Genomic DNA, 288,358 nt, shown 5'->3' on the forward strand with positions numbered 1-288,358 from the left:
CAACACTACCAACCTTCATGTCATCTGCAAACTTACAAACCAGCCCTTCCATTTCCTCATCTAAGTCTTACACTGTAAGACTGTCACAGAAAAATAAATTTCACAATGTATGTCAGTGAAAATAAACCTGATTCTGATTTTCTGATCCTGGCCTATTTCTTTTGGGTGGCCTTTTTTAAAACATCTTGTGACCTCCCTAGTGTTGCAAACCCCATGTTAAAGCCCTGAAGGATTATGGAATGGGCAAATTGAATGGAGTATTTAATTGGGAACCTACTCAAGATGGTAAAAGGTAATTTTAAGACGAGAATCCAGAAATCTCTCAGAATGATTAAGACATGAACAGCTCCTCCCCCTCCACCAACAGATTTATGAACGGTCCAGAAAGCCATGAACACTGCCTCAATATTTGTCTTTTGCACTATTTATTTATTTTTTTGTAATTTAAAGTAATTTTATTTCTTTGCAATGTGCTGCTGCAGCAAAATAACCAATTTCATGTCGTATGTGTCAGTGATGATAAATTTGAGTCTCTTTCTACATAAATGGTGGTGGCTTAGACTGCCAAATCTGTTTCAAAACAATTGAATGCTCCAATATACAACAAAAACATTTTCTAGATAGCTGAGCCAAATGGACATGCCCTCTGCAGCCCTGTTATTCAGGAACCAAACTCTTACCACCCATCTCATTCCTTATATGAGTATAGTCTTTTCATCCAAACATCTGTGTGCAAATTTTAAAATACAAACAAGAATAATTTTTTGGCCTTCTTTGTAGTGCTTACACTTTTATATGACTGCACTGACTGTGTTCAAGAAAGGAAGCTTGTTTAAAACCTCTATTTTCATTTTCCTTACTGAACATCAAGATAAAAGAGATACTGAATGATAATTTTAACTGCTTACTGGAGGAAATGGAGAACCATTGTTTCTGGGTGGGGAGGGGGGTGGAAGGACAGGACTTTTCTGAATGTGGTCTACTCCTGCTACTTCAAAGTCTTAAAATCCAAATCATCATTGTGCTTAAAAGGGAGCTGTATTATTTCAGTGCAGCTCATCAGCATAATTTGTGGTGAGTATACAGTTTGGAGAACCTTTGTTTTATCTTAATGGAACATTTCACTTCTAAAAGCTTACTTGCATTTGTTAAAAGTTCAACCAATCCAGCCAAGGTCTGTTCTGGCTCAATCATTTGAGTTGTTGCTTATGTTGTGTTGAAGGAGGAAAGACCATCTATGAAAAGATGTAAATAATGGGTGCCTTGCTGAGGATATCAGTGGCGAATCCCATCTGAGTGCTTTGGAGTGAAACTGGGTGACTAGGTTCCCAATTAATGACAACTGACCAACCATATTGTTTACTCACAAGTTGTGGACATTGCAGACATGGCTGATCTTTATTGCACGTCCTCAATGGGCCTGAGGATAAAGCTCATGTTGAGATGCAGTGATGGGTCTGTAGGTTACACTGTGCAAGGACAGCAAAATTCCTTCCTTCCTGTTCATTAGGGAACCAAATAGTTTTTTGTTTATGAAAATCCAGGAGTTTCATTATCACCATTCTGTTACAGACTTTGGTTCTTTGATTACTGTAATGTTAACACTCCAGCTGAAATCTAACGGATCATGCATGTCTGTAGGCCAATATTTCAGATCTCTGGAAACTAGTTTAATAACTTAGCCACTATTCTACCACATGGGCTTAACTGTTAATTTATTTTTGCTTTTCTGCCATTTTATTAAGCTATTTAAATTTAACATGTATTTACTCTCTTTGTGACAACCCTGGCTTTACTAATAATTATTATTGTTTTCCCTCCCTGTGTATTAAAACTGAAGCTTCTTGTGTCTAGACCTTAACCTTATGTACGTACATTGAATCTATGTATATGAACTATCTTGTAATATAGTGTTTTTTATCATTTTTTTCATCTTATTGTGTTTTCTGTGTGCTACATCGAATTCAGAGTAACAATTACTTGATTCACTTTACTCTCGTGTACTGGAAATGTCATTAAACAATCATGAATCTTGAATTCATTGTCAGACTGAATATCAAAACTGCACTGCAGAAGTCTTCATCTGGCTTCTCCTTCCTTCAGTCTCTTCAATGCCAGGCAGGCTGCTGTCTAACCAATCCAGCCTGATCTGACTTTTGCCCTCTCCCTTTTTCAACTCTCTCACAGCCTTTCATCTGTCCTTTCTATTAGAAATCTGCACAAAGAAATTTGAATTCCGGCTGTTGTCCATTAACCTAGACGTCCTGATGGAATTGAAATATCTCATTTCCCTGATCAGCCTCATTACGCCACATCTATCAGAACTGATTTAAAAGCATTAGGTATAAATTGGTGTCTTAACAAAGCCTCCCCAAAAATGGCCGGCTCCCATTAATCATTAACCATTAAATGGTGTCAAATAGTTTCAAACCAAGCACTCAAAGAGCGGTCTTTATATTATGGTCAGAAAGCAAATAATGATAGCTAATGACAGAAGCTGTACTCTATGAAACTGAATCATGAATAAGGATGCTACTCCTTCCCATTAAAGTTTGACTGCAAACTCACTTCAGGATCTTGCCTTACAGAATGGTCTTGATCCATATAGAGGAAGCAGGATGAAGAGGAGTGGTGGCACGACTGGACATTGATATGTAAAAAAACAGTTCTAATTTACAACTGGTCCTTTCTGAGTCTCCAAAGGTGGCTGTTACTAGGATTGTCTGGTACAGATTGTTTAAAGTGAAGGGCCTGCTGTTGGTATTATTCTTCCCATGAGCCCAAACAGCCAACAAAATGAAACACTACTCATAACTGTATCATGTTTTGGAACGGAAAATAAAACAAGTGAGAAGCATTCAAAATTATATTAAATGATTACTACTGAGGGGAGAGAAATAACATTAGTGAGATTAACTAAGGAATAGATTAATGATAATGGATCAAACAAAACTAGTTAAGGTTAATCTCAAAATAATGATGCTTTTTGACAGAGTAAATAGATCAGCAGTTAACAACAGAGTCTAGAGGTTTTAGATAACTAGCGAAGTGACAGAAGGGGAGGTTGAAGAGGTATTAGATTAGCTTTATTTGTCACATGTGCATCAAAATATTGAAATACACCTGTGCAGTGAAATGTGTTGATTGCATCGAATCAGACCAATGAGGATTGTGGTGGGGGCAGCCCGAAAATATTGCCACACTTCCAGTGTCAACACAGCATGTCTGCTATTGACTAACCCTAGCCATACATTTTTGGAATGTGGGAGGGAATCGGAGCATCCTGAGGAAGCCCACATGGTCAAGGGGAAATGTACACACAGCCGTGGGAATCAATTCCCGATAAGTGATCACTGGCACTTCAAAGTTTCACACAGAGAGTTGTCAGGATCTGGAAGAGATGCCAAGGTGGGTGGTGAGAACATATTCAGAGGAAACATTCAAGATACGTAATTGAAATGGAATGACTTGCAGGGCTATGAGGAAAAGTAGTAATTCAAGTTGGTATCTCTCTCAAAGAGGTGCACCTGCTCCATACAATGTGGTGAGATTCTAAAATTGCATTTGAAACTTAATTTTTCTTTGTTAATCTTTTATGATCTGGGTGTTATTAATATGGCCAACATTTATTGCCCAATCATCTTGTCATTGAGAAAGCATTAATAAGCAAAGCCATCACTTCCTAGTGAAAGCAAAATGGAGTGCTATGTGGGAGGGAAGGTTCAGATTTATTTTAGAGTAAGTTAAAAGTTTGGCACTACGTAGGGGGCTGCAGAACCTGTACTGTGTTGTAACATTCTATGTTATTGTCCATCCATGAACAACTCCTGCCTGAGAAGTGACTTTGAACCAGTCCATTTTGTCTTCTGGAGCAACAGATCCACAGCAGTTACCATCTCATTAACTCTTCGCTCAACCTTTGAACGTCTGGACAGCAAAGATGCATACATCGGGATGCACTTTTTCAACTACATTCAATACTATTATCCCCTCAAATCTAATCATTAAGCTTCAAAGCCTTGTGCAATTGCATTTTTACTTTCTCACTTGCAGGCCCCAGTCAGTTCAGATTGGCACCAACATCTCCTCCACAATCTCCATCAGCATAGGTGCACCACAAGACTGTGTGCTTAGCCCCCTGTTCGACTTGCTTTACACTTATAGCGGCTGTGTGGCTAAGCACAGCTCCAATGTTGTATTCAAGTTTGCTGGTGACACCACTGTTGTTGGCCAAATCAAAGGTGCTGATGAATCAGCAAATAGGAGGGGGATTGAAAATCTTGCTAAGTGATGCCACAACATCAACCTCACATTCAATGTCAACAAGACCAAAGAGCTGATTATTGACTTCACAAGGGGGAACCAGAGGTCCATGATCCAGTTTTCATTGGAGGATCAGAGGTGGCGAGGGTCAGCAACTTTAAATTCCTCAGTTATTATTTTGGAGGACCTGTCCTGGACCCAGCACGTAAGTGGAATTAAGAAGAAAGCATGGCAGCGTCTCAAATTCCTTCTATAGATGTGTATATTGACTGGTTGTATCACAGCCTGGCATGGAAACACCAATATCCTTGAATGGAAAATCTTACAAAAGTGGATGTGGCCCAGTTATTCACAGGCAATACCCACCCCACCATTGTCACAGAAAAGCAGCATATATCTCATCAGGGTCCCCCCCCCCCCCCCCACCAAACACCCAGGACATACTCTCTTCTCATTGCTGTCATCAGGAAGGTGGTACAGGAACCTCAGGACTTACACCTCCAGGTTCAGGAGCAGTTACTATCCCTCTGCCATCAGGCTCTTGGACCAAAGGTGACAATTTCACTCAGCTTCACATACCCCATCATGAGATAGTCCCATAACCTATGGACATGCTTTCAGGGTCTCTTCATTTCATGTTCTTGATATTTATTGCATATTTATTAATTGTCATTCATTCTTCTTGTATTTGCAGTCTGTTGCCTTTTGCTCACTGATTGAACACCCAAGTTAGTGCAGTCTTTCATTGATTCTATTATAGTTATGATTCTCTTCTGGATCTATTGAGTATGCCTGCAAAAAAATGAATCTCAGGGTTGTATATTGTGATATAAATGTACTTTGATAATAAATTTGCTTTGAACCTTGATTGCTGTTGAGGAAGTAGTGGTGAGCATTTTCCTACTGCTGCAGCTCTCTGGGTGAAGGTGCTCCAACCAGGAAGCTGGGAGGAGAGTTGCAAGATTTAGATTTGGCCACGCTGAAGGGCTGTCGATATATTTCCGAGATAGGATGGGTGTGCAACTTGGAGGGAAACCTACAGGTGTTGTTCCATTACATTTCTTTTTCTGTTTGGCGGTAGAGGTCACAGTTTGGGGGGGGGGGGGGATACTGCTGGAGCTTTCTTGCTGAGTTACTCTACTTTGTAGATTTTAGCCACATTATGCTTGTAGTTGTTCAGGGTGGTTGATGGGCTGACAATCAAATGGAAACAATGCTTCAGCATTATTGGAACTGAACTCTTCTAGGCCAACAGAGAGTTTTCCATCATACCCTTGCCAGTGCTCTGAAGGAAAGGCTTTAATCTGGAAGGTGGTGAGTAACTTGCCACTGGATACCCAGCCTTTCTTGTAGCCACAATATTTATGTGGATGGCCTAGTTAGATTTCTGGTTAAAGGTGTTTAAAGAGAAAGATTAGCTTTATTTTCACATGTACATTGAAACATACATTTCAATGCATTTTTTTTGTGTCAGTTCAAATCAGCAAGAATTACGTGCAATGCTTCTGGTACCAACATTACATGCCCACAACTCACTAACTTGTGTCTTTAGGATGTGGAAGGAAATTGGAGCACCTGGAGAAAAGCCATGCACCCTATATAAACTTAAAAACAGCAGCAGGAATCAGACCCCAATCTTACGGCTGGTACTGTAAAACAATTGCACTAACAACTATGCTACTGTTACATCCATAATGATGATCTACACAAAAATAATCAACTAGAATCATAAACACACTAAACTAATTATACCATTGATGCTGCTTTTTCACATGTTAACAGGGAGTGAAGCACTAAGCCGAATAATAGTGCCTATATTGCTTGGCCTTGTTGTCCTCTACTTACTGAGTATACTTCTAACAGTGTTTATCTTCTCAAAGGCATCTGGAAGTTTGTGCCATTTATTGTGACCATGAAACCACCAGAATGTCATAAAAGCCCTCCTGGTTCTTTTGAGACCCAGCAAAGTGATCGACTTTCAACATGCCTTTTGAAATGTGCAAGAGAGAGTGGAGATGGACTACACATGCCAATCTAGCTAGTGTTTTTGAAAATGAATAAATTATGAAATGGCCATGTAATCAATATCCGTTAATGGGCCTGTCTTCAGGAATCCATTGAAAGAATTGTTTATTTAAGAATCTGGTTGAGGTCACCTTCTGGAATTAAACGGACCTACTTTCCTTTGCTCAGTTCTTAGGCTTGTTGAGATAATGTTTAGCAGTGTTTCATTACACTTGTTAAGAGTAGCTTCACGTTGACTTGCAGCTGGATGAGAAATAAGTCAATTTTAGGCCTTGCTGATTTTTTTTATTGAGATACAGTGTGGTGTAGGCCCTTTGGGTCCTTTGAGCCGTGATGCCCAACAATCCCCTGATTTATTACTAGAATAATCATGGGACAATTTACAATGATTAATTAACTTACCAACTGTTATGTCTACAGACTGTGGGAGGAAACCTACATGGTCATGGGGGGGATCATACAAACTCCTTAAAGGCAGCAGTGGGAATGGAACTCAGGTCACCTGTACTGCAAAGCATTGTGCTATTCATTACACTACCATGCCACTCGTTTCCTGCTCCAATAAGCAATACTTTACATACAAGAACAGAAAGGTCTTTTTTCTTTGTGTAAATCACTATGATTCTACAATTCTGAGTGAATAAAGGTGAAGTGATTCTCTTCTACTGTCCAAATACAATCAATAGCAATAAATAAGGATTTGTTAACTATCATCCAAGGTACAGTGAGACTTCAACAGAAAGGACTGAGAAGTACTCTCCAATTTGGATCAGATGCATGTTGACTTTAACTCCTAAGCAAAACAGTTTGGCTGGTCTCACTACAGTGTGTATCAAGCGCCAATTAACAGCCAAAAAGAGGCCCAACTCAAACTCGAGTAAACCCAATATTTACATCTACCAACCAGAAGTCACATTGAGGACTTAGGACAATTCTGTTAGGTTTATGCTAGTAGAATTTTATTTACACAAACTTCTTGCTTGTGTTGTATGCAAGACTGAATTTTGACTCCCTCTTTCTGGCCTCCCCACTCCAGTCTAGTTGTGAGCTCTCATTTCTTTTGTTCCTTTCCCGCCTCCCTTCACGGCCCCTCCGAGTTCCCGTTGACCTCTGAAGATTGCTATCTGCTTCGTTCACTATATTCCAAAGGTCTATTCCCCTGCCTGTTCTAACATTAGTGATTATTGTTTTGTTCCTCAAATACAACCCCACATATCTACAAATCTACCAGCATCATGAAACTCCTGGAATTAAAATCCTTCAACCCTTTTAAGACCTTATCTTCAAAGTTGCCTTCTTCTCCTAAAGTTTTGAATGTCCTAAATTTGACCCCATCATCTTTACCCAATCACTGAAATTATTTGGTTCCAAGTTAACCTATTAGCCTGGGTCAGGAAATCTCTTCTCTCTTCCTGTGCCTGAACAGTTGGTTTTTGGCCCCTCCTTTTTCTCCATCCATTTTCTCACTTCAAAACTACTCCTCTTGACCTTGCTACTGTACTAAAACTGAAGGACTATAATTGTGACATCTGGCAGCACATCAACAGAAACTCAAACTAACTAAATGCTAAGACCCAATTATCCAATATCTTTGCTACCCTGATTTATAATTTCAGTCAAGAGTTTCTGATCCAGTGTTCTTGCTGGCAGCTGTCTGAGATGGAACTAGAATGAATTCCTCCATCCTTGCTTCCAAATCCAGCAATATCTTTGTCTTTTCCCTTGCTTTCTAATTATCTTCCTCTCTCCAGCGTCTTTGCTCTCCAGTTCTAGCTCTTGAATATCCCTAAATTACTGTACCTTCAGATACTATGATCTGAAGTTCTGCATTTCCTTCTATAATGTAGTAAGAGGGCATTCACCCATTAATTCTATGATAGCTCTCAGGGCATATCAATCAGTTCCATTCTGTCACTTAATTCCCCTATTCTCTATTACAACCAACCAACTTCATCATGGTTTTCCTACTATTTACCCATATGACAGACTATTTTAAATAGCCAGGTAACCTCCTAGCATGTCTTTGGGATGTGGCAAGAAACCCGAGCACCCAGGGTAAACCCGTGAAGGAAGTATGTGCAAACTCCACTCAGATGGCACCTGTGGCCAAGATGACCAGCTCTCTGATGGAGCGGACCCACCAGTTGCATCACTGTGCTACCCTGAACCTTTTGACTCTCATACTTCTTCTACCTCTTTTAAGAAAATCCTTAAACCATATTTATATAAATTGACAGTGATTTTTCAATCTTTTCTTTAAAAGCTCATTGCATAGCTAGTTATGAACCTTTGTTTGGTAATTCTCCTGGGAAATACCATAGCACATTTTATGATCCTAGATAATGTTGTATTTATTTAATGAGAAAAAAAAACATTGAATAGGAACTTCCAGCCTTCCAGCCACGCCACCCATCAACCCCCGATTTAACCATAGCCTAATGATGGTCCAATTTACAATGACCAATTAACCTACCAACTGATCCATCTTTGGACTGTAGGAGGAAACCAGAGCACTTGGAGAAAACCTACGTGGTCACCGGCAGAACATACAAACTCCTTATAGACAGTGGCGAGAATTGAACCCAGGTCACCGGCACTGTAAAGCTTTGTGCTAAACACTACATTAGTGTGCCTTCCCTGTTGCTACTACCTGATTGCTGTCAAAAGATTAAAACATTAAGGTACATTTTAACTTATCAGGGATACTGTCAGGTACTAGTAGTCAAATAGTGATACAGACGTGCCCTTTTATTTTCAGCTATATGATCCTTTTCCTTTGTGGAAATAACATTATTGGGTAACAGATTTGCTTCTATTGCTTGGAACTGATTTCACCATCATGTCATTCATCGATTAATATGAGAATCAGAGAATTTGGGTATTTTATTCTCTGAAAAGGAATTATTACTTCTCCCATGCCTGCAACTAAAATGTATGTTGGCTTCTTTTGTACATTTATAATTTTAAGACGTAAGGATACTCTCTGGCTCCATAAATACAATATTTATTTCTGCATTCAGTTATCCATGGGGAAATTAAAGACTGGAAAATGTAATGGTGTGTATTGCAGTCCTACTGATATCAAACTGATGAACATAAAACAGCTTCCTTTACATACTCTTCCCTCTCTTTTAGAGTGCTAAAGCACGCTGCTTCATGCCATTGAACTGGAATGAATGGATTTATTTAATTCCTAGAGAGAACACGCCCTTCAGGGAACTCTCAGTTCTCTCTCCAAACCACTCTGTCACAATAGGGCAAACATTGGCCAGTAGCTGTTTGCTTTTCAGTTAGATACTAGGCAAATCCATTTGCTTCACATCTTTTATACTCTTCCCCACCCACCCCCACAACCTCGCTAGCGTGAACCCTCTATTTATTCTAAAGCCTACTTCTGTTTTGGAAGAGATAGGGTATCCAAGTCACTGAGAAACTAGTTCTTGAATTTGCTCCCACAAGGCCTTGCTCCAATGTGACAATTGTGCCTTTTCTTCTGAAAGTCCCCACAAAAGGAAATAGTCCCACTAAGTTTACTCCAGTGGATCAGTTTAACATTTTAATTACCTCATCCTGATCACCTTTACTCTTCTCTTCCCAGCCATGCTTAGACAACCCACCCTCATCTTTGTATCCAATTCCCAATGATATCACTAATGAAGATGAATACATGGCAGTGCTTTTGTGTCTGCTGAATATGAGAAAAATGCAAATCAGTTGATTAGTGTAAGTCAGCTAATAAATGTCAATTTCGTAAGATTATCTCTCAGTGGTATTGTAACTCTGAGTAAAAGAAAAACCTTTCTAAGAGCAACAGAATAGTCCTAAAAGATTAGAAAGGGCTCTACAATTGTGCATGGGTAAATATTCATATAGATTCAACTGTACAGGTTCTCTTATAGATTAAGGAAGCTACATTAAAACAGTTTGCTCCAAAATTAGTCTGATTTCTTTTCCTTTCTTTACTTTTTATTCCTTTTGTATTATATTGTTGTATTTACGTATGGAATGATCAGTCTGGATGGTACACAACAGCTTTCCACTGTAGCTCAGTATATGTGACAGTAATAAACCAATTACCAATGCAGTATCAGATTGATAGATTTACTGTAAGTGATACTATATTATACATTCAGGTTTTCAACTTAATTGTCTCATGACAAACACTGATAATTTCCTAACGAACGAGGAAGAATAGATTAGAAGTAATGGAACTGAGCTGATCTCGTTGTGCATCTGAGAGGGAGATGACACGAGCTACGGCAGATGCTGGAAACCTAGAACCATACACACAATGTACTGGAGGAACTCAGCAGGTCAGGCAACATTGATGAAGGGAATGAACAGTTGTTGTTTAGGGCCGAGACACTTCATCAGGACAGGACAGAGGGAAATGATATGAGGTAATACTCGGCATTTCAGGCAGCAACCATTGAGAAAAAAAGAGCAATTAATATCTCAGTCTGATGACTTTTCATCAGAATGAGGAGATGTTACTGATTTCAAATATTAACTTTGTTCCTCTACGGAAGCAATCTGACTTGTTGAGTATTTAAAGCAATTTCTGCTTTTGTTTCTCACTTCCAACAAGTTTTTAGATGTTCTGTGGCTGGACAGCCTGAGCTAGGGGGTCATGCTTTCAGAACAGAGGATGACCATCTGGCAGTGGGATCGGGAAAGTTCTTTTTACACCTATTTTCCCAATGTCAGAAGGCTGCTCAATTCTTGAACAATTGTTGAGCATATTCAAGGCCAGGATCTCTGGATACTCCGGAGTCAGGATATATGGGGATCAGCTAGGAAAGTGAGTAGGGAACAGGATCTTACAAAATGGCAAAACTGGTACCAAAATAAAACTGGTACCAAAACACTACCAAAATAAAAACAAAATAGTGCTGGAAATACTCAGCAGGTCAGGCAGGAACTGTGGAAGTGGAAACAATTAACATTTCAGGTCTGGAACGTCTCATAAAAAATGAAGAAGAAAAAAAGAAAGAAATGAAAGTTGGAGTGAAGTGGGCCTGAAATATTTACTAGTCTGATAAACCTGATCGGATGATCGGATGCTGATCCTGTTGAATGTTCATAGCAATTTCTGTTTCCAGCCTCTGCAATTTTTTGTTGATGGTTATTTAATATTGCAGGGTCCTTGCTTGTGTTTCTACAACCTGACATCGAATCTTGCCAATTTGTATTCTAAGATTGTGAAGTCATCTATTTGGGGCAGGTAAGAAAATTAGTAAAACACAAAGATAAACAGCAAAATGAGTTGGATAAAGAAACACAACATGCCTATGTCTAATATGAAATGGTTTAATGTTTTTTTTAAAAAAATGTAATTTCACAAATGAAAATCATATGGAATATTTGAACTTGTGTTAAGTACATTCCCACTCCTGTTCCACCAATTGCAAATTCAGCTTCAGCTGAAGTGAAATATAACTTGCAGGGTTTTTTTTCCTTAGAAAGCCACATTGAAAATCAAAAACAAAAAATGCATCAAGATGTTTTGCAATTTGCACATACTGGATTTGCAGCATCTAACAATTAGATGCGGATTATATTTTCTTCACAAGAAAGATATAGATCGTCTTTATACTTGACAATAAATTATTTTTATATGTTTTTAATTTTTTTTAAAAAACCAAAAAAATCAGAAAAAAATGTGAAACATAGAACATATATTTTTCAGAGGTTATTTTACAAATAAAAGTGAAACAAAATTCACTGACTGCCATAAAGTTGTGATATAAATAATAATTCTACTGCCATGATATTCACAGAGCAACACTGGACAGTTTTCACAGGGAAGTTCATTATTAATAACAGGTACAGGACAAATAAAGCCACTACCAAAGAAGATGCTTTGGTTCCATACATAGTCTTACCTCTCTCTCCCCTGCATACATAAAAATGAAACAATTAAAATTAAAATAGGGGAGTGCCAAAATACAGACAAACATTTGCAGGCATCAATTGTCCTCTGGTCTGAATACAAAATCTCATTCTTGGAACTCATGAGCTTAGCTTCTGTAAACCAACCTTATGGAAATGACCAGTCAATAATAGTAAGACACCATCAAGATTCAGCACATATTCTTTTCCCTTTAATCTACATCCACTTCTATTTTCCCCAGTCCCTCCTCCCACCCCCAGATTTATTTCTCTCTCTATTTTTTGTTCCAAGTTAGTTGGAGTGATTTTTGCAAAGAAGCCTTTTGTCTGTGACATGCTCAAAATCTGTCCCCCCTTTAGCTGTTATCTGCTTCAAGCAATCTGGCCATATATCCCAGTGTCCTACCTAAACATTTAACTGCATAGTAAGCATGCGTCTCTAAATAATACCAGCTAATAATGTGGGTAGTGTCTTCAGTGAATTATGAAAAGCTGTCAAGAGTACTGTTGAAAACTGTAGGGGTGCAGTCAAAAGGTGCAAACTGCATTTAATTCAACCAAAAGCTGATTTCTGTACGCTGTTTATATCTCATGCACATTTAGAAAGGACAGTTATAATATCACATGCATGTGCACCTGACAGATTAGGATGTGTAGCATGCGTACTGTATGTCGTAAGAGTTAACACTTGGTAGAATCATTTATCATTCAATGGTGCTTCAATATTTGCAAATTGAATGTGGTGGAAACATTTAATTCGAAGCACCTCAACAAAATTCCTACTTAATTTCAGAGCAGACTTTCTCCAAGCCAAACCTAGAGGAGAGATAACAGTGTTTGAGTGCACCCCTGCTGTTTTCATTTTGTGTAACCCACTGGAATCCACAGCTTGTGGAAGGTGTCAGTAATGATGTAAAATTTGTTTTCACTGGGGTAAGGATGACTGGTGTTAAACAAAATCAAACCTTCCACTGAAGGGAGTCATTTACCAGAGGATGGGGTGAGCTGATATGCAACTGCATTTTCCATTAATTGCTGGGCATCAGAGTTTGCCCAGTTTGAAGTTCAGAATAAATTGGAAACCAAGTGCTTTTATTGAATGCCCAAAGCCAAGCCACTTCAACTGATATCTGATACCTCCCCTTCTTGCATAAACAGTCAGCAATATCTTATTCCTCTGCATATGGGAAAATGCACCAAATATTTCATCTCTGCAATTTTTAAAAAGGTGTACTGCCTCAGATGCATAAAAATTAATTTGAAACTGTGATAAGGAATGTGGGAAATGTCTAGCCCAGCCAGATGCTTTACATAGCTGTCAAATATTACTATCCTTTTTCATTACAAAGCCACAGACATGCCATTTGGAGTCACAAGTGGGTTAACATCGCACATCACTGCTTCTGGATAATTAACATGCACCCAATGATTTAAAACGATGCAATGCTAAAGGTAATGAAAATATAGAGTTGACACACCTGACATTTCTGTCACATCTCTATCATAACAATAGAATGGACCCGTGCTGATTAGAAACATACCATTGCAATTTTGAATAATTTAGATTTTCAGTAAGTTCAAAGAACTGGTTTGACAGCACAGTACCCACTGGGGTTTCCCTGGATTTTAAACAGTTGAACTTATAAGCCTTAAAAATCAGAGAGTTACGGATTGAGAATTCAGGAGGCATCCGGCTTTCTTTATTGCAAAGAAGTAACTGAAACTGTTGCAGCTACATCGACTGGAGTGATAATGAAGTACACAATTAAACAGAAAAAAATATTTGAAAGAGGTTTTAAATGCGTTTGTTTCACAAACACAGGAAGATATCAGAAACTTTGTCCTTTTGCTAGATGCAGGTTCAATGTTTTAATATTTTAAACTTTTATTTGCAGTCATCTGCTCCTCCAATTGGTGTTCTATTAAAGGATTAATACTGCCACAGTGTCAGTTCATGAGAGGTAAACACTGCGTGACACAGAGATCTGGTTTCGTTATAGCTGATAACAAGAAGAATGTATAACACACTGTTCTAAATGATTTGGTATCATTACTGAATCCTAAAGTGGAGACCAACTATAAGTTTCTAGTATACTCCAGAATACAGGCCATCATCCAGAATCCTTTGCCCTCTCATTAGCAAATGGTGGAATGGAAGACACTATTCATTCTGAGTGACCCACTCCTGATCTTTCTTTGCCATCTCAACAGCAACTCAATTAACTGTGCAGCTGAAAGTTCACCCAAACTCCTCCAAGTGAAGCAGACAGATTCAGCTGAGATCTGCTGGTGTCTGATAGAAGTTGGGGGGTGGGAAGGGTGGGTTGAAGGGGAATACTGTGTTGGCTTTTCAAAAAAGCTACTCTGCAGAGTATGGCATGGAACCAGCAAAAATACCAAATAAACTGCCTGTCCCCCGTCAAAGCAAGCAGCTCCGTGGAACTAATTTCATCTAACTGTGTCCCCCTACACACATATAATGCTCTGTATTTTGCAAAATCTTTACATCAGTTTGCTCTCAAAGACAGCGAGATGTGAAGTGATTTGTTGCTTTAACAGGTTTCCTCATGAGACAAGTCCCCAGTTGGAGAGCTCTAAGGTTCTGATGTTTTTTTTCCCTCCAAGTCTCTGGTTCAGGTCTCTCTATAGGAAAGTTTTAGGTTAACTTTATAAACTTTAGGTGCCACCAGAAATCACAGCTGTGAAATACTATTGAGCAAGATTAAAATCCCAGAGTCAAACATCTTCTTCACTCCCTCCCATGTGTGTTTCTTATTCCCTCTTGCTGTTGTTGACAATCAACTTATTATATCCCACACTAAACACTACAGATAACCCAAGCTTTAGTGCTCAGAGATAATACATTGGATATCTGAAGGAAATCCCTCAGGCTGGACAGAAGTTGCTTGAAACTGGTTGTTCTCAGCATAAAGTAACATAAAGGCACCATTGATATCTTTCTGTGTTGAAATACTGTAAAAACGCTACATATGGCACATTAGTATTGTGAATGCTAACTTTTTTTTACATATATATATTTTAATCTATAAAAACTTGTAGACTCTCTACCAGCTGCAAGGTTCTTCTGCTAAAATAAAATAAAATGTTTAATTTAAAGTAAAGTATCCGGAGTACTTCATTATATAAAATAAAGTTTTACTGGTGCATCGATGTGGTGTTAAACGGCAATAGGGTCCTGATTAGCCATTACATTGGTCAGCCTGACTTGCAACTCTTCCTGTGCTGAGTACCTATTGGTAGAGTTAGTCCTGTTCTCAGCCAATCGGTATGCAGGGGCTGATTCTCCACTGACTGCTATGGGGTTCTGTATGGTCAGAAATGGCGTCTCTTCACCTATTCGTTCATCTTCAGTTTCGCTGTCAGAGCTATTGCTGTTTGAGGTTGGATTGCTCTCATTTTCCACTTTGTGTGATATTTGGCCATTAAGCTTTGTTCTTTTCCCCCTCCTGCTGCTGGCTCCTTTCTTAGGAGGCTCAAGGGCCAGCTCATACTCCTGTGTGGTCTCATATTCATCGTCCTCGACCACCCTCTGAGGGCTGGCTGGGACACTGGCGCTGTCCCTGGCTGAACCACGGTACTGCTTGTAAGCATCCTGCCTCTTTTCCCTCTGCCGGGGCGGTGTCACCAGGAGAAGGGGTCTCTCTTCTTCGATCGAAGGGCTGATGGGAACCGAGGGCATGGATATCGTCAGGCTGGAGACTGGTGGTGACATCTCAGAACCGGGCGACTTCAGAGACATGGGGGTTCGGAAATCGACAGGTGACATTCTAGCTGGGGTGGTCATAGCAGAGACAAACCTGTAACACGATAAACAGAACCAATAAAGGTTGAGAGAAAGACCTGGGCTTTAATTGATATACTCTTCTGATGCCCACTTTCTCACCCTATGGTTAGCTGGGCTGTCCATACTTATAGTTAGAAGTGCCTTTGTTCCTGTAGAACAGGAGTTCCCAACCTTTCTGATGTCATAGACCAATACTATCTATGGACTCCAGGTTGGGGGATATCTGCAGAGGGTCAGAAATGGATGCTTAATGTTTTAGGGTTTCAATGTTTTTTTAGAAAAGGGAGATGGGAGGTGGTTGTGAGTTGCACTTTTAATTAGAGACAGCTACACTTAGGACATAATGAAGGACTCATCCATTGATTGTCCCACAGCCACCCCCCCCCCCTTAAATAGCCATCTTAAATAGTGGGGATCAGGTATGCAGACAGATTAAAGAAAGGTGTAAAGCCAAAAGGATTGCAATAGTGAATGAGTTCAACTCCCTATTAGATTCAGAACTTCTTAGTGCAAGAGGTTTAAATGGGACAGAATTTGTTAGGTGCATCAAAGAGAGGTTCTTAAATCAATATGTAAACAGTCAAACAAGAGGAGGGGCCACAGTTGGCCTGATTTCAGATAGTGACCCTAGCCCAATGACTGACCTTCCAGCAGGGGAACAGGTAGGGAAATGTGGTCACAACTCCTTAAGTATGGATCTTGAGGCAAGAGATGGTATTGCTGGGGCCTTGACCAACATCTTTGTGTCCTTTCTATCCACAGGCAATGTCCGAGAGTACTGGTGAGTAATTAATGTTGTTCCATTATTCAAGAAGGGGAATAGAGCTAATCCTGAAACCTATAGATCTGTGAGTCTCACATCAATGGTAAGGAAATTATTGGAGTAGATGATTATGGATAGGGATTATGAGCATTTTGCAAATTATGGCTAATTATGACAATCAGCATAGCTTTATGCAGGGCTAGTTCTGTCTAACTATTTTGACTTGAGTTTTTTTTTTCCGAGAGGTGACAAAGATAATTGATGAAAGTAAAGATGTGGATTTTAGTAAGGTGATTAATAAAGCCCCTCATGGAAGGTTCACTCATGGCATCCAAGGTGAATTGACCATTTAGATTCTGAATTGGCTTGCCCATAGATGACAACAGAGGATAGAGGTTGATGGGATGTGTCATGACTGGAGGTCTGTGATTGGTGCTGTTCCATTGAGCTCTATAACAGAACTTCTGCACATTATTATAAGTTGCAGATGATATAAAGACTGGTGGTAGAAATCAGGCAAAGGATACAGCATGATATAACTCAATTGCAGAAAGAGATGCAGAGCGAGCAGAGTAAGTTTAATGTAGCCAAATGTGAAGTGTTGTACTTTGGGAGAGCAAATGTACACTGGTAATGGCAAGACCCTTAACAGTATTGATGTGCAGAGGGCTCTTGGGGTCACAGCTGCCTGAAAGTCACTACACAGGTTGAGAGAGTGGTAATAGGCATATGGCATGTTTGCCTTTATTAACCAAAGTCTTGAGTCCAAGAGTTGGGAAGTTTTGTTACAGCTTTATAAAACTCTCGTTGGGCTGCCTCTGGAGTACTGCATTCACTTGTGGTCACCCCTCTATGGGAAGGGTGTTAAGGTTTTGAAAAAGCTGCGAAAGGGATTTACCAGGATGTTACCTGGATTAGAGGGTATGTGCTATAAGGAGAAGTTGAACAAACTTGGGTTGTTTTCTTTAGAGTGCCGGAGACTGAAATGAGATCTAACAGATGTTTATAGGATATGAGAGACATAAGTAGTCAGTATCTTTATCCCAGGGTTGAAATGTCTAATACCAGAGGGCATGCATTTAAGGTGAGGCGGGCAAGTTCAAAGGAAATATGTGGGGCAGTGGCGGGTGCCTGGAATGTGCTGCCTGGGGTGGTGGTGAGGAACACATGATAGAGGCATTTAAGGGGCTCTTAGATAGGCACAGGAAATGGAAGGACATAGATATTGTGTAGGCTAAAGAGATTGGTTTAGTTGGGGTTTTGATTACTAACTGAATTAGTGAGGCAGCATATTGTAGGCCTAAAGGCTGATCCTGGGTTGTTCTGTGGAGTATTCTACAATTCTACTCCATCACCCTCTGTCCGCAACGTCGAGCCCATTCCTTCAATCCCTCCAGCTACAGTCATACTGACCCCTGCAGTCAGAGTTGCACTCTCAGTCTCCACAATCTCGTTTGTACCCTCATTCCCCACAGCTGCAGTCAGACCCACCCTGCAGACAGCTTCTACCCGAGTCCATCCAGTTCCAAACAGACTGCCCGTGCAGTCAGAACTGTGCCATCAGTTAGTCAGACTTGCCATTCAATCACTGGTGCTTGCTCACTCTCTAGAGTCTAGTCTGTGCACTCAGTTCCTGCAATTACAGTCAGACTGAACAGAAAAGTTTAGAGGGAACATGAGGGGCAACTCTTTCACACACAGAGTTGCTGGTATGTGGAATGAGCTGCCAGAGGAAGCTGCAGAGGAGGGTACAAAATTTAAAAGGTATTTTGTCAGGTGCAGGGATAGGGAAGATTTAGAGGGATATGGGACAAATGCTGGAAAATGAGACCAGTTTAGGTTGGCACCATGGTCATCATGGACAAGTTAGGGTCATGGTCTTGTCTCTGTGCTGCATAACTCTTGTATAACTCTACAACTGTATGACCCTACAGTCAGACTACTCCCTCTATTCCTACAGTCCAGTACGCATTTTCAGTCCCTGCAGTTACAGTCAAACTGACTTAAAACTCAGAGCCCTCATTCCTGACAGTTACCCTTCATCAGCTTTTCCAGAGCTACTCTTCATTCTGCCTGGAGGCACATCCTTTAAGTAGAAGCTGGACAAACTTGGGTTGCCTTCCCTGAGATGACAAAGGCTGTAAGGAGGCCTGACAGAACTTTATAACATTATGAGAGGCATAGAAACAACCAGCATCTTTTCCAAGAGTCAAAATGTCTAACACGAGAGGACATGCATTTACAATGAGAGGGGCAAGTTCAAAGGAGATACGTGGGACAAGTATTTTTTTTACTTAGAGAGTGGGGGGTGCCTGAAATATGCTGGCACAGGTGGTCGTAGAAGCACATACACAGAGCCTCTTAGATTGGCACATGAATGTGCAGAGAATGGAGGGAAGTGGACCATGAAGGGATTAGTTCAGCTAAGAATTTAATTAGTTCGGAACAACATTGTGGTCTGAAGTCTGTTCTATGTTCTCTGAACTGCATCATTGCCTATAGTCAGAGTATACTGAACCCCAAATTTACTGACTGGGTTGCCCTAGAACAAGAGTTGAACTTCCAGTTCCTACGGTTACAGTGCGTGTGTTTCTGTAATTGTAGTTGGAGCTCACTTCATAAAGTTACAGGCAGACTTCCCTCTTCAGTCAGAACTGGGCTGCCTGTCCCTACCATTAGAACGAATCCATTAAACCCAGCAGGTAGGGATGTATCCCAAGTGCCTGTGATATCAGGATGACTGCCCCCAGCAGACAGAATTGTGCCCTCACCTTCTCTACATCCACAGTGTGTTCTACATATACAAGTGCCCAAAAGGTCTACCTTTCACTATGCGGTGAATCTCGGAGAGAGTCTGGAGTATCTCTCGAATTCCTCACGCAGATGAGCATCTCCCGCCGACCTGCCACCCCATTGAGGCGACCTCTGTGATTTACTGGGCTGGTCTGCCTGCTGGTTTCCATTGATGATGTCACAAGCACTGAGTGACTGTCTGAGATGACACTTTCCGTCTGGCCCGTACTCCAGCTGTCAGCAACATAAAAAGAAAGCACTTCAGCAAGAGTACTGTTGCCAAGCTCACAGAGAGGGGGCTTCAGCAGCCTCCTGTGGGGAAGGAAACGGTGGAAATTTGATAATGGTCCTGACCCCCCCCCCACCTTGCAAAATTTCATGGCGATCAGGAGGTACAGCAGCTTCCTGATGAAAACAGGAAGATCAGTCTATAATGGTACTGCCCCCCTCCCAGCCACACAAACACTAATTTAGATCTTCATGATCAGTGACCAAAAGAGGACATTCATAGAAGAACCTGAGTTTTACGTTGACGTAAAAACTATACATGGATATAGGCTGAATGTGACTAACTCAGTTAGGCAACTTGCTCAGCATGAATGAGTTGCACTGACTGGCCCATTTCCATGGTGTAGAACTGCATGACTTCCCTGCTTTTCCTCAAACAATGCTATTCAGTATTTTTAACAGTCACTAGAGAGCAAAGGTGCAGTTTAACAACTGATCTAAAGGACTGAACTTGTGGCAGTATGGCACTCTTCCAGTGACACTGCCATGTTTATGTGCTCACATTGTGGGATTGGGTTCAAACTCACTCACTCTGAGACTGAAGCAAGTATACCACCAACAATGCCATGAACAACAATGAATTGCCAGTAATACAAGTATAATAACAGTGAGTACAGAAATACCTGTTCATCTAAATCCTAAATGGTAGTTTCAATATCTTAAGATTAAATCCTCAAGACTACCTTCCTCCTGCTCTTATTCCTATCCAGTCCATCCCATAAATGCTGTTGTTATGTCTTACGGATGATTTCTTTCATTCCAGCTCTGAGATGGCCAAGGACCACATTTTTGGCTCTATGAAATATTCAGTCCTGATGTATTATTACATCTTCAGAAAGGGTGCACGAGGAACACTTTTGACACAACGGCTATAAAAATCAAAATATAGTTGGAGAAAACTATGCCATTGAGTCTTGCCCATTGTTCACAACATCTGGCTATGTTATAACAATCAGTTTCTTAGCTTCCATTTAAAAGTTGATAAGGAAGGGAGGGGAAATGGAGATCAAACTTTTGACTACATCATATTAATTTGAAACAAATAAGATGTAGCAAGTGTAATCATTGGTTTTAATACATTATTATCACCCACTCCATTATAATTCCACTTCCCTCATTGACCATGAAAATTCAAGGCTCTTCCTGTGAGCTCACATTATTATACAGAATTGCACAGTTACAACAGTAAAAGTATTAATTCAGGCCAATTGGTGTAAGTTTGTACTTACATAAGCCTTATTTCACCCTACAGTACCCTAATCATGTCAGCATATGATATGATCAGCATACTTCTATCCCTTAATAAAACTGGATAATGCTAGTAATGCTTAGCAGATCAAGCAGCATCTGTGAAGAGAGAAAGGGAGTTTTTTTTCTGTGTTAGCACAATTTGTTTTCTTTTTTACTTTGGTTGGTTGTCAGTGTTTATGTGTAATTTTCTTTAATTGATTCAATTATATTTCTTTGTTCTTCTGTGAACATCTGCAAGAAAATGACTCTCATGATAGTATATGGTGACTTATTTATACTTTGCGAATAAATTTACTTTGAACGTTGAAGTTTCATATTTCAGATCTATGAGTTTACTTGAAGTTTACAATGAGGTTACTCTGAAACATTAAGTTCTGCTTTTTAATCTGTTGAATATTTACAGGATATTCAGAGGTCCAACATCTGCACTATCTTGCTTTTGGTGTAATTTCAGTCTTTTCTCTTTTACCAGTTATCACGTTTTCCTTTAAGGTGGGCCAGTGCTACTTGCATCAGCCATTCTCACCATCCTCTTGGTATAAAGGAGCTTCTCTTGAATTTACTGTTGAACTTATTCTCTGCAATTGTACATTTTTAACCCCTGACTTTGAACTATTCAGCTCTCTAACTTGCCTATCAAATCTGTTCGTAATTTTAAACAAGGACATGACTTTACACATTCACTTTTCTAAACAAAGGAGCCTCAGTCTGTTTATTCTTTCCTCAGTGCTCTTGCTGCTCCTGCTGCCACAGTTGTGCATTTTCTTTTTGTGCCCTCGAGATCTGTTTGAAATATGGAGGGCTCTCCAACCAAGGTTTGTGTCAATTTTACAAAACTTCATTGCTTCCAACTTTGAACTTGAACAGCATACTATCAGCATGTCAGCATGGTACTATCATACTGGTATGCTGTACTTAAAGTCCAAACTTTGTGCTTGTGCTGTTCAGGTTCCATGTTTCTAACTGCCTTTTAAAAGGATTTTGGCATTAAAATCAAGGAGAATTGAGATGGTGGCTGGTGGATACCCCTAACTTTGAAGTTTCCTTGTTCATATTTTCTTGGGGAATTGTGAATATTAGTCAGATGTACTGACCATATGTGTTATCACCGGGGTAATGCGGATGGGGCCACAGCTTATTTTGCTAAAGATCTGACTGCGATTAAAATTTTTAGTACTCTAGCCCATTTAGTCAGTGCTTTGAAAGGCAGTGTTTTCTTCCCTTTGAAAAACATATGGTCCCTTGCAGATCTTTGGTACTGATTCAAGAACACTCTTTAATCCTGGTTTCTTTACCTATGGCTGGGGGTGTGGGTGACTGTAGTGGAGTGATGGGCTGTCGATGTGTAGTGACTTGTTGAAAATGAGGTCTCCGTCTCTCGCTCAATGACGTGCTCAGTGGATCCAGGGTTTTTCAGTATATATTGCTGAAAATAGATGACACAAGGTTAGAACAGTGGAAACTAAGAACCGTAACAAGATGGCCACCTCATCACTCATAGCCCACACTTACCTAGCATTTTTGAAATCACACTTCATCTAAGACCTGTCTCCTCTCTTTCTAATAATTATATAAAATCAATTAAAATAGGAACAATACAGCGTAAACTATCAGGAGTCCATTGATGAGTGACCAAATATAGAACTCTTGATCATTTTTTTTAATTCTGCCTTTCTCTATCAGGATACATCCAGGATTTTGGTGAGCTGATCAATTTTTTGTGTTTTGGGGTATTAAAATATCACAGAAATAAAAGGAAATCAACATACAAAAGCTAGAAGTTGATATACAATGTAATGCGCCTCATTATATTGCATTCCAGATATTACTGCACACACCCAAACCGAAATTAGGTTGACATTAATTTCACTTGCAACTTGGGTATCATAATGCAGGTGTTAAAGTTTTCCCCCAACTCCCATGTCATACAGTGAGTGAACTGTAGCTACCTTACACTTCCTTGTTGAAACCCTGGCAAGTTTTCAGTAAGTATCACCATCTAATTGCATATCTCTTTGGAGAGCAGATTCTTCTTTTACTGCCAATTTTATAACCTGCATAACTGTTTAAAGTAATAATAAGCAAAAGTATTTTTCTCCATGCTGAGTAACATCCTGAGATGTATTTGGCAACATAATAGAGACTGTATTTATCATTGTGAATCAAGAAATTTGCTTCCAAAGAAGCATTTGGAATGCATTTCAGCTGCATACAACTCTAGTCACATTAGAGGAAGGAAATATTTCAGAGGCAATCTACCAAGGATAGAAAGTCTACTTTGGAGGTAAGGTTGGCTATCTCAGTATTAAGATCTTTCACAGAGAAGGGTGACAGGTAATCAAGGGTTATCAATAAGACTGACCTATTTCTCTTAACAAGCCATTTGGTTTCTCAAAGGCATGGATATGTGGTAAAGAATAGAAGGAAACTTAAGAATTTTTTTTCTTCAGCCAAGAAATGGTGGTGGTCTGGAACTCATTGTGTTAAAAGCTGGTAGATGCAGAAACCTTCATCACATTTTTAAAATACTTGGTTATGTACTTGATACAATAAAGCCAACAGGGACAGAGAACTATAAGGTGGGATTAGTCTCAGCCAGACTGAACAGAATGGGTGAAATGGTCTCCCTCTTGACTACAAATTTCTATAATCCGATGATTAATGAACGTTGGCTATGATATCACCACCAACCTTTCTGGGTAATTGGCTTGGAAATCCCTGATAGAATATTGGCTCAAATTACACAATACGGTATACCAATTTCATACCCAGTGGAGCAATTAGAATACATTGGAACTCATGAGAACATATGGCATCATGTAATCCACTTTACACCAGGACCAATATTGTGGGGCTCAGGATTTGTAGAGGGATGTTGGCTCAGCAAAGTTTTAAGGACCAGATTCTCTTGGGACACTCAGTCCTGCTACAGCCCCTCATCTTCTGAAGAGAGAAACAGCTGTGTGTGATGATGTTAGTGAAGAAGTGAAAGGGAACTTTGGCTGCATCTTAGCCAATGTTACTTTAGAACAACATGCTGTTTGGTAGATATAAGTCTATCTTTGAGCACTCTCAGTTCACTGGCTGACTGTAAGAAAGTTGCAACCATTTGGAAGTCAGGGTTTGGAAGGCATTGGTGCAGTCCAGAAATGGCCCACTCTCAGTTTTTATTCCAAGGTAATAAAATGATCCAATGTTGACTGTAGCTTCAGACCTTCCCAAGATGTTTAAATATAACTGGATATTACAAGCCAGATTGGTCAGTACTGAAATACTTGTGCTTGTCAATTTATTTTACGATGTAGTACTCAATGAAAACTAATATTATGGAAGTACAATATAAACTGAACTTTCATATTATTAGAGACCCAATGGCTCAGCCAGTCGTATTATTGTCTCACAACAGCAGAAGTCTGGGTTCAGTCCTAAGCTCTGTAACTGCCTGTGTGGAATTTGCATGTTCTCCTGTGACTGTGCAGGCTTTCTTTGGGTCCATTTCCTCCCCATCGGTAACACAGATAACTTTGTAGGTTAATTAGGGACTGGTGTGCAGGTGAGTGGTAGAATCTGGGGGAGGGGAGCTGCTGAGAATATGGGGAAAATAAATATTGGGATTATGGTATGATGTGTGTAAATAGATTGGCATGGACTCAATGGGCCAAAGTGCCTAGATCCCTGAATGTTTAAATCAAAATAGAGTGCAAGTAATGGGTGACATGTTCTCCAAATAATGGATAGACTGGGACACTGATATGTCTGATGCTGCAATTTGACCTATAATCATAGCAGTTACTGTCAATCTGTAAAGGTCACCTGGCTATGTTTTGTTTAAACTGCAACCTCAGTCAATTTAGCTCTGAACACATCAAACATGATCTTATATTCTCTTTGAGAATAAAACTTCCATTGCAAGAATATCAATGTTCTACTTCTAATTTACCAAGATATCTAATGATCTCTTTTTTCTATTTTTTGCATTAATTATGTATTTTATAATTTATAGTAATATTATGTCTTGTACTGTACTGCAAAACTCAAACTTCATGTCATATTACTGTTAATAAATGTGGCTCTGAATGTACTCTGTGCTGCTAATTCCATATGGTATCTATTGATAATGACACTAGCTTTTGTTGTATGTTTCATCTACTAACAGACTAATCTTGATAACTCTGTACTTGTCAAAACAAATGCTCTATCATTAATTCTGCATTAGATTTTTGACAAGCTCATGCCACACCATTAATGTTGTATAATACCAAAAGAATAATACAATTCTGTTAATTTTATGTGTTTAGACACATAGTCGAGAAAATACAGTTTCTCCTATATTGCATCTTCACACAAAAGAACAACATGCTATTATGTCACGGAACAATACAGCATTTACGTAAACCCCTTGGCCCAACAAGTCATGAAACCTTGCTCTTCATCCAGCTAGTCCCATTTTCCAGTACAGGAATGGCAAGATGGAGCTATTCTAAATAACTCCTAATATTCCCCAGGCTGCTCCACAAGGCAAGGGAAGAGATTGCTGAACCTCTGGCTAGGATCTTTATGTCCTCGTTGTCCATGGGAATGGTACCGGAGGATTGGAGGGAGGCGAATGTTGTCCCCTTGTTCAAAAAAGGTAGTAGGGATAGTCTAGGTAATTACAGACCAGTGAGCCTTACATCTGTGGTGGGAAAGCTGTTGGAAAAGATTCTTAGAGATAGGATCTATGGGCATTTAGAGAATCATGGTCTGATCAGGGACAGTCAGCATGGCTTTGTGAAGGGTAGATCGTGGCTAACAAGCCTGATAGAGTTCTTTGAGGAGGTGATCAGGCATATAGATGAGGGTAGTGCAGTGGATGTGATCTACATGGATTTTAGTAAGGCATTTGACAAGGTTCCACACGGTAGGCTTATTCAGAAAGTCAGAAGGCATGGGATCCAGGGAAGTTTGGCCAGGTGGATTCAGAATTGGCTTGCCTGCAGAAGGCAGAGGCACGTGGTGGAGGGAGTACATTCAGATTGGAAGGTTGTGACTAGTGGTGTCCCGCAAGGATCTGTTCTGGGACCTCTACTTTTTGTGATTTTTATTATTGACCTGGATGTGGGGGTAGAAGGGTGGGTTGGCAAGTTTGCAGACAACACAAAGGTTGGTGGTGTGTTGTAGATAGCATAGAGGATTGTCAAAGATTGCAGAGAGACATTGATAGGATGCAGAATTGGGCTGAGAAGTGGCAGATGGAGTTCAACCCGGAGAAGTGTGAGGTGGTACACTTTGGAAGGACAAACTCCAAGGCAGAGTACAAAGTAAATGGCAGGATACATGGTAATGTGGAGGAGCAGAGGGATCTGGGGGTACATGTAGTTAGGAAAGTTTATGGGGTGTTAGCTTTCATAAGTCAAGGGTTAGAGTTTAAGAGAAGCGATGTAATGATGCAGCTCTATAAAACTCTAGTTAGGCCACACTTGGAGTTCTGTGTCCAGTTCTGGGTGCCTCACTATAGGAAGGATGTGGAAGCATCGGAAAGGGTACAGAGGAGATTTAACAGGATGCTGCCTGGTTTAGAGAGTATAGATTATGATCAGAGATTAAGGGAGCTAGGGCTTTACTCTTTGGAGAGAAGGAGGGTGCGAGGAGACATGATAGAGGTGTACAAGATATTAAGAGGAATAGACAGAGTGGACAGCCAGCGCCTCTTCCCCAGGGCACCACTGCTCAGTACAAGAGGAAATGGCTTCAAGGTAAGGGGAGGGAATTTCAAGGGGGATATTGGAGAAAGGTTTTTCACTCAGAGAGTGGTTGGTGCGTGGAATGCACTGCCTGAGTCAGTGGTGGAGGCAGATACACTAGTGAAATTTAAGAGACTACTAGACAGGTATATGGAGGAATTTAAGGTGGGGGTTATATGGGAGGCAGGGTTTGAGGGTCGGCACAACATTGTGGGCCGAAGCGCCTGTAATGTGTTATACTATTCTATGTTCTATGCTCTATGACTACACCTTACTGCTGCTTATGTGTGCTATGTGCTGTTTATGACTATTGCTACTATACTTTGCACCTTGGCCCTGGCATAACGTTGTTTTGTTTAGCTGTATTCGTGGGTATTCGTGTATGGTTGAAAACAATTAAACTTGAACTTGACCTTAAATCTGCAGTGCAACTACTAATTACATTGCTGGTCTATATTTGTTGCACTGATAGCAGTCTAACTTTAGATCTGTACTAGATCGAAGAGGTACTTCAAACCACCTAAATGGCTGAATCTACTCAGAACCTCTGATTTAGCATAAGTTCCTTTGCACTCACTCTGCATGGTTGCATACTCCAGAATGTGTGTGTGTGTGGTGGTGGTGGGGGGGGGGGGGGGTATTGAAACATTTTGTTTTTAGTGCATGTGTGACTGCAGTTGTGGGATGCTGCTTCTGGCTTAAAATCTGATTGATAGATCTGTGGAATAAGTGGCAATTAAAAATAAAATCACATCTCTGGCATTCCTGTTACATGGAGAACCAAAAAGCAGTGACACTAGCTTATTGCCCAGAAGCCCAAGTTGTATCGTGCACTCACAAAGCAGTGTGAATGGATATTGATGGAGGAAACTTACATTTGCCAGTTGAACATTTTCTGCTGGGGGGTTTGCATGATGGGGTCCATTTACAAGGTTTACCATGTTGTTTCGCTCGGAACGGAGACTTTGCCTTAGACGATCATGCAACTTTTTTCTCTGTTTTCTGTGAAAGGCAGCAGGAGCGATGCATGAGGGACAAAAATAACTGTCATTTGGGACAATTTCTTTACATTAGAAGCGGTAAATTTCCAAGGATGAATTTTCAGCACTCCTTTCATTCAGCACCAGGGTAGCATTCAATATGAATGGCCAACCCTTTACATATGGCTCACATATTGGTCTTATTTAATCCTTCCTCTGCATCCTGTCCAAACCAAGTGCTTCTAAAAATAAATACAGAACGAACTAACTGAATGAAAGGTTGTACTGACTGAAAACATGTTACGTTTGCAGCCGTTCCTACATGGCACAAGTTATGTGATACATTTGTAAATGAGAGGTTTAAAATCAACTTCAACCCAAATATCTCATTGAGAAGTAAGTAGAAATACATACAACTTACAATGCAGAGATAGTATTCTAAGTCCACTTGGTCTGCACCAGGATTTATGCTGCACACTTTGCACCTCAAACCTTGACAGCTGTTCCTCTTTCTTTATGTATCTTAACTAAATCTACACTATTTACTTCAGCTTTTCCACCATCTACAATATGCCTGAAATTTCGACTGAATTCCCTTTGATACTTATCATGATTTGCCATTCATGAGAAATTCATTTTTAATCAGTAGCCCCAAATATTCTCTGCTGTAGTTAAATTAATAGAACTGAATATTGATAACCGTGCACAACATGTAGTCAGCATCTATATATTTAGTGCTACTGACCAAGGGCAAACCGCTGGGATCTTATCCTTGTGTCCTCTGGCTTTGGATCCCCTACCCCCACAGCAACTTCCCTCAGTAAATATATCCAATTGGTTAAAACCTTTCCTTCTTTACTCTGAAGCAGATGCTGTACTTTGAATTTAATTCACAGATATTAACATAAAGCAGAACTGTAAGGAGAAAATAAAACATTATACAAGTTGAAAATTGATCCTGATTTTGTAGGCAGTGAGCCTTTCTGTTTATTCTCCTTCCCCTATTGACATCAGTGGATCTGGGGCTGAGAGGGTAAACAGCTTTAAGTTCCACAGCATCTACATCACCGAGGATCTCTCGTGGTCCGTACACAGCAGCTGTGCGGTGAAAAAGGCACAACACTGCCTCTTTCACCTCAGAAGGTTGAGGAAGTTTGGTATGGGCCTCCAAATCCTAAGAACTTTCTACAGGGACATAATTGAGAGCATCCTGACCTGCTGCATTACTGTCTGGTATGGGAACTGTACCTTCCTTAATCGCAGGACTCCACAGAATGTGATGCGGACAGCCCAGTGCATCTGTAGTTGTGAACTTCCCATGCTTCAGGACATTTACAAGGACAGGTGTGTTAAAAGGCCTGAAGGATCATTGGAGACCGAGTCCCCCCAACCACAATCTATTCCAGTTTTTACCATCTGGGAAATGGTACCACAGCATAAAAGCCAGGACCAACAGACTGCAGGACAGCTTCTTCCATCAGGCCATCAGACTGATGAACTCACGCTGCTTTGAGTGTATTTCTATGTTACATTAAATGTTCTATTTATTATAAGTTATTATAAATTACTATGATTGCACATTGCATATTTAGATGGAGACGTAACATAACAATTTTTACTCATGTATGTGAAGCATGTAAGAAATAAAGTCAATTCAATTCAATTCCTTCAGTTACTGACTGTACACAAGATGCATCTGAAAAGCTGCGTGGGAAGCATCTGGCAGAATTCTGGGCTGATGGAGATCAATGGCTCCAGGAGTGCCTTTGAACCTTCATTCCTTTCCTCAGGAATGTTGCATGTTCTCTGCGAGGGGATGCAGTTAAGATTGGAGGGTTATTGGCCAAATATGGGCAACTGGGACTAGCTGGGAGGATGCAGTTTTCGGCATGGGCCAATTGGACAGAAGGGCCTTTTTCCATGTTTTTTTTTACTATATGACTCTGTGATTCTTTCAACTCACTCAAATGGAAAAAAAATAGGTTACTAAGTACTGCATGCAAGTAACACTGTCACTACTCCTAAGAGAGATTTTAATCATTGTACGCACCATTGCATTTTGAGCATTCTTCATATTCTAAATACACACTGCAGGTCAAAATATTTTAGGTATTTGGTGCCAAACGAACAAGTTGGCAAAAGCTAACCATTATTAAACCTGTCTGATTTTCTTTGAATGGATTTCAGCAGATGGCTGATCCCATCTTGAGACCATGCCAATGCTGAATTTTATTCCCATTAATGTTACAAAACACTTGTTTCGGATTGAGAGATGTGGTGGGTGAGGGTGGGCCAGATGCATTGAATAGCATCCCTACTTCTAGCTTCTGTCACAGCTAGTTTTTTTTTTGAAGAGTTTGCCTCCTCAGCTTAGTTCATTGAACCTTCTGCTCTTCATTAAAACAAACATTAAGGATGTGAATTTTCCCTCACGTTTACAGTGTCAAACACATGTTGCTGCATACTAGTCAACTCCCCATCATTTGCATCCACTAGTTAATGGAATCTAGTGTGGATACAGGATACAAGTGACAATTGACAAGATACACCAGTGATCAAAGACAAGATTATTTCCCCTTGGGTTACTGAATGTTATGCTCTTCTGGAAGAAGGTTGCCAAAGCTGGGTGCAAAGCACATTTGTATATTATTTGATCAGCGGATGATATTCAGAAGAACTAGTTTCAGCTAACTCCATCAAAGTTCCCAACAAACCCAACAATAGAATCCAGAGCATTAATGTTTCTATCAGCATTTTCTCCACTGTCCATCATTACAGCTTGTCTGTAAAAGACCATCAATAAATACAAGATTAGAGTCTAGGTCCTGAGCTCTGGATTTGTGCTAGGGTAAAAAAAAAGCTTAGATTTTTTGAAGACATTTCCTTGAGATCTTTCCAACAAGGAAAGAGAGACCTACATCCATATCAACACACATAAAATGCTGGAGGAACTCAGCAGGTCAGGCAGCATCTATATGCCACACCCATATATTGGGTTGTGTTTAATCTTGACAGCTGAAGCAAATCACATCTACACTCCAATATTCTTTTTAATTATGAATATTATATTTTACCCCAGTAGTTTAGTAAAAATCCCTACCCAAATGGGATAAAACATTCCTTTGCAACTTGAGAATTATTTAAGATGCTTCACTTTTAAATATTAATTGTGGAAAGGATTATTTTAAACAAAGCAGATTTTCAAACAAAATGTGTATTTTGAACAACATGTATCTGCTGGAGTAATTCAATGGGTCAAGAGGCATCTATGGGATGAAAGGAATTTGTTCATGTTCTGGGATCAAATCTTGCATCAGAACCTGCTGAGTTCCTCCAAAAGATTGCTTGTTGCTTCAGGTTTGAGTATTTGCAGTCACTCATATTTACAAAGCAAATTTGCCTGGGCAATAAAAATAAGAGAAGAGACAATTTGCTGTTGATCAGGATTTGCGATAGAAGATGAAACTTTGGATTACTTTGTTTTGCAGTACGCCACCACACACATGATGCCAACCACCAAAACAGCAATACAGATCCCTGTAATCGTCAGTACTCGCTTCTGGTAGAGCTCCTCAGCCTCTGCAAAGAGAAACAGAAGGCAGCAGGTCACAGTCTGAGGCTTGCCATTTGGCACACAAGGTTATGCAATCATTTCACTCTATTGACAAGGAGATGTTGCTGGCACACTTTCCGTTTTCCACCTGCACTGAGCTCTCAGTTCAATGCACAAAATGGAAACTCTCCGCAATGCATTTTGTTTTGAGTAAAAGGCAACTCCTGGCTTAGGCTAAGCTTTTGTGTTTCATTTTATGTTTCTTTGGATTCACGCTGTGTCTAAGTAGAAGTACAGAACTGAGTGTACTTCCTTTTTTTTATTAATTATAGATGTGGTGGCTGCATGGATATCTGTAGGCATCAATGGCCAAGGGGATGCAATAATGCAAATACAATGAGTTCCATCTTTACTTTGAGACCCACCCATCCTTTTAACAATGAGCATTTCCATATATGGGTAAACATATAGCAATATTCTCAGTCATAAATATCACTTCTGACAGTCCTTTCAGAAACCATGTGTACTTTTCCAATTAAGCCACAACTCCCAATTCCAATTGATTCAATTCTACTACGTAAGTATAGTATTAAAAGAAAACAAAAAGCATGATCTAAGCCAGGCTTTGCCTTTTCAGACTCCTGCAGTGCATTAAAAAAGTGCCTCACAACTCTACAATACACTGGAGTTATTACTGGATTCTTACTCATTGATGTTTCCTGCAGCATAATCCCATATTAGAGGTAATTGTAGTCAATTCATTGGCCTTTTTAAATAAAATGCATACGAGTTTAAAGAGGTTTAATTGCTCTAATTTTGAACATGTTTGTTCCCACTTCTTCACTTCTTCCATGAAGCCTTGGAGGGAAATTGTTCATTGGGATGCATTCAGTGTGACTGAAACTCTTAACTTGGGTTAACATCACTGGCAGAGAAACATCACTGTGTAAACCATTTTCAAGGTAAATTTCAGAACAGAGGCCAGCTGACAGGACCAGGATATCTTTATCAATTAGCTGTAATTTTTTCCCCCTGATTTCTCTTTACAAGAATGAACCATAACGAAAAATCTGTAGCAAAATCTGAAGTTTTTCTTGCACCAGACTGATCTTTGAGATGACTGAACTGCTGAATGAAGAGAGATCGAGTTTACTAGGTTTGTATCCAGTAGAATTTAGAAGATTGGACTTAAATTTACTAAGTTCTGAACAGGCTAGAAAGACTGGATAGGCAGAAGGGGAGTGAAGATGGTCTCTAGAAGCAGGGGTCATAGTCTTAAGATACAGGGCATAAAATTTAGGACTACGATGAAGAGAAATTTATGCATTCTGAGGGTGGTCGACCTTATAAAATCACTACCACAAAAGGCCTTGGAGGGCAACTCACTGATGATATTTAAGAGGGAGGTAGACACTTTTAAAGATGCAAAATAAAGTGTGGGCTTGTGGGAATATGGTTTTGATAGATGATCAGCTATGACGGTATTGGATGGCAGAACAGGCTGGAAGTCTGAACGGCCAAATCCTGCTTCTGTTTTTACATTTCTTTTAAAACCACAGAATGTGTGTGTGTGTTAAACATAGCACACTGTGAGAAATAAGAGGCTCGGTCTTATCAAATCAAAGGTATCTGTCAAAGTTCAAGCTTAATGGTGGGATATACTGGCAGGTGGTTTTGGACTTTAATACAAGGGAGGTGTATCCTTTGCAATGAAGAGACCATTTAATTCCTTGTGTATATAACATTAACTTCTGGGATTAGGCAAATATATTCTGCATTTGTTTGTGACAAGAGATATATAATTAGGGGATAAAGCAATAGAAAGTAAAATATATGATACTGGACGAATCATCATAGAATCATCATTAAAATTCATAATACGCAGAAAAATTTAAGAGAGTTCAAGTATAGTGCAAAGACTTCAAATTCTGCATGATTTTTATAAATACAAAGGAAAATGTTATCTCAACAGCTGGCTGTGTCTGTGTTTACATTATTAACATGCCTTGTACCTATTTCCTGTCTGGCTGCCCAATAGCCATTCTGCTATTTACAATAACAACATAGGACAATCACAACAGATGGATCAACACCAAGCCCATACAAGACCAAACATCAATTCAACTGGAATAATTTAGGAAACCTAGACTCGCCAAAACAGCGAGCAATGTTTAAAAGAATGAACAATGAAGAGGATTACAGAGTAGTAGAAATTTTAACATAAACAGTAGTTTCAGGTTAGAAAGTCAACTGTAGGTCTGGTATAGCATGCTTGATAGAGGAAAACAAAATAGAGAAATACCTGGGAAAGACAGTGATTGAAGCAAAGTGTGAAGGGATGTCCCACACTACATAACCACCGACTGACTGAACCAGCACAAAATTTAATCACGACTTACTTGGTACTTTTGAAATGATAAAAAAAATATAACAAAGATAAAAATGAGAACAATTACATTTGAATTCAACTGCGTGCAGCATAAATTTACCAGAATGATTCCCGGACTCTAACAATAGGGTGAGACTACACAAACTAGAATGGTACTTCTTGGATTTTCAAAGGTTAAGGGGTGACTTGATCGAGGTTGATTAGTATTAGGAGGAATTTAAGAGAGCAGATATAGGGTCAAGATGGCACTGAGCTGCAGTCTCTGTCAAGATTGTGGCTCAGGCTTGGTTCTTTTATAAGTTTGTAAAATGGTTTGGGGGATGGGGGTTGTATGTTTCAATATACAGTTGGTATACAAATTGGAATCGAAATCATAACCTGAATATGAATCTGAAAACCTAGTTTAAGAAACTGGTACTAGAGTTATGATCAAAAATTAGAGAAACTTTAGATAGGAAACACTTCTGTGCACTGGAGAATGATTGTAATTCTCTTCTGCATTACTTGGCCAATTATTAATTATGAATTTAAAATTGATGGAGTATTGCTAACAAAAGGTTTTAAGAGGATTTAGGCTAATGGCTCACAGATGAAGTGAAGCTTCAGATTAGTCTAATTTGAATAGTAAAAAGCTCATGCACTAAGTAATGTACTTCGTTTTCCCATGCTTCTATGGATTAGAGCTCAGATTATAATAATTATTTATCTGTTTGCTCCCTTTCCTAGCATTCAGACTCTGAGATGGCTGTGGATAATAAGAGATTGGTTGAGACAAATGTGGTTGATTTTCTCATTAGTACACGAGTCCTGTATATTTATGAAACATGTTTTAAGTGGGTGTGCATTTTCCTACCTCCTTCTTAATTATGTTACTTATTCTTAGAATTTCACCTTTCACAACTACTTTCCTGTTAGAAACAATTCAGATCTCAATAGATCCCATTAGGCCGTTGAGTGAATACCTCCTTTCAAACTCTGATGCTACAGAAAAATTTGTCCTGGCCCAACAACCCCAGCCCAACTTCGTCTTCCCCAATTATGAACCTGTGGGGGAGGAGAGAATTAATTTAACTTGCAGGTCTAAGTTTGCATTGAAAATGTCTTCAATTAAAACACAATTTATTGTACAATTACTGCAACTTAGAGCTCCAAGCATAAGGGGATTTAGTCAATATCACTCATTATTTTTTCATTATCTGTGGCTGCAGATGGTTTGGAGTTGTTGGGAAAATGGCCTTATCCTGTGCATCTACACTAATCCACCAGTGATATTCAAGGCCAGAAAAGTGGGAACACAATGTTCCTCCCTTGACAATCAAATGGAAATCCAGAGAGAAATTACAAGGGGATAACCATAGCCCTGAATAACATAACAAATTCACAGGACATCAAGATCATACAGTGACCATGGTGAGAACAATTTTAAATGCAAGACAGTTTTATTTTTAAAGTGGTTTCAATTTGGCCCAAATAAGTGGCCATTAGCTTAAGCAAGCAATAGATATTTTAACTTGCAATTAAACAGGGGAAGTGGGGTTGGAAGGGGAGGAGGTGGGAAGGAGCAACCTTTTTGTATTCTCCAGAGCAGCAGTCGTTTGGCCAACCATAGATAAATAGTTGAACACTTAACACCCTCTGTCTCAAGAATCCCGCTAGTAAAGATAGTTTTCCATTTTCACAGCTTGCCGTCACAAATATCATTAACCTTTGGCAGAAATACTTATCACCCCCTATAAATTGAGTTGATATACATTTATAGTATATTATTGTAGGAATGTTGTACCCTCACAAGTTCCACTCTTCGATCTTGAGGCCTTCAGCTTGTTTATTCACTTTTTAAACATTAGAAATAGCAGCTAAGCTTCAAAGAGTTGAAGATGTAGGAAGCTTTCTCCCAAAGTAGGAAAAAGGAGTTTTAAAAATCAGCTATATATTAGGCAAGTCTGGACACCTCTTTTGACTTCTCTGAAACAGATGCTGTGTTAGATTGAAGGCTACTGAGATTTATATTTAAATTTTAATATCGACCCTAAATTGACTTTGCATCACCAGTTTGGACAGTTTATTCCAGTCATTGTGATGCTTGAGAAATGAGACTTAAGAACTAAATGGCAAAAATATTATGTAGACTGACTGTGAAAATATTTTACCGTGGCTTAATCAAGGGAGAAATAATCTAATACCTGTACAGGCTATTTCTTTTCATTCATCTTATCTTTATCTAGTGATTGGAAGTATTAGATTGTTTGTCCTATGCTATCATGTGCACTTATTAGACAATCAATGAATTGTTTTAATGACAGCTGTTTTGAGCAGTTTGAACAGCTTTCAAGAAAATGATAAAAGGCTCATGACACCAAGTGTGAGAAACAAAATTCAATTTCAGATCGAGCAAAATGTTGTGTGAATGGAGGAGCAGCCTAGAGATGAGCAGGTCGGTCTTCTCCAAACTACACATCAAGTTCTCTGGCTGCAGCTTGGGTGAGGCGCATGGTCTGTTTCCTATGTGCTAGCCGCAAAAAGTGTGGAACCGTGGCAGACAGGCTGTTATGGCTGGATCATCCCTTCCAAAAGCAACAAGAGCAAGGGGGGTGGGGAGGGGTGTCAGCAGGGAGGAGGAGAGACTGAGTTAGGAATCAGAGGAAGATCATAGGTGTCAGGCTCTATTCTGCAGATTAAAAGGAATGATTTGTCCATACCCATAAATTCAATTCCAAGATGCTCTGCCAATGCAGAAAGTTGACAAAAAGGAAAGGTAAAAACAAGAGAGAAAAAGTTTCAGAGAAGAGCAGTTCAACATACTGGGGGAAAAATCACACAAATAACATGATTAGCCTGTGTTTGCAAACCAGAGACAATGATGAGTGGCCACATTCCAGAGGAAACAGTGCTCACATAAGCTGCTTTGCTGTTCTGTAACGTGCATATTCTTAACAATAAATAACAGATCCATAAAATAGTTGGGGTGCAAACTACAGGTTTAAAATATACAAGATAATTTAATTACTAGTGAGAAAATTACTTAAGACCATTTTGGTAACATTACAAAAAAACTTAGTGGGATACTCCGGTGAAATCAACCTTTTGTTTAGCAGACATCTTGGTGATTTTTTTTCAAGTTGTGAGGTTAAATGATGCCTTTAGTGATTTACATGAAGGTGACAACATACTTTACCAGCCCTATGTCAGACTATGTTCAGGCATAGTAAACAGTCTTTTTAAAAGATGCATTATTTATGCTGGGGTTCTCAAAAACAGGAACATTTTAAATAAATAAGAGTTACAATCAGGTAAAGCCAGGCACAGCAAGACATTTCTCTCTAGGAGGTATATCAGAAAATGTTGTTTTGAAATCAAAAAGTGCCTTCTGTTCCAGTTTGAAAGTTGGAAATTGTCTTACAGAAGCCAAACAGATTTTTAATTTCAGAATTTCTGCATTTCAAACACTATCTAACTTCACACAGCTTCAAAAAGGCATCATGTAAGCCTTCACAAACTATTTTTAATTTAAAATTTATAAATTTGGAATAAATTTTCTTTAAATACAAATAATACACTGACACAATATCACAAATAAATTATAAATTTCTTCTAATTTCTGACTGGAGGGATAATTTGCTGGATTTGCCCTTGTTTTCCTCACTGGAAATCAGTACACAGTCTTGTATGAGCACTGCTAATTCCATACATTAGATGTGTTGGAAGAGAGAAACAAAGCAAGAGTTCAAACAGTAGACATGCTCAAGTGTGCAGACTGTTACAATCATATTGCAAATTTACACTTAAATCAATATTAGGTGAAACTACAATCAAGAGAAAATAAGAAGAAACATGTACTTATACAAACATTGGAATGAAAACCACAACATTAAAGATGCATGCACACAAAACAGGAACTTATAGCTTCAACATGCATCATAATCCGCAGGCACCTAAATCTCCCACTGCACCCCACCAAGCTTCATCACTCAACCAACTTAAGGATGCAGACTGTTGCATTACAGATCTGACTACAGCTATTAAAGTTGTCTGGTTATTGTCAGGCTACCACTTAAAATATTTTCAATGCTGTAAACAGTGAGAAACTGGCTTTCTAACTGAAGGAGGAACACAATATGGGAATAATGATGCTTAGCACTTGAGAGTGATACTGTCTGAGTACAACTTTTTTAAAAAAAATTACGGCAAACAAGTTTAAAATTCTCACTATCAAACATTAGTTTAGCCAGCAGAGTAATCCTAAACATGACAAAGGGAGCAGAACATGTCCAGAATTTAGCAAACTAATGGGAGCATTCCAATTCTTATTTAACATTGTCTAAAAATCCATTGAGATATATACGTATTTAACCGGGGAAGGAGATTTTAAAGCCATTATCACTAGAATCTAAACACCCTATTCTTATGGACAATAGTTTTCTCTGCACCTTACAGCACAATGTCGTTACTGTTAATTATCATTTTAATATGTGAATGGTGGAGAGATTGTGAATTGTATTGAAATTCAGTCCATTTGGCAATCTTCACAGGAAGTCTAGGCCATGTAAAGCCTTCAGATGAATGGCAGCTGAGTGTAAGGGCAATAAGTGAATAGACTGCAACATAATACTGTCCTTATTTTAATTTTGCCATTTTATATTGCTATGTCCACATTTACAATGGGGAAGTGTCCATCTAAACTCTTTCCCCTACAAGGACGTACAAACAAAAAATGCAAGAAGTACTTAGCAGGTCAGGTAGCATCTGTGGAGAGAGAATGTTAAATTTTCAGGTCATTAACCTGAAAAAGGTTACTGACCTGAAATATTAACTCTGTCTCTTTTTTACAGATGCTGCCTAATCTGTTGAGTACTTCTAACATCTTATGTTGGCATTTCACTTGTCAGCAGCTTTTGGATTCTAGAATGGCATACTCCCAATGGCAGAGGTGCTACAGTGTCTGCAGTGGTGGAAGCATATGATTACAGTGTGACAAGATGGCAAAAACAGTTGTTAATGCTGGTCTGGACATCATAGTTTTTGAAAGCATTTAAGCAGCAAGAGGTTGCTGCAGATGCATTGTAGCCACGTTAGATCAGGACACATTTTAGGAGTGAAGTGCTGATTTTAAAACTTTCTTATCTAAAAAGGAATGTTGTGTTTGATGACCATCAAGAGCTCTGAATCAATTCCCGCAAATGTCCATCAAAAACAAATGGGCCTACACTTTATCTGTTAAAAGAGTTTGTTTAGAAAACAAATAAATACAGAATTGGAGCTCTGGAATGTGCATTTTTGGAATTATCAGTGGCGTTTGGCTGATACTAGTGAGCTGTTATCATATCCTCTTCCCTTTGTTTTTTGTAATAACACATTCTTTGGGCACTCTGTGGAATGGATATTGCCTTGGGTTGTGTCAGAGTAACACAGCATTTTGTCCATGAGTCCTTCAGGAAGGTTGGAGCTGCAGTTTTGTGCTATCAGAAGCGACATGTCTGAGCTGTTGCTTCCTCCATGGCACTATCAGCATCTCTAATGCTTCCTCAGGCATTAGTCAGATACCAGTCTGTCTGCTGCTCAGTGAACTTTGTTTTCCATTTTAAATGCTAGGATCTTCTACCTGACAAAAATAGAGGCACCATCTCAACAACAATTGAGAAGGAAGTTTGCCTTCAACGAGACAATCTGGAATGGGTGGTAAAATTCCAGCCTGGCCAAGAATGCCTATATCCCGTGAACAAGCTAAAAGTAATTCAGTTCTTTTGCAGCTCACAGTGTATGGGACAAAAATCAAAGGCCTTTTTTTGATCCAGTAATGTAGTTTCACTTTGAAGGGGCAACTTGGCATTAATCTGAGAGACCAACCATTGGAAAAATATTACTCTCTTTGTCTCCTGCACCTCCATAATCCAAAGCAATTAAGTATCAAGCAATCCTTTGTAAACTGCTAACCTCTGATGTAGCTGCAATTTCACGAGATAGTGGAGGATCTAAAATATAATTGGGAATTGGGAATGTCACTGCTAAATGAGAGTACTGATTTTCCTAAATGATTTCCACAAGGAAGGAGGCATCTGTTCATCTGAGTAGGGACATTGGTTTGGAGTGGGTGGATGCTTCGAAGTTGTCTCACTTCATGTTGTCAACAGATCACTGTATTTTGATTTTTTAAAAACTGTTTCTCTTTCCTCTTTTGCCCATTTTTAATCCCCGTACCTCAAGTTCCCTCATTTTTTCTCTTTACCTTCCCCTCCTCCCTCCATCTTGCCATTATTCTTACTCCTCCTTGTCCCAGAGCTTCTATGCTCTCTATTTGACTTTGTATTGCCTGCTCTGCCTCTCCACGCCAATCCCCACTGCCCCTTGTTCTCCTATATCATTTGCACAGAGGGGCAATTCCATAGGTGTTGTCATCCTGAAAGCTTTATCTCTTTCATTCCTCTGGACCATGCTGAGTCCATTGTTCTAAATGGCCTGAGCTTTTAGGAGTATAAATCTTACAAAAGCATTTCAGATGTCTGATTGGCAAAGGCATCACTTTAAATAAATGATATTCTTCTCCTATTCCAGGTGGCATGCTCAAATCGGACAAGGACACATCAGTCTCGATCAGTGGGATCCATTTTAAAGTCCTGATAAGGGATACTTTGTCCATTACTTCACAATTTGTCTCTCTGCTAATCTAAACAATAAAATATCATTACAATAAATCACGCCATAAGGCAGCCTGCTTTTCTTTAAACTGTCAAAACACTGCCTATTCTCCTGCATTGCTTGTATTTCTCAGTTCTTGATTAAGCTGCCAAGTCTGCTACTGTTGGAACACTGCTGTAGATCTGTGCCTTATTTTCCAAAAAGAAAGCTAAGATCTCTCCATTGGGAGACCAGGGTGTAATTAGATTTGCATTGAATGGTGTTTGTCTATCTGGTGCAAAAATCAGTGTTTCACAATACCCTTCCTTCAAATTTCTGTGCCAGGACCAGCAGGTCTTCTTGATATTTGGATTCCCAGTATGAAAGGAGGAGGATTTAAAATGGTCTGGGGGGGGGGGAATTCTTTGCCTAGAGGCTGGTGAGTAAATGGAACAAATTGTAAATGAAATGGTTAAGGTGGGTACAATTACATGCCTAAAAGACATTTGCATCTGTTTAGAGAAAGAAGGGTTTAGAGGGACAGAGGCTAAATTCAGGCAAAGGCAATTGATTATCTGAAGAAGATAACTTGGTCAGCATGGACAAGATGGGTCAAAAGGACTGCTTCCATGCATTATAATTCCAAGATTCTCCAGGACTCTTCCTCTATATGATCTCCACAACACAATGAAAAGTATTGACTATTGAAGTGTTATGATTTCTGCAGCAGCAGGAAATAAGAGATCTCCCTGTGATTGTTGTTTCCTTTCTATCAAGCAGCCAATTCACATGCCCTTCAGCCAATAAATTCATTGCTTTTTCATTTAACTGCAGGAAGTGAACACTAGTGGACAGTATTTAATGTGCAGTCTCCTTTGTACTGAAAAGACTGATTGGCTCTTTGGCAGGGCAGTTAGGAGTAAACCTAACTCCTAACTAGTGACTAGTGGTGTTCCACAGGGGTTGGTGTTGGAACTGCTTCTTTTTGCGTAATATATTAATGATTTGGATGATCCAATTGATGGCTTTGTTGCAAAGCTTACAGATGATATGAAGATATGTGGAGGGGAAGGTAGTTTTAAGGAAGTAGAGGGGGCATAGAAGGACTTAAGACAGATGAGGAAAATGGACAAAAAAGTGGAAGATGGAATATAGTGTTGTGAAGTGTATGGTCATGCACTTTGGTAGAAGAAATAAAAGGGTAGACTATTTTCTAAATGGAGAGAAAATACAAAAAAACTGATGCACAAAAGGGACTTGGGCATCCTTGTGCAAGATTCCCTAAAGGTTAACTTACAGGTTGAGCCTGTGGAGAGGAAGGCAAATGCAATTGTAGCATTCATTTCAACAGGTCTAGAATATAAAAGCAAGGACGTAATTTTGAGACTTTATAAAGCACTGGTGAGGTCTCACTTGGAGTATTGTGAGTAGCTTTGGGCCCCATATCTAAGAAACGATGTGTTGAGACTGAAGAAATTTCATAAAAATTATTCCAGGATTGAACGGCATGTCATATGAAGAGCATTTGATGGCTCTGGGTCTGTATTCACTGGAATTCAGAAGAATGAGGGGTGACTTAATTGAATCCTATCAAATGGTGAAGGGCCTTGATAGAATGGATGCGGAGAATATGTTTCCTATGGTGAGAGAGTCTAAGACCAGAGGACATATGCTCAGAATAGAGGAGAGTCCTTTTAGAACGCAGATGAGGAGGAATTTCTTTAGCCAGAGAGTGGCAAATCTGTGAAATTCATTGCCACAGGAAGCTGTGGAGACCAAGTCTTCAAGGCAGATGTTGATAGATTCTTGACTGGTCAGAGCACGAAGGGGTATGGGGAGAGGCTAGGAGATCGGAGCCGAGAGGAAAATTGGATCAGTCACGATGAAATGGCGGAGCAGACTCAATGGGACAATTGGCCTAATTCTGCTCCTATATCATTTTGTCTTATGGTCTTATTTCTGGGCCACATGACTACAAGGCAATGGATTTTGTCTTATGGTCTTATTTCTGGGCCACATGACTACAAGGCAATGGATTTTGCCTCCTTGAAGGACAACATGATTTTATGGCAACCTAAACTGTTGCGCTAGTAGAGTGGTTATACAACTGCATAAATAACCAGATAGTAGTGTGAATGATCTGGAGAAAAATAAACTCAAATCTCAACTCTGCATTGGGACACTTATATTCGGTTAATTGAATAAATCCATAATAAAAAACCTTCCCTCACCAATGATGACCTTTGAGCTAGTGTCTTTGAATATTTTTAAGACAGGTGATGCATATATTCTCAATAAGCATGGAGTGTAATGTTGCCACAGATGGAATGAAATGCAGAGTTGAAGTTGCAACCATATGAGCCATGATATTATTGAAGGCACAAAGGTCTATCTCTTTCTCATAGGTGTGCAGGAGATTGGGTTTGGACGTGATGGGAAAGCAAAGGGTTTTAGGAGCAAGTCTCTAGAAAGGAATTAGAACCACTGTAGTAGCAAAGGGTGTCAGAAACATACAGAAAGGTGTTTTGGTGCGAAATTAGCAAAGAGAAAAAAAGAGGGAATTTATGGAATCCAATGATTTTGTGCTGCATTATCTGTAGTTCTGTGAAGATTTTAATACCTAAGAGATCAGCAATCTTGTGTCAATGTTGAGGAAGTGGAATCATTGCAGGGTTAATATATTTTAATAATGGTATCTTCTGAAGCAGTGTGGCATCTTTAGGGAAATGGTTGGATGGGAATAAGCTCATGAAGATTTTATAAAATTGTGTCTTGCTCTAATACAATATGTTCAGCAGCAAAAGTAATGCCTGTCCCACACAGTGGGACATCAATATATTAAAACATTGACACCTAATTGTAGATTATCCCACAAGAGGAGACATTCTCTCCCATCCACCCTGTCTAGGCTCCTAGGGATCTTTGGGTTCCACTCAAGTCATCCCTCCCTCTTCTAAATTCCAGCAGATACAAGTTTCACCAGTCTACCCTTTCCTCAAAAGACAATCCACCTATTCCAAATAACTGTTTCTCCAATATTCCTTTTATAATATGTCCTGGACATTGCAGAAGAAGACTGCACATTACCTCTACTTCCCACTTAGCCATTTTTGTTTCATTTTTTTCTTCATTTCTTTTCAAGTCGTTGTTAAAAAAAAGTTGGAAATAAAAATCCAACACTGTATATATATACTGTTCTGAGCCTCTATAACGAATCAGCCTATCACTGTATAGTAATGAAAAACCCTTCATTTCTCACAGCACTCAATAGGATTAGACCACTGTCTAGTTTGCATTCCTTTTAGTTTCTTTCCTTGGTTTTGCTTTCTACTTCGTTGGGTTGGCTTCCTACTTCCTCTAATGTCAGCTCCAACAATCCAAACTGCAAACTATTTTACTTCAGGAAACTTCTAATAAGGTGATTTGTCTAAAGGAGAAGAGCATTAAGAGTGACACGAGACTATTTTTGTCAAGTGGCTGAAATCTGGAATGTACTGCTTGTAGATGTTGTGAAAGTAGGTTCCAAGTGGCCTTCAAGAGAGGGTTGGGTAAGTAGATGTCAATGGTTGTAAAGCCACAGAGAAGAGCTAATGTGTAGAACTAGTGTGATGCTGGATATGAAGGGCTGAATGGACTCCTGAGTTGTAATCATTGTACAATCCTATTAGAATTAGCTCAAAAGGGTGTGTAAGAGCTTTACAAGGATATTGCCAGGATTCAGAGGACAGTGTTATGGAGAAAGGATGAGCAGGTTGGTACTGTTTTCATTGGAGTGTAGAGGAATGAAGGGTGGTCTTATATACATGTATAAAATGATGAAGGGCATAGACTTTTTACCAGGACTGGGGAGTCAAGGAATCAAGGATTTGAGGGCATAGGTTTAAGGTGAGAGGGAAGAGATTTAATAGAGGCACTTTTTCATCCAATGGGTGGTAAGTATATGGAACGAGTTGCCAGAGGAAGTGGTTGAGGCAGGTACACTTAACAACATTCAACAGGTATTTGGATAGATATATGGGTAGGAAAGGTTCAGAAGGATATGCTCTAAATGTGGGTAAATGATGCGAGCTTGGTTGGCGTGCCCCATTGGGGCTGAAGCACCTGCATCCAAGCTGTATGCCTATGAATGTATGACTCCATTAGATTCTTACAATTTTTCTTCTTCTGTTTTGTTACAGTACCTTGCTTTTGATAGCTGTCACCTTTCCACTACCAGGGGAAAGGAAAAACAAGCTAAAGGATGCTTTTTGTCTACTTACTATGCAACGACATAGAGGCCACATTGGGGATTATACTTGTACAAGAAAGGATCTGGCAGAAAACTAATGGAGACTATCCTCCATGGAAGAGGTGTGACGGAGTCCTTCCATGTGGATTCATTTGTGGTCTCTGGTTACACTGCATGACATTTCCTTATTTATTTTTCATTTCACTCTCTGTCCCTGTTGATCCTCGACTACAGTGTCCTTGCAAATATTACATACTTTGTGCATCCGTAGCTTCCTTCAAATGAAATCAGAATCGGGTATAGTATACAGGACTGGGAATACATACCAGCCGGGCTCCATGTCTGAGGGATGGAAGCATATATCATATGGGTTTTTATTGAAATCTGGGATTTTTATGGTCATTTCTTGATGAACGATAATAGGTAACTGTGTATCAGTGCTGTGAACAGTGTCATTGCATGGGCAAGTCGTAGCCATTCATTTACCATCAAACTTGTACTCAAATAATTAATCCTGCTTTGGCATTTCCAAGATTCACCATGTTAACGTCCTATTCTTACTTAACTTTTGTCCTTTCAATCTATAATGATTCACAATTGCAACAATAACTTGAAAGGATCACATCATTGCCTTCCTTTCCAGTTCCCTTCTTTCAGCTTTTCATTGTAACTTGCCCCAGTAGGACTCCAGCCCTTAACTGCAGACTGTGATGGTGACAAAGCACACTGTCACAAACACATCATTCTTCTCTTTGATCCCTACAGTTCCCCAGTGTAGTATATACTACACTTTCCTCAAACGCATGTTTGGCTTTTTATTGATTGAGCTAACGCTAAACAAGAGGCCCCGAGGTGATTTATAATGTCGCAGAAAATGGTCTTTCATCAGTCCATCAGTCATCATTGTGTTTGCTACACGGAGAGTCACAAATCCTGAGCTATGTTGCTGTGTTGATGGTACAGAGGAAGGCCATTTATCATGCCATTACTATTTAATACCATTGTATTTACAGACATTTTTGTCTGTGCTTTAACTATGGTTTTCCATTCCCTGTGCACCTTCAATACCACAGTCCTTTGCTTTCTGATGTGTGCCACAGAGTAGAGAGTAAACCTCCCCATTGCTACCTTCTCCTACTTCTAATAAGTACTGAGAATCATACAAAACAGCACCCTGTCAATGTCCTTTCCTTGTGAAGCAGCCACCCTCACTGTATCGATGTGATGAAAAAATCTTTATGGATGGTGCGCAAAACAAAGTTTCACACAACACCTTGGTACATTTGACAATAATAAACCAATATAATAAATTACATACCAATTTACCCAGGACTAAGCAGTCAAAAGATCATGGCAGGAACTAACGTAGCGTTCTTTCATCATCACTGGATCTGATTGCTGAAACTTGCTCTTCCAACAATACCTAGGGAACCATCACCAGAAATACTGCACTGGATGAAGAAGGTGATCATAATCACCTTTTCCATCAAGTTGTGGAATGTCAAAAAAACAATGATTTCACCAGGAATATCCACATCCCCCCAAAAAAAATAATTAATACTATGATACAATAGGGAGTATTATGGAAAACCTCCAATGCAAGGAACTTACTAGTGTCACCAAGTCTATTAGGAAAGCACTGGATTTTGTTTATGTCAGAGATTTTGTTTTTGTACATGTTGTTGTCTCTGTGTTTTTTTATGTAGTTCAGTCTAGTTTTTGTACTGTATCATGTAACACCATGGTCCTGAAAAATGTTGTCTCATTTTTCCATGTACTGTACATAGCAGTTATGGTCAAAATGACAAAAAAAGTGACTTGACTTGACTTGAAACTGGGGTACATGGAATCATTTCAGAATAAGTCATTAGAGTGGCAGCCAAATGACATTCAAATTGGAGAAAGAGATAAACAGTTGTGTGCAAATAATTGGGCACTTCATCTTCGAGTGTCCTCTGTTCATTTGCCAGTGGTCTAAAGAACATCCACTACTGATGAAAGGTGTTGTCTACCCAAAAACTTCACAAGTGACATAAAGGAAGAACTAAATACAGGCTGAGATTAAAAGACAGCACAGTTTATGGGATGAGTATGTAACCTCACCAGATAAATCTCAAGGGTTACTTTTGGCAATGATAATAGAATGGTGAATTGAATAGCAAGAATCACCAGATGAGACCAAAACATCTGGAAAATTTAATATCACTTTTGCTATGCCAACACAAAGATGTTGAAAGAGCACTGAATGATCAGGCAAACAGTAAATGATATTGGTCAAAGGGATCTCAGCTAAAATAGAACATCTTTGCCAAGGAGGATGTTTTCAAAATTCTAAGATTCATGTGATTATTGGACTGGAGTTTATATTGCTCCCCTTCAGTTTTCTGTGTTTCCTTTCTTGTTGCTGATTGGTGGGTTGGGTCTCGTGTGGGGGATATCTTAGTTTTTGTGCAAGGGAGGGGTTGGGGATTTGGCGTCTGATGCTCTTATTGGTTTTTCTGCGTGGGCAATCTGTTAGCTTTTGTGTATGAGAGAGGGTGGTGGGGGTTTAATGCTTTTGTCCTGGTTATTTTGTGAGGGGCTTAGGGTTTGACCTTACTGTCACAGTTCATTTTGCGAGCGAGGCAGTTGGGGGTTTGGGGTATGATGTTACAGCTACCGTTTTCCATATTGGTGATCTGTTAGCTTCTTATGTGATGGAGGTTTGTGGGGGGTTGTGTTGGGGTTTGCGAGTTTTGTTTCTTTTTCTTTTAAACGCGGGAAGGGAGTTGATGGCTTCTCTCTTTTCTCTATTTCATGGCTATCTGGAGAAGATGAATATCAGAGTTGTATTGTACATACATATATTGACAATACAAAACCTTTGACTTTTGAGTGTTCTCAAATACCTTCCAAAGAACTACACATGATTTCCTATCATGATTGCCTTGAACTTCATTAGATTAGGCTTTTATATTACTGAACTCTACTAGCTGTCCCTCTCTTACCACATTTACCTGACCTGTAACTCTAATCTTTTCAAATATCACTGACTATACCAGGAAGCATCTCTGAGAATGGTCATCAATTGCTATTGCTTTTGGCTAAACATGGCCTCGTTTCTTCTTGATAATGTTCTACGATTCTTCTGAGCCTGAATGCCACACCAGTGGACTGCCCTCATTACAGAACATTAACATCTTGCAACCCTCAATTGACCTCCCACTGGCTCACTGTCAGCCTCTCTCTTCCACCTCTGCAACTACTGACCAACCCTACGCTAGCCACTCGCTTGTAACTCCTGTGTTTGGTTCCATGGCCCGCTGTTGTCCTTCAGTCTGTGTCTTTTCCTTCTCTTCCTGGTAAAGGGATACCATCCAAGTGAAGATGAAAATTTGGGATTAAGGGGAAATAGCAGCAGCAGTAACACAACCACACTGACAGCATTAGCAGCAACACCAATAGCAGGAATCAACAGTGTGACTAAGCATGCTTCAAATCAGGGTGAGACAGAAGTGGACGTACTGTAGAAACTGGCCATTACGTAGTTTTGGCAGCGATCACCAGTAAACTCATTTGGACACCTGACAAGACAAATAAAATGAGAGAGAAAGAGAGGAAAGAAAAGATAAGTAATTGTCAGGATAGAGCCATTGATGGCACAAGGCCTTATCACCTTGGTGTGGTCATTGCTTATCTGTAAATGATCACCCCAACCAAATTCAATAATTGCCATTGCAACACAACCAAAACAAAAAATTATTTCGTGGGTTCACTCACAAGCCATGAAAATCCATTTCTTGAATTTATCTGGAGATGTTTATCAGAATCAAATCAAAATTAAATAAGACAGCCTGTTTACACAAGGGGACATTAAACATTAAAAAATCTTCACTTGTTCTGAAGATTTTTGTAAATGTTTTATACTTCCATTTGTTCAATTTGCAGGTTGGAAATTATATATTTACAAATTTAGAAATAACTTCCAGCTTTTGAAATGTGCTTGGATATTTTTTACGTTAATCACATGATACACAACGGGCATTTTACATCATGACAAAAGAAAGCCTATAATTCTGTGAATTGTTTGTAAATGTTTTGGACCATTAACTGCCAATACAGAGGGAGTATCTCAATGGCTGTGAACTCAACCCAGGGTTACCAGGCAACTGAGTCTCTGCTGCACTGTTTCTCAAAGTGAAAGACACTGTGCAAAAAAAATCAGCTTTAAGAAAACAGTCAGCAAGTACACGGTTGTGGCATGCTTGGTCATATTTTCAGAAATTGCCCAAATGATTTTATTGCATCTTTATTTCATATCAGTGACAACACCAAGGATTTTTTTTTCTGAGCTGTAGGGGAGAGAATAAAAACCCAGACATGATTATATCTTCACATACGTTCAGGGATAAAGACCCTCATGGGTACAGTCTCTGCACATCTTTCTCCAGTGAATCCACGATCACACCTGGAGGGTAGAAATGGGACATAAACAAACAGAACAAATACACTTGTCAGCTCTATGCACATGGTTAAAAGCGACAATACCAAGGAGAGTTACTTGGTGAAATCAGGCAGTTTGAAATCTGCAAGAATCCATTGGGTAATTATTACCCTTTCAGCTTGACTGCCTCCCCTTTGAAGATCATGGCGATTTTCATGAAGTTATTTGTCAATTTATAAATAGAAGCACAATACCATTACCACTCAGGTATCACTGTTCACATATACAGATAGAACTTCATAGTTTATCAGGAAGTTTAAATTTCTAATCCTTCAAAAAGCTTTTCAACATAAATGAGTAATGAGCAATGTACAATGCAGGATTATCTCATCTGTTAGTTTTAACTTATCTCTGTAATTCTCCAATAACTACTCTAAGGTTTTGAACTTAATTTTAACTCGATAGTAAAGAAAATCATAAGGTATAAATTTTAAAGTTAATGACAGACCATTCCACAATGCTTGGTTATTGTTTATTCTCATGAGGAATCAGTGATTTGAGTTCTATCTGTCACCACAAATTTAATAGCCACATTGTTACTGAATAAATATTTGTTTGGTTGGGTCACACAAGCTGTTAAATCAAAAACTCATCTGCTACCAATTGACTGTATCAAAATATCCCAGAGAACAAAAACCAGTGAACAGCTTAGCTCAGACCAGACTCTTGGGGTGAGGAAAGTTCAGCATCAGTGAGCTGATAGAATTTTAAGCATTCGGAGCTATTGGATGTAAGTAATTTGGGGAATTTAAAATCAAACTATCAATTAGCAAGATGTTTAATTTATTAAAACTTCACAGGTTCCAAACTGTCCTGTCAAGTTCAGGAGTAACTGAAATCCAGACCAATTGACATAATTTTCTAGTGAGATGTGCAGGAGAAATCGGGTTCTTGACCAAATGGATTCTTCTCCAACCATACCTTTTGCCCCGCGCTACTTGCTAGTTAGGCTACTCACTGAGATAATTTCTGTTTATTTATCTTTGAAATAAAACAGCTTTGTTATCAAAACTGACTATAGCTGAAGGAATCTGGAAAAAAGATATTCTTCTGATACAGAAATAATATCATCCAAGCACAATGTTTCTTGTCGATGGATTTATGCATTTATTGGGATCCAACATGTGCCAGCCTGATGGACACACCCTATTCCACCATACCACCATGCCATTGATAATTTGAAGTCATTCTTTATTTTTTATCAGTTTTTTTTCTTCTGTTTCTCTTCTGAATCCAATGACAGGATGGCAGTTTGAGTTTCAGGTGCAGTGTGGGATTAAAGGCTGTATTACACAATGCCTGAATATGGCCCATTGCTTGGTTTCTGTTACAAACCTATAACAGCTTACCTTTTTACTTCAAGGTAATGTTAGTGATCTCCCCCATGTAGACATTATTAGGAGAATGTGATCAAGCCATTTTCAGATGCTTGTCTACAATAAGATTTTTTAAATATTATTTATTGATATGCAGTGCAGTATTGGCCCTCAGCAACTGCCAACTTAACCCTAGCCTAATCACGGGACAATTTACAATAGCCAATTAACCTACCAACCAGTACATCTCAAGAATGTAGGAGGAACCCAGAGGAAACCCACACCATCATGGGGAGAACGTATCCACTCCTTATAGGCAGCAGTGGGAATTGAACCCACATCGCTGGTACTGTAAAGTGTTGTGCTAACGGCTATACTATCGTGCCTGTTCCTAATTAACCAATGGGCTGTCAGTGTTTGTCTTGAACACCTTAAAGCATGTTTTGTTTTGAGCCTTGTGATTATTTATCCCTCCAGTGTTTTCTTTCCAGTAGCAACCAGCTCACTTCAACCAGGTGGGGAGGAACTGCTTGGGCTGAAAATCGCTAAATGTAAATATGATTGTTATTACTGCTATTATGACCAGTTGCTAAGCTGTGTCAATGCAACACTTTAATTATAACATGGGAATACTCAAGTTGATTGATGGAAGTGCCTGTGAATATTGCTTCAACACATTTTAAGCCAAGCAGTACATCTGTATCTGATTTTATTCCAAATGCTTGTAACAGCCATGGAGGCTGACTGCTTTTGTGCAATTTACAGTACACTAGCTAAGGATGGAAAACAAATGAATAATCTATGTTTAAAATTGAATGGTCGAAATTAGATTATTACATAATCAAAATGCTACACATTCTTGATTAAAATTGAACTGAATAATAGTGGTTCCTTGGTTAAAAAAAAAATCTGCTCTGACACCATGCTAAACCCTAAAAGCACACCCATTTCAAAATCCTGATGAAGGACTGGCCTGAAATGTTGACTTTTTATTCATCTCTAGAAATGCTGCCTGACCAGCTGAATTCCTCCAACATTTTGTGTGTGATGTCATTCTCATTTATTGTTGGGCTACACACAGGTTGTCATTTACTTTCAAATAGTCTTGTTATTATTTCACTATCTTTGGACTTCCTAGCATATCCTGTGATTCAACTGATTCTAGTGAGTCTCAGAGGCTATAATGTAAGTGTGAAGAGAATTTAAGAGTGACCAGCAAAGATGGGGATTAGAAATTGAAATCTGGATGTTGTGCAAATTAAAGACTTGCAGAAGTCCTCTGAATATAAATAAAGTGACTTCTGGAAGCATTTCGCTATTATTCTCACTCTTTCTTTATCCATGTATGTATGAGTTTGCATATATGTGTAGGGAGTGGGGGGTGGTGGTTGGAGAGGATAGGGCTGTGTATGTGTGGATGCCTGGAAAGGAAGGGCTTAGAGGGATATGGGCCAAGTGTGGGTAAATGGAACTGGCTTGGTGGGCACTATGATCCGCACGGACAGACTGGCCCAAAGGGCCTTCTTCCTGTTTATATTACTCTAGACTCCGTAGGTGGGTTTGTTTGTGTGTCTATGTGTACGTAAACTGTCTCATGCTGATAGAATTTAACAATACTTGGGGCATCAACATTTTAATGAAACTGTAGTCAATAGTGTCACTCTTTTCATGTCAGTGTGATGTGACCCTAGTACTTCGGCTGCAGTGTCTACTATTTTCCAGTTTAAACCCTCATTTTTCACTTAACAATGCAGAAGAGCAGGGTGGATTGTCAGGCAAACAGAATAGTTAAAGTTATTGTGTAGTTTCCTCTGTGAAACAAATCAAAACCAGAGACAGACAGAATAGATTTCTTAGCATTAAAAGTTATACAGAAACAGATCACTTTGACCTGTTGATTCAGATATGTGAATGATGTTAAACCCCAAGATAGTGCTATTCAATAATATAAAAGAGGTCTTGTACAGAAGTAGTATAGCTACAATGTCATCAATAATATTCAATTAGAATGATTTGGATGTGGTGTAGCAGGCATGATCTGTATGTTCTCGGATGAGCTGAAGACTGATAGAATTGTTGATAATGTGGAGGGTGATATTGATGTACTGCTGAACTGGGCTGAAAAATGTCAGATGGACCTTAATCCACTAAGTGTGAGGCATGGATTCTGGAAGCACTAGTGAGGCTCAGAATGGCAAGGTTCTTGGCAGTACTGAGGGGCTCCTTGGTGTGCAAGTCCAAAGATCTTTGAGGGTGACACCACAGGTAGAAAATGTGCTTAAGGCAGCAAATGAATGCAGGCATTGAATTTAAGAACATTAGTTGGGGCACTGAACAGGGAGGTTATACTCCAACTATGTAAAACATTGGCCACACTTTATCTGGAGTATTGGGTGCAGTTGTAGTCACCACACAACAGGAAGGATGAATTAGTGCCACAGAGGGTGCAAAGGAGATTCACCACATTGTTGCCTAGGATGGATCAGTTCAGTTATTAGGGGAGACTAGGTCTGTTTGTCCTGGAGCAGAGGAGGTTAAAACAGGTCATGATTGAGGTATATATATCTATGAGGTGCATAACTAAAGCAGGCCACGTGAATCTTTTTTCCCTTACCAATGGTGAACAGCACTAGATGAAATAGATTTAAAGTAAGGAGTGACAAATTGAGAGAGAAAATTTTTGCCCACAAATACCTGGAATGCACTGCTGGAAAGAGTGGTGGCAGAGTCGTTGACAGCATTTAAGAGGTGTCCGGATGAATACTTGAATTGCCTAGGTATTGAAGGCTTTGGGCTAAGTGCTGAACATTACAATTAATATGGATAAGTGCCCACTGGTTGGCATGAAAGTGATGGGCTGAATGGGCCATTTCTATGCTGTATGATTCTAACATCAACAACAAATACAAGCCCAATTTAAATGTGGTACATTATCCAAGAACCTGTCTTTCACAGCCCGCATCAGAGATATCCAAAGTTACAAAGAAATAACCCAGGGCCAGTCTTCCTCCCTTTGAAACAATATAAATATACACCTCAAGTCAAATGGGGAAACTACTCTCGTTGTGGATGTGAAATAGATGAGTTTTCATAAGGCAAATAATTTCATTGTTGAGCACAGGACTTGGTCTACAAAACGGTGACCTTTCAGTGTTGGAGATCTCATCAGCCCAAATTACCTTCTGAATAGACAGACTCTCCACTGACATTCAGAAATAGCTGCAAGCACAGGCACACATAAATACACATGTACATGTATTAAAAGGAAGGTCTAAGATGATGGAAACTAAGCTCTTCTGCAAAGACTTACATATGTACATGTATGTAGACACACAGGCACAATGTGAATTAATATGTCTACAGATACATGTGTGCATACACACGCACACACTCCTTTATAAATAATATGCACGCACTTCAGTCCTGAAACATTTAGAGTTAATAATCACTGAACTGATTCCTTGGTAGAGGTCCATTGAGGAGAGATTAAGCAGACAAGGCTTATACTGTGTACTGTTTAGAAGAATGAGATGTTAGCTTATTGAAATATCCAGTATTCTTTTGGGTACAGCATACCCCACATGATGGCAATTTGGGTTATGGAAACTCATAAGTCACCACCAAAAATTTAAGACACAGAATAAAAATATTATGGAATTTATGAGAGGGAATAAAACCAAATAAATGCAAAATGCAAAAAAAAGTAATAATTTTGGCCAAGTTAGTTCACATTAGGGAAAAGTGTGATGGGACAATTTTCTAGGAAACCAACACCTCCATTATGTGTAGGTGTACTGTACTTAACAGGCTGAACGTAGAGTCAATGTTTTTCCTGGCTGACTGTCCCAAACTAGGGGTTACCATCTCCAAATATGGGCTTGATCATAGTTGTAATGCACTGAAGTGGGCACTTCTTCCCAAATGGCTCGTGTCTTTCCCTTCTAAGCTAGTCCCATTTGCCTGTTTCCATTTGTCCCTTATCCTTCTAATTTCTTTCTAGCCATGTACCTGTCTAATTAACTTTAAAATGATAATATACCTTCCTTAACCACTTCTTCTGGCAGCTCATTCCATAATCTGACCACCCTCTGGGTGAAAAGGTTTCCTATTAGAATATCACCTCTCACCTCACGCTGATAGTCTCTAGTTCTCAACGGCACAGTGGTGAAGAGGAATGAGTGATTTACTCCCTTAAAGCCAGTGAATCCTGCAAGTTCTCTGCTCAAGCTTGCCTTAGAGGCTTGATTGTTGAGCATATTCAAGACAGAGTTGATAAAGTTTTAACAAAGACCAAAAATGCTGGAAACCCTCAGCGGGCCAGACGGTATCTGTGCAGCGAGACCTGCTCAGAATTTTCTACTTTTGTTTCAGATTTTGGGCATCTGCAGTTTTTCAATTTTTATTCACCTATAGTTTTTTTCAATCTTAAGGGCTTCAAGAAATGTGGGTTTTGTGCAGGAAAGTAGTGCTGAAGTAAATGGTGGAGAGGGCACATGGGGTGAATATCTTACTACTGCTTTTTATTGTCCTAAACCTAATCTGTAGTACATTTCCTTTTGTTAGTGATGTTCAAGAAGAGAATTCCTTAGCTATGTACCTGGTCACATCAGGTGGAGAATGGCATCTTCAATTCATCTCACTCTGTGATACCCACTCTATCTACTGATATCATATGCCCACAATGGAAATTCCCCAGCTACAATGGAACAACGTTTCCTGTAGAGCTTTGCGCATTGGCATATGTGTGGGTGAGAGTGTGGGCGTGTGTGTGAGTACGCACGCGATCAGGTGCACCCATGCATGTACGCATGTGACAGAGGAAAGAGACTGTGGACAGGAAATGCAAGTGGAGAAGAGAGAATCCACATTTGGGTGTGTGAGTGTGAAACAGTAAATGTGCATAACTTTGTTAGGAGAGGAAATGTACCTTAACGTGTGTTACTAAGTATGTAAGAGTGATGATGAGTGGTCAAGAGAAATACGTGTTGATGTGCACGTGCACTGGTTTGAATGGGGGAGGGACAAAATGCAGATTTGTGTCAATGCAGCACCTCCTATTCCAATTTGCTGGCCTAGAACTCAACATTGAAATTCCCAATCTCAGGAAAATGACTCTTCTGTGTTTCTTTTCCGGTTCCACCAGAACCTTTCCTGCTTCCATTATTCACACACCTATTGATCTGGGTTTCTTTCTTGGCCTACCCTCCTTGTTGTGGTTTCATCTGCCTATCATCCCCTCCCTCACGTGGTTCTACTTACACCCAACAACCTCTGACCCTTTATTCTGCCCTTCCTCTCCCCTACCCTGCCCCATCTGACCTTCATCCTGTACCTCACCTTGTTCCACTCATCACCTAACTGCCTGTCCTACCCCTCTCTCTCTCATCTCATGTTAACATCAAGAAAAGTCAACCATCCCTTTACCTCTACAGATGTTCTTAATCCTCTGAGTTTCTCCAGTAGTTTTTTTTTTGCTCCAAAGCCCAGCATCTGCAGACTAGGTATGTGTGCGAGGTCATGTCAGTAATAAGGCAAGAAAAATACATACATCAGTGTGGGAGTGTGTGCGATTTTGCTGCACATGTGTGTGTACATGGGTGTATATGACAGAGGGAAAGAGTGAGATTATGTCTCTCTGTGTGCATGTGCTTTGCACATAGACCCTGTGCAGGATACATCTTATGATCTATTAAACATGCAGTGTGTTCTGAGTGGGAAAGAGAAGCAATTAAAATCAAAACTAGAGCATGTGCTTCAACAGGTACATTTTCATTAATACAACTTTGCACCCAATAAGCTATGATTTCTGGACAATAAACTTCAGTTGGATGGGGTTCCGATGCTTTGCAAATGGGTACATTGAAGGTACATATCAGGCCCAGCTGTGGAGTTCAGAAGGCAAAACAGACATGCTAGAGCATTCATCCATTTAGATCCTGAATATAAAACAGCCAATTGCTTTAAAAGGATTTTAAAGTATATGGGTGAAACTTGCCAAATTAAAACCAGTTCATTAAATTTAGAGTTAAAGTAAATAAATTCATTGGGTAAATTCTGCAGTTATTGCTGCATAAATAATTTAATATTGTACAATTCAGCTGGAGCCACATGGTCATTTTGAAAACGATTGCAACTGCAGTAAGCTTGAAACTGTGATACAGGACTGCTGAAAGAGTCTGGTCCCAGTAGCTGTGAGCAATTTGAGCTATGACAAGTGCTAGGTTTTGCCTGCTTGAAGGAATATGCTGTTTAGCCTAAGAGTCACAAAGCTTTCCACCACAATGGGATTTCTCTCAGGTCACGTTTGAGAGAGACTACATGAGTACCAATAACTGTTGAATCTCGTGAGCTCAGAGATGTTGGAACGGAAACCAAATGGAACTTCATTCCTGCAGTTTCAATGCTCCTTACACTCTGATGGTTGTTGTACAGAAGCTACAGACTACAGTTCATGAGAGATCACTCAATATTACTGGTAAGAAACCAGGAAGATACAATGATATGCAGCGACTTGTGGAAAGGAGTGGATGAAGGTTTGATTCACTTACTGACAGGAGAGCTTATTAATACCATTGATAACGAAACACTGTCCCCCGTTCACACAGTAATGCCGATTGCTCTCGTTGCATGGCCTTGCATGGCCTGACCAGGGTGTTGGTGATGTGGTAGCTGCAAATAGGAAGAAGAACAATATTAAAGGGCACTGCAATTATTTTATTTATAGCAAAGATCACAAAGCATGAAGATCATTTGCATAATTTGTACTCCGGTGTATTGTACCAAACTGCCTTTTTTGTGGGATATCATAATTGTTAAATTACTATTGGGAGAATGGGATGCATCCATAATTTAAACTTCTGGCCTGGTACTCAATAGTCTTTGCGGCCCTGTTCCTTCCAATCTCAGATCTTCCTGAAAGTGCTGCATTCCTCCAGCTCTGGCCACTTGGGCATCCCCATTCCCTTTACCCCACAATTGATGATAATATGTTGAGCCATTTTAGCAGAAAGTTTTGGAAATTACTCCATGAACTTCCTTACATGTCACCCCTTGTAAAGTACTCTTCAAAACAAGATTTTGTACGTCAGTGAAAGCATGTATTTCAAAAATTTTTCACAGGCCTTGCATTCAGGGCAATTCTTCCCATTGGCCAGGAACAGTAGGTGAATGAGCTCCAGTCTACCTATCAGCCCCATGGACACCACCAGGTTCAGGAACAATTATTACCCTACAACCATTAGGCTCCTGTACAGGTATGGATAACTTCAATCAGCACTACACCGGAGTGGTTCTACAACTTACAGACTCACGTTCAAGGACTTTTTACAATTCATGTTCTCAGAATTATTATTTGCAGTTTGTCTTCTTTTGCAACTTGGTCATTTGTCAGTGTTTGCTCATTTATAGTTTTTCGTAAGTCCTGTTGTATTTATTTTTTCCTTGTAAATGCTTGAATAAAATGAATCTCAAGGTAGTATATAGCAACATTTACCTACTTTGAAAAGAAATTTACTTTGAACCTTATTCTGATAAATTACAGTTTCTGTCCTGAAGACCTAACGAACAGGAAGAAAAATGGTACTTGAGATAGAAGTGGTAGCAATTGTGTCATGCATTTGGATGGTCACATTATTCTACCATATTAATACTCAGAGTATAGCTACATTGGTGTAATGGGAAATACAGCACAGAATGAGTTATCGTTGCATTGTGGAATATTTTGTGCTAGGGTTCATTATCTATTTCTCTTTTAAAGTTCAATGAAAAACAATTATAAAGAAGAATAATATTAAAACCTATTTGGTGGTTTAAGTATGGATATGGAGTAAAATACATAAAAAAGCATAGTGTATATTTACATTGTAAACAGCATTATAAAAGTGGATTAAAGTGCTCACAGTGCAGTTACTGATGGGGAGGAGGGAGGTTGGGAGTAGGCAAGAACCAAGGTGAAGAGAATCTCATCTACCGGCAAGAGAATTTTCAATATATTTAAATCAGATAGTCCCAGGAAATAGATTGCCATCTTTAATCAGCTTGAAACTAAATATTGACCTTTACTCCACCATTTTTTTCAATGCACTGTGATCCCTTTGCTTCAGGTCCAGCAACTCCATTAACTTTTCTAATTGAACTGGAGCCTCTGCTGCAAGCATTGCTTTAAGCTCCAGAATCTTCTCTTATGTCACTCTATAAGTGGCTTTCACACTGATATAAAGTATTGGTAAAAGGCGTGTGCACACACAAACACTCACACAAAGACCAGAGCATGCATTAGCAATCTGGATAGTGATTGCAATGAAGTCACGATGCAAAAGAACTGAAAGGAATTGTCCTCATTGCTTTTTAAAAAATTCATCCTATGGTTCTAAAATACATCTGTGCTGCACAGTAGCAAAAAATCGTTCTTTCATTACTTTCACAGTAATAGTGGGCTTCAACTATTGTGATTTCATCTTTGAAAATTTTTACTTAAAGATATCACAATATTACACATGCCATAAGGCATAAATCCTTCGCATTACTTCTTGAAGCACAAATCAATTCTCGGAATATTATCAAAAGTTTATTTTATTTTCTAACATACCAACAGCTAACTGCACAGAGCAAAACAGTGATTCATTCCCCACCAGGATCTGCAGCAAGCAAACACCAGGATTCCACATCAACACCAGAGCTCATCCACCCAGACAGAACAACTTCAATATTTCAGTAATTTTTTAACTTGCTACATTTGTTCGCTGCCAGTAAAAGAGCACGCCCCATCTCATTGTATCAACCTTACCTGGGAAGGTGCGCATTTTTAAAAAGCCTTGAGATATGAAGGTATCTTTCACTCGTGAACAGGATACTTTGCGCTAATTTTGCTGCTGTCAGAAGCTGCTCCTGTGGTCTCTAAAACAATATCAAGACTCCTCTTTTTTTTGGGCTTAAATATACTTCTTTGTCCACGTCATTGCACTGTCAATGATCTACGTTGGCACAGGCTGGCAGGTGAGGCGTCAGCTCTCAGTGACCCCAGCACCAATACCAGAGCAATGCGGCGGAGCTTAGCTTAGCTTAAAAAAAAGACACATTTGTCTTCAAATAAATTTCAACCACGAAGCACATACACACACTGCATCAAAACACTCTTCTTTGCTTTTCTCCATAAAGAACATGGATTTAAAATTTTTTTTTAAAAAAATCTGTCATTAAACCTTGTCAAAGTAGATCCAACCATCAAACCAAGCAGGAGACCTCCTGACTCATGTGAAAGAGAACACAAAATGAGACTGCTCACACAAATTAGACCATTTTACAACAGGAGAAGGCAGCATATTCATTTCAGAGCTGTCCAATTCCCTCAAAGCTATTTCACACTGGCACTTCACAGTGCCAGTCTATTGGCATTCTAACTGCACAAAAGCCATGGCTTCAGCACCGTCTCTTTTGACTTCTTATTTGCTCAACACATTTATCTGGAATTCTCATGCCATCTGAGATGAGGCACGAGATATTTCAATGTCTCCTTGGGGTCTGTTGCTTAAACAACAGGACACAGACCAGAAGCTCTGCCAACTTAGTAGTACATCGTGTGCGAGACTAGACTGAGTGCAATCGATCCTTAAACAGGTCAGCATGTTTTCATCCTTCATAGAGAAGCCTGTCAGAGAAGGAGGCAATAACTCTGCTGGACACTCAACTTTCCAAAATTCATTCTACGCTGAATCCAGTTAGGACAATTGGCAGAAGACTGTACTAAGTTGGAATAATATAATTGACACCAAGTTCTCAGCAATTTTACACAGAAACCAAGTGATAATTTCATTAACAATCTAAACAGCTGTCTGTTAAGCTCAGCATGTAGGTTCTCAAATGAAAGCTAAGCTCTTTCAAAACCAACTGATAAAAATGTAGGTGCAGTTCGACTTTGGTGCTTACATCACATTCTTCATCAGAGCTTTAATGATGCTTCAGCTATTAAATACCAGCTTTTGATGCATCATGAGAAAATATTATAATTAAGAGACTAATTATTCACATCAATGTCAATATTATTTGTAGTGCCCTTAATTGCTGCACTCATTAGACCAGAAAAGAGAGATAACTAACTGATAAAAAAGTAGCAGATGAATTATTTATTTTAAGGTAAAATACACTCATAAATCTACACCACAAGTTTTTACATCACATGACGGTAAGGCAACACTATCTCATATAAGGGAGAGTACAGCCACCTTGCCATAGTCCTGACCATCAACACTCTGGGCTCCTCTTTTGACCAGAACAAAGCTGGAGAGAGGATGTATTTAGATCACAAAACGTAGGAGCAGAATTAGGCCATTTGGTCCATCGTGCCTGCTCAGCCATTCAATCATGGCCGATCCTTTTCTCCCCTCATCAGCCCAACTCCCCAGCCTTCTCCCCATAACATTTGATGCCAAATCTAATCAAGAACCTATCAAGTTCTGCCTTAAATACACCTAACAACATGGCTTCCACAGCTGCCTGTGGTAATAAATTCCACAAACTCCCCACCCACTGGCTGAAGAAATTTCTCTGCATCATTGTTTCAAAGGGATCCCCCCTCTATCCTGAGGGTGTGCCATCTAGTTCTAGACTCCTGCAGTGGGGGGAAACATCTTTTCCACAACTACCCTGTCTAGGCCTTTCAACATTTGAGGTTGCATTTAGCAGCAACTTCCTAACTTCCAGGCTCTTGAAATCCTTGCCACCCTGAACTTGATGAAATAATTTCTCCTCTTCTGAATGAGTGCAAGTCCAATAACACTCAAGAAGCTGTCCAGAGAAAAGTGACCAGCTTGGTTAGGACACAATTCATAGTGCAGAACAGTCACTCTGTCCACAATCACTGATCCATGCAACATGCTCCAATTACTTTCAATGAGTTCTAACATCAAGGAGGTCAAAGTCAATAGATGTATGAGAATGGTACCCACTTCAAATTTGCTTGCAAGCTACCTACCATCTTGATTTAGAAAAATATCACCATACCTGGTATTCTATACTGAGCAACAGCATCAGAGTTCCCATGCAACCTGGCTTGCAGAAGTTTAAGAAAGCAGATAACGAGCACCTCTCAAAGGTAATATGTAACAGACATTAAATGCTAGGTTTGCAGCCAATACCCATGTCACACCTGAGAACAAGTAATCCTAACCTCCCTTTTCTATGCAAAGTATAGATGCAACTCGAAGGTGCATCTTTACGTCCATAAAGCTCTGGATCCTGGGACAAAAAAACCTTTTAATACCAAATGGATAGCCTCTTATAATAAATTTCTAGGCTTATGGGGAGAAGCTGGAGAGTGAGGTAAGAGCCAGCACTGGATTGCTAGTCTGAATGGCCTTTTATGTTGTAGGAATCCATGAAGAACTAAGAAACTTAGATCAAAGGCAAATAAGTGTGGTCAGGGAATGGACTGGCCATGAGTTCATTGACCAGCAGAACTTTCTTGATCTTATCCCACTATTTTCTACAGTTTTAAATATCCAGATTATCCTAGGTGCTGAATAAGACCACAGGAAATAGAACTTGGTCATGCAACCTCTCAAGATTGCTCTGCCATTGAAATACTGTAAATCCATGCCTCATCCACCCATGGTGTCCAAATATTTACCACACCAAGTTTTGAATATGCTCAATGTTTCAAAGCCCATATCCTCTAGTTTGCCACTACCAAAATTTACAAACTCTAACATAATTTTTTCTACGTCTCAATCCAAGTGATTGGCCCCCACCCCAATCCCCCATTTGACATCTTGATACTCTTTCTAGTTCTAGAATTACCAATCTAAGAAAACATTTTCTCAATATCTATATACTGCCAATCCCTTTCAAAATGCTGTCTGTCTCAATGAGCATATAATTAATTCACACACTAAACTTAGTGTTGGTTGCAGTGAAGGTCAATGCTGTTTTGAGTACTCTTGCACCTTATGTGATCATTTCCTCCCTGTACCTTTTCATAGTCCCATAATTTATGGAATTGAAAGGACTGGCAGAAACTCTGCATAATTCATGACAAGAGGACAGTGGGACATGGTCCAAAGAGCTTCAGGAATATTAATTCAGCAGAGTGAAACTGTGCCAAACTAAACTCTGCTTCAGCACAACTGGTGGAGTCAGCACTGATGCACTAAGAGGACGAGCGGCTTGTCTATCAGTCAGGGTAGCAAACGGCTGGCGAAGCAAGAGGCTCACTCTCCAAAATCTGCTGACATTCCATAAGGTTCACCTTTGAGCACTCAAAGCTCGATTAAATTACTGTCCATACCTCACTGTCAGCTGTTTATTACACCAGGCCACTCTAATGCTGAATCATGTACCAGATAGAAGTTGAATTAATAATAGAAATACATAAAAAACTCAGCAGAATACTGAGGTGAGTTGGCTGGAAAGATGGTTTCAATTTCCCAGCAAACCAGTTGGCAGTATTTAGAGACCATTTTAAAGTTAATAGTCGGATACAGTTTTCAATCAGTAGTAAGTGTAAATGAACATGTCTCATATTCCCAACTGCACAGATTTTTATATTCAACTTCTGTGACTTTATCACTGACTAATGCTAAACAAATGCATGTTTTGTTTTTGAATGTTTTGGAATTAAATGGGCTCAGCAAAAATTAAATGGATGCACTTTATGGAATTAAGTGTTCCTCAACTGCATCTTTATTCTTTATTCATCCTGTTTTCATGCCTCAGGAGGATTGCATGCGATTATTTGCAAATCCAGGCCTAAAACACTCACACCATCCTTTCACATTGCTAATTAATCTTCCATTTTAAATTTGAATAGGCTGTTGTTTGAAGCTGCTTAAATCTATTTATAGTGACAAACTCTAAACAGTATGAAGGTGTATTTGTTTGCTTTCTTAGATGATCAGTTTTAGGTGTTGAAGTATTAGATGTTTATTGTGGGATGTGATACCTAGTGCTGATCCACTCTGCTTTAACTACATGAAAGAAAATTGGATGAAACTAGCACAGAGCAATTAGAAAGAAAAACAAAATTCAAACTCTAAGCGATTCACAAATACTAATACACCTAAGTTTAAAAAGTGGCTCAGATGCACTGTCTCATTTATAGACTATCCCTAGGCATATTTACCAATCCTTTCAGTGTAAAAAACAAAGATGCATGTATATACACATTTGGTACTTTCTTCAAGACAATTCAACATGCTTTACAATCAGTGAAATAGATGGGATATGTCATTGTGCTAAAGGAAACAGACCAGCTAAGGATCAGGACCCAAAGGGGTGGGGATGGTAGGGTTGGTAAGTGCTCGTGGTTTGTGAGTTGTTGAAAGGGACATTGGAACTTTAGGGGACCAGAGTGTTAGATTATTGGGGGCTGGAAGGTGGGGGAGGGGAGGACCTGGAAAATGGAGAAGGTGGAAGAGAGAAGTTGGAAAGGATCTAAAGGAATATAAACCAATGTGGGATTTATAGGAATAACAATGTCACCGTACAATGTTGAAACGTGTGCCATGATTGCACAATTATGTCCAATTTAGTCCAATTTTCCTCCAGAAAGTTCCACTGAACAATGTCATTCACAGATAATGAGAAGATTGTGTCAGATACACGAGGATTAATCATTCGAGAAAGTGTTCAGATTTCTCACTCTAAGTAAAATTAATTTTTACATAATGTTAAACAAAAGCGTATTATGTGCTTGGATTTCTCCATTGACCTAACTCCGTCGATAGCTAGCAAAAAGGAAGAGAACATTGAAACAAAAGGAAAATAAAGTATTTTTATGATAAACTGAGTTCTGAGTATTTAATTAATTAAGGGTACATATGACTTAGAGGTATTTTTATCATTGTCATGTGATACGAATCATTTGTTTGAATTAGAATGCTGATCGGTTGATGCAGAGAAAGGGAATCCCTGGATTTTCTGGCAATCCAAGGGTTAATAACAAATTATGTCAGAGACCTGCCTTACACTTACATAGCAACGCAAGTCTCACTTCCAACAGTGGCTGGGCCAAACACTCACTGTGGGGTGACCTGCTTTTTAACACAAAGGCTCGTTTATTCAGTTGGATATTTCAGTACCAAGGACAACTCTTGCCTTTTCTTTCGAGCTTGTCACTGAGCTCCGGGCTCCATGGGGGTTCCCTCCCAGTTCAAAAGACGAGCAGCGAGCTGCCGGCTGGTCCTTCTCGCAAATGTCACCTTTGTAAACCGTACCGCCTCCTGGGCTCAGCGAGGCAAGATCACTGGCGTAATTACACGAAACACTCGCAACAGCTTAAGGACACCGACCACAAAGTGACATTCACTCATCAGAAGCTACAGAGCTTGAAGCAATCCCATGCCGTACTGGATGGGTGGGGGGGGGGGGGGTAGAGGTGGGGAGAAATGTGAGTGATGATGCTAGTCTTGCTGGCACTACGAATTATTTCCCGGTTACATTGAACAATTGTCCAGCACCGAGACCGTACTTTATACCAGACCTCTACTGCTCTCGTGAACGGCAGTCTGATAGACATAGAGCGAAGTTTAAAGCAACAAGCCAGATCTGTGTTTGTAAGTGCTACTGATCGCATCCAATAGGAAAAGATCTTTGTAGGATGAACAGATGGCCGGGTTTAATTGGGAGTTCAGGATCATTAAATTGATAGAATTCTTTTTTTTTACTGTGAGCCTTTATTTTACTTCGCTGATTTAATTCCAGACGAATTTTAAAAGGAAGCAGTTTGCCCATGAAAACGCACGCCAAGCAGGGCTAGTGGCATTGCCCAGCCACCCACTCTCTCTCGCTCACACATACTCACACACAGAGCTGTGACTACAGAGGTAAGGAACGGCACGCTGGGGGAGTTGGAGGCACAGATCTCTCACAAGGGCGACACATTTGCAAGGAAGTCATTAGAGTCTGTTACACAAATGAGGTATCAACTCTATTGAGCCGTCAACAACAGGATTATGGAGGTAGTATCAATAAATCCTACTCGCCCAGAGGCTGAGCAGGATGAGGCCATTCTGCCCACACATCCTATCCACTTATCACTAACCCGAATTTGTACTTGCCATTTGGCGGGGAAATGTTACGCTTTCTCCGCGGGAAAATAGTTGGTTCGATTAAAAATATTGGAAATCAGAAACTGAAAATGCACGTGGGTACTGACAGGAAACCGACCCTCACAGAGACACATATGTTGCGTTTGTAAGCAAACTGCAAAACACATATTTTGCCAGGCATTCGCTTTAAAGATAAAGCTGCTTTAGGTAGGAGTTATTTTCTCAATAGGTGCTAAATAAAAGAAGCCAGATTAATGCGTCTGCAGGTATAGTTGGAGTCGTGTACTTTTGACAGATGGTTCCAAGTGCGGATGTTAATCTGTTCCTGAGCTTTTTACATTGTACATTGCAATATAGCACTTGGCTTTAAATTTATCTACTGATTTCCAATCAATGGAATTTACTCGCTCTGCTTCCTCCCCTGCACTTTTGGCCAATGGAAAGGTAGGTGGGAAAGTGGTTCCTTTCCCTGTCAGTTGCCAGGATCAGCTGATCAGTCTATTCCATCACCAGGGCCAAGTTTGGGATCTTCTCATGCAATGACTCAACAGACCAGTTCATGCCCTGTTATATCAGATACTGCCATGCGGAGTTATGGCATTGATTTCTTCCAGCTCACTCTGAGTACAAAGCTCTGCACAGAACACAAAGCCCTCTCCCACATCATGTTGGGAGATTTCATGCCAGACCACAGCATGAGAACTGTGACAAGGAATGCAAGCAGCTGCAGGATCAGACCAATTGTATCTAAACCGGCAACTGTTAAGAGTGCTAGGAACTGGTCAGTGGGAACAGGCAAGACAGGTACTTGATAGGTGGCATGAGCAGGGCTGAAGAGCCTGCTTCAGTGCTCTGTAACACCACCATTCTTGTTCCAATAAAGGAACCAGAGATACTCAACAGAAGCTGTCTTACAATGTTGATTAAAGCATACACCTGTATCATGGCATCAGGGAGAATCCCCCAGTTCTGTGCAAAACATTATAAAAGGACTCCACAAACAGTACTTAGTGCCAGGCTACATTTTGCAGTCATCTGTGCGACTGTAGCTCAGATCTACAACCTCAGGGGTCAATGCAAGAATGCTGCCTACTGAGCCAAGGCTGATGCTATGATCACCGTTTCATACAATTAATCCTTCCATCCAAGAATTTACGGTGGCTGCTTCAAAAGGGATAATCCCTCCAGCGACCATCTCTGAGAGGGCAATTGCCAAGATCCTTATTCACTTCTTGACTGAAACCTTCTCTGATGTAAAATAACTCCAAATTCTGGCCTTCAGCGTAGATGGGCAAAATAACACTGCCAACTAAAAACAGCTATTCACCATCTGACACCTATCGCTGACCAGAGTATTCATCCCACCCCAGAGCTCAGTTTCTAATCACTTCATTTCAACACTTCTTTCACGTGCAACTGCGCTCCAAAGCCGCTTGTGGTATCTGCCTTGCTACAAACAGTGAACACTGAAAGTAGAGACGCTGGAAATCTGATAATGCTGGAAACCATAGATCAGGCAGTGTCTGTGGAGTGAGAAACAAAATTAACATTTCAGGTCCTGAAACATTAACTGTTTCTCTTTCCATAATTGCTGCCTGACCTGTTGAGTGTTTCTAGCATCCTGGTTTTATGGCTTTCAAGGAGGCCTAGCTTTACTGGTCAGTAATATCCCATTTAAAAGATCCAGCAAGTGTCTGCCAGGTGAGTTGTGTGCTCTTGGCATGGGGCTGATCTTCTCCCATCTTTCAGAATGGCAAATCATTCCTGAGGTGCTTGATGAATGCTTCACAATATCCAGAGGACAACCCTGGGACACTGCTAAGGTATCCTCTTGCCTAGAATATTTTATCAATGGCTGTCCGCTGCTGAGGCACAATTTTATATTTGGCTGGTAGTGTGACAGTCTAAGGACACTGCCAATGGCATGATTATCCTTATTCTGTCTCACACTGCAAATTCTCCGAGGAAACATTTTGATTTACACAGTAACCACCAGCTTTCAACAGCGGTGGGTGACTTCCCGACTTGCTTTAAAGCAGAATTCTCTATCCCAGTTCAAATATAATATTTATGGATTTTCTGTGGTACTACAGCCTGAAGTATGGATGGAGCCAACCCAAAGTAAATCCATATAAATTACATTAGAAATAATAGCAATTTCTGTTTTACTATAGTTAACCTCCAAAATGCCAAGAGGGACTAGAGCATGGGTGAGGTAAGCTTAGCCAAAATCTCCAAGCCCGTGAAGTTCCTAAAGGCACCACATTCCCATTGAATGGGAGGGCTGGATGGATTACTTAACTATATAATAACTAGAGGACAAGCCTCCCCTCTTGAAACCATATTCCCCCACCATTACTCCCCCCCCCCAACCCCTGCCACCCATTTCCTCTCATCAGCTGGACCGCTTAGTGTTCAGCCAAGCTGGCTTTAGGACACAGAGCAACAGCTATATCATTAACGTGAGAAAGTCTGCAGATGCTGGAAATCCTAAACAACGAACACAAAACTCTGGAGGAATTCCGAGCAGATCCGGCAGCATCTTTGGAAATGAATAAACATTTTGGGCCGAGACCTTTCCTCAGGATTATCTGCTGTCCAGCATTTGAACTTTGATGCCAACTCCATGTCTGCGCTCTGTACAATACGAACAGGTCTCCTTTTAATATTTAAAAGAGAGACATTTTCTCACATCATAGAATAAGATTATTGTGTCTATCAATTCAATGCTGGCTCTCGTTGCATTCCAAGCAGTCCCACCGACCCACTTATTCTCACCCACATGCCTGTCAACTCCCCATTCGTTGCCTAACCTCATGGACAAGGAAATTTCCAATGACCAGTTAAGCTACCAACACACGAATGTTTGGGATGTTGGAAGAAACTGGAACACCTGGGGAAAACCAAAATAATTATAGGGAAAACATGGTAGCTCCATGCACACAACACACAAGGTCAGAAACTAGGGTCACTGTAAGTGTGAGGTAGCGGCGTTACCTGCCACCTTGTGGTATCAGCTCTCCCCAAGTACCTACTGAGAATATCCAGTGGGGAGAAATAAAACAGCTGAAGGGACTCAGAGCATCAGGTATCATATGTGGTGGGATAGGGACGGTCAACATTTTGAGTTCAGACCATTCACCTGGACTGTCCATTTTTCTCCACTGATGCTGTCCGATGTCCCAAGTCCCTCCTGCAGTTTGTTTTTAGCTCACTGAAATATACGGCTCAAGATTCTGGCTTTGCAGTCGCTTGTGTCTCCATGATCCTGGTAACAGGGTTCAACATCCTTGATAGGGAAGTTCAGTTTTTAATACACAGAATGCAACATCCAGCTGGTAAAACCCTCTCTCTAAATTTACTGTAACTGCAAAAGAGGAAAGAACCCCGATTAGGCAAATGGAATAATCTGCCGGGCTGCAGGATAATATCTCAGTGGGCCAGACAACAGATCATCCCATTGACAGGGCACTAGAGTGAGGAAGGTCATAGCTATTTCCTCTAGCAACAGCTCCTCTCCTCCCCACAACTCCCTCCCTCCCCTACCCCCCCCCTCCACCACCATCCACTTCTGACAAACCACAAATGATCTTGAGAAGGACCTGGCTTCCAGAATTCTGACTGCACTATTATATTACAGCTCGGATAAGCTGACATTGACTTTCTAGTGCTGTTTTTGGAGTAAAGTAAATGGCAATCGATAGATGGAGAATAGAAAACACGTCCAGGAAAAGCAACAAGGCCCGTCGTGACACTGCAGTTATCCTCCTGCGGGAAAATGAGATGGGCTGGCGGTGGGGGTAGGGAGGTACGTGAAGCCAAGGTTGGACATAGATCAGACTGTCTGAGGGACTTGGCAGTGAGGGAAGTGGCTGTAAGGCTTGTGGTGAGGAGTTGTCACTCTGGTGCATTTAAAACACAAATAAGAGCATAAAAAAATAGAAGCAAGAATTGGCTACAGGGTCTTGCTAGAGTTCAACAGCATTCAGACATTGCTGTCTAATCCCACACCTTTCCTCGCCTGCATCCTTAAGGTTCACTTAAAATGAACTAACTGAACATCCACAGTGTGCTGGGTTGAAATTTTTAAACGGTTAACAAATCTCCTGAAGTATAAGATTTCTCCTCATCTCTCACACTTATAAAATTATGAGAAGCACAGATACAAATATAGTCAGAGTCTTTCTCCCCTAGGGTAGAAATAGCAAATACTTGAGGATATGCGTTTGGGGGGGGGGTAGTGGGGGAAATGTAAAGGAGATATGTGAGGTGTTTTTTTTTATACACAGAGTGTTAAGTGCCTGGAAGGTGCTGCCAGGGTTGGTAGTGGCATTTAAGAGATATTTAAACAGGAACTGAACATGCAAGGAATGAGGTGATATGCATTATATGCAGGCAGATGGGATTAGATTTATTTGTCGTGATAGTTGACACAGACATGATGGGCCAAAGGGCCTGTCCTATGCTCACTGTCAAGGCCTCTCACAAAGCATTGCTAGCTTGGCAAATTAAACATTTGCAATCCCACAGTTGTCATCAATAAAATCAAATACTCTGAACTCTTCCTATTCACACAGATGGTTACTTATAGAAATTAAGGAAATCTATGAATGAATAGGAGGCCTTGCAGCCCACGTGCTGAGCAATAGCACTCAGCTTATAACCACTTCTCACCCTTCTGTGCAGAATACTTTGTACATGAAGGTGTATCAAGAGCTCTCCCCTCTTGTAACTGCCCTTTTCAGCATTTCACGCCAGGGCCCAGCAGTTTCTCGATGAGGGTTGTGAAGTGGTACAGCTGGTAGCATTGCTGTCTCACAGCTCCAGCGACCCAGGTTCAATCCTGGCCTTCGGTGCTCTCTGTGTGGAGTTTGCATGTTGTCCCTGTGATCAGGTGAGTTTCCTGTGGCTTCTTTGATTTCCTCCCACGAACCAAAGAGCCGTCATTGACAGAACTAAATGGCCTTTGCAAGTTGCCCTTTGCGTGTTGCTGAGAGTTTGAATCTGGGGGCAAGTTGATGGGAATGTGGGGAGAGTCGTGTAATAGTGCTTGGTGGTGAGCAATGATTTGATATGATGGAAGGGCTGATCTCTTGGTGTCTTATATTACAACTCACACAATAACTCCATAGCTTTCACTTCAATTCCTGCTTATTATTTTCTCAAATTCCTTAATTCAGTGGCTCCTGCTTATTGACTGTCTATATGGAAAATATTCTGACAATACACGTAACATAGGCCTTTTTTTATTAATCAGTTTGATTAACCTTCCCTCACCTTTCCCTGTTACAATGAAAACAATCGTTGCCAAAACAAAACTTCCTTCATTGCTAAATATTCCTGTTAATCCCTTTCCTTACAGTAAGTGCCATCATTTGAGTCATAATGCAATAGAACATTGAAACAGGGTATTCATCCTATTGAGACTGTGCTGATTGTCAAGCACCCATTTACGCTAGTGCTATTAAAGCCTTGCTGTAATATGACAGTCAGAGTTGTATATTATTATGAGAAAGGGATTTCTCTACACAACTATGCCAGTCAACAATTAGATCCATTCAGAGAAGAATCCCTGTTCCTGTTTAGGCTTGTGCTGATCTATTTCTCAAAATTTAAAACAGGATTGTGACAGGAATAAGGAGGAGAACGCAGGAAGCAGGGGAGGCTGTGAGCAGAGTTTAAAGACAATTAATAACTGATGGCTCTGTATAATCATCTCATTACTGTTTCTCTGCACTGAGCATTGAAAAATCACTCTGAATGTAGTTAGTAAAAGACCAAACAAACCGGACAGCAAGACGCTCAGGCACATTGCATGAATGGGCCACCTACTTAACACTACATTTTCTGCTCTGAGTAATTCTATCCAGAGAGCTTGATATTGTAAAATTGATTCACTTGCTCATTACCCACAGAGCAAAGATAAGTGTTCAACTGTGGACTGGGAGCACAATAAAAAAGAAGGAATAAAATAGAGACAACAATTCCCTTGCTCCCACCAGTATAATAAAACCTTCATTAGTATGAATGCATTTGGAGCAATTTTCACACTATATATCACCACATCATGGGATTCCTGCAGAGCCCAAAGGAAATGATTAGCTATTTCTATTATGCAGTTTGCATCCCTGTCGAAAGAAATACCGTGGCTGAAAGAGGACAGGAGAGAAAAGAACCAAAAAGTGCAGAAGGGGGACATTTGGTCCAATGCATTCATGCCAGTTTTCTGAACAAGTTACAAAACTAGTCCTATTGCCTCTACCCTGTCACAACAGCTCTGCCAGCTCCCTTCCTCCCCCAGAATCCAATTTAATTGTGAATGTTAAATACAAGTAGAGAATGCTAAAGCATTCTGTGGATGCTACATGGTTACCACACAACAGAGAGGACATCAACAGAAGGAAGTGCAGATGCTGAAGTCTGAATGAAAGAATAAGCTACTAAGGAGCTTAGTGAGTCAGATAGCATCTGTGGAAGCAAAGGAATAGTCAGGTCGAAACCCTGCATCAGTACTGAGTGTAAAGGGGAGCTAGCCAGCATAAAAAGGTGAGGCAGGAGCTGGCAAGTGATAGGTGGATCCAGATGAGGAAGGTGGAGGCTGAACTGGCAGACAGAACCAGGTGGGGGAGGAAAGGTTGAAGCTAGTGAGGCTGGGAGGCGATAACTGGAGACAACAAAATGCACATATTTTCCACTCTGTAATTTTGGATTTGTTCTTGATAGCTCACTTGGCAAGAATGTAACGACATCTTGATTCAAAAAGTCACTAATGTTGAACAAAATGAAAGAAAAAAATGCTCATGAGGTATGGGTAGCACTCGCAAAAGCTTCTAACAGATCATCTGTAAATGATGCTTTAAAGTGTTGGAAATGGAGTCACACCCCAATGGAACTGGATGAGAGGGGTAGGAGAAAACGGGGACCATGAACATGCAGTCCCTCTTATAGCTATCTCTCATACTACTTCTTCTCTTTGGTTTAGTTACCCAGCTGCAGAATAACCACTGTGTTAATACATTCCCAGAAAATGATACAATGTGTATTGATTTATACAGTCAATTGATTGCTAAGCATTTTGCCTTCACTGTCTTTTCAGGATATCCTATTGAAATAAATCTGAGGGTGTGGTGGCACGTTTTGGCTCTTTTACCAGCAGCCCACCGCTGCCCAAATTCAATCCAATGTGCTGAGCACAGACCCAATAAGATCCTATCAGGTTCACTTGCTTACAGCTGAAATGAATCAGCAATGGCTGTACCTGCTCTCTTTACTTCAAGCTTTCAAGATTGAAACCAAAATACAAACAGACTGATCTATCAACTAGCTGCTGGAAGGAAAGTTTAGAATGAGCTCTGTGACTCATTTAAACCTCATAGTGCACTAAGTTTTGTTGCAACTTTAAGATTTTGAAGGATGTAATAAAGTCCAGACTGCAAGTAGGGTGCTTTATAGGGCAATCACCCAAAGACTGCAACAGAAGTAAATATTTATAGTTAGATCCACTCCCTCTCTGTTGCCCCTTGGCACCTTCTTTCTCCAGCCACTTTCTTTCACAGCAGATGATCTTACTGTAATATAAGAAATCATGAGGGCCACAGATAGAGTGATGCACTCAGTCTTTTCCGCAGCATTGGGTATCAAAACTATAGGGCATAGGTTTAAGATGACAGGGGAAAGGTGCCAGGGAACTTGAGGGACAATGTTTTTAAAAAAACACCAGGGGTAGTCAGTATGTGGAATGAGCCACCAAAGGAAGTGGTCAGGCAGGTACAACAATGACTTTTAAGAGCCATTTGAATGGACACATGGATAGGAAAGGTTTAGAAGGTCATGTGCCAAATGCAGGTAAATGGGACTAACTTGGACCAATTTGGTCATAATGGGCCAGTTGGGCTGAATGGCCCATTTCCATACTATAAGACAATATGACTTAATGGCTCAGCAGAACACAAGTCATCTCCAAGCACCATTAATGAGCTATGTTCAATGACACTGCGTCACCCCTCTGTTGAGGAGACAGGGACTTACTAGGTAATATAGTAGCTGGTATGGGAAAAACTAATATCTCCTTTCTCTTCTGCTATTCTGGCATTCAGAGGCAAAATTTTCTTTCCTCATTCTCACATCCAGAAGATTGATTTAGGCTGTTGCCACAAATGAAACTCTTCATCCAAGCCTAAACTCTGAACTAGGACAACAACGGTACAGTGAGTGGGAAGAATTTAGAGGCTGGGCCACTCCTCTACCAAAATCATGCTGGTATGGTACTCAAAATCTCAGGTATAAACCCTGTACAACAAACACACAAAATACTGGAAAAACGCAGCAAGCCAGGCAGTATGGAGGCGAATAAACAGTCAATGTTTCAGACTGAGATGTACATGTTCAGATAGAGTATAAACCTTGTACCTGGACGTACTGTATGTACGTTATAGTATTGAACATGTACTGTATGTTACAGGTCTTGCCCAGGCATCATCCTGTACATATGAAAAAGTGTTTGGGAGACTAGTAGATGGATTGTCCAGCTGTTGAAGGGCTGCTGGTATCTTCTACCCATGTGGACTTGGTTCATGACTGCATTTCTGACTTGTGAATAGTCCAAATTATGATTAGTTCTCTGTAACTCAGGAATGATTCGTTCTGTGCTGCTATGATTCTCTTTTATGCATTTAACACTTGAAGCCTCAGGTTCTACTCTCAGCAAGACTTTCGGTTATACCAGCTGAGGGACCTGTTCGCAATTAGCTTTGCATGTTGCAGTAATATTTTAAAATTTACAAGAATATTTCATTTCTTAGAAAATATTTTCAATAAAAAGTACATACTCAGTTCAGATACATTTAGTGTCAACAGATTCAGTACATTAAGGATTTTTTATTTTGTTATGGAAATACCACATGGCTTTTTCCTTCACACTGTGAGTGCCAAGGAAATTTATGTGTGGGGTGGGGACAGGGGGCTTTTCTCTGCACACTTCGCCTGCCTGCACTCTGCAGCTCAAACTTTTGGATTGAGGCAGAAGGCACCACTCAGCTGCAGATAGTTCCTCTGCTGGAAAACCTGCAGATTTTGGATGAACCACAGAGTCTTTCACAGAGCTCATCATCTTTCCAGCAGTAATTGATGCGAATCTTGCTGTGGGCTTGGGATAGGGCTTGGCAGACAGCGAAACACAAAGCTTGGACTGGAAGGGAAACAGCTTGAGTCACATGCACCTTACTGTCAAGTATTAAATTCAGCTAGTGGAGCTGAGATTAGGGTCTGTGGACAGCAACATAGGCATAAAACATGCTGGTCATTAGAATGACCTTGAGAGACCAGGTTTTGTGGGTGATAAAAGCAATCACAGTGAGAAGCATCCACAATGGTGGAGATTGCTACAGATAGCCTGGGACGGGGCACGCGCGCGCGCACACACACATAGACACAGAGTTGAACACACACTGACACCAACGCATGCATGTGCAAATATGCACACAGACAGATGAATGCACACACGTGTTCATACAAACCCACACATGCAGAAAAACATGCACACTTACATAGACACACAGACACATGTGCAAGTGCGGACAAAGACATGCAGATAGGTGCACATACATTGAAACACATACAGATAGCAGCACGTGCACATGTACATATAAACACACACACACACACACACACACACACACACACACACACACAGATCAGGCTAGCTTTAACTAAACAGATCACCATATTTATTTTTTTACTACTCTCCCTCCTCTCCATTGAGCTATTACTCAATCAATCACTTCAAATCTGCAGCTGCCTGGAGCTACAGAGCAGAGACAGCTGTAAGATACTGAAACCCACAGGGCCCGAGACACCTGTGAGGGGTTGGAAGTTAAAATTATTAATCTCCCTTGTCTCCCAGCTGGAGTTCCTGCACTTAAAATGATTGTACTCTGGAACTGATTTTCAGCCCATGAGCTTTGGCCTTTATTGCAGGCTGGGTGGCTTTCTCTGCTCATTTAGCCTGACAATGAAGAAGCACATGATGCACACAGTTTCATCTTTCATGTGAGCCTGCATGCTGACTTTTACTGAGAAAGGAACGAGGGACGAATGGCGGGGAGGGGGCAGGCCTCTGAAACGTCTGTTGCTCTGGGCGCATAGGGTATTGTTCAGAGCATGTGCAGAAGACCAGAGATTTATAGGGACTTAGTGCATTCCCCGCGCCAGCTGATCACTGAGAAATGGTGTGGAGGAGAGCAGTGCATTCACATTCTGGCTCACCCTGGTTATTTACAGCATGGCAATAAACTGGACTCAGCTGGTAGCACTTGTGTCTCTGACGTAGGTTGAACAGCAAGAAGATTGTGGGAACTGAGGAGTCGCATTGGAATGATGAAATGGTTTTGACTGACATCATTCTGACTGAGATTGAGGCCTAAGTTTGTTGATGATGTGAGGATAGGTAGTTTTGAGGAAGTATAGAGGGTAATGAAGGACTTAGATTAGGAGAATGGGCAAAGAAATGGCAAATGGAAGTTTTGGGAAGTGTACAGTCATGCTTTTTGGTAGAGGAAATGTAAGGGTTGACTATTTTGTAAATGGAAAGAAAATACAAAAAGCTGAGACACAGACGGACTTGGGAATCCTTGTGCAGGGTTCTCTAAAGGTTAATTTGCAGGTTGAACCTGTGGTGAGGAAAGTAAATGCAATGTTAGCATTCATTTCAAGAGGACTAGAATATAAATGCAAGGATGTTATATGGAAACCTTATAAAGCACTGGTAAAGCCTCACTTAGAGCAGGTATGGGCCCCTTATCTATGAAAGAATGTGCTGAAACTGTAGAGGGTTCAAAGGAACTTCATGAAAATGATTCCAGGATTGAATGGCTTGTCATATGAAGAATGTCTGTTGGCTCTGGGCCTGTATTCACTGGAATTCAGAAGAATGGGCTGCGACTTTATTGAAACCTATTGAATGGTGAAAGGCCTTGATAGAGTGGGTGTGGAGAGGATGTTTCTTATGGTAGGAGAGTCTAAGACCAGAGGACATAGCCTCAAAATAGAGGGGCATCCTTTCAGAACAGAAATGAGGAGGAATTTCTTTAGCCAGAGGGTGGTGAATCTGTGGAATTCTTTGCCACAGGTAGCTGTGGAGGTCAAGTATTTATGTACATTTATGACAGAGGGTGATATATTCCTGATTAGTCAGGACATGAAGGGATTCAGGGAGAAGGCAGGAGATTGGGGCTGAGAAGAAAACTGGGTTAACCATGACAAAATGGTAGAGCAGGCTTGATGGGCCAAATGGCCTAATTCTGCTCCTATATCTCATGGTCTAAGTGGACTGTTGGTAAAGATCATGGTCCTGCATGAAAGTATGTAGCAGATGGGACAAGAGCAGTTTCTGAGGATAATCAACCTTGAGGAAGATGCTCCCCCATCCCTCTCATCTAATGAATTCAAACATGGTTTGAAGTACAAAAACCCAGTGATGTAGCATTTTGCATTTCTTGCAGTTGATGCATAGTGAAGCCTATTGTGCTCTAGCTGGATGATAACCATACACTGATTCAGGGAGCAGTACCTTGGTCTCTTAGATGAGATGGTTTAGGACAGGAGATTCCAATCTTTTTATGCCATGGACCAATATCATTAAGCCAGGGGTCCATGGACCCTAGGTTGGGAACACTTAATTTAGGAGGTCTATGATGGAAATTTTCCTTCTGGCAGACAGGAGGAAGTCCCTCTGTAGTTACCACAAATGGATTTGTGAAGATGGTCATGACTTTGATCTCCCCGAGGTCCCTTGATGTGTCCTGCTCTTCCCAAATGTGGGAGATGATGTTAATTTCTGAATAGCATCCCCTTCATCTAAATTTCAGAATTTTAGGACAGATTTAAATGGAACTTATGAATTCCTTTTTGTAACACTTGTTTCAATCTTCTTTGGGGCTAATTTTCCTCATTGCAATGTCCATTTGATTAATCACTGGCTCACCATTGGCTTACACTATTAGGGAATATTGTTAATGTTCATAAGTGAGGAACCATTGTAATTGCCATCAGAGCCAGAGATTGTTGTGTGGAATAGATTATACCCAGAGCAGTGCATCAGCCCAGGCTGCACAAAAGGGAAATTAGCAGCTTTCTTAAGTTATGCATGCTGTATGTGGCAACTCAACGTGCACAAATCAAACAGCATAAAATCAATAACGAACCACAATATGCATTTTATGGGTCTCTGTGATGAACTCTGAACTATTATTCCATTTTTTTAAAGTAATCATTTAGAAAGCAGATATCATTGCAAAAGCAATCACTTCTTTTCTATCCTTAAATGCCCTTGAAGAGGTGTCACTGAGCCACCTCCTTCACCACTATATTCCTTTGTATCCCACAGCGCTACTGAGCAGGGCATTCCAGGATTTAGACCCATCAATAATTAAGGAACATCTCTAATTTGGGATTGTGTGCAGTTAGCAGGAAACCCAGTAGGTGATGTCTTGTATCCAATGTAGTCATTGATATAATGAAAAGAATAACCAGACATCTGGACACAGCACGTTTCCATCAACAGTATGATGAAAGGCACAAGATTATCTGTTTCAATTATGTTGATTACGAAGTCTCGGGTTTATATAGCATGGTAGCAAATCCTTCAGCCCAACTCATCCATGCCAATCCTGAGTTTGTCCCAATGGCTGATATTCTTCTGATTCTTCCCTGTAATTGAAACCTATCCAACTGCCTTTCAAATATTATAACTATACTCACCTCTCACAACCTCTTGCAAATCGTTCCATACATCCAAATCCCACTGTGTGGGGAAAAAAACTTGCCTCTTAGATCTCTTTTTCTACTTTCATCCTCTAGTTTTAGACTGTTTTACCCAGGGAAAAGGCTACGACCATCCACTAATCTATGTTCCTCATGATTTTGAAACCTCTGTAAGGTTACTCCTTAACCTCCTGAGGAAAGTAGTTAATGAATGTTATTTGGTGAGAGAGATGGGGAGCCTGTTTTTGATTGTGACATGGCTTTTTAGAATAAAGGCACTGGGGAGGTCAGTTTGAATGTTTGGTTTCCCTCTGACAGCCCGACACTCCTTCAATACTGTAGTGACAACATCCGTCTGGAAAATGAGCTCAGGTCTCTGGAGTAGGTCTTGAACTCTTGCCAAAGACAAGAATGCTAACCACTGGTCCTCATCTGACAGTCAAATGAGCTATGTAAATAATCATGTAAATGCAGGGCAGTTCTTTCCCCCATGTACAATATCCCAACTGTTCCACGTTTCAATGGCATGTTTTGGTGTCAACTGAAATAGATACAGCTTAACAGATGGACAAAAGGTTTTTAATTTTATATACGCACATTGTGTTATGTAGGAAATAGTTCCTGAAGTTATTGAAATTCTTAGATCCCGTAGCAATGCTCAAGCTGAAATTATACCTTCCCAGGAAATATCATTTGTATGAAATTGGAGACACAAGTTCAAAAAGGAATAATAAGTTACCCCTCACGACTTTCTAAGCTGATCAGAAAAAAAAATTCCGAAGTACATAACCTGGAAGTGGAGAAGTGGCAAGAGAGAGCTCATCTCTCCATCATATAGATTAAATCAATACTCTAGACCTCAGAATGTTCACTATCAGAGCAGTGATTATCAGCAGTTGTCTTCAAATGCATGTGGAGGGATCTGCAGCCTGCTTTCCTTTTGGAGGAACTGAGATGCAGATCTACAAAACCAATGCACATTAAGCCCAGCAGACACAGCCTTTGTGCTCAGTCAGCTGGACAAACTTCTAAACACTAAGCCAACCTCATAAGAGGAGAAAGAGCAAAAGCCCCTCTTAATTAGAGTGCAACCACTCAAGGGTAATAGTTAAATTACTCAATAGTTGGCCAAAAACTCTAGAAGATAACAGCAGCCAACATCTGCCACACACTAGGCAATATCACTGAAAATTTTGCAGCCACCATGTAGAGATCTGGGCCCCAACTCTTTTTTTGTGTGTTCCAATAACTTTACACTCAATGCAAAATTATTATCAATATGCTTCATTTGATTAAAAAGAAAATATCAAATCCTCCTTTTGCTATGAGGTAATTCTGCCATCTTTCGATGCTTTCTAAATCCTTTAAAATTCGAGTTTATGACTGAGAAATTCTTCCATGCGTTTTTCCAGTGTTGAAACAGTATTAGCAACCTGACTAATGCCATTTGAAAAGCTCTAATTCCTTGGTGCTTATTTGAGATCAGTGCTGCCATAATCCTCCAGCAATGCCACTCTGTTTCACGAATACTGGGTATTACTGGATGTATTTCTGATGTTAGTCGGCTGTTTTCTCACAGTCCTGAACTGAAGAAACAGACTTAAAAGGTCACCCCACAACATAGCCAGCACTGTTCCAAACACTGAAGAATGTTGCCACAGAATATTTATGTACTTTGCTGATGAAAGAGAAAGACAGATTCATTCCAGGGGTAGAGGGTCTTGTATTGGCTTCTGGAGATTTGTGTGTCTGGGGGGCTATTGAAAGTTCAGCCATTCACGGAGTGTGCATGTAGCTGAGGCATCTGCTGGGTATCTCCTGCGTGACTGCACTTTACACTCTGCAAGCTCCTCTTCTCTCTTGGGCAAACTGCTACCTCCGAGGAACTGTGAGGAAAAGTGATCAAGGTTCTTAGTGCTACTAATTTGGTCAGATATCTTTCTTCTCTCTTTGCAGCCTATTTCTGATCTGTGAAAGTGGGACCACTTCTATCCTTATGGAATTTCTTCTGGCATCTCCAGCCACTGACATTTTAAGTGTAATCTGCTAAAAACACCTGGAGGATTTGGTGACCCATTTTGGGTCAGTTTACTTGAGCACTGTAGCACTCCACATATAATTGCAGAAGAAATGTGTTTTCTCCTTCAAACTGTGTTGCTTTGGTGTATTCAGCATTGGTAAAAGCATTTTTATATGACCAGCTCCAATTTCATCTCTATTACCACAAACTAATTTTTGTATTGGAGATCTTTTGAAGTCAAAACAGTATTAAGCCACATAAATTTTCCATGCTAATAAAATCATCCTCATCAACCATTATTCCCTTGAAATATGCATTAAAACTTTAAGTCCACTTTCATGCGAAATTCATCGGCATTTTTTGGGGGGAAATTGTACAGATAAGTCCCTAGCTTGCTATTTCCTGTATTTTGATCATTTGCAATTAAGCTAAAATTTATTGAAAGAAAAGGAGAGCAGAAATGGCACAGGCAAACAGTGAGTAAAAGTACTTAAGTCACAATGAGCAAGGAAAATATCTTTAATATGCCCTTTCTGAGATTATACAGTATATTAATTTTATAAGCCTAATACCCTGCCCACTGGGATGCTTCACAGATTTCACTAATTGATCTAGGGATTTTAGTTTCATATGCTGCTCTCCGAGAGAGAAAATCCACAAATATTCTGTATCTGTCTGTAAGGGTTAACACAAACAGAAAGTTTCTTTAAATGAAATACCCTTCACTGGCTGTAAAGTGCTTTTGAATGCTCTGAGGTTGTTAAAGGTTTTATGCAAAATCTATCTTTCAATGGTAATTTCAGTCACAAATGGTGAGTCCACATCTTTGAAATACTCTCCCTAACCCTCTCCACCTTCCCCTATTGCTATAACAACAATAAACTTAACTTCAACTGAAGACACTTCTCAAAGTTCAGATCATTATCCAATCTATCTTCCCCATGGTTTTTATCCAGTTTCAATCAAGACTCTGCAAAGGTCATTAGCATGTTTTCCTACTTTAGAGGAGGATGAATGTTTATATTTCAGTTGCCCCACACAACAGTGTATTGTAAACATGCATGATGAAAGCTCAGAGTGTGGGTATTTCCCAGCACTGTCATTAATATGGGAACTGTTAAACATTGGATGTAACCCAGAGTTGGTCGCATTGATATAGATATCTGTCAACAGTACAGGTGCTCCCTAGGTTATGACAGGGTTCCTCTCCTGAGAACTATTTGTAACCTGAACAGTATGCAAGCAGGAACTGAGCAAAAACAGTGTTGGGAGAGGATCACAGAAACAGCTGTGATAGGAAAGCAAGAAGGCGTGGAAAGAATGACAAGTTTTATACAGTTCAATAATATCTTCATGTTCAATGGCTCAGTAGAGAAGGAAAATATTCCTTTTCTAAATGCATAAGTGTATGAAACAGAAATAGAATAGCCATTTGAAAAGTGGCATGGAGTAAGATAGAAGTCTTACATGGAGCATTAGCAATTGGACGAGGAGTAGACCTGATTTCTTATTCATTGTGATCATGGCTGATCTCCATCCATATTGCCATTTTACTGCAAAATCCACATGTTCCTAATTCACTTAACATAAAGAAATCTATCGATCTCTGTTTTGAATGAACTCAGTATCTCAACTTCCAGACCCCTTTGGTGAAACAAAAAATTCCTGAATTTCACTACAAATCATGTGAAGAAATTTCTCATCTCAGATCCAAATGGCCAAATCTTTGTTTTCAGGTAGTAAGTCCTTAAGTTCTAGACTCCTCAGCAAGACGAAACATCTTTCTTGCATCCAGCCTGCTATTTTCTGCAGGAATTTTGTGAGCTTCAGTGAGATCCCCTCTCATTTTGTTAAACTCTAGAGGACGCAAGCCAAGCCTAATCAGTGTCCTATCATCTTGGATCGAGGCTAGTAAATCTACCTTGCTTTCTGCTATGACAAGTTTGGGTAAGGGTGTTAAAATCACACATAATACTCCAGATGTAATCTCACTAAGGCCCCATTTAATAGGACTCGGACATCTTTACTCCTGAGCTCAAATCATCTCAAAATAAAGGCCAACAAAACCACAAACAAGTACCTGATGGACTGGACAGTCTATTTCTGTTCGGAAAAAATGCAGTAATTATTTAAAGTATTATGCGATTTTCATACTCGTTCTGAATATATAGTCACTGGATATAATGCAGCTATCAATTAGTAGGGAATTTATCACCTGCTGTCTTACTAAAGAGGACAAGGACAAGGAGAAATCCTGTCCTACCAATGACACCCAATACTTTCTTGAAAGTGTAACAGAGAAATCAGATCTCTTGCCAGCGTTGTGCAGAAGCCTTTGTAACTACTCAAAAATGACTCTTCTGCCCAAGTTTCTGCTGACAGTATGAAGAAAAGACAAAAGATATAAATACTTGTTGCCCTTAAACTATATTACCAGGATAATTTCACTTGAGTTAGAAGCCATCAATAATTTCCTAGGGATTCAAATTACTTAATATTCAATAATATCTGAGCTATTTTTAAATGGATGACTGGTTATACTGCAACAAGAGCACACAGAATAACCAACTGTGTTGATTCTGATACCCAGTATTTCTTGGCAGCTCTGGGCCTTTGGGTGTATAGGTTTGATTTGCGATTAAGTGAGCCTGTGTAGGCCTTTAGGCCAGTTTTAATAGACTGCTTGCTAAATATAGAAAACAGTGATGTGTACACAGAAGGTCTGCACACTGCACAGCCATTATCAATATTGCCAGATGCTCCACGAAATAAAGCAGGCAGGTTACAAAATTAAATGGCCCTTTGCCCTTTCCTCATTTCATTGGGGTTTGCAGAAGGTCATTTGGCTCCACAAGCTGTGGATGACTTTTCAAGGAGTGCACTCCACTGAAAAGACTTACTCATTCAATTAATTTGAGTTGGTTAATCTCAACAAGTTTGCTGGAGATAGTCTTGTGGCCTATAGTCCCAGATGGTCCTTCACAGTCATGAATAGGAACTGTATTCTTCATGCTAGTTATCAGGGCACAGTTACATTCTGCCATCAAGCAGCAGATCCCATTACTGTTGTAGTAACCCAGAAGAGTAAAGCATCAAGATGCCCAAGTATTAGTACAAATTAAATTTCAAGGAGTCTGCTAGAAATTTGGGTTTGCATTCCATTGGATTTAGAAAAAGAAGACTCGTCTTCATCACAGATGGAAATTTTGAGAGTAGAGTGAGTGGAGATAAGAACTATTTCTACTAAGTGGAGAGTCTCAGAGTAGGATTCAAGATCATGGGCAAGTCTTTCGAGAGTTGAAAAACATTTCTACACCTAAAAGGGACATGAGAGTCAGGAATTCTCTTCCACTGATTTGGGGAAAAACCAGTTATACTGTATATCCTTAGACTGTATCTAGGCAGTGAAAGTAACTGTTTGTTGAGGTGGCACTTGAAGTCTGCCTCCTGTCAAGGCTCATCAAGGCATCAAATTTCCCAAAACTACTTGCACAGAGACCAAATGAGGATTTCCTCTTTTTTTTTTAAAAAAGGTTTTCTTTTACTTTTGGTCACTAGACTTTATTGTGTTAAATTTTAAAGAAAATCATGGATTTCCCCACCGAATCCTGAGTCCTAAAGATGCAGTCTCTTGGGCCATGTGTTCACGTGTACAGGAGCTGATACACAATGGCCACCTCAAGACATCTTCCATCATGAAGTAAATTTGGGACCTGGAAACTCAGGACACTCATGAACATGGTTGCTATGAACTTGCAACTTATTGTCTATCTACATTGCAATTCCTCTGTGATTGTACCACTTTATTTGTATTCCATTATTGTTTTACCTTGTACTACCTCAATGCACTGTTGTAATGAATTGATCTGTATTAATTATATGCAAGACAGGTTATTCCACTGTACCTCAGTTCATGCGACGATACTAAACCAACTTAAATTTAAATAGCACCAACAGTGACAGGCTATCATAACCTTGGCATTCATTGCACGTGGAGCATCACAGTTGCACAGCTTTGGAGCAGTTGCTTTACAGCTCCAATGGCCCAGGTTCCATCTTGCTTTTTGCTGTCATCTGTGAAGCTTTCCATGTCGAGTCTGTGGCCGTGTGGGTTTCCTCCAGGTATGCTGGCTTCATCCCAAAGACGTGCGCATTAATTGATAGGCTAACTGGCCACTGTAAGTTGCCCATCTTGTGGATTGAGTGGTGGAATTGGGATCTGTTGATGGAACTAACGGAAAAGTAAAATGGAATGCGTATGGACTTAGTGTAAATGGATGCTTTGTTAGCAAACTGGGCTGAAGCACCCATTCCTGAGCTTTATAAATCTGAATCCAGTCTAAAGATCCAACACTGGCCTTGTCCATCAATTTAGAACCTTTAGAATAGGATTCTGCCTCCTTCCTTTTCAGTACTGAGGGAGGGTCTCAGCCCATAACACTGACTTTTTATTCCTCTCTGCAGATACTGTCTTACTGAGTTCCTCCAGCCCTTTCTGTGCTCAAGATTTTGAGCATCTGCAGAACCTCTTGTGTAAAAGAGTGATGGTAGGTCATCCTTCATCCTGAGTGAGTGTTCAGAAAGAAGACAACAACTGTGTTCACAACTAATGCAACAGCTGGACATTACAGAACATTGCCATATTCACTACTTTCTTCACTGCGCATCGAATAGTGGACATTAGACCAGGGTCAAGTCATTCAGGACCTGTGTTATTTAGGTGCACCTCATCTTTGTTACCAATATAAATCTATTAACCTCAGGTCTTAAAAGCTTCCCTTGTCATAGCATCTGGAGCCTTTCAAATGAAGTAATTCTATATTCATACAGAAAAGTATTTGCCAATTTCTCTTCTTGATGGCCTACATCCAGTTCATTCTTGATTCTTACAACAATATCTCCATATTGACCTCATCAGGTCCTTTGCCGTTTAAAAATGAATGCTGCATAACTACGTCTTCCTTCTTAGTGCAAAGCAATGCAACCCAAACCTATGCAACAATAAAATTCTGGAGGAACTCAGCAGGTCAGCCAGCATCTATGGATGGTAACTAACAGTCAATGTTTTGGGTCTCGACTAGAAATGTTGACAGTTTATTTCCCTCCATAGATGCTGAGTTCCTGCAGCAGCATTTTGTCTGTTGCTCTGGACTTCCAGCAGCTGCAGAATCTCATTTTGACACTTATGCAACCTGTTTGCAAAATTTAACTCATTCTGCCCTCATGTCTTTCTGATGAAACTGTGCTGGGTCTCCTCCAAGACCAAAAGCAACTTTCCTATCCAAAGTCAAAGTATTTCCTTAATGACAAACGGGATTTTTGTCATGATCCAAACCAAATATAAACTGAGTGGCCACACTGGCAGAAACAGTGTTTGAACTGCTCCTGGGAATGTGGTGGGTGATTGGGAGACCACCGGCGCTCTACTCATCAACACAGTGACAGGGATTCAGCGCCCATGCCAAATTGAACACCCAATTTCAAATGTTCCTTTAGCTTTAACCCTAGATCCTGTGATATCCTGCAGGATATTGGTTTCTTGTTTGCCGAGTGCCTCCAAGATGGCAATTTCAAATTCCATTTGCACAGATGAGCAGATGGACTGCAAGATGGAGCATTCTTTCCTAGGACAGACCTGCACTGCATGACACTGATGCCAGCGAGATCTGTCTCCGTCTGTCTCAATCATTTATGGGAACCCTTTCCTGTCTCCAGTAGAGATTCAATTTTGTTCTTTAGGGCTTGTGGCTATGCATATTTAAATTATGAGACAGAGCTGTTAAATGTCTATCTGCCAAAAGAGATCCTCATAAAATCAAACTAAGACTGCATGGCATATTATGGAATCACATTATAATACCAGCTATGGATTCTAGAAAAAAAACACACACACACCAAAATGAATGATGTGCAAACACAGCACAAATTCTCAATACTCTCTTTTGAGCCTGCTGAAATGTGTTGTAAGTAGTTCTGTCGGAAATAATGTCCCACCTTACATACAGTCATGAATGATGAGGTACATTAAAACATAGATGTCCCAAGTTGGTTTGAGGGGCAATGCTACTGAAGTGTGAAATGGTGGCACTTTTCTCATTCCACGTTGCTGTCATAAGATTAATTTTTCTCTCTCTGCTTCAGCTCCATTAATTTGGGTTCAACTGATTCCATAAATGAGGCTGCAATGAGACTGATGAGTAAATGATGTCAAATATCTAACGTAATAATATATATTCAGAGTTAAATTAGAGCTCCTTCTATATATGAAGCATACTTTAAGGAGCTAATGATTTTTAATTATTCAATGAGTCAAATTTATTAGTGAGCGACATTATTTGATTGGACATCAAGGCTAATGCTGGGGCCAGCACTGTTTTTCCACTGACGTCCAGGTTCCTAGCATTGGCATGGACCTTGAGCTGATGCCAGCAACTTGCACCTTAATGCCTGTGATGTCTCGCAGTGTTCTTCAATGAGTTCAATGGGGCAGTACAAACCTCCAGAATTTACAATTATTGGACTGGGAACGCTGCCCAATCAACAAGCATTGGGTTATAAAGCTCTATTTCTTTGCACAAATGGAAGAAATGAGTAACTGGGGTAAAAGTGGAGTTTCTTTTATAAATATTAGGTTAGTTAATTGGTAATTGGTTTATTATTGTCACGTGCACTGAAGACAAAATGAAAAGCTTTGTCTGTGTGTAATCAGAAAGATGATCCCTTCCATAAAAACATCGAGGCAATTACAAAAACAAAGAAAAGCAGAGTGCAGAATATAGTGTTACAGTTACAGAGAAGGTGCAGTGTAGACAAATCAAATGCATCAGCCATGACGAGGTAGACTGAGAGATCAAGACTTCAGCTTTATCGTATAAGAGGTCTACTTAAGAGTGTTATAACAACAGGATGTAAGCTGTCCTTGGCCTAGTCATATGTGTTCTCAAGCTGTTGTATCGTCTGCCCAATTAGAGGGAGAGAAAGGGAATTTTTAATTTGTTTCTAAGGCTGCATATATTCAAAACATTTCAACAGTATTATTTTGTGTATCCTACATACTGCAGCCCTTCTCACTCTCCTGTCTGCCTCCATATAACCCTTAATCAGGTATATTACAGCCTGGATTAGTTTTAGACAATCCAAAGTTATTTCTGAGTGAATGTCAACAACTTTTCACAAACAACAGTGACAACTCTGTCTGTCGGCAGGAACAGGGCCTCACCAGCTGTCGAAGCCATTCTGTTTGTGCATCTGGTTAGTGGCATCTGTGCTGATACAGTTCCTAGGCTCTTCTCCACAATGCCAAAATGCCAGAAACCAGCCTGTCAGCAGAAAACTGCCCCAGAGAGCTCTCTATTACAGACACAGTAGCTCAGGGACAGGCAAGCAGCAATTTTCAGGCAATGCTAGATTTTCCCCATTTAGCATTAAATTTATTCTGAAAGGCGCTCATTTCTCTGATGTAGCCGTGATTCTAGCAGTTGTTGTAAAATAGACCTTGGATCCACCAGCACGGGAGGGCTACTCCAGTTAACAAACCTGTGCCCGCTGATTGAAAGAGCTTTCCTACTAGTTCTACTTCCATGCTCTTTCCCAAATGTAATTTTTGTCCAACAGATCCTCCCCAGGTTACAAACCTGACTAATGAAAGAGTGTTCGAGATGAATGCGCCGGCTGCTGCAGGGCTAAAGACAAGTTCTGCCATCTGAGAATTCGGAGTGCAGCAATATCATTGCATCTTGTACAGAAATCTGAATTGCCAAGTTAGATGCCCTGGTTGAACTACACTTTACCCTTCGTTGGCCTATGTTTTTACATAAATATAATGCCAGGTGGTTACATTACTGACTTGGAAACTGTTTGGGTTACAATTCTCAGGAATGGAACTCAAAGGAGGACCTGTATTTAAATATACATCCAATCCCCTTTGGAAAGTTACTCATTAATCTGCTTCTACAAGGCTTTTTCATCAACATCATGAAAAAAAATCACTGGATCATTGCTTTGATTCTTTTAATTATTATCTTAAACTGGTGAGCTTATCCATTGGAAACAGTTTTCTTCCTATATTGAAAGTCTTCACAATTTTGAATTCCAATAATTTTAATTTTAATCTTTCAAGAATGATTTGAACTTCTTCAATCCTAATACTTAACTGCAGATGCTCATTCAACTTTCTCATGCTGGGCCCCCTGTTGTTTGTTATCTATATCAATGATTTGGATAGAAATCTACAAGGTACGGTTAGTAAGTTTACAATGATAATAAAATAGGTGTTATAGTGAACAATGAAGGTGGTTATCAAATATTACAGGAGGATACAGAGGGTGGGAGAGGGAGAGAACGAGAGAGAGCACGCCTCTGGTGTGTCAAATTGTCAGGTGAACAATTAGCTTTTGTTGTATTGCAGATCATTGTCTTTCCGGGGAGCTTGTTTGATAGGTGGAGGGTGCCAATGGCTTTTGCTGAAGTGGGGGAGGGTGATGGTCAATACTTTGCTGCTGCTTGTGCATAGGAAGGGGGAATGGGGGGGGCCTTAGGTTCTAATGTTTTTACTGTCACCCATTCTTTGGGGCACTCCTCTGTTTTTGTGGGTGTCTGAGAAGGGCAAGAACTTCAGGTTGTATATTGTATACATTCTCTAATATTAAACGGAACTATTGAACTACGCTCAAAACACACATCAAATTCTCTACTGGATCACTGATTTCAAAACATCATTAAGGGTTTCACTATAAGCTATACGAGGGTGATTGATAAGTTTGTGGCCTAGGGTAAAAGACATCAATTTTGGAAAACCTAGCACATTTATTTTTCATGTTTCATTTTTCACTTATGTTTAGAAGGTGTCTTTTGCTGAGAACCTACAGAAGTGAAATCCTTTAAAGATTTAGTGATTACCTGAAATGAGCCACTTTCTACTGAGCAACATCTGTAGTGTACCTATTGACCTGTTCTGACCCGAGTTCTGAGCTGGCCCACTTCTAACAAGAGTGCCACTTTCCTACAGATTAACCACAGATGGACAGAAGTTGGTGTGCCGGTCCTTGGGCAAATGTCGTTGCCTTTGGCAATACATTCCTCTCAAGAGTCAATTGTGGCTCTGGCTGCTGTTGTAGATCTTTTTTTTCCGGCCCTTTTGCTTCTTCCTGCCCTAAAGCAAAACTCTCACTGGGATTTGCAAAAGACTCAAGTGGCTGACAGATTTTAGGCAATGCAATAAAAGGTACCAGTAAACAAGACAGCAGGAGGTATGAGGCAGGCCTGTACACCTAGGCTGTGATGCACTTTGAACACTCTTTCCCAAGGCAGAATGAAATTCAAAGCAGCGGAAGAGAAAAGAATAAGTCTTGTTGTTTCAACACATTTAGACTGTTGTTCCACAAAACACAAAATAATCAAAGAGGACATTGAATACTTTTACACAGGGCATCTGGGATGACTATTAACATGCTGAAAATTTAAAATGGTTTTGATCAAACTATGCCTTTCATAAGCTTCCTCTACAGATGAAAATTAGAAGAGTTGCTTAACTAATCTCCAATGTGATTTTGTCTGTTTTACACTTTAAAGTTTCAAGTTCCCCTTAAGTGACATTAAACCTTCAGAAATAAATTGTAATAAGGACATAGTTTACAGATTAATTTTGTACTGAATTAATACTTTTCAATTCTGCATTTATAGAGGTACAGATGGTGGTAGGGGTGGGAGTGTATTTCTGTGAAGTGAGATGAACACTCTGTCGACGTGCTGAATTCCTGATCTCAGGTAGCAATGAGGTAACACTAAGGAAAGTCTGTGGTAACCTCAGAGTACTGCAACCTCGTGTGTGCGCTTGTACTTACACTGTAAGGCATTATTGCATTTGGAATATCATTTTAACGTGCAGAACACTATCAATAGAAATAATAATGGCTACTCACAAAGCTTGCACATGTTGGACCACCCAACGATATAGTATCATTTCTGCACAGGTTCAGTTGTAAAATGGTGCAGAGTGGTACTAAATTTGTCAAAGTTCTTTGCACCTTCTCTGTAGCTGTAATTTTGTTTATCTTTTTACTACCTCGATGTATGTATGGCACAATCTGCTTGGATGCCTGCAACCAAAAGCTTTTCACTGTATGTTGGTACATGTGACAATAATAAACCAATTTCCATCCCAAATTCCAATAACTTGTTCCTCTTTCTCAGTTCTAAAGAAGGGTCCCGAGACCAAAACATCACCCATTTCTCTTTCCTCAGATGCTGCTGAATTTTCCCAGCAACTCTTGTGTTTTATTTTGGTTGATGAATCCCAGGTCAGGCGATTGGCTATACTCTTAGCAAAGCGATAGTCTGAAGATTGGAGCAAGAAAGAGGAAGAAATTTGAGAAAGTTTTAATCAACCCATTTGTGATTATAGTGTTTCTGAAAGCAGTGTTTAACTCACAACACATCTCAGGAGTTGAGGATCTATTTAAAAATAGCTCATCAAGCTTCCCACGGAGAACTGTGAAGTCTACTGAAAAGGTGTTGGTCGATGAGCTCATTGGAAACTTTCCCACCTTGTGGGTGTCCAGTGAAAACAAGGCTGTTTGCCATCTGGAAGGGTATTTCCAGGAGCTTCGAACTGCGCTGCTTCTTGCAAAAGACATCTCCTACAGAGCTCAGAGCACCGAGGCGGGAAACAGAAAACAACTTGTGTTTATTGGAGAAAGATGTCCCACGGTGCTTCAAAAGAGTTTATCATCCAAAAACTGACAATGAGCACACATAAACATTTGAGCAGAGGTGAGCAAAAGCTTAACAAACAGATGGGGAAGCTACGCAGCTAAAAAATTGGGAGCTGGTAACACAGAACACACAGAAGTACAGGCATCTAGGATGGAGAATGAATATCTGGTTGAATGGTGCCACAACAACAACCACTCACTCAATGTCAGCAAAAACAAAGAGCTTTTTATTGACTACAGGTGGAAGAAACCAGTGGTTTCTGCAAGTACTGTAAGTGAATCTCAGGGTCGTACATAGTATATTGAACATAAAAAGTAAAGAAAATCTTACTGGGCTTGGCGCCCATGGAATCTGGAACCAGGGGGACATGGTGCCAGGATGCAACTGAGCACTCTTGGGACAAAGATGTGAAGGAATTCCTTCCCACAGAAAAAGATGAACCTGTAGCACTCAGACACAAAAGGCAGTGGAGATTAAGTTGCTGAATCTATTTAAGTAAGGCTTCTAGATGTTTGAGACATCAAGGAGTACGGGAAGACCAGGGGAATAAGATAGACAAATGGCCACTGTCATATTGAATGGTGGAGCAGGCTTAACTTTCCCATGTCAATACCTTGCACTCTTCCTCCACTGAAGTAAAACCGTGCCTTGAAAAAGTATTCAGCCCCTACAACTACAACATGAGCAATTTCAATTTCCTGAGTGTCAAGATTTCTGGGGATTGAACTGCTGCTGCTCAGTTAACAAATTTCACAACACATGCCGGAGATAGTAAGCCTGATTCTGACATGTTACTGTCTCATTTTCTAAATTTAAAATATATTGAAGTAGGATTTTTGACCTAATCTACAAAACATTGTGTATCAAGTCAAATCAAAAGAAAAAATTACAAAATATGTCAACAATTTACTTAAAATTATAAACCAAAATTATGAGGCTGAAAAAGTATTCATCCTCTTTGTAATTACTTCGCTAACTTTCCTGAGGTGAAATGTTACTTTACCAACTCAACAAATTTATTGATGTAGAAAATACCCTCTCTCTCTATAAGGTCAGATAGTATCATAGATTATCAACAGATCAAACCAAGATAAAGAGCATTCAAGACAAGTAAGGGAAATGATAGTAGACGAGCACAAATCTGGGGAAGGGTACAAGACCACTTAAACGCACTGAACATACCCGAACTCAGTGCAGTCCATTGTGAAAAGGTGTGCAAATATAAAAACCACAGCCACCCTGAGTAGTCACTGCCTCAACTTAGTCGCTGGAGAAGAATGGCACTTGTAAGAGAAGCTACTGTGATGTTAATGATCACTCAGAAAGCTGCAGAGGTCAGTGGCTGCAACTCTAACACTGCGTAAACTTATTATCCCTATTGTAAAGTATAGTGGAAGTAGCATCATGCTTTTCAGCAGTAGGGAATGGAAATCTAATCAGTATTGATGGGAAGATTAGTGCTGCTACATATGGAGAGATCCTGGATGAAAACCTGCCTGCCTCTGCCGGAAAGCTTAAACTGGGGAAGTTCAGTTTCCGGCAGGACAATGACCCAAAACGCACTGTCAGAGCAACCGTGGACTGGCTTCAAACGAAGAAAACTGATGTCCTTGAGTGGCCCAGTAAGAGTGCTGACCTTAACCTGATCGAGCATCTCCGGCAAGACCTCAAGATTACTGTTCGCCTCTGCTCCCCAACTAACCTGGCACACCTTGAACAATATTGCAGGTTTAATGGGCAAAATTTGCTCTATCACATTGTGCAAAGCCAATAGAGACTTATTCAAAAAGACTACTGGCTGTAATAGCTGTGAGAGGTGGTTCAATTGGTTCAGTTAAGTACTGGGCAAAGTGTGGTGAAGACTTTTGAATTGCTGACATTTCAGTTTTTGAATTTTTGGTTTTTCATGCTTTAAAGTTTTCCCTGCTTTTTGGGGTTCTGCTGTGAGAAAAAGGAACATGTGATTCACAAATAAAAATTCTCAGTTAAATTGATCAATATCTCTAGTTATAATACTCATTTATGTGAACAAAGGTTGGGGGCTGAATACTTCTTCAAGGCACTGTAAATGGATCTCAGAGGCAGAGTTTAAAATGCTGACTCCATGATATCATATCTTTTACATCTCCCGCTGAGGACGAACCACTAGAAATTGATATCCCTTGATTTCTGCTGTTTAGACAGAAGTTTCAAAGAAGGTGACTTGGTGGATGTATATGACTGATGCTTCCTTATTACTGGCTCATTCACTTGCAAACTTGTTAAAGCAGCCAACATGATTAAAAAGACTCTGCCCATCTAATATGCTCTCTCTTCTCCCTCCTATGCTGCAGAAGGGACAAAAACTTCAAAGTATGTACCACCAGGCTCAAAGATAGCTTCTGTTCCACTTTTCTGTTCTATTGAACAGTCTGCTACTATGATAGACTCTTGACCTTACAATCTACCTCATTATTGCCTTGTAACATTGTTTGTGTGCACTGCCTTTTCTCTGTAACAGTAACACATCATTATGTATTATATTATTGTCTTCCATTGTCTAACCTCAATGCACTGTTGTAATAAAATGCTGTTTAAAACTAAATATTGCTATTGTACCTCAGGACATATAACAATAATAAAGCTATTTACTTATTAATTTCTATTTACTGTCTCTCTCCTAGTTTGTCTTCTATATTGAATTTGTATACAGCTTTAAGAACTGGGTCTATCAAGCAGCTTGAGTTTTGATATAATATCAGCTTCTGTGGTTTGTTGAGCACTGTTTGCCTACAATAAAGGATAGAGTTACATATTCAAATTGCATGTCGCTCTGTGTTAGCCATCAAATTCTTACCCATCCTAAACCCATTTCCTAGCACTTGGTCTAGCATGTATAGCATGTTGCTTTGATTTGCCTTCTAAATACTGCTTAAATTATATGAAAGTAGCTGTCTCCACCTCGCCATCAAGAAATACACTCTAGATTTCCATACACACTAAATCAACCCCTTCTGTATCTCCTATCCCTTACCTTAAGTGTTTCCCTATAAAGGAATGCTTCTCGCCATCTATATTCATCATAATTGTATATACCTCAAATAGCAAACACTTCAAGCATCTCTGCTTCAAAGAACCCAATATCTCATTGTAACTGAAACGCTCAGTTTTTCTAGTTTATCTACTGTGCTTCTGCCTTCAGGCATCCTCGGTCAGTACACCAAGATTTCTCTGTTCCTCAGTACTTCTAATGGTCTTATCATTCACTGTGTGCATCCTAGCCTTACAAATGCATCACCTCACAATAGAACACAGAGTAAAGGAAAAGGCCCTTTGGCCCTTGATGGTGTGCCAGGCTGATTAAACTATTTAAAAAATGCCTAACTAAACTAATCCCTTCTGTCTACACAATATCCTCATTCCTCCGTGCTCTGCAGTGCCACGTACCTATCTATAGAACATTTTTTCTGGATCAAATTGCATCCGCAATATCTCTGCCTATCTTACCAACTCCTCAATATCATTCAGTAGCCAAAGACTACCCTCCTCAATTTATCAGCAAATTAGCATTATGCACTGCATTCACATCCAGGTTATTAATATCTGGATGTGTATGGAGAGCATTTGATCAGCTTTTTTGATAACCCGAAAAAGATATTAAGGGTTGCAAAATCAATCCCAGTAGCCCATCACTGGCCACAGCTTTCAAATATGTAAACAACCATCTACCATCTCCCATTGCCTTCTATCAGGAAACTAATTCTGGCTCCATATGACAAATTGTCCAGGATCCACAGGGTCTAAGCTTTTGGAGCAGTCTCCTTGGTGGGAACACATAGCAAAGCCTAAAAGATGCCACATATTTGTATTTATTTTCTGATCTTAAGAAAACAATGATTGTTCAATTCTCTGGCCAACAGTAAAGTAAAAATTTATTTTTTTTAAATTTAGTTCATTGCTGGATTGTAGGTTGCAATATTCACGGAAACAAATCCAATTAAGAAGCATCAATGAGCTTGATAACCCTTGATGTCTCTCATATAGATCTACAGTGAAATGTGTCATAGGGTCACATATATTGCACCAAAAATCACAGGGCCTGTTGCAGAATCTACAGTGAAGTACAGCTGCATTATAAGAACAGGATGAAAGGTTCACTGCTGTCTTTCTCGGTGTCATGAAGTTATTTTACTGGTTTTGGGAATGCATTCAACATGTGATCTTGCCCACATGCAGTTTGACCTTATTTACATAAGTACATGGTGATAAATTCAGTGCAGAAATTGAATGATCACCAGATCATTTTCCAGTCCCACCCTCTCTCTTCCCTTCCCTCTCCTCTCCCTCATCTGGCTCGATCTGCTTCTTCCTTATGTTGCTACCTACCAGCCTTTGTCTCAACAGTCCCCCTCCCCTACCTGCCTCCATCTGCCTCTGTTCCATCTAACACCTACCGGCCCCTGTCTCACTCTTGCTTCCCATTTTTATATACTGGCAATCTTCTTTCCATACTCTCAACCCCAAACTCTTGATCATCGCTTTGCAACCAGCTGAGTTCTTCCAGCAGTTTATTTTTTTTGTATCAGGTTCCAGCATCAGGAGTTGTCTGCATTTCCATCCTACTGATCCAGAGTCGAAGGTTCAAATCACACCAAAACAACTTAAGTTCAGTTAATTATGTAAAATAGGAATCATTTTTTAAAATTATCAGCGATGATGACAATGAAACCACTGGACTGTTGTAACAACCACCCAGTTTATTAATGTTCTTCGGGGAGAAATCTACCATCCTTGCCTAGTCTGGTCTTTAGCTCACTCCAGATCTCAGCATAATGGTTCGACTCTTAACTTTATTGTAGCCTTGCAAGACTCAAAGCATCTCAGTTATATAAAATCACAACAAGGAACCCTTACAAAACAACACCTTTCCAGTACACCGCCCCTACAAAAAACAAATGGAATGGATGACCAGGATAATTGCCCCTTTGGAAAATGAGATTGATAAGCAAATTGTAGATCTTCTGGTAATATCTAAGAAAACAATTCACCACCATCTCCTCAAGGCCAGTTAGGAACGGGCAATAAATGCTGAACTTGCCTGAAATAAAAAGCAAATGCTTGCTAATGTGAATGTTTGTTGAAGGGAATGTGAATTTTATTAAATGTTTTCAGGACATGATTTACATTGTTAAAACAGCTACAAAGATGAGGCACAATGTGCACATTAATGAACAAAATTCAGGATGTAGCAAGGTAGAGTGAACTGAATGCAGAGTTTAGGGCTGATGCAAATGATGCAGCTCGTCTGATACATTTGGTGATATGCAAGCTAACTAGATAACAGGATATGCAGGGCATAGGTTACATTTGCAGTCTCCTGATACTGTGTGGAATCATGTTGCATAGTACAGGTCACTGTGTAGTAGGAGAAAGCTCAGATACTGAGTAAGTAAATAATTAACAAGGATTTGATAACTACAAAGGGTTTTGATAGAGTGAATGCTATAAATCAGCAATATGGGGAACATCATTGTGAAAAACAAATGACTGGAAGGAGTCAGGCGGTTTATGGGGGAGAAGGAAATGTTGATGCTTCTGGTCGAAACTCGAAACATCATCGATTCCTCCTCTGTTGCCACTCCCCCAAACATGTACTACTTGACAAACTGAGTTCCTCCAGCATTTTGTTTTCTTCCAGATCCCAGCTATTTGGTGTCTCAATCAATGTAAATATGATACAAGAACAAGGAGAGGGGATAGGAAAACTACCTTTTAAGAGTTTGTAGCATATAATAGACATTAGACAGACCAACGGAAGTTTTAAGAGGCATCTATTTGGGATCAAAGGGGGTTGAGAGGCTGTGAGAAGATGAAGCATTGTGTTAGCTTTGGCTTCTTACAGTGGAGATACACAAAGGGCCTAATAGTCACCATTGTTTTGTAATCTTCCAGGCATTAATTTAGTCCCTGAGCTTTGGTTTAATTCAGTTTCTGAAGGCCAGTCACAAAAAAAATCTTCCAGTCAGATTTCCTATTTTTAAAATGTCATCTGGCAAACAAAACAAGGTCGTTGAAATTATTTGACAGCAGAGCTTTTGATCACACAACAAGCCGAGTAACAAACTGTCATTTTGAATTTAATGTGAACTTGGATTGAAGATAAAAGTCACCTCTTGATGCTGGTAGATGGACATGAATTAAGTTGTCGTGGGCAGTTCTAATTCATTTCACTGAAGGACAAGTTCAAAATATGAAATTCTCCAAAAGGCAAATTGAACTACCCATTGAAAAATTGGGCCTTGTGTGAAATGGAAGAACAAGAACACTGTTGCTGTTTGCAATGATCATCACATTGAAAAAGGTAAATTTCCCAGTGTGAAATTCCACAGGTTCCCTCTTGAAGTTTTAATGTATGATCTAAACAAGTATGGTCAATTATCAGTCAATACAATGAACTCGCAGATGGACTTTACCTCCTACACCATAACTTCTGCAAAATGCAACTCCACCTCTCTGTTTATCTCTACCAGTCTGAAGACATTTGTAACATTCTTCTTTCCGCAGATGTAGCCAAGTGCTTCCAACATTTTTAGCTTTGATTTTTGTGGGTAATACAGTGTTCCAGTAAGTAGAACCACTGTCATGTACTTTCTATGACCTGGCTTCAGTCCTCCCTCAGATGCTGTCTGTGTGGAGTTTGCATGTTCTTTCGGTGACTGCATGGTCACCTCCCAAATCCCAAAGATGTGCAGGTTGGTTGGTTAATTGACCACTGCAAAATGTCCCAAAATGCAGGTTAGTGATGGAATCGGGGGGATTTGATGGGAATATTAATGTAGGATTGGTGTAATTGGGTACTCGGTGGTTGGCATGGGCTACTGCAGTATCTCTTCATGATGATAATTTTATTCAGTTGTCCAGCACTATTTTACCAAGGAGTGTCCAAGGACCTCACTTGGTCTGCACATATTGACTGTGTGGTGAAAAAAGCACAACATTGCCTCTTTCACCTCAGACAGTTGAAGAAGTTTGGCATGAGTTCCCAAATCCTAAGGACTTTCTACAGGGACACAATTGAGATCATCTTGACTGGCTGTATCACTGCCTGGTATGGGAAACTGTACTTCCCTCAATTGCAGGACTCTGTGTAGTGTAGATGTGAACTTCCCACTGTTCAGAACATTTACAGTGACAGGTGTGTAAAAGGGCCCAGAGAATCACTGGGAACCTGAGTCACCCCAACCACAAACTGTTCCAGCTGCTACCATCCAGGAAACGGTACCGCAGCCGAAAAGCCAGGACCAGCAGGCTCCGGGACAGCTTCTTCCACCAGGCCATAAGGCTAATTAATTCATGCTGACACTATCACATATCTAAGCTATATTGAGTGTTCTGTTGTAGATCTTATTGTACATACCATTTATTATAAATTACTATAATTTGCACATTACACATACTGACAGAGATGTAACGTAAAGATTTTTACTCCTCATCTATATAAAGGATGTAAGAAATCATTTCAATTCAAAATAAGGAGGGAAATTTCTAGTAAATATTGGGAGCATGTCCATTGGCAGCTGGATCAGAAGCACAAGGAGACAGACCTAAAATTATTGACAATGAAGGCAAGTGATAATTGGAAAGATCTGAGGAGAATGCTTTTTATCTAGAGAATTAACAGGCAAAGTACAATTTAAATCCTGTTCAAGAGAACTGAATTTTTACATATGGGTCAGAACCATTTAGATAGCTGCTTTACAGACAGACCCAGCACAATGGGCCAAATGGCCTCGTTCCTTGCTGGGTGCTTTTACATATGATATATAGTGACAGTATTCACAGAAATACAGTCTCTACATTGAGGAAAAGCTCAACAGTATAAACATAAATAGGCTCAACAGCAAGCTTATTTTTTAAAATAGTCCAAATTGGGAAATTGAGATACAATTGAATGGCTGTGAGTTAAAAACAGATTTTGCGAGATCAGAGGAAAACCCAAGTCTTTGCATCACACCGTGTTGTCCTTGCTTGCCTGTGGGTTGGAGATAAGCTGAATCTTTACTTGTGCTGTGACCTTGAACATTGTCCCTATTAGTCTTCGATCCACACGTGATGAAAATCTGAACAAGCCAACTCTCAGAATGCTGCAAGATTTTTTTTAAGTGATCTCAGCCAACATGCTTAATTGGCTGTGTGATACTCTCACTCAGGATGAATAATGTGACCCAGGCTTACCTCAGTGGGACAAGGAACAGCAGTGGGATTGGTGCCAGCTGGGAAATTCTGGGAAGAACTTCCCTTCAAAGGTAGAGAAACAGCATAGATTCCTTCTGATAATGCATTTTTTAGCCACAGGTGAGGAAAAGACTGAGTATCAGAAATTTCTGCTTTGCAGGGTGGGAATTCCAGCAGTTCGACTGGCACTTAGCATTGACTTTGAAACAAAAAATAATTCTACCCATCTTTTCACTAAGTGCATGAAAAGTCTACAGTCAGGGTGCTTCTACTGTAAGTATCTGTTTGGAGTCTGCTCTGACCAATAACATTAAAAGCCCTCTCATACTTTCAAAAAATCAGCAAGTTACAACTCAAAATGATAGACTAGTCACCTCCAGCAGTGATTATCACACAAGGCACTTCAAATGTGTTGATGGGATGGTGGAGAAGAAGGTTGAGATGGTGTGTACGTTTAGTCATTGACCAACAATAAATGAAAACTAAATTCTAAGATATGAAGAAAAATATTTCAAATATCTCCAGGGAATCTGATAAAATAAGCGTGAAGGAATGATGGATAAGATTTACACTGTGTCACCTAACAACTCCCTTGGTTAATGGCAAGTCATGTATTGTTACTTAAACACACAGCACAAACAGGATAAGGATGAAAATGGCTGCCTTGCAAAAGGAGCAGTACTACTGAGTATGTGCTTAAGGAGCAAACACCCTTCTTTTCACATTTGAGTAATTGGTTTTCTGATTTACTTTAAAATCCATCCGCAGCACCGGTTCACTTCCGTTAAAAAAAAACATAGCAGGATCAGTGTCATCCTGCTCAATATCAGGATCACATTCCTGTGCAGACAATTAATAACTTGGAAGGATTCATTAAACTACCTTTGGCAATAGATTGCAGTGAAATCGATGAGACCCAGGAACTGCTGTGGCATGAGCTGCCACAAGCAGAAATATTCTGCAGATGTCTGCATTAGGTACAATTACTGGAAAGAATAAAGTAGTTCAGAAATCCTTACCCTGCCGGTTTCTGGTTGATCCAGAGCCAACTGATGCTGAGGTCAAGGAGACAATGCACTGCATGAAATGTTAATCTGTAACTGGTCTCAGCGAAAAGGTCTGTCTCCCATTGGTGACCATTGTGGGCAATTTACAAAGCCATATGCTTCTACACAAGTTCTATAGGAACAGGGTAATCTGGGTGAAAACCTGCTTGAGTTGTTGAAAGTCTTAGTGTTACGTACTGACATAAATTTTGACCCTTACAGGTTGCAGTCCAGCTTCCCTGTACATTACGTACTAAACATAACACGAGAAGGCATTCTGGGCAGATGACTTACAAGCAAAATAACCAGCTGTACATTTGCTCATGGCCTCTCCATCTCACAGAAAAGTTAATGTGCAATGCTGGTGGTGTAACACCAAGCAAAAAGAAAATGCTCGCTGTGTGAAAATGGCCATAGAAAGCATGGTGACTGAAGAAATCGATGGGAATGAATGAGAACAGGATGGTTAAATAAAACAAATAAGAGGGAGAGAGAGACAGATAAGACTAATTAACTTTTCTGGAACCTGGTTGTGTTTGAAAACGGTGATCTTGCTTGGAAGTGTGGGCCGTATGATGAAACAACAAAGCAATGGAGTTCATATACTGAAGGATTTTAATATTTTGCACTGGCATATCAAATTTCAGATGATATTCATGTTCCAACATCTCTGAATGTGATGGGTGCAGAAACATCTATTGTGCAGTCTAGTGCAATCTGCCTCCCCTGGCAATAAGTGTTATGAGGTCATAGTTAAAATCTTAAAGGACCTCTGTTCATTTAAACCTTTGATTACTGCTGAGGTTTAGATTTTATAAAAGGAATCAAGAGAAAGGAGAGTCTATTTCACAGTTTGTGTTGGTTCTGAAGCTGTGATTTTGGGTCATCGCTGAATGACATTAAGTGATAGACTCGTGTGCAGTCTGTGAAGTGAAACAAATCAGAAACATTTGCTTACAGGAGACAGACTAACATTACAGAAGGCAATTAAGATTAGTACATCTATCGAGATGGCAGCTAAAGAAGCCCAGACACTAAGCATATCTTCCCAAAATCATAAAATTTCTACTGACTTTAAGAATAAGACACCAGTTGGCAATCAATGTTACCTTTGCGGCAAAACCGGGTATTCAGTAAAGAACGCTGGTATAAGGATTTAGATTGTTGAAGCTGTGGCAGAAAGGGACATATTGAATGTGTCTGTAAAAGTAAAAAGATATTGACAACCAAAAATGCTGTAATGAACAAAAAAAAACACATGTAGAAGATGGAGCATACCGATGATAGACTGAGTGACTCTCACTCTGCGGTTGAAGCAGCTTTGCATGTTTTATCTGCTTCAGGACACAAAGACTGAGAGTGGGTGTCCCCGAGGTTGGATGGGGCCATAGTAGGGATGTAGGTAGACATGGATGCTGCAGTATTGCTGGTGTCAGAGACAGGTTACAAGGAGAAGTTGCAGCATCTCACCCCAGAAGGGGCAAGGAGGTATTTAAAGACTTACACTGGTGAGGTTGTTCCATTAAGGAGAGTAGTACATGTTACAGAGGAGATCAACAAACAGAGAAAGAATTCCAGTGTACATAGTTAAAGGTCGTTATCTTCTGGGACACTTGTGGTTGGAGCAGCTCAAACTCAACCGGCACAGAGCGCACTTGATTGGTGGGAGTACTGGTCTACTCGAGGCATTGAAGAAACACACGGATGTATTCAACAGAATTACTCATTATTGGGAAAAATGGGTGTGAGCACCTACAAATCTTGGACACTACACGACAAAGTCTCAAGGAATATGGGCTAAGGATCCAGAAAGACAAGTATGAGTCCTTTCAACCTTTGGTTGAATATTTGGGCTATGTGATTGACAAGTCATTGCTTCACAAGGTAAAAGCAATGGCGGAGGGTCCATCACCGCAGAATGCAAGTCAATTAACATCTTTCTTAGGACGACTACCATACTGTGCAAAGTTTGTTCTTAACCTAACTGGCGTGCTGAAACCACTTCATGAGATTTTAAATAAGTCAACACACTGACAGTGGATAGATCGCTGTAAAGAGGCTTTTATAAAGGCTAAAACAACTTTGTCATCTGGAAAAGAGATCTTTTACTTCAAGGAAGTACCTGCAGCTCCAATAACTGTGGCACAAGTCCAGAAGCACACACATACTGACCCTTTTCTATGTAAAGTGGTGGATATAGTAACTCATGAATGGAAAGGAAAGCCAACCATAGAATTGAAACCTTTCCAGGCTCAGTAGAAAGCAAGTGCTTGATGAGCTGCACGCAGGACACTGTGGTGTAGTGCGCATGACAGAAATCGCATGTAGCTACTTCTGGTGGCCAGGAATAGACGTAATCATCAAAGAGAAGGCAGAGGATTCATATTGATTTTGCCAGACCTGTACAAGGCCATACATTCTTGGTCATAGTGGACACACACGGCAAATGGCCCAAGGTTGCCACCATGAAGAGCACTACATCTGAAATTTGCAGAGAATTACATTCCACCTTTAGCTTCTTTTGGGCTTCTTCAAAATGGCCCGCAGCTCCTGTCTGAAGATCTCAAGGCATTTATGAAAGCAAACAGGATTCAGCACATTAAGCCCGCACTGTATCATCCAGCCACTAATTGCCTTGCTGAATGATTTGTACAAACAATGAAAAATGCCCTCAGTGGTACATGGATCCCTCAACCAGTGTCATAGCACTTTCTTGTCGACATACTGCAACATACCTCCAAAATGGCTTCAGCCACTGCATTGCTGAAAAGATAGCTTTGCCCAAGGCTTAACTCGCTTAGACCCTCAAGCACAAATCAGATTGTGTTGATTGAATAGAAAACTTAAGTGAAAGACATGCCAAAGCGAAGTACAGAGGTTTCCCAGCAGGAGAGAGAGTACTTACCTGGAACTATATCTCAGAGGCAAAGTGAATATCTGTAATGGTAGTGGCACAAACCAGTCCTGTGCAGTACACAGAAGAAACTAAACACCACAAGATCTGGTTGATCTGCTGTTGCCTTCTTCGCAGATTACTGTAAACCAACACAAACTGACCAGTCCAGATCCAGTTGTAGAAATGGGACAAGATTCTGAGACAATGACTGCAGAACCTCTGTTAAGATCAAATGACATAACCACTACTCTCCAAACAAGAGAAAATCTACAGATGCTGGAAATCCGAGCAACACACAAAAAAAATGCTGGAGGAACTCAGCAGGCCAGGCAGCATCTATGGAAAAAAGTATAGTCAACGTATTAGACCAAAACCCTTCGGCAGGACTGGCAAAAAATACTGAAGAGTAGATCTGAAAGGTGGGGGAGGGGAGAGAGAAATGCCAGGATGAAGCAAAGAGCAAGGAAGTTGGTTGCAAGTATCCTTGCAAGCAGAACAAGAACTACAGCTCCTCCCTCACTACCATTCAGGACTCCAAACAGTCCTTCCAGATGAGGCGACACTTCACCTGTGAGTCTGTTGGGGTCATATGCTGCGTTTGGTGCACCCAGTGTGGCTTCTTGTATATTGGTGAGACCCAGCGTAGATTGGGAGACCGCTTTGCTAAGTACCTAAGTTCCATCCACTGGAACAAGTGGAATTTCCACTTCTCATTCTGATATTTCCATCCATGGCCTCCTCCACTGTCAGGATAAAGTCTCATTTAGGTTGGATGATCAACTCCTTATATTCTGTTTGGCTAGCCTCCAACCTGATGACGTGAACTTTGATTTCTCAAACTTCAGTAATCCCCCCTCCTTCACCAGTTCCCATCCCCTTGTTCTTGTCCCAGCTCTTTGCTTCATCCTTCCCCCTCCAAGTTTCACCTATTGCCTGGCATTTCTCTCTCTCCTCCCCCCCACCTTACAAATCTATTCCTCAGCTTTTTTTCTCCAGTCCTGTTGAACGGTTTCAGCCCAAAACATTGACTGTACTGTTTTCATAGACGATGTTTGGCTTGCTGAATTCCTCCAGCTTTTTCAGAATCAGAATCAGGTTTATTAACACCAGCATGTGACATGAAATTTGTTAACTTAGCAGCAGCAGTTCAATGCAATATATAATATATACAAGAGAGAAATACTACTATTAAGAATAATATTAAGATAAAACATAACAATAATAAACAAGTAAATCAATTACATATATTGAATAGATTAAACAACTGTGCAAAAATATAAATATTGTATATTAAAAGAAGTGAGGTAGTGTTCAAAGCTTCAATGTCCGTTTAGGAATCAGATAGCTGAGGGGAAGAAGCTGTTCCTGAATCGCTGAGTGTGTGCTTTAAACCTTCTGTACCTCCTACTTGATGGTAACAGTCAGAAAAGGGCATGTCGTGGATGCTAGGCATCCTTCATAATGGATACTGCCTTTCTGAGACACCGTTCCCTAGAGATGTCCTGGGTACTTTGTAAGATAGTGCCCAAGATGCAGCTGACTAGATTTACAACCTTCTGCAGCTTCTTTTGGTCCTGTGCAGTAGCCCCTCCATAACAGACAGTGATGCAGCCTGTCAGAATCCTCTCCACGGTACAACTATAGAAGTTTTTGAGTGTATTTGTTGACATGCCAAATCTCTTCAAACTCCTAATAAAGTATAGCCACTGTCTTCCTTCTTTATAACTACATCGATTGTTGGGACCAGGTTAGATCCGCAGAGATCTTGACACCCAGGAACTTGAATCTGCTCACTCACTCCACTTCTGTTCCCTCTATGAGGATTGGTATGTGCTCCTTCATCTTACCCTTCCGGAAGTTCACAATCAGCTCTTTCGTCTTACTTAAGTTGAGTGCCAGGTTGTTGCTGCGGCACCACTCCATTAGTCAGCATATCTCACTCCTGTACGCCCTCTCATCACCACCTGAGATTCTACCAACAATAGTTGTATTGTCAGCAAATTTATAGATGGTATTTGAGAGTAGAGCAGTGGGCTAAGCACACACCCCTAAGGTAAACACTTTGTGTGTGTTACCAGTGCTCTCCCATCACCTCTGCTTTCTGAGGTGACCGCTACTGACAATACAGTACCCAGGCCAAGATCTATACATACACCACCACAAGATAAAATGACTTTGGCATCATCCAGGTCATTGGTACCATCACAGGACCAGATGGCCTCCAGAAAGATTGAACCTCGAGTTTAGTGACTAACCCTCAGCATGTGGGGCAGAACAATCCCCAGGGTTACGTCTGGGAATTGAGGCAGTCTACGCTCTTTTCCGAGTTCAGAATTTTTTTTTGACTGTGGTTGGATTTGACGATTACTCCACTGAATGTTAATACTTCAGCAGCTGCTCTGTGTACAGGAAGGGGGAGAAACCGCCATATTAAGGGGGAAGGGATATGCTATATATTCATATATATTTTGACCCTTACGGGTGGTTGTCAAGCTTCCCTGTGTGTTATGTACTGAATGTAATGTGAGAGAGCATTCTGGGTAGATGACTTACAAACAAAATAAACAGCTGCACCTCTCTCTTTCTCATGTGAGTTATTCCCGGCCACCCGGCTTCCCAGTACCACCAACATAACACTGAGGAACTGTTAAGTGTAGGTCTTGGATTATGAGTATTCATAAATAGTGCCATAGAGTAAAAAGCAGTTAGGTTACATGAACCTAAACAAAAGGAACAAGTAGAGTATAAACTCTAATTCTGGTGCACTAATATTGGGAAGGGTGTCCAAGTCTGAGAAGATGTAGTTATGAGATTTGCAATATAGCTACAACAAAATGCTGCAGAAGCTAGTGTTATTCTTCATAAAGCAAAGATAGAAAAGGTGATTGGTAACTCGTAATTGGTTTAGCATTGCAACATGTACCAAGGTACAGAGAAAAGCTTTTGTTTGTGTACCATCAAGACAGAATTTGTTACATAGAGTATATTGAGGTGGTATAAAAAGGAAAAAAAGAAAACAGTTTGCACGAAATAGTGATACAGACGAAGTAAATGCAGGTAGATAAATATGTGATGGACATTCACCATCAAAGACCAGGGGGCCTTTTGTTGTCAACCTCATCTAATTAAGCACAGCAGCGGTGAGCTCCTAGAGATCAAAGTGCTGTTTATAAGTTAAATTTCCAACTAATATTCTTTGTTTAGCTTCTTGTTGTAAATGGGAGCCAGTCTTCAGTTCTTAACATAGATGGCAAGCAATAATCAGTCTGCATAGCTTTTCAAACAAACACACTGTCAATGTATGATAGACTGCTGGCCCAGAGCACCACGACTAACTGCTCAAGAGAGACAGTATAAGACAATGGTGTTATGTTAGTTGGGCTTTTATCAAACCAGACAAGATGGGCTAAAAATAGAAGCCCTGATGGTGGCAGAGTTTGTCATCTATAAACAGAGTTTGTCGGTTAAAATCGATACCTATACTCGGCTGGTAGTCCAAAATGAGTTTATTCGTACACTGTCCAAGATACTTAGTTCAAGGAAGCTTGCAGACCAGATTGATACTATCAATTAGTACATCAAATAGCTGATCTATTAATAGTTGGAAGGTTTGTGTGCTGGAAGAGTCAACTTTACAATATTAATTGTGGGTATCTGGGAATCTCTGTTCCCAGAAGCTTTTAGACCACCCATGTGAAAAGGTATCTAGTAAAATATCATGTATATGAAGTCACCCAAATGACAAAAAGCAGTATAAATGTAGAGAACAATCAGGCTTGTTGGGAATGGTAAAGAACACCAAGAAAATTACAGAGATTTGGTGGACTAGAATCCATTCTTCTGCCTTTGATTTTTGAGATGGATGATTCATTTGTACACAACTCATTAGTAAGTTTTTTTAGCTCATAAAAATTGTACTTGTGTTTGGAAAATTCTGTGTGTTTTAGAAATTGTTTGTAATTTGGAAATGTTTCATAAGATAGAAGTCTTTTGTGTTGTAAATGTGTTTTAAGAATTTTATCTGGATTTAAACACGTATCATTGAAATTAAATGAACTGTGCTTAAACTACTTTGTTAGCTGGAAGTATCTCCTCTTGTTGGGTTGGGAGGGGGAGACCTACCACTCAAATAGTGGGTATCAGCAGCTAAATTCACCAGAGAGAATAAACAGGGAAGTGAACTAGTCTTTGAAGTGTAAGTGGCTACAGTATACTCTCCTTTTAGTGAGGGTACCCATAGCTATCTATATCAGATAGGGCTTAAGATCTTTCTTTGAGGTCAGATCTTCACTGTCAGCAAACCCAATACCATCACAAATAAAGTTTATTAATAGATATAAGGTTGAAGTGGTCTAGAGTAGGGATTTTCAGCTGAGTATAAACTTTGGTACAGACGGGCATAGCTGAATGGCCTGTTTGTAGCAGAAAAAGTCTACGCAAACATTCCACAGGAGCTGCTCATCATGGGGATTAGGCATCTGTGTAAATCCTCATTCACACTTTGCAATTGATTGCAACGGAGTTATGGAAATATTCAGCTTCTCCACCATTGAATTGTATAAAGATCTTCCTTTCAGCACCATTGGCACTCAACATAATCCCTATTTCTAATGGTCACTATATATTATAGTTACTTATTTTATAGCAATATCAAAGATTTTTATGATATAACACATAAAGCTAAATACCAGCACTAATAGCTTCTTTCAATAATGTTAAAAGATATTTTTATGAAAATAAAAAAATGTATAAAATCTGAAATTAAAACAGATAATGCTGAAGACACTCAGCAAGTCAGTCAGCAACTGTGGAAGAAGAAACAAATCTGAAACATTCATTCTGCCTCTCTTTCTGCAAATGCTGAATGAACTGCTGAGCGTTCAGTACTTTTTGCTTCTGTTTGTTATTTTCTCTCCTCTCCTAAAGACATAGATTCCATGTTGGTTCAACAAATTTCAGATAATTTCCAGCCTCATTCACAGGCTTAGTAAATGGACAGCAGGCTATTCAATGAATGGAACTTCATTCAACTAGAGCAATCAAGAGGCTTACACTGGGACAATTCCTGCCTGGAATTTTACTGGGAATTTCTCTGCATCACTTGCCTACACCACTCATTCCTGGGATCAATGCCTAGCTAATACTCGTGACCACAGTTGCCACTGTTTCTGACTTGGTCACTCACTGGCATGGCCAGTTACTGGGGCAGGCCACCCCTTAAAACTTTTTATTAAAATCCTCCATCGATAAGTGTAGAAAACTGTATTTTCAGCAAACTAAAACTGGGACGAACTGAGCACCCATGGAGAACACCAAAAGAAGCTGGCTTTAGTCACGTTTTGCTAATGTCATTAAAGGAAGACATGATATTCGATATCCAAGGGTATTGCTTGCAGAATTACTTACCCTCACCACCAAAATGATGACAAATTGACTTTCATCTGCACTGTGACCAGGTTGCCTGGCTTACAAGCAAATCACTGTCAGTAATACTGAAGCTTAATTCTCCTGACCAATAACATTCTTTCAAAGCAAATTTGCTCACTTCGATCACTTCCTCTCCACATATTGTAAGTAAACACATTGTTTCTGGTGACCGAAGTCCTGGCAGATAATGAGGGCAGAAGGTAACCCCAATCCATCATTCACTGGCAGGATGTAATCTCTTGTCCTGCTCTTGCAGCTGAAGTAAAAGGTTGGGGGATGGGGGTGCTTATAGTCATTGACCTGTGACCTGCAGGTGTTGGCCAGGCTATTATGTCCCATTCAGTTTTACAAGGATACAACAACCTCCAGGCACATATTGTAAGGATATATTGACAGCTCATCCCTCAGCCCTACTTTTTAAGGTGATTTTAAATAAACAGAAATATTCCAAGGCAAATCTCATTTCAAACTTTTTTAAAAGATCTATAAATTCCTGCTAGTAATTCTACATCCTCACTAGCATCCTTCCTTCTGACATTTTCTTTAAAACAGTCATTACAAGGATGTTGCCTGGATTGGAGGAAAAACATGAGGAAAAACTTCACACAGAGAGTGGTGAATCTGAGGAATTCTCTGCCACAGGAAACAGTTGAGGCTGGTTCATTAGCTATATTTAAGAGGAAGTTAAATAGGGCCCTTGTGGCTAAAGGGATCGAGAGAAAGCACGTACAGGGTTCTGAGTTGGGTGATCAGCCATGATCATACTGAATGGCGGTGCAGTCTCAAAAGGCCGAATGGCCTACTCCTGCACCTATTTACTATGTTTCTATGGTGATCATGCCTTATGAGAATAGGTTGAGTGAATTCGGCTTTTTCTCCTTGGAGCAATGGAGGATGAGAGGTGACCTGATAGAGGTGTATAAGATGATGAGAGGCATTGATTGTGTGGATAGTCAGAGGCTTTTTCCCAGTGCTGAAATGGCTAGTATGAGAGGGCACAGTTTTAAGGTGCTTGGATGTAGGTACAGAGGAGATATCCGGGGTAAGATTTTTTTTTATGCAGAGAGTGGTGAGTGCGTGGAATGGGTTGCAGGCAACGGTGATGGAGGCGGATACGATAGGGCCTTTTCAGAGACTCCTGGACAGGTATAAGGAGCTCAGAAAAATAGAGGACTATGAGTAACCCTAGGTAAATTCTCAGGTAAGGACAGGTTTGCAGAACTTTGTGGGCTGAAGGGCTTGTATTGTGCTGTAGGTTTTCTATGTTTCTATGTTTCTATTAATTTAGTCGTGTTTTATTTAGTCAAGGATCCAGAGGTTACAGGTATTAAAGACACTAAACAGTAGCAGTATGCCAATCAGCCCCTCCTGTTTCTCCACCATTTAACAAGTGCGCTTTGTTACTTAACACTTAGCAACAAATAAAATTACTAAGCTATATCCATTCTTAGTATCTAGCAATCTATCAAACTCAGTCTTGAATATATTCAACGGCCACTGCCCACTGGGTACAGAATGCTGTAGATTCATGTCTTTCAGTTCTCAACCTCTTGCTCTGGAGCGATGACTACTGTCTCTAGACTGTCAAGTTTCAAGACACTGCCTTCGTAATCCCTCTCAGAATCTTGAACTTGTTACTAAGATCACTTCTTTCAAGTTGCTGCAAGTATTGCACAATCATCATGCATCTCTCCTTATAGGGCAATCTCTTCATCCCAGGAATCAATCAACTGAAACTACACAGTGTTAATTTTATGGTAAGCATGCCCTTTCTTTGATCAGTCTAAGACTCCACACAATGCTCCAGGTTTGATGTCACCAGAATTGGTATAGCTGCAGTTACGTTGCCTCACATTTTTATTCCATGCAGTAAAGATTAACTTCACAGGTGACTAGGAGAGACAGATTTGACTAGAAGAGCTTGCACCTGTTTACACCGCATCTGATGCATAAATCTTGTATTTAAATCACTGTGCTTATTGAAATGTTTGAGCCCATTTGCTATTGAAGGCCTCCCAATCAGGAAACTGGACCACGAATTTCCTAGCATCATTTACTCCAGGAGAAGTCTGATTAGTCCGTTGCAATTTTGAACACTTGATATCAAAAGCAAGTGCATGTTATTTCCAGTATTTTATAATGGAGAATAAATCTAAAGATTGTGACTCTGGCCACATTGTCAGTGTTTACCTTATCACCTCAAGACTGACAGTGTCAAAGTGTTTTGGTGAGCTATTTGTGTTGAATACAGCCTTTGTCAAAGATCTCCAGGCTGATTCCTCTGCATTCCTGCAGGATGGCTCTCCATTTATATGTAGTCCGTAGGAAAAAGCTTGCAATTATTGGAGGAATCAATCATCTTGCTCAAACCTTCATTCCAAAGGGTTCTGCTGCTGTCTGGTTAATATCCAGTTCCTTCACAATTCCTCATTGTTAATGCAGCCCATGCCTGTATGCAGCAAGGCCCAATGACATCCAGGCATGGGCTCATAGTTAACATAGCATTTGTGCCATATGTGACACGCAATGACCAATTCTAACCAGAGTCTGTATACTCCCTAATAATTAATGGAATTCTCACCAATTCTTCCAATATCCTGTGATTCACAATTAATTGGAAATTTAACTGGACCATCCACATAAATATTGTGACTACAATAATAGCTTGTCAATGGTTGGAAATTTTTATTGAGTGGCTCACATAATTACTCTTCAAAATCTTTTCACTACCCAAAGGCTCAAGATGGGATTCCAAAGCCTGGGTCAGCACAGCTCATCCTGAATCAAATGGCCTGGTTGACTGGCATTCTGATCCATCGCAGTAAACAGCACAACTGTCTCACCATGGTGCTGCTGTTCACAATGTACATAATGCACAGCTGTGATGGCTTCCAGATTTACGACCTTTGCCACCCAGAAAGGCTGAAGAGAAATGAAGGTCTCCTCCAGTGCACACACAATCTGAAATGGAAGTGTAATGCATTTCCCTCATTGCCACTGGCTCAAACTCTTGGAAATCCTATTTGATAGCATTGTGGGAGTATCTTCACGATGAAGTCTGTTGCATTTCAAGTTGGCAGCTTGCTACCACTTACCATTTGGCACAAAGGAAGGACAATATTCTGGCTTTGACAGCAGTGTCACAGTCCAGAAACAATCAGAAACAATTGATGAAGGGCCTCAAACCTGAAACATTGACTGTATTGTCTTCTATAATTACCTGACCTGCCTGAGCTTTTAATCACTGGTTCCTATTTCCATAACATAGAGAACTACAGGAATATTGGACTCTTTAGTAGATCATTAAAGACCCTGGATTCTTGGTATCCAGTGTGGGCATTGCTACATGGACTGGACTCAATTTTGCCATAGTTTTGCTTGGAATGTGGCCAATATTTATTCCTTCCTCCCCTGATACCAATTCACATTCTCATTTCTACTGCTGGTCCTGGATGTGAATGTTGTTTATGCCCTGTAGTACATCACTCAGCCAGTGCAGTTATTATATCAAGTGGTCTTCCACTCCATCTCCTTTGCACCTCTTCAACAAAAGGTTCAATTTTTTTTTTCTCCAGCAATATACTGAGCTGAAGTTTTCCAGACACAGACAAGCAGCCTTTAGTGGAGAGCGCCACATTGCTAGAGGAAAGAGAGGAAGTGCTGTAGCAACTGAGAGTAAACTATAAAGATGTACAGATGTAAAAGATTATAGATGAGAAATTAGGGAAAGGAAAGGTGAAAAATGTGTGATAAGCTTCATTCATATTGAGGAGCATAACTCCCCTGTGACCTAATGAATACACAGAGCATCTGGAAACTCATTCAAGGCAGTGATGCAATTAAAAAATAGACAAATTATATATAGGATGAGCAAGCAAAAGCACAACACTTCTTAATATTATCTGACCGTAAGACATTGGAGCAGAATTAGTCCATTCAGCCCATCAAGTCTGCTCCGCCATTCCATCATGGCTGATCTCATACACCTGCCTTCTCACCATATCCTTTGATGCCCTGACTGATCAGGAAATTATCAACTTCCACTTTAAATAAAGGCACAGACTTGACCTCTACCACAGTGAAACTATGCTGCTGACATTTGTTTGTCTTGAGACTGAAGTTGGATGACCATCTCTCAATAAAAGTTTTGTTAAAATTGTCTTAAGATAATAGATTATTCCCATCCTGTTCCCCAGTAACAGCCACCATATGTTTACCAGTGAGAGAGTATCACAATCAATATGGACCTACTTAACTTTCATTATTATTAGCTGAAATGAAAACCTCATGAGACTCTGCTGTTCCTTTACTTAAAGGCTACTAAATAACTTGGAGCTTTTTCTACATTTTCCTCGACAGGATTTGACGGCATTTGGTTTTTAAAGGATCTCTGACTTCAATTTCTGGTGGTGCCAACATTGTACAGGCATGAGCTGTGAGATGCCCTGTTCTTCAGTTAACATTTTGTTCTCTCAGTATAACAGGAATTGGCTGTTCAGCTATTGAGCATAATCAATGAATGGAACTATCCTCAGTGAAGCTCAATAACTTAGAGTGAAGATTCTTTGGGGAATAGAATAATGCACTTGGATGAATGTTAATACACATGATGAAGGGTCTTGGCCCAAAATGTCATCTCCTAATATCTTCCATAGATGCTGTCTTCCAGCATTTTGTGCGTATTACTCTGGATGAATGTTATGCCTTGAAATGTAATTTCATTTTGCATCTAAGCTTCTCTCTGTCACATAGTCCTGTTCCTGTGTAGCCAAGAACTTGGGAGCCAACAGGGTCTGTACATTGTTGGTCCCATTGGAAGGAATAAATAGGGGCAATTATTGATCAACAGCCTAACACTCTCTATGAAGAAGGAAACAGGAGATAACAGTTCAATAGACAAGATTCATAGAGAAAGGATTCAGATGTTGAAGGTCAAGTGCAGAGTACAAAGAGAAATCGGACCCTCTAGCAAGTGTAAGTGGGATGCAATTTAAATTAAATTGTAAAATGAATGAAGGGGAAAAAAGAACAAATTTCTAAGGGCAATCATTCTCATTGAAAGGGATGTTAGAATCAGATTTTATAGAAAATTTTAGAATGGCATAGTATAGGGCCAAGACTTGGCTATCTAGCCTTCTATTCTCTTATGCCATTGACTGTGATCACACAGTTCTGCAGACTACACACATCTGCCTGTTCCTCACATCAGTTAACATTTTGATTTAAAAAACATTAATTTCAGACTTAAACTTTAACAATTCACTTACATATTTATGATGACATAGGAGGAGGATATTTGATCCACTGAGCTTATTACAGCTGCCATTTACCCTTCCTCTTTACTCTGCATTTGTTTTATCAGTTACCTATACAAAGGAGTAATTTTCAATGAATAAGTAACCTATCAGAAAGGTCTTTGGGACATGTAAGGAAGCTGAAGCACCCAATGGAAACCCACCGATAAACACAGGGAGAACGTGCAAACTGCAACTAGACAGCATCTGACATCGTGATTGAACTTGGATCACTTGGAGAAGAGATCAGCAGCACTAACTGCTGTGCAAACATGCTGGCATTGGCCAAACCTCTATTGCTGTTTGCAGAAGACAGCTCAAAATTCAGCACCCCACCATACTATTAAAAGCTCTGAATAACTTTTAGGTTACATACCCGAATCTTATACTTCCAAATACACAGAAGTGTAGGACTTGATTTTGAGCCATCTTGGAAAGAAGCCATTAAAAGAGTTGGACGACCATATTCTGTGCTAAAGAACTGCATTACTCTGAAGATATGATTCACCAATGCAGACACAAGCTGCAAATTTGCAAACAGAGAGCAGTGTTACTTTATCAACATTGCACAACAGAGGGTAATCTACCACCATTGCACAGCATTGACAACAATCTCATAATTTTGCACAACACTGAACAACCAACACTCCAGAGTACTGAATTCAATACACACAAACTACACATTATTGACTCTACTCTTATCAAAGCCCATTATTGACTGTAATCTACCAACAATGGACAGCCTTGGCCTCTAACTCTCAAAGGTACACAGGAGATACAGGAGACTGCAGATGCTGGAATCTGGAGCAGCAAACAAGGGGGATTTCAACCCAAAGCATTGACTGCCCATTTCCCTCCTGACCCACTAAATCTCGGCAGCATCTTGTATGTTACTCCTTGGTAAACCACTCTACAAACAGTGCAGCATTGCCCTTATTCATTCCAACACTCTGGAACACTGACTCTAACACTGCACAATTGATTTTATTCTATTCCCAAAGCTCAGTACTCACTTTAATCCATCATCCTTATACAAAATTGACAAATCTATGAAAATTATAAAGAATTTACTTTAATGAACTAATATTGCACCACACTGACTATATTAAGAAACACTGCAAAAATTAATTCTAAACTACCAGAGCTGTACTGAAATGAATTTTATCTACCAATAAATTTAATCTTCTAGCATTGGATAGAAGTGAATTTAATCAGCCAACAACGGATAGCGTAACATTAATGTGTGAATATTACACATAATTAACTTTAAGCCAAGACTTTAATCTAACACACTGCACAGCACCACCTTAATTCTTCCTTCAGAGCATTCACAATATTCTATCTATGATGTATTTTATTCTAATTGATCAACAATGCAGAGTACAGAAAAATATTCCAAAAGCATTGCATTTGATTAACTTTAATCTACCAATCAGAGTGGAGTATTTAATCACATAGCATATCATTAACTTTATTCTTCCATCATAGTGCAGTACTGCCATTAATCTGCAAATTCCATATTGTATTTACTTTATTCTAAGTTTTACCAGCACTGCAGAGAATTGACTTTATGCCTTAAACAGCAGTGAGATTGCTGCCATGGTACAGCATTGAGTTTAATCAATAAAGACTGCATTGTTTTAACTGTATCTACCAGCACTGCCCAAAATCCTCCAATACAGCACAAAATTAATGTTAGTCTACAAACACTACACAGCATTTGGTCTTTAATCTAACAACATATATTTTATCGACCAACACTGCAGAACGCTGACTGAAATCTTCTAATACTGAACAGTATTGACTTTAATTGATCAACACCACACAGTTCTCACTTTATCAAAAGTGCACAGTACTGACCTTCAGATTACCAATATTGCACAGCACCGATCTCTAATGAACTAAGACCATACAGCTTTGATTCTAATCTACAAATTGCACAGAACTGTTCTTAATCTATCAATAATGCACAGAAATGATCTTCAATTCACCAGATTTGCACAGGATTGATTTTAATCTACCAGCACTGCACAGCATTTATTTTATCTATCAAAACAGCACAACATGAATTTAGCCTACCAACAGTGATTTTATTCTGCAGATGATACACAGTATTATTCCTTGCTCTACCAACATTGCACAACATTAATATTAATCGCATGAGCATTACATAGCATTGATCTTTAATCTACCAATACAGTACATCATGAATTTAATCTATCAGTAAACAGCACTGACTAAAATGTTGCAAAACCACTTATCACTGATTAAATTCTGAACAGCAGTGATCTTTAATCAACCAATATTGCATTGTGCTGACTTCAGTCTGTGATATTGAACAGCATTGATCTTTAATCTATCTACTGCATCGTGCTGACTCTAGCCGACCAGTGTTTTACAGAGCTGACTTTATTCTGCTGGTATTTCAGTATATTGCTAACACTGCCTTGTGTGGCTTTTTTCAATAAACAAATTGAAGTGGTAAAAATAAACAGCTGAACACAATACTCCTCTCCATGCAGTCTGTCTGTTCAGATGGAGAGATGAAAGCAGTACTCAAAAGGTAATGCTGAAAGAATTTTCCAAGTGAAAGTAAATTTTATGCTGTCTCACTTATTGACTTTCCTAAGAGGGTGAATGAAAAAAAAACTCTCCCGCGATCCATTAAGTCCCTGGCTGGAGTCCAGCTCTTCGTAAATTTAACTGCATGCAGCAGGCTGACAGGTCCAGAGCCAGTTTATTGCAGATCCTCCCGCCCAGGACACTTACAGCAGTATTTTTGCTGGGAATGGCTCATATGCAATAAAGCTCACACAGATTTATCAATACTCAGCATGCTTATTAAAGCATGAAGATGCAATATGCAGATACTGGTCAGGAGGAACGCCAACCTGAAACCCTCCTGAAGAACACTGAAACCTCTAAGGTCCCTGTAAGTCATTGCATTGTGCTTTCACAACGTTACATGGAATAAGGATTAGGACCCTTTCTAGTGGTATGGTATTTCAGAAGAGTTACTTAATTGAATAGCAGACCTAGCCAGAACAAAACATTGTTTTCTTTATCAGGACCAGTTTCATATTCCTTATTTTGAAAGGGAAAGCCATGCCAGCCAAGACAAATATCTCATCCCTGATGTAAAGGAGGGGATCCAGAGTGTCTCAGTAATCCTGAAACTAAGGTGTAAGAATCACCACGCACAGCAAGGTTGTGACAGATTTAAGGACTTTTGTTGTTTTAGAGAACTAGAGATTTTATTGTTTTACAGATGAATGAGAATGATAAATGAGTCAGATGTGGGATTGGAAGAAAAGGGTGACGACAAATTTGGCTCTCTTTCCAGTCATAAAACCCAGTGAGGTAGCAGAATAATGGAGGGTTGACAGAGTGATGTAGCGCGAGGAACCGCTGCCTCACCAGGGTTTAATCTGGACCTCGGATGCTGTCTGTGTGGAGAGTGCACTTTCTACCTGTGTCCCCTTTGACTTTATTGCCGGCAAGGAGCAATGAGCTGGAAGGTTGGTAGATGCAGATTCAACAGTAACTTTTACTTCTATTTATTTAGAGATCCAGTGCAGAATAGGCCCTTCTGGCCCATGAGCTGCACCACTGGCAGTCCCAGCCTAATCATGGGACTATTTACAATGACCAATTAACCTACTAACTGTGGGAGGAAACTGGAGCACCTGGAGGAAACCCATGCATTCCACAGGGAGGATGTACAAGCTCCTTTGGGGATGCCAGGGTTAAGCTCCAAGTTCAGAGCTGTAATAGCAGTGTGCTAACTGCTATGCTACCATGGTGCCCTTTTAACAAGGGATTGGATGCATTTCAGCAGTGAAACATTTTATAGGTCAGTGGCTTCTTCAGCCCTGAGGACCATGGGAACAGTACCTTGCCGAAGCTATTTCAACAGTACCCTCAAGTGCAAAGCCTAGGATTAAGGGAACCTGCAATCACATTTCATTCTGACCTAGAAAAAGTATCATGTGCCCTTCATTATTCCGGGGCCAAATCCTAGAATTATCAAACCAACAATATCATTGGAGTCTTCACCATGAAGACCATAGCACCGAAAGTAGTTTTCTATCAAACTCTCAAAGGCAGTTAATGACTGGTCTTGCCTGCAGCTGTCCTAAAATGAAAATGAATATCACAGAAACAATGGACCGAATGGACTGCTTCCATGTACAGTCATATTATAATTGGGTTGGTTCATTCCCTCACTTTGCCCCATACTACTGATCTGGTGCCAACAGGCAGTAACCAAGGGTTTCACCGTGGCGATGGTGGGAGGACTGAAGCAATCAGATGGTCAGCTGCTAGAATAGATAAATGCTGAATGAGCAGAGGAGGAGTTGACATCCGGGGTAAATCAGCCATGGTCATTCTGAATGGAAGGACAGGCTTAAAGAGCCAGGAGCCCACCCCGGCACACATTTTCACATGAAGCATAATCTTCTTTGAGCCTTTATTGGAAGACTGTCAGCTTATTCCTTAACACCTTCTACTTATACGGCCATAGAGTTATCATGGAGGTTGTAGAGAACCTCCAGAGTAATAGAACACCAAACGGGCCCTTCAGCAAAGCTCATGCATGATGACCAAGATGCCCATCTAGACTAATTTCATTTGCCCATGGTTGACCAATATCACTCTAAACCTCTCTATGTACCTGTCCAAACATCTTTTATAATCTGCATAGGCCATTAAGCACCCACTTACAGTAATACCATTTTACTTTTTCAGCATTTCCACAGGTATTTTACCATCCAATTCCACACAAGGGACAACTTAGAGTGGCTGACTAATCTATCAACCCACATCTTTGGGACATGGGAGGACATTGGAGCTTCCAGAGGAAACCCATGTAGTTACGAGGTCTTCCAATTTAAGATGGCGCTGGTGAATTTCAGTGACTTCTGGTTGGTGGCTAATGAAACAAAGAGAACAACTAAATACTTTGTTAATCACACTTCTTCTGGCAAACAATCATCACAAGTAATAGTCTGTAACCTCCTTTTGGAATTGAAGGCAGCTCTATGTAGCAGAACCGAGGCGAGGCAGTGGGTCCATTGCTGCGAGCAAAGAGAACCCAAGGTTTGATCTATATATGCGCCATGTCAAAGGCCGAATCATGGTGGCAAGGTTTGGGCACCCAAGCGCGCTGATTCAATGAAACTTGATGTTTGGATGGAGACTTCAGTGCAGTGCCAAATCAGAAAGATCAGGAGCGGGCCAAATGGAAGCAGTGGGCTCCAGGCACCAGGGTGCACCGATTCATCTGAACTTGGTGCTTGTATGGAGATTTAAGTGTCGGTTACATGCTGAATTGAGGTGGTGGGGTCCAGGCCCCAGGGTGCACCGATTCATCTGAACTTGGTGCTTGTATGGAGATTTAAATGTCGGTTACATGCTGAATCGAGGTGGTGGGGTCCAGGCCCCACAGCAATTTGAGACAATTGAATCTAATGTTTGGATGTTGAGTCAGGTGCCAAGCCAGATTGAAGAGATCAGAGTGGTGGGGCCTGAGGTGAGGGAGAGAGCGGTTCAGAATGAGCTCTGCACTGAACTATGAGACTCTCTTGCAGAGTTCTCTTCAGAACGCCATTTGCTTTTGGCTTTTTTTTCTCCATCTCTGTCCATTGGGTGTTTAATGGTCTTCTTTTAATATGGTTCTTTTGTGTTTCTTTGTTTGATGGCAAAACTCAAGGTTGTATAATACGTTTGTACAAACGTATATACATACTTCGATAATAAGTGTACTTTGAACCTTCGAAGAGCATGCAAACTCGGCTGAGTCAGGATTGAACCTGATTTTCTCAGGCTGTGAGGTCACAGCTCTACCAGCTGCACCAATGTGCCATCCTTCAGGCTCTTCCCCTTTGTCTCACTGGGATGTGTGAGTTTTTCAACTGGGAAGAGAGACAGATTTACTCTTAGCACATCCCTTCTAGTCCCACACATGACTCAGTTCTCATTCTCAATCAGTGGTTCATGTTTAAGGGTGCCAGTATTTTGTACTCTGAGGTTTATCCCACTGACATTGAGGGAGTGAATTACAAAGGCCATGTGCAACACTTAGTCATTGCTACACAGCACAGTTAGCACTATCAATCAGCATTTACTCCAATGCAACGTTATCCAAAACTAGGCTTTTCTCTACAACATATCACACACTTTCCATTCTGAGCAATTCTGGCCATGATTCAGCTGGTGATCTTGTCTGCAGAATGAGTATGTACCTGCTGTATTCCCTCTCTTTCTCAGCTTTTCTCTCTAATAAAGGCTACTTGCTACACTTAAAGTGATTCAAAGTATTTATGGGAGACCTATAGCTAAATACCTAGGTCTGTTTCTGTAACTGCTTGGGCAATATTTTGTTCAACAACACCTACTGCAACCCCACCCCCATGGCATCCCACCCTCTCTGACCCCCTCCTATAGTGTTGCTGTTAGAGCGTTCACACCCCTCTGTGAAATTGCTTTGGAACAGGTTGCCAGCCCTTCAGGTCAGAGAATGATGGATGGATGATTGGAAAGGGAAGTTTACTTACTCTCTCTGTCCCGTTAATTACACGACACAGTGGCAGGGCTATGATGTCTTTGCCTGAATATTTTAATAAAGTTCTCAAAAAAAACTAAAATATTTTTTTCTCATTATTCAAGACTCTAAACTTACTAAGATCCACTTTGCTCCCTCCGGACACCAGCTTGGTTTAGCAATGCATAGTGGGACATGATTTCAGTTTCACAACATTTGGATAATTTAATACACACCACTGGAAATGCTTATTGTGTCTTGAATTAGCCAACATTTCTCTTGGTTTATAAATTTATCCAGTACTGGAATATGAGGTCATCATTTCCATACCCATATACTGTTACATGGCATATAAATTCAAGTAAATGTACCCTCAGACTTTGCTCGGAAATGCAATGGATTGTTACAGAGATTATATTAACTGGGCAGTTTAGGTATTAAAGTGGTGACTGATCACACAGACCCAATTTCAAAAGCCTTCTGCCAATCTCATCTGAATGCAGATAGCTTCAGCATGTAGTAAAGCACTCCATTTACACTTGATCTTCAATAGACCGTGGCTTTACTGACTAAAAGGCTCAATTTGCCACACGTTCAGATCTGTTGTAATCATTGTGTAGCAATTTCCAGAAAATTAGCTCAGTAGCAATGGCACTTAAGCAAATTCCAATCAAAGCCTCCTTGATTAAATAAGATGGTGCCAGTGTGGGCACCCATTAGTTTCCTATTTAAATAGACACTTATAAATAAAAACAATATTTCCATTTCTGTTGAGGAATGCCTTTTAGTTTCCCTGTAGAGTCTCAAACTCAAACAAAACACTGGGATGCCTTTCCCCTTCTCTCCGTTATACAGTTGGCCAAAAAAAATCTCTCAGAATCCCCTGAAGATATTCCTCTGCAGCTGTTCATTCAGTCATAACAATTTCCAACATTTCTCCAAGCCTTTTTTTTAAATTCCTTGGGTGATGCAAAGCTTTTTTTTCTGCTCAAGGACAATTTGCATGCACAATACATGTTTGAAAAGCAGCATAATTGTGAATTTTGAATATGGTTATCAACAGTCAATGTGCAGTGACAATAATCATACCTAAGTCTAGTTACCCATTTAATAATGAAGGGACAAGTTAACCCTTCAGGCACAGGCTTTGGCCTTTGTGGGTGGCTTTTATTTAATGGTAGTGGAGATAATTAAATGGTGACAGTAATCTCCATGCATATCACTCATCAAGCTCTTTCCCAATGGAACAAAATTCACAAGCTTCAGTATATATAAAGCGGAGATTGTTCAATTCTTGATTAGTAAGGGTGTCAAAGGTTATGGGGTGAGGTGGCGGAGGCAAGAGAATAATGTTAAGAGGGAATAATAAATCAGTCATGATCAAATGGTGGAGAAAACCTGGTGGGCTGATTGGCCTAGATCTATATCTCATGGTCTTAAAGCATGACCTGCCTTCAGTAGCAGTAACACGGAACATTATGCAGAGGGGTTGGGCTTTTGGGTTGTCCCTTTGATCTTGGCACTAAAATTAGGAATTCAGCATCCAAAGTACTTTATACTTGTTTAGCTAGGGAGCATCTGGGATGGTTTTGGTTTAAGTTGGGCCAGATGGAGCTTGGCAAGAGTCTTGCCTCGACCCACTGTGGACTGCAATACAAACAAAAGGATCAGGCTGGGACAGGGGAGTGTGATCCTTGGAAAATACACAATGTGGTGGCCCCCTGAAATCCCTCAGTGTACCCCAAGGTGACCGATACACCTGACAAGTAGGCAAATCAAGTGTAGGCCAGAGACTAGACATTATTTGGGTTTATTGTATGAGAAATGTCTGAGAACTTGGGGCATGTCCGAAATGGAGTTCAGAAGGACAGAGGGGTGATCTTACTAAAACTTACTGAAAGGCCTGGATCAAGTGGACACGGAGAGGATGATTCCATCAGTGGGAGACTTGAGGAGCCATGGGCACATCCTCAGAATAAAAGGATATCCCTTATTGAACTGAGATGAAGAGGAATGTCTTCAGCTAGAGGGTCATGAATCCGTGGATTTTGTTGCTGCAGGGGGCAGTGAAGGCAAAGTCAAAGGGTGTATTTAAGGTAGAAAATAGAACATAGAACATAGAATAATACAGCACATTACAGGTCCTTCGGCCCACAAGGTTGTGCCGACCTTCAAACCCTACCTCCCATATAACCCCCCACCTTAAATTCCTCCATATACCTGTCTAGTAGTCTCTTAAACTTCACTAATGTATCTGCTTCCACCACTGACTCAGGCAGTGCATTCCACGCACCAACCACTCTGAGTGAAAAACGTTCCTCTGATATCCCCCTTGAACTTCCCTCCCCTTACCTTCAAGCCATTTCCTCTTGTACTGAGCAGTGGTGCCCTGGGGAAGAGGCGCTGGCTGTCCACTCTGTCTATTCCTCTTAATATCTTGTATACCTCTATCATGTCTCCTCTCATCCTCCTTCTCTCCAAAGAGTAAAGCCCTAGCTCTAGAAAAGAGCTAAGGCCCTAGAAAGCCCTAGAGGCCCTAAGGCCCTAAAAGCCCTAGAAAATGATAGACAATCCTTCCAACCTCACTTCAAGGGTGGTTACTGAGCACTACCAATGTTGGTGTGTACTGTCTCAAGATGTCTCAGTGAAGTGGTAAAGGAATGGAGACTCATGATCTGAAGGTGCAGGAGCAAGTGTTGAATAATGCAATGAAACTCTGTGCAGCTACTACAGAGGCTCTGACATGAAGGAGACTGAGAAGCAGGGCCATATGTAATAGCCTCTCAAATACTGTAAGGTAAAACCATGAATGACATTGACCTATCTGTAAGAGGTGATGGTAGTAAAAGAGATATGGATTATATTCACGTATATTTTATGAATAAAGTACAGTATATTTTTAGGGAAAATGAGAGCTGTGATCTGGCCCACAGGACCTGGTGTCCAGGGAACATTTGTTCACAGGGAAAAAGGGCCAAGAAACTGATAATTACTGGACAAGACTTTGCAGTTTGAAGTACAGAAAAAAAAACTGCTGATCATATCCTGGTGAATGAATAAAAAAAGAATGTCTGATGATTACGCAGAATCAAACAACTATGTTTAAACAATAACCAGAGTAGGTTACATCAGTCATTCCAATTGGCTTTATTATTACGTTGCAGTCATAGATAAATTAATGGCCAGTATCATCTTTAACATCCCAATCATGAGCCATTTCAGAGATATTTATAAATTTCATGCAAGAGCTCAGTGGGGAGAGGAAACCGGGCTCAGGATAAGCAAGTCCCAAAACAAGCAATAGTGTTTTTGGGGAATTCAAGGCAATTCTACAAAGCTGTAGAATTTGAAGTTAAAGTCCAACATGATAAGCATAGGAGGCAGAGTTAGTGGCAGAACTAGTGGCCACAAGATGCTGTTAATATTTACATATTAGAAAGGGGCAGAGGATAGTGTAGGTAGAAAAAAAACTCATTTTAGAGGCACTTAAAACTCGAGTGCTATGTTTTAGGGCACGGAGTAGGAAGGTTAAAGGAGAAACGTGGAAGAATTTATTTCACCAGGTATTACTGAAACTCTTCCCTTGCCAGAAAACTTAATACTTTCTTTTTCCTTATTTATAACTAGACTATCCAACAAAACAGAGGCTCGATTATTTTGCCCCATCTCATCACAGATGATGTTGATGAAATAAAATAACAAGGAAGATCAAAATGATAGTCAGGGCAAGCAGCAACTCTCTATTCAGGGATTAACAGACAAAAAGTAGAAAGCTCAATCTCTCTAGAAATTTAAGCACTGATCACAGGAGACGCACATGCAGCTTTTTAAAAGTCAGTGACAATACAGAACTTGCCAGCCAGTTAAGACACCCATAGATTGCTGTAGAAACACATAGTTCCTAACTCTTTCCCCTTTATACTATCCTTGACGTAATATTTTGCAATCTTGGAAAACAAAGATAAGTGCAGTGATGTTTTGAAATGTTGGAAAATAAGTAGAAAGTTTTGACGACGCTGAATTAAACAGAAGAAACAGAGATTAAATTACATCAGAAACAGGTGTTTTCTTACCAAATTAAATTTCTAAGAGATTTACTTTATCTTCAAGGACATGGTGAAATCACAGAAGTTTTCCCTCTGTGTGACTATTTGTCACTCAGGAGGTTGAGTAGACTGGACATAGTGCAAACATGCTGTTAGAAGGGGTAGGACAGGTAAATATCTTGCACATTCTGCAGTTTACCATCAACTGCCCTTGGATAGAGATGTCAACATTTCCATTGATCCACTAAGACAGGCTGAAGAAAGGACTTTGAAAGCAGCTAATTTATGTTGATTACCAGGTTAAAATTCAGGAACAGTTATAAGTGTGAAAACTCCTTAAAATTAATTCCTTACATTTTAACTCGGTAATTATAGTGAACATAATTTTTAAAGCTATTCTAAGATAAATTTTCAGCATGACTTAGGGCTGAAATCTGAAGCATCAGCATTGTGACAATAGATTTTTTAGTCATAGTTTATTAACATGTAGAATGTCATACGTGATTGCTCAACTGTGTGAGATGTAACAGTTTAATGAAATACCATATTAGTTGGGGCTAAGTTTCAATTAATTTCCACCTCTCTCCCTCTCTTGTCTTAAGTAATTGAAGTGAATTAGCTGCCTTCAAAGTCCTATGGAGAAACAACAGTAATTAATCAACTGAAACCCTGACATTTCAATTGAACCTGCTTTGTGGTTATGGTAATATATGAATTAAGACTAGTCGATTAACTTAAAAAAACAGACACTTGCTGGGATTCTGGGATATAATTTAGACTATACTTTGAGGGAAATCTATACCAGTTAAGAAAGTTCTTAATACCATGGGTCAGCTTTATTTATAATATATAAAGCTGTGACTCATGAGCATCAGCCAGATTCTTTCTTTATTATTTAAAGATACAGAGTGGACAGCTACCGAGCCACACCGCCCAGTTACCCACCTATTTAATACAAGCCTAATCGTAGGACAAATTACAATGACTAATTCACCCATTAACCGGTACATCTTTGGACCATGGAGGAAACTGGAGCACCCATGGCAAATACCCATGGTTCATCAGGAGAAGTACAACCTCTTTACAGACAGCACCAAAATTGAACTCCGAAATCTTACCTGTAATAGTGTTGCACTAACTGCCATGCTATTGTGGCTACTGTGGTGCCCAGGTTCAGAGGTCATGGGTGTAAGCTCATTTCAAAACTTTACCCTGAATTTTTTGGTATTATACACAGACACAGCCCTGATGAAAGGTCTCGGCCTGAAAGGTCGACTGTTTACTCTTTTCCATCGATGCTACCTGGCCAGCTCAGTTCCTCCAGCATTTTGTGTGTGCTGATAGGATTTCCAGCATTGGGGAGATTACCTCTTGTTTGTAATGAATGAGAAGGCTAATTTCACAATGAGTACAAAGGGACAAATAGAGTGAACCACAAAATCTACTGAACGTTTCAGCAACAGTTCATTTTTGGAGTTGCATGAATGAATTTCTAGCCTAATATCCTCAGATGTATTTGATAATAACCTTGGATTTGCGCTTGGACTGTCAAAAGTTCAAGGTATTGCGTTTCTTTACACAGCCTGCACTTGTATTCTAAAACACCTATTCCCAATGAGTTGGACTATTCTTGCTGATTCTTACTGCCAGATTGAAAGCTGGGTTACTTCCAAAGGATCAGATCAGCCTGATAGCCTAACAGTGGTAGAAGTGGCTGCCAGCGAACTGGAGGCTTCTTCCTTTCATTTATTGAGATACAGCACAGAGTAGGCCCTTCTGGCCCATGGAGCCATGCTACCCAGCAATCCCCCAATTTAACGCTAGCTTAATCACAGGACAATTTCCAATGACCAATTAACCTACCAATCCCCACACCTGGGGGAAAACAGGAGGACCTAAATAAAACCTACTGAATGGCACAGAGATCATGCAACCTGCACACAGACAGTAGCTGAGAAAATGTACAAAATTCAAAGTAAGTTTATGATCAAAATCTGTGTAGTTATAAAGAATCTTCGAAAGAATCTGTTCAAAGTAGTGATAAATGAAGTTAAAATCCTTGGTGCTCAAGTGATTGTTGAGGCATTTGTAGTGATCTTTCAGGAACCACTAGATTCTGGAATGGTTCCTGAGGACTGGAAAATTGTAAATGTCACTCCATACTTTAAGAAGGGAGGGAGGCAGAAGAAAGCAAATTGTTCGCCAGATGGCCTAACTTCAGTGGTTGGAGAGATGGTGGAGTCTATTATTAAGGATGAGGTTTCAGAGTATTTGGAGGCACGTGATAAAATAGGCAACAACCAGCATTGATTTCTAAAGGGGAAACCATGCCTGACAAATCCATTGGAATCCTTTGAGGAAATAACAGGCAACATGGACAAAGGAGAGTCCGTGGATCTACTGAAGACCTTTGACAAGGTGCTGCACATAAGGCTGTTCAACAAGATAAGAACCCATTGTATTACAGGAAAAATATTAGCATGGATAGATGATGGGATGACTAGCAGGAGGCAGATTGGGAATAAAGGGGACCTTTTTTGGTTGGCTGCTGGTGATTATGTGTGTGCTATAGGGATCAGTGTTTGGACCCGAGTGAATGAAAGCTTAACAAAAGAAAGAAATAGAGATGAAAGCAGAAAATTTACAATGGACATATAAAAACATGCCTGTAATCAAGGCATACAGCACAGGTCTACCCTACAACCCTCTGCACCTAGTGTCTTGTTTTATCTTCCAGCCACCCAAGAGCAAGCTCCCTCGCACCATTCTGCAGCTCAATGAACACTCAGCAATTCAGTGCCTGCATACTGCTGGAAGATCATTGACACAGGAATCTGAAGCACATTCACAATTTTTCCAGATGCTGAGCCTATCAGTTGTCCTAAACTGGGTTATTTCCCAGATGCTGAGCAGACAACACTATTTCACTGCCAGTATCAAGCTCTATAAATCTCACTGGGAGGCGGGTAGCCAACAATCACTCTGCTGATTAATTTCAAGAGGCTGAAAGAAAAGGCAATCTGGTTACATTAAAGGAAGCACTGCACACTCCAGAATCATAGGAATGTCTTCCAGAGCAATGATGAATGCACTGAACATTTATATTGCACAAAACCTGTGACGTTTATCCAGGTCAATCATAGAGAGTGTTTGGTATGTCCCAGGCAGCAAACGTAAACTTGAAAAGATATTGGCTGACAAAGGTGGGAGATGGAGTTAGTAGAGAGTATGAGGTAGACAAAGAGAAGAGAGAAGGTGAGGAGGGGAAGAAGTGGGGTAGGGGTTAAGGGAGGAGAAGGGAGAAGGGTGAAGGAGGGAGAAAAGGAGAGTAAAAAGGACAAGCACATGAGATTCTGCAGATGCTGGAAATCCAGTGTGACACACACAAAAGGAAGAATAAAGAGTCAACATTGTGGACTAAGATGCTTCATCAGGAGAAAAGGAAGCAGAGTGGAAAATGAAGATGTGAGAGGGAAGGAGGAGGATGTGAGGAATAAGGAAAGGAAAGCTGGTAGAGGGAGAGAACACAGTGGGGGACATGAAGAAGAGAAAGAGGAATGAGGAAAAGGTGAAGGAGGAGTGAAGGAAGAAGGAAAGGTAGAGCATTGAGGAGAGGAGGGAAGAAGATAGAGAAGAAAAGAAGTGTCAGAGAAAAAGGAACAAAGCAAAGAGGGAGAAGAGAAAGTGAAGGAGTTAAGAACAGAGAAAGAATAATTAATTGCTCATTCCCACCCAGGGATTTTACCCAGAGTCAAAGCTGGGGTGTTAGAAAGAAATAGCAGGAACTGGCTGTTCAGTTATCACTACTCCTACAGTCAATTCAGCATTGATTAAGCTAAAGGAAGGGTGCATGTTTAGATAGCTTTTCCTTTCAAATAAACTCTTCTTTTGATCTTAGATCTGTTTTAAAAAAACACTTTCTTTTGCTGGTCCCTCACTGCACTCTTTCTGCTCACCACCCTCTTTGCCTGATAGTGAGTTAATCAATTCCCCAAGGCAGTCTGGCATTAAGCTGGCTCATTTCCGGGCCTTCCCCATTACAAATCGCTTTGACTCCTCAGGCCTTCCCATGAGCACCGAGCTCATTGGTGAAAATCAGATATCGATCAGAAGCAGGGCAGAGGGAGATGCAGGAGTGGGAGGTGACCGCAAATTCATCTTAACAAAATCAGATTCAGAAACCACATTATACGCAACAAGGTACAGCATCTGCAAGCTAAATCATTGAAGGCCCTCAGAATGAATGAATTTGTTCTGGTTTCCCTTTGCACTGTGATTATCTGGGTGAGTGTTTGATGAGAACAGTGTGAGAGAATATCAGTATTTGGTGCTCTATCTAGCACTGGGGCCCCTTCATTAGAGAAACCTCACTGGAGGTGTCCCTCTTACACTTCCCTTCCATCATCATCCACTCTTCAGTAGCAATATTCCATTTTTGCACACATTCAACTAAACAGTGGCCACTTTATTAGGTACAACAGTAAACCTGCTCATTAATACAAGTATCTAATCAACCATTCATGAGACAGCAACTCAACACATAAAAGCATACAGACATGGTCAAGGGGTTTAGTTATTGTTCAGACCAAACGTCACATTGGGGAAGAAAGAAGAAAGAAGTGGCTTTGACCATGGGATGTTTGTTGGTGACAGACAGGGTGGTCTGAGAAACTGCTGATCTCTTGGGATTTTCATGCACAGCCGTCTCTAGGGTTTACAGAAAGACAAAAGCATCCAGTGAGCAGCATCTCTGTGGGCAAAAATGCCTTGTTAATGAGAAAGGTCAAAGGAGAGTGGCCAATACTGGTTCAAGCTGAGAGGAACGCAATAATAACTCAAATAATGACACGTTACAATAATGGTATGCAGAAGAGCATCTCTGAATGCACCTTTGATCCTTGAAATGGATGGGCTTCAGCAGCAGAAGACAATGAACACACACTCAGTGGCCACTTTACTAGATATAGGATATACTTAATAAATTTGTCATTGTGGTTAAATAATTGTATGTGTACAGACACCCAAACAGACACCTAATCAAAGCAAGTGTACATCTAATGCACATACATAGAAACACTCACACTCAGAGGGACGTACACATAATATATTTATGCCCATGATTATTTATCCGAATAATTTTAAGGCAGAGGTAATATAGGCACTTAACAAGTGAAGGGTATGAATGGAAAGTTGACGTTATGATTATATCAGCCCTAATCTTACTAAATGGCCGAGCAGGGCTGTGTGGCATGGAATGGCTTACTCCTGCTATGTTCATATGTGTATACATTCATATTTGCATCATCAGGCACACAGTGGAATACTCATAGTCCTTTGCATGGATGTGCATGTACTGACTTACAGATGCTTGCATGCCTTTGTGCATTTAAATTTACATTAATTCATATAAAAAGATTGATTTTTACTGGCACAAATGCAAACCCAAACAGATACATGGGCACATATTCAGATAAACAACAGACACATACACATTTAGATCTTAGTACAGGATACATTGAAACTGCACTGCCAATCAGTCAGCAAGGAAATATCTTTGCATCTCTCATTCTAGACATGATAGAAGGTTGGTGGGGTGGGGGGGGGGTGGGGTGGTCCTTGAAACAGAATGTAAAGAAAACATACTGGACCTACATAGTTTTGGGAAATGATTCAGGCCAGATATTTATCAAGAGAAAAGACAGAGTGTAGCATTTGTCCCAGCAGAGTGCTGGGACATTTTGAAATTAAGGTGGATAAGTCTCCAGGAACTGATGGCATATATCCCAGAATATTGAGAGAAGCAAATGAGGAAATTGCTGGGGCTTTGGCAAAGGTCTCTCTGTCCTCACTAGCAACCAATAAGTTCCCAGAGGACTGTAGAGTAGCACATGTTGTGCCTTTGTTCAAGAAAGGAAATAGGGATAATTCAGGTGATTTTAGGCCAATGGGTCTCATGTCAGTGGTAGGCAAACTATTAGAGAGGATATGGAAGGTTAGACTTATGCAGATTCGGAAAAGCATGGCCCACTTATGGACAGTCACCGTGGATTTGTATTGGACAGGTCATGCCTTATAAATTCAATTGAGTTTCTTGAAGAGATGACAAAGGAGCTTGAAACAGGTAAGACAGTGAACATTATTTGGATGTACTTTAGTAAAGCATTTGATAAGATCCATCATGGCAAGTTGATTCAGAAGATGAAGATGCATGGGATCCAGGGTAAATTGCAAGTTTGGATTTGGAATTGTCTTGACCACAGAGTACAGAGAATAAGGATGGAAGACTGTTTTTCTAGCTGGAAGTCAATGATCAATAGTGTTCTGCAAGGATCGGTGCTGGGATTGCAGTTGTTTGTGATATACAACAATTATTTGGTTGAAAGTGTAGATGGGTGGATTACCAAATTTGTGAATGACAATAAGATTGATGGAGATGAGGGCAGTTTGAAGGACAATTAAAGAATTCAGTAGGATATAGATCAGTTACAGATATGGGCAGAGAAGTGGCAGATGAAGTTTATCTGGACAGGTATGAAGTGTCAAATGTTTGCTTAGTTTGGGTGGTCAAATAGGAGGAGAATTAAATTGTATCTCAGTTGCATTGACATACAGAGGGATCAGACTGGGTTCATCTTCATAGTTCACTAAAAGTGATTACACAAATGGATAAGATGGTAAGATGTAAGGGTAAGGAAGTCATGCTGTATTTATATAAAACTTTGGTCATTCTCCACTTGTGCATTACATATAGTTCTGGATACCCCATTATAGGAATGATGTGGAGACTGAGTGGGTGCAGAAGATCTTAGTTAGGATGCTACCTGGATTAAATGATCTGAGCTACAAGGAAAGGTTAAACAAACTTGGGTTGTTCTCCCTGGAGCATCTGATGCTGAGGAAAGACCTGATAGAGGTTTTTTTTAAACTGTGAAAGGCATAGATAAGGTAGACAGTCAGAATCTTTTCCTCCTGAGTGGAAGTGCCAAACAACAGAGGACATGCTTTTAAGGTTAATGTGGAGGTACATGGAATGGGTTTTCTGTTGTAGTACTTGAAGCAGGCAGATTGTGGAGTTTAGGAGACTTTCAGTTAGATAAACGGATATGAAGGGACTGGAGGGATATGGGCAACACACCAGAAGACATTTAATATAAATTGGCACAACACCATGGGCCAAATGTCCTCTCTGATGCTGTACTGTTCTATGTCAATGCCTGTTACAAAGTTTAGATCTTTACTTCTCTTTTACCTGCTTTGTGCTTTTTCCAAACTTCCAGTCTTTATTTCTAACCAGCAACATTACACACTTTAGCAATTCTTTTCTTCATTAAATCCTTTCTATATTTGGGATTGTTTTCACAGTGTTAGTAAAGAAAAATCCTAAGTCTGTTGATGGTTTAAAATGTGCAAATGAGGAGCTGGTTCATGTGTAAACAACATGTGGGCTCTGTTGCAACTTCATAGTTTTTTTAACACTTTTATTAAAGGTGTATTAAGCTTAGCAATTCCATCATTGACACTTCCCAAAGAAACAAAGCAAATGGCAATTTTAGCAAATGTTTTTCCATGCCCTGTGACATTGGAGGGTCTGGTATTAATGGTAAGTCTTGGCAAAATCAGTCTGTACAGTTAGATATATGCGTTCAGCAGACTAGAAGAGCCAGCTGATGTTCGCCTGGACCAGTTGGGCCAAATGACCTGTTTCCATGTGGTATGACTCTGATTTGGGGTAGAATAGTAATTTCCTGATCATTGGTAGCTGCCAGGCGAACTCCTCCAGAATACCCTGTGCCCTATCAATGGTTCAAAACTCTCAATCTTAGGTTTGGCAGGAAAGGAAATCTTCTAAATGACCCAAACTGACCTAGATGTGACTCCACTATTCAGACCCACTACTGTGGTTGAGTCTTCACTGCCTCTTCGATTCTATGGCAACTAGGAATAGACAATAAATGCTGGCCTTGTGAACGATGTCTTTAAATTAAGTAGCTCTCTATATCCTGGCTCCTTTTTCTGATCAATGTTAATCACAACACTCAGCAGTTACTGGGTGAATAAAGACTCAGTTTCGATCCCTGTTTTCAGTTCCCCTTCAGCTTCTCCTCAACCTGCCTCTGAGACTCCCTTCAGCCCCAAATTCTTCCAAAACCTAATCTTATTGAATATGTCCTGCTACAATCACTCCACCACAGCTCCTCATGCCTTCAGATACCTGACCTTGGGCTGGAATTGCTACATAATACTTATTTCTCTCTCTCACTTCATCTCCTTAAAGATTCCCTCAAACCTCACCTTTCTGACCAATCCTTAGTAACCTGACCAGTTAGCTGTCAAATCTTGCTTCCCAATCAATTTGAACATCAAGGGGATACATACTTTGAAAGCAAATTATTATTTGATTTTATTTGCTTCTCCATGGGCAAGACCGGGATCTTTGGATTCTCTAAGCTGACCATTATATTTATTGACCACATTCCTAGCTGTCCATTAGTCCTCTTATGCACTTGTGATATGGCCAGTACAAAAATCAATTTGACATCATTATGAAGCAATTTCTGAGATTACCACTGGAGAATGGATGACTCATCCACCACAGCATCTGGGAATGTTACTGGCACCCCTGTGCAAAGGTTGATTCTCTGCGGCAAACAATGAATGCAGTCTTTACAATGGAAAAAGTGCTGTTTACCCGAGGATGTGATGGGCTATTTCTGTCACTTTTGGGCTTTGTTATGTATCATCTGTACCTAACCTGTTAACTCATTTGTAGAAACAGTTTAACTCTCAAATTAAAATAGTATACTTATAAAAGCATTTGATTGGCACACCAAAAATAGCAGACAGTGGGAATTTGAACTACTGGAGATTAATTTCACAGATGCCTCTACACTGTATTTGCTTCTTCCTGATGCACCGCTAACATATGAAAGATATGCTTTTTGCAAACATGACAATCTGTTCATCATCCAGTTAGATGATGAGTTCTCTCTATGGAAAGGCCATCCAGTGTTTGCCAGTCTGCTCTTTCCTCATTGAGGCCTGTACAGTGGCACAGCAAATAGTGCTGCTGCCTGCACTGCTCCTCCGTTGCTGACCTTGGGTGCTGTCTGAGCAGATTTAGCTTGCTCTTCCTGTGTCTGCAGGAGCTCTTTCCAGCGATTCAATTTCCTCGTGCATGGAATGATCTATCCGGTTGGCTTGCAGACAAGTTTTTCATTCCATCTCAGTACATGTGAAAATAATAAACCAATTACCAATTATGAAGACATTTGAAAGGAGAAATCCACCTTGTATCTACAGCCACTTCCAGTTTTTCTAAAAGAAAATATATTGAATTGTCTTTTAAGCATTCCCTCCTGTAAAACTTCAGTGTTCCATCAACCTTTCGTGGGAAGATACAAATATAGAATAATTTAAAGAGCTTGTGCTTCACAAAAAAAATGAAAATGTCTGCTGTGCATGCATCAATATAGGAGGTTCTTTTTATAGATGAGATCACATAGCCGATACCAACGGAAAAATAGCATGGTAAAGCTAGAAATTTAAATATGCATAATCTATTTTGGAGTCAAATGGTGCCAATGTCCATTGAGGTAATGACACAGGATGGAAAGGTCTTTGGCATCATGTGACCGGTACCAGTGAAAAGGTGGACGTGCTTCAGGAACATAATACAGTATCTATTCATGGCTCAGGATGTTTCCTGTGGTCAAATGCCATCTTTACAGACTCAAATCTGACAGATTTAAAAAAGTTGGCAGATATTTCCATCACACCAAGATTTCTGAATTCACCCGAAGTTAATATTGGAGCAAGAAATGATATTAGCATTCAAGACTTGCTTGGTCATGAATGAAGAAGAATTTAGGAATAAAGTTGACCACTCTAACTTATCATATGATGGACAAACACCAGTGTAGCATGAGTGGGTTGCTTCTGCTCTAATACACTGCCTTTGTTGAATTGTGCTGCAATTTTTGAATAGGCTTGGGAGGATTGGTTTCTGGTAAACAAACTATGAATTTTCATAAATTCATTGTACCTTTCCAGAAAAAAATTCAAATCAGTTTTTGAACAATACAAGGCCTCTGTTAACCTGGCCATCAAATATACACTTAGGTAGTCTGTATTGATAAGCTAGTTTCAGTGAAAAGTATCATGCCTATGCTTGCTTTCAACCACATTCAAATTGAATCATTTGTCATCACACCATTAGTCATCATGGATGCTAAAGAACAGCAAGGAAATAGTTAGGTTTTGACCTTGTTTGCCCTTGGATAGCAAGATCAACCAACATATCCCAATTACAACTCAAACAAAGGTCAACTAATTTGGCATGGCTCGGCAATGAACCTTTGATCTATCTTGGCTATAAAGCCTTACACTTACCATCTTTGTTTTGATACATTTTGGAACACAAAATTATGCACCATGCTACCCAAAGTTTTAGACAGGTATGTTTCACAGAGAAGTGGTTAAGATTTGTAAAACGTAACTGGGTAATTCAGACATTCTGGACATACTAGTATACGCTCACGTGAACATGTACCACACAACCCTGGTGGACGTGAGAGTATTGCAGAGCCTCTGGAGAACAGGTACACCAGAGTGACAATGGTATTCTTCAGAAGGCATCCACAAGTATTCGAATGAGCTGCTCTTCTTTCCCATTCACCCTGACCCTGATCCAGCTCCAGAAACAGGGGAGAAATTGACTGGAGGATTTACGAGTTCTTTGTGCTTGGTGTTTTACAAGTGACACATTGCTACGCATAACCATGACACTTAAGGAAATCATTTGATTCAATGCACTATTGAGAACTGAATGAGTGCAGTTACAATGCATTACTTGGGCAGCGTGATGTCATAAAATTACGAACAGGAGTAACAATTATGGGATAGAACTTTGCTGCCAAAATCCATTTCTGATTGTTTATGGACATTGTATCAATAAAGCAAATTTCTCCAACATCTTTCAACTGTGAAAGATAATAGTACTGAATATGCCAGTAAGAAGAAGCTTACTAGTATAATTAATTATTAACTCAATGTTTCACTTTCTAGTGAACATGTTTATTCAATTGAAGTAACATTAGGCTCAGCAACACTAGGCCATTGAATTACACAGAATTTAACAACATAGCAATAAGCCATTCACTCCAAAAGATCAGTGGTGGTGCTTGGGTCCCACACAATTCTTCCCAATCCTCTTCATTGCACCCTATTAATATGACCCCTTCTTTAGTCCTTCATATGTTTATCCAGAATTCTGGTTTAAATGCACTCAGTTCACTTCCCCTTCCCCACGAGGTTGCGACTTCCCACACTTCCACCAGTGTTCAGGAAGCAACATAGAAAAGGAACGAGGGACAGAAAATAAGCCAACTGAGGGGGAAAGAAGGAGGAAGTCAAACATCTTCCTATTGTAGCGGAAGGGATTGACCAGTGGCCTGCTGGAGTTGACACATATTCCGGGGTAATCCTGAATAAGTAGGAATCCCAAGACTGCCATTTCTTCATGGATGAGTAGATCTGGTTGATAAACTGTCCCACAGACTGATCCAATAAGTAATTGGACATTTCATGTCTTAAATCCACTGAGTCATTATCTAGTAACCCCACATTTAAACTTTAAAGAAAAACACCAAAACGTTGACATTTTTGTGAACAGTTAAGGCAACTGAAAACTCTTATTGTTTATTAGAGTTTGCAAACTCTATGCCTTTGTACAAACTTGAGAAGTTGTCATCCCCAGCAAAACAACAATTTGCTTTCATGTATCTTTAACCAATGTCTAAGCACCAGCTTGGCTGTCTTTACACTGTCCTTGATTTTCATCATCTTTCATACCAACTGTTCTGTATTGATTTTGAGAATGAACAGAATTACAGCCTTGTGTAATTTGCTCAGTATTAACGAATCGCACAAATTCCCATCGAAGGTGCGTGCATGCAGAGTCCAAAAATTGAGGATAATAGTGGATTATCACCACTGCAGTTAAGCAAGTAGGAACAGGGAACATCAAAGGCATGGCATGCAGCCAAAAACTAGCTGGGAAAAAAATCTTGCAAAGTCATTGTACAAATGGGTAACCTACAAGGTAACATTAACAAGATTGTCTTCCTGTAAGTCTCTGGAAGAGACAAGAATTAATTAGCCCAAAGCAGTGAATGACCTTGAAATTCATCTCAAAACCAAGCAGGAAATCATTGGGCAAGGATGCACACAAGAGACATGCACACATACACAGGCACCCATACACACACAGAATGATAAAGAAAAGATACAATTATTTGTTTTAAATATACACACTGCTTCTTGATTAATCGCTCACTTCAAAGTATCAGATTCTTGTCATCTGAAATGAAACACAGGGTCTAATTTAAAATTTAATGGATCCTATACATAGAAAAGCTAGAATATGAGTTAACAAAATATTTCTTTTTAAATGCCACAGTTTTCATTCACCAGCACAAGAGGCTCAGCAGAGTATCCCTGTTACAACGTAATGCTTCATGGTAAATAAAAGGAACTACTAACGAAGACTCACGGGGTTATACAACACAACAACACTGGCTCAGTTTCTGTCCTATAATGACATTAAGCACAAAGAGCTGTGAATGGGAAAAGTGGTGGGGGAGGTGGGCTTTGGTGGGGGAAGGGACTGGTGATTTAAAGTAGTTTGCTGCAACACGGTAATGCTGATTGACATTAATTTTTTGGAGGGGTATTTTTCCTCTGCTTTCTTTAAGAGGTATTGTGTGTGCTCTGTTAATGCAAGTATTGAAGCCGAAGAAATAATTCTCTTTGAAAACACACAGAACTGAACTGAAAGGGAGTTACAATTGTACCACTCAATATTTGCTCTGAATTAAATACAGCCTCTGTAGAAATCCAAAATTCACCTTTTATAATTGAATACTTTACCTTGTAAAACTGGCCAAATGGACATGTTAAATATTCAATTTGCCTAACTTAGCTTTCCCAGCCATAGTTCTTATAACATCAAAGTACAACATTATATATAAAAAAAGCAGCAAGAATTTTCTTCCAAGAATGAACAAAGTAAGTTACTTACTAAACGCTGGTGCAATAACAAGGTTTGTGTCGGTCATTTGGGGAACTGATACAGATGTCGACTCTGTCACCTCACGACTTTTGGTGACTACAGTTTCGGGGGAGAAAGCTTCAAAAACGATGGAGGACAGGAAGAATGGAGAGGAGGTTGGGGGATGTGAGGAAGGGGTGGTGAAGGGTGTTGAGGTGAGAACCAAAGAGTCATCAGGAGTGCTCAGCGTCTGGCTCAAATCGGATATCGGAATGGTGGTGGTAAAGGCAGCTGATGGGGGCCATTCTGCCACTGTTGCTTGGTCAGCAGAGATTATAGGACCCTGCCCTATGCGCTTGGGATCAAGGTGCGTCAGAGGTTCGTACTCAAATATCTTGTCCACAAAAACCCACTTGAGGCCGGCAATGCAAAGCCCCAAGCTCACCAAGCAGGCCAAGATGGGCACGATGCAGATCTTCTCCGAGTTCAAGCAAGTTCGCACACGCTCCACCTCCATGCAGATGCAGCAGGTAGCAATGAGACCGCTCATTCCCAGCGCGCCATTCCCGTCCACCTGGCTCGCTGTCGAACTGTCCTCCGCCGTGCCAGATGGGGTCGGACAAGGAGGGGTGGAGAGTTCAGGGGAACTTGAGCCCACTTCCTCGGTCATCGTTCTACTGCATTAGCTGTTCTCTGAAGCCTTTCAATTAGCAAGTGGCTGAGGGCAGGGAGGAACGGGGAGCCGAGCCATCAGACGGGCATTGATGACAGCATCATTTGCTTGGGGAAGGACTAGAGGCAGCTTGGCAGCTCTTCGCTGCTTCCTTTCCCTTCAAGTCAATTTAAGAGTTCGGCACAAAACGTTCAGTCATTCCCGGGTTCAGCAGCACAGTCCCTGGATGAAGGGAGTGGTGTTTATTCTCACTCAGCCGCCTTTTGGTGCTTCCTCTAATCTCTCACCTGCAGAGCCGTGGGGGGGGGTGGGTGGCCCACACCTTCGCCAGTACAGTCACAGCAGCAGCAGGACGCTGTTGTTCTCAGTGTATCTGCACTGCTCACGACACAGAAAAGCTGAAGTCATTAAGGAGCAGCAGGTGCCTCTCTTCTCTGCACAGTGGAAGCGAGGTCATTAGTTACAGGGATGCTGCAAAACTCAGAGGGTGGGAGGCAGGGAAGGAGGGGTAGAGAGAGGGAGAGGCCAAACTGAGCCTCCTCCTCCTCCTAGTTCACACACGCACTCACTCACACTCACATCCACACACGCACACACACACAAACACACACTCTCCCTGAATCAGAGCACACCCACGCTTACACACAGCACACACACTCAACACACACACACGCACACACACCATTCAGAACTGCAGAGTCTGCAAGCAACTTCCTAGTTGATCCAATTAGGAGGAATGAGCCATCAAATCAGAAGGAGGCAGGCAGCATCAAATTCTCTGGCTTCATCCCTCCCTCCGCTCGATATAGACGAGTCAGCAATTGATTATGCAAATGCACAGGAGCTGGATGTGATGGGGCAGAAGAGGGCTGCTGAAACTGGCAGACGTTGCAAGTATCCCAGGGGAATGGGGTTTCCTCCAGTAATTTTACTTGTACGCTCTGGGAGATCAGATTTCATCCCACCATCGTGTTTCATTTCTCATGGTAAAGAAACAAGAATAGTTTAAAACCAGCAAACAGGTAGATAAACAGGAGTCCTGATATTTCACAACTGACAGGCTGTCTAGCTTTAGTATTTTTTATTCGTTTAGGCAAAGTGTCCATCTGGAAGAGAGTTGCTGTCCAGCAAGGTTTAAGGTGACCTAACCATGAAGGACTGACATTCTGAAGGCAGAAATCTTAATCTGCTCCAGTGTTGCAGAGTCTCCAATCCTAACTCAGTTTACTAATTAACCTCCTAGTGACGGCCGTTTGCAGACGTAGAAATAGCAAAAGAACACTGGAAAGGAAAGTGAGAATCCCTCCCCTCTGTGAAATGTGAACGTGATGGATACTGAGGAGCAACTTTTCAGGGAAACAGACATAGAGGGAGAGAATAAGAGAGGCAAACTGAGGGATAAGAGAGGAGAATAGAGGGGTGATAGAGGGGATGGGAGATAGGGGTGATAGAGTGGGGGGAATAGAGTTGGGGAAATAGAGTGGGGGGATAGAGTGGGGGGGATAGAGTGGGGGGATAGAGTGGGGGGATAGAGTGGGGGGATAGAGTGGGGGATAGAGTGGGGGATAGAGTGGGGGGATAGAGTGGGGGGATAGAATGGGGGATAGAATGGGGGATAGAATGGGGGGATAGAGTGGGGGTGATAGAGTGGGGGAATAGAGTGTGGGGAATAGAATGTGGGGAATAGATTGGGGGGAATAGAGTGGGAGTGATGGTGAGGGCAATGGTGGGGGATATTGGGGAGAAAGAGAAGGTGGGGTGAGAAAGGGCGAGGGGGTGAGAAGGGGGGAGGGTCGGAGAAGGGGGTGGGAGGGGAGAAAGGGGGAGGGTTGAGGGGAGGAAGAGCGTGGGGTGGGAGGATGGTGGGGGGAAGAGAGAGTCACGCTTAGTCAAATGGAAAGGTTAAGAGAGCGGAAGAGTATCAGACAGATTCTGACTGAGTTAAAGAGAGAGCCTGATTAAAATAGACAGAGAGAGAAAGGCTGTCTGACAAGAAGTCAGGCACAGAGAAAGTTATAGAGCAAGCAGGCAGAGTCAGAGAGATGGAAAAAGAGACACACAGAAGATAAAGACAGAGGCAGAGTCAAGACACAAGACAGAGTAAGAAAATGTGAGCACTTAGGAGACAAGCCATTTTATAAAAGTGAGCATTTAGGGACTGTCACCTGTGTACAATGAGGCTCTTCTGACATCTATTATTAATATAGCATTTTAACAAATCATCCAATCCCAGCAATAACTGTAGCCGCTACCATTGAGGATAGTAAGCTTTGGAAGATGAAGCTGTATGCACAGTGGACCCAGTCTATAAATAGTGCAGCAATTTACCACATGGATACCCTAACTCTCTGCTCACCGCTGCAAATTAATAAAAGAAATCATGCTTCTCGCCCCACACAACCAGCTGTGCGCTGAAAGTAGCAACGTAAAAGTAGGTCAGTGAAGAGTGACTCTTATCATTGGTGCTTCAGAGCACCACCTTCAACAAGAAAAATGAGCAAATTTAGTCCCAGCAGTAGAAGGGATTTGAAACAAAATATGGAAGTAACTTAAAAAGAATGATTAAATATCCACATTGGAATGTAATCCTGGAAACTCTCATGGGGAGTTGATTGCACAAATTCAAACAAATACTTTAGTGCAACATGCTTCTCTTTGTACAAAGCCCAGCTGCCCTCAGATAGGACAGACAGTCAGAACCATTATCCCAGCAGAGACTTCAACCTTCAACCATTCAGTTCTTGAACCGAACAGCACAACCCTAATTTCAGCAGAGCAGTATTATGACCAATTGCGACTAATCACACCACATATAATAGACTCTTTTGTTATGATTGTCTTCTTTCTGGTATAATTTATGGTCATGTTTTTATTGTGATTGTTGTGTCTTTAACGTTATGTGCCTATCATACTGCTGCAATGATTTTTCTTATTGCTCCTGTGCATGGTAATTGCAGGACTCTGCAGAGAGTGGAGCATACAGCTGTAGATGTGAACTTCCCACTATTCAGGACATTTACAAAGACAGGTATGTAAAAAGGGCCCAAAGGATCATTGGGGACCCGAGTCTCCCCAATCACGAAATGTTCCAGCTGCTACCATCTGGGAAATGGTACAACAGCATAAAAGCCAGGAGCAACAGGCTCCAAGAAAGCTTCTTCCACCAGGTTATCAGGCTGATTAGCTCACATTGATCTGAGTGTATTTCTATGTTACATTGACTATCCTGTTGCATATACTATTTATCATAGATTACTATAAATTGAACATTGTACATTTAGATGGAAACAAAGATTTTTACTCATCATGTATGTGAAGGATGTAAGTAATAAAGTCAATTCAATTCAATTAACAATAAATCTGACTTTGGTTTTAATTTTATAATATCAAACACTAGAGAACATGCATTCAATGTGAAAGGGGAAACGTTTATAGATGTGGAGGGCCATTTATTGCTTCTCCCCACACAGACTTCCATGGATAGTGGTGGAACCAGACATAAAACTGGCATTCAAGTAGCTTTTAGATACTTTTAAAAATGAAGGCAATTGAGGGATATGGATCAAGTACAGGCGAAAGAGTTTTAGTTTAATTTTTTCATGATTCTCTGCACAGACATTGTGCGCTAAAGGGCCTTTTACTGCTCTGCACCGCTCTATGTTCTATTTTCTAGTCTCAGTGACACCATTTTGTATGAAGAAGCCTGCCCTGATAATCCAGAGTACAAGTTCAACTTTTGAAAATTTGAGTTCAGCCTTAACAAAATTAAAGGCCAGAAAACTAGCAGCCATCATACCAACAAAATAAAATCACAAAATCCAAACTTGTTCACTGATATCATTTGGGAAGAATTCCTGTCACCTTTAAACCAATTGGATTATATGCACTGTAACTCCAGCCCACCTTAATAGACTTGGCTTCTGAAGGGACTGCAAAGCCATTCGGATGCTGGCTGTGGCTCACAATAATACCCCAAGGTAACTGGAGACAGCAATAAACACCTGCCAGCTCAGAAATATCAACACTCCAAATATTAGATTTTAAAAGTTAGTCCTATGCAAGTTCTTACATGTGCTTTTTCTTGAAGATGACTTAATATACTATAGAAAGTTAATTGTATTTAAATACAGACTCCTCAAATTATCTTATTCTCTAGAATGTTGTCCTTTGGGTGATAAGTGAAAGTATTGTTTTGAAGAGCTCTGCTAATCAGATTCCACAATATGCTGGCTACACCTGTATGTGATTTCTTTGAGGATGCCTCTTAATGAAACTTCATTATGGCAGTCTTTCAAAATGCCATATTGAGCTTCATTGTAAATCTGTCCTTTTTGCTGGCCAGTCATTCCACAGTTTTTTTTTGCCACAGATATAATGAAGCTTTATTTGATTCCAAGATGAGGGATGTTTGGGAGAGGTCCTTTTCTAAGGCATCCTCTCTTCAACCAGTTATGGTCAAGGATGGTCCCCCGCCAGGCTGTGAAAGAAAGAGGGTTGGTCATGGGCCTAACAGTCCCATCCTGTAAAAAAAACTCAGCACGACAGAAGCACCAACAGAAGCTCCAAAGACCACCTCCATGGGAGAGGAAAGATCTTTGAAGATGAGCTACAACTGGGGACAAATTGACAGACTGGCCCAGGACAGAGAACTGTGGTGAGCTATTCCCCAGGGACAATGGGCTTAAGAGGAGAAGATAAACCAAAGTTTGGATTTCAGAGAACCAGAAGATACCCACCTGGGTTCATTTTATGTGAAGTGATCATGGTTTGAGTGAGTCCACTCTGAACACAACTAGAGTTCAGGTGAGTGCTACATAGGCAGTCTAATCTGAGTGGGTGCTCACAGTGCACATCTTTGTTCTCCCATGGAAACAGGACATATTTCACAACGTCAGCCATCAATGAGAGCTATTCTGTTTTTGTCCATCTGCTACTGTCTCTCTGCCTATGTCTGTATCTGCATCTGCCTCTCTTACTATATATCTTTATTTTTATTTTATTTAGAGATACAGCACAGAACAGGCTCTTCCAGCCCAAACAAGCCTCGCCACCCAACAGCCCACCTATTTAACAGTAGCCTAATCACAGGACAATTTACATTGACAAATTAACCTACTAACCAGTGCATCGTTCAACTGTGGGAGGAAACTGGAGCACCTGGAGGTCACCCATGCAGCCATGGAAAAAACTCCTTACAGACGGAGCCAGAATTGAACTCCAAGCTCTAATGTCCCAAGTTGTGATAATGGCGCAGTAACTGCTCCACTACCATGTAGTTCATCACTCTCTCTCTGACCATCTTGTCAGAATGCACATGTACATCCATGGCTGTTGCTAACCCAATCACCTCCCTGTATAAACACACCTCTCACCTTAAGTGACCGAGGCAGGCATTGCCTTCTTTTGAGGCATCTCATTCAACTGCTTCTACAAGATATAGCGAAGTGTATTGACCTGTGAATCTGTGATAGAAAAGGCTTTATTGAACTTCCTGCTAAACCTCTGCTGGTGCCTTTACAGGTGTGATTTTTCCGCTTATTGCTATTGCTGCAGTGATCTTGAATGGGATGTCAGCATCAGTTTCTCCTGAACGGGAAAAAGCCCAGAACTCCTACAGTTAGCTTCCCTGCCTGTGGTCACTGAAAGTTTTGGTGCACAGGGCATTTTCACAGGTGGAGTTGATAAACTGAGGCACAGTTGGAGATGGTTAGAAATGTTCAATCATTATAGTCAACTGCTAAAAGATTTTATTAATCTAATTTCATACTTGGAAGCAAAAGGATTTAAAACAAGGGTTTTCTAACTTTTCTATAAACCACTTTGAAGTAAGAACATTTAACAAATTGTTCATATATAAATGGAAGAGAAGAAGAAGAAGAAAGCCCTTAACTCTGAGTGGAGTCATGGGGCCACCGTCATGACGGAGTTTTTTTCAGCAGGCTTTCTTGTTTTTATAAGGCTGAGTTGCCAGCTCAATGCTCAAACCAGCACAATGGAAAGCGTGCAAGGATTCGAACTCAGGATCCTTCCCTCCAAGTTCAGCACTGATGTCACTACACCACCAGCCAGCTGTATATAAATGGAACATGTTTTTAAACAGAACTCTTCTCAAGTTCCCAACATCCTAAATACTATACAGCTAAGTAAGTCCATTCAGTGGAAGAAGGATATGTAGCAAGTTTGGTATTGTGCCTCGAGAGCATTTGAAACATCACCTGGTTATCTGCCTTTTCAGGTTGTGGAAGAAATAATGGGTGGGGGGAAACTCTTCGAAAAGGCATTGTGGGACCTTTGATATCCATTTGAGATGCAAGCTGAGTTCATCTTCCCAGCCTACAGGTGGCAGGATTTTCCACAGTGCAATTCCAAGTCAAGAGCTGGTACCCAAGACTATCTAGAAAGCTGGAATCCACAGTCTTCTGGCTTCTTTACAAGCACAGCGTGTCACAAGCAAAACCTGCAACCTCCTTATTTCCTTTCCAGATCAGGAACTTGAGGCCAGGAGGAAATCAAGCATGTTGTCTTTTGGGGGAGGGGTCAGGGCGAAAAGCCCTCATCATATGCTGTATGGACCAGAATGGGAAGAAATCAAATCAAAGGCAACACAAAGACAACACTAATTTTGAAAACAGTTTGGATATAGGAAGTACAAGAGGAAGAACTTTGTACTTATTTCATCTGCTCTTAAAAAAAAAGAGACAAACAAACAGAGGAACCTACAGTGAAGCAGATGCAGTTAACCAGTGGGTACCTCCCAGTAGTTCCCTGACCCCATTTCCCTTTATTCCTTGCTGCATCTTCCTCTTCTATCAGATTCCATCATCATTGTTGCTTCCAGCTTGTGACGTGATTCCCAGTCTCGTTCCCACTCCCTCATCTACTGTTCAGCCAACCCACGCCCACCTGAATCCAACTGATAACTCTTCCCTTCCCGCCATCTCTTTATATTGGCTCTCTTTCCTCTTTTAGTCCTGATGAAGTGGCTTGACCCAAAATATTGACTGTCCATTTCCCTCCAGAGATGCCGCCGGACCTGCTGTGTTCTTCCTGTGCTGCTCCAGATTCTGGCATCTGCAGCCTCTAAGTATATGGTAAATGTCAATTGTACCTCAGTTAGTCAGACTCTCACCTTCTGAGTTAAAAGTTTGAAGGTCAAAGTCAAAGCCTACACCGGTGAAGAGCAGAGGGACTATTGCACTCTGGGAATCACTATTGCTCAGATCAACCAAAGGTCCACTAAGGTGAATTTCACAGAATACATGGAATTGTTTGAAGAAAAGGAAAATATTTCATCTCAGTCACCATCTCCCTGTACCAACGTTAATAGAATAGATTATCTAATCATTACCACCCCGCTGTTTGTGAGAGCGCTTTGTGTAAATTGGCTGCTGTCATCAGCAATGGCTCAGCAGTAACAAGTACTTGGTTTATTACAAAATCATTTTAGGATGTTCTGAAGTCGATGCACAACCAATATTGACACAAGCTTTTCTTTAGAAGCAGGGAAATGTTCAACAATTTTACTGCCCATGTTAGTTAATTCTTGTGTTTATCCTGTGAGAATCAGTATCCCCCCCTAACATCGCAACAACTACTGCTGTGAAAGTCTTCGGGATATCCTAAAAGTAATGAGATAGGTGTTATATCATTGCAAATCATTCTTTCCAGTCTTAACAAGCACGCATTCTTAAGTACTTGTTACTACACCATATAATTTTGCTATTTAAATCAGGCCTGACAAATTGATAATGTTGCCCTCATTTCCTCCACCCCGCCCCAGCCCTTTATCTCAAACGGAGTTCTTAAGTTTACTGCTTTCACTGGAACGTGGCAGGAGATTGGTATCCAGTCCAATTGCCAACCATGTAGAGGAGCATTGGATCATAATAATTAAAGCCCAGAGAAATATTATGGTGATGGTAGAAGAAACTGCTTGTCATTACCTGAAACTTTTATTAATTATAAAAGCAATAGACACAATTTGCAAAGATTGAAACTTAAGCAGCGACCAATTAACTGTGAACCTGTTTGCATTCTGTCTAGCAAGGGGAGATAATCTCTAATTGGTATGGGACAATGAACATGGATATATTGGAGGAAGCAACACTGAGTTATTGGTTAGAAGGTGACATGTTCACATAGTCCAACATGAACTGGAACTATGGCATCCATCATTAAGGAGCCTCACCATCCACTCCATCTGGGATATGCCCTCATCACATTACTACCATCAAGGAGGTGGTACAGGAGCCTGAAAACACACATTCAACATTTTACGAACAGCTTCTTCCACTCCACCATCAGATTTCTGAATGGTCCATGAACCCATGAACACTACCTCGCTGTGACCCTAACCCTAATGTATATTTAAGGCAGAGGTTGATAGATTCTTGATTGGTCAGGGCATGAAGGGATATGTGGAGGGGGTGGGGTTGGGGAGGTGAGAGGGAAGCAGGAGCTTGAGGCTGGGAAGAACAATGGATCAGCCATGATGAAATGGTGGAGCAAACTCGATGGGCCAAATAGCCTAATTCTGCTCCTATATGCTGTGATCTTATGGTCTTATTCCTGTTTTGTACAATTATTTATGTTTATTGTAACTTAAGTGATTTGTTATGCCTGATCTGTACCGCTCCCATAAAACAACATGACTGATGTCAGTAACAATAAACCCGATTCCGAAATGCTAACCATCTATGACTGCCCTATGTAAACCAATTTCAGGCCCCGAGACAGACCTCCTGTTTCACCGGGTGACTGGCTTACTGGCAGCTGCATCAAAGCAGCTGGCAGCCCCAGAGCACCCAGTGAACTGTTCTTTGAAAGGCTGATTCAGACCCCCAGAATAGCTGGTGAGACAGAAGCTCCCAGGTGTGTTGTATCACTTATTACAATGCAGCTGGCTCAAGCACTGTACATCAGTCATCTGCCAAGGCCTTTGAAAGAAAATGGTTTAAAAGCCTGTGTCGAATGAGGTGCATTTTCCCTAAATGTGTGTGCCAAGCTGACGTGATGACTAGAATTTCTGATGGGACTGCAAAATTTAATGTGCAGAAAGAGAATAAAATCCACTGTTACCCCGAGCCAGAGTAACAATTCTCTCAGAGGAAAGAAAAGCTAAGTACCTGCTTTATATTTATTTCAACTTCAAATCCCGATGCAGGTTTTTGACCCAAAAAGTCCACAATCCTATTGCCCTCACAGACATTGCTCGACCCACAGAGTTCCTTCACCAGATTGCTTCAGAATCACGTTTATTATCACTGACATTTGTTGTGAAATTTGTTGTTTTGTGGTAGCAGTACAATGCAAGACATAAAATATACTACAAACTACAACAAGAAAAAATACGTAAGTAAATAGTACAAAAAAAGGAGCAAAAAATAGTGAGGCAGTGTCCATGGAGACTGATTCACAATTCTGCTGGCAGAGGGAAGGAGGCTGTTTCTAAAAAGTTGAGTTGGTGTCTTCTGAACCTCCTTCTTATGTTATGAGCATGTGTGTTATTTTAAGTCCCTGTTTGTCTCAGTGAATAACATCTTTGAGTTAGAAGAAAGGAGCTTGAAGTCCTAGCCTTAAGCATATAATATGGGCCAACACCATAGTGCAGTATTGTGGTGCTGCACTGTCAGCAGAGATGCCTTATATTGGTGTCAAATACCCCATCTATGCAGAGAAAACTGGTCTCTCTGGCTAATGCTCAACCCTCAACTACACCATGAAGGCTACCTTGACCCTCCACCTCACTGCTGTCTGTGGGATTTTGCTATACCCAAGCAGCTACATGGAAGGTGGTGCTTCATAAGTAATTAGCTGACGGTGAAGCTCCAAGTGGGTCTACAGAGAAAGTGAGATTACGGTGTGTTCATAGGATATGGGCAATGGCCATTGAGAATTAAGCTAAAAAGGAAATTATTTATGTGGGGGTTGTCGATGAATATCTATAGAGAATATTTGTGGCTGTGATCAGTAGGTACAAAAGGAATCAAAGGGAGAAGAGGACCGAGTGGAGAGCATAGGGGATCAAGAACAATGCCATTGAATGACAGAACAGGCATGTTTTGTGTCTGGTGCACCTATCACTTAAAAAAAGACAACTTTGGTTCTATTCATATTTAAATGGGAATATTAGTGCAAGCTGCAAAAATGTTAAATTGAAACAGTAAGCACTTGCCTCATTCCTTACAATCAGCATTTTAAGATGTGAAAGAGTGTTTATTATTCTTTCCAAATCAGGCCAAATGCCATGAATGTGAATGTGGCTTGATGAACATGTTTTCATTCACTTGTGGGTCAATTAATCTTAATGGATTAATATAGAAGAGCAGGGGCAAAGGAAGGGAAAAGGAAAAGGTTAGTGAGACCAATCAAAACTTTGGCAGGCAGCAGCTTTGAGTGAAGCTCCAGCTGCATCCTAAAGAAATGTTGAGGATAATGTCTTCTGCTCTCAGGAGAGCTAAAGGCCAAAAGTCAAACTGCATGGGAGTATTTTCTATGGCTACCTGAGGCAGGCTGCATAAGCTGAAGTCAGCTTCTCTGCCCATACATATAGATTTTTTTAGAAATTTAATTATTGATTTTTCATCCTGGTTAATTGGAGGAACATTGATCAAGGTGAAATACTTTACGCAGGCATTGCTCTGCATTTTTCATGCTACAAGATTAACACTAGCATTCCGCTTTTATGCCTTCCTACTCTGCACTCTGAGGAAGGAATCTGGCTGAAGCATTCTTCTCCAAATGGTACTTGATGCTGTATCAGTGTATATCTGAGTTTGATAGATTTTTGATAATCAGACTCATTAAGGGTGCTTGGGGAAGAGGCAGACTTAAAGGAGTTAGATCATGGTGAAACATGCTTAAAAGACTAAATGGTGTGTTCCTATGGTGATGTTTATCAACTGGCCTTCAATGTGAGAGAAGGCCTCAAATGGCTTTGCCAGAGGAGAAGATGATGGGCTGAATCCAAGTAAAACTACAGAGTGACGTACTTCTGCTACACAGAGAGTAGTTATATTGCCTACTGATGTCAAACTGGTTCCACAATAGTGGTTAAAAAAAAATAGCCCACACTTTACCATCTAAACAATAGGATCAGGAAGGAGTTGGAGGACCAGCCATCTGGTCCATACCTTTGCAGCGTGAGAAAGGTTCAATCTAACTCTTTAGCAAATGGCACTAGGATTGTGTTTCAACCAGCTACAGAACCAAGCCAGTTAGGTTGTACCTTTGGTATGTAAAGTTGGAGAGAAGGTCATCCTCGACTGGCAGCAATAAATGCATAATGCTTCTGCAGATGCATATTTTACTCCACTTACAAAATTCAGTTTGATGGAACCAAATATCAGAAGAGCAGTACAATGCAGCCAATACCATAATATGCTAATCAAAGAATTTCCACATTAGACAGTCTAACACTACCTAATGCTAATGTATTTGTGAATCATAGCAAGACATAGAAATGAGCTAGTCAAAACACAGTTGGTCCATATCTCAACCCCATATATCCACTAAGAATTAACTGGTGAGATCTTCTGGGAATGCTGGGTCATTGTGCACTGAACTCAAGAGTAGGAGCAGGTAAGAGAATTACCACAAATATTGCTTCGAGGCATTGAAAGCCAAACATTGCTCCCTTTCTATGATGTAACATCCTTTTCCTTTGCAAAATGTAACCCCAAACAAAGGGGCTTTGCAGCACGAGGCCTCCGATGTTAAATAAATGATGAAGCAAGATCCTAATCACAGACAATTACCCCTAACAGATGTTTTTAAATTGAATGGCTATGGCATAAATCACTCCTTAAATGTATGGTTAAACGGAGCTATATATATTATTTATATTGATGAAAATCTATAACATTTTGCATCTTTGCTGGGGGATGCAGCTCAAGATCAAGTTATTGGCTGAAGAAAGTTTGTCAGTCCATTAGGAAATGAGCTTGTATTCCTGCCGGCACAGTTCACTCGGCAATAAGATTTATTAACAGAAAAGCCTAAGGCCTTGGAGACAGTCCTGAATGTAGTCGGAGTAATGCAGCCAATTCACTTCAATTTGAGGGGCCTTCTGCTGTTTTACTGCTTCCTGACAGTTTAGTGCCTCTGGCCACTGCTTCCCTGGCACAGAGATGCCTAAGTGGGAATGCAACAATTTCACAGGCTTGCTAGGCCATGTGCAAGAGGAGCTGACTGGCAGTGCCATTGTTAGCCTCACTCTCACCATGTGGCCTGTCAATCACGCAGGTCTCTATCATCTCCAAGCCTGCTTGCCTGAGTGACTCTCTGAGCCAGTGTGACAGTCTGCCCGTCGGTGAGTCAGAACAGAACAAGAGGCAGGAGTCCATCCGCATCTAATTATTCTCAAAGCCCAATGGCTAATCCAAAAATCCCCAAGTTATTCCCTGTAACATTTGATTATTTTCCTCGATTATAAAGGCTGCTAACTCTCCAAGGGGTACTGGTTCTTGTTCAGTCATTGAAACAACCCCTTGCACCATTCTTTCAGCGACCATGTCTCACATCTGCTGCACACCATTAAGTAAAACAAATTTATTTTTAAATATAACTATGGAAACTAAAGTGTCCTTTCAGAATGGGCACATGCTGCCATGCTATTGATCTATAGGGTAACATGCACTAACATTGTGCCTTTAACATGGTAAAATAGCCAAGGCATTTTATAGGCACGTTAGCATGCATACAACAGCATATTATGATAGCTCCCAAAGACTAGTTAAAGAGTATTTTGGAGTAACCTGGAATTGGAAGAGAGCAGTTGAGATTAGGAGATCACTCTCAATGTCTGATAAAGAAAGATATGAGTCTACAGCATAGAGGCTGAGGACAAAACTGAAAATGGTGATGCAAAGGAGAATCGGTGCTGGAATAGCAGGAGCAGCGAGAATGACAAGATATTAGGTGGTTGAAGATCCATCTTTGTAAAATGCTTCATGAGAACAGTGTCTGGCATTAGTCATTAAACTCTCCATGGTTAGGTGGTCTGTTACTGCTCAGTAGCCAAAATGGAGAGAGGAACACTTGAGCAGAAGTGGAGAAGGAATCCTCAATGAGCTGGTTCTATGAACGTGAGGAATGAGCCATCAGCCAACCAGAGTCATAGAGTTGAAGAGCTACATATATGGCACAGACTACTTTGCAATTTGGAAATTTGGAGTTGACTGTGGTCCCATAGTGGATTTCATTTTAATGGAAGTGCTCACTGGTAAGAAAATGTTGAATGAAATGACCTCAGGAGACATAACACTATAGAGATGCACCTGCAAACGGACTATCATCACCAGGATGGATCAACAGGACCTGAGTTAAGAAGCAGCAGAAGGGATTCAATCCTGACCTGATATCATCTCCCATATGTAATTACCTTTAGGTGTTTAATACAGCCATGTGAAGAATAAACTTTTAAGAGTGTAGAAAGGATTAAGGGTACAAATGACAAAACACTCAATCTGTCTTGATGCAGAATTTCAAATGAAAACATTGACAATTCCTTTCTTTCCACAGATGCTGCTCAACACCCTGAGCTCCTCCACCTGATTGCTTGTTGCTCCAGACTGTTTCATCTGCAGTCTCTTGCATCTCCATGTGAACAGGACATCACTAAAATTACAAAAGCACTTTCCTGGACAGAAATGGACCTCCCAATTTCTATTGCCTCTAAATTCACATTCAAGTTATACCATCCTGAAATAAGAATATAATTGCTGTTCTTTTATGCTTGCTGGTTTCAAATCCCAAAAGGCCCTCCTCAAGCGATGTGATCACCTCCAACACATGGGTTATGGTGATGGAATATGGGTACATTAGCATGCACAGTTCTGAAGATATGAGTTCGAATCTCACCTTGGCAGCGAGGGAATTTAAATTCAAGAGGACATACATTTAAGCTAAGGGATAAGCGATTCTGAGGGAATCTAAGGGGTCCTTTGTCAGCCAGTGAGTGGAGAGTACCGGAAATGTACTGCCACCGAGAGTGGTGGAAGCAGAGCCATGAACAGCATTTAGATCAGCATTGAACCACCTGGGCACTGAAGACTACAGGACAAGTGCAGGAAGATGGGATTAATACAGATAAGTGTCCATTAGTCAGCATGTGTGTGATGGGCCAAATGCCCTGTTTCCTTTTTATATTACTTTATAAAAGTTACAGGGAGACCTGGTGATGTTGGTGGAATAAAACTAATGGTAACCATGAAAGAATTGGATTGTCATAAGACCGCATCTGGCTCACTAACATTTCAGGGTAGGAAACTGCTATCCTTACCCATATAGTGAATAAAGTAAAAAAAAAAGAAATCACCTTCAACTTAAGGACAATAAATGACACCCAACTCAAATAACATGAATAAATTTCCTTCCAAGAGATGCAAGGATATGTTCATTGATGAGACAATTTTATCCAGGGTTACCTACTTTGAAACATTGTGATGTCAAACATTTTGTATGAATGGAGGTTGAAAATCTCAGTGGAGCTGCCTGTGAGGCCACACTTGCTCAGCTGTGCAGTGGTCTCAGACTTCTTCCAGTTGGAGAACGAAACAGTGACCCCCCTCCACACCAGACTGCTGAACCACATTCTGTCTGAGTGTGCATGCTGCAAGGAAGATGAACCTTTGCAGCACATTAGGAGGTTACTTGGCCTACCAATTTCTTTGTGAAGCACTGTTTGCAATCTCATTTTCTCACTTGTCTGTAGTCTGCGGTCACTTTTTGTTGCAATTTCAGGTGGGGTAAGGAGTTAGGATAACTGGAGCTGAAATCTTATCACTCCAATCACTTCAAGATAATGTCTTCAAAACGCAACAAAAGAACTTCATTATAACATTCTTAAAATACTAAGCATTCTTCAAACCCAGGTTTAGTGTAAGGAAGCAGAGTGACGGCTTCCTCATTCCAACACCATCTCACTAACCCACTGGGAATCCTGGTTCTGCTTGTTTATGATGTCCAAAATGTCCAAATAGCTCATCTACACCTTGGAATGTGTTCTAGATTGCAAAGGTATTTGCACTGTAATGATTAGCTGTCAGGCTAGCTGTTTTACTGGAATCCAAACAAGCTAAACCGCAATAACTTGTGATTTATTGCAAATACAAACATATTACTTCAAAACCAATGTACTAAAGTAGAAATATGTTGGTTTCCTTCACCTTGCACATCAACATATCTTTCTGTTTCTCTTTCTTGCAATTTTCCAGCATTCATGTTTGAATCGATGTAGTTATAAAGAAGGCAAGAAGGCTATACTTTATTAGGAGTTTGAAAAGATTTGGCACTTCAACAAATACACTCAAAAAACTTCTATAGTTGTACCGTGGAGAGCATTCTGACAGGCTGCATCACTGTCTGGTATGTAGGAGCAACTGCACAGACCAAAAGAAGCTGCAGGGGTTTGTAAATCTAGTCAGCTCCATCTTGGGTACTAGCCTACGAAGTACCCAGGACATATTTAGGGAGCAGTGAAAGGCATCATCCATTATTAAGTACGTCCAGCACCCAGGGCAAGCCCTTTTCTCACTGTTTCTCCCCTCTGCCATCCGATTCCTAAATGGACATTGAATCTTTGGACACTATCTCACTTTTTAAAAAATATACAATTTTCTGTTTTTGCACGTTTTAAAAAAAATCTATTCAATATACGTAATTGATTGAACATCTCTAATTTTAAAAAAAAATCAGGCTCTTCATCACTTAAACTGGAAGATGATGTTAGTGATGGAAAGACGATTAATTGTGATGCTAATAAATACAGTTGGTACGTTATTAATCGACTTCTGGTCACAAGTTGTCAGATGTGCTCAGGCAAAAACAACTGAGAATTTTCACTTCAAATTATGTTTTTTTTTGGATCGATTTCAAAAGGAAATCAAAAAAAGAATGGAAATTGGAAGGGAGTTGCGCTGTTTTGAAGTAACACAGCCTCAGCCTTCTCTCCCTCTGTGGTTCTCAGTCTTCCTGCCTTTTTCATCCTTCATCCCTATATCTGGGAGTCCACTGACTAAAGCTGAACACCTGCTCCTGACCATCTGCTACTCTGTAATTGGTTGCAGGCAATGCCGACCGAGACATTAGGGCCTATAAGGGAAATGATCCAGGCCAGGTTATATCATCGAGGCTGACACTTCAGTGCAGTGCTGCGTGACTGCTGCACTCTCAGAGATACTGGCTTTCAGATGAGACATCAAACTGAGGCCCCATCTGGTCTTTTAAGGTTGAAGTAAAGGAACCACAGATCTCTTCAGAAGTTGTCTCCAGTGTCCTGGTTGGTATACCAACACCCAAAGCAGAGTTTTCTGGAGTCACTTATGCCATTTGATGTTTGTGGAACTTGGCACACAAACCCACCCTCTCCTCCCCCTCCACACGAAACTTTGGCTACTGCTTCCAACGTCACTCAGTTAACTGTACTTCAAAATGCTTCACTGGGTCTCTGGAACATATGGAATCATGAAGGAGCCCCATACCAATGCAAGTCACCTCACCCTACCACAGGCATGTTGAAATTCTCTCTTCCAGTAACATTAAAGTGTTCCCTCTTTTGAGTAGAGAAATAGTTTGTCTTGGGGATCTCAGCTAGAGGGGATAGTTACCATGTTAGCTCCTAGGCTGCAGCTTCTTGGGTAAGGTGAGATATCAGCACACCTTGAAACTGACTGCTGAGGAAGAAGGTAAATATACCTGAAGACCTAAGATAAAGATTATTCCCATTCATTGTTGGATGCAAATCCTTTGACTCAAATTTGTTTTATTTTCACTTATGACTTAGAGTTGTTGGTTCAAGTTCCCATTTGAACACCAAATGCAGAATATTTCAGTGCAAGGGAATTCAAAGACCATAAGATCATGTGCTTGGGTATGTATCAGATAGGTCAATAAAATTATCATGAACTGAAAGATAATATTTCTACAAAATGATTGAAATCAAAAGAACCATCCACACTGTCCAACACAGATGGTAAAACTAATGACGGCTGAAGCTGGAATCACGTTCAAGAAGCTCAGCAGATTGAGCAGCATCTGTGCAAGCAAAGAAGTAGCTGATGTTTTGGATCATAACACTGCGTCAGGATAATACCCAGGATGTAGAGTCTAGTCGGGTGAATGATGAGGACAGAAGGGAGTTTTATCTCTATTCTGTCTGGGGGAGGTGTTGTGGGAAAGAGATGATATGCATGTGTGGGCTCCATCAGTCATGGTAGAGATGAAGCCACATTTTCTGAAGAAAAGCTGAGCATTTGAAACATCCTAGAGTGGAGTACCTCTTCTTGAGAACAAAAGTGGCAGAGATGGAGAAAAAGGAAGAAAGGGATGGTATCTTTGCAGTAGATCAGGTGGAAGGAAGTGTCCTCTTGGAGTTGGCTGGCTCATAGCAAATGTCTGTAAATAGTTTGTTTCATGAGATGGAGACAAGAAAATTCCAAAAAAATAGAGAGAGGTATCAGAAATAGTCCACATGAATTTGTCAATGGTTCAGGGCAAAGGTTATACAATTGATGAGATCTGGGAGAATAAACTGTGTTTGAATTAAAAGTCAATGATTCCACAACACAATTGAATAAAGAACAACCCTCTGCAATGTCCAAACAGATGGTCACACTGAGATTGCAGATGCTGCAGTTTGGAGCAAAAAATAATTTGCTAGTCCTGAGATCATGGTCCTGATGCCAGGTCCCAACCCAACAATATTGACTATTTGCCTGCACGGATGCTTACCCATTGACTTAACAGAAAACATAGAACAATACAACACGGGAACAGGGTCATTAACTTATGAGATCAATGCCAACCGTGATCCCAATCTAAACTACACATCTGTTTGTACATGGACTATATCCCTCCATTCCTTGCCTGTTCATGTTTCTATTGTATCTGCTTCCATTAGTACAGTGCATTCAAGGTACCTACTACATTGTGCAAAAAAAAAGTCTCATAAATCTCCTTTAAACTTTCCCCTTCTCACCTTAGAGCTTTGTCCTTTAGGACTGAACAATCCCACAGGAGGATAAATACTCTGACTATTTCCCTATTATGCCTCATAATTTTATATTCTTTTATGAGGTTGCCCCCTCAGCTTTCGACACTCCAGAGAAAACAATCAAAGCTCCTCCAGCAGCTTAGTTTGTTAGCCCAGACCAGATTGCGATTCCCTTTGTACTTTGTTAGGTCTCCTGAAACACAATAGTCTACAATTTCTCGGCACAGCATTAGCTGTGTAACACGTTGGAAATCTAAGAGTTAATGAGAGATGCTATATAAACAAAGTTATATTCCTTACAAGTGAGACCAATAAACAAAATGGAGAATGAAAATCCTCAGTCCTTGGACCATACAACACTGGTGCTGGTGCTTGATTTCACTTTCCTTTCAGAGGCAGAAGAGGTTGGTAAATCTTCATGGAAATGTCTGTTCAAAATCAAAAACTTATCTGAATAAATATCCCCACAATTATAACACACATCATTATTCAATCCTAAAGAGCTTTGCTTGCCAGTGCTATTTCTTTGTTAAAAACAGAACTCCAACTGAATTTGTCACATACACTATTTCTTGAAATACTCTTGACCAGGCTGCTGTAAATCTCTTCATAGCTGGAGTGTCACTTCCTTCTTTCTAAAGCAATTGACTGGCAAGACATTACTTAATTTGGATGAGAATCTATTTCACAGATCCACTGCTCTGTGGGGATGTGGTGAACTACATATACCTGTCTGGACACGCCCCCTGCTGACTGCTCCTGTGGCTCCTCCCACAGACCCTAGTATAAAGGTGATGGAGGTCTGAGCCAGGTCTTTCAGTCTCCAGGATGTAGCATGGTGGTCAACCACTGCTTGTTCCTTCTTCCAGTCAATAAAAGCCGATATCTCGCCTTTACGTCTCAGAGTGAGTTATTGATGGTGCATCAAGGGAGAATCGTTATTTTACTTTTTTTTCTTTTTGATAAAGCCTGCCAATTTTTCATTGTACTTCCTGGATCTGTGGCCATTGTTTAAGTAACCTTTCAAACCCATGCCATTGATAGGGATCACGGAAGCATTAGGATTAAAGTTCACAATGACCCAACTCCTTTAAACAATTTTACTGTGCTACCCTTATCTTTATCATGGCCTTCTCTCTACAGTGGTACATGAAAATCCCTCCTGTACTCCTCCCTCAGTGGATTCCCCTGGTTATGATACATTTCTCATGTTTCTTAGGGAGACAAAACTGCTCACTACCAGTTTCCAATAGCACTTCCTTGAAGATTGACTGATGTTTGATTCGAGGAAGTAGATTTCAGTTTCACAGATACGTTACTTTTATGAATGCACACTCTGGAAGGGCAAAGAAAGCAGATCCACAGGAACATTTGAAAGGAACTAGGTAATTTCCTGAAAGGGTAAGATTTATGGGATGCAATAATGTATATAATTTATCTGCATTCAATTTTATATTTATATGTATAAAGTTGATTTCCTCCAGTCTACAGAGGTCGTGGTGTTTTAGGAAATTTATCTTGTGTCCCTCTTTGATTGATCTCTGTATGAACTACGAGTAGATGTGCATTCTGCATGTTTAGGAAAAATAAACTTCATAATAGATGCAAAGGCAAGGATGTGATAGAAAATCTACGTTTCTTTTGAAAGATACAGTTCAAGCGATGATAGGGTGAATAGCTTCTTTGTATGCTTCATGTATAACAGGCAGGATATATTCATAGGGGCTATAAAGTTAGAGGAGTCGGTGATGGGCAAAATACATAATGGAATGGAGTGAGAGGTGCCAATCCAACATTTAAAGTACCTGAACTGTTCTTTTGGCCACATCTATCAAACATCCTCACCATCCGGACCATGCTACCATGGGGCAGAAAGTACAGATGTCTGAAGTCCCATACTGTCAAATTCAAGAACAGCTATTCAACCATTTAATTCTTGAACTAACCTGCAACAGCAATAATCACCACATCAGTATAGTGACACTTTAACCACTTTGTACTACAGTAAAGTTGGTTAATTTTTGGTCTAATTGTGTGCATTCTTGCATAATTTATATTTTATTTATGTTTTACTCATGAACGTTGTGCATCTGATGCTCTGCACCCACGAGTAACTTTATTTGTACATGTCGTTGTGTATATGACAATAACCTCAACTTTGATTGATTGATCTCTTCCTGTTGCACTCCCTTGACTCTTGGTCTCATGAAATTTCCCGTCTACCTATGAAACTCCAGGAGCCAATACTGCAAATAGGTCATTTCTGATTAGCCCTGTTAGCTCCTCCAAGTTGAAAAATACACCGTTCGTACACGGAAGATTTCTAAAAGAGATTTCACCTCATCACATCACATCAAGCTACAGTAAGGAGTAGTAGACTGCTTAAAAGAATCCACTGTTCCGAGCCTATGCAACGTAGCTAGTGAAAGTCAGCAGCATGTAGTACTGACCCTGTGCTTGGCTATTTAACTAGGGGTTAGTCAACCAAATGTCCTCAAATATTATATTAAGTTTATATGATTTAAAGGCATAATATTATCTTAACACTAAGATTAGTGCAGATAGGTACAATGAATAACATGGGCCTGATTAACTGAAGGATCACTTTCTGAGCTGTCCAACACTATAACCCTCTGACTAAATCTTTGTGGACTGCAGTAGAAGCCAATTTTAAAAAAAACCCTCTGTAACTATTCTGGCACAAGAATTTACCACACAGAATTTATGAATTTATAAGATGAACTTTTAGCCAGCATCTTGGAAGAAGTCCTTCAGACATTAAGTCTCTACCCTGGGCAGAATATATATTCCAATCACAATTAGCATTATCATAACCATTGGGTATATTGCTCAGTCATATTCATGTCACCTCTGTATCCATTGGAAATACCTTTCAGTCATGGGCCTGAGAAGGCATCCATATATCAATGGGAAATATTTCCAGGTTTTATACAATCACAAGATTTTACTTTCATTATTTTATTTGGTAATTGATTTTAAAGTGAGTAGTGGGCCACTGTGCTCAAACTGTACATGCTTCAGAAAATATTGTTGAAGAATATAGGGAAAAAATCTGTTTTCCAGCATCTGTCAGGTTAATTCCCATCTTCCTCCTTGTTTTGAACGACTCTCATGGCAGTAATAATAATAATAGGACTTCAGATATAGCTCTCTCAACTGTTGAGTCAGGAGGTTATGGGCTCAAATCCCACTGCAGGCACTTGACTGCACAATCTAGGCTGAAACTCCAATATCGGAGGTGCAGCTATTTGGGGGAGATGTGAGTCTCTGTCTGTCCTCTCAGAAAGAAAACAAACATTCTGCAACATGCATGGCAGGGGAATTCTGCCTGGAGTTCTGGCCTGTATTTATTTTTCAAGCAATACCATTAAAACATTATCTGGTCATTAACAGATTGCTCTTTCCAAGAGTTTGATGTGTGTGCCTATGCTGATTCATTTCCCAGAGCAGGATAGGAAATGCCTTAAAAGTAAATAATTGGTTATAAAGCTCTTTGGGATGTCCCACGGTCTGGACAGCAAAGTATAAATGCTGGTAATTATTCATTCTATACATTTTTAATATTATAACCATGTAGGAAATATAAACACAAGTTCTTGCAAATATTTTAGTGTCCTGGAAAAATAACTCCAATTATGTTCATTGATTATCTGTGGAGCTACAAACTATAACCTTCTAAAGCTATAACCTAACCCACATTATCAAGGTAGTTGGCAGAAATCCTCCATTTGTCTCTCTCACACACATATAGTGACATACCTATGGGCAATCTGGAATGGGAGATAGAAAATACGTAAAAATATTGGAGATGTTCAACAGGTTAGGCAGCATTGGTAGAGAGGAGAAGCCTGATTAATAATAAAGATCTACGCCCTTTCCTGAGAACTGGAATAGTTGCAGAATAAATAAATTTCAAAATGCTGACAAAGGGAAAAATAATGGAGAAAAAAATCTGCATAATGTGAAATACAAGAGAGATTATCATTGCACTTTAATGAAGGACATTTGCCTGAAACATTAAAACTGTTTCTCCCTCAACAGATACAACCAACCTGCCAAGCATCTCCAGCATTTCATATTTTTATTTCAAGTTTCCAGCATCTGCAGTTTTATATTTGCCTTATTGAGTATTTCCAATAAACTCTGCACTTAAGGGGACACACTTGAACTTGGTTAGTCAGGCAACATCAATTGACATTTTCGGTTGAGAGCCTTCATCTGGACTGAAAGTTGACTGTGAGATAGCAAGGATATTTTGGCCCTGCTAGCTCTTGCTCGATCCTGTTCCTTCAGCTTTTTATATCTCCCCTCTAGTTTCAATCCAGGTGGATTATCAATTGTCCATTTCCCTCAGTCAATGCTCTGACCCACTGAGTGTTTCCACTTTTTTTAAAATGTATTTCACATTTAGCATACTCTTGTAAAAATCTAGAAACCAAATCCAATTGTCTACCAACCTGTCTGGCAAACAATAGCACGGAGATGTACTGACTGACGGCGAACAACAAACTAATAATCCTTGGGCTAAACCAACTGATTAATCCTACATTCTGACATCTCTATCTCTTTTATTGTGAAATGGAATTTAATAAATCTAGTATTTATGATGACACTGAAAGTCTGCCAGACCATTGACAAAACCAAATCAGCCACATATAGCCTCAAAGGAAAAGGAACCTGTCATTCTTACCCACCTCACTGATTAGTACTACATTGACCCTGTACCACAGGTGACTGACTCAACCAAGGATGGGCAAAACATTAGATCTTCTCACATCCTAACCAATATTACCAGAATATTTATATAAATATTAATTTAATATAGGAATAATGATAATGTTATTGGTCAGCAGAGTGATGCAGCGAGTACAGACACTGCCTTATAGTTCCAGTAACCTGGGTTCAAATTTGACTTCTGGCGCTATTGGATGGAATTTGCTTGTTCTCCATATGGATTTCCTCCAGATTCTTCTGGTTGCTCCCATACCCCAAAAGCATTTAAGATAAGAGGTTAATTGGCCACTGCCTGTTGCTTCTAGTGTATTTGACTGATAGAACCCGGGTGTAGTTGATGGCAATATGGGAAGCAGGATTAGGGTGAAAGTGGATGTTTGTTGGTTGTAAAGGACTTGGTGGGCTAGAGGTTATACTTCTGTATTGCATCCCTCCAGAACCAACACAGGTACAATTATACATGTTTATAAAGTGTATTCAGTGTATAAAGTATCCCGAGGAGCTCCACATACCCAGGATATTATAGTAAAGGAGGAGATATTACTGGAGGCCAGCCCTAATTTTGGTCAAAATGGCAGACATGAGGAAGACCGCTTGGAGAGTAAATTGGATTTAACAAGGGAGTTCTGGACCTCAGGACATAGACTGTGGTGAACTATGTGCCTGTCGGGACACGCCCCTGCTGACTGCTCCTGTGGCTCCTCCCACAGGCCCCTGTATAAAGGAGACCTGCGGCCTGACGCTCGGCCTCAGTCTCCAAGACCTTGTATGATAGACACTCACTCCTGGTTCCTTCTTCCAGTCAATAAAAGCCGATATCTCGCCTACGTCTCAGTGTGAGTTATTGATGGTGCATCATAGACACTTGAAGCAGAGCTGTGCAGGAGGAGTAGAGTTAAAAGAAGCCGGGGTACTGGGCTGAAAGGAAGTTGCCAAGCTGGGGCTGAGCAGAGAAGATAGATTTGTTTATTTAGATTATTTCTATCCTTTGTGGATTTACTATCATGACATGCAAAATACAGGGGCTTGAAAGCTTACAAGATCTGACTTCATCACTGCTCACAGACTTCTAAACTATTCACCTCTTACACATCCCCTTCCTGGTGATGCTGTCGTGTTCTTGGACTCCATTCCACATCCGTTCTCATCTCAGCTATCACCACCTTAGCATTGCTTTTTGCAGCACCATTCTGCTACTTTGCATTCATCACAGCATTTATTGCTGCACTTGCTATTACCGTGTGTACTGTTCACTCTGCGAGCTTCACACCAGCGAGGAATTTCATAGCACCCTGGTGGATATGAAAATAAACTAATCGGGATTGGAATCTGCATGCAGCTCGTCAGGGTTGGCAGGATGCAGATTGATTATAAAATGCCAGTCGATGCACTTAAAACCTTTCGATTTTACTTGGAATGGTCCTCAGAGCCATGATGAGACAGTACAAAAGAGATAAGACCATTTTCTCAAAATGGCTTTCTGTTGAGGATTTAGTTCATCAGTATTTAATGTGATTCTGAACTGCACACTCTGCATCTATCTGAAGGCATAATCCTTTCACATTTAACCTACTTGATAATGAGACAGAGCCATTCAGTGACAGTGTGTCATGCTTCATACAAAGTAACAAATATTCAAAGAACAGCAATGAGAGATGAAGGAGAAAGTTCATTGATTTCTTTATGAATATTTTGGCTGCAGGGTAACTCCCATCTCTATACCAGACTGCTAGCTTTCTATTTCTCTATATTTCTAACTCATTGCAAAAGAACAGCAGAATACACAAAGAAACTTAATATCATCCATTTCATGTGGCCAAAGGGTAATGGCTTAAAAAAAAACCAGTAAACAAATTTCACTAGCATCCATTATTTGATGCTGCGGTTTTGCTCTACTGTTTGCTGACCTTTCCTAGAGGAAGTACGTCATTTGCACATGACATTTCTCAAATGCAGTATGTTGCACAGACTAGTCTAGCAATGTGCCAACACCACAATTTACACTGCAGAACACAGTAGGCATTTCTGATTAGCTGAAGATGGAACTACCACTGATGACAACTCCATCTGACGCAGAGAGGAAAGAAAACAGTTAAAAAATTGACAAGAGCGCTGCCATTTTCTCTTTAATCCTGCATGATTGAAATGACATTTCAAGAGGAGGAGAATCAGATACTCAGAACCGAGCAAGAGGTGACAAGGTTTTCCAGACTGGCAAATTTCCAATGCAGCAACCAATTGCTTCTTAACGATTACAGTGCTTGTGCCTGTCTGAGTCAAACCAACAATATTGTACTTTCCGATTGATTTGCGTAGTTTCCCCAGACATCCTTCAGAAGTGGTGGTGAGAGGAATTGGAAGTAAATTTGGCGTTGGAGTTTATAAAGAAATAGGTAGATCTAAGCTGGTCCGGATAAGGCCTTTCAAGATACCACTGATTCAGTGGGGCTCCTGTATTGTAGGACTCTCAGTTACTCTTTCCAATGTGGTGTTCTGATGAAGAAACTACACAGGAATTCAGCTTCATATTACACATTTGTAGATTAACAACCTGTGCTTTATGGGTTCCCACATAATGGACCAAAGTCTACAAGTCAGAGCAGAAAAGGGTTATTGAATCTATTTTTCAGGCACGTTTAACACACATGATGCCAGTCATATGTACTTTAAAGGCCGGCAAAAACAAATCTTTTGGTCAAATGAATAATAATTTATTGTTTTTTAATAAGTCTAATTCTGCAATCTCAGAATTGCAGAGAACATTTAGGAACTCAAACAATTATTTGTTTTATTTTCAGTTTCTGTACCATTTACTTATTAGGGCAAAAATCTGGTGCAACAACTGTACAGAAGAACTTTAAGGGGCCGCCTCCAATGAACCCCACTCTGCACTAATAATGAATGCAATATGAATGCTCAGCTATACGAGTGCATGATAAAAATACAAAATAAATAACTTTACTAAAGGAGTGCAGCAAAGCATGCAGGTACAGCAAATGTGGCAGACTGGGAGATAGACTTTGGTGAAATGGACTTACTAATTCATGATACCTTTCACTGGGTAGTGCTGATCCCAAGGAAGTATCTGAGTTGCTTTTTCTCAAGAAATATTTTGATGAAATCTTCCTTTTAAATTAGTTGAGCAACTAACTCAAAAATGAAGGGGGGGGGGGTGTTGATGATTGGGTCTCTGGTAGTCAGTTTCTGAGTCTATAGGTGGAATTTTTCCCTAAGCTTTCATGGTCTAATCTTCAAAGGCATGGATTATGTTTAATTTTCACAGAAGAACCAGATATTGGTTGTTTTGTATATTTAATATGCCATTCCCTCACATTCATCCCAACGACTTGACCTCTAGTCCTGATGAAGGGTCTCGGTCCGAAACATCAATGATGCGTCTTCCTATAGATGCTGCCTGGCCTGCTGCATTCCACCAGCATTTTGTGTGTGATTTTACCTCTCTACCTGGGTGGGCAGGTATAGTATTTACATCCTCGCATGAACAGGTAGTATCCAGTGTTGAAAGGGTTAGAGTGTATTGCCAAGTTTCCTGGTCACAGCCATTAACAACACATCCACTTTTACTAGGATTGCTTGCATAAGAGTTTGGAAGCCCCCCTCCCCCACTCAGTTGATGATCACAATTCCAACTTTGGTCCATCCAAGATCAGTTTACTCAAACCTGGGGTTGACCAGTTGAAGGTCAATCCCAAATCTAAAATAATCCCACAGACTCCTTCTCTGAAATGACTTTGGATGTGACTGGCTCATTCCCTACTTCAAATAAATCAGGTGGGGCAAGAAGAATTAAGAGGGCTTTTTCAGTAACTAGCATAAGAATACAAAATGTGGTGTTAATAGCTGGTCAAATGTTTGTCAGACAATATAAGTGCAGGTCACTAATTTCTATAATGTAGAAAAATTGACTTCCTCTTTCTCAATAGCTCGGACATGCTTCAACACAACCACTGTGACTTAATTGAGAATACGTAGTGGTGTCCAGTTACTGAAGATATGTTTCTACACTTCACGTATCAGGTTGGGAACTTCTTGCCAAGAAAAACGTTACCAAACAAAAAAGTTTTATGGAAACAATGTACTCTGCGAAAATATAGATATAAATGTACTTTTTCTTAAAAAAAATTGACAAACTTATTCATTGTTTTAAATTGAGAACATTCTGCCTTAACTAAACATTTTACTTTAGAGATAAGCAGCACAAAGCTTTGGATTTTCTACCTGAGTGACTTCACACATGTGTATGAAACTGGCTGGATGTCAGCCACTCTAACTCCAGAAGATGCACGATCGAGCATATTGTAACAGAATGGGTTCCAACACGTCTTCAGTACTAGTGACCTGCATGTCATCAATCCTACGCCTACTTTTTCAATCTTAAAAAGGAATGGGACTGAAAGCCTACGTAAACATCCCTAGGTAATCCACAAAAGGAAAGAAATACTCAGCCAACCTAACTGCCATTCTGGCTAGTTTCCCGCCTGACACTGCCTATGGTTCAGCTGTTCCAGAACATAGGAGATGCTTCTTTAACCGAAACAACAGCAGATTTATACAAAGGTTTCAACATGCCAAAGTACAGATACCTTGTCCAACATCTATTTAATACTACAAAACTGAAAAGTCAGATCCCTTTTCAGACTTGCTGGCACAAGCCAATCACCTGTTGCCAGCTTCTGTAAATGTTATTGAAGTTAAATGTTATAGGATCTTGATGTTAAAAACAGCTTTACACAAGAGCACCAAATACAATATTTACTCTAGATCATTGGGAATCACTTACTGTATCAGACAAATTCCAAAAATAATTAAAAGCTCAGCCAACACACAACTTTATTCAATAGATTCAATTTAAAAATCCAGGATTTTAGATGATTTTGAAATCACCTGTGGTTTTGTATTTAGAAATTTTGCATTTTTTATCATTCAATGGCCAGAGAACATGACAAACTAGAATTCATCAGCAGATAGAAAGTGCAAATTACAACTGCAAATGTCACACCACTCTTCAATAAAGAAGGGAGGCAAAAGAAAGGAAATTATCAGCCAATTAGTCTGACCTCAGCAGCTGGGAAACTGTTGGAGTCAGTTGCTAAGGATGAGGTTTCATGGTACTTGAAGGCACATGATAAAATAAGTCAAAGTCAGCATGGTTCCCTTAAAGAATATCTTGCCTGACAAATCTGTTGGAATTCTCTGAAGTAGTAACAAGCAGGAAAGACCAACAAGAATTGGTTGATGTTGTGTACTTGGATTTTCAGAGGGCCTTTGATAAGGTGCTACACAAAAGGCTGCTTAGCAAGACAAGAGCCCGTGGCATTACAGGAAAGATACTGGCATGGATAGAACATTGGCTGATTTGCATGAAGCAAAGAGTGGGAATAAAGGGAGCCTTTTCTGATTGGCTGTCGGTGACTAGTGTTATTCCACAGGGATCAGTGTTGGGACCACTTTTTATTGCTTTATATGCCAATGATTTGGATGATGGAATTGATGGCTCTGAAGCCAACCTTGGCGATGGTGTGAAGATAGCTGGAGAGGCAGGTAGTGCTGAGGAAGCAGGGAGTCTGCAGAAGGACTTGGACAGATTAGGAGAATGGGCAAAGAAGTAGTGGATGGAATACAGTGTCAGAAAGTATATGGCCATGCACTTTGGTAGAAGGAATAAAAGCACAGGCTATTTTCTAAATACAAAAAACTGAGGGGCAAAGGAACTTGGGAATCCTTGTGCAGGATTCCCTAAAGATTAATTTACAGATTGAGTCAGTGGTGAATGTAACATTAGCATTCATTTTTAGAGGACTAGAATATAAAGGCAAGGATGGAACACTGCTTTATAAGGAATTGGTGAGGACTCACTTGGAGTATTATGAGCAGTTTGGGGTCTTTTATCTAATAAAGGATGTGCTGACATTGGAAAGGATTCAGAAAAGGTTCACGAGAATGATTCTGTGAAAGAAAGGGTTATCGTATGAATAGCATTTGATAGCTCTGGGTCTAAACTCAATGGAATTTAGAAGAATGAGAGGGGATCTCACTGAAACCTACTGAATGTTCAAAGGCCTAGACTCCGTTAGTCTCGATAGACCATAGATTTGCACCTTGGAAAGATTCCAGGGTGCAAGCCTGGGCAAGGTTTTTTTTAAATGGAAGACTGGCAGTTGCCCAAGCTGCAAGTCTTCCCTCTCCATGCCACCAATGTTGTCCAAGGGAAGGGCATTGGGACCCCATACAGCTTGGCACCGGTGTCATCACAGAGCAATGTGTGGTTAAGTGCCTTAACCACGCACGCCTCAGCCAAGGCTCGAACTAGTGACCTTAAGATAACTAGATGAATGCCTTAACCACTTGGCCACGCGCCAACACAAAGGCCTAGATAGTATGGATGTGGAGAGGATGTTCCCTATAGTGGGGGAGTTTAGGACTAGAGGGCACAGCCTCAGAATAGAGGCAGGCAAGGAGGAATTTCTTTAGCCAGAGGGTGGTGAATATGTGGAATTCATTGTCCCAGGTGCCTGTAGAGGCCAGGCCATCAGAGGTCGATAAATTCTTGATTAGTCAGGGTGAGAAAGGTTACAGGAAGAATGCAGGAGAATGGGGTTGAGAGTGAAATGGATCAGCCATGATGAAGTGGTGGAGCAGACTCACAGGCTGAATGGCCCTATTCTGTTCCTATGTTTTATGTTTTTACGGATAGGATGTCTACTAACGGTTGATGCCGTCAATCACAAGCTAAAAAGTCTCAGTGTGCTTCACCAATGACAGGCTTCAAATTCGTGTTCACTGTTCATTATTGGGAAGAAATCGTGCAAGTTTCTGCCGAGATGTCTATGTCTTTAATGAAAAAGTTAAAAACTTCATTACACCTTGACAATGGACATTTTGAAAGACAAGGATGAAACCTGCTTTAATGTTGAGGCATTGTGCAGAGCTTCTGGTCAAAAATTTCTGACTTTCCATGTTTTTTCTATTAGTTGTGCTGAGAAAGTTTAAAAAAAAGGGAGGTGCTATCAAGAGGAAAATGATTTTCTACAAAATAGCATTAGTGCCAAGGTAATTTTCCATAGCAGAACTACTTTAAGTAAAGAAAAACTATGCAATGGCATCTTGTTGGCAAATAATTTACCTGTGTACTGGCATTTAGAGAAACAGACATCTTTTGATAATCAGCATATTGTCTCTGTGTGTTTCATTTAATTCAAATGCACAAAGATGACAAAATATCTAGCTAACATAATCACACACATTTAGCTCAATTGACTAAAAACAAATTTCTCTCTTTAGTCTACATTAATTGATCTTCAATTGTTTTCCATTAGGGTATTACTACCTTTCAGTTACAGAGGAGTCGGAAAGGAAGGGTTAACTGGACAAAAGAGCCGAATGATAATATGCCCAGTATTAATATCCAGCATCTTCTTGTTTTTATATTTGCTTTCAACCTTCCATTTATAATGGAAGCTTCCTGCATAAATTTGTCACCATATTATTTCACCCTTAGGTCATTGGAAGCTTATAGTGAAGGATCATTAAAATGTGATGTTTACATACAAGTTATCATTATAAATGTGAACTCAGATATTTCTAAAGAGCCTAGTTGTTGGCAAAGCTGGACTTTAGCACAAACAAAACAGATGATAACATACTGGCAGCAAATTACATATCCAGTCAAATTTTTATTCCACAGTAGAAAACCAGATAAGTAAATTGGCTGGGAATTATTGCATATGTATACAAAATCGGTAACTATATACTTGTTTGGGGTGGAGATGCGTCTCTACCACCGGAAGTGCATGGCACCCCTTCCCTTCGCTAGCCTACAGGCCACCTTTGGGGTAGGTGTAGTACCTGCTCGGCCCCCACCTGCAGTCAGAGTCATGGGAAGCCATGGGAGCAGATGGTGGGTAGTCGTATGAGCGGCTGTGCATATCAAAAGTCCTAGTTATGTGACCATTGACACCAGGCAACCTCTGAAGTGTTATTGGTTATGACTGAGGCTACCCATCTTGTAAAGATGTAGCCCAGTAGAAGGCAATGGCAAACCACTTTTGTAGAAATATTTGCCAACAACAGTCATGGTCATAGAAAGACTACAATAACCCATATCATACAACACAGCACATAACCAACAATATACTTATAGACAACTCTTCAATTCTATTTGCCCCAATACTAAATGACTATTAACTTAGAAATTCACTTTAATAGCCCTTGGTTATATCCTTTCTTATGATTGACGATACAAAAATTATCTATCAATGCAATTTGCTTTGTGTTGCAAAATGAAGCAATAAAATATTTTTACCATTAGGCAAAAATGTAAAGCAAATTGGCTTCTAAGTCTCATATATTATATAGTTAGGCATAAAATTGAATTTATCATCAAATAATCTTTCTTTGTTCTTCACAGAAATTCTAAAAGCACAATTTCAGCAGAAATGTTTGCATTACGCATGTTGCTACTATTGAACAAGTCCTTTCATCAACTTAGGCATTTTGCCAACTCAGCTCCTTGATTTGTCCTCCAGCATTTAACTTATTTCTCATCTGCTCTTTACATAGAACATAGAATAGTACAGCACATTACAGGCCCTTTGGCCCACAATGTTGTGCCGACCCTCAAGCCCTGCTTCCCATATAACCCCTCACCTTAAATTCCTCCATGTACCTGTCTAGTAGTCTCTTAAATTTCACTAGTGTATTGCAAAATGGTTGGCTCCCATTGGCTTCTCACCATCACAGGAAACATTAGTATGTTGGGCCAATACAGAGTCAACAGTGAGCTTAAGCTAATACTGATCAGTATGTGGTTAAACTGGTGATTGAACTGTTTCAGACACACATCACCAATGTGAATCACACAATCACTCTTACCAGGCGTAACAGCTATGTTGCTTATTGACGAGTCTTCACCTTGCTGATTGACAGCTTTACACGTATATTTTCCAGCATGTGATGGTTTCACTTTCCTTATCAGAAGTTCGGATTCCTTCCTGCAAAAAGTAACAAAAGACGCTTTCACTTTGTTGAAGAGGTGATGGGAGGAAAGTAAACTGAGTTTACAGATGCACCTGCGTTGGACAGAAGATTAAGCTACCCTGGAGCAGAGATGATTGCATCTCCGAGAGGTAGAGAACTGAAAGAATGACCTTACACTAAAATCATGAATTCTGTCTCTAAACATACAGCTGAATGCACATCTTACATTATAGAGTCATAGAGATGTACATCATGGGTACAGGCCTTTCAATGACTCCATGCCTACGGTGCCCATTCAGCTAATCCTAATTCTCAACATTCAGCTCATATCCTTCTAAGCCCCACCCCTCCATATATCTATCCATATGTTTTGTAAATGGCACTACTGTACTTGCCTAAATCACTTCCTCTGGTAGTTCATTCCAAAATATTCACTATCCTCTGCATGAAAAATCAGGCCCCTATTAAATCTTTCCACAAATTCTATTCCTCCTAGTTTTAGATGCCTCTACACTGGGGAAGAAACTGTTACCATGCACCTTATCATCTATGCCTTTCATAATTCTAAACATTTTTGTAAAGTCACCCTTTATTCTCCTAGGTTCCAAGGAATAAATTCTTAACCTGGTCAACCTCTCCCTGTAACTCAGGTCCTCTAGTCCAGGCAACATACTTGGCATTCTTTTTTCTGCACTCTTTATAGGTGAGCGTGTTTTTCTTCTAACAGGCTGATCAAAACTACATGCATCCTCACCAATGACATACAACTGCAACATAAAGTCCCAAATCCTAGCCTGATGAAAGTCAGACTTTTTCACCACCTTGTCTACCTGTGACGATTCTTTCAAAACCCATACACTTGACCCCTTCAAATAACGCTAAAAGGTTCATCATGCACCATACACAAATACTTGCTAACTCCTCTTAATCAGATTCTGCTTTTCCAAGTGCTAGCAGACCCTGTCCCTCAGACAGGAGTGAGGAAGGTTATAAGGAATAGAGATGAATATAGTCCCTGTAATAGATTGGAGAACAGATATCCATGTGGTAGGGAGATACACACATTCCTGCAGCATTTGGGAATTGGAGAAGGCAAAGGCAGACCCTGCAATAGAAGTGAATGCAGAACCTGCATGGAGGTCCCTACAGCAGAGGGAATTCAAAACATGAGAAGTTTTGCAGTTAATAGAAATCTTAAGCAACACACACACACACACACACACACACACACACACACACACAATGTTGCAGGAACTCAGCAAGGTATGCAGTGTCTCTGGAGGGAATAAACTATTGAAATTTCAGGCTGAGACCCTTCATCAGGACTGGTTTTTCTTCTACCCTCCATAGATGATGCCTGATCAGTAGAGGGAAATGATGTCTCTGCAGTGATTAAAATATTATTTTGCTCTTTTTGTCTAGGCCAAAGAGAGGTACTACATTGGTGCAATAAGGATTAGAGTTTTAGAGCCATACAGCATGGGAAAAAACCTTTCAATCCCTGTACCATGTGACCAAGATGCCCATCCAAGATAGCCCATTTGCCAGAATTTTGCCCATATCCTGCTAAACCTTTCCAATCCATGTACCAGTCCAACTGTCTTTTAAACATTGTTATTGTACCTGCCTCAACCACTTCCTCTGGCAGCTGATTCTACATAGATACCACACTTTGTGTGAGAAAGTTACCACTCATTTTCCTCATAAATTACTTTTCTCTCAGTTAAATCTATGCCCTCTAGTTCTTGGCACTCCATTTTAAGGAAAGAGACCCTTATGATTTTATACACCTCTGTAAGATCACCTCTCAGCCTTCTGCATTCTAAGGAATTAAAGGCTAGCCTGCCCAACCTTTCCCTATAACTAGGTTCCTCAAGTCATAGCAGCATCCTTGCAAGTCTTTTCTGTACTGTCTTCAGTTTAGTAATATCTTTCCTATAGGAAAATGGCAAAATTAAACACATATCCCACATGCAGCCTCACCACGAACTTTCAACTTTGATACTCAATGTCCTGACTTACAAAAAATGTCATCACCCCCTGTCTACTTGTGAGTCTACTTTCAGGAAACAATTTACTTGTATCCAATGGTCCCTCTACCTACAACACTCCCCAGGGCCCTGCCCTTCATTCTGAAAGTCCTACTTACATTTGACTTTCCAAAATACAACACTTTACACTTATCCATAGTAAACTCCTTTTTCTATCTGTCAGCCCATTTACTCAGCTGATCAATATACCTCTAATTTTTATTCTCTTCACCATTCAGGTATAAGAATCTTGTTGGCACTGAACAAGTAGTTGCTAAAAGATGACACAGTCTGTCAAAGCAGAGAATACTCTGTTCCATAGCCCCGATATTCAATTTCTTTGTAACCAAAATTGGCAAAGGCCGAGACATTGGTATTTTGTTCATTTTGTTTAAAAAGAAACATTAGCAGCCTTGCAGCTCCATGGCAAGTGCCATGATCCATGTTTGATTTAATTAAGGGAGTTAAACTTTAGCTGCTTTCTAATTTACCTTCCTAACCGGAAAAGGCAATAATTTCTTCAGGGACGCACCCATCTATCTGTATAATCTGCAGAATTGGTTGCCATCATTTTGGGCTTACAGTGGGTGGAGGAAATTTGTCCTTGCAAAGTTGTAATTTCCTCAGATTCTTTCTCGGTTTTGACTAGCCTTAAAACAGGTAATTCTAGCAGCAGGTCATATTTCCTGCTGGAAGTTCTTTAAACTTTATTTCATATTCAAAGTATTGGTTTACATGTCTACTTCTTATGGATCCCTGCATATAGAGGTGTTGAAGGGAAGGAAGGGGTTGATTGTTTGGCCAAGAGAGCTGTTAAAAGTTGAACTGTTGATGTAGATTTTAGCAAATCAGAAGCCAAGGGTTCAGTGGGGCTAAGAATTAGGGGAATATGGCAAGGCTTGTGGGATAATGGGCATAAGGGGAGGCATCTTTACAGAATACATCAAACTGTTGGATTGATGGGAGAAGGGAGTTAAACAAGAAGGGGTGGAATTACATTGGCTTGACATAGAGTTAGGCATACTATGCTTAATTAATATCTTGCTGGAAAACATCACTCTGGGGTTTGCGGGTATAGTCATTCTTTTACAATGTGAAGCATGTAAGATTGAAAGAAAGCAAACACAGGCTGCACTACCATCTCTGAAGGTTGATAGTTTTCATTTTAAAACTTTACTAAATTATGGAAGTGACATTAATTTCATTCACAATATTGTCAAGTCACTTTTTATTGTCATTTCAACCATAACTGCTGGTACGGGGTACACAGTAAAAACTAGACAAGGTTTTTCAGGATCATGGTGCTACATGAAACAGTAGCAAAAACTACACTGAACTACGTAAAAACAACACAGAAAAAAAACTACACTAGACTACAGACCTATCCAGAACTGCATAAAGTGCACAAAACCGTGCAGGCATTACAAAAAATAATAAAGACAATAGGCACAGTAAAGGGCAGTAAGTTGGTGTCAGTCCAGGCTCTGGGTATTGAGGAGTCTGATGGCTTGGGGGAAGACACTGTTACATAGTCTGGTCCTGAGAGCCCGAATGCTTTGGTGCCTTTTCCCAGATGGCAGGAGGGAGAAGAGTTTGAGTGGGGGTGTGTGGGGTCCTTCATAATGCTGTTTGCTTTGTGGATGCAGCGTGTGGTGTAAATGTCTGTAATGGCAGGAAGAGGGACCGCCATATGAAAGAATAATGTCTTTCATTATTTACAAACTATAGGGCTTTTTGGGGTAATTGAATTTTCATTTGATAAACAACTAGTAGGGGCTTTACTTCCCAACTCTCTATACCACACTCCAGTCCAGTTACTGGTGGTAACACACATTTAAATTGGACTACCAACCACCATTAAAAGACAGAAAAAGAAGATGTGCACCCATGATCCCTTTTTGTCCAACAGTATTCCTAACGAGAAGTAGAATTTATTGCATGTATCTATATTGCATATAACAACTAAAAACACAAGTACGAACATATGGCAGGAGCAAACTCACATCGCACTCTCTCTAGGACAGAATGCTGGGAACCAGCTCAATAAACATTGTGTGAAACTTCACTGCGAGACACATTAAAGGCCCACAAGCAAAATGAAATATTATTGAAAATTCTTTTTTTTGCAAATCATTTGGTACTTTTAGTCAATGGCAAGAATGACTGATGAAAAAGGCATTACTTTGAGGGATAAGGAGGACAGGGAGAGAACTTCACTAATTAAACATTATGATTGATCAATATTTAATTTAAAAAAAGAGTAATACCTAAACTGATTCCTGAGTTGTCATGAGGGCTTTGAGTGTCTCATCTATTTCACCACTTTCTTGAAGCCTTTCAAGTTCATATTTCCTGGTAATTTGCAGTAATAACATTGCTAGGTGAATGTATTCATAACATGTTATGTATTGCATGTTGTAAATGCTGTGGTGTGCAGACTCTTTGATGAGTGAAGCTTTATGAGTTGGGAGATCTAGTGGTAGGTCTTGTGTACTGTAGTGCTAGTACAGTCTGTACAGCATTCTGAAAGGTGTGCTGCATGTCAAGTGTTGTATCTCTCCTGTGTTGTGATTCTCAGTAGTGTGAGGCATCCAGTCAGTCCATTAGCACCTTTACAATTGATAGGGAGAAACATAAATCAGTGGGTGGTATCAATGCATCTTTTTCACACCGTTGATAAATGGCATTGTGAGAATGGGTAGAGCGATGAGAACTTCCTGGCTGTTTGGCCGCAAGTTTGCGCTCTTCCTGGACGAGACAGAACCAAAATCCTTGATACCTTATCTAAAAGAAAGGATATCACCAACCCACTGACTTCTCCAGAGCTGAATGAAAATTGAGAATATTCAATCTAATACGCTATTTCTCCTCAGGAGAGAACATGATCTCAGATTCAGAAAATTTCATTCACGTTCAGTGATCTGAAGTCTTCAGGTGGTTGTTCTTAGAAAGGGTGCCTTCTTTTATCTAAGGTAATAAATTAGAGCCCCAATGTCTTTCCTGTACAGTGGATGCAAATGATCCTATAACCAGTATGTCCAAAATAAATTTATTATCAAAGTGGATAAATGTCACGATATACAAACCTGTGATTCATTTTCTTGCAGGCATACAAAATAAATTCACAATAGAATAATAACCATAATAGAATTAATGGAAGATCACGCCAGCTGGGCACTCAACCTGTGTTCAAAAGACAAAAAACTGTGCAAATACAAAAAGAAAGAAATAATAAAAAATATCCAGAACATGAAATGAAGAGTCCGTTAAAGTGAGCCTATAGTTGTGGGAACATTTCAGTGATTGGGAAAGTGCTGTTGAGTGAAATTATCCTCTTTGGTTCAAGAACGCGATGGCTGAGGAGTAATAACTGTTCCTGAACCTGGTGATGTGGGATCAGAGGCTCTGGAACTTCCCACCGAATGGCAACAGAGAGAAGGAAGCATGACCGGGATGGTGGGGGGGGGGGGGGGGGCGGTGGTTCCTGATTACAGAAGTGGCTTCCTGCAATGACACTCTCTGTAGATGTGCTCAATGCTGGGGAGGACTTTATCCATGATGAACTGGGCTATATTCACAGTTTTGTAGGATCTTCCATGCAAGGGCATTAGTGTTTCCATATCAGACTGCGATGCAGGCAGTCAATAAGTTCTCCGCCACACATCTAAAGAAATTTCTCAAAGTTTTAGGAGTCATGTTAAGTATTTGCAACCTTCTAAGGAAGCAGAGGCACTGCCACGATTTCTTCATAATTGCATTTACGTGCTGGACCCAGGACAGGTCTTCTGAACTGATAACACTGAGGAATTTAAAGTTGCTGACACTCTCATCTCTAATCCTCCAATGAGAACTGTCTCATAGTTCTCCAATTTCCTTCTCCTGAAGTCAACAATCAGTTCCTTGGTCTTGCCAAACATTAAGCGATTGTTGATGTGGCACCACTCAGCTAGATTTTCAATCTCCCTCCGATATGCTTACTCGTCACCACCTTTGATTCAGCCAATGACAGTGGTGTCATCAGCAAACTTAAATACGGCATTGGAACTGTGCTTAACCACACAGTGATAAGTGTGAAGTGAGCAGAGCAGGAGGCTAAGCACACAGTCTGATGGTACACTTGTGCTGATGGAAACTGTGGAGCAGATGTTGTTGCTAATACAAACTGACTGCAGTCTGCAAGTGAGGAAAATGACGATCTAATTGTACAAGGATGTATTGAGGCCAAATGACTTGGAGCTTGTTAGGTTGAAGAAGAATGCAAAGTGAGGGCTTATGAGGTAGAACAACACACACAAAATGCTGGTGGAACACAGCAGGCCAGGCAGTGTTTATAAGGAGAAACACTGTCAATGCTTTGGGCCGAGACCCTTCGTCAGGATTAACTGAAAGGAAAGATAGTAAGAGATTTGAAAGTAGTGGGGGGGAGGGGGAAATGTGAAATTATAGGAGAAGACTGGAGGGGGTGGGATGAAGCTAAGAGCTGGAAAGGTGATTGACGAAAGTGATACAGAGCTGGAGAAGGGAAAGGATCGTGGGATGGGAGGCCTCGGGAGAAAGAGTGAGGGGGAGCACAAGAGGGAGATGGAGAACAGGCAAACAACTAAATATGTCAGGAATGGGGTAAGAAGGGGAGGAGGGGCATTAACAGAAGTTAGAGAAGTCAATGTGTGTAGACTGAGGTTCTTCCTAGTGCCCTGGAAAAAGTTATCCTTCAGCTTAAATCAATCTTTTGGCCATTTTGACATTAAATGCATGCTGTGAATTGATTGCAAACTGTGTACTCTCTTCCTGCACCACAGTAGCTGCAACAGTTCCAAACTACACTGTGTGTAAATCACTTCAAAGAATCATTTATTAAACATCCCTTATTTGTTAAACAGCAGAAAAGTTACTCTTTTGAAATCATTAATAGCTGATTGAATTATGGTTCACAATTAATATTCAACTGTAGGCAACAAGTTTAATCCTTGGTCAGTATTGAGCTGTGACAAGGGTGTCCCTGTGGCTAATCCAGGGTTTATTTTCTGGAAGTTCCTTAGGATTCGGCACAACTTGCTTATCTTCTGGTTTTGTGGGTTCTGATGCAGCCACATGTGGGAAGTGCAGTCACTTCCATAGTGGGGGCAGCTGGTGTCTGATGAGGCAAGTGTGCGGTTGGCTTATGAGAGATGGTGTATTCTTCTTGCCACTTCTGCAGGGCTTCTCTCTGCTACCAATGCATATAGCAAGGATCTCAAAGCCATCCCAAACCCTCCTTCTGCACACCGAGCAATCTAACTATTCAAATCACCAACTACAATCACTCTATTTTCGAGGCAATTAAGGATGACTGGCATCACTAGTAAAGTGTACGTCTAACAAAGGAATAAAGCAAATGCACACAAACCAGTAATACCTGACAGGAAGAACAGGTGTGTGGTTATTGTCCAGGGATAAAATGACTTTTTCCACATTTAAATATCCAACTGGCCATTAGTTTTCATTGTTCAGGAAGAAAACCATATGACAGAGTGAATTAAAACATCAAGTTAGATAATGGAAAACTAGAAAAAACATAGAAAGATCATTGACCTCTGATTTGCTCATTGACAGCATTCTGTAGATTAATTTAGCTTCACATCTTGTCAAACTTAGCAATGTTTAACCACTACTGCTCCCTTGATGCTCCTGCAGTGATGATGTCAGCGTTCTCTATTCAAACAAGCACGTTCCAAAATCAATAGCCAGACAAATTCTTTTTTAAAGAAAGCATGTTAATATTAATGACTTTTTATAAAGTTATTCGATGTTCCTGTAATTCAAATTAAGGGAACAATACAATCAATTGGTGTGGGCAGTCATCACTACAAATCAATATGATTTTTGTTACTTCATGCACTATCTTCAAGCTGAAAGGACAATGTACTATAATAGCATATTACTAAAAAGTTTGCTTTGATGAGCATACACAAATTACCCAGAGGTGGACTTAAAGCATTAGCATATCCTTGGGGTTCAGATAAAAAATAGAGAAGTTGTATTTCTAGTACTTACGACTCGAAAAGAACATCAGATTGATCATCTATTCACTTGTGTTTTTTATTCATTTATTCATGGCCATTTAAAAGCCAAGCCTCAATTAACTTGGTGAATTCTTGATCTAGGTGTCACCTCCAGATTCCACCTTTCCAGTGCTCTCCGTTGGTCTCTGATCTTTGATTCATGAATGCAAAGTCCATAATTCTGAATTGTTGCGCTTTGCAATTCAATCTGTCTGTACCCTTGCAACTTTCCTCATTCTCTAAACTCTTTCAACTCTGCCAGATCTGGTGTATTATTCAACCTCATAATCAGCTCATCATTGACAACATACCTATAACCCAAGTCCTGGAATTCCTACCTTAAATCTCTCTGCCTCCCTATCATCCTCTATCACAGCTCTTAAAATTTGTCCCTTTGACCTGACTTTTAATCATCTCTGCAAAGTTTACAGGACGGAGGGATTTGCAATAGAATAAGTTTCATAGGGAATAAAGATTTACTTGTTGTTAGTAGATGTTGCCAGCGTTTACTCAGCAGTACCAACCCATTACTGATCCATCCATCCCACTGCCAACTGGAAGCTAGGTAATTCCAGTATCCTTTGCAGTTGAGGTTCAGTCACCACACACTCTCACCTGTCCGGGCCTATGTCATTACTTATTACTCCATCAACTGGTAAAAGGTGGGAATTCAAAAGGAAAATCATGGGCACTCAAGAGAATGCAGATGCTGGGATCTGGAGCAAATAAGCTGCTGGTGGTATTCAATAGGCAGGGCAGCATCGATGAAGGCAGAGATTTCATATAGTCGATATTTCCGATAGAGACCCTGCATCAGGAAAACAGTGGGGCACTTGGAGATCAGAGCTACAGTAGATGTAAGTTTAGTATTCTGGCTGCTTACATAACAGGCTCCAAAACACAGGGTCACGAGGCTGCAGGGGATTGTAGACGCAGCCAGAGCTGTCACAAGTACACCCCTCCCCAGTCACGTGGACACATCATGATGGCAGAGGTTTTCAGTCTGTTTCTAGTCATGTATAGTTTTCAGAATAATCTATCGTATTTTTTTTTCCCGAAAATCTTTGCAAGAAAGTGCATCTGAAGGTAGTATATGGTAACAAAAAATTTACTTTCAACTTTGTACTGCTGCTGCAAAACAACAAATGTCACATAATATAAGACAGTGATAATAAACATGATTCTGATTCTGTAGATGGGCAAAAAGTTTAGGCACTGGTCCTATTTCTCTGCTGTACAATTATACATATAACCAACTGTGCAAAAGTCTTAGGCATCCTAGCTATATGTACCTTACATCTACTGTAAATTACTGTAGTAATTTTATATATTACACTGTACTGCTGTGGCAAAAAAAAAGACAAATTTCAAGACATACGTGAGTGATGATAAACCCAATTCTGACAGGTGTCTCCATTATCTCCATAGGTGTCTCATTCTCCAAGAATGAGAAGGAACAGTGAGAAAGGAATCATAGTGTGGAAAAGAGGAAGGAAGAGGGGATGGAGCAGGATGCACCAGGGAGGTATTCTGTAATTATCAATAAACCAATCGTTTCAAATCAGATGACTTTGCCTAGTGTCTAAGGTCTGGGTGGGTGTTCACCCGTGACACATCCCTGCCCCTGGCACTCCTTCTCTGCCCCTCCTGTAGCATTCCACCGTTGCCTTTCCCAACATCTTTTGCTCCCACCAGATTTATAAACCCACTTTCCACTCCACATTGACAAATACAGTACTGTAAAAGTCTTAGGTATCCTTGCTCCTGTACGAACATGTGCCTAAGACTTTTGCACAGTACTATATTATATATACACTACACGCACACACACACACTAACAAGATGAAGTCTTTAGTGTCTGCTAACATGACTAAGCAATCCATTAAGTTTTCTTTTCTAGTAGTTAGAAGTAGTTCAACAACAAATGTTGTGGCATAGGGCAATTGATTGTTTACTCAACAGCATAGCCTACTGTACACTTCATTGGCTTTTTTCTCCCCAGTAATTTTAATTAAGAGTCACAAAGGAACAGCAAGGAGCGGGTCACTTATTGGGTTAGACACGAGGCAATACTCTGGGAAACATTGATAAATGTTGCATTTACGCTTTTAGCCCCAGCATCTGCACAAGATAAAGCTGGAAGCATAGCAAGTTGACTTTAAATCATCACCTAACCCACTATTGAAGTCAAAGTGAGAGGGGACTGAGATAATCGATGACTATATATGAGCTTGTGTCACTCTTTTCAAGCATTTGGTTAGTTGGCCTAATAGCGTGTATGTCACATTATGTCCAGTTGTATTCCTGTGAAATACATTTGGATGTCTGTATTACTATCATTACAAATACTAGAAAAATGCAGGTAGTTATTGCTCTTGTTGCTGGGTCCTTACTTGTGTATTAAAAAGCAGTTACTAAAAGTAGAATATTTATAATTTTCTTGATATGGCATTATTCATTTGAAAGAGCACACCATTATTTTAAAAAGCTGCTAAAGTTATGAAAACCATAATTAATTCAAACTTTGTTAAAACAAACTAACACACTGCAGTCTAGTGTAATTACTGCCTCATACCACAACCCATCCTTATACCATGTGAGGATGTGCTGGTAGATTTAACTTTTGTTTGAAAGGATCATTCAAAGTAACCACAAACAGCAATGTTTGCTGAAACCTGACAGGTGTTCCTGCAGGGTTTAAAATACCTTTTCTTCTTCTTGATCCTGATTTCTTTGGACTTTTTAACAGTCAGCTCTTTCCCATCCTTATACCATGTGAAGGTGGGCCGTGGATGTCCTGAAATAGCTTCACATCTCAGTACAAGCTTCTTCCCCTCATTCACCACCACATCACTCCTCAGTGGTTTTATCTTTGGAGCTGAAGCTGTGAAAGAGAAGAATTATCAGTTAACCACCTGTTTCAGAAAGATATAAAAATACAACTAATGCAAGAGCAGAAGTCTCAATATTCTCAGATGATAAGCTCGAGTCATACATATCCATACAATAAGTCTGTAAGCCATATGGATATTAGACCATAAAACCATAAGATATAGGAGCCATTCAGTTCATTGAGACGGCTCTGCTATTCAATCATAGCTGATTATTTTTTCTATCCCATTCTTATCACTTCTCCAAGTAACCCTGATCCCCTTTACTGATCATTTTTTCACTTCACATCAGTAGGCAATGCAATTTATAGAAAGTTTCTCAAATCCATTGATTAGCGAGTCTCAACATCAATCCCGATATTTGCCTTGGAAGCCCGAGATCTGATTGAACCTGGTGAATGACCTGCCTTTTTTGCACTATATCTTCTTTTTCACTGTTTTTTTTTAAATCAGGAACCTGATTCGACAACACCCATCCTGACTCCTGTCCAAAACAAATTCACCCTCAGTTAAGTCCAAATGTCAGACAGGTGTGGAATGCATCTAAAGAATATATAAAAGATCAAATGGGCAGAAGTACATTGCCTTAGCATGCTTCAAGATAGCACATTTATAAGGACATGACTTTATCTGGTGACTGTTGCTTTGTCTGTATTTCACATGCCATTCTACAAGGCAAGAGCTGTCAATCACCTGCATTTTCATTAAAGACTTGACTCACTTGGAAAAAAGACTTTGACCAGAATGTGCTGAGATCCAGTCAATGGGTGTCTTGTAGTTGACCCCTCACTCTGCTTCTGGACTGGAGTATAGTCAGGGAAATAGACACAATTATCTCTTGTAAGGATCAAGAATCTGAAAGGCTGTGTTTTCTGCCTGGTGCCCAGTTCAGGACATCTCATCTGGCTTGCAGAGGAATTTGAAGTGGGAGGGGGGAAGATCCAGTTGGTATGGTCTACATGGCTACCAAAGGCATAGGAAGTACAAGGAAAGGGGTTCTGCTGAGGGAAGTTAAGCAGCTAGGGACTAAATTAAAATACAGAATCAAAAAGATATTAATCTCTGGATTGTTACACCAGCCCTGTGCAAATTGGCAAAGTTTTAATAAAACCAAAGAGCAAAATGCATGGCTTAAAAAAATCAGTGTGGGGGAAGTGGGTTTGAATTTGTGGAACATTGGCACCAATATTGGGGAAGGAGGGAGCTGTTCCGATGGGATGGGCTCCACCTGAGCTATGCCGGGACCAGAATTCTGGTTCAATGTTATCTGCTAATATTCTAGATTAGGGATTACCAACCTGGGGTTCACAGACCCTTTGCTTAATGGTATAGGTCCATGACATAAAATGTTTGGGAAGCCCTGCTCTAGATGATGGAATTAACTTTCTTGTGGCCAAGTTTGTAGATGATTCAATGGCAAGTCGAGGTGCAGGTAGTGTTAAGGAAACAGGAAGGAGGCATAAAATCTTCAGCAATTTAAGAGAATGGGCAAAAAGATTCTAGATAAAATACAGTGTAGGGAAGTGTATGGTCATGCACTTTGATAGAATGAATAAAGACATAGTCTATTTTCTAAATGGGGAGCAAATTCAGAAATCAGACATGCAAAAGTACTTGGGAGTTCTAATGCAGGATTCCCCGAAGGTTAACTTGCAGGTTGAGTGAGTAGTAATGAAGGCAAATGCAATGTTAGCATTTATTTTGAGAGGACTAGGAAACAAAATCAAGGATATAAAACTGAGACTTCATAAGGCATTGGTCAAACCACATTTAGTTTATTGTGAGCAAATTTGGGCCCCGTACCCAAGAAAATTACTTTGGCCTCAGCTTCACTCCCATTACTATTCCTCATTTCCCGTTGGGTCCCAAGGCAAAAAAAATTGCCATTATCAGCCCCTAATGCATCAGCCATCACAGCTCTGAGAATTCCAGATAACATGATTCACAAAGAGAAGAAATTCCTCTTTATTTCTTAAGAAGGTGACCCCTTATTCTGAAGCTATGCTCTAGATTTCCTTTGTGGAATAAGTCCCCTCAGGACCCATGGAAAATGATACATTTCATATGAGAGAAACAAGCATTAGTGTTCCAGGTTAACGAATGAAATAGAAACTTGAACTGTTTCTCTCAGCACTAATGCAGTCACTTCTAACTGAGATGCGAGTGTTTCTGATTCTCACTGTCCAGAATATTTGGCTCTTTAGTGCCCGTCATAAATGCAAGATAGCTACTAATACAGCAGGAGAAATTTCTTTACTTAGAGGTCAGTCCAGTTGTGAAACTTACGTGTACTGGGTATAGTTGTAGTGAAAATAGATGCGTGTAAGAGACAGGAGGATGTTGATATTAGATGAATGAGAGGAGCCTCTCATATGGACCATTTATAGGCTCTTTATGCACTTTGCATTCTTTTTGTTTTTGACATAGAGCTTTTTTGAAATTTGAACATTAACAATTTGTTAACACAATGCAGATAAACAGCATTTAGTTGGAGCAGTGCATAAATACCAAAATAAAAGCAATTTGGAAGAAGATGGCAGCTATCATATTGGATTAAAATTCTATGAAGTCAATGTTTAGAATCTTTCAAAAGCCAAAGCTCAACTTTCATTAATTACTTTGATTATAAAGACACCTGGAAGCCAATTACATGCATCATCCTCATTATTGTTGCAGCTGCCATGAGCTCCCTTAACATCTGTGCAATAATATCCCAAACACTCCTCATTACCTCATTAATGATTGGGTCAAATGTACGGCACTGAAGGATGCAGCTCATTTGAATTTAATTGTTCTAAAATGTTCAAATAAAACATTTTCTTTTTTTTCCCCCTTTAAGATGATCAGACACGTTGGAAAGGTTTCAAAAAGGCTCAATTCCAGCAGTGCCATCAGGATGAATTAAATCGGAGAATACTGAAACTCCTTTGTGGAGATCAAGACACAATCTCAAGTGCTTTCTCGGCTTTACTCTCAGAGGTATTAGTGTCTGTTTTAGTCTTATCTTGGTGGTGAAATTACTCATTTCCTTCTGATGGCCCCATCTCCAAAACATCCTCCAGCCCTATAACCATCTGCAATCTCGGCATTCATTCAGCTTTTGCTTCCTAATAATCATCAGCTCTAATCACTCTACGATTCACCATCTTGTACTTGCTGCCAAGGTCCCAAACTCTGATGTTCCCTTGATAATGAGCTCCACCCTTCTCATCCTCTTCCCTAATTAGACAGAATTTTAACCCTACTTGCACGACTCAACTTTTGTTCACCTGTACTAGAAACTTAAATGGTATATTTTTATGATAACATTCTTTTGAAGAGTCTTGGGCACTCTTATCATGTTAAGGTTTCTTTATGAATATAGGCATCGATGGGTGTTTTTGTGAAGGCAAAGATTTTGCTTTTCTTCTCTGCCTAACCACACTGAATGGTACCATCTACCTAGTTTCAACATCTATAAAATGTTTTGTTACTTTTCAGGAACCAGACTTGACTCCACTCTCAGAACAATGCAGGGTTTCAACTTGAAATATTCACAATTTATTTCTGCCTACACATGTTGCTCAACTCACTAGCTTCTTCCAGTTTCTTGTTATAGATTCAAACATCTTGTGCCTCCTCTTACTAACTTTCTTCCTCTAATTCCACAGTTTCCTTCCACTTGTACATTTATTTTGTGCAAACTGGAGAAGCATCTTCCATTTTTCATTCCTGTCCTTGTAAAGTATGTCTAATTAATGCACTAAGATCAATGTAAGGCACTTTTAGTTAAGCACTATCTTCATTAAACAAAAGTCAACCAGGAAATTATTTCAAAAACTACAATTCACCAAACCACTCCTATATTCTTGTCTGTGCTTCTTGGATTGCCACAAGGCACAATGCAAGTTTAAAGAATGACATCTCATCTTTTGTCTGTACATATTGTGGCCTCTTTCTTTCACCCTGTATCAGAATTTGACATTTCTATCCATCATGACTTTCTCTCTCAGTTTTTTTTTCTACTAGTACACCTTGGCCTGCTAAGTATGGCCCACAGCCCCATTGATAACAAGCAGAGAACCATGATGTGAAATCCTCACTGTCCTCATCAACCCAACAAATCTCACCTTATCAGCTCTAGCTAGCTCACGCACCTTCTTGTTTCCTCTCCTTCTACTTCTGATGAAACCTCCTGGATCTGAAATGTTAATATTTTCCAATATCTTCAATGCTTCAATATTACTCTATTATGGACCCAACACAATAAATATGGATTAGCTTCCTTTTGAGTTGGAGTAAGTTTTGAAAGCAACATGTATGGTTCTGAATATCCAGAGGTAAAATACATGCAAAGTTAACACAGGAGTGGGAAACTTTCTGAAACCAGGGGCTACATCAGTATGCAAACGATACTATGCAAAATGTTCTAGAGAAATTAGCAAATATTATTCAGAGCGCCATGTCTGGACAAAGGGTCATTTGTGAAATTGTAATAGTTTGTTAGTTGGCAAATTGCACATTAACATTCAGTTACTATGTGTCAGAATTTTAAATGAGAATTAAAAGATAATTAAAATAATTACACCATGCATAATTAAGTAGATTTTCAATCACTGTGGAGTTCAGAGTCCTTTGTGTAAACATCATGCTTACCATCAAGGTAAACCAGGTGAAGGCCCTATAGGTGGGCATAGGTGCTGTTGAAATACATCAATACTGGCAAGGTGAGTTCCACAGAGACTTTTAAGACTCTTTCAAACATGAAGTAAATTAACCCTCAGTCATTTGTGAATGGAGAAGAGGAGAAAGGCTCTGATATTACAGTACCAAGTATTACTGATTCAAGTACAACTCAGAGTTACACCTCAAGCTCAAGGACTGTGGAAGTCCAGGCAAGGATTTCAGAGGGAATGAGTACAGCCGACATTTTGGGCCAAGACCTGTAACATCGACCGTACTCTTTGCCACAGATGCTGCCTGGCCTACTGAGTTCCTCCTGCAGTTTGTGTGAATTTCCAGCATCTGCAGATTCTCTTTTGTTTGTCTGAGGAAAGGATGCAAGTTTGGAAGCAATGATAATAGGTTAACTCCATTCAACTGCTCTGGTGAATGTTAAATGCTCCATTATTTATGTGAAGTAGGCTATGTAAGTAGCCTACTTCAATAAGGGGAAAGACTCCTCCAAGCATCCTGGCCAACACTCATCCTTTGAGGCTGGCGAAGACTTACTAATTAACCTTTGCTTTCATGGGATCTTGCTCTACATACATTGCTGCCAGCTCTTCCTATATTGTGACAGCAAAGCACCACAGAAGAAATTAATAGATATTGGAATTTCCTGAGGACACAAAGTGTGCAAGTTGTTTCACTGGAAAGTCAAAGAAATACAGCCTCTTACATTAACTGAACTGCTCTGAAAGTAGTGGGAATAAGGAAATACGCAAGTAACCTAGAAAAATGTCATTCTCATTAGCATTAACATCTTATATCTCATTTCACTGCACTTCGGCTAACTCCCAATGCCATCATTGCCAGTATCAGCAAGGGTGATTGTGAAACTGAGTCAAATTATAAAATCATTCTGTTCAAAAGTATCCTAAGGCAAGAAAATGTACCACCATTACCCAGTATGGCCCATTTCAGACACCAGGCCCAAAATAATAACTGTTTGGCACATCAGTTAGCTCAGAGAACATACGACATAGAAGAGTAGAGCACAGGGACAGGCCTTTTGGCCCTGTTTCTGTACTGAGCCTGAAGGCAACTGAAACTAATCCCTTCTGTCTGCACATGATCCAGTTCCTTCCATTCCCTCCACATTCATGGACCCACGTAAATATTTCTTGAATGCCGTTGTTGTATCTGTTTCCACTATCTCCCTGGCATCTACCACTGTGTAAAAACTTGCCCTGCATATCCCTCTTAATTTTCCTCCTCTCACCGTATACTCTGGTATTTGGCATTTTACTTCGGGGAGAAAAGATTCTAGTCATGCCCCCATCCATCTCTCAGAATTTTATAAGCTTCTGTCCGGTCTCCCCTCAGCCTCTCACTCTTCAGAGAAAACAGCCCAAGTTTGTCCAGCTTCTCATTACTGATACCTTCTGCTCCAGAGAGCATACTGGTAACCTTCTGCTGCCCCTTATAACAATTACAGCACAGAAACAGGCCATCTCGGCCCTTCTAGTCTGTGCTGAACGCTTACTCTCAGCTAGTCCCACTGACCCGCACTCAGCCCATAACCCTCCAACCCTTTCCTGTCCATATACCTATCCAATTTTACTTTAAATGACAATACCGAACCTTTTCCAAAGCCTCCACATCATTCCTTAAATGGATCAGAAGTGAAGGAATACTAGGACCTTGTGATATACACTATGGCTTGGGAGCAAAATAGCTGAAGAATCAGAGAGAATTGAAAATTGCTTCATTTTGTCTCCTGAAAACAAAGTTTACACAATTGGGTCAATTCCACAACATCCTCTCAGGGTCAAGGGAAACGGTAGCTGTTCAGACACGTGGCCAGACACCATTCCTGAGCCCAGATAAGCCTCTCAACATGACAGGGGTGAACGACTAGTTTTGCCAAGGTAAATAATTTGGGAGCTTTTTGCAATTGTCTGCAACCAGTCACTTTTTCCGCCCATTCATTCCACCTGAGGAAGTCTGCTGACCCAGTCTATGACTCTCGGACAACTGCCTGGCTCTCGGCTGTGGACTGGGTCATCAGCTGCAGCAGCAAATAGTCACCGTGCAAGAATGTAGAAGAAATTTGACAGAGATTAACAAAACGGGGAGTCATTTCTGCTTACAAACAGACCATGTTTTAACTCCTTCACTACATCATTTTTAGACAAGATAAACAATGTCTGAATTATACCATGGTGTGCAGACACAGGTGTCAGATGGTGCTAAGCAGCTGTGAAAAAAACCTGCAGATATTCCATCCAATATTTCAAGAGACCTCACCATCCTTTTGGTTTCCTGGCTGTCAATTTAACAGCCAGTGCAGTACAATGCTGCATATCGATTTATTGACATGTCTCATAAACAGAGAGGCCTGTGTGAAGTATCCTAACACTGATCAAGTTCTGTCAGTGCTTCCACATACCCTATTAATGTAAAGCACTGCAGGACGTAGGTAAAAGATGATCAGTGGTCACCAGGAACACCTGGGATCACTTAGAGCCCGTACAAGATGATCTAAATAGTACAGCCTTTGTATATTAGAGGACAGCTAATATGTTCGTCAGGAAGGAATCAGGATGTTAGGGAGGAAGGGTGAAAGTTGAGGGGCAATAATGGGGTTCCGTGAAGCGTATTATTTCACCCTCATTATTTTAACCCTCATCATAGAGTCTCCAGCCAGGAGGTGCTGGTCTAGTGGGTCCAAGCCAACTAGAAGCACACATCCAAATCTACTGGGTGTACTCCTGGTGAAGTCTTTGGAATTGGATCCCTGGATCCTCTAGAAATCCACGAGAGTGCACCTGCAATGGTCCTTTCCCTCATTGCACATAATTCTCATGATACGGTGACTTGGCAAAGTTAGATCACTTAATCAGTAACCTAGTCACCTGCACAAGAAACCAGAGATCCCAGGTTCAAATCCCACCAGGCCAGCCATGGAAGTTAAACTCAGTTAATTAGCTGGAATTTAAACAGAAACAGCCCATTTTCAGCAATAGCGATGATAATATTACTGGGTTGTTGTCACAATCAATCTGGTTCACCAGTGTTCTTCAGGGCACAAGGTCTTGTATTGTTACTCAGTCTGGCTTATTATGTCTGCCTCAGAAACTCAAGAGATTCTGCTGATGCTGTAAATCTTGAGCAAAACACGCAAAAGGCTGGAAGAGCTTAGCAAATCAGGCAACACCTATAGAGGAGAATAAGCAGTCGACATTTCAGGCTGAGATCCTTCTTCAGTACTGGACAGGAAGGGAGCAGGAGCCAGAATAAGAAGGTAGGGGCATGGGTGTAGGGAAGGGAAGAAGTACAAGCTGGCAAGTGATAGGGGAGAGCAGGTGGAGGTGGGGAGGGGGGTGAAGGAAGGCAGGATGAAGTAAGCAACTAGAAACAGATCAGTGAAAGAGATAAAGAGCTGAAGAAGAAATCTAAAAGGAGAGGACAGTGTCACCTATCATCTGCCAGTTCATTCCTCTTCCCCTCCCCACCTTCTTATTCAGGTTTCTCCCTCCTTCTGTCCCAGTCATGAAAAGTCTTGTCCTGAAACCTTAACTGCTTATTCCCCACCATTGATGCTACGTGACCTGCTGAGTTCCTCAAGTATTTTTGTGTGCATGGCTGGCTCAGACTGGCTTACTTATAGGAGAAAGAGGTTAGATCCCATGGAGAGATATAAAAGTGAGGGGTGTAGATAGGTTGGATGCAGGTAGATTCTCCTCCTCCCGCCCCACTAAGGTTGGGTGAGACTAGAGATCATAGGCATAGGGTGAAAGGTGAAATTTTCAAGGGGAATCTGAGGGGAGGCTTCTTCACTCAGAGCTTGTGTAAGTATCTAGTAAATGCCAGTGGGAGTGGTAGATGCAGGTTCAATTAGAACATTTAAGAGAAGCTTGGATAGGTGCATATGCGGGAGGGTTTTGGAGGGAACATGGTCCTGATGCAGGTATATGTGACTAGGGTCACCATGGCTAGATGGCCTGAGAGCTTGTTTCTGTGCTGTAGTACTCTATGAGTCTATAACTACTGGCCCACAGTAATGTGTTGACTCTCAAATAGCAACTAGAGATAGGTAATAAACGCTGGCTTTGCCAATGTCCAAATCCTGAAAACTGATGGAAAAAAGAACACACTTTACTTCAGGTGAAATGTGTGTTTTTTGCTTAACTCATTTAATTTATCCTTTCTAAGATGCTCGTCCTGTTTGTATCATTCTGAACATTGTGGGCATGCTATGTTGGCATCAGAATGTGTGGCAACACTTGCAGCCTATCCCAAGGACATCCTTATGTTGTGTTGGTTGATGGAGCAAACGATTCATTTCACTGTATATTCCGACATACCTGTGATAAACAGATGAACCTGAATCTGATTATTTCAACAGCCGTGCTTTGTGCCTTCCAACTGCTGACCTATAACCTGTGCGTTGCTGTGTGTTTTTGTGGATGCGCTATTGGAAGACACAAATTAGACCCAATACTCAAGGGGCATTTGACCTGTGATGGGCATGTACTAGAGGAGAAAGCTTCAATGACTTGATGATACACCAATGCTACCACTTAATATCATTTTAAATGAAGACCAATCCTTTATTGATAGTCTAATATGCTTTTAATGTAATTCATTACAATAATTTGGAGGTGTGGTTAATACATTGTCTGAGTTTGTATTTTTTCCAGTACTTTCTCACATACAGACAAAATTGACCAATGGACAGTTGAAAAGAACAGAAACTGCTCATTGCCCAAGGACAACCTGCATTCTTCAGAACAATCTCACATCATCACTATCCTAACAACTCTTCACATACTGGTTATCTTTTCCAGCTATTCATGTACTAGTTTTTGCTGAAACACTGTGAACAGGAGGTCACCTTCACAATCAAAGTTTGCCTAGTTAGCTTCCTTCCATGCCCCGGCCAGTTGTAGAACACAACTGGGCTGTAATCCATACAACAGCCCTCTTGACCATTTGATTACAGTGAGATGACAAGCTGTTTGTTAGTAGAGTGCAAAGCTGCTGCAACTCCATCTGTATCCACATACTGGCACTGAAAGTTTATTCAGGATTGAAGGATTGAACCCACAATTTGGTTCTCTCTTCAGGAACATTGAGGACTCAGCTCAGGGTTTTCCAAGTTCTTGATTAAACAACCTTTTGCATCAGTTCACTACCATAGCAGAATCCACATAGACCATGGAAAATGTGGCCAGAAGCTCCACCAATGGAAAGTGGTCGATGATCTAAAACATGGCTGAGGACATAAGACCCATGGAATACCTCATATCAACCAGCCTGTGACAATCTGTTGCAAGAAGTGCCTCATTTCCCCTTTGCTGTTCAGAAGTGGATTAAGTGTCATGCTGTTCTCCGTCACGTGAAAGAGAAAGGGTTTGCCTGTGGGAAATACATGTTGGGGACTGGTAGCTGAGAACCAGCTTGGTTGTGTCAACCTGATATCCAGGTTATAGTAGAAAGATAATACCTGTCCACCAGAAGGGAACTATAGGAAAGAGTCACAGAACAATAGCATTGAAAAAATACAAAGGGCAGCAGAACGACTATGTGCCAATGGGTTGCTGCATCTAATGGAGATCAATAAATAGTCCTCCTGACATTGTGAGAATATCTATTAACTTTAAATAAATGATGAGCTGGTTTCTGTTGACTATGACAAATATTGAATTAATCCAAACAGCACTAGGGTGAAAAAAAGATGCATCAAGTTGGGAACTAGCTAGGAGATGCAATATGTCATGATAATTGGGACGAAACCTCTGAATTAGGCCCCAGCTAGTGGGATGAAGATCTGTTAGTTTGGTAGCTCAGTATTGTACACTGAACCCCTCAAAGGACAACCTCACTTCAAGAAAGAATGTATCTCACACTATCAATGTCACCTCTGGGGTGGAGTATATCATATAAGCAAAGTACATGTCTGAGGGAGTACAGAGACAAGAATACATTTTACTTATTTTGCTTCACTGAAGGCAAGAAGATCAAATCAACAATGGCAGGTAAGCAGTGTAACAGTTCTTCGCTGCTGTGAGAAACCCAAATACAGGCTGTAGAGATGTAGGAAGGCCTGACAACAGCAAGCTCTGAAATCAATTGATATTTAGCAAGGTCACACTGAAAGCTAGCAGTGCCAGGGATACACTGCACATCTGTAATCAAAGGTGATCGTGCACTTGGTACTCCAGTCAGAAATTAAATCTTTCATTATGACTTCTATAATAAGCAGGATACTTATAGTTTAGTCCTCAGTGCTGCTATTCAATGAAGCTTTCATTCCTCAGAAGGATAAGCATGCAGGTTCTCCCAGTTCTTCGGTCCATTTCAATAATGAAAAATAGAAGCACTGGAGTGAGTGACTAGGCCAACTGTCGTTTAGGAATGCCAATATACCTTTGCTCTTCTGAAAGGAATTTATTTCTTTTGTTGAAGGAATCTGCAATGATGATAGAATTCAAGTCACCAGCCTGATCTGTAATCTGGGTTCTGTAACACTATTTAAGAAACCATTTGGAGGGAATTATAGAGAGGTCTGATCTGCAGATCAGAAGTCTCGGGTTCAAAACTTTGTGATAAAAAGGATGAGCTCCTTAAAATGGGAGTAACAACCTCTCCACCTGACTAACAACTTATTAAAGCTGGGTGCTGTGTGTTCAACATGCCTACCTCATTAAGGAAATGCACCCCTTTAAATGTAGAATCGGCAGTTGCTGAAGTAAATTAAGACCTCAGTTGCAATTTTAGGCAGAAAGTGGTCAGAAGCTGTGGAGAGTTCGTTCTATATTGGTGATGAAAGTGAGGACACCCAGTTTTAAGAATTCAATTTCCTTTAGAGCTGCTAGATAATCTGTGCGAAGGGGTGAAATTCATAAACCCATGATCCTTAAACCTGGAAGGTTTGATTTCTAACCATGAAGCTAACATTTCCCACTTGTGTACAGTTCTTTGCCACCTGGCAACTGCATGATTCTATTTAATATATTAAGTTATCAAATAATTTGCTCTGTGCACAGTCTACATGTTCACCAATATTCATCTCTGGAGAGAGGAAAGGGAAAATAGAACCAATCATGCAGATATCACAGATTTGATGAGTTGATTGGACCCCCAAGCTGAAATGAATGCTTGGATAACCAGCAATCAATTCTTCCACAAAATCTCCCTGACTGCCTTTTACTCCCTAGTTAAACTGATAAATCATGAATATAATCGCATCTGGATTTGCATTTGCCAGATGCAGCTTATGTATTAGATCACACTGTACTACGTTGGGGAATCTACCACAATATCCAAAAAGGGTAAAAAAAAAATTGAGTCATCTTTGTTAAGGAGGAGACAAGAACCAAGACTGTCATTATCTTCTATTTGGAAGGATCAAACTGCACTGGTGAATAGCTGTATTAAATTCACCTAAATGAGTAAGCACAGAGTTACCAAGGAATTATCTAGCTCATGCAAATCAGAGACCTCTCCTGTTAATGAAATACAAGGCAATTGAACAAGTGCAAGAGAATATCAATATTCAATGTTCAAGTATTGCACTGGGCACTACTCAAAGTATGAATGCTTCCAGCAACTGAGAATTGTAAGCGATTTATTCTTAAGTTATTACTTTGCCCCTTCTTCCTCCACCATGCCTCACAGCCCATCCCCAGGACCCAGCAGAATCCTCACGCAGCTCTTCCCTGAACTCTGAATCTCACCAATCTTCTCTGGTGAAAAGAAGTTAAAACACAAACACAGGTCAGGCCTGGAGCCACACTGTCTATGGTAAAGGTTTAGGCCAGTACAGGTGCACCATAGAACCCTGCAATTTAATAAAACATTGTGTTCTGAAGCTGCACTGATCGATTCATCCACAAAGCTTTGAAAATATCTTAGGAGAAGGGTGAAGTTACAAGGAGATTGATGTTCAGTGTAATGGCAATTCCCTCCTCTACTGGTCCTTCAGTTCATGGGAGGTATACAATTACTGCTCTGTCAGACATGCTGTCTAATAGGATGTACAAGGAAATAGATTTACACAAATCAGGAATGGATGTGTAGTTCTAAATCCCTGCCACAATAGGGGATTTCTTCATTTTTATTCTCAGAATTTAGATTTTAAATCATCTCCTGAAGCTTATGAGGCTGTGCAAATCTATTAAAACAAGGGCGTGATTCCATTTTAGTTTGTACAGTGCCTAGCATTGTGGTGGGGCAACAACGACCTATGATACATTAACTGAACATGTTTGGCACTCCTCTTACCCCTCAGTCCTTTAGAGTGCTTCCAATGAGCTCTCCCCATGGAAGAATATGCCCAGCCATTTTCAAACTGAATTCAGACCTCGAAACCTTCACACTGCACTGCATAAATGGCAGGCTCGTGGTCATCTTTACTAATACCAACTTTAAAATTTAATCACATTTTCAATGTCAAAAACAAATTTTGAAATTGTGTTCCCTGTGTCATGTACACAATACTATTCCACTCCATGTAGGAAACCAAAGGTAATTTACTTACAGTAGTCTTGTACTTGCTACCCACCCCCAGACAGTGTGAGGTCAGGATTAACTCTAGACAGGACACCTACGCCTCGATCAACAGAGTCTGCCACTAAAATAGTCAAAATGGAAGCAGAAAGATTCCAATTAATCTAATTTGACTGACTTTTTTTTAAAGTTATGCTTACCAAATTTTAGATCATCAGTATGGTCTAGTTTCTAAATGATGTCAGCAAGTTTTAGTTTTACAATAGATTTTTGAAAGTTGGTATACACACAGCTGAGTAACATGGAGGCAAAAGATGACCGATGATCTTGAGTAAGAGGTGTCAGATAGCCTATGGTAGTATTTATTTCTTACAGAGTTGAGTTACATGTCCTAAATTTTTAAAAAAACTATAATCAATCCAAAGTATTAATTTGTTGCCGGTTTTAAGACCCAATTTCTATTTCTTGTATATTCTCCAATGTTCATGTCTTATGATATAGAGGCCAAGCAAACCTGAAGATGGTAATAAAGTGAGATATGGTGAAGTTAGCATCATGTTGAAAACTCCAATTGTAACCTTATCTACCAGCAAATCAGATGTACATGTTCTTAAACATTTCATCTTCATCGTTAGTTCGAAAAAAGAAACACAAATTGAAGCACAGACTTGGAATTAGAAGTTTCTCTTAAATCTGGGAGCACGGTCTCAGAAATGTAAAATAGAAGCACAACAGCAATGCCATAGGTGGGAGGGCATAATGCAGCACGAGAAGATACTCTGATAGCTTGCAATATAGATTCAAACAAAGGTTTCTCATGGGGAAAAATAGCATAAGATATTTATAACATATTGCAAATGACCAAAGCAGAACAAGTACTAAGGATAGCACTGCATGAAACTTAGTTAATTAGCTTTTTGAGCAACAGCTGAAATTTAATCTACAAAGCCTCATGAGCAAAGAGATTTTTTTTTCTGTTGAAGAGATTCACCTAATGCAGCACATTGCGAAACTTCTGATTGACTCTAATTGTAAGTGTTCAGCCTAAGTACATACAACTTTGTGACATGCTTCGTTGACACACTTTGATGCTCTATATCTTGTTGCCAAGAAGTGTCCTCCTTCACCTTCCCAGAAGATGCAGCTGGAAATTCCACTTACTGCTGCTCCCTCCGTGCACTGCCCTGAAAATATATGGCTGAGCACTGAGCAATTTCAGTTCTCGTTCTCAATCATCATAGTTATTGGTTGCTGTCTGTCAGGATACTCTTCAGTCCTTGAAAAATATCTGACTTTGAATCACTGTGGTTCCCTGTGTAAGTGGCAGTGATATCGTCCTGCGTGATGTGACTGTATAGTTTTAGTAATGACATAACTGTCAGAAAAATAGGTTAGCAAGATAAAGTAAATACAGAAATATTCCATTCTCTTTTATTCTGCTGTTTTAGAAAGCCGTGGAATTGGTTCTGCAAAGATCATAAAGTCTGGACAGAAGCATAAATGGATGGAATGATTCTGTACTCTGTGGTTTTCCATTTATTTGTATGGAAGACTGGATTTTCTGCAGGTGCAGGGCCTGAAAGATTTATTTCTCAGTAGACTATTTCTGAGTTATTCTGTCTATAGGCATCACCCAAGTAATTCAGCTCCTGAGCTGTTCTCACTTTTTTGTGTTGATATTATCACTCTTCCAGCAATGTAGAACATGGAGATTCTCATTTGTTCGGTCTGGAGGGGCTACAACTAAATATGGATCCAAAGGATTCATTTCCCCTCCCTAATCTCAAATTCCTGATTGCTGCTGTTGATGAAGTGACCTTCTCCCAAGTAATTTTAGCAGCCCTACAGAACATTGTTCCCTCAGCCTAGGCAAACAGGATTGACTACAGGAAGTAACACATTGTTGAGGCAAAGTCCACACTCACATGGGCAGCTGTAGTCATGAGTGGGACCTCTCAAACTACTCTCCTGAACAACCCCACCTACCCCTACCTGGGCTCCCAAGAGTAGATGTAGAAGAGTAGGTCACTGAGCAAAGAAACAGCCCCTCCCTTGTACCATCTTGTCCGTGCATACCACCGATTATCCAGTTCTCCTAATCCAACTTACCAACACTTGGTCCATAATCTTTTAAGCCTTGCGATTCAAGAGATCAACTTGATAATTCTAATAGTGGAGAGGGTACAGTTCCTCCTCAGCTCAGCAGCATTTGACTAATGTACAGTCTGTCCATACAAATGAGTGAGTGGGAGACTGGCGGGGTGGATATGTCGGCTGCTGTAGGGCTGCAGGCGTCATCTGACAGGAGGAAATTCAGTTTGCAGCCACACTTCTGATTTGTGAACTGTTCAGGTTATACAATTTAACTAATTTGCAGAGATGATTCTGTTTCTGTCATGCACAGCAAGTCAATAAATGCTATTTATTTCACCGTCATTCTTTTTACAGAGGAGCAGGAAACACCTTGGTCAGTCTTGCAAAAGGAGGAGGAATTCAGAATTGAACTGGTGACATCCTTTATAGTCTCAGGACAGCAATCTGCTCTGAATAATTTTGTGGTATTTCATTGAAGAGAATTGTTATGTCCCAGACATTGATTTCACACACTGCCCCCGGACACTTCCCCAGATAATAAGACAACTACTTCACTGCCTATTTGATCCTGAAGTGAACATCCAACCTTCATATTTTCTCCATTACTAAGATCTTTTATGTCTGAAACTTCTAGTCTGTAACCTTATGTCAGTAATGTCAGAAATGACATCATTTACTTTGATTACTTATCCCCTATGTACTGTAACTTCAAATGACTTCACCTCTGCCTTAACTTATTCAAGATCTGAGGCTCCTTTCGTCATTTGCACCCAAGTCCCACTTAGTATCGTCCTTCTGCTGAGGCTCCAGGCTACCAGTCACGTAAATCTTAAACTTATCATAATTGCGTCTGTTTCTGTTGGGGAGAGTCAGAGGAGGAGTTGATGGGAAATGTGGAGAATAAGATTAGTGTAGCCGGGTCAAATTATGTGCTTTTAAAAGGCAAACACGAGGAAATCTGCAGATGCTGGAAATTCAGGCAACACACACAAAATGCTGGTGGAACACAGCAGGCCAGGCAGCACCTATAGGGAGAAGCACTGTCGACGTTTCAGGCCGAGACAGTCCTGACGAAGGGACTCAGCCCAAAGCGTCGGCAGCGCTTCTCCCTATAGATGCAAACTGTGTGTTTGATGGCTAACATGGAACCTTTTGGCTGAAGGAGCAATTTCCATGCTCTATGATCCCATGACTCCATAGCCTTTCCATGTCCAACCTCAGGAATTCTGCATCCCTCCAGAGACGTTGTTCCTATTTCTTTGATCTCTCATGCAGTACAGTGGAGCAAGCCCTAACACCCATTCAGGAATGTCTCCTAGCAAATGCATGTGCATATTTAGGACACATATAATCCCTAAACTCTGATCTCTGTTGGATGAACCATACATTGGATCAACTTGAGACTTCTTTATGAAACCCTTCCTCTAATATTACAGACGATAAAGTGTGGGCACGGTCCCTTAATTAGATGTTCTTATCATCTAGAACTATATGTCAGGAGTGCCAGCAGAAAGAGGGAATAGGTTTAACATAAACTCATTATTACAGGCAAATAGGCAAGTGATTTTGAAAAGAAAACCTCCATGCAGGAAAGAAACGGGAATAAAAATTGATACCAAAATACCACTTAAAGTCAAATGCAATAGGAGTTAATTTGAAGAACTGGTAACTCCACATAAACTTAGACTGAAAGAATTCAGTGGAGAAGTTTGTAGAACCCATTCCTGAAATGAGCTCAGATAGTAAAAGAAAAGCTGCTGAGGGTCAGGGCAGGGAAGTTTACACTTCAGTATTCACCACTGCTGCTCTGATTAAAGCACTTACAAAGTGTATGTAACCTTGCCTTGTATCCTGCCCACCAACAGATGTACCAACAATATGTTCAGTCCATGCTAACCACCCCCCACCATATTTCTTTACAAAAGCCTTTGTCTGACAAATTACAAAACAGTGCGCCTGAAATACAGCATGCACATTGTGAAATCATTCAGTTCTCTGAAGCAAAAACTTCTTTCTTTCTTTTATTGTCAGATCTGCATCAAGTACTCCTCAAGAGTAGAGCACAGCTGGCTCAAAAATCCTCTGATTCAATCAGAGCACTCCAGAATCAACATTAACTGAGTACCTTTCCTTATGTATAGTGCAAATAATCCTAAAGGCTTCCCATTAAACCGTTGATCTACTATCAATAAGCTCTGAATCAAAGATGCACTGTGGACTGAACCTACTTGTAACTAATCGAAACACCTCAAAATTAGCCAAGGAGCACTCGTAGATAATCCAATTATAGCAGCAGGTCCAGGATGGAAATGATTTCACCCTCCAGCTCATGTTGAATTCAAATCTAGAAAAGTACTCTGCAACTCTGAAGTCATGCTATAATTGTCTAACTCTCTGGTCTTTCAAAGAAATATTTGATTTCAAAATGATCACATTGTTTCCTGTGGCATTATAGTGATTAACAAGTTACCACAATCAGCGTAGAGCGAGGAGTTTTTTTTTGTCATTTCTGCTTCAGAATGCAACTCAAGAAATAAATGATAAAGATCAACAGACCATCACTCATTTTAGAAGAATAGTACTTTATATTTTATATGTATATACGTAAGACAACCGATATACAACTTACATGTAACTAATTTCATGCCAGGACCATATTTAATAAACAAAATCATCAAAATAGGATAACTTAATAGAATGTTCCAAGCAGTTTGACAAGGTTTTAATTGGACAGGTGATTTAATTTGTTTATTAAAGTAGGAGAATGATATCTGGAGGTTAAGGAAGGGAATTCTTGGCCGGGACTCAACATCCAAATCGGTTTTAATATCACTGGCACATGTTGTGAAATTTGTTAATTTGTGGCAGCAGTATGTTGTAATACATAATAATGAAAAAATATAAATTACAATAAGAAATATATAAATAAGTAGGACAAAAATAGACCAAAATTAGAAAAAATAGAGAGTGCCTATGGGTTCATTGCCCAATCAGAAACCTGATGCTGGAGGGGAAGAAGCTATTCCTGAAGCCTTGGATCTGTATCTTCAGGCTCCCATACAATCCTCATGTTGGTATCGGTGAGAAGCGGGTATATCCTGGGTGATGGGCATTACCTTTTGAAGGTGTCCTTGATGCCAGGGAGGCTAGTGCCTATGATGGAGCTGGCTGAGTTTGCAAATTTCTGCGGCTTTTTCCAGTCCTCTGCAGTGGCCCTCGATACCAGATGGTAATGTAGCCAGTTAGAATTCTCTCCACGGTACATCTATAGAGATATGTGAGAGACATACCACGTCTCTTCAAACTCCTAATGAAATATAGCCACTTTCATGCCTTCTTTGTAATTGCATCAATATGGAGGGCCCAGGATAGATCTTCAGAGATGTTGCCACCCAGGAACTTAAAGTTGCTCACCTTTTCCACTGCTGGTTCCTCAATAAGAACTGGTACGTGTTCCCTCGACGACTTCTTCCTGAAGTCCACAATCAATTCCTTGGCCTTACTGATGTTGATTGCAAGGTTACTGTTGCAACAAGCTGATAGATCTCACTCCTGCACACCTCTCATGAAATTCTGCCAACAATAGTTGCATCATCAGCAAATTTATGGATGGCCTCTGTGCTGTGCCTCTCCACATACTTGTGGCTGCAGAGAGAGTAGAGCAGTCGGCTAAGCACGCACCATTAAGGTGCGTCAATGTTGACTGTCAGCAAAGTGATATGATTTCTGATCTGCACAGGTGAGGAAATCAAGGATCCAGTTGCAGAGGGAGGTACATAGGCCCAAGTTTTGGAGCTTTTTAATTAGTACTAAAGGTATGATTGTGTTGAACACTGAGCTGTAATCAATAAACAGCCGCCTGACGTAGGTATTACTATTGTCCAGGTGATCCAAGACTGAACAGTGAGATATTGAGAATGCATCTACTGTGGGCCTATTGTGGTGATAGGCAATTTGAAGATGGTTCAGGTCTTTGCTTAGGGAGTTGGTATCTCACTGATGCCATCAACGAGGATGTATGGGAGCCTGAAGATACAGATTCAATGTTTCAGGAATAGCTTCTTCCGCCTCCAGCATCCAATTTCTGATTAGGCACACATTCCAGAGACAGAGAGATGAGATCAGGAATGGGGAAGAGGATTGTGGGGCTTAAGGAAGTTACAAGAATCAGGAGCAGCAAAGCTCTGTAATCAAGGATAAGAGTTTTAAAAATCATGGCATTACTCAACTGAGAGCTAATGGGTGTCAGAATTTCTTCTAATCTCCTTTTGGCTGTGGTTTCTTTTGTGCCAAACAGGTGCGGCATTGCTGTCAACAAGAAGTCTCTGAATTTTGGGACATAGTGCATCCGTGCATGGCTCCTGACACCCAGGAAGAATGCAAAGAGGTTCAAGGGCAGAATCCTGGTGTTAGAAGCTATGAAACACCAGATAGCTGGTTGTTTTCAGGTACTTGCAAATGTAAAGGGAATGGGAAAGGTAATTCAAAATAATCAGAGAATAATGAAAATGCTGGAAACACTCAACAGGTCAAGCTGCATCAGTTAACATTTTAGGTCCTTAAGGATAATTTGAGGATTGTATTTTGAATTGAAAGACCAAGATGAAAGGTCGATGGGTTCAAGATAACAAAGTAGACTTACGAAGGTGCATTGCACATGCAAAGAGTGATCTTTGTGTGGAGTAGACTACTGGATAGTCTTGTGGAGTAAAAATCTCGGAATCTATTTGGAGGCTTTAACTGTTCATGAAGTCACTTCTCCCTATCATTCACATACTTACCTTTTTATGAGCCACAAATGTGACCTCAAAAGTATTGCAGTGAAACATGCTACACCATCAACTAAAGTATCGGATTAATATTAGACCTTCAATTGGAACACCTTATCTGAGGAAGTACACCAGTGCACAAGCCAAGAGCTGTTGCTATCAACAGTCCCACGCCTTCTGAGCAATCAGGCCAAATACTACAGTGTGTCAGAAGATCTCATAGTATTCCGTATGGAAGGAATTTGCAAAAGTAGTTAATCCAGGTGTAATTGCACAGCAGGTAAATGATTAACACATCACTGCCATTGTCAGCTCTGCTATTACATAACTGAGGAATATAATAACTAGGCGGTATCGTCTAAGGCTGGAAGCATCAAACGGTGGTGTGGATTCCAGTTACAGGCACTTCAGTCATTTAAATACAATTAGAAACCACAAAGTACTTTCATGTTTACAGATTTGAATTTTGTCTCTGGGCTTGGAAAAGAATTGCCGTCACCCATTCTGGTTCACCATTGGCCCTACTGCCAGCTTCCAGAGTCATGCAACTCAGTCACTACAAACCAGAAAGTGAAAACTGCATGGGAAAATGGGGACGAGTTCTCTGGTTCAAGCCCTCCCCAGAGCAACAAGCTATACACCCTCACCCCGAGCAGTCTCAGTGCTCAGGAACCACTGAGTTACCGCTGAGACACAAGTTTTTTAGTTTGTAAACAATGCTTGAGATCTACACGAAGATTGAAACAGTAAATAGGTAGGTTGGCTTTTCTTTCCACCCACACACATTTCATATTTTCATGTTTTCCTACACCATAGGAGGTGGTTATACTGGCTCAGTATTTTCCCCTGGAATCTATTCTCCCTAAATTCACATTGAACTCCCCACAAACTTTCCTACTTATTCACACACCATGGACAGTCCAAATGAGCAATTAACCTCCCCACCAGCACGTCTCAGAGAGGTGGGATTATGTTGGAGCATCCTTGAGAAACTCACATGGTCAAGGAGAACATGTAAACTCCGGCAAAAAGCAAACTGCTGCAGGAACACAGTAGATTAGGCAGTGTCTGTAGAGGCAAAGGGGTGGCAGGTGTTTCAGGCTGAAATGCTGCATCGTGTAACACCACACAGATAGGACTGGAGGTCAGAATTAAACAAAGGTTTTCGGTGCTGGGGCTCCACTAGTTTGTTCCAAGTGTTCCGATCAGATTGACACATACACCTAGTGGCCACCTAATTGGCAAATATCTAAACAGCCAATCACATAGCAGTAACTCAATGCATAAAAGCATGCAGACCTGGTCATGAGGTTCAGTTGTCCCAAAACACCAAAATGGGGAAGAAGTATGATGCAAGTGACTATGATCATGGAAAGATTATTGGTGCCAGTGGGGTGGCTTGAGTGTCTCCGAAACTGCTGATTTCCTGGGGTTTTCATACACCAGAGTTTACAGAGAATGAAATATACCCACGAGTGGCAGTCTGCAGGCAAGAACACCTCGTTAATGAAAGATGTCAGAGGAGAATGGCCAGACACGTTCAAGCTGACAGTAAAATAACCTTCCTGTCAAATAACCAAATGTTATAACAGTGGTGTGCAGAAGAGCATCTCTGAATGCACAACACATCAAACCTCAGTGGATGGGTTACAGCAGAAGACCATGAACATACATTCAGTGGCCACTTTATTAGATACAGGAGTGTGACGTCAAGATAGCAGAAGAAGCAAACCCAAAATAACTTCTCTCAGAGTTTGAGTTACTTCAGGAGATTAGCAAGTTTAAATCTGCTTTCATTATTACAACTACTTAGCTAAAGAATAGCAAAAGAATTAAAATACAACTTTATCATAACCCAGTGACGGTATAGAAACAGTTGTCATCTACAACAGCAAGATGTTCATCGCTATTTATTTAGAATCACTGAACTTTTACAGCAGGAAAGAAAAGGCTTTTTGACCCACCTTACTAATGTTAACTCTTTGTAAAGTGATCCAGGCAAATTTATTCCCTGCGAAATCTAGTTTTTACTATGGCTCAAGCTTCTTGTAGTCTTCAAAGCACAATAACCCCTAAACTCACTGGTTGACTTATTTCCAATCACAGAGCTAAAAAAGAGAGTTAAAAAAAATTGAAATGCTAATGTGTGAAATGCTAAACCCTTAAAATTCAATAAATAAGAAGCAGATCTCACTAAAAGTTGAGTACTTTTTAAAGGACACTTTTACAAAATGTGGTTTTCTTTTAAGTTAAATGGCTCTAAGGCTCTTTTAATTTAATTAATAGGATTTAACAACCCGTAATCCTGTTTATTCAGATGGATTCTGATTAGGTTAAAGAGATGATTGACTCTGCAGAGCAATTTTAACCAATAATAGTGGGCACATCGTTTAATTGAGACAACAGATCTCGGACACAAGAGTGAAGTATTCGGACAAAGCAAAATACTTCTATAGAACAGCTCGGTGCCTAAGAGTCCCTTAAACATCCCTAATCAGCCTCTACCACCACCCCAGCAGTGTAAAAAAAATCTTCAGATATCTCTCCTAAACTTTCTTCCATCTACTTTAAATGGATGCCCTCTGGTATTGGCCATTGCCACCCTGGGGAAAAGGTGCTGGCTGTCCACTCTATCTATGCCTTTTATAACATTATACACTTCTCTCAAGTTGTTTCCCATCCTCATTCACTCTAAAGAGAAAAGCCTTAGCTTGCTCAGCCTTTCCTCATAAAACATGTTCACTAATCCAAGTAACATTCAGATAGATCTCTTCTATACCTTCTAAAGCTTCCATATCCTTCTTATATTGAGGTGACATAAACTGAACACAATATTCCAAGTGTGGTGTAGCCAGGGTTTACGGAGTTGCAACATTACCTCGGGGCTCTAGAACTCAATCCTCTAACTAATGAAGGTCAACCCACCATACTCACCAATTTATGAATTATTCTACAATTTTTTAATATGAAGAAATTTGCAGTCAGGAGAATATATTACTCCCCCATTGAGACATACATCAAACAACCTCCTCGGTTTTCAGGAAAGCTTTTGTCGGTACGGATGTTCCTATACAAAATTGGTTTTCAGGTTGCTCATTTTCATGGTAAATATTCTTAACAGTGGTTCGACATTCATAAGTATAAAAACCATTATGCTGGTGTAAGCACTTAAAGTAAAAATAATCTGCTGATCTAGAATCAGCATATTGATCAGTATGCGAATTTAGCTGTCTGAGATTCATTCCACGGTTTATCACTGAATTAATTAGAAATAGCTAGCCTCCCAGTGTGCATTGAAGAAGTTCTTCCACTTGAGGGTTGGCTATTCTATTGTTTGCTTGTTATCTATCCCCCTTTCCTACTCATTCTAATACATCTACGTTCAACAAATAGTCTTGTATTAAAATATCGGGTTTATTTTCAGGACTCTTGAGTTCAGTGCAAGATATCTTGCGACACTATTTTGAAGGCAGCAGGGCACATTTTCTTAGTGACCTGGATAACTTCTGTCCCTCAACCCACAGATAGCTGATCAGTACCACATTACTATTGTTATCTCCCTATTGTGTGCAAACTAGCTATCACGTTTTGACAATGGCCACAGCAAAGCATTGTGGAAAGCAATGAATAAATTTTGGTCCTCTAATTTCCTACTTTGACCAATCGCCTACAGCAAAATGCCTAAATTGATACATATCCTGCCAATGGTAATCCACAGCAGGAGAGACCATAAAGGTTAATTTGGACCAGAATATCATTACGGTTTGTATCCCAGGCACTGCTCTGGGAGCCTTTTAAGCACTGTTCAGGGTTCATAATTATGGAGTAAGGAAGAGCTGACCCACCCCAAATCAAAGTAGCTATCACCGTGATATGATAATGAGCTCAGTTTCTAGGAATCAGGAAATTTTTCAGCAGTTCACGAAGCACCAGCGGTAATTTCATCTCCTCCCTCTAACAAAGTCACTCACGATGAGGTGTTAACTATATCCTCAGAGCCTTCCAGATTGTACTGAATAATAAAAATCAAAACAATACCATGCACTGATTGCCTCAAATTACACATACTGATATTCTTTCTCAGTGTACTTCAAGTACAAATACTTTACAAGTCTATTGGGTATGCGCTTGGAATACATGCCTAGTGTGGGCAAGTGGGATTAGCACAGAGTTGAGGTGACCGTAAAGGTCAACTAGGTCGAGTTGAGCCAAAGGGTTGGTTTCTCTACTGTATGACTCCACAACTAATAGAAATTTTGGACAGAGACCATTCAGCCTATTGAACTCATGCTAGTTTCTTTATAAATTCCATCCAACTACACCTTCATCGTCTCTAACTTGCCTCTGCATTTGGTTTTCCTTCACATATTTATTCAACCTATTTAACCCTTTGAAATATCCAGTGAGTCAGCTCGTTCTGATCACAGCAGGATTTTTATGGGCTGTGATCCCAAAAATATCTTTAAGGTTGATCAGGGGACTGAAAAGCTCAGAGTGGTCATCAGTGTACATCCAGTGGAATCCACCAATCCTTGGGTCCTCCTTGCCTGCTCCTTCACCCTCAGCATTCTTTAAAGGGTTATTTTGATATCCACATCTTTTACAGTTTGAGTTAGTGTAATTAGTTTATATACATTAAACAACAGAGGAACTCAACAAATCAGGCAACATCTATGGAGAGGGATATGCAATTATAAAGTTTCAGGAATTGAGTGACCCGACAATTTACGACTCCGCTATCTACCCTTGTTACTCCTTCTCAACACTTTGGTTAAGGCATCATTAGCTGGTACCACGCTGGTCTCAGCGTCTGGCCAACTCTAAAGTTAAAATTCTTTAAGTCACTACTGCTCCTTGAAAAGTTAATCAGATGCAAGCAAGAGGATGCCGAGCCGAGGACGGGGCCACCAGGTAGGTAGAAAGAGAGCAGTCAGTACCAGGTTACATCGGACGAGGCCAGCAGAGGGAGCCCTCGGGACGTCCAGAGGGTGCTGTCAGCGCGTTGTGAGGCACATTTCCAATAGTAAGTGACTAGGTCTATACTCCACACGGGGGCTACCCTGACATTAGACCCAGGTGCAACCAGGTAACTCACCGGCGTAAGTTCAAACAGAGCCATCTCCATATCTCACTCTGGGCAGGATTGGGAAATAAAGCGATTAGAAATTTAAAGAAATCGAAAGAGAAAGAGTCCATTCTCCGGGGTGAGGAGGAATACCACAGTCGAATAGTCAAAGGCAAAAAATAAAATAAGCAGTTTCAGGAGAAAGTCTGAGCAAAGAAGACGCGACGGGAGAGGGTTTTCACAGTGAAGGAATCGCCAGCGCTGGCGTTTTCTCAATGACAGCTCAGAAATCAGCTCGCAAAAGTTTCCCAAAGTTTTTTTTAAGAACACCAAACTTTTACCTGGTTGATCTTCTTCCTTGGTTTTCGGTCTGTTTCTGTCCTTTTTCCCTCTGCCTTTTCCTTTACCTCTTCCCCTCTGTTTCCCCTCGGACATTTTTCTCTTGGTTTTTAGTTGCGTTAACAAGAAGTGATGTCGGAATGAGAGTTAAAATCCGCCGGCAAGGTGAACGTACGCCAGAAAATGGCTTAGAGGTCGCGCTGGGCTGTTCGACTCTGGTCCCGGAATCTCCTGGTCCTGTTCTGGTCCCTCCTGTAACTTGCTCAGCAGCCGAGAGCGGACTGAGTGAAGTTTTTTTTTCCCCTCCCAAGTCTTGCTGTTCAAGCGCCCAACACGTATTGCCCCTCCCTTAGAGTAAAACCTCACCAGTGCTAACACTTACGCCAGTGTTTTTATTAAACCCCGCATAGGGGTGGGGTGGGGGGAGGTGGTGTCTGAGGATACGCTTCATTACTTATTCCAGAGAGAGGATGTGCTTCCAAATTATCTTATAGGAGGACCAAACTCCAGCTGTTGTTTTTATTTCTCTTGTTTTGTTTTGCTTTTAAAGATAGCTTGATGTTCACGAAACAAAACAGGAAAATTAGTGACTTCTGATAAACTTTTCTGCCCACTCACTGGCTTAGACTCCTTCCTGAGAGGAGGCAGATCACGCAATGAGGTGCCCTTTCCACACTCCAGTTAGGTACTTTCAGGGATACACGGGCGATCCCCCGCAACCTCCCCAATAAACACAGAGTGGAATTTATTTCCAGTATGCCTCTGCCCTTCCAACCAAGGCAGTTCCCCTGTAAATAAACCTAAATTAATCCCTCCGCCTTTCTGTTTTTACAACCGTTTATTCTTCAAGTACTTATCCTTTTAATGGTTTCTATTGAAACCATTTCCACCAATCCCAACAACTAACACTGACTGAGTACTTTTTCCTGAGCTCTTTTTTCCCCTGAGAAGCTTTGTGTCCCATTGGCTAAACTCCCCTTCAGTCTGCCCCATCTTCAACCTCTTGGAGGGGGCGGGGAATCCTTTAAGCCAGCGGTTCTCAACTTGGGGTTCACAGACCCCTTGCTTAATAGTATTGGTCCATGGGAACCACTGCTCTAAGCCCTACATGATTTGAATAACTGGTTTATAAATATGAAAGATCTAGAGTGGTGGGCCAAGTGTGGGTAAGTGGAATTATCTTAGGTGGGCGCCTTAGCTGGCATAGGCAAATTGGGTCAAAGGGGTTAACCCATGCTGTGTTAACTTTATGATGAGAGAAGATGGTGGAGGTGAGTACTCTTACAACAGTTAAGAAGCAACTGGATGAGCACTTGAATCACCAAGGCATAGTAGAGTATGGTCCAATTGTATTAGAAATGGGCACTTAATATTCAGGATGAATGCGGTAAGCCGACAATGCTTCTGTATTCTATGACTTTATAACTATATGTCTATCAAATTACCGAACTGTCCCCGCTGCTGTTAGGACAACAGCATTCATTTCTTTATCTTCTTCATGAAACTGTCATCCCTGGAACTATTTCAGAATCCTTCACTGTAAAGCATTGTCCATAAAGGGGTATAATGTTCCAACCAGAAGGAACTAGGATCTTATACCAATAAAACATTACTTCCTTGGTTTGGTGGGTTTTATTCATCCACTCTGTCCTTTTCAAAGATATTCACACACACATTATTTTAGTTGCTCAGTGCCCACTCTATCTTCATTCACTTTGACTCTTCAGTGAAAATCTTGACAATGAAGAACAAGGTCCATATGTAATCTGCTCAAAATGTCTGCTTGGGGCTAATGGAAGTAAGTGAATAGGATGTCCTGCTTGTGTCTTATCAAATTCTTAACATGGATTTTAAAGGAAAATTAGACAAATCCCATTACTTCAAAAGCCAGTCTCACTTCTAAACTTGGAATCTGGACTAATCCTAAGAGGTGGCTTTCAAGATTAGGTTGCCTGACTGCATAACTGATATGCAGATTGAGAATTTATTTTCTTTCATGACAGTTTAAAATATTTTCCATGGATTCGACTGAGATTATGTGCCCAACAATGTTCTATATTATTCCCAGTTTGAAATGTAATTAGCCACATCTGGATTCGCAATTAGCCACATTTGGATAGTGGGGAATGTTTTGGATAATTCACTAGAGTCTTTTTCCTTCTAATGTCATAATTTAACTCCTTGTACTGAGGTTATTGCTTTGGCTAGTAATTTTTTGATTTCCCCCTTTCCTGTAATATAGTTGAACTGATGGGCATATGCGACCTCAGTTTCCAGAAGGCATTTGATAATGTGCCACATCAAAGGCCATTCAGCAGACTACAGATTCACAATGCAGGAGATAAGAAGACTATCTGGCAAATAGAAAATATTAATACATCATCTTTAGGATGGGCATATGTAATCTAATGTATTGGATTGGTGTCGGAGTTTCAACATTTTACAATTTATGTATTTTATTTAGGTGAAGACACCAAATACTGCATACAACTACTATATTTATCTATGATACGAAGGAAAGCAATTTGTGAAGAGAGTATAAGGACATCGAGATATTTAATCTTCTAAATATGGCAAGATGTTAATTATCCATTTTGGTTGAGAAAACTATGAAAGAAATATATTCTCGACATTATGAAAAAAATGTAGTTCTCTAAAATACAAAGGGGTTGAGTTGTCCTGGTGTATAATTCAAAAAGGCTAGATGGCATGTGAAGCAACTGATAAAGGAAGCCAATAGAATCTTATCGTTTATTGCAATGGGAATTGAATATAAAAGAAGGGAGGCTATGCATCAGTTATGTAGGGCACATCTGGAATAATGCATGTAGAACTGGTTTCTTTATTTAAAGAAGGATTTAAATGCAATAGAAACTATTCAAAGAAGGTTTATGCTTGGAAGAGTAGAATGGCTGGGTTGTTAAATTAAAAAAAAACATTGGATACATTAGGCGTTTGCATTTAGAAGGGTCTGAGGAGAATTGATTGAAAAATAAGATCTGGAGAAGATGCTTCTTCTTGAGGGAGAAACTTGAATGAGGCGGAGGGGTCACTGTTTAAAAATAAAGAATTATATTTGTTGGTACTCTTTTCTTCAAAGGACAATGGTGGAAGCAAAGTCTTTGAGTATTTTTAAGGCTGGGGTTGAAAGATTCTTGTTAAACAAAAAGCTACAAAGTTGTATGGTAGCAAGAATTCAGAGCTGAGGTTATAATTAGATCTGTTGTGAACCTAGGCTTAAACTGCTGGGTGGAGGCAGGTAATCTCACATTTAAGAAGCAACCTAATTTGTATATTCAAAATAATTAAATTGGATAATAGTAATGGTTATTAAGGGCTCCATTTATTTGATTCAAATTTTAACAAGTTATAAACTAACACTTTACATGTAGTGGCAGCTACCATGGTTGATTGTCATCAATGGATAAGACTATCAGCGAAACTATTGAGTATTGCCAAATCAACACTGGGACGAGAGTAATTCTCAGATACTATCTATCAGGACTGGAATTGAATACAACACTGAAACAGGAGATTCTACAGAATAGATGCTTCTTCTCTGCATCTATTAGTCGGTGTGGTTTGAGTGAATAGGTGAGTGGCATTGCTGCAGTATTACTTTGGGACCCACATTGAAAAGATGAAACTCTGCTCCTTACATTGGGCTGAAATGTAATGACCAGTGCGGTGTCAATCTGAATCGCAAGACAATTTAGTTAACAGTTTACCAACTTGATTGGAAATTTGAAGAGGTTTAGCTTAAAATATGAATTCTTCATTCGAATGAGAATAAAGTTACCTCTGAACAAAACACCACATTAAAACCTGACATTATGGAAGGTGTTCTAGAACTTAGAAAATTACAGTGCATTTCATGCCCTTTGGCCCACGATGTTGTGCTGACCCTTTAATGTACTCTAAGATCAATCCAACCCCTCACTCCTTCCATGTTTCTAATATCCATGTGCCTATCTAAAAGATGCTTACCTGTCCCTAATGTACTTACTTCCACCACAACCTACCATTCCCTCTCTTAAAAAAAAACCTGCTTCTGACATCCCACCTATATATTCCTCCACTCAGCTTGCAATTATGCCCCTGGAAAAATGTCTTCTACCGTCCACTCGATCTAGGCCTCTTATCATCTTGTACACTTCTATCAAATCATCATGCTTCTCTCCAAAGAAAAAAGCCCTAGCTTGCTCAACATATCCTCATAAAACATGTTCTCACATTCAGGCAGCATCCTGGTAAATCTCCTCTCAACAGTCCCTAAAGCTTCCACTTCCTTCTTATAATGAGACAGTCGGAATTGAATACAATAATCTAAGTGTGGTCGAGCCAGGTTTTATAAAGTTGCAATATTACCTCCCAGCTCTTAATCTGTCAACTAACGAAGGCCAACAAACCTCAATAACACTATCAACTGATCTAAGCTTTTCCCTTTTAATGTTTAACTCTTCTTTCAAACACTTGCATGCTTTTGATTTATAATTACAGAAAACACTGTTTTTGGAGTGGTGGACAAAATCTGTACTTATTGAAGGAAAGGATGCAAATGATAAACAATGTATAATTTACCAAATTTACTGCTTGATATCAACATCAATCCATCCCTGTTTGTTGCGCAATGGCTTTACATGACCTCAAACACAGCTATCCTTATGACCCACTTGAGTGAGATTATCATGACAATCTTCGATTGTTTAAGTAGACATCCATGGTTTACTCAACAGAGAATGCATTCAACCCATCAGACTGGGTCTTGGATGTAAAAAATCGATGTAGCCAAAACCTAGCACTTTTGGTACATTTAGATAATATGGACTGGTTGAAGGGAAATAAAGTTTGCCCCAACCATTCAAGAAAATGAGAATTCATTGGCTGGTAATGTTTTATAATATTAACATGGCATTGAATGTTACTATTATAAATAATTGTATTATATGGATTATATTGTATTGGGGCATTGAGTAAAATGATCAAGAAATACTGAGATGAAAAGGTGTTGAAGGACCCTTGAAGTTCTCAACAAGGAAATTTCTTGAGCTTGGTGGTGCTAATTCATCAACTGGTCTCCTTTCAGAAGTGAATGGAGGATTTTGGAGACCATATTAATTGCTGGTGTCAGTATTCCTGTGAGCAAGCTGTTTATAGTAGCTTATTTTACTAGACGAGATGTTCATCACAATGAAGACAAAAGGTAACTAAAGGAAAACTAAAGTAGTTCTTTAAAGATCAAGGATTACTAAGAATTACATTTCATTGAATGCATGGCATGAAAAAGAACTGTCAGCATATTCAGTTCATACCAAATTGTATGCGATAGTTGAGCCCTTTCCTGTTTTAATTGTGGTGACAATATTATAAAAACATCCCTACATTGTAATTATATCTCAATAATAACCAATATTGAATGGAAAAAAACTTACCGACTAAAAACCATAAAATCAATATACTTATATATAATTGGATATTAAAACAGAACTTTCTGTAAAGATGTAAAAGTGGCAAAAGTTTTCATTTCTACATTTAATAATGTGGAAAATTGTTTTTAAATAGCTACTCAATGTCCAACTTTAAGTTGTTCACACTGTATTCTGTACAGATTAGCAGGAAGTGTACATCCCATTGGCATCTGGCTGATTCTGTGACCATGTAGTATCCCCCAGGTACATGTATCCAACCCATTTACCTCGGCCTCATCCTACACCGATCCAATATAATTCAGAGTCTAATGGCAGAGGCACAAATGGTTCTTTTCAATGTTTCCAACATAACTCACTTCCTGCCTCTCATGTTCTGACATTCCAGGCAGTGTTGTGGCGATATTCTGAATCATACCCCTTATACGTCTGTTCTGTCTGAGGTGAAGTGCAGGGCTTGTTCATTATGGGTTTTTTTGCCCATCCTTATTTCATACTGTAATTTCATCTTCATGCCACTGTTTGGTGCTATAGGACCTTCATTGGAAGTGTAACTAGCTAGGCACTTACAGTGACCAAATGTGGCCGTGAGAATTTATAGTGGAAAATTGTCAACAGAAAAGTGCATTAAGTTTCTAAGTATATTATGATTAGGGGATAAGCCTCCTTTCACTTCTATAAGCGATGTTAAACATGGATGTTATCAAGAACTATCGATTTCTGTGTGAATAAACAATATAATTTTGAAAGTGGATCCACTTAAATTCTTCAATCTTGCAGGTAAAGTAATGCCGACCATTATCAGGAGTTCAACATTATTTTGCCTACAAGATCGAACATGAGAGGAATTTGAGTGGATCCTCTGCTCTGAGAAGTATATTATTTATTTACACAGAAATTGATAGTGCCAAAGATGAGCCTATCATTTATACACTACTGCTGTTCAGTTCCAAGCTGGAAAGTGTAATCATGCAGATCTTAAGTGTGTGCACCAAGTTCTTGTTATTGCCATTAAACTGTTAATTTCCATAGAATAATGATGCTAATGTCTGTCTTAATGAGAATTTTATATTAGCACATTAAGCATTTACAAATTCCTTGCCTAAGATATAAACTATGTTTGGGTGTAAATTAAACATTAATAAATAATAACCCTTTGTGGAATAAACAACAACAAAAACCTCTATGCATTCATTTATATTTGTGTTTAAGTTTTTATTTTCAAGAATAAGTTTTCAAACTTTGCAAGAAGTATTTATTTTAAGATATTAATTTATTTAAAGGATGGGATAGTGGGGCTGCTGAAGGCACTAGAGACAGGGATTACTCTTGTCCTCAGGTGCTGTCTATCTATATGGAGTTTGCATGTCCTCTCTGTGAAAGCTTAGGTTTCTTTCAACTACTCTGACATCCTCTGACATCCCAAAGGCATTTAGGTTGGTGCTTTTATTGGCCATTGTACATAGAGAAGTTGATGTAGTGATGTTCTGCAAGAATCTGTACTGGGAGCTTTGCAATTTGTGATGGATATACATGAGCTGGATGAAAATGTAGATGAGTGATTGGTAAGTTTGCAGAAGATATGAAGATAGGTGGTGTTGTGGATAGTGTAGAAGACTGGCAAAGAATACAGCATAATATTGGTCAGTTGCAGACATGGGCAAAGGAATGGCAGATGGAGTTTAGCTCAGATAAATGTGAAGTGGTGCATCTTGGTAGGTCAAATGTAAAGAGACAGTACATTATTAAGGGCAAGATGCTTAATGATATTGATGAGCAAAGGGATCCTGGGGTCCAAGTTCATAGCTCCCTGAAAAAGGCTACTCAGGTTGATAGGATAATTTCAAAGGCATATGACATGCTTCCCTTTATTAATCGAGGCATTGAGTTGAATAGGCAGGAAGTTATGATGCAGCTTTATAAAAATTCTGGTTGGGTTATATCTGGAGTATTGCATACAGTTCTGGTTGACACATTATAGGAAGGATCTCGGGGCTTTGTAAGGGGTGCAGTAGAGGTTTATCAAAATACTGCTTGTCTTAGAGGACATGTAATATAACGAGAGAATGGACAAGCTTGGGTTGTTTTCTCCGGAGTGCCGGAGGCTGAAGGGAAAGCTGATAGAGGCATAGAGGCATATGATAGATTATGAGAAGCATAGATTGAGTAGCCAGACAGTACTGTTTCCCCTGGGTTAAGAAGTCTAATACCAAAGGGCATGCATTTAAGTTGAGAGGGGTCATTTCAAAGCAGATGTGAGAGGCATGTGTTTTACATAGAGTGGTAGGTGCCTGGGACGTGCTGCCTGGAGAGGCGCTAGAGGCAGATATACTAGAGACTTTTAAGAGGTGTTTAGATAGGCACATGAATGTGAGGAAACTGGAAGGATATGGACACTGTGTAGGAAGAGTGGATTAGATAGGTTGTCCTTTTGATTACTAAACTGTTCCTGTGCTGTACTATTCTATGTTCTAAGAAAATGTGGAGAGAATGAAAAAAGAGATTTTTACAGGATCCGTGTGTAATGAGTGGCTAATGGTCAGTGTAGACCTGATGGGATAAAAGGCATCCACAATGTTTCTCTTTAGGATTATCTGCAAACTGATTATATTAGTAGAAAGTGTAGATTCAGTTATTAGGCTTAAAAAGCTACTTTAAGAAATGGTTGATCATTTCCATAATAACATAATGACATACTCTCCCCACCTTTGAGCATGTCTATAAGGAGGACTGTCACAAAAAAGCAACATCCATTATCAACGACCCCTACCATTCAGGCAATGTTCCCTTCCCACTGCAGCCATCAGGCTCCTGAACCAACATGGAAACTTCACTCAACACTGAATGGTACAATGGACTCACTTTCAAGGACTCCATAACTCATGTTCTCAGTATTATTTGTTTACTTAACAGTATTTATTTATTATGTTATTATTTTGTACTTGTACAGTTTGTCCTTTGCACATTGATTGTTTGTCAGTCTTTGTGTGTAGTTTTCCATTGATTGTGTATTTCTTTGCTCTGCTGTGAATGTCTGCATGAAAATGAATCTCAGGGCAGTATACGGTGACATATACATGCTCTGATAAATTTACTTTGAACTTTGAAGAAATAAGAGTAGAAGTAGTTCTGATAACCCTGCTCTGCTATTTGATGAGATCGTGGCTGGTCCAACCTTAGCCTCAATCATCACAGTCTCCCTCTTGTCCCCTTGATTCCCTCATGGATTAAAGATCTGTAAATCTCTACCTTGTATATACTCAATGATTCCATCTCCTATGCAAGTACGTCCTTCCTTATCAAAGGAGATCAAACTCCACACAATGGTGCAGTTATCCAGCACTCTGCAATGTTGCATCAAATCTTTTTCACTTTGTTCCCTTTGCAAAAACAACCTGAATTATTTTGAAATATCCTTCTAAACTACTTTCTGTATCTACAAGCTAACATTTTGAGTTTCAAGGTTCGAGATACATTTATTATCCAAGTATGTATCCACTATACAACTTTAAGATTTGTCTTCTCCAGACAGTCACAAAACAAAGAAAATCATGGAAGTCATTTTAAGAAAAGCATCAACCCCCTCCCCCATGCACAAAAAAAATTTGCGTAAATGTCAACAAGAACATCAAATCCCTCCCCCACGCTGGTTAACCATTAACCAGGACTCCCTGACCTATTTGTGCTACAATATTTTGCAGTCTCACACCATATAAATATTTTCTCATTCTTTCTGCCATCTTGCATAACTTCACATTTCTCAGCATTATACTCTATCTGAAAAATTGTCTTTATTTATCACCTCCTCAACATAGTCTGTGCCCAGAAGCATTTCTCAGAGTTCTTTTGATTACGGATGAAAAACCTGAAGAGCTGAGAAATAATATTGGCTCAGAAGCTCATAATGCACAATGAATTTGGGTGGAGACAGGGAGAGCAGATAAAGGAAATATAAAAATCGTCACTACTTTACACAATCGTCACACTTATAGTCACTACGTCGTCACTATCTCCTCCCATAGATGCTGTCTGGCCTGCTGAGTTCTGCCAGCATTTTGTGTTTTTATTTTCTTTATTTATTTCAGTTTTTTTTAATCCTCCTCACCACTTCCTAAATTGCCCATCTCGTGATTCCTTCCTGGACTGCAACTGCTAAAGACTGCAGCATAAATCCCGGTGGCACACCACTAGATGCTAGCTGCAAATCTGATAATGAAGGATTTCCCATTAGCTGGTGTGGTGAACTACATGTACCTGTCTGGACACTCCCCCTGCTGACTGCTCCTGTGGCTCCTCCCACAGACCCCGGTATAAAGGGGATTGAGGCTGGAGCCCGGCCTCTCAGTCTCCAGGATGTAGTATGGTGGTCACTCACTGCTTGTTCCTCCTTCCAGTCAATAAAAGCCGATATCTCGCCTTTACGTCTCAGAGTGAGTTATTGATGGTGCATCAGCTGGTCACTCCCCATGCACGACTTTGGATACTGTTGGCGGGGAAGAGGACAACCTACAGGGAAGGCACTCAGGTTCCTGGCACTGAGTCTGGCCCTGTGGTTCAGAAGGGAGGGGGGTGATGACAGGGATTCAGTAGTTGGGAGAACAGACAGGAGATTCTGTGGACATGAAAGAGACTCCCTCATGGTATATTGCCCCCCAGGTCCCAGGGACATTTCAGATCTGCTCCACAACATTCTAACGGGGGGGGGGGAAGGGGGGAAGGGGGTAAGCACCTGAAGTCATGGTACATATTGGTATCAACAACAGATTGGAAAAGGGATGAGGCCATGAAGAGATAATATGGGGAACTAGGTAGACAGCTGAAAAACATGCCCTAAATAGTGGTTATCTCTGGATTTCTGTCTGTATCATACTCCAGTGAAGGTAAAAAAAAAGGATTATTTCGCAAGTTAATGAGTGGCTAATGTCAGGGCTTCTGATTTGTGGAACTTTTCTGGGGTATGACTTGTACAAAAGGGATAGTTTACAGTGCCTATAAATAAGTATTCACTCCACCCACCTGCACCCCATGGAAGTTTCTTGTTTTATTGTCTTACAACATTGAATCACAGTGGATTTAATATGGCTTTTTTGACTCTGATCAACAGAAAAAACTGTACACCTGAACTCAAGGGCGACCAATATCCTTGTGTGCTGGCTTGCAAGAGCTGTAGGGGAGGGTATAAAATAGTGTGCCAGGAGGATGGGAACAAGAGTGATAGATCAGAGCATGGGGCAGTTGGTGTAAAAGTAGATGCAGCATGTAAAGAGCATGTGAGGAAGGATAGGGAGTGGAAATGGTATAATTGCAATGAGTTTGATAGGCTGTAATGTGTCTGTTTTAATGTGAGAGGTATCAGGAATGTAGAATCAGGAATAAACATGGACCAGTACAGGAATTTACAACAATGTGGCTATTGCAGAGACTTGCCTGTGGCAAGGGCAGGAAAGGCTAATGAATGTTCTGGAGCGTAGATGGTTCAAAAGGCACAAGGAGGGAGTTAAAAGAAATGGAGAGTGGCATTGCTAATTAGAGATAGTATCACAGCTGCAGAAGGGAGAACATTGTGGAGGAATGATCTACTGAGTCAGTGTGGGTGGAAGTCAGAAACAGGAAGGGAAAAATCACTCCATTGGAAGTATTCTATAGACTCACTAAAAGCAACAGAGATGCTGAGTTGCAGATTGAGAGGCAGATTTTGGAAAGGTGCAAAAATAACAGGGTAGTTGACATGGGTGACTTCAACTTCACTAATATTGACTGGTACGTCTTTAGTACAAAAGGTTTAGATAGGGCTGAATTTGTTAGTGTCCATGAGTGATTCCCGCTGCAATATGTAGACAGGCTGACTATATTAGGCAATGAACCTGGTCAGCAGTCAGGTCTCTTGATGGGTGAGAATTTCAGAGAAAGTGAACACAACTCTTTACCATGGCTATGGAAGGGATAGGAGCAAACAGTATGGGGAAGTATTTAACTGGGAGGGTGATAGCAACATTATTAGGCAGGAACTTGGGATGGTAAGTCAGGAACAAATGTACTCAGAGAAATGCACACCATAAATGAGAAGATTGTTTAGGGAGCACTTGTATGAGGTTTGTCCCATTGAGATAGGGAAAGGATGGTAGTGTTAAAGAGCCATAGTTGACCAGAGATGTGGAATATCCAGTCAAGAGGAAGAAAGAAGCATACTTAGGGGTTAGGAAGCAAAGATTATTGAGAGTATTACAAGATTGCAAGGAAGGAGTTTAAGGAGGCACTTTGGAGAGCAAGAACGGGACTTGGCGAGTAGGAATAAGCATCTGTACTGTGCTGTACTATTCTATATGCTATGTTCAAACTCTGCTTTCCTTTTTGCCTTCCCCTGTGGGAACATCAAATAACTCTTAAGATTCAGTTTCCATTTTTGATCAGCTTCCAACCATGTACCTGCAGTGAATATCAGATCAGTACCAATTTATATCTATTTGTGCTATCAGCTCATCAATCTTATTACAAATTCTGTATTAATTCGGGTAAACAACCATTACTTTAATCTCATCATTTTCCCTTTCTCTGAATCTATTTACTGTTACTTTCTTATGCTTGTATGACTTGTCCTTTCCTGATACACTTAATACCTATGCTACTGTTGTATTGGCTTTGCGTTTCTCTTGCCCTTCTAAAGTACCCTTTTACCTGACCCACCAACTTTTATTTCCTGATTTGATTCTCTCCCCTTTGGTCCTACCCTCAAGTTCCTATACCCCTCTTAAATTCTTTCCTCCAAATCATCTCTCCTCACATTCATCATCACTACTTATTCCCCTCTCCGCGCCTTGTACTGCATCGGGCAGCAACCTTGCTTTTTTTTTAGCATTTGTCTGTCCTTCACAAGGCAAGGTTGCTAGCTCAACATGCAACACAGTGCGTATGGGAGACATGCAAGGGGCCAGTTGGATTCGAACCAGGGACCAATTGCCTTGAAATCCGGTGCAGATGCTGCTATGCCATCGGCCACCACTTTCATCAGCACTATTCTTTCTCTATTCACACTAGAACATGGCAGTTGTGGCAATCTGCAGATTGCAACCTTTTCTGTTCCTCTATTGCTTATTCTCCTTCCAAGCTCCCTAAACTCTGCCCGGAGTATCTCATCCCTCCTTCTACTTAGTCCTGTTATGGATAATAACCCTTGATGATGCTTCTTCCTTTACAGGTGTCTCTGCAGCTATTCAATGGCATCATTGACCTCAGTACCCAGGAGGTATTGCACTTTCCTGGAGCCATGTCCACTATCTCAGACTGGCTATTAAACCCCCCTTTCTATAGCTGAGCCCCCTGTGCAGCTCTAATCCTGGTTGCTATCCCATAAGGAACCCTTACCCTCACTACTATCAAAAAGGGGAAATCTGCTTTAAACTAACTTCTAATGTCAAAATGGAGAATTCCTGGAGGACAATGCACATTCTTGGAATTTGATTGTACACAAACTTCAATAAAGTCTGTTGCAAGGCCACATTCTAAAGAACAGCACCATGGTAACCATGATGTAAAACAATTGTGATGACGGAATTTTATATGAATGAACTGACCTTAGGCTACTTGTGTTTAGAGTGCAGAAGAAACAAGATTGCAATAAAGAAATGATACAAACAAGATTCAATGGGGGGGGGGGGGCAGTGATTAGTCATTGAAAAGAGAAGTTAGTATTGCTAGATTGTCGGATATCTGTTTCTTGCTTAGAGCAGGGAGTGAACTCTGAGAAGATCCTGGCCAAAATTACTCCCACACCAGTGATAGGTGGGTTTGAAAAAAGAGTGATTATGGACCAACAAGGCTAAGAGACCCTTATACCGTACAAGTGGTGTAGTCTCACTCAGTTTTGACTCATTGGCGCAATTGTTGTCAATGCTGCTCATTTGAAACCATAGTTCCTACGCATTGCAGTTTTATAATCCTTGCATAAAGAATGAGAATTATACTCTCAGCAGCATGAAGCTCTCTTCAGGAATTTGATTTTCACTACAGGCGTGGCCAACTCCAAATGCAATTTCTTGACCTATTGAATCAACAGAGATCTGGCTAGCTTCAATCATTTGGTATCTATGGGGTTAATTTTGTCAAGCACAAACTAGAAGGCTTGGGTGCCCTTCTCCATCACTCTCTACCACTGTGGTATGTTTCTGAGCCACACAGATAAGGGATTCTCCCCGTGATCGGTTAGGTGAGAGGGTCTATGACATTTAGGTATTTCCTGCTTTGATTTTCTCCCTTGTGATTCTAACCTCAATGTCCCATTCCACTGCCACTTTAGTTTCAACCCTTTGCAAGGTTTAAGGTGAGAGGGGAGATATATACAGGAACTTGAGGGACAACTTTTTCACCCAGTTGTCAGTATATAGAATGCACTGTATATAGAGGAAGAGGTTGAGGCAAGTACGTTAACTGCATTTAAAATGTACTTGATCAGGTACATTGGATAGGAAAGGTTTCAAATGATAATGGATCAAGGCTGGCAAATATCTTAAATGGGAATCTTGGTCAGCATAGACCATTAGGCTAAAGTGCTGTACTCCATGACTTCAAACATCAGCATCTTTGAGGAAATGCAGAGAATATTGTGGTGGGTGAGGACAGTAAAAGTTTAAAGGGTTGAAAACAAGGCGTTCTTGAGATTGTATTCCATTGCTCTGGTTTACACTACACTATGCTTCAGGTAGAGAGATTACCAAAATATATTGAAATGATTTGTTTTCCTTTTAGAGAACCACTCCTGAGCAAGATCATACTTGTATAACGCAAACTTGTTTGCCTTTTTAAGATCTTCATTTTACCTTTGGCGAACGATTATATTTGCATCTACATAATTTAGAGCCATGCATCCAAGAACTTCTCCTGTATTGCTTCTGTGCATTTCTTACAACAGATTAAAGTCTTATAGGCAGCACACCAGACTTCAGCATCATCTTCTTCATGAATCAGTCACAAGACCAAACGCTTGGTTTCAATTTATTGTCAAGAGTCTTGGTGATCAGTGTTAATCTTCCTTCTTCAGTAACCATTTCCTATTAATAAATTCCTTCCCAGTGAAAATCCAGTTTAAAAGGGTTAAATTTTTAATTTGTCAGTTATGGCTAGATATAACTCAGCAATATATAAGCCTGGCTTTTTTGGTCAATCCTTTTTTTTTCTATATATATTCTTGAATTTGAACGGTCATAGAGTCGTAGAAAGTACAGCTGAGAAACAGGCCCTTTGGTCCATATAGTTCACGCTGAACCATTTCAACTGCCTAATCCCTTTGACCTACACTGGGATCATAGTACTACCATCTATGTACTTTTCCAAACTTCTTATTGACATTGAAATCCAGCTTGTATTGCACCACTAGTGTTTGCATCTCATTCTACACTCTCACAACCTTCTGAGTAATGAAGTTTCCCCTCAAGTTCTCCTTAAACTTTTCACTTTTCACCCTTTACCCATGACCTCTGGTTGTAGTCGCACCCAATCTCAGTGAAAAAAGCCTGCATTTACTGTATCTATACCCTTCATAATTTTGTATACCTTTTTCAAATCTCCTCTCAATCTTCCACATTCTAAGGAATAAGGTCCTAACCTATTCAAACTTTCCTTATAACTCAGGTCCTCCAGATCTGGCAGCATCCTTGTAAATGTTCTCTGTACTGTTTCAAACTTGTTTACATCTTTCCTGTAGGTACGTGATGAAAACTGCACACAATACTACAAATTAGGCTTCACCATTGTCTTATGAAGCTTCAACATCACATCTCATATCGTGTACTCAGTACTTTGATTTGTGAAGGCCAATGTGCCAAAAGCTTTCTTTATGACCCAATCTCCCTGTGACGCCACTTTCAATGAACTATATACCTCTATTTCCAGATTCCTTAGTTCCCACCATTCACTGTGTAAGGTTTACTATGGCTGGTTCTTCCAAAGTGCATCAATTTGCTCTTGTCTACATTAAACTCTATCTGCCATTTTTCAGCCCATTTTTCCAGCTTGTCCAGATCCCACTGCAAGCCATGTTAGCCGTCCTTGCTATCCACTGCACCCCCAGTCTTGGTGTCACTCTCAAATATTCTGATCCAGTTAACCACATTATTATCCTGATCATTGATATAGATGACAACAATGGACCCATCACCATTCCCTGTGGTACTCCACTAGTCACAATCCTCCAGTCAATGAGGCACTCTCTGGCATCTTTCTCAAAGTCAATGTATAATCCAATTTACTACCTTCTTGATTGATCCCCCTTGCAAGACCTTGTCAAATTCCTTGCTAAGGCCCTTGTAGACAATATACACTGCCTTGCCTTCATCCACTTTCCTGGTAACTTCCTCAAGTTAGACATGACCTCCCATGCACGAAGCTGTGCTGAAAATCTTTAATCAGTTCATGTCTATCCAACTACTTATATATCCAGTCCCTTAAAACACCTTTCAATAACTTACCGCTACTGATGTCAGGCTCAATGGCCTATAATTTCCTCGTATATTTTTAGAGCATTTCTTAAACAGCATTACAATATTGGCTATCCTCCAAGCCTCTGGTACCTCACCTGGCACTAAAGATGACTTAAATATCTTTGCTAGGATCCTGGCAATTTCTGCACTTGCCCCTGAGGGAACTCTATGTCAGGCCCTGGGGATTTAAACACCCTAATTTGCCTCTGGAAAGCAAACACCTCCTCCTCTGTATAAGGTCCATGAAGTTCATGCTTCTTTGCCTCACATCCATAGATTCTGTGTTCATCTCCTGAGTAAATACAGATGTGAGAAAATCATTGAAGATCTCCCCCAACTGTATTGGCTCCAGACATAAATTACCATCCTGATATTCCAGAGAACCAATTTTGCCTCTAGCAATACTTTTGCTCTTAACATAACGTAGAACTCCTTAGGATTCTCCATCACCTTATTTCCTCATGTCTTCTTTTAGCACCCCTGATTTATTTCTTAAATGGTCTCTTGCATTCCTTATACTCCAAATGCACTTCATAGGTTCCTGCCTGGCTATACCTGCTATATATCCCCTTTTAACTTCTTAACCAGGGCTTCAATATCTTTTGAAAACAAGGGTTCCCTACACTTGTGTTCTTTACCTTTTATTCTGACAGGCACCTACAAGCTTTGCACTCTCAAAATTTCACTTTTGAAGGCCTCTCACTTATCAAGTACACCTTTGCAGAAAACCGTCTGTCCCAGTCCACACCTGCCAGATCATTCTGTTACCATCAAAATTCTCCAATTTAGAATCCCAGCCAGCCGAAACTTATCGCATTGTGATCACCAGACACAAAGTGTTTCCCTACACAAACAGCCAGATGTTTTCTCCCAATCTGTGTACTTCTGGCTTCTTTATTTAAAACAGGCATTATTTATTCACAAACAAGAGAAAATCTGCAGGTGCTGGAAATCGAAGCAACACACACAGAATGCTGGACGAACTCAGCAGGCCAGGCAGCATCTAGGAAAAGAGTAGAGTTGACGTTTTGGGCTGAAACCCTTCAGCAGGACTGGAGGAAAAGAACTGAAGAGTAGATTTAAAATGTGGGTGGAGGGGAGAGAGGAACACCAGGTGATAGGTGAAACCTGGAGGGGGAAGGGTGAAGTAAAGAGCTGGGAAGTTGATTAGTGAAAGAGACAGAAGGCCGTGGGAGAAATAAAAAGAGGGTAAGTCCACTGGAGGGAGGGATGGGAGGTGAGAGAGGGGAAAGGGGGTGAGAAGTGGAGAAGGAGTTGGGGGTTGTTGGGGGGGGGGGCATTACCGGAATATAGAGAAATTGATGTTAATTCCATCAGGTTGGAGGCTACCCAAATGGAGCATAACATGTTGTTCCTCCAACCTAAGTGTGGCCTATCCCTACAGTGGAGGAGGCCAAGGATGGACATATCAGAATGGGAATGAGAAGGAGAAGAATGGAAATGGGTGGCCACTGGGAGATCCCGCTTGTTCTGGCTGATAGGGCGTAGATGCTCGGTGAAGCGGTCCCCCAATCTACATCGGGTCTCACCGATGTACAGGAGGCCACACCGGGAGCACCGAACACAGTAAATGACCCCGACAGATTCATAGGTGAAGTGTCACCCCACCTGGAAGGTAGTGTGGGAGGAGGTGTAGGTAGGGACAGGTGAAACACTTGTTCCATGTTATTTATTATATTTTCTATGACTGGTGAGTCCTGTTACAATTTATTTCTGCATTTGAAAGATCACACTTTGGTCTTCTGTCGAGAAATTCTCCTTAACTTTCTAAGGGATGTAATGAAGCTCTACAAGGAGAACCACAATCGACAAAGATTTCCTGGGCTAGCCCTATTATCCCTCCTGGATATTAGTCCCTTAAACCTTTTTGCCAGAGGAAGTTCTTTCTGCAGGTACAATAGTATCACTTAAGAAGCACTTGGATACATAGGTACATGGAGGGTCGGGCCTTGAGGGAATGGATCATCCAGATACAGAACATTGGGAGTACGTGGCGGGTTGGGCCTTGAGGGAATGGATCATCCAGATACAGAACATTGGGAGTACATGGAGGGTCGGGCCTTGAGGGAATGGATCATCCAGATACAGAACATTGGGAGTACATGGCGGGTTGGGCCTTGAGGGAATGGATGAGCCAGATACAGGACATTGGGACTAGCTGGAGGGTTGGGCCTTGAAGGGATGGATGGGTCAGGCAGAGGACATCAGCAGAACGTGGAAGGTCGGGCCTTGAAGAGATGGGTGGGCGGGACACAGGACATTGGGACTAGCTGGAGGGCATCATGGTCAGCATGAACTTGTTGGGCTCAGCTGACTATATCCATATCATCTATGACTCTCTGACTTTACCTAAAAACCTCAGGCAGATCATGTCTCAGATATCTAACATGAAAGATACCCTCTGGTGGATTCTGTTATATTCTGGTTCCAAGTGTGCACTATGAATCCGGATGCAAGAGATCACAAAGGACTGTAGATTTGCAGCCACCATCTTTGACTTTGAACAGTCAGGAGACTGAAATCTTGTGGAGCATCCTCTGTGTTGCTGAGCATTCATAGGAAGGGAGATGAATTGTCCTGTTTAATCAAACATGCTTCAGTCATTTGTTCTCTGTCTGCTAAACTTCAGTCTAGAATGAACTGCCAGCTGTATCCTCGCTCCCTCCTGTACCTGTTAAATCTGAATGTCACCCTAAATCCCACCTCAGTCCTCTGATCACTTAAGACCCCTGCTTCACCACTCTCCTTCCCCTGTTTATTCTGGCCATCTCCCTTCTCCACTCTTTATCCTAATGCGTGGTTCTGATCCGAAAAGTCAACAAATCCTTTCCTCCCACAGATGCCGCTTGGCCCATTGAATTCCTCCAGCAGATTGTTTGTTGAACAAAGTCCGCCATGGGTGATAAAGGGCCTAGCGATGAATCTTTTCCTTTCTTTATTGATTTTGTTACCAAAAAATCAGACAGTATTAATTTAAAAATTGAAGGAGTTAATCCCAAGCTGATATTCAGACTCCTTCAGCAGTATTTCAGTCACCTTTCACTCTGATGGAGCAAATGATTAAGTCTAACTTAAGAGAGGACAGCAGTGTATAAATTTCATTATTGAAAACATTTGTTTCCTGTGCTGTTTTATGATCGCTTTACGTTGAGCAGAAAATAATCCTACCCTTTTTATTCTGTCAAAGCTCTTCAGATTTCTGATTCTTTAGCTCTATCTGTTCCAATGTAAACAATACTGATTTTTCAAGATATCACTTACATTTATAATCTTATCCCTGGTATGATTTTGTCATGTTATGTACTTTCTAAGCTAATTTTCTTTCCAAAACTTGACATAGTCCTGTAATTACATATCTGTGCTGAAATCCAATTGCAACTTCGGTTCAATACTTTTGTGTGCCAGATTGCTGACACAGTGTACAGTTATTGCAATGGACACATAACTCCAGCAGCACTGGTTTCATCCTGACCTTGGGTCTGCCTATGCGGACTTTTCCCGTTCTCTCTGTGATCTTGAATGCACTGGTTTCCTCATGTATCTTAACGACGTGCTGTTTAGGGGGTTAATTGACAAATGTAAATTACCCATAGTGTAGGTTGATGGGAAAAGGAGGCAGTGGAGTTGGTCAGTTTGCTTGGGAGAGAAAATAGATTGCAGGAATGGGAATGTGTGTTAGTATTGATCTAATGAGTCAAGTAGCCTCCATAGGCTTCAGAAGAATATTTGAATTTCACTTTCAAAGACCTCTCACTTTTATCAAGTAAACCTTTGCCAGAAAACAGCCTGTTCCAATCCACACTTTCCAGATCTTTCCTGATACCATCAAAATTGGCCTGCTCCAATTTAGGATATTAACCAGACCAGACCTATCTTTTTGCAAGTTTACTTTGAAACTACTCGTATCAAGAGGTGGGGCTTCAAGAAGGCAACATCCAGCACAGACCCACCACCAAGTATGATCATGGTTGATCTGATTATTAATCCCAACTCCATTCTCTAGCTGATTCCCACAACGTTAATTCCCTTATTGTCCAAAATTTTATCATACCAGCTCTCCAGGGCCTTCATGAAGCCTATATCATTTTGAGAAGTGAAGTTGTACTTCATTTCTCGTAAGAGTCTGACTTCTTATCCCAGGATCGCACCTTTCATTCTAGACATGCCTCCCCTCGCTCACTAATGGAAAAATCCTTAGAGCATCTGTTCCGAAAGGCTCCTGTGAATGATGTATGTATGAATGCAATCATTTCTCACCCTTCAATGCTCAGATGGTATGGATCCAATCTGTCTGATCTGTTCAGATACACCAGCTCCCTCATCCTAGGGGTTGCATTGGTACACCTATACTGTACTGCCTCTCTGGAAAGTAAGCCCTTCAATGGTATGGGCAGAAAAGTAAACCGCAAAATTAATTATGGCATCAATATTATTGAACAAGAACTCATCTACATATACATCGTGGAACGTGGCAGGCAACGAACAGCAAAAAAGTATTTGCTTTAACTCAGCAGGTTGGGCAGCATCCGTTAAAAGGAGCAGTCAACGTTTTGGGCCGAGACCCTTCATCAGGACTGAAGAAGGAGGGGGCAGGAGCGCCATAAAGAAGGTGGTTGGAGGGTGGAAACCCAATCAGAGGAAAGATCAAGGAGTGGGGGAGGGGGAGCAGGGAGGGGATAGGCAGGAGAGGTGAAGAAAGAATCTAAGGGTAAAGCACTATAGGTAGTAAGAGAAGGCAGAATCATGAGAGAGGTGATATACAGCTAGCAGCAATATGCCTAATTCCCTCCCTCTCCCTTCCGCCATCCCACTTTCACTCTGTCTCCTCTTCTAGCTGTATATCTCCTCTCTCATGATTCTGCCTTCTTCTAGTACCCATAGTGCTTTCCCCTTACATTCCTTCTTCACCTCTCCGGCCTATCCCCTCCCTGCTTCCTCTCCCCCACCCCTTGATCTTTCCTCTGATTGGTTTTCCACCCTTCCCCCCGCCAGTATAGTACTTAATTATTGGGCCCCTGCCCCCTCCAACTTCAGTCCTGACGAAGGGTCTCGGCCCGAAACGTTGACTGCTCCTTTCAACGGATGCTGCCCGACCTGCTGAGTTCATCCAGCTTGTTTGTATGTGTTGATTTGACCACAGCATCTGCAGTATACTTTGTGTTTAAGTATTTGGTCTGTTACTTATTGGGCAGGTTTTCTCATGAGGAGAGATTGGACAGGCTTCACTTGCAACCAAGTGAGCCCAGAAGATTGAGCTGGGACAGGTGGAACCATGCAAGATCCTAAGGGGTCTAAACAAAGTGGATATGGAAAGAATGTTTTCTGCTGTGGAACAATCTAGAACTTGGTGTAACCATTTAACAATGAGGGGTTGTCTATTAAAGGCGGGAATGAAGCAAACTTTTTCTCTCAGGTGATTGTGAGACTTCAACATAATTTTCCTGAAAGGTCAGTGGATGCAGAGTACTTGAATCTATTTAAGGTAAAGGCAAATAGTTACCTGATGAATGAGGATCTGGAAGCTTCTTGCAGATGGGCTGGAATGCAGGGTTGAGATTAATATCAGGTCAGTCACAACAAGCCATGATCTTGTTAAATGGAGAATCTGACATGAGAGCCCTATTTCTGTGCCTAATCTGAACACTGATGTGTAACTACTAATCCAAATGGTTAGACTAAGATTATGTTCAGAAATTCACAGCTATTTTAGTAACTTGCCCTGAATGAAAGAATAATTGGAAAATGAAATAATAGGATGAGTTAAACAGATTGTGAAGCTTTTTGACATTAAAAACCCAAGCACTAATGAGCTTGACTTCACAATCTGAAGTGTCATTGACATTGCTGTGAATTATGAAGAGTGATTTCACTTGTTGGGTGGCTTCAGCTTTTTGTGATGTGCTGCCTGGTTTCTGATCAAGTGTTCAATGTTTGGATGAAATTCCTTTGCTTATCTATCTGTCTGCATTGAGGGAAGTGATACAACTTTGAACCCTCAAAGCATTTTTCTTCCCAGACAACATCAGTTATGCTGAGAGAAATTTTCCTGCATTGCTGAAAATTGAACAGAAAAAAATTAGCATGCTCTGTTTATCCAATATACTGTTCTGTAAATGGACTGCTAAAGTACACTCACCAGACTATTGTACAGAAGCCGTTGGACGAGAACATTAGAGAACAGAGATCACAAGTTTTGATACCACTTCCATGAAATTTAGTTTGCATAAGCACAGCTCACAAAATGGGTGATGCACACAATAGCTACCTTTCACAAAGCAATGAGCTATTTCCTCTGCACTGCTTACTGAAATTATGCAGTCCCTTGGCATTTCAACGTTTGTGTGTTTCTGTTGTTTTTCTGAAAAGTTTTTACGTCATTCCCAGGTTACGTCTTGTTTCCATTCCACAGCAATATTCTCAACCCAAGCAGTTCGCAAGTCAGAAAGGTAGCCAGTTAGTATTCCCACAGATCAGACAATGCCTGCAACCTACAGGCTGTACATCAATTGGCCATCTGTAAACTGGAGAGAATCTGTATGCTGGAGCAAATCTGTATTAAGAATAGGTCAGCCCCTTTACTTGGATGTTTCTGCCATGGAAGCTTCAGATTCATTTATTTATCACATGTACATCAAAACTAACAGTGAAATGCATAGTTGTGCTGGGGGTAGCCCACAAGTATTGCCACACATTGTGACACCAATATAGTATGTCCACTAGTTTGCTAAACCTGTGTCTGGTACATTTCAAAAAGGTGAATTAGAAACAAATTGCTTATTTCATCGTGGGCAAAGTGGCAGTCAGGATGTAGTTCCTCCTTTCAGGAGGCAGAAACAAGCAGACATGAAGGGCAAGTTATCTTTATTGAATGCCAGCACGGATATGGGCCAGGGACGTGGAGAATCTAAACTACGTCAAGGAGGAAGATCTCTGAAGATGCAGAAAGTAAACTAAAACCCACAAAACCTCCTGATCAAAAATTCTGATCCTTGATCATATCTATAAGTGTAAATACAAAATAGGGGAAAACAGGTACATTGTTCTTGAGTGAATAGAGAATCAATTGATAATTATACAGAAATATTTCAAATGTCATTAGAAATGGGGATGGTGCTGGAGGATTGGCGTATTGCTCATGTGGTTCCATTGTTTAAAAAGGGTTCTAAGAGTAAACCTAGCCATTATAAGCCTGTCAGTTTGATGCCAGTGGTGGGTAAATTAATGGAAAGTATTCTTAGAGATGGTATGTATAATTATCTGGATAGACAGGATCTGATTAGGAATAGTCAGCATGGATTTGTGCATGGAAGGTCATGTTTGACAAATCTTATTGAATTTTTTGTAGAGGCTACGAGGAAAGTTGCCAAGGGTAAAGCAGTGGATGTTGTCTTCAGTGACTTCAGTAAGGCCTTTGACAAGGTTCCGCTTGGAAGGTTAGTTAGGAAGGTTCAATCGTTGGGTATTAATATTGAAGTAGTAAAATGGATTCAACAGTGGCTGGATGGGAGATGCCAGAGAGTAGTGGTGGTAACTGTTTATCAGATTGGAGGCTGGTGACTAGTGGTGTGCCTCGAGGATCTGTATTGGGTCCAATGTTGTTTGTCATATACATTAATGATCTGGATGATGGGGTGGTAAATTGGATTAGTAAGTATGCAGATGATACTAAGGTAGGTGGTGTTGTGGATAATGAAGTAGGTTTTCAAAACTTGCAGAGAGATTTAGGCTAGTTAGAAAAGTGGGCTGAACGATGGCAGATGGAGCCTAATGCTAAGTGTGAGGTGCTACATTTTGGTAGGAATAAACCAAATAGGACATACATGGTAAATGGTAGGGCATTGAAGAATGCAGTAGAACAGAGTGATCTAGAAATAATGGTGCATAGTTCCCTGAAGGTGGAATCTCATGTGGATAGGGTGGTGAAGAAAGCTTTTGGTATGCTGGCCTTTATAAATCAGAACATTGAGTCTAGGAGTTAGGATGTAATGTTAAAATTGTACAAGGCATTTTAAGGCCAAATTTGGAGTATTGTGTACAGATCTGGTCACCAAATTATAGGAAAGGTATCAACAAAATAGAGAGAGTACAGAGAAGATGTACTAGAATGTTATCTGGGTTTCAGCACCTAAGTTACAGGGAAAGGTTGACAAAGTTAGATCTTTATTCCTTGGAGCGTAGAAGGTTGAGGGGGGACTTGATAGGGGTATTTAAATTATGAGGGGGATAGATCGAGTTGACGTGGATAGGCTTTTTTCATTGATAGTAGGGGAGATTCAAACAAGCAGACATGAGTTGAGAGTTAGGGAGCAAAAGTTTAAGGGTAACATGAGGGGGAATTTCTTTACTCAGAGAGTGGTAGCTGTGTGGAATGAGCTTCCAGTAGAAGTGGTAGAAGCTGGCTCAGTATTGTCATTTAAAGTAAAATTGGATAGGTATATGGACAGGAAAGGAATGGGGGGTTATGTGCTGAGTGCAGGCCAGTGGGACTAGGTGAGTGTAAACGTCGGCATGGATTAGAAGGGCCAAGATTGCCTGTTTCCATGCTGTAATTGTTATATGGTTATATAATTATTAAAATAACAACATCTGACTCAGGTCAGGTCGTCAGAGAGGTGCTTTCATTTTTCTTTGCCTCTCCCACAGTACTCTATGGATCTTAAACAGTGGCCAAGATAGATGGGTATAGTACTTAATTAATATTAGCCATTTGATCTGAAGACATGAAATCACATCTCAGTATGACAGCTGGGGCAATTAAATCAAGCAATGAACTAAATCTCAACTGGGGAGCTTTCTATTTTAATACCCTACAGATAGGGAACTCTTACACAGTTTAGCATCAGACCCACCAGCGTGATTCACTCTTATGTCCTCACGATGGGTAAGGGCAACAAGTGTCAATTTTTCCAGTGTTGTGAACATGATGTCAGCTGATTGTCTTTTTCCAAAACATTTCTGTTTATAAGCACAGAAAGGACATTCCAATAGGGGTCTAATAAAACAAAGATTATTTTCACCAGCCAAGGAGATACTCTTGTATAGATTTTGAGCAAATGCAGTTTTATCTTCATATAAAACTAATGGCATTGTATCAAAATTTCATTGATGGGATTGAGATGCAACATGCCCCCTAACAGTGGGGAACACAGATTTCAGATAAATTCCATGGGCTAATGAAAAAGCTAGAAAAGGCCTTGGTTCCTTGTTCAAGTTGGAGAATTGGCTGTCTCTTCAAGTGCTTGTGGGTACATTTATCTTTTGCTTCAACATGGAGAAAGGAAAGGAATCTGGAATTAGTTGAGACAGATACAAAAGTTTAAAAGTTCATTTTATCATCAAAGTATATATACAGAATTGAAATCTGAGATTTGTCTTCTCCAGATAGCTATAGAATACTGAAAACCATAGAGGTTGCTGAAAGAAGGACATCAATCCCTAAAGGACATGAAAAGAAAAGGATACAAAAACTCACAAGCCCCAAGCCCACTCCAAACCCTTCCACACATAAAAACTGACAGATCACCCAAACCTCCAGCCCACCAATCGGCAACACGAAAGAATGTTCGAGAACACAAAACAAACGTAGAACTGAAAGAGGCCAAAATGAACCACAGTGCAGTCCATAAATCTCAGAATTTGGGTAACATCTCCTAAAGCATAGGGACCAGCAGCCGATAACATTTAAAACACACTTGGTCAGATAAACAGATAGGAAAGCTTTAGAGAGATATGGGCCAAATCCAGGCGTATAGGACCAGCCTAGATGAGCCTCTTGGTTGGTATGGCTAAAGTGATTCCATTGTATATTACTCTCTGACTATCTAATCCAGCAGCACCACCTGAAGGTAGTAAAATTTACATCTCTTTTACAGGATTTTTATTTAGATTAATTCCTGGAATGATTATTATATTGTAAAGTACTAAGACTTTAAAGAGAGACAATGCTCTCTCTTTAAGAGGAGAGATGGTACCAACTCATGTTATAACATTGATCACTGTACAGGAAGCAGCAAGCATGTTTGGACAGGCATCTCAGTATTTGCTTTCTTCGAAACTCAGGTTGATGAGTTGGCTGCTCTTTTCAAGTATACGTGGGTGGCTTTAACTTTCACTTTCATGACACCACAGTTTCTGATCAGACCTTGAATGTTACCTGCAGCTCTCTATCTCCTCCCTGATAAAGATCGGAGTTTTGGGGGAGAATATTCATATTGTCCTTACGCCCCCTGAAAATGCCAGCGTTTCACCAGGTGTGGCAAGGTATTGTGCTGTTTTATCAAAGACGTCTCAGGTCACTTGGATATATAACAAAAAGAATCAGCAGGAAAGAACATAATCAGGAGTTAAAAAAATTTGTGCAAGACCATGAGAAAGAACCTATTTCCCTGTGAGGGTTGAGGAGATGGGGTGGAGGAGACAAGGCAATGTGGGTGGGATGGAATAGGTGCTTATTGCAACGGGAATGGGAGAAGGAAATTAGCCACAGCACATAGTGCTTATTTTTCTTCTTATTACCTTTTCCTTTGAGCTGTTTCCTTTCATCATTAATTATTGAAATCTGGCTGTCAACAGGAAAGCCGGTAAAAGCAAACCGCATTATCGTGGGTCTGGGGTCTCATAAAACAACCCCAGGAAGGACAACTAATTTCTTTCCCTGAAGGAGGATATTGAAATAAATGCCAACCTGTTCATTTCATGGTCACCATTGATGATTCTAGCTTTTATCTTATACTTTAATTCAAATTGACTGGATTTAAATTCTGCAGGTGCCATAGTGGGATTTGATCTTCTGTTTCCTTATCATTAGTCTAAGTCTCTAGATTTCCAATCTGGTATCAGAACAGGTATTAAGTTCCAACGTTCCCTGATAGCTTTGCACGGTGAATCTTCAACCAATTAAATTTATTTAAAATGCGAGATAGTTAAGTTTAGGCTTCAGGACTTAACCACAGGTGAAAACAATATAGAATGATTTAATTATAGTTAGCCTTATCATACTGACAGGTCTCAAAATGCATCTGAATGCACTATGATTAGGGAGACAAAGCCGCTCTGAAGCAATTTTTCATCCCTCATCTGTGATATCAGTTAAATTTGTTTTCTTTAAAGAGTATTCTGTTTAAGCCCCTATCCATGAGAACAATGTACCTCTTACATCAAGTTCACCAGATCTGACTAGACTCCAAACAATAAAAAGTCAACAACAGTGTAAGGTCTGAAAGGTGCCAATTGTATATCATATTGCTTGTTGCCATAAGCACCCATAAAAGATTAAAGCATCTCTTCTGTCTGTTTTGTTGTCAATAGAGTCATTTAAGTCTCTTAGATGGAGCTTAGAAAACCAGAGGGTTATGTGGTAGGGAAATTCTAGGCAATTTCTAGAGTAGGTTACATGGTCGGCACAACATTGTGGGCCAAAAGGCCTGTAATGTGCTGTAGATTTTTATGTTTTAATACATTTCTGCAATTTTCTGTTTTTTCCTAGTAAAATTAGCAAGAAAGCTTATTCCATTAGATTGGATTGTAAAATTAAACTTTTTCTTCAATCCCAAAATGATGACAATTTTTTCTCTTCAGCTTTTTCTAACCCCAGAACTACCAAGAAATCTGTTCCAGTTCTAACTTGTGGAATCAAAGAAGTCATACATACAGCATGCACGCACATCATTCCTACACTAATCCTATTTTCCCATTGCTTCCCCCTCCCAGACTTTACCACTCATCTGGAGACTGCGGACAATTTAAAGTGTCAGTTAACCTACCAACACAACTGGATTTGTGGTTTGGGAGGAAAGCCATGCTGTCAGAGAGAGAGCTTGCAAACTCCCCACAGACAGCACCAGGGGTCAGAATTTAAGAAAGGAAACTGCATCTGTAGGACAGTTGTTCTACTAGCTGTGTCACTCTGCTATGCCTCAAGATGTAATCCAATTTTAATCATTCCATCATTGGCAAAAGTGCTTTCAGTCTTAAGGCTCTGAGCTTTGGATTTGTCCTCCCGAAACTCTCTACCACTTCCTATGCTCCTTCAAAGTTTACATTTTGGACATGAAGCCCAGGATCAAGTTCTGATTGTAGTAGCATCTTAGGATGCCATATGACATTATCTGTGCTTTATAAATGCAAGCAGTTATTATTTTTGTTCCTCTGATGTGTTCCATGACATTGAGAGAAGTCAAGACAGCTATGGACTATTTTGAATCAAGAATTATCTGAGCTGAGGCCAAGGTCAGGTCAGCTATAATACAGAATGGTGTAGCAGGCTCAGGGAGACAAATCACCAACTGTTATTCATCTCTTGCATGAACTATCAACCTTTTAATATTAATTTCTACAATGCTTTTCAAATCTGGTATTTCTTACAGGTAATTTATTTTAATATAACATACGGAAGATCTGGAAAGGAAAACATTGCAACAGTTCCACTGAAATCTTACATTACAGAATATGCACATTACGATTTCACATTTTCTAATTTGCTTCTTAAAGGTCCAAGTGGCTTTGTGAAACTGTATCAAACCCTACTGATAAGTTACTTACAGTATCTCTTTGACCCTTGGGAGTCCAGATGTCCTCAGCTGGTAATATGCAAGATTTCACCACTGCTTGCAAATGCCCCTCAGTCATAAATGGATGATAATACCCTCATCCCAGGTTCCTGATCACTTCCAGTGGAACGTGGCTGTGGGTGTCAGTCAGTCAGTCAAATCAAACTCATTTATGTTTCTTCAAACAGTATGTGACTATAACAGAAAAATAGTCAGGCCATCTTCCCTGTGGTCAAACAACAGGGTGGAACTTTAAAAACACATGTAAATCTGAGTCCAAATATGCCTTCTCTGATTCCTTAAGGAGCATCCAAAATTTTTCAAAGCCTCTAAACAGTAATACATTTTACAGTTAAGTGCCAGCTACATTAGCCGCTCAAGGAGTTTATTTTTGTGTTCATCACCACTGTCTACATCCCCCCACACTCTGCCCTCCGAGCGCAAATGCCGAGGATGCACTGGGAGAACTTTACGGTAGCATCAGCTCCGCACAAAACAACAAACAAACATCTGGATGGCTTTTTTGCCATTGCAGGAGACTTCAGTCATATTAACCTGCAGGGCATTTTACCCAAGTTCCACCAACACAGCAACCATAGCCACTAGGGGATCCAGCAGACTGGACCATGCTTATAAAGAGAGATGTGGTGGTTATAAAGTCACCTCATGCCCTCATCTTGTCCTCTCTGTCCATATCTCTGTAATATTAGTTCTAACATACTGACTGCTGCTGAAAACAGAGAAACAAGTTAAGAGGACCATCACTGTATAGGTTAATGAGGCAAACTCTCTGTTTCAGGATTATTTAGAATGGACTAAATAGCAAATGTTCAAGGAGGCCGCCACAAACAGAGAAGGCACAGACCTTGAGGAATATACCTCATCTGTAAGTGTGTAGATGACATTGGAACCTCGAGGATGGTCATCTCACAAGCCAACCAGAAGCCCTGGCTGAACACAGAGGTGTGCTCCTTACTAAAAGCCCAGATGCTGTCTTCAAGTTTGGTGACAGAACAGCTCTGAGAGCAGCCAGGAGAAAGCTTGTCTTCAACATCAAGAGGGCAAAGTTCAGGAACACATGCACGACAATGATCCCTGGCATCTGTGGCTGGGTATCAAGGGCTTTACTGACTATGCAAGGGAAAACAGTGTTGATTTTACCAGCAACACCTCCCTCCCCAATGCTCTGAACAGCTTTTATGCAAATGTTTGAGGCATGCAACACAATGCCACCCACGAGAGTTGCCCCCTTCAGTTGTGCAGATTTTGTTAAGTATTCATGGCAATATTCTGTTTTGTGTATGTGATGTATGTTCTGTGGGTGCCCTGTCGGTGAGACCACACTTAGAGAATATTGTGCTCAGTTCTGGTCACCTCACTATAGGAAAGATGTGGAAGCTATGGAGAGGGTGCAGAAGAGATTTACCAGGATGTTGCCTGGATTGGAAGACAAGTCTTATGAGGCAAAGTTAGCAGAGCTGGGACTTCTCTCTTGGAGCGTAGAAGGATGAGAGGGGATTTGATAAATGTCTACAAGATCATGAGAGGCATAGATAGGGTGGATAGCCAGTACCTGTTTCCTAGGGCACGAATAGCAAACACCAGAGGGTATATGTACAAAGTTAAGGGAGGGAAGTTTAGGGGAGACATCAGGGGTAAGTTTTTTTTACACAGAGAAATGACTTGCCAGGGATGGTGGTGGAGGCTAAAACATTAGGGGTATTTAAGAGCCTCTTGGCCAGGCACATGGATGAAAGAAAAATAGAGGGTTATGGGGTAGTATGGGTTTAGTACTTTTTTTTAAGGAATATATGAGTCAGCACAATGTTGAGGGCCGAAGGGCCTGTACTGTGCTGTAGTATTCTAGTGTCTGTGCTCTGGAAGAATGCTGTTTTGTTTGGTTGTATGTATGTACAGTCAGATGACAATAAATTTGAACTTGATATTTATGTACATATAATCAATCTCTGTATATAAGCTACCTCATGTATTTATATTTATTATTTTTTTTAAAATTATTGTGTTCTTTATCTTAGTGTGTATTTCATCTATTGCGTCAGATCCAGAGTAACAGTCATTGCGTTCTACTTTACATTTGTGTACTGAAATGACATTAAACAATCTTGAACCTTGAACCAAAAGGAGAAGGGAGAACCGGAAGATATGCTTAAGTCTAGATTTAGATAGATTAGTTTATTATCATTTACATCAGGGTGCTAATAAAGTTCTTGTTTGCATGCAGCTCACAGAATAAACAATGTTCATAGTGATAATAAATACAACAGCAAGCTCAAAACTGCAGAATGGTGCAAAGATTGTTATGCAACCTGAATGAGAGCAAAAAGGAAGCAGAGTATTGTCCAAGTATGCAACGTAATGCATCATCAATAATCTACTGGGATAAGAATTCATTCCTCAAATATCACCAAGAATATAAGCACAAGGGATTCTGTAGATGGTAGAAGTCCAGAGTAACACACACAAATACTGGATGAACTCAATAGGTCAGGCAACATCTATGGAGATGAACAAAGTATCAAAATTTTGGGCCAAGACGCTTCATCAGGAGTGGAAGGGAAGGGGTAGAAGCCAGGATAAGAAGGTGAAGGAGAGGAAGGAGAACATGCAGGTGAAGCAAGTGAGGGGGATTGTAGGTAGGTGGGGGAGGGGTTGAAGTGAGAAGTTGGGAAGTGATAGGTGAAAGAAGTAAAGGGCTGAAGAAGGAGGAAACTGAAAGGAGGGGAGTGTGAACCATAGGAGAAAGGGAAGGTGGAGGGGCACCAAAGGGGGTGATAGACAGGTGAGGAGAAGAGAAGAGGTAAGAGGCAAGCCAAAATGGAGAAGACAAAACAGGGGAGGGGGGGGGGATGAAATTATTGGAAGTTAGAGAAATCAATGTTCATGCCATCAGGTCAGAAGTTATTCAGACAGAATATAAGGTGTTGCTCCACCAACCCAAGAGTGGTTTCATTGTGACAGAGGAAGCCATTTACTGACATGTCAGAATTGTAGTGGGGAGTAGAAGTAAAATGGTTTTGCCAGTGGGAAATTCTGCCAGTTGTAGACAGAGTGAGGGTGCTTGGCATAGCACTGCCACTCTGTGCTGGGTCTCACTGATGTATAGGAGACTGCACCAGGATAAGGTAGATGACCCCGACAGATTCGCAGGTGAAGTGTTGCCTCACCTGGAGAGACAGCTTGGAGACCTAAACAGGAAGAGTTGATTGGGCAGGTGTTCTTGTGCTGCTTGGAGGGTTAAGTGCCAGAAAGGGGATGGGGGAGAGAATTGGTGCAGAGGGATGAATGGGCAAGGAAATCACCAAGAGAGTGATCCCTGTAGAAAGTGGAGAGTGGGGTGTTTGATGTGAGGATCCTGTTGAAGGTGGAAGAAGTTGTGGAGATTGGTGTGATGGAAGGTTAGGATCATGGAGTAGTACATAAGACAAAGAGGAAATCTATCCCTGTTAGGGGAGCAGGAAGATGGGGTGAGGGCAGATGTCCGGGAAAAGGAAGAAATAAGGTGAGGGTAGCAACAGTGTTAGAGGAAGGGATTTTTTTTCCCATGGCTCCTGGATGAGATACTCATGTGAAACTCATGGCTTGGGAGCTGTCAGATGTGCTTTTGTCCCAAAGGCATTCAGTACCAGAAGTCTATTGTCATTCAGTTGCTCTCATCTGCAAGTATGGCACAGATTGGAACTACAAGACCATAAGACATAGGAGCAAAATTAGACCATTTGGCCCATCCAGTCTGCTCTGCTGTTCCATCATGGCAGATTTATCACCCCGCTCAACCACACTGACCTGACTTCTCCCCGTAACCATTGACATCCTTACTAATTAAGAACTTTTCAACCTCCACTTTAAGTTACCCAGTGACTTAGCCTCCACAGCTACCTGTGAGAATTAATTCCCCAGATTCACCACCCTCTGCAAAAGAAATCCCTCCATATCTCCAAAAGGGATATCCTTATATCCTGAGGCTGTTCCCTCTGGTCTTGTACTCCTCCAACTATAGGAAACGTCCTCTCCATGTCTACTTTATCTAGGCCTTACAATATTCGACAGGTTTCAATAAGATCCACCTTTATTTTTCTGAACTCCAATGAGTGCAGCCCCAGAGCCAGCCAATGCTTGTGAATCTCCTCTGGACTCTCCCCAATGCCGGCATATTCTTTTTCAAATATGGGTCCCAAAGCTGCTCACAATACTCCAAATGAGGTCTGACTAATACCTTATAAAACTTTAGAATTACATCCTTGTTCACTCTGATACCAAGAAAGTAATGAAGTAAACAATGAATGAAGACAGATAAGCTTGGGATTCAAACACCTAACCACCTTATTTACAGGCAGTGAATAAGCTGATGATCACGTAATCACTACTTGGTCACAGAGTTAGATTTTTTTACTCCCTCTCTGAATTTTACTAGTCTCCCCGGGACACAAAACTTTTAGCTCACTTGTCAAGAATCATAACCACTGCTTATTGTTCAATTGTGGAAGGAAAGGATTGAAAGAATGAGTGATGGACAAAGGAAAGAAGAAATAAGGAGGGGAAGGAGGGAAGGAAAGATCAGGAAAAGAGAAAGGAAAAAGAAGGGATGAAGTAAGGAAGGAAGAGAGGGTATGAAGGAAAGAACAGGTGAGAAATAAAGGAAGCAAGGTCTAGGAGGAATGATGAAAAAAAGAAATTAGGAGAGTGGCAAGAAAGATGGAAGGATAAGAGAAGGAAGGAAGGATGGAGAGGAGGAAAGGAGTATGCACTGGAATTCAGAAGGATGAGGGGGATCTCATTGATTCCTTTCAAATGTTGAAAGGCCTAGACAGAGCAGATGTGGAAAGGATGGGGTGGGAGAACTTCACGATAGAGGGACGCCCATTCAAAACAGAAAAGCACCGAAATTCTTTTAGCCAAAGGGTGGTGAATTTGTGGAATTCACTAGAGGCCAGGTCGTTGAGTGTTTTTAAGGCAGAGATTGATAGGTTCTTGATTGGACATGTATCAAAGGTTACAGGGAAAAGGCCAGGAAATGGGGTTCAGGAGGAGAAAAAAAGGGATCAGCCATGATTCAATGGTGGTGCAAACTTGATGGACAAAATGGCCTAATTCTACTCCTATGTCTTATGGTCTTATGGGCAGGATAACAGAAAATTGGTAGGTAGGTATTTTTTGAAACATAGTATTCTGGGATTGATTTACCAAGAAGGTTGTGAAGGGATGTTTTAACTGATTATAGCTAGGTGTGAACAATTCATTTTGGAGATCTGGAACAAGGGGAACAAATGTTTAACCATGAAAGTAGAGATGAAGTGCACATTCGGCCAGTATCCAATTGAATCTATTTGTTATTTCTTCAGTTCCTTGTGCTATGTTTACTACAATTCTTCTAAACTCAAGGAACCGAGAATCAGGTTAATTCAAAGACTCTTCTCAATTTAACTGTTAAGAATTTGGCATGGTTCCAGTGATTCTGAATGGTAATCTTTCCAGTGTTTCATTCTTATAGTGTATTACATATAACTCAGTTCTGTATTCCCAGTAATTTCTGGCCATGGCAATGATGAGCAAAATCCTAAAATTAATATCAGCTGGAGCCCTTGGGCAGGATCAATGCAACCTTTGGACTTAACAGGGCTGTGCTCCAGATGAAGGAAGGAAATCCTCACAACATAGATAATGGCTTAGTTACACGTTCAAGAGTTGTGTTATACTCATTGATACAACACACACATTCATCAACATAATCCTGGCTGAGCTGTACCTCAAATCCTTTGCCTGCTTTTGGTTCTCAATATTCTTCCTGGACAAAGACCTACTAATCACTGACATAAAGCATTATCCCCAGGTGCATCTTTTGTCATTCACTAGTTATTACCTCCTTCTTTCCGTACATTCCATCATTATTTAATTTGTCCTGCTCTCAACATTATCACAAGCTTTCCCTCTCTTTTGCTCTCTTTACCCAACACCACTGTCACTGAAACATAAATTTGTTTATTTAATTTTCTCCAGTTCTGATGAGACTTGTAATGCTAATGCTGATTCTCTCTCTAAAGATTGTGCCCAACTTGTTGTGTTGAGCATTTCTGATCTTTTTACATATCTGCAGATTGTCTTCTACTTTTGGTCTTCAGCCAATCACTACCTTGAGCCAACTTCCTGAACCGTTCTTCTCTAAGCTCTAGGAACAATTAGGAAATGGTGTATTTTCATCTCTTTCTCTCTTCCATTCTTCATTCCTTCCTCCTTCTGTCCTTTCTTTCATCTTGTCCTCTCTCTTCCTCCTTCCTCACTCCTCCCTTCTTCCCTCCTGCCTTACCTCATCCCAACCTTGTAATCCCCACTACTTTCTTTCCTCAGGTAAATTGAATGTTTAAGTGTGGTCAAGTAAACTAACATCTAGGATTCTTGCTAGATTTAATAAAGACAAATCTGGATTTTTGCTGTCATTAGAAAATGAAATGGACAACTTTGGGACTTCCGGGTATTAGAACCTCAAAATCTAGATCAATGGATGAATTTGGAAACTATGGTAACATTATTGTACCCAGTACTGCATGAGTTATTTAGTACAAATACTGCTTCGCCCTTTCTCTTCCAATTTCACTTCATCACATTGAAATTGGTGTTCCAGAGTAGAAAAGCTGATAGCAAAATACTAGTCTGGATTAGGTGCTAGAAGTTGTGCATGGGGCTAGACCATAAGAAGGAAACAGTAAGCTCAAGGTTTCATTAAAAGTGGCCATGAAACCTATGAGATATTGCAAGACATAGATAGAGTGGAAATGAAGAGGATGTTTCTATACTGGGTGAGTCTAGGACCAGATGGCATAGCCTCAGAATATGAGGATGTTCCTTTAGAACAGAGATGAGGAGGAATTTCTTAATCAGGACTTCCCTTCCACAGCTTAAGCTCCATCATTCTCTGCTGTTTTTTTCTGCTGACTGTACTGTTTGGGCAGAACTCATTGATTTCTGTGGTTTTTGTACATATTGTGATTGTTCACAAGAAAAAGAATCAAGAAAAAGAATCTCAGGGTTGTATATGGTGACGTATACAGTATGTGTAGGCCCCCGTTAGTCTCAACAGACCATGGATTTGCGCCTTGGAAAGTTTCCAGGGTGCAAACCTGGGCAAGGTTTTTTTTATGGAAGACCTGCAGTTGCCCAAGCTGCAAGTCTCCCCTCTCCATACCACCGATGCTGTCCAGGGGAAGGGCATTAGGACCCATACAGTTTGGCACTGGTGTCATCGCAGTGCAATGTGTAGTTAAGTGCCTTGCTCAAGGACACACACGTAGTTCAAAGGCTCGAACTAACGACCTTCAGATCACTAGACAAATGCCTTAACCACTTGGCCACATGCCAACATATACAGTACTTACTTTGATAACAAATTTACTATAAACTTTTGAGGATATGACTATACACATTGATGATGGTAGAGCAGTAAATGGCACCCCATACAAGGCTTATTGAGAAAGTAAGGAGGCATGGGATTCAAGAGGACATTGCTTTGTGGATCCAGAACTGGCTTGCCCACAGAAGGCAAAGAGTGGTTTTAGACAGGTCATATTCTGCATGGAATCAGTGACCAGTGGTGTGCCCCAGAGATCTGTTCTGGGACTTCTTCTCCTTGTGATTTTTATAAATGACCTGGATGAAGAAGTGGAGGAATGGGTTAGTAAATTTGCTGATGATACAAAGGTTGGAGGTATTGAGGATAGTGTGGAGGGCTGTCAGAGGTTACAGCAGGATATTGATAAGATGCAACAATGGGCTGAGAAGTGGCAGATGGAGTTCAACTCAAGTGTGAAATGGTTCATTTCGGTAAGTCAAATATGATGACAGAATTTAATACAGTATTAATGGTAAGACACATGACAGTGTGAAGGATCAGAGGGAACTTGGGGTCCAAGTCCATTGGACACTCAAAGCTGCTATGCAGGTTGACTCTGTGATTAAGAAAGCATATGGTGCATTCGCCCTTATCAATCATGGGATTGAGTTTAAGAGCTGTGAGGTAATGTTGCAGCTACATAGGACCCTGGTCAGACTCCACTTGGAGTACTGTGCTCAGTTCTGATCGATTCACTACAGGAAGGATGTGGAAACCATAGAAAGGGTGCAAAGGCGATTTTCAAGGCTGTCGCTTGGATTGGGGAGCATGCCTTATGAAAACAGGTTGAGTGAACTCAGCCTTTTTTCCTTAAAGTGACAGAGGATGACAGGTGACCTGATGGTGTACAAGATGATGAAAGACATTGATTGTGTGGATAATCAGAGGCTTTTCCCCAGAGCTGAATAACCAGCATGAGAGGGCACAGTTTTAAGATGTCTGGAAGCAGGTACAGAGGAGATGTCAGGGGTAAGTTTTTTACACAGAGAGTGGTGAGTGTGTGGAATGGGCTGCCGGTGACGGTGGTGGAGGCGGACACGATAGGATCTTTTAAGAGACTCCTGAACAGGTATATGGAGTTCAGAAAAATAGAGGACTATGAGTAACCCCAGGTAATTTCTCAGGTAAGGACCTGTTTGACACAGCTTTGTGTGCTGAAGGGCCTGTATTGTGCTGTAGGCTTTCTTTGTTTCTAACTTCAATCACTGAAGCTTATTTCACTGAAGGTTTCACGTGTTTCTTCAAAGGAATCTTCTTCACAGTCATTCTCAATTTAATAGTGAGATTGGATGAGAAGGAATATTTACAGAACAACTCAAACAGCAAAGATCACTATTGTATTTCACCACATGTTTAATAATTATCCATTGACCAGTACTGTTGGTGAGGTTTTGATGTTTGCTGTTATTACACTGTGAAATTGACAGGAGCTTTGGGAATTTTGCATGCAAATAGCTTAATCTTGAATGATTGTTGTCAACCTATCTGGCTATAAAAACCCAGTTTTATCCACATAGCTATCCAAGACGAACAAGGGAAGAGAACATTTTGAATATACAGTACAATCTTCTTTTGGACTCCAGGCACAATGCACAGGTAAAGGACTATTTTCTTACAGATGGATGCTATGATACAGGAATGTTATTTACTGCTGTGGATTTGCTGTCTGAGAACTTTGAAACCCAAAGCTGTAAGTAAGCTGATACAGGCTGATAGAGTGTACCTGAAGAAAGTGGCTACAAATGGGTTAAATTGACAATGGTACCTTTAGGACTGTATGGGTACAAAGAATGCACATTTCATGAATCAGAATCAGAATTAAGTTTAATATTATCACTGGCATATGTCATGAAATTTGTTAACTTCATGGTAGCAATACAATGAAATATATGAAAAAACTGAATTACAGCAAGTGTGTATATGTCTATTAAATAGTTAAATTAAAATAAGTAGTGCAGAAGGACAGAAATAATAAAATGGTGAGGCTATCTTCATGGGTTCAATGTCCATTTAGAAACTGGATGGCAGAGGGGAAGAGGCTGTTCCTGAATCACGGAGTGTGTGCCTTCAGCTTCTGTAGTTCCTTCCTGACGGTAACAATGAGAAGAGGGCATGCCCTGGATACCAGGGGTTCTTAATGATGGACACCACCTTCCTGACTCCCAATTCCTTGAAGGAGTCTTGCAGACAATGAAGGCTAGTACCCTTCACGGAGCTGACTAATCGTACTGAGGATCTAGTGAGATGGAGGAACTGAGGGAAATACATGTTAGTAGGGAAGTGGTGTTAGGTAAATTGAAGGGATTAAAGGCAGATAAATCCCCAGGGCCAGATGGTCTGCATCCCAGAGTGCTTAAGGAAGATAATTTTTCAAAACTCCTTAGATTCTGGATTCATTCCTGAGGATTGGAGGGTGGCTAATGTAACCCCACTTTTTAAAAAAGGAAGGAGAGAGAAACCGGGGAATTAAAGACTGGTTAGTATGACATCGGTGGTGGGGAAAATGCTAGAGTTGGTTATCAAAGATGTGATAACGGCACATTTGGAAAGCGATGAAATCATCGGACAAAGTCAGCATGGATTTGTGAAAGGAAAATCATGTCTGACGAGTCTTATAGATGTTTTGAAGAGTGGATAGGGGAGAGCCAGTGGATGTGGTATACTTAGATTTTCAAAAAGCTTTTGACAAGGTCCCACACAGGAGAATAGTGTGCAAACTTAAAGCACACGGTATTGGGGGTATGGTATTGATGTGGACAGAGAATTGGTTGGCAGACAGGAAGCAAAGAGTGGGAGTAAATGGGACCTTTTCAGAATGGCAGGCAGTGACTGAGTTGGATGATCAGCCACGATCATACTGAATGGTGGTGCAGGCTCGAAGGGCCAAATGGCCTACTCCTGCACCTATTTTCTATGTTTCTATGTTTCTACAAGTTCCTGCAACTTCAGTCTTGCACAATAGTACCCCACCCCACCCCCAATACCAGATGGTGATGTAGCCAGTCAGAATGCTCTCCATGATACATTTGTAGAAGTGATACCCTGACTCTGATTTTAAGATTATAGCAGATTTAAAGATTTGTTCCAGATCAGAGTGAATAACTTCCCTGTTTTCTATTCTCATGATTCCTTTGTTATTCAAGAATCTTTGATTAGTTCACACTCAACATACCAGGGGATTTAAAACCATGTAATCGGTCCCTATGAATCCTTTTCTGGGCCTCTTCTGATCCCAAAAAAATGTAATTTACCTTCTCCTTGGTCAAATAAATTTCAGAAAAACCATTGTTGAAACTTCTCGGGAACTGGAGCTTCTGATGAGATTATGTGAGTAATCACTTGGGTACAATTGGCTATTTGTTGAACATGAGAAAGTAGGTTACAACAAAGATTGTATCAGTTACAGAAAGAAGGATTGTTCAGTGAATTACTTAACTTCACTTACACTCTTAAACTGAAAGTATTCCAGTAAATGTTCCTGAGATACTAGCATGTATAAATATAGATAAATTTTCATTGTCAACCTGTTAACCCAGATTTCTTTTCACCCACAGCTTGATTATCCTTCTCAAACCCACATTCATAATGACTTCAGATACTTTCCTTAATTAAATAAGTATGGTTCAGTTGTGATTCTGGTTTCAAGATTAATTTTCTGTGACTTAGAAAGATTGCTTGATTATTCAGAGTTGCTCCCAGATTTTCTGTAGGAGCAGAACTGACCAGGGAATTGACTCATTTCAAAAGCAACATTTTCGAAAGAACAGTCAGAGACTGCTTTAGGATTGATGCATCCTTCAGAGATAACTTATAGGCCAGTTCCAGAAATAACTACATCAATTCAGCATTACAGAAAACACATTGTACTATTGCCATTGCTCACTTAATTCATTACATTAGTGTATGAATTAATCAGATTCAGCAGTCAAATTTGCTGAGGGAGTGGACATTAATCAATTGGGAAAGGCCACATATACAACAGTTCAATGCATATATTGGTGCACCATTACATTTCTGCCAGTCAGCTTGGCCCTTGCCTCCTCAGGACGTGCATACAGTACATCTTCAGCACCATGTCTTGTTTTTAGCAGCCCCATAGTCCTGCCAAATTAGTAAGTGATCCTTCTCTCCCCCTATCTTCACTCCCACTCCTTCCTGTGACTAATTCCCTATAAGATGTTATGTGAAGGTTTAAAATGCATGAAGATCATTCTTCTTAAATGATATTATTACACCTGTCTCTATCACTTCCTCTGAGCTTGATCCATATACTCACCACCCTCTGTCTGATAAAGTAGACCCTCAGGTCCTTTTTAACTCTTTTCCCAATCACCCTCAATCTATGCCCCCTAGTTTTCGGCACATATATCCTGGGGAAAGAACTGTTACCATAGTTTATCTATGCCTGTTATAATTTTAAACGTTTCTGTAAGGTCTTCCCTGATTCTTCTCTATTCCAAGGAGGAAAGACCTAGCCTGGCCAACCTCTCCCTATAACTCAGCCTCTCTTGTAAATATTTTCTGCACTCTTTGAAGTTTAACTATGTCTTGCCTCTAACAGGGTAATCAAAACTGTATTGTATTCCAAGTGCAGCCTCACCAACTTAAACAATACAAAATATTGTCCCAGCTCTTGTACCCTTGCCCTGACTAATATCCCCCACCCCCCACCTATCTAGCCTTTTTGAAAATTAGTGGCCACGATTTCAGCTGTCAAAGTCCACTTTGCAACTCTTTCCTCCCCTTAAGAAGCTTTGGATTGAAAAATCATTGGGCCTTCATCATCTCTGTCTAAATCTAGAACACTCAAACAGCATTGTACAACTATCTTCACTGTAGATCGCAAAAGTCCAAGGAGGCAGTTCACAACCAACTTTTCAAGACATGGACAGTGAATGCAGACTTTATAGGTGGAATCCACAACTTGCAAATTAGTAACATAAAACTTCTTAGTACAAGGGGAGAGCAGCCAAACTAATGTTTTAATTATGTTCTGCATTAATCACACTCCTTAAAATAATCCATTTTCCAAAACAACCCTTAGGCCTGGAGGATGCTCAGAATTCACTTCTAAGTGTGGTAACTGGAAGTGTTTATTAAATCTTATCAGGCAATCAATATGTGGAAAATTAAATCAAAATCAAACAAAACTAGAGAAGATGCTATTATAGCTCTGATTAAACTCAGACTTAGAGTTGAACCCCAATGTCCTCTGTAAGGAGTACATTCTCCCTTTGGAATGTTTGGGTTTTCTCTGTGTCCTCCAGTTTCCTCGCAATCCAAAGATGTACCAGGTAGGTTAATTGGTCATTGTCAATTGTCCTGTGGTGGTTAATTGGGTTTGTTGGGCGTTGCTGGGCAGTTTGGTTTGAAGAGCTGGAAGATCCTATTCTGTGTTATATCTCTAAATACGGTTTTAAAGTCTTTTCCCATTTCTGATGAAGGGTCTTCTAACTGAAACATTAATTCAGTTTTACTTTCCACAGATGCTAACCAACCTGCTGACCATTCCCAGCATTTTCAGTTTTTATTTATTAATTTTTTTTTATTTTAGCAATAAATATTAGCTTACCCAAAACTCACTTCTTTTTTTTTAGGTATTTACAAATCAGAGACTTTTTAAGATCTCAATTATGTACATTTCCTATAAGCTCAGATAAGAACTTACTGGACATAATTTTTAGTTTGACACCTTTTCAAAATGATTCAATATCTAATATTTATGGTATGTTGCTGGAGGTGAGGAAAGTTCCTTTAGATGAAATTAAGGATCTCTGGGAACAAGATTTACAGACATCAATATCTGAGGAAAATTGGAATGAAATTTTTAAACTGGTTAGTACTTCATCGCTGTGTGTTCGTCATTCCCTCATACAATTTAAGGTGGTACATAGAGCTCATGTGACTAAGGATAAGCTATCTCATTTTTATTCAGATATATCTCCCTACTGTGACAGATGTAATAATGGAGAAGCTTCATTAATTCTTATGTTTTGGACTTGTCCGAATCTTGAAAAATATTGGAATGAAGCAGTAAAACATGGAGTAGACCCTTCCAGCCCTCCAAGCCAAGCTACCCCAGCCACACCTGACAAAACTGATTAACCCTTACCTAATCATGGGACAATTTACAATGACCAATTAACCTATGTCTTTGGCCTGTGGGAGGAAACCAGAGGATTTGTAGAAACCCATGCATTCCAGGGCAGGACGTACAGAGACTCCTTACAGAATGGAGCTGGAATCAAACTCTGAACTCTGGAATGCTCTGAGCTGTAAAGGTTCACACTAGTTGCTACACCGCCATGGCGCCCATTTCAGATGATGCAAGTTGGTTTATAAAATCCAGTATTTGGTCAATAAAAGGCTGAATGTAGATATGTGTAAAGTAGCAGGTAGCACAAACTGGAGGAACAGTTCTCCAGGGCAATTGGGGCAGGTAGAGTTGAATGTGGTGACCAGACATTTAAGTAACATAGTTACTCACAGATATAGCCATGTTACATACGTGTATAGAGTTAATGAAATAGTGCACTTTTGCAGAGATTGTTGTAATCTATATTCAATCATGTGGCAGCAACTCAATACATAAAGGCATGTAGTCATTGTCAAGAGGTTCAGTTGTTTTTCTGACCAAACATCAGAACGGGGAGGAAATGGTATCTAAGTGACTTTGACTCTGGATGCTTTGAGTATCTCAGAAATTACTGATCTCCTCAGATTTTCACATACAACAGTCTCTAGAATTTACAAAGAATGGTGCAAAAGGCGAAAAAAAATCCAGTGAGTGGTATTACAGTGGGTGAAAACACTTTGTTAATGAAAGGGGTCAGAGGAGAATTGCTAGACTGATTCAAACTGACTGGAAGGCGACAGTAACTCATAACTCCATGTATTGCAACAGTGATGTGCAGAAGAGCAACTCAGAATGCACTGCATGTTGAACATAGAAATGAACAACTACAGCAACAGAAATATGCCAACATACACTCAGTGGCCATTTTATTGGGTACAGGAGGTAATTAGTTTGTATTAGTTAAGTGGCGCTATACTTATTTGTACATAACTGAATTTGAACTGCATCTTGACTTAATGTAAAGATTTGATCATTGAGATACCAGGTAGACTGAAAATACATCACTGGTTATGTAGGAATAAACAAAGGGGGAATTGGCATTCCAAGGCATATTTTCAATTTACATGTTGTTAGGAGGACAAAGAGAACAGGCTCAAACTTGTGGGAGATGAATTCTGCTCATCTGTCAGGAAATGCATCAGGAAATGAGAGATCAATTCTTGGGAAGGGCAGTGCAGGTTAAAACCTTGAAATGAGTTAAAAGTCAGGGAGCTGCTATAAGAGACAGAGATATGCTGCCCTTCTGAATGGATAAACTAGAACATGTACACATTTTCTTTTATTCCCTTAGCATTGTTGACAAGGCCAGGATTCAATATCTGTCCTCAAAATGCTTTTTCAGATGACTTGGTACCTTAGGGAATAAATTAATAGATTGATACTCACTGGCCTGAACTATTGATCCAGAAATATAAGAGGATTAGAACCCAAGAAATAGAAGCAGGAGGAACTCATTCAGTATAATTGTGGCTTATATTTTACTAGCTATCACTTTCTACTACTTAGCCCATATCAGGAGATTCCTTTAATGTTCACACATTTATCAATCTCTTTGTTAAAAATAATTATTGAGTCTTTTGGATATAGAGTTCCAAAGGTTCAGTATACTGGATGAAAAAACTTTTTCTCATTTCAATCTGCAGTCATTTCCTTGTGTTAAGACTATGTTCCCTGGTTTTAGGCAAGTTAGCCAGGGATAGTATTGTTCCTGCATCCATCATGGCAAACCCTGTAAAAATTTTATTTTTTAGTCCTCATTCTTTCTTCTCAGTTCCAGAGAGTATAGTTACACTTCCTTTATCATGGGCATATATCTTAGCTTGGGTAAGGAGACCAGTCCCTTGCACAATATGCCAGATGTGTTATTAACAGGGCTCTGTGTAATTTCAGAAAGACATCTTTATTCTTGTTTTCTTGCAATAAAGCCAGCATAATATTTGCTTTCATAATCACTCATTTTATCCATATATTAACTTTCAATGATTCATGTTCAAGGACAACCAACTCCCTCTGGAAATCAATGCCTTTCAAGAACCCCTTACTACGTTGTTTCTATCTTCTTTGTTGAGGATGGCTTTACATTTTTTTCACATTGTATTCACACTGCTTTATTCTTGTCCATTCACTCAAGTGCAAATATGTCCTTAATACCTCTCTGCAGCTTTTTCACAATTTACACTTTCACCCAGATTTTTCTCAACACAGCACAAGTTCAAATCCCGTGATGGTAGTAGATGAATTTACTTCAGTTAATTAGATAAATCTGGAATAATCAGCTGGTCTTGATAATAGCCATTGTGAAATTTCTGGATACTTGTTCCCTAATTTCATTCAAGAAGGGAATTTGCAATCTTCAGCTGGCCTGACATATGTATAACTTCAGGTCTACAGCTGTTGTAAAAATGGTTTAATTAATTAATGCCTTTTGAAGGATGAATCTCTGGCCTACATGTGAATCCAGTTCTTTTATATTTGAGTTGACTCTAAACTATCACCTGAAATGACCTAATACATCAAGCTATTATGTTAACCCCATAATAACAATATATATTGCTAAGGCTACGGAGGTTGAAAGAGGTGGCTCAGGCCAACAGGAATAGGTAATAAATGCCTGAATTCTTAATAATAGTCCCATTTCAAGAATGAATATCTGCTCATTCGTTTGTAACAATTTATAAACTTAAGGCAGTTTAAGCAGGGAGTGGCGGAGGAAGTTTTTAGTTAAAAGAACAGTGTAGTGTGTAGCATAGAAGTTAGTGTAACACTTTACAGGGCCATTGACTGGGGGTTCAATTCCCACTGCTCTCTGTAGGGATTTTATATGTTCCCCTTGAGACTAAGTTTATATATACACTAGATGAGGTTCAAAGTCAAAGTGAAATTTAATACCAGAGTACATACATGTCACCAAATACAACCCTGAACTTCTCTTTCCTGCGGGCATCCTCAGGAAACCTATAGACTCGTAACTGTAAGGAGGCTCAAAGAATAACAAACTGTGTAAATGAAAATTCATGGTAAATAAATAGCAATAGATAATGAGCATGAAATTACAAGGTAGAGAATCCTTAAGGTGAGACCATCGGTTGTGAGAACACCAGAAAAAGAATGAGTGTATTTATCTCCTTTTGCTCAAAAGCCTGATGGTTGAGGGGTAGTAAGTGTTCTTGAACCTGGTGGTAAGAGTCCTGAGGTCCTTGTAACTTCTACCTGATGGCAGCAATGAGAAAAAGACATGGCCTGGGAGGTGAGGATCTTTTGATGATGCTTTTCTATGGCAATGTTACACGTGGATGAGCTCAATGATTGGAGGGCTTTACCTGTGATGGACTGGGCTGAATCCATTATGTTTTGTAGGATTTTCCACTCAAAGGCATTGGTGTTCCCATACCAGGCCATAATGCAGCCAGTCAGCACACGTCTATAGAAATTTGCCAAGGTTTTTGATGACATGCCACATCTCTGCAGAATCCTGAGGATGTAGAAGCGCTGTCTTCCTTTCTTTGCAATTATATGATTTTTATGATGAGTCCAGGACAGGTCTCTTGAGATAGTTACACCAGGAATTTAAAGTTACTGACCCTCTCCACCTCTGATCCTTTGATAAGTACTGGCTGATGGAACTCTGGTGCTTTGGCGAGAGTGAAAAGATCTAAAAGGGTTCTGAGGAGTAACTTTTTCACTCAAAGGGTAGTGAAAATATGGAATGAATTTCCAGAGGAAGTGGTTGAGGCAGGGGCAATAGCATCATTTAAGAAGGACAGGTAAATACAGGAACTGGGCTTAGTGAGATATGGGCCAAACGGAGAAAATTGGAACTAGTTGGGTGGGCACCATGATCGGCATGGATTTGGTAGTCTAAAAGCTCTGTACCCATGTTATATCACTGTATGACTCCATGACTCTAGAGTTTCGCCTAGAGTTTAGCTGGGACTTACCCAAAGTCCAACACCTCTCTTGTAGCCTCACTGGTGGAACAGTAAAAACTTCCCCAGACTTAGAGTCAAAGATCACAGATTGCCACAGGATTGAAACTGACCAACTAGTCCATACTGACCAAATGTGCATTAAAGATAGTCCCATTTGCCACATTTGGCCCATATCCTTCTAAACCTTTCCTATCCATGTACGTGTTTACCTATCATCTGTCAGGCTGGGAAATCTCACTGAACCTTTGCTAGTTCAGACCTACCACAAGTACAGAGGCAACTTAAAATTATAGGGAAGCAACAAGTGTTGAGGAATGGTCAGTAGAATTTCTATTTGATTTAATTCCATTTGGAAGTGCTTGTTTTTAAGCACGTGCATGTGTTTTGTGTTTTTATAATTAAAACTAACTCTATTAAATGTTAGATTTGTTTTTAATAATTCACAAGGGTTTTTAAATGTTTGTGCACATCAAAGAACTTCACAAATGTGCAGCTGAATACTTCTTGGTGAATGCTTTTGATAGCAAGTTTCCACCAGCAGTCAAAGCCATTCTGTGAGGGAGGCCAGCCATTCCACTGAGTAAAGCCTTGCACTTCTAATGCCATCCTATGCCTTCTCAATGAGCTGGCAGTCTGGTTCCCTGTGGAGGAGCGTGCTCTGCAACAAGCAGGAAGAATTTGCAGGGTGCAAGGGCAGTACTAGGGATGATTTTGCCCCATGATGTGAGTGAACATAACTGTCCTGATTTGCATTTGATTGAATCAATACCAATTACTTTAATCATCTCCACAGAGATTGCATGATATGCAGTGGACATCTGAAATGTTATTGCTGTCTGTAAATTGGACCAATTTGCATGCAAATCAAGTGTAAGAAACAAAATTTGCCTGTTTTGATGTTTTGGACCCATTTCTACTCATTGGGAAATTGAGAAACCAAGCATCGTTTTCCTGTCTTATTTTCTGCATGTAATTATATTGTCAATAATAACCTGTTTTATTTTTTTCCAGAGGCAGATATTAGATGCAATGGGTATGTAGAGTGAATTTCATATAGAGCTCACAATAAAATAGGGAGCATATTGCAAATTCCTGGTGTTTTAAAGTTTTTGCTCAAGGTTCCACTTTTATGCTCATTTCCTAAATTTCAGTGCTGTAAAGACCTCTCAGTCATCTAGACCTAATAGCTGTCATCTGCATTACCCATCAGCAATGTCCTGGGCACCATCAGCCTTGCCCCATGTTCTGGCCTGAGGAGAAAGACAAGGCTTTTCATTCAGAGATCCATGACCCTCACTCTCCTCTCTTCTTTGAACCCTGCACCCTCACATCAATTGTTGCACTGCTGTGGAGCAATTGTGAAGGAACAGTGCTTTAATGGGATTGTGATAGTGACCCTCCCCCTTGTGGTTTGGTAGATATAAGCCCATATTATGATGCGACTTGCAGGCAGAGTGCTAGATATACGATGTAGTGAGGTAAAATCCTGTGAGTCATGTAACAGGATTGGGAGAATTTCATAATTGCTCAGGTTTTACTCAGGGAATCACTAAAACCATCTGGTAACTGTTGTAAAGAAATTGCACAGGATGGTATTTACATGAAAGTTCTCACGAGTTCTCACTGAGAACCTTATGCCTTCTCTGACCTATCTATCAGGTCAGCCTTGGCTACAACACCCTATGAAATTTTCCATGGACTAAAATGCTGCTTGGCTCATTTGCACAGAAAGATTCTGATACCCACTGCTTATTACCAATTAATTGCTTCCACGTTTTTTTCTACCAGTTGCCTGCAAGTCCATTCCCCAAATGGTTGGCTCTCTGATAGCAATTAAAACGTTCACCCAGTATGTCTCAGTTGTGCCTGAGGTTCAAACTGAAATGTGCTGCTTTGAAGCTGCTCTACATTATTCTAAAACAATGAACTCCAATGCCGGGGGAGAGGTGAGAAAATTAGTCTAGGCACTGCTCCACCTTTTTCTCATTTCAAAATCCTTGTTGGAAGTTTCCTTACAGGAATCTAGGGATTCAGATCTGCCACCTATACTTACATCTATTGATGCTGATTAGTTTGGTTTTGAATGAGAACAATTCAACCTGATACCTTATTGCTGATGATCCTGGACTACCATTCTCGTCGTTCCGAGTTCAGATCCCATTATGCAGTTTTTTTTAAAAAGAAAACTTCAGACCCATGAATCATGACATCTATAGAGCCATAAATTCAGACAGACAAACTGGACAGGCGAGTAAAGCAACTGCTTAACCCAAAACCACAAGAAATTATTGAGAGCTTCGAACACATCCCAATCCATCATGCAAGCCTGCCTTCCACCCCCCATTGACCCCGTCTATGCATCCTGTTGCCTCAGGAAAAGCAACCAATGCAAACAAGGACCACACCCAACCCATATTTTTGCTTTCTCCTTTCCATTGAGTAGAAGATACAAACACTAGGGAGAATGTACCACCATGCTCAAGGACAGTTTCTACCCTGCTGTTATAAGATTCTTGAATGGACCTCTTGTATGATAAAGATGACCTCCTGAAATCTCCTTCTACCTTGTATTTTATATGTCTACCTGCACTACACTTCTTCTGGAACTGTTACATTATAGTCTATATTCTTTCTCTGTTTTATCTTGTACTACCTCAGTTTACTTACAGTATGTATGGAATCATCTGTCTGGATGCCATCCAAATGTGACAATAATAAACCAATTAACTTCAGCCATGATTCACTATCTTACACTTACCCTCCATTATTCCCATTTGTTACTCTGCTCACATTCATCTCAACTCATCCCAAACTCTACTGTTGGTACTTGAGGTAATTCACAGTGACCAATTAATCTATCAATCTCTACATCTTTGATTGTGGGAGGAAGCCACATCACTCAAAACAAACTCATATTGTCACAGGGAGAATGTACGTACTCCACAACGATAGCATCCGAGATCAGGATTGAACTTGGCTCTCTGGCACTGTGAGGCAGTATCTGAAGTGATCACACCACTGTGCTGCCCAGGTGAGCTTCAAGAGAGAGAAAGTAACACAATAGTGTCTGGACTGTTGTCAAAGCTCAATGGTTCCCAAAAGAGAACCTACCTTTCTCTATCCAATCTGGTTTCTAAACTGTGCAGTTGGTTCTGGATGTCCTTATTGTGATCAGGGATGAGCAATAAATTGCAGGTTTGCTGACTTCTGCCATATCCCAGCTTCATACTGAAAAAGGATTGTCAGGAATGTGTAAAAAAAATCTCACAGAAGAAAAATCTCACCATGTTCTGTCTAGGCAAATGATAACTCTGCCTGGGGCCGTAATATCATAAAACATCTGTAGGAGCAGAATTAGACCATTCAGCCATTCAAGGCTCTGCTCCACCATTTTATCATGGCTGATAAATTATCCCCTTTAGCCTCATTCTCCTTCCTTCTCCCCACTAACCTTGATACCCTTACTAATCAAGAACCTATCAACCTCCATCTTAAATATACCCAATGACTTGGTCTCCACAGCTGTCAGAGGCAATGAATTTTACAGATTCACCACTCTCTAGATGTAGAAATTCCTCCTGATCTGTGTCCTAAAGGGACATATTTATATTCTGAGGCTGTTCCCTCTGGTCTCGTACTCCCCTACTACAGGAAACATCCTCTCCATGTCCACTCTATTTAAACCTTTCAATATTCAATAGGTTGCAATAGATTCCACCCACCCCCACCATTCTTTTAAACTCCAGCGGATACAGGCCCAGAGTCATCTTATGTTAACCCTTTCATACGAGGAATAATTCTTGTGAACTTGGTCTGGACCCGCTCCATGCAGCACATCTTTCTTATCTTAGATAAGGTGCCCAAAACCACTCACCATATTCCAAGTGCGGACTGAACATTGCCTTATAAAGGACCACTCACTGAGAATGCGTCCAAGCCCAGAAAGAGCTAAGATGCTGATGGGGTTCCTTTTGCACAACACAGTACACTACTACCTGCCAGTGAGCACAGGTGAGATTGATCTACAATGGGAGGAGGCTTCATTATATTTATCTCATGACTAATTTATATCATTGATTCTATCCACTTACACTGAGTGTATCTGGGTTTCTTTTTAAAAGTCACTTTAATTAAGTCGTGGGTTGTGTTTTTCTTTGGACTTGTTTAATTCTGAGTCTGTTTATATCAGCATGTTTATAGTAGCTGGCTTGAACAAACAATAAAATGGTTGCAGGAGGGGGTTTTGATGATTGACAGGCTGGCAAATATATACCTCATTTTAAATCATCCTAACCCTAACCATATGTTTTGAACCCAGACCCCAGAAAATATTCTTCGGATTCTTATCGCAAAGCTAAGCAAGACACCTGAAACAACACATTGTCTCTTGGGGAACTGCAAATTAAGCCCAAGTACTCCAATACAGCTCAAGTTGGGGGGCGGGGGGCGCAGATAAAGCAAAATAAAGATCAGCTGAACAGAAGCAATGATAACTGTGTGATAAGTGAACTTGGCAGTTACCGGTGAAACTCAGAATCTTAATGGATGAAAGCACAAAGACAAGCGGGTTGATTGTACCATTACCTACAAACCCTGGACCTTCACGTGACATTTCACTACACTTCTTGAATTTTCCTATTCTTCACTTAAGAAAATGCATTGCTGTTTGCAAACTTTCTGGCTCAGTTCTGTTCTTCAACTCTATATTTTGAGCCAATAAAAGAGCAATAAATTGCCAATTTAATCAGTGGCATTTGATTTGAAAGGCATTCATTTTCTGAAGAGACCCAATAACAGTAAAGTAGATCCAGCTTCCTACATTCAATCTTCCACCATCCTGCTCAGCCACCCTTGGTTATATTAAACTAATATTGTCTACCTCTGCTCAAATAAAAGGTCTGACTGAGCCTGACCCAACCCATATCCAACCAACTTGCACAAAACTGATCAAAGGTGAGGCCACATTTGGAATATTGGGTCTGTTTTAGTCACCCTCTGTAAGAAAGTTGTCATTCATCTGAAAGTAGAAAATTTTGCCAGGACTCAGGCGACTGAATTATAGCAAGATGTGAGCAGGTTAAGGCTATTCATTGGAGCACAGAGGAATAAGGGCTGATCTTATTCAGGTGTATGAAATCATGAGGGGCATAGACAGTCTTGATTTGATGGTCTGTTTCTCAGGGTTGGGTAATTAAGAAACAAAGGGCATAGTTTTAAGTAAGAGGTAAAAGATTTAAAAGGAACCTGAAGTGCAGCTTTTTCAGTCAGGGACTGGTGATCAGTACATGGAATGAAGTGCCAGACAACGTATTTGAGGCAGATACATTAACAATATTTTGAAGACACTTGGACAGGCACTTGGATAGGAAAGATTTAGAGGGATAAGGACCAAACATGGGCAAATAGGACTTGCCTAGATGGAAATCTTAGTGAGTATGGATCACTTGGGTCAAAGGACCTGCTTTTGTGGTGCATGAATCTGTGACTCTTTCTCTCTGCAAAGAGTTTATGAGTGTATACGTCTGATGTGACCTGAGCCCTGCACCTATAATCGGGTATCACAGGGCTTGAGTCAGTCTGGTGGACTCCATCTTGCGCCAAGTCTCGGTCATTAGTCAACATCACAGTTGGTGCCTGTGATGTTTTTGAGATCTTGAATACCTTCAAAGCATAATGTAACAGCAGCTGAAGATAAAAATCTATGAGTCGTTAACTTCTTAGTAATCTTGAAATCACCTTACACAACGGAGCCTACTTAAGTAACTACTTTTATCTGCCTGTACATGCTGTTTTCATAGTAAAAACTAGTTACTCATGCAGAGAAATAGGAACTTAGCTTACAAAATACTGTGGGCTTGACTCCAAAGAGTCATATACAAAGAGCTGTACTACTTCACTTTACTGGGTGTATCCAGACAGCTTTAAATTAAGGGCTGGTTTAACTTTCACACCTAGAAACATTGAAACAATCGAAGCGTCGCATAGGTCTACAGCAATTAGTGAGTCACTATTAGCTCCAAAGGACTGCTGCTCTTTATGGGCTGCCTTTCATTGGCAATGGAACATATGAGGAACACAGACAAAATGCTGGTGGAACACAGCAGGCCAGGCAGCATCTATAGGAAGAAGCACAGTCGACGTTTTGTGCCAAGACCCTTCGTCAGGACTAACTGAAAGAAAAGATAGTAAGAGATTTGAAAGTAGGAGGGGGAGAGGGAAATGTAAAATGTTAGGAGAAATCAGGGGGTGGGGTGAAACTAAGAGCTGGAAAGGTGATTGGCAAAAAGGATACAGAGCTGGAGAAGGGAAAGGATCATGGGACGGGAGGCCTAGGGAGAAAGAAAAGGGGAGGGGAGCACCAGAGGGAGATGGAGTACAGGCAGAGTGATGGGCAGAGAGAGAACAAAAAGGGGAGGGGGGAGTAAATAAATCAGGAATGGGGTAAGAAGGGCAGGAGGGGCATTAACGAAAGTTAGAGAAGTCAATGTTCATGCCATCAGGTTGGAGGCTACCCAGCCAGTATATAAGGTGTTGTTCCTCCAACCTGAGTGTGGCTTCATCTTGACAGTAGAGGAGGCCATGGATAGACATATCAGAATGGGAATGGGACGTGGAATTAAAATGTGTGGCCACTGGGAGATCCTGCTTTCTCTGGCAGACAGAGCGTAGGTGTTCATTGAAATGGTCTCCCAGTCTGCGTCGGGTCTCACCAATATATAAAAGGCCACACCGGGAGCACCGGACGCAGTATACCACAACAGCCGACTCACAGGTGAAGCGTCGCCTCACCTGGAAGGACTGTCTGGGGCTCTGAATGGTGGTGAGGAAGGAAGTGTAAGGACAGGTGTAGCACTTGTTCCGCTTACAAGGATAAGTGCCAGGAGGGAGGTAGGTGGGAAGGGATTGGGGGGGAACAAATGGACAAGGGAGTTGCGCAGGGGACGATCCCTGCGGAAAGCAGGAAGGGAGGGGATGGAAAGGTGTGCTTGGTAGTGGGATCCCCATCCCTTCCCACCAGCATTTTGTGTGTATTGCTTGAATTTCCAGCACCTGCAGATTTCCTCGTGTTTGCGAACATATGAGAATGCACTGCGTGGTCGATTGTGATCCAATGGCCTAGTCGCTTGATTTAGGGAACATGAGTTTGAATCCCATACAGCAACTGTGGAAATTAATGTGATTAAACTAATGTGAAACATAAAAAACATTGGTCATGAAGTTACCTTTCTGGCAAAACAGCCCTTCTGTCTCCCAACCTGACGTAGATTGAGGAGCACCTTGTCGAACACTTTTGCTCCACCTGCAACCATTTTAATTCCAATCCCTATTCCCAATCCAACATGTCAGTCCATGGCCTCCTCTACTGCCACTATGAGGCCGCTCTCTAGTCGGAGGATCAACACCTCATAGTTCATTTGGGTAGCCTCTGGCCTGATGGTATGAACATCGATATTTCTTACTCCTGGTATTTTTCCCCTCCCCCTTCCCTCTTCTTCAGTTCCTCACTCTGGCTTTCCTGTTATCTCTTCTCATCTCCTCACCTGCCAAACACCTTCCTCCAGTGGCCCTCCCTCTTTCCTTGCCCCATGGTCCACTCTCCTCCTATCAGATTCCTTCTTCTTAGGCCCTTTGCGTTTTCCACCTATCATCTCCCAGCTTCTTACTTCATTCCACACCCCCCACCCTCCCCACATGCACCTGGTTTCACCTATCACATTTTAGCTTGTACTGCTTCCTACCTCCACCCCCCCACCCACCTTCTTATTCTTGTTTCTTCCCCCTTCCTTTTCAGTGCTGATAAATGGTCTCAGTCTGAAATGTGAACTGTGTATTCATTTCCATGGATGCTGCTTGGGCATTTTGTGTGCGTTACTCGGGATTTCCAGAATCTCTGGTGCTTCTGGTCCAGGGAAGGGATGCTATCAATTCTGCCTTTTATGTGACTCAAAACAGAAAGCAATGGATTGATGACTGCCCTCTGATACTGGCTTGGTATACATTTCAAGGGTAATCAATGCGCAATTTGCTGATTAAATAAAAACAAATCTCTCTTAAGCTGATCTGAGCTGCCTTAACTGTTAAGTGAGGAAAACAAATAGGTACTATGGTAGTTAATATAGTACAATAACAGCACTGCAACACAGCAGATAGTGTTGTTCAGCAAGTTACTCTATTCGAACTACCCACCTGACTTAGTAACACTACAGTTACCACACAAAGGACAAATCACCTCCAATAATAGTCCTGAAGAAGGGTCTTGGCCCGAAAAGTTGACTGTTTATTCATTTCCATAGATGATACCTGACCTGCATCATCATTTGGTATGGGGAGGGGGGGGCGCACTGCACTGGATCGTAATAAGCTGCAGAAGGTTGTAAACTCAGTCAGCTACATCAAGGGCACGAGCCTCCACAGCCTCCTGGACATCTTTAAGGAGCAATGCCTCAAGAAGCTCGTATCCATCATTTATAACCCCCCCCCCCCCATTACCCAGGACATGCCCTCTTCTGATTCCTACCATCAGGGAGGAGGTACTGGAGCCTAAAGGCACACACTGACTGATTCATAAACAGTTTCTTCCCCTCTGCTTTCAGATGCTTGAATGGAATTTGAACCCATGAACTCTATTCATGGGAACTGTACTTCCCTCAGTTGTAGGACTCTGCAGAGAGCCCAGCATGTCTGTGTGGTGAACTATGTGCCTGTCGGGACACGCCCCTGCTGACTGCTCCTGTGGCTCCTCCCACAGGCCCCTGTATAAAGGAGACCTGCGGCCTGAAGATCGGCCTCAGTCTCCAGGACCTTGTATGATAGACACTCACTCCTGGTTCCTTCTTCCAGTCAATAAAAGCCGATATCTCGCCTACGTCTCAGTGTGAGTTATTGATGGTGCATCAGTCTGTAGATGTGAACTTCCCAGTATTCAGGACATTTACAAGGACAGGTGTGTAAAAAGGGCCCGTAGGATCATTGGGGACCCAAGTCACCCCAACCACAAACTGTTCTAGATGCTACCATCTGGGAAACGGTACCGCAGCAAAATAGCCAGGACCAACAGGTTCTGGAACAGCTCCTTCCACCAGGACTTCAGACTGATTAATTCATGCTGATGAAACTATCTTTCTATGTTATATTGACTATTCTGTTGTACTTAATATTTATTGTAAATTACTATAACTGCGCATTGTACATTTGAACAGAGACGTAACGTAAAGATTTTTACCCCTCATGTATATGAAGGATGTAAGTAATAAAGTCAATTCAATTTAATTCGATTCAGTTTGATTTCACAACTGTTTTGCTCTACTTATTGAATTTAACTTTTTAAATAAATATATATACTTACTGTAATTCACAGTTTTTATTATTGTGTACTGCAATGCACTGCTGCCTCAAAACATCAACATATTTCACAACAAATTCCAATGACATTAAACCTGATTCCGATTCTGGTTCCTCCAGCATTTGGTGTGTGTTGTTCCATAAATAGTTTGACCACCTGAGCTGCTCTGGTGATTTCACCTCGGCACTTCTGGTACTTCTCAGGAAGACTGTGCTGGTGAGACCCGCACCCTCTATAGCTAAACCCTGCTGTAGCCAGCATTCAATTTTCAAATATTTAAGGTTTTTTATTGTCTCTTTTCAGCGCACACGTGGAAAGGAGAATAAAATGATTGTTACTCTGGCTGCAGCATAGGAAAACACAATAAGCACAAAGAATGCAATAAACCCCCTCCCCCTCAAAAACACAAGAAATATAAATCTAAAAGCAAACACAACATACAAGTAACTGTTGCATACATAGACTGATGGTATGTGCATGCTAAGAGATGTATATGTAGTGGTAGCGGGTTGTTGGGTGGGTTAATAGATGGAAGTGTTGATAAGCCTGATGGATTAGGGGAAGTAACTTTTTTTGGGGTGTAGTAACCTGCCGTGGTTTATCCCCCACCCAAGGAGTAATCTCTTGTGTCTCCTCTGCTACAGGGATCTGATACTCCCAGGCTTGGACCCACAGGCATGATTATCAGCTTAATGAATGGTTACTCTATCATCATCCTTATTATAGAGCAATTCATGTGATAGTTCAATTATTAATGGTGGGCAGAATACCCACCAGCTGTGGGATTGCTACTGTCTAAGTTGATATGACTGCATAGATTATACAGGCACTAGTCAGTGGAGTTACTACAACAACACTGTGTTACCACAGTGCAAATGGTGCCAACGTGCCGTTACCGTTAGACTGGTGGTATGGTGCAGCACCGATTGCTCTAGGTGGCTGAGTACAGTAGTACAGGTAGAACCGGAGTGACTGCAGATGCCGGAGTGTGGAGGAACAAACAGCCTGCTGCAGGAAGTTAGTGGATTGAGCTACATCTGTCAACATTTTGGGTCAAAATCTTGCATCAGGACTCGAGGCATCAACAGTTCCTTTTCTCCCACCGATGCTGATCCTCTAGCAGATAGTTTAAAGTTGTAGTGAATGTATGGTTTAGGCTTTCTGAATTTCATATTGCATCTAATTTTCCAGCTGGGTGTCTCAATACCTAATGGTAAGAACGCTGAGTTTCCCCACCAGGTAACCCACACACACACTGCCTTGTCACGTACTTTTTGTCTCTCTTTGTTCATCTCCCCATCTGGCTCCACCTATCCTCTGCCAACATCTCTTCCACCACTTGCCTCTCACACCTGGATCCATTTGTCCATCATCCCTTCCCACCTGCTTCTGCCTATCATCTGCCAACAGCTTTCACCTCCCTCTCATACCTGGATCTATTTGTCCATCAGCCTTTCCCCTTCTGGTTTCACCAATCACCTACCAACCTCTGTCCGACCCCCATGCCTTCCCCACCTGTCTGCTGTTACTTTTCCCCATGTCGTTCCACCTATGTCACCTCCTTCATTCTGCTGTATACAGACAATCTTTCCTGTTTCCTCTCAGTCCTAATGGAGGGTCTCTAACCAAAATTTCAAGTTATACTCTTTGCCTCTACAGATGCTGCTTGACCCATTGAATATCTTCCAGCATTCTGCTCTATAAGGTTCAGGAAAAGTTACCGAGACAGCGCAGTGTACAGGAACTCCTTCAGCTCAAGTCTGGTGCTTAAAAATTATTGGTGAGTCAAGCATATCTCATATATGGTATATGTTTGAGAGAAGGAAATGGGATGCACTGACATTTAAAATCTAAGGCAAATTGAAACAACTGCTTATGTTAGAGGATTTTAAGGACTGCTTAAAATAACAGAGTATAAACTTTCTTGAGTGGTAGTTTAAAAAGCTTTTGAAAGCCCTTTGAACTGCAGAGACAACTCTGTGCATCTAAATTCTCTGATCGTGGCAGTTACTTTCAAATATGGCTGAAGCATTGACCCCCGCCCCCCCCCACAGATGAGGACAAGGCAGTGTAGAGTTCTGATTGTGTGTGCTTTCTGATTTTCCTCAGTGCTTACAGAATGAAAAAAATTGTACTTCATAGTCAATATTTTGCATTGCTTCATATATGAAGAGATCTGGGATGGATAAACTCCCACCTTCCCTCCTACACATGCCCGTCACATTGTTCCTTTTATACAAATAGTTTACCGATCCTACTCAAGGTGTGCGGCATAGTTCCCTGCAGTTGACATTCAGCTGAAATGTTATGCTTTCAAAATGTCATGTTAATACACTTCAACAAAAATATTTACTGTTTTATTTTTAGGACGTGTGTGGGGCATTTTTTTTTATTTATTCACTTTTCGATATTTGGCCACCATAAGCAAAACCAGGATTTATTGTCCATCCCTCTCTATGCTTCAGAAGGTGGTGGCAAACTGCCTCCTTGAATTGCAACAGTTATCTAGGTGCTCCGACAATGTTTTCAGCACCAATTTCCAAGATTTAGACCCAGCGAGGATGAAGAGATAGCTATTTATTTTAAAATTCCAATGATGCAGGACTTGGTTGGAGTTTGCAGGTGGTGATATTCTTATGCCTTTGTCCCTCTCATTCCTGGTGGGAGGGGTCATTGGTTTGGGAGGTACTGGAAAATAGCCTAGGTGTGGAAGTGAATTTAAAAGACCTTTTAAAAGAAAAAAATGCTACATTATTCTCTTAAACGGGTAAAATCTTAATTTTACAAAATGGTTATTACACTTGGTTCAAATAAGTAAGATTTTGCAAATGTTGCCATCCATCCTGTCAAAACCTTGTAGATCTTATATACTGTATTTTAACCAAGTCTTTACTCACTTTTCCCAAGCGCAGTGGAGACAGGTGAATATAAGGCGGCACCGCTGTACTGTGTCAAATCTCAAAAAACAAATAATAAGTATAGGAAGGAGATAGAGAGCCTAGTGGCAGCATATTATGACAACAACCTTTCTTTCAATATCAGCAAAATGAAAGGTTGTTTATTGACTTCGGAAACCGGGGTGCTCCTATTTACATCAACAGTGCTGAGGTTGAGGGGCTTGAGAGTTATAAGTTCTTAGGAGTGAACATCATAAATAGCCTGTTCTGGTGCAAACACATAAACACCATGCCAAGAAAGAGCATTGTCGTCTCTACTTCCTTAGGAAGCTAAAGAAGTTCAGCATATCCCTGCCAACCCTCACCAATTTTCATAGATGCACCATAGAAGCATCCTACCTTGATTCATCACATTTCAGCATGGTAACTACCTTGCCCGAGATCACAAGAACAGCAGAGACACATGGAAACAGCTCAGCACATCACAGAAACAAGCCTCCTCCACAAATCATGTCGATACATCTCACTGCTTTGGGAAAGCAGTCAAAATACTGCTCCTAACCCAGTCATTCCTTCTTCTCCCCACTTCCATCTGGCAGAAAATATTAAATCCTGAATGCAAGTAACACACCTATCCCACTATTATCAGACCACCGAGCAGCTGATAAAATGGACTCTTGATCTCACAATTTGCCCTGTGTCCCTTGCTCCTTATTGTCTGCCTGCACTCTGCATGTTCTCTGTGACACTCATTCTTCATTCTGTTATTGTTTTCCCTTGTGTACCTCTCTGTACTTGTGTGCGATGAAATGATCTGAATGGATGGCATGCAAGACAAAGTTTTTCACTGTACCTCAGTAAATATGACCACAATAAACCAATTTATCCATTCTATTTAATAAAATCAAAGTTCAATATTCAAAGCAAATGTATTATAAAAGCATGTTCTGTATATCTTAACATTTACTACCTTGAGATTTGCTTTCTTGCAGGAAAAATAATGAATCTATGAAAAACTATACATAAACAAAGACTAGCAAAGGTGGAAAAGAAAACAATTGAGCAAATAAAAGATAATATTGGGAACATGTGTTGTGAAGAGTCTGTAAGTCATAGAACCAGTTCAGAGTTATGGTAAGTTGTGATAATAAACATTTATTACCCTACAGCTTTCACTCTGGTTCCGGACTGATGGTTGTTGGGGACTAACTGATGCTGGTGGATTGCGACCTAAGGCTACTGTACCTTCTGCCCGGTGGTAGTAGTGAGAAAGGAGCATGGCCTGGATAGTGGTGGTGGAAGGGAGGGGGTCTTTGATGACGATGGCTGCTTTCTTCTGAAAGTGATCCATATTGATGTACTCAGTGGTGGGGTGAGCTTTGCCTGTGATGGAAAATGGTTTAAAAGTGAGGATCAATGATTACAACTAATAGTATTCATATTTCATCACCACAATTTCCTTCAATATCACAGTCACTACACTTTGAAAGGTTTCTTAATTGGCAGTAATAAGCTTTGGCATGAGTTATTGTCAGTCATTTTTATGGATAAGAATTCCTTTCAGGATTCTATGGTGCATATCAAAGAATTTATTGGAATTACATAAGAAATTATGTCTTGTTATTCACAAAGTACACCTGAGCTTTTGATTGTCCCAGAATTTAACACTGTAGCATTGCTGACATTTGAATAATGAGCACACTACATTCCAAGCAACCTCGTTGAACACACCATCAAACTCTGCCTGCCCCAGCTGTGCAGAGTCTGACGGTCTCTCATCAGACTTCTCAGACACCTCAGAACCCACAGAAACAGCGGAGAAGCAAATCATCCTCAACCATTTTAGCATTCAGCAGAATACGGGATGCTGTGGCGGGATGCAGTTATAGACAATAGGAAGAAACCGACAGGATAGAAAAGACGATTGAAGTTCAATTCTCCACACAGTCCATTCAGAGCAATTACAGAAAAACTGGTAGATAGGTTTAGGAAATTCAGTGAAAAGCCTTTGTTTGAAAACTGTCCATTCAGATCTTTCCAAACACAAGTACATTGAGGTAATACAAGAGAAAACAATAATATAATACAGAATTAAGTGTTACTGTTTCAGTGCAATGCAGGCAAACAGGGCCACAATGGGCTAGATTGAAAGTGCAATAGTTTATCACACTACAGGACCTCCAATAGTCTTACAACAGTACAGTAGAAGGTATGGTGACATGTGCTTTCAGGCCAACAATGTCCTCTCAGATGGAAAAATTAGAGAGTAATTCATTTGTAGGATTGCTTCAGAGAAACAGAACAACAACAGAACAGAACAGAACTGAAGCCACCTTCTTGATAGAAATGATGAATGGCACACGAGGAGTTCAAGGATGAAATTGCAAATGGAAAATTCGTCCTTTAAAAGGGAAAAAATATTTCAGTTTGCTGCAAAGTAATAGTCTAAGGGAAGCCTGGGCTGATACTGATAAAACCAAGGGAAATGCAAAATAGACAGAAAGAGGCAGAGCAATAAAGAATCCAAAGAAAGTTAAACTGAAGAGGAAAAATAAAGCAAAAATATGCAAAGCTTTTGATAGAATGAGGAGATAACTCATTCAGTCATTGAGCCAAAGCTATACAGCATGGATACAGAAAACTACGAGGATGGCTCAGGTACTCAAATCAGCATTGGAAGTGATTTTGTCCTTTGAGGGACAACTGCAGTGATCCTAAGTTGTCTGTGTGAATTACAGCAGCTGGTTGCACAACACTACCTGCTGTGAAGTAGTGCTATAGTTACACTATACTATATACCACAGTACCAAGTTCTTCCCTCAATTAACAGATAATGTAATTCAGATCAGTTTTAAAGAAATGTTTTTAATGTATTAAGACCATAAGACATAGGAGCAGAATGAGGCCATTCAGCTCATTAGGTCCACTACACCATTCCATCATGGCTGATCCCGGATTCCACTCAACCCTATACACTTGTCCTTTTACCATATTCTTTGATGCCCCAACCAATCAGGAATCTATTAACTTCCACTTTAAACATACCCTTGGACTGGGCCACAACCATAGTCTGTGGCAGGGCGTTCCACAGATTCACTACTCTCTGGCGGAAAAGATTCCTCCTTACTTCTGTTCTAAAATGTCACCCCTCAAATTTCAGGCTGTGCCCTCTAATTCTGGATACTCCCACCGGAGGAAACACCCTCTCCACATCCACCTTATCCAGTCCTTTCAACATTCTGTAGATTTCAATAAGATCTCCATGCATTCTTCTAAATTCCAGTGAGTGCAGGCTCAAAGTTGTCAAATGCTCCTCATATGTTAACCCCTTCATTCTCAGAATCATCCTCATGAACCCCTCATTCCTGGAATCAGCCTTGTGAACCTCATTGCTTGATGAGTATTCATAGGATGTAGACAAATGGCAGCATCAATCATCCTGGAGCCAGTATCAGAGGACAGTAAAATATTGACTTCAGTGCTGTGTTTTGAGTCACAAAAAGCCATGTACTTCCTTAAAGAACATTAGTGAACATTAAAGGGCTTTTATCAAGAAACATTATCTCATTTGCCTGCAATAGGACCACATCTTTCATGCCTTGCATACTTATGAGTCAATCTAACAGTTCTAAATACCAAGATAAAGACTATGGGAGAAGAGAGAAATGACTAACAAAGGTAGATTGTGTAGATAGATTGCTTGTGAATAATTTGTGTTAAGACAGTCAACCCTTTAAGAATTATGTTATGCTTACATTAGGTGGTTAGACAGATTCAGACACGACTCCAAATAAAGACATGAAAACATTTCATTGTAGACACCATGAATTGTCCATTAAGCACGGTTATATAAAGAGGGGACACAAGTTATAAATACCGGTAATAGAACCATTAACAAAAGGTTTCAAATTCAAAAGTTTGTCCAATAAATTTTTATCAGGACCTATAGGAAAAGTTGTTAATTGGAAACGTAAGAAATCTCTAATTTGAAGGTATCTGTAAAAATGGGGACACAAGTAGCGATACTGAAATTACAGAAGAGTCATATGTAGAATACTCCGGTGTAGTAAATATAAAGGCAATAGCTAGACTATAAGCAAGGACAAAGATATAAAAGTCCGAGCAAGAAGACACACATTTATGTCAGAACTGCAGAATTGCTCTTGTCCCATTGAACTTGTGTCCTAATATCTCGATTTCATTTTATCGCCCTGGGTTCAGTCCCTTCCCAACTACACCCATGACATTCCTCAGCCTCTCAATCTCCTCACTAACTTTCAATCCCTTGGCCCTAACCACCTCATTTTCATCATGGCTGTCCAGACCCTATACATTTCTATCCCCTATCAAGAAGGCCTTAAAGCTCTCAGCTTCTTTCTCAATAAAAGAACCAACCAGTTCCCCTCCAACGCTACCCTTCTCCATGCGGCAGAACTGGTCCTCAATCTCAACAATTTTTCTTTCAGTCCCTCCCACTTTCTGCAGAGTTGAGGGGCAGCCATGGACACCCACAAGGGCCTCAGCTATGCCTTCATTGGCTACATAGAACAGTGAATGTTCCAAGCCTTCACTGGTAATGGTCTCCAACACTTCCTTTGCTACGTTGATGACTGCATTGCTGCAGTTTCATGCACCCATGCTAAGCTTGTCAATTTTATCAACTTTGCCTGCAACTTCCACCTTGCCCTTATATTCACTTGGTCCATTTCGGACACCTCTCTCTCATATCTCAAACTCTCAGAGTCCATCTCTGGAGACAAACTGTCTACCAATATCTTTTATAAACCCACTGACTGCCATGGCTATCTTAACTAGACTTCCTCCTACTCTCCCTATAAAATTATCATTTCCTTTTCTCAGTTCCTTTGTGTCCACCACATCTGTTCCCAGGATATAGCCTTCCTTTCCAGGATATTAGAGATATCCTCCTCCTTCAAGAACGGGGTTTCCCTTCCTCTACCTTATGCACATCTCTTCCATTTCCCAAACATCGGCACTCACCCCTTCTTCCTGCCACCTTCACAGTAATAGAGTTCCTATCAGCCTCCAGATCCAACAAATCATTCTCTGCAACTTCCATTATTTTCAAGGGGATCCTACCATCTTTATCCTCCTCCCCTCTTTTCATTTTCTGCAAGGATCTCATCACCAAACATAACTTTATCTCTTTTCCTCTCTTCACTTTCTGCAGATATTGCTTCCTCTCTGATTCCTTTGTCCATTTGTCCCTCCCCATTAATTGTCCTCCTGGTACTTATCTCTGCAAGTGGCCAAAGTGCTACACCTGCTCTTTCACCTTCTCCTTCACCTTCACTGAGGGCCCCGAACAATTCTGCCAGTTGAGGCTACAATTCACCAGCAACTCTGTTGGGGTCATCTGTTGTGTCTGATGTTCCCAATGCAGTCTCCTCTACATTGCTGAGACCTGTCATAAATTAGGGGACCACTTTGTTGAGCACCTCTGCTCCATCCCAGTGACCAAACATTTTAATTCTGATTCCCATTTCGAAATGTCGGTCCATGCCCTCCTCTTGTGCCATGATGAGACCCTCAGAGTAGAGGAGCAGCACCTTATATTCCATCTGGATAGCCTACGTCATGATGGCATGAATATCAATTCTTCCCTCCAGTAAAAAAAAATCCTCCGCCCTCCACTTCACTTATTCCTCGATCTGATCTCTAAACTCTTCTCTCCTACCTCTCAGGATCCTGGTCATTTCCTTCTTCCCTTTCTCCAGTGGTCCATTGTCCTCTCCTATCAAATTAATTTTCCTCCAGTCCTTTACCTTTCCTACCCAGTTGGCTCACCTATCACCTTCCTTCTGGTCCTTCTTCCCCTTCCCCCACCCTTTTATTCTAAAATCTTCCTCCTTTCTTTCCAGTCCTGAAGAAGGGTCTCAGTTCAAAGCACTAACTGTTTCTTTATTTCCATAGATGCTGCCTGACCTGCTAAGCTCCTCTGGAATTTTGGGTGTGTTGCTTTGGATTTCAGCATCAGCAGACTTTCTCATGTTTATAACAAGTTTATAGAGGTTGGCATTATAGAGTGGGCCAAAGGGCCTGTACTGTGTTGTACTATTCTGAGTTCTATGTTCTGTTTTCCTCGTGGCAATATACAGCTATTTGTAGTGGCAGGGTGTAAAGCATTTAGAGAAGTTTTCCACCACAGAATGCAAGATAGGTGTGAAATTCAAGAGTATGGACTCCCTGAAGAAGTTGTAAGAAATAACGTGCAGATTAAATCTTTCAGGTTTGAACAATTCATGAAAAGCAGCAGAACAAAGAACCATTTCACTTCCTCTTACCACCCAGCTTCAACTGGAACAACAAAAGGGTAAACTTGAAATATAAAGAAGGTTTTGAATAAATAGGTTGTGGAAGGCCAATAAAATGTCACGATGAAACATTGACTTTGCATTTCAGCTAAGCAGTAGGGAAATGCCACACTCTACAACCGGATTTATCTCTGCTGAAAAGTTAATGAATAGAAGAGTCAGAATTTGCAAGGAATAAGTAGGAAAGGCAAGAAAAGCAGTGAAAATACTCATGATAAGAGCATCAAGGCGAAGTGATCTGGTTAGTATGATAGAGGGTATATAGTGAAACACACCATAGGTCAGACAATTGGGGAGACAGTGAAAGTACAAAGGGATAGAAATTATCTTCTGAAAATTAGGAAGAGATTGGTTATCTGAACAAATAATATCTAAGAGAACAACAAAGGTGGCTGTGAGATCAGAATCAAAGTCAAAGTCAAATTTGTTTTCTTATGTATGCAAGTATGTATCCAGAGGTGCAATGAAAAGAATTTTTGCAGCCACAGTAAAGGCACAGGCATATAGCATCATATTATCAGCATTATCAAGAAAAACACATGTTATAGACAAAAAAGAACACAATCAGAACAAAGTCCATTTCAATGCAAAGTGATCAAAGGGGTGGTAGTGTTGCTAAACTGTAGAGATTAATGGTGCGCCGACTACAGTAGTTCAAGACCCAAATGAATGGCTGAACGGAAGTAAACAATCTTGTATCTGGTGGTGTAGGACTTCAGACTTCCTTACCTCCGGTTTGATGGTAGCTGCAAAAAGATGGCATGGACTGAATGGTGGGGATCCCCTTGGTGATGGATGTTCCTTTACTGAGGCTTCACCTTCTGTAGGCATAAGAATCAATGTTCCCTCTAATTGGTAATGATCTGTGTATGCAAAAATCTTGTGCTGTGTAACATTTTGCCCAGTGACAACTACATGTGTGCACTGAATGTTTAAGTAGAAGTAAACCAAAAGCCATTCTATGGATAATAAGCCATTCCATTTTAAGTGAACCAGCAGTTCTTTTGTGCTTCATACCTTTTGCTTCTTTGGAATTTGACATAGTTAATCAATAATTTCTTCTATAAAAACATTACAAATAAGCCAGTTCTAAAATCTGCAGACTCATCAGAAACCAGAAAAGGAAGTGTGATTGTGTATGATCATGAAATATATTTAACATGCCTAAGAGGTAGAGCGTGACAACCTTTTGCATGCTGTTTAAATTCCTTTGTTCACTAGTAGCAAAGGATGTGTGCGTGTGAACACATGCACACCTTAGAGGGAACAGTGACTAGAATACTGGAACAGGATATGCCCTTAAGATCACCAGCCAAGGTAAGTTTTCATGCTGCTGTATGATGGTTCCCATGGACCCCATCCTTGAAAGCTAATGACTCATTTCCCAGCAGTCAGTGCAGAAGTAATGGGGCATCAACATACTGTTGTCGTTGAGACTTGTATGGGTAATGATTTAAAAATACTCAGAGCAAGAAACACATGGGTGTTTTTTTTAAGAGATAAATTTCACCTGTTTTGTGCCATTTTCTATTTTTGAACATTTGGACTAAATGCAACACCTATTTTACATGCCAAACAATGATATCCAATTTCTAACTACAGGTGCAAATACAAGGGAGGGTAGACCTGTCATTTTTAAAGATAAGCACATAATACAGAGAAAATCTTTCGAAGCATGTAAAACTGCTTGTATTGATATATCTAAGCACAATTCAGAAGACATAAATCCAACCCCCATTTCTCATCAATGCAGATGTATGGATTTGAAAGGCACATTAATGAGAAAAAACAATACTCTAACTCAAAATGCAGAGAAACATTTTTCAGTGAAATATTAAGAATGTTTACTCAGATAGAAGGAAACCAGCAAATAATTTGTACACATCATATTTTGTAAATCATAACTAATGAGGTAAAGACCAGAGAGTGTGCTTCAGAATTATTGTCAGATTCACAGAGCTATTCAGCACAGAAAGAAGCGCTTTGGCCAGTTGACCAGGTTTCCTTATTGAGATAGTCCATTTGCCTGTCTTTAGGCCATATCCCTCTCTGCCAATCTGTACAAATATCTTTTAAGCATTTAAATTGTCCCCATCTCTACCACTTCCTCTGGCAACTTACTCAACTCGTGGAAAAGATATTTAGAATAAAAAATATTGGGTAGAAACTGGAGATAACTCCCATAAACTTTAAAATAATTACTCAGAATATAGGCAGAGCATTGATCTAACATCACGTCTAGAAGGCAGCATTTTTGACACAGTACTCCTTCAAGACTGTACTGACAGGTCAATCGAGACACGATGAATCTGCACAGTGGAGACACAAGAGACCGCAGAATCTGAACACAACGCACAAGATGCTGGAGGAACTCACTGGATCAGGCAGCATCTGATGGGACAGTCAACATTTTAAATCAAGACCTTTCATCAGAACTGGGGAAAGTAGGGTAGAAGAGGACTCCTTCCTGTAAGTAAGGAGTCTAGAATGAGGTGTAGGATTTTGCATGAGACTGCAGAAAAAACTCCTTATGCAGAAGAAAGAGGAGGCTATGCAATAGTTAGAGATTAACCATAAAGTATGTCAAAAATTAGATTACCTGTAAGTGAAGGGAAAGGTGTCAAAAGGGTTGGAAAATTGGAGGGTGAAGGCTAACATATTTCATTTTTGGCTGAATAGTCTTTTCTGCATTGTCAAACTTCATGCATTGGTCACCTTGGATCCAGGTTAATACAGCGTTCCAGCATCTTCATTATGTTCTCAGTTGTTATTTTATTAAGATCACCCGTTTGTTAATGCATATATCTAATCAGCTAATCAGGTGGCAGCAACTCAATGTATAAGGGCATGGGCAAGAGGTTCAGTTGTTGTTCAGGCCAGAGAAATGTGACCTAATGACTTTGACCATGAAATGATTGTTGGTGCCAGACAGGGTGGTTTGATTATCTCAAAAATTGATGATCTCCTGGAATTTTCATGTACAACAGTCTCTAGAATTTGCAGAAAATGATGCGAAAATCAAAAGAAATCCAGTGAGCAGCAGTTCTGTGGGTGAAAACGCCTTGTTAATGAGAGAGGTCAGAGGAGAATGGCCAGACTGGTTTAAGCTGACAAGAAGTCAACTGTAACTCAAATAACAACTCATTACAACAGTGGTGTGCAGAACAGCATCTCTAAATACATGAATGTTCAACCTTGAAATGGATGTGTTACAGCTAAAGCAGCAGAAGACCACAAACATACCACTTTATTCGGTACAGGAGGTACCTAGTAAAGTGTCCACTGAGTGAATTTCCTCTGGGTCTTCTCTAAAAGGCAATTTGAAGTTACCATTGCTGAGCTCGTTCCACTTTGGAACCAGCAGGCACTGTAGAGAGAAGGGATTTTCAGTCCAACAAATCCCAGCTACGTTGGAAGCAAGTTTTGAGCATTGCAAATGCATTATTCCCAATGTTGTGCACATTTCCCAGAAACCTTGATTACATAATGTCATATAAACAGCTTGAAGAGTTCCTTGAACACGACAACATTCCATAATTTAGTGTTTGAAGTGGAAGGTACAGATAAAGCTTGGTTTCTGGCAGGAGTACATTTCAGAATTCAAGGATAATATCTCAAAGGGAGTTCATGGTATTGTGTGTAACTTGTTAATATCATTTATCCATTCAAGTAAATACAGATTGCAATGGAACAAGTAAACATATTCCCGCAATACTGTGAAAAAAACCAAAATGTGCAATAATTTGTTAAAGCATAAACATGATTTAAGCAGTGTAAATATTTTACAATAAATATTATGCATGAAAATAAATAGTGCTGAATAAAAGGAAACAGAAGTTTGGCCAGTGCTGTTCATGGGCATTGATGGTCAAATCACTGTTTTATTGCAATATACTTTTTAAAGGTCACAACGTGTGACTCACTTTTTGCTTTGTCAAAAAAGAAAAATGATGCCACAGTAAAACAATGATGCAGCTCTGGGTGGTCCAGGTTCCTTCTTCAACTCCTGGTGATTGTTCCATCCTTTAGTTTACTGCTGTGGTCTAGCCCTCTTTGTCCTAAACTTCCCACTCATCCATACTCTAGATTTGTATTTTAACTCAATGGGATACCAACTTTATCACCAGTGATTTAACTGACTCTTAAATGGTCTACCTCTTTCCATTTGACTTCCACCCTTTTTCTTTGTTCCTCTATTTCAATATTATTAGGAAGGACTTGAAACAATAGGTGTCTTTCTTCCATATCATGACTTATAGGGATGGAACATAATGGCGTACAGGCTAATTTCATTTCTTATATTAATGATAAAATCAGTTACAAACACCAAATTCAAAGAAGGTATATTGAGTGCACTCTAGGTTTAAGGATCTAGTGCTTTACCATCGTATATGATGAGTAAACTCTTCTCGGGCTTCCAGCTGGGAGCAATTATGACAACCAAATGTCATCGAAACCTCAGTGATAATCGATACCTGTATCTGGCTGGAAGCCCGAGAAGAGTTCATTTGCATCGTAGGGTTGTTTTCTAATACTAACATTACAAGACCTGATATAACAGCTTATTCATTCAAATGATTCTGACTGAGATATCCTGTAAAATATTTATTCAGTTTTGTCATCTGCACATTGCTGACAAGACCAATATTTATTGCTCTCGACAAGATAAGGATGAGACACCTCCTTGAATTAGTGGTTCTTCTGGTGGAGGTGTTTCTGCAAAGCTATCTGACAAGGAGATCCAAGATTTAGATCCAGCGACAATGGACGATGAGAGATGTTTTTCAGTTTCAGATGCTTTACAGCTGGGAGGAAAACCTGCAGGTGGTGGTGTTCCGATGCACTCCTTACTTCTGTCTTTGCAGCCTAGGCAAGTAAATCAGTATGGATAGATGCGGCACCCTGCAGCTAATGAGAACCACGACCGGAGGGAATGATCACACAGGACAGTAGATGGGTTACCAATTAAGTGGGTGGCTTCAACACACAAAAAGCTAGAGGTACTCAGCAGATCAGGCAACATGTACGGATGGAAATAGAGTCAATGCTGTGGGCTAAGACCTTTCATCTAGATTGAAATATTAAAGGAAGATGGAGGGATGCGATGAATCCAGGTGAGGAAGAGTGATAGGCAAGAGGAGGAGGGGCTGGAGCGGGATTGCCCTCTGAAGTTGGGAGGTGTCAGGTGGATCTGACAAGGGACTGAAAATGATAGAGCGGAAGGCAGAGCATAGAATAAAGGGGGGGAGGAACCAGTGGGAGAAATGTATTGGTAATGGCAGATGTTGAAGGAGGGGAAGAGGAAAGGGATGGGGTGATAGAGGCCAGTTGGATCAGGAGGAAAGAAAAAAAGGCAGGGACAGTTACCAGAAATTGAAGAATTGAATGTTCATGCTGCCAGGTCGCAGATTACTCAGGTGGAATATGGGATGCTGTCCTCTAACTTGTGGACTGGGTGGATGACCTAGGCCAACAAAAGCCAGAGTTCTGGCAATCTTACTGGAGGTTTTGTTCACCCTATAAACTGCTGTGGCAGCCACAGTATATGTGTGGTAGACCGAGTGAAGTTTCAGGTCCATGTTGGCTCTCAGGATGTTGGCAATGGCAATGACAATCTCACTGAATGTTAATGATAAAACACCCCTGCTTTACCTACGGAAGAACCTGTGGGTCCCATATTGGCCTCATGAGTCACCTCAGAATTTACAAAATGAAAATGGAATTAATTGACTGGTTTTAGTACAACAAGCTGGAGGTCAGTTGGTTTTCCACTGTTTGTGAGAATGAAGTCAGATAGTGATAGAACACTCTCCAGTTGTCTGGATGAGTGCTCAACATCATCCAGGACAAGGTGGTCTGATTGGCACACTCGCCTCTCTAAATATTAATTCCGTCCATCACCAGTGCACAGGGGCTGCAGTAAATACACTTACACAGCTCACACAGGTATCTTGGTGGCAGCTTTTTGCAAACCAGTGTTCCCTACCACTAAAAAGCCAGTTCAGCTGCATGAGTACATCACACGCAAAGGTTTCACTTTAATTTGTATGTTCTGATTTGGAAAAATACTGCTGTTCCTTTACCACAGCCAAGTTGAAATCCTGGAACTTACTGTTCAACAGAATGGTGGGAATACCTTCACTAGAAGGACTTAGCAGTTCAAGAATGTGACTCATCACCACCTTCTCAAGGGCAGTTCGGTGCGGGCAACGAATGCTGGTTTTGCCATTGCCTCTTGCATCCCGTGGATAGGGCAGTTCTGAGTGGGAGCTGAACTGATGGAGTTGCTACCTTTTGGAAATGGGAGAAGTTTAGTGCAGCGGACCTCTGTAGCCCACGCAAAGATTAGGTTGAACTGAATTCTGTACACAGCTCAGTATATCACTGAAACCAGACTCCCTTCCATGGGCATCTTGTTGCCTCACTAAATGGGCTGAATAATCAAAGACCCCATCCACCTGGGACATGCTTTCCCTCTTCTCAGCCTGTAAGCATGTACCACCAGGCTCGAGGCAGTTTCTACTCTGCTGTTATAAGGCGATTAAACAGTTCCCTGGTATGACAAGTTGGACTCCTGACCTCGCCATCTATTTCATTATGATCTTACACCTCAATGCTTAACTGCATTTTCTCAGTAGCTGTTACACTTTATTCTGCATTATTATTGTTTTACCTTGTTCTACCTCAATGCACTGTGTAACGATCTGATCTGTATGGACAGTATGCAAGATAAGCTTTTCACTGTGTCTCAGTACATGTGACAATAATAAACCAATTCCAATTCCAGATCCTCAGGGCTAGAGGTTGGCAAGTAATTTTGTCAGTTTGGTAAGTGGCTAGATTGATAGAGATTAATAGAGAATACATTGTTATAGCCAGTTCTTGTAGGTGGAGAATGACAAATCATTCATTACTGTGAACAAACTGATTTACAAGTCAAGGACATTTGCCTAGAAGAACCAATAGAGAAAATTTGTAAATAGAATGTTTGTAAATCGAAGAATGTTAGTACTTAGCATCTGTGATTTAATAACATTTCCCTTGCAAAATTACTAAACCTTCAATATCTTTGCATAATCAGCCTCCTGAGAGTTCTTATGCCATATTCATGCATTCATTAAGGAAATGTAGCTTGACTTGTATTTCACAACTTTGATTTGACTGGAATTTTTACAGGTAGTCGAACTTTTGCTTGGAAAAAAAAAATGGCTCCAATAGAGATCTGCACTTCTAAAGTTGTAACAACTCCTCCATAGAATTGTAGCTAATTTAAAATATTAATGGTATCTGATATTGCTGTGAACACATCTTTTTAGATTACTTAAGATAATAATATGGACTGAAATGTTCATTTGTTCCATGATGTGCATCTGCAAATTGGTTGTTTTTTTAAAGTTTTCATTTGTCTGAATAAAATTATTCTGTTAGACCTGGACTTTCTTTGCTCTTCCTTGATGTGAAATTGAAACACAATTGACTTTCTAGCTTTTACTTATAGGTGATTAATATAGAATGCATTGTCAAATAATAGGTCAACAATACAATTATTTCTGGTTTTGCAACTATATCCAGCTTGTGATAAAAGGTCAAGGTGATGTTTCTGATACATTCCTTAATTTGATTTAAAGTTTGTATTAGGGAACAAAAGCTAGTGCTAAACGTTCAGCTAATTTTTTCTCTATTTATTTCCTTATGATGGAGAAGGTGGCATTTAACTCATCTATTTCAGAGCAATCTCATCAATCCCAACTCACCAGGCTATATCTCCATGAGCTTTTCTTTTCCACATAGCCATTAATTCTCCTACCATCCATTTATACAAGGGCAATTTACAGTAGCCAGTTAACCTAACAATGAAAATGTCTTTGGGATGTGGATGGAAACTGGAGCACATTAGAGAAACCCATGCCAACTTCAAACTGACAGCACAGGAGGTCAGAATTGAATTCAGGTCCCTGGAGCTGTTAGACCCCTTGTCCAAGTACAGTACCACAAGTCTCCTCTTGGCCTTCATCCAAGATACTTTATTCTCCTTACCACATCCAGGATGTGTGAAGAAAAGCTTGTGGGGTTCCAGGTATCAGGTGCAATGAGATTGAGACTGGTGGGAGGGAGAACAGGAAAGGGATGACATGGGCTTCAGACCGATGTTGAAAGCGTAAATGAGAGTCAGACAAGGGCTGTGCTGCAATAATCAGGAGAGTGTGCTGAACTCCATTATAAGACTATAAGACATAGGACTGGAATTAAGCCATTTGGCAGGAGTATGGCAGGAAGGCAGATGGTAGAAAACTCCATTCTTACTCCTTTATTTTTTGCACTATTTATTTATTTAAGCAATCCTTTATGTCTTTGCACTCTACTGTTGCTGTAAAATAACACATTTAATGTCATATAAATCAGTGATATTCTGATTCTAATTCTGATTTACCAAACAATGCGCATTGCAATCATTGCTGGAGTCGGCCCTGCAATGGGTAAACTACTGGAGAGGAATCTCACTGCAAACGACACAGGGATTCCTTCAAGCTAATGTAAGCAGTGCTGAACCACAGAAAAGAGGCAAAAGTAAAGTGAAAGGGAGAAGGGGATAGACAACGAAAGGGGATGTGAGGGAGGTTTCCATTTGTAGAATTATTTATGTTATATGAAAGTGAATTGCTGCCACACCATGCCAACAATAGGCTTTCATATATAACATTTAATACAATATCTTGGGGGTCTACAAGTCAAGTCAAGTCAACTTTTATTGTCATTTCGACCATAACTGCTGGTACAGTACATAGTAAAAATGAGACAATGTTTTTTAGGACCATGGTGTTACATGACACAGTACAAAAATTAGACTGAACTATGTAAAAAACAACACGGAGAAAGCTACACTGGTCTACAGACCTACACTGGACTGCATAAAGTGCACAAAAACAGTGCAGGCATTACAATAAATAATAAACAGGACAATAGGGCAAGGAGTCAGTCCAGGCTCTGGGTATTGAGGAGTTTGATAGTTTGGGGGAAGAAACTGTTACATAGTCTGGTCGTGAGAGCCCGAATGCTTTGGAGCCTTTTCCCAGACGGCAGAAGGGAGAAGAAGTTGTATGAGGGGTGCATGGGTCCTTCATAATGCTGTTTCCTTTGCGGATGCAGCAAGTAATGTAAATGTCCGTGATTGCAGGAAGAGGGACCCTGATGATCTTCTCAGCTGAACTCACTATCCGCTGCAGGGTCTTGCGATCCGAGATGGTGCAATTTCCGAACCAGGCAGTGATGCAGCTGCTCAGGATGCTCTCAATACAACCTCTGTAGAATGTGATGAGGATGGGGGTTGGGAGATGGACTCTCCTCAGCCTTCGCAGAAAGTAGAGACGCTGCTGGGCTTTCTTTGCTATGGAGCTGGTGTTGAGGGACCAGGGAACATTAACAATTATATTTAATACTGAGCTACATAAAGGAGGGAGGCAACTTGAGCTTTCAAAGTTTCAAGAAAGACCTTAAAGGAGGAAAAAAAAAGAGGAATTCTAGGATTAAGGGAGGAATTCTGGTGATCCTAGTTCCTTTGACAAAGCAATAGCTGAGAAATTAAATATGGGAATACTTAAGGTCTTGGAATTAAATGAGCACATAGATAATGGAAAGTTGGAGAACTGATAGAGTCTGATATCAGCAGGGACAAAGTGTTCGAATATGACAACAAGACTGAGTGAACTTAAATTGAATTTTATTGTCCACTATTTCTGAACCAATGAGATACATCCAACAAAAATAGATCAATCCCAACATGTAAACCATTTTACTCATGGATTTTGTATCTAAACATCAGCGGTTGTTTGCAAATCACTGACATTTCTTCATTAATGGGATCAAGATTTCTATGTCAACATGGAAGCTCTGAGGTTGCTATTCACAGTTACATTTCAAGGGTGTGTTCCCATAACAAATTCCTCAGGGAGACAACAGCCAACACCCTAGCACATACGAGATGAGGTTTACCTGAACAGCATGTGCTGGGTTAAAACTATCAAAATAAGAATGTCTTCACTTTAGTGACCATGGGCAACTGCTGGGTACAAAGGTAAGCTGTAGTTAAGTTAAATGTTTTTTAAATTATTTTAGTTTACTTTGTATTAAAGTTCTTTTAATTGTATTTAAGTTAGCTTCTCTAATACATTTATATTATCATTTAAAAATAATTATTTGAATTTCTTCCTGGTTTTCAAATGTTTCTGAATGCAAAAATATTCAAAGTGAGTTATATTTTTCACTTGGTTTTATTGCTGGGGTGTGGTTTAAGTGTACCAGATCAAAGTATCTGAAACTAAAGTAGAAAATACTGGTACTACTCAGCAGGTGAGGCAATATCTGTGGAAAGAGAAAGAGAATTAATCCTTTAAATTGAAATCCATTTGTCAGGACTTGTTTGACTTGTGATGTTAACTTTGTTTCTCTTTCCTCAGATAATGACCATTTCCAACATTCTCTGCCTCCTTTCACTATTTGCTTTTTCAGGAGTGGGACTTGTGAACTTGCTGTTGGGGATTTGGACTGGACTTCACACATGCCATCGTCATCAGTCATATTGATGCCAGGAAATTTCCACTAGTTATGGTCTGGACATTGTTTGTAGGTCAATAGTCCACAAAATCAAGAAGGATAGCAAAAGGAAAGATACAAGTTAATGGTACTCGTTAAAAGGGTATATTCAAAATGGAGCTTACAAATGATCATGTTTGTTGCAGTCTGTAATGCTGCTAAATATAATCTTACCATTTAGGGATGGAAAAATCAGATGTTTAGACACTGAAACAGCTGATATATCTACCAATTTCAAATTCCTTGCAGCATTGTTGATCACTGATCTTGCCCAGTGCCTTCCATCTTCATAAGTACCACATTGAAAGAAGAGGATGTGATTACAAATGAAATAGTTCTGTTTTTCTCATTCATTTTTCAGGATGTGAACATATCCAACGTGCCCAGCATTTATTGCCCAAACATAATCTTTTCACAACAGAGAAGAAGCAGGAAAAACAACTATGTTTTACTTGAAAGAATGAACACCCAATAAGAGATACTGAGAACTGAATGAGAACTGTGGGACTCTGCAATGATGACTGATAATGCCACAAACACAAAAAAGACTGTAGTGGTAAAATGTCCCACCCCATATTTTCTGGTACTAATCTGTAGTCTTAATGCTGCTTAATGGTTATTGACTCATTGAAAATTCAAAAGTCATTAGCCCTGAATAATATAAATAAGGAGGTTAAAACATAGAAGCAGGGGAATGGGTAGGCTTCATAACTCCTAGAGACTGCTCAACCATTCAGTATAACTGTGGAAGGTCTGATCTTGGCCTGAGATTTACCTTTATGTCTGTAATCCATAATCCAATACTCCCCTGTAGTTTATGTAACTTGATCTAAAATGTACATAATAATTCAGCACACATATCTCTTGGATACAGACGTACAAAGCTTCAAAGCGTGCTAGGGCACCATGGTATCGCAGCAGTTAACATGACACTATTACAGCTCAGGAATCAGAGTTCAAAGATCAGTTCCAAAACCATCTGTAAGGAATTTGTACGTCCTTCCTGTGAGCACATGGGTTTCCTCCGGGTGTTCTGGTTTTCTCCCACTTTCCAAAGGTATACTGGTTCAAAGGTTCATTTTATTGTCAAAGTATATATGTACAATACAACTGTGATAATTGTCTACTCCAGATAGTCATTAAATACAGAAAGACCATGGGCGTTGATAAAGGAAGAGACATCAACGCCTCCCCAAATGGCATGATAAAGAAAAGAAACAAATCCCCCCCCCCCCCCTCACCTGACTGCAGTGAAAAAAAACAGCCACAATAAAGGTTAGTAGATTGGTTGGTCATTGGAAATTTTTCTGTGATTAGCTTGGGTTAAATATAGGGGCTGTTGGGCAGGGTAACATTGGGCCGGAAGGGCTTGTTCTGTGCCATATCCCTAAATAAACACACAAAATAGGGGTCACCATGGAAACAGGCTCTTCAACACTACTGGTCCATGCTGACAAAAGTGCCCACCTAAGTGAGCCCATATCCCTTTAAAATAGTCCTTTCTATGCTTAACCAAATGTTTTTAAAACATCGTTATTGTAAAATAAGACTCCTTGTCTCAGCCAATCAGAAGTTCTTTCTCCAATGGCAGTGATTTGCCCCTTCTTTATTGCCATTATCTGAGCCTTAGGGTGTGGTAGAAAAACGCAACGATCCATGTGAATTCTGCAAACTTCGGGGGCCCTGCCTGTCACTGCTCACGAGGAAGGGCACTGAAAGGGCAGCACTGACAGGAAAAGCTAGATCACAGCCATATGGACACACAAGAGACTGCAGATCCCGGAATATGGAGCAACACCCCAGAAGAACCCAATCAGTCAGGCAGCATCCATGGAGGGAAATGGAGAGTCAATGATTTCGGTTGAGAAATTTTATCTGGACTGAAAGACAGAGGAGTGATAGGTAGAATAAAAAGGGCGAGAGGAAGGGGTGGATTAGAAGTTGGCAAATGATAAGTGGATTAAGCTGAGGTGGAGTGATAGTCAGATGGAGGAAGGAAAGAATGGGAAAAGCAATAGAGGTTGGGAGGTGATGATAGCTGAAGATAACAAAGTGCTGGCAGTTGATGGAATCTGATAGGAAAGGAAGGTGGAGCATGGAACCAAATAAGAGAAGTAGGGAGGGCAGACAGGAACAGTAGGGGAGAAGTTACAGTGCGAAGAATGTGTGCATGATGGGGAGATGCTCCTGTCTTTAGGACATCAGTCCAGGCCTCTTGATTGCAAGTGAATTTATGTATCAATTAGCTGCAATCATTCTCGGAAGCTTTTGACCTTCTGATGGGCACCTCTCTAATATTCCCAGCAAATCTTTGGAGGACACATCGCTTCCAATGCTAGTGTTGTGTGTGGATGACAGCCCACCTCCATGTGACCCAACAATGGGATTAGGCCAAGACAGTTGCAGACTGGGAATGTTTGTGCTTCATGTGCTGTATCTTCACTTCATGAGAATGATGATTGTGAAATATTGGAATTCAATCCCAAAGTCTAAAATACTCCCAATGATAAATAACAGAAAGTATATTTAATTATCGTTGCTCAAGTTCAAGTCGACATGTTGTTATTTGGGTAAGAAATTTCTAATGAAAAGGGGAATGTTCGTGTTCCACACTTTCTATTGTTTTATTGTTAAGGTCACGACTACACCTGGAGCATGATGGGCAAATGGAGCTAGAAGGGGAAAGAATGGAAGAGCGTTTTTTTTATGGAAGACTGGAAGTTGCAAGTCTCCCCTCTCCACGCCACCAATGTTGTCCAAGGGAAGGGCATTAGGACCCATACAGCTTGGCACTGGTGTTGTCACAGAGCAATGTGTGGTTAAATGCCTTGTTCAAGGACACACACACAGCCTCAGCCAAGACTCGAACTAGCGACCTTCAGATAACTAGACTAAAGACTTAACCACTTGGCTATGCGCAACATCTTGGAAATAAGGGAGTAGGGAGGGTTGGAAAAAGTGAACAGGAGTGAGAAAGGAATAGAGGAAAAATTCCCCTCATTGATACTGAATCTGAAGTTTTGATCTTCTAGATTATATTTGACCTCACCTATCAACAGAGAAGTTTAAGGAGAGGCGAGCTGGTATGGAAATGAAAATGGAAGCTGAAATAATGCAGAAGCAGAAATTCAAGAGGGAGACACATAAGACACTGCTAGGTTCCATCATCTCCAGCCCTTAGTCATTTCCATCTGTCACCTCCCAGATTCTGGCATGATTCCCACTCTCCACTCCCTCATCTGCCAGGTATCGCCCCTTCAGCTAGATTCACCAAAAGGGAAACTCAAGGTGGCCACTGCAGACAGACAGTGGGTATACAAGAGAATGATCACTTTAAGACCTTTCTGAAAGGGGATGGAGTGTCTAGAGACTGAATGCCCAAGCTACCCAGTTTTGTTACCCTCTCTCATCCGCTTCCATCTGCCCATCACCCACTTCCTATCCACCTGGGGTTCTTCTTCCTGCTTCAGCTTTCCTATTCCCTCTCCAATCTGGTTCCAGTCCATTGTTCTAACAAGGATAATGTTGCTTTGTAGGTTGACGGAATTAGTGTAGATAAGCAAAAGGCTGGCATAGATGTGAAGGGCCAAAGGTCCTATTTCTGTGTTGAATAAGTCCATGATTCTATTCCATTGGAATGCTAAAATGGGTCATTTCACCCAATGATTCCAATGTTTTTATTCGTTACATCTTCTACACCCAGCTGTTAAATCTTTGGTCTTTCCACATTTACATCGGCACATCACACAATGATGGGGAAGGCATACATTTACTTTTATGTGTAGCCACATCATCATTGTGTTTATGAAATTTTTTCCTGTGTTTGTAGTGTGTGTTTACAATGACACAAACAGCAATGAGCAACAGAGCAAACCCCTATCCTTCCCTCACCATTGTGGCTGCCTATTAAACATGGAAATAACTCAGGAGAATCTGCTTACAACCTCTGCAAAGCTTGGTTATATCTCCATGTTTTCACGAACAGGAGATCTCAAGCACCTGTCATTGCTTTGTGTACAAATTGTTCTTGATTTGGAGTCAATAGTAACTCAAAGGAACACCTGAGCTGTTCTTCATACCAAGCTGACTTGCTCCACATCTCACTTCAACCTGGCCCAAGATGATGAATGCTCTTGGGGGAGGAAAGGAAGGAAAGGGCCCAGAAAATGGGAAGCGCTCTGGCTCCAACAAGATTCTATCTTTCAGGGTAATGGAAGGGAGAGTGGAGGAGAGAGAATTCTGTGTCTCTTCCATTTACCTCAGCATCACATCCTATATTAAGCTCTAAAAACCTATGGAGAAATTCAGGACAAAAGACTTGGCTCTTGGAGTGGTGAGAATGTCAAACTGGCTCCCTTGTGGAGTGTTAAATAAACAGAGTAGATTCATTTCAGGGGATACCTTGATATGTTTGCTTGAGAAAGAAACAGGATGGTATGCTGAAAGTGTGACAAGTTGGGAAGAAGCTAATATGGGTCAGCTGTGTAGATACAAACGATAGTTAGGTTGGCTATGCTCCATAGCCATTGTGTTTCACTGTATAGACGTTCACCAGACTGACTCCTTGGCTTTGTTGCATTGAGAGGAACATTACCAATGGGCTGATATGTATTGCTTATTGACTTATTCTTATTCTTTTTCTCTTTATTTTTTGTATTTGCCCAGTTTGTTGTCTTTTGTACACTGGTTAAACACCATTTTGGGGTGGTCTTTCATTGATTCTATTATGGTTATTATTCTATTATGGATTCATTGAGAATGCCCACAAGAAACTGAATCTCAGATCTGTATATGGTGACATATATGTACTTTGATTATAAATTTATTTTGAACTTTTGAACTTTGAGTTTTGGATAGTGACAAGAGATTTCATTGTGCAAGTTCAAAGGGGCTTAGCAGAGTAGATGTAGATTTATGGTTCCCCTGACAGGTGTCTGCAAGCGGCGGTCATAGTTTCAAAATAAGTAGATGGTCATTCAGCAGAGATAAGGAGAAGCTTATTCTCCCAGGATGTAGTGAATCTTTGAAATTCTTTACCCAGAAGGGCCCTGGAGATTCATTTGTTGAATATATTCAACATGAAGGTTGATAGATTTTCAGATATTAAGTAATCTTAATTTCTTATGAGGTTTGTTTTGTAATTCTGGGCTGTGTGCACTCTGCTCTTGTTCAAGTGGTTCAAATGGCTCCATTTTAATATCAGTGAATGTATGCAGTATACAACCTGAAAATCTTATTCTTCGCAGACATCCGCAGAGAACAGAAGAAAACCCCAAAGAATGAATGACAGAAAATCGTTAGAAGCCCAAAGGCCCCTTTCCCTCCTCACTTGCACAAACAGCAGCAAAGCATCATCTTTCCTCCTCCCCTCCATGCAGCTGAAGCGTCAGCAAGCAATAGCAAAGCCTCAAAGAGAGACCATGATGTGCATTCAACTGAAACTATTCTTTACCTACAGTTTGACATGCTTGGGTTCTTTCTCTCACTAAAGAGGGACAGAGAAATATCACCCATTTCACAGCGAGAGGGGAGACTAACAGAATAACAAACTGCAGTCAGTGTATCTGCCCTCAGCTGTTGTTTCCCCACAATATATTGGGTCCTCCAACATATTAGTGGTTGCTTGGTGAATTCCAGTGCTATTTGCTTCTTCAGTTGAAGTGATTTTAAATCCCGACCAACAAAGCTTCAAAGTGGCCAGTTTGAATACCTGGCAGGAGTCTGTGGGTGATCTCCTCGGTGATACAACATCCTGCAACAACTCCAAAATCTTTTGCATTTGAAATGGGATTTCAGTGGCTCCAAAGCAGAGTAGATGATTAACCAATCCCTTTCACTATTAGAAATTTGCACCTATGCTCAGGTCCAAAGCAGATTATTTGACCATTATCACTTTTCTTTCATGGCAGCTTGCTTGACAAAATAGAGGTTGCTGCCATGTTTCCTACTATGTCATATTCTCAAAGTGTTTCTTTGGTAATGCAGCCTTTTGGACCAGTCTAAAGGCATGATAGGTGTTATATGAATGCAAGTATTAACTACTAGTCTTCCATTAGTTTTCCCCTTGAGTTCCATTCCTTCCTGTTCAATGTCTGACTTGTTAATCTTTCTGATGTGCCTTCCTGCAAGGATCACTGCACAGGCTGGAATTAGCTGATGCTTTTGAGACTTTGCCTATCAAGGCCAGCAATAAAATAAAACCAGATTGTAAACCAAGTCATAATACCAAACTGAGATGAAAGACAGGGGTTGAGTTGCTTTCAACCAGAGTTCAAATCTGCATATGCTGTAACATGTGATTTTCCAAAATGTTCCCAGCATTTGTAAGCTGTAGAATGTTGGAGTGGACTCCAGTAGTCACAATGAGTGCAAGTCCAACAGTTCAGCTTGACACCACTGGGTAAATGCAGCGTAATCAATTAATATTCATAAATATTTGCTGCCTTCCATACTGGTGGCACAGGGCTACAGTGTATGCTGTCTACCATGTGCAGTGCAGTGCAGTTATTCATCCTGGATAGTTGAACCAAATCTCCCAAATCTCCCAAACCCCTAAACTCCACCACCAAGAGGACAAAGGGCTACAAGTTCATGGAAACAACCGCATCTGCAGTTTCCTCTCCAATTCTCAAATGTAGAAACACATCAGCATCTCTCTGTCTTAATCCTGGAACACCGTCGCCCACCAACATCACTGGGCAGCTTCATCAGGGCTGCAGATGCTGAAGAAGATGGCTTACCAAATCCTTCTCAGGGATAATTGGAGATGTTAATAAATGCCTGCTTTGCCAGTTACACCCTCATTCCATAAGGGAATAAAAATTACAGTGGAAATGAAATCATAATAGCCTGGTGACAACTGATTGCAATTTTATTTGACAAACATTAAGTTTGTTATCAAGCACCATTCCGTTTTAATAAAGGAGGTGATTCCTGGTATTTCATAGACAAAGTGGCTATGTTCATGTCAGCATGTGAAATCTTTGATATAATAAACAATAATTTAGTTTAATTCAATTTGAGAGCATTGTCAGTCTGGCTAT

The 288,358-nt window shown here is 40.4% G+C and overlaps 1 protein-coding gene across 4 annotated transcripts; it reads right to left on the minus strand.

Moving 5' to 3' along the window:
- Positions 1-14,483: 14,483 nt before the first annotated feature.
- On the minus strand, positions 14,484-206,525 carry nrg1 (neuregulin 1). Of its 4 annotated transcripts, XM_059965359.1 has the most exons (10): positions 206,219-206,525; positions 180,607-180,784; positions 169,725-169,843; positions 56,913-57,033; positions 48,945-49,012; positions 31,260-31,362; positions 27,679-27,805; positions 22,376-22,506; positions 19,572-19,775; positions 14,484-15,998 (listed from the first exon to the last, which is right to left on the minus strand). In XM_059965359.1, the coding sequence occupies exons 1-10, from the start codon at positions 206,310-206,312 to the stop codon at positions 15,359-15,361; spliced, it is 1,785 nt and encodes a 594-aa protein (XP_059821342.1). In that variant the 5' UTR covers positions 206,313-206,525; the 3' UTR covers positions 14,484-15,358. The 4 variants fall into 4 exon arrangements, with proteins under 4 accessions (XP_059821342.1, XP_059821341.1, XP_059821340.1 ...); XM_059965358.1 differs by lacking the exons at positions 48,945-49,012; positions 169,725-169,843; positions 180,607-180,784; positions 206,219-206,525 and adding exons at positions 48,070-48,128; positions 137,443-138,768; XM_059965357.1 differs by lacking the exons at positions 169,725-169,843; positions 180,607-180,784; positions 206,219-206,525 and adding an exon at positions 137,443-138,750.
- Between the last annotated feature and the right edge of the window lie 81,833 nt (positions 206,526-288,358).

The sequence above is a fragment of the Hypanus sabinus genome, chromosome 3 (genome assembly GCF_030144855.1).
Source record: "Hypanus sabinus isolate sHypSab1 chromosome 3, sHypSab1.hap1, whole genome shotgun sequence".
NCBI lineage: Eukaryota > Metazoa > Chordata > Chondrichthyes > Myliobatiformes > Dasyatidae > Hypanus > Hypanus sabinus.

What these genes read in the sequence shown, in the direction of transcription:
- nrg1 (XM_059965357.1), bottom strand. Translation starts at nt 138,082, where the DNA reads ATGACCGAGGAAGTGGGCTCAAGTTCCCCTGAACTCTCCACCCCTCCT. An exon ending in TGTTATTGCACCAGCGTTTA is followed by an intron (nt 57,034 to 137,442) that starts GTAAGTAACTTA and finishes TCCTATTTGCAG; the next exon opens with CTACCACATCACCAACACCC. An exon ending in GTGGCGTACTGCAAAACAAA is followed by an intron (nt 27,806 to 31,259) that starts GTAATCCAAAGT and finishes TGCCTTTCACAG; the next exon opens with AAAACAGAGAAAAAAGTTGC.